The sequence below is a fragment of the Haematobia irritans genome, chromosome 2 (assembly GCF_050003625.1).
Source record: "Haematobia irritans isolate KBUSLIRL chromosome 2, ASM5000362v1, whole genome shotgun sequence".
NCBI classification, from domain to species: Eukaryota; Metazoa; Arthropoda; class Insecta; order Diptera; family Muscidae; genus Haematobia; species Haematobia irritans.
In genome coordinates this window covers 186,945,451-187,212,541 of record NC_134398.1, presented here as the reverse complement: position 1 = coordinate 187,212,541, position 267,091 = coordinate 186,945,451, and the positions used below count along the sequence as shown (strand labels likewise).

Below are 267,091 nucleotides of genomic sequence, written 5' to 3'. Positions count from 1 at the left end.
TAATAAAGACGAATTGAAAAAAATTAAAAAAATTTGCAATAAATAAAATTTTGACCAAATTTTCTCTAGAAATAAAGTTTTGAGTAAATTTTCTATAGAAATAAACCCAGCCAACTGCACTCACATCGATGATGTGACGGTGGCAAAGGAAAAGAGAAATGTTTGTACAAAGATTTATTTAGCCAACGGCCAAGTGTGTTTCACCATGGGTTTGGTGAACTGCCTGAATTTATTCTGATAATTGGTTGATAGTTTTGCTGCAAGTAGAGGATGGTGATAAGGAATGTGGTAATTCCGAAACGTGCGTCCATCCAACCATCTTGCAGTCTATAGGGCTTTGCCCAAATAAATTTGTCAAACGTTCGTTTCCGCTGTTGGTTAAGCTACTCTTGTAGTTTAGTCAACGCAATGGTTTTAAAGCTGAGATCAAAACAATAAATATGATTGAAAAACAAACCAACAATAAAAAACAAAAACGAAATAATATTATTACAAAATTTCCTATGGAAATAAAATTTTACAAAATTTTCTATAGAAAAGAAATTTTGAAAAATTTTTCTATAGAAATAAAATTTTGAGAAAATTTTCTATAAAAATAAAATTTTGCAAAATAAGATCTTTTTTTTTTTTGTTTGGTAGGTTTTTGGTAAGATGTTCTCAAAATTTTGGTTCGAGTGGCAACCATGACTGCAATAATGTTCTTGAAATTAAAGAATAAATTAAATTTGTATTACGAAATATATTTTCATAAACTTTATGATTAAAATTTTCTGTTGAAAATTAAATTGCCATCATAAATTGCAATTTTAATTTTTGGCAATACAAGGTCAATTGAAAAGAGATAGATGACTCCAACTGCTTTTTGACTATTTAATTTTGGTTAATAATTTGAGTATTTGGATATAGCTTCCTTCAACCAATTATCGTCTTTTATTTTTCATAATACTAACAAAAATATTCACCAGCAAGATAATGCATGCCACGAATCCATTTATTCCTTTTATATGTTACCCCATGCTGACATAGAATTTAGTACTGGATTATCTATGTATTACCCTTCTGCATTGCATTTCCCTTGTTGCAAAATTTTCCTCTATGTTTTGCCCCCATTTCTTTGCTGCTTATAACCCTGCTTTCATGCATGAAGTTATTATTTCAAATATTGTCTTTGGCCTCCTATAGTTTTTCCGCATTTACTGTAAGACATGAAAAGAATATTGAAACAAAACAGCTGAAACAAAGGATTTTTTTTAATCCAAAACCCAATTATAGCTGACATAAAAAATTGTGTGTTTGGCAATCAATGTTTTAGAACATTCTTTGTTTTTCTTTGCATGTAAAGCCACCACATAGCTTTTGGCTGAAGTTACATTATATAGTAGATAGGGACAGTAGGAATCTGGTATCGTGCAGACGTTATATATAGAGGCGATGTCAAAGGGTCTTGTCATTAAAGATTGAAACACATCGTTTAGGTTGCAATGATTTTTCACCCATCCAAACTATATGACCAAAACAAGTAAGCTAAGTCTAAAGATGGGCGGGGCCGAATAAATTACACCATCGCCTTCAAATTTGTTGGGACCTACATGTAATAGATTTATAATCCCATTTGTTAAAATGTGATCAAAATTTGTTATACTAAAATAGTTTTTAAGAAATGCGTAGATTATCACATACGGCTTTATCCGAGTTGACTTCAAGTGAAGCCAACACTTACGAGTGAAAAAATTATATATCAGAATAGATCGGTGAATTCTATTGCCATATATGTACACATCGAGCATTGGATGTAGATGGTAGTTTTATTAAAATATGTTAAATTGACTAATAACCTGGGACGAAGTTATTAAAAAAGTGTGTGAGACATATAAATCGAAACGTATTTTTATGTAAATTCATAAAAATGCATTTATGATTTATCGAACATATATGTGGGATCTCTATCTAAATCTGAACCGATTTCATGCATTCACCGATTGGTATACATTCACGGAAAAAAATAATTTCTCTTCCATCGAGAAATTAATTAACTATTAAAATTTCTTCAATCAATAACTAACATTTTCTACAGAAATAAAATTTTGAAAAATTTTTCTAAAGAAATAAAATTTTGACAAATTTTTCTATAGAAAGAAAATTTTGACAAAATTTTCTACAGAAATACAATTTTGACAAAATTTTCAATAGAAATAAAAGCTTGAGATGATTTTCTATAAAAATAAAATTTTAAGAAAATTTTATGTAGAAATAAAACTTTGACAAAATTTTCTAAAGAAATAAAATGTTCACAATATTGTCTATAAAAATAAATTTTTGAAAAAATTTTTAAAGAAATAAAATTTGGATAAAATTTTCTATAGAAATAAAATTTTGACAAAATTTTCTATAGAAATAAAATTTTGACAAAATTTTCTATAGAAATAAAATTTTGACAAAATTTTCTATAGAAATAAAATTTTGACAAAAAATTTTTATAGAAATAAAATTTTGACAAATTTTTCTATAGAAAAAAAATTTTGACAATATTTTCTATAGTAATAAAATTTTGACAAAATTTTCTATGGAAATAAAATTTTAACAAAATTTTTTATAGAAATACAATTTTGACAAAATTTTCTATAGAAATAAAATTTTTCCATTTGTTTTGTTTTGTTATTGTTGGTTTTGTTCTTTAAGCATTGTTGTCGATAGCCGGCATAAGCCGGCTATCAATGTAAAACCTTTTTTCGGAGGGTTCAAGTGTGGTTTTTGTTGGGTTTAATAAACTGCCTGAATTTATTCTGATAATTGGTTGATAGTTTTGCTGCAAGTAGAGGATGCTGATGAGGAATGTGGTAATTCCGAAACGTGCGTCCATCCAACCATCTTGCAGTCTATAGGGCTTTGCCCAAATAAATTTGACAAACATTCTTTTCCTCTGTTGGTTAAGCTACTCTTGTAGTTTAGTCAATGTATGGTTTTAAGCTGAAATAAAAAAAAAAACGACAACAATGCTTAAAGAACAAAACCAACAATAACAAAACAAAACAAATGGAAAAAGAAGAGGAGGCACGCTCAAAATAAACCCAGCCATGTGAATTCAAATCGATGATTTGACAGTGGCATAGGAAAAGAGATATGTTTGTTTCGAATTTATTTGGCATAAGCCGGCTATCAATGTAAAACCTTTTTTCGGAGGGTTCAAGTGTGGTTTTTGTTGGGTTTAATAAACTGCCTGAATTTATTCTGATAATTGGTTGATAGTTTTGCTGCAAGTAGAGGATGCTGATGAGGAATGTGGTAATTCCGAAACGTGCGTCCATCCAACCATCTTGCAGTCTATAGGGCTTTGCCCAAATAAATTTGACAAACATTCTTTTCCTCTGTTGGTTAAGCTACTCTTGTAGTTTAGTCAATGTATGGTTTTAAGCTGAAATAAAAAAAAAAAACGACAACAATGCTTAAAGAACAAAACCAACAATAACAAAACAAAACAAATGGAAAAAGAAGAGGAGGCACGCTCAAAATAAACCCAGCCATGTGAATTCAAATCGATGATTTGACAGTGGCATAGGAAAAGAGATATGTTTGTTTCGAATTTATTTGGCATAAGCCGGCTATCAATGTAAAACCTTTTTTCGGAGGGTTCAAGTGTGGTTTTTGTTGGGTTTAATAAACTGCCTGAATTTATTCTGATAATTGGTTGATAGTTTTGCTGCAAGTAGAGGATGCTGATGAGGAATGTGGTAATTCCGAAACGTGCGTCCATCCAACCATCTTGCAGTCTATAGGGCTTTGCCCAAATAAATTTGACAAACATTCTTTTCCTCTGTTGGTTAAGCTACTCTTGTAGTTTAGTCAATGTATGGTTTTAAGCTGAAATAAAAAAAAAAAAAACGACAACAATGCTTAAAGAACAAAACCAACAATAACAAAACAAAACAAATGGAAAAAGAAGAGGAGGCACGCTCAAAATAAACCCAGCCATGTGAATTCAAATCGATGATTTGACAGTGGCATAGGAAAAGAGATATGTTTGTTTCGAATTTATTTGGCATAAGCCGGCTATCAATGTAAAACCTTTTTTCGGAGGGTTCAAGTGTGGTTTTTGTTGGGTTTAATAAACTGCCTGAATTTATTCTGATAATTGGTTGATAGTTTTGCTGCAAGTAGAGGATGCTGATGAGGAATGTGGTAATTCCGAAACGTGCGTCCATCCAACCATCTTGCAGTCTATAGGGCTTTGCCCAAATAAATTTGACAAACATTCTTTTCCTCTGTTGGTTAAGCTACTCTTGTAGTTTAGTCAATGTATGGTTTTAAGCTGAAATAAAAAAAAAAAAAAACGACAACAATGCTTAAAGAACAAAACCAACAATAACAAAACAAAACAAATGGAAAAAGAAGAGGAGGCACGCTCAAAATAAACCCAGCCATGTGAATTCAAATCGATGATTTGACAGTGGCATAGGAAAAGAGATATGTTTGTTTCGAATTTATTTGGCATAAGCCGGCTATCAATGTAAAACCTTTTTTCGGAGGGTTCAAGTGTGGTTTTTGTTGGGTTTAATAAACTGCCTGAATTTATTCTGATAATTGGTTGATAGTTTTGCTGCAAGTAGAGGATGCTGATGAGGAATGTGGTAATTCCGAAACGTGCGTCCATCCAACCATCTTGCAGTCTATAGGGCTTTGCCCAAATAAATTTGACAAACATTCTTTTCCTCTGTTGGTTAAGCTACTCTTGTAGTTTAGTCAATGTATGGTTTTAAGCTGAAATAAAAAAAAAAAAAAACGACAACAATGCTTAAAGAACAAAACCAACAATAACAAAACAAAACAAATGGAAAAAGAAGAGGAGGCACGCTCAAAATAAACCCAGCCATGTGAATTCAAATCGATGATTTGACAGTGGCATAGGAAAAGAGATATGTTTGTTTCGAATTTATTTGGCATAAGCCGGCTATCAATGTAAAACCTTTTTTCGGAGGGTTCAAGTGTGGTTTTTGTTGGGTTTAATAAACTGCCTGAATTTATTCTGATAATTGGTTGATAGTTTTGCTGCAAGTAGAGGATGCTGATGAGGAATGTGGTAATTCCGAAACGTGCGTCCATCCAACCATCTTGCAGTCTATAGGGCTTTGCCCAAATAAATTTGACAAACATTCTTTTCCTCTGTTGGTTAAGCTACTCTTGTAGTTTAGTCAATGTATGGTTTTAAGCTGAAATAAAAAAAAAAAAACGACAACAATGCTTAAAGAACAAAACCAACAATAACAAAACAAAACAAATGGAAAAAGAAGAGGAGGCACGCTCAAAATAAACCCAGCCATGTGAATTCAAATCGATGATTTGACAGTGGCATAGGAAAAGAGATATGTTTGTTTCGAATTTATTTGGCATAAGCCGGCTATCAATGTAAAACCTTTTTTCGGAGGGTTCAAGTGTGGTTTTTGTTGGGTTTAATAAACTGCCTGAATTTATTCTGATAATTGGTTGATAGTTTTGCTGCAAGTAGAGGATGCTGATGAGGAATGTGGTAATTCCGAAACGTGCGTCCATCCAACCATCTTGCAGTCTATAGGGCTTTGCCCAAATAAATTTGACAAACATTCTTTTCCTCTGTTGGTTAAGCTACTCTTGTAGTTTAGTCAATGTATGGTTTTAAGCTGAAATAAAAAAAAAAACGACAACAAATAAAATTTTGACAAAATTTTCTATGGAAATAAAATTTTCACAAAATTTTCTATAGAAATAAAATTTTGACAAAATTTTCTATAGAAATAATTTTTTACAAAATGCTCTATAGAAATAAAATTTTAAGAAAATTTTATACAAATAAAATTTTGACAAAATTTTCTATAGAAATAAAATTTTGACAAAATTTTCTATCGAAATCTAATTTTGAAAAATGTTTCTATAGAAAGGAAACTTTGACAGAATTTTCTATAGAAATAAAATTTTGAAAAATTCTTCTATAAAACAAAATTTTGACAAAATTTTCTATAGAAATAAAATTTTGACAAAATTTTCTACAGAAATACAATTTTGACAAAATTTTCTATAGAAATAAAAGTTTGAGATGATTTTCTATAGAAATAAAATTTTAAGAAAATTTTATGTAGAAATAAAATTTTGACAAAATTTTCTAAAGAAATAAAATTTTCACAATATTGTCTATAAAAATAAAATTTTGAAAAAATTTTTAAAGAAATAAAATTTGGACAAAATTAAAATTTTAAGAAATAAAATTTTGTCAAAATTTTCTATAGAAATAAAATTTTGGCAAAATTTTCTATAGAAATACAATTTTGACAAAATTTTCTATAGAAATAAAATTTTGAAAAATTTTTCTATAGAAACAAATAAAATTTTGAAAAAAATTTTAAAGAAATAAAATTTGGACAAAATTAAAATTTTAAGAAATAAAATTTTGGCAAAATTTTCTATAGAAATATAATTTTGGCAAAATTTTCTATAGAAATACAATTTTGACAAAATTTTCTATAGAAATAAAATTTTGACAAAATTTTCTACAGAAATACAATTTTAATAAAATTTTCTATAGAAATAAAAGTTTTAGATGATTTTCGATAGAAATAAAATTTTAAGAAAATTTTATGTAGAAATAAAATTTTTACAAAATTTTCTATAGAAATAAAATTTTGACAAAATTTTCTGAAGAAATAAAATTTTGACAAAATTTTCTATAAATAAAATTTTGAAAAAATTTTCTAAGGAAAAAAAATTTGGACAAAATTTTCTATAGAAAAAAAATTTGGACAAAATTTTCTACAGAAATAAAATTTTGACAAATTTTTCTTTAGAAATAAAATTTTGACAATATTTTCTATAGTAATAAAATTTTGACAAAATTTTCTATGGAAATAAAATGTTGACAAAATTTTCTATAGAAATAAAATTTTGACAAATTTTTATATAGAAAGAAAATTTTGACAAAATTTTCTATAGAAATAAAATTTTGTCAATATTTGACAATATTTTCTATAGTAATAAAATTTTGACAAAATTTTCTATGGAAATAAATTTTTACCAACATTTTCTATAGAAATAAAAATTTGACAACATTTTCTATAGAAATAAAATTTTGACAAATTTTTATATAGAAATAAAATTTTGCAAAAATGTAAAACAAAAATTGCAAAAACTTGACTAAAAGCTTCACAATAAGTTTTTTTTTTTTAATTTGGTAGATGTTTGGTAATTGTTTCTTAAAATTTTGGTAGATTATGTTTGGCACGAATGACAACCGTGCTCAAGCAGACCCCGAGCAACATTCCAAAAAACACTATGTGTCTATCTCGTCATCTCTGGATTTTTTTTAATATTTGTAATTTTATACAATTTTTACCAACCAGGTGTGTACCATCAATATATTTTTTTAATTTATATAATTAATAAAATTTAAACTCTGAGTGGTTGCCGTCAGAGATCAGATATAGAAAAAGAAGGCACTGTGGCTACATTGTAATATTTTAACTTTTAGAATTACGGTATTGTAGTCGAGTATAAAGTGAGGTGTTGGGGAATATTGCTCATCTTCAAACCAAAAAAAGACATATTTATATTTTATTTTTGTATTGTATACATTTTGTTTTCTTAAAAGTTTCAAAAAGATTTTTACATTTTCAATCTTCAAACGATTTTAATATAATATCACACTATTCAAATTTTACAAAATCCGTTCTACAAAATTACCATAAGCTCCGAAATGTATGAAATCCAAAATTATCCAATATATTCGAACTTAAATTTAAATTGAAAATCATTATATCATTTGCGAAAATCAAAACAACATTACCACACCACCAATTTTGGTTCATTCTTGTGTATCTGTATTCCATCAGATCTGGTTTTCCTGTTTAACCTTCGACTTCACCTAGAAATTCAATAAGTAGTGTGTGCGTGATGATTTCCGTATATGCGTCGTTACTGTGTGTTTGTAGTAGTGAGTATTTGAACAAAATCCTTGAAAATCAGAACAGATAAAGCAACAACTGAGCTTGTATTACTATAATCGAAACATAGACAGGCACTCATACACAAAGAAAAACACCGTTGTTAAACTGATGCTAAAATTAACTTATATTTATTGCAAACAATTTATTTTGTTTTAGTTTATTTTTAAAATTTTTTAAGAAAATTAGCACAAACACAGGTCAATTATTTGATACACGAAAGTGGGCAGTGACTTATCTAAAACGAGAAGCCATTTCAAATGGTGTGGGTCGTCATAACGGCCAATGGATCCTCCCCGTTCGTATTCATCAGCCGTGGGGGTCAAAATAAATGCCGAATATTATTGCAAAAATGGCCTAATGAAAGACCTCATTAGAAAATTTTGTCTACATTTTATTTCTATTGAAAAATTTATTTTGATAAAAAATTTTGTCAACATTTTATTTCTATAGAAAATTTTGTCAAAATTTTATTTCTATAGAAAATTTTGTCAAAATTTTACTTCTATAGAAAATTTTGTAAAAATTTTATTTCTATAGAAATTTTTGTCAACATTTTATTTCTATAGAAAATTTTGTCAAAATTTTATTTCGTTTTGTTATTGTTGGTTTTGTTCTTTAAGCATTGTTGTTGTTTTTTATTTCAGCTTAAAACCATACATTGACTAAACTACAATTGTAGCTTAACCAACAGAGGAAAAGAATGTTTGGCATAGGAAAAGAGATATGTTTGTTTCGAATTTATTTCGGCATAAGCCGGCTATCAATGTAAAACCTTTTTTCGGAGGGTTCAAGTGTGGTTTTTGTTGGGTTTAATAAACTGCCTGAATTTATTCTGATAATTGGTTGATAGTTTTGCTGCAAGTAGAGGATGCTGATGAGGAATGTGGTAATTCCGAAACGTGCGTCCATCCAACCATCTTGCAGTTTATAGGGCTTTGCCCAAATAAATTTGACAAACATTCTTTTCCTCTGTTGGTTAAGCTACAATTGTAGTTTAGTCAATGTATGGTTTTAAGCTGAAATAAAAAACAACAACAAAATTTTATTTCTATAGAAATTTTTTTCAAAATTTTATTTCTATAGAAAATTTTGTGAAAATTTTATTTCTATAGAAAATTTTTTCAAAATTTTATTTCTATAGAAAATTTGGGAGCCACCGTGGTGCAATGGTTAGCATGCCCGCCTTGCATACACAAGGTCGTGGGTTCGATTCCTGCTACGACGGAACACCAAAAAGTTTTTCAGCGGTGGATTTTCCCACCTCAGTAATGCTGGTGACATTTCTGAGGGTTTCAAAGCTTCTCTAAGTGGTTTCACTGGAATGTGGAACGCCGTTCGGACTCGGCTATAAAAAGGAGGTCGCTTGTCATTGAGCTTAACATGGAATCGGGCAGCACTCAGTGATAAGAGAGAAGTTCACCACTGTGGTATCACAATGGACTGAATAGTCTAAGTGAGCCTGATACATCGGGCTGCCACATAACCTAACCTAACCTAACCATAGAAAATTTTGTCAAATATTTTTTTCTATAGAAAATTTTGTCAAAATTTTATTTCTATAGAAAATTTTGTCAAAATTTTATTTCTATAGAAAATTTTGTCAAAATTTTACTTCTATAGAACATTTTGTGACAATTTTATTTCTATAGAAAAATTTGTCAACATTTTATTTCTATAGAAAATTTTTGCAAAATTTTATTTCTATAGAAAATTTTGTCAAAATTTTATTTCTATAGAAATTTTTTTCAAAATTTTATTTCTATAGAAAAATTTGTCAAAATTTTACTTCTATAGAAAATTTTGTCAAAATTTTATTTATATAGAAAATTTTGCCAAAATGTTATTTATATAGAAAATTTTGTCAAACTCTTATTTTTATAGAAAATTTTGTCAAATTTTATTTTATTAATAGAAAATTTTGTCAAAATTTTATTTCTATAGAAAATTTTGTCAAAATTTTATTTCTATAGAATATTTTGTCAAAATTTTATTTCTATAACAAATTTTGTCAAAATTTTATTTCTACACGAAATTTTGTCAAAATTTTATTTCCATAAAAAATTTTGTCATAATTTTATTTCTATAGAAAATTTTGTCAAAATTTTATTTCTAGAGAAAATTTTGACAAAATGTTATTTCTATAGAAAATTTTGTTAAAATTATATTTCTATAGAAAATGTTGTCAAAATTTTATTTCTATAGGAAATTTTAATTTTTAGTCTACCAAACAATAAAAAGTCTACAATTTTTCACAGTTTTTTGATTGTGGTTCAAGGTTGCCACACTCATGCAATAAATAATCTACCAAAATTTGAAGAAATTTTTACTAAAAAATCTACCAAATTTAAAAAATCTTACATTGGAGTTTTTGATCAGATTTTTGTGGTTATTAAAAAAAAATCTTCCAAAGAAATGGCTTGTTATTTGAGTTTAGAACGTTAATTATTATATATACATTTTGATATCTCTTACTAGCGACATTTATTTGTGTGTTACTACGGCTTGATTTTAAATGCTATAAGGATTTTAGCTTGCACCATCAAGGAAAAGTTGCTATTTCTAGCAAAAAAAGATAACTAACTATGAATTTTGATAGTATGATCCAACAGGAAAATTAAAATGTTTAAAGATATTAAATTTATAGACAATATTTACAAAATTTAACTTCTATAGAAAATTTTATGAAAATTTAACTACTATAGAAAATTTTGTTAAAAGTTTATTTCTGTAAAAAAATTTCTCAAAATTTTATTTCTATAGAACATTTTCTCAAAATTTTATTTCTATAGAAATTTTTTAAAAAAATTATTTCTATAGAAAATTTAAAAAAATAAAAATAGTTCTACAAAAAAAATTGTTCTATCGAAAATTTAAGTACATCTTAGTTGGAGAGGAATATTTTTAAAATTTTTATAGATATTAAATTAATAGACAATTTTGACAAAATTTAACTTCTACAGAAAATTTTATGAAAATTAAACTACTATAGAAAATTTTGTTAAAAGTTTATTTCTATAGAAAATTTTCTCAAAATTTTATTTCTATAGAAAATTTTCTCAAAATTTTATTTCTATAGAAAATTTTTTAAAAAAATTATTTCTATAGAAAATTTTTTAAAAAAAATTATTTCTTTAAAAAAATATTTCTATAGAAAATTTAAGTACATCTTAGTTGGAGAGGAATATTTTGCAAAACTTCAAGAATTCTACCAACTGTGGCAACCGTGATGTGCTTCCTAGTATAAGAGTCTTAGCTCCCTTATAAAATGTTTTTAGAATGCTGCAACGTAGCACATACTCTTAAAGTTGCTACACATTGACTATAGTCACAACCACAAGCAACAAAATCACAACTATCAAACCACAAACAAACACAAAAACTAACCCACAATAAAGAAATGACATGACTGGTAGAAGAGAAAACTTTATTACCATCAATGACTTTACCCCCACACATCATCATCGTCGCCACATTAACCAATACATCGATAATTACACTTTAATAGGGTTATGCTCACATGGGGATGTTGGGTTGGTACTAAGATTGGATACATATCCGTAAGCACACAATGAAATCGTTTTCGCATATAGTTACAGAGGGCAGCTGACACGAAGTATTTACAATTCGAAACAACATGGGACATGAAATCCCAATATTTCGCTTGATATAATAACTTTAAATACAAATTTCTTATTATATTTCTAAAGAATATAATGAGCAGTCCGTAAAACAAAGATCTTATAGCTGTCATTTCTAGATGGACAGATATATGAGGTTAAAGTGTTAGCTATCCTGTATTACTCGTAGTCGATGCCGGAGTCGAGATTGATGAAAAATGCTATCTCGATTTCCAGTCCTGCTTGTTAAACTCGTTATATATAACGGCACTGCCCTTTTTAATATGATTTTTAGTTAAAAATAAAAATTAAATAAATATAAATAAAAATAAAAATTATTTAATTAACTTTTATTTTATTTAATGACAAAATTTGTTTATTTTTTAATTCTGGTTTAAACTCGAATTGAATACATTCAAATACTAATTTATTTCTTTAGTATTTTCAATACCCGTATAACTGTATATGTGCCTGCTCATCTCACTCTAATCTACACACCCACTGTAAAGCACAACTCAAATACATTTTCATACTCTCTTCCATCTACATGATCTTAACAGATGACCTTTTACGAAGGTTTTATGCGGTCTTAATTGTAATAACACACAATTGAATGAATGCTTACATCTCAGACTGATGGCAGAGACAACAGACACAACAGCATAACAACATTAGTGGCTGTTCACTACTATAATGAAACATCCTCATTTGCAATATAACAACAATGTTGCAGCAGTTGGTTTCCTTTTATTAATGCCATGATTGCTGTCAGTCATTTCTGTAAGATGAGTGCATATCTCAGTGTAAAGCATTAAGCATAGGTCTCTCTCTTTCTCTCGCCTACTCGTATTATGGGTAGTTGTGTTGCTGTGTGTGCTTTACTGGTGAATATTTGTTGTTGGGGTGTCTTGACGTTACAACACGTCGTTTTTAATTCATTGTGTATGCGAAGTATGGTTTGTTGTTGTTGGTTTGTAGTTAGTGCAATTAATGTAATGTACATAGTGTTCAAATTAACTATGTATAGTAAATAATTTGTCACGGAGATTTGCTTAAGCTATAATATGACATGGCAACTTCATAAATTATATTTAAATAAAAATGCTTTATGTTTTATAGTCATTGTGGTTAACTTAATAATAACTTGATTTAATCAAAAGAAATATGAATCACATACACACATTAACAATAAAAATAATTTGTTATACCACACAGAATTTTTGTCTGATTCCATCACGTAATTAAGTGAATCAATTAATTTTTTATTATAATTATAATTAATTTTAATTGAAATTGATTCAATGGCGAAAATTGTAGTGCCAATCACTTAATAAATTGGAAATTAAAAGAATCTGATTAAAAAATTAATTGATTTCTTCGACACTTTTAATTAATTTTCTAATTGGTTCAAATTAAAAATGTAATTGATATTTGCCGCAAAACTCAATTATTTTTTTTTTTTAAATGAAGTAATATATTATTTATTGTATTATTATTTACAAATTAATAATGTTTTTTCTATAAGAAATAATTTCTTATACTTTTAATAGGATTTACAGTTTTTTGTGAATTTTCCACCTGTAATTATAGTTTGATTTTTCTTTGGATTTAACCCAGAATTTAATGATTCTAGGTATACTAATTATTTTTGAACAAAACTTGCATTATATTTTTATTTGGAAATATTTATGAATTAAAAGATAAATGAAACAATTTTAATTAAAAATTAAATTTTAATTCTTAATTCTTTTAGTTTTGTAATTAAGCCCGAGGTCAAAACAACAACTGAATTTAATTTTAATTTAAAGCGTAAAAATTTCCAATCATTTTCTGAATGGACTTAATTTTTTAATTTAATTAAAAAGTTAGTTGAATTAATTGAATGAAGAAATCTGTTAATTATTGTATTACTATTTACATATTAACAATGTTTTTATTTTTATAAGAAATTATGTCTCATAATTTTCATACGATTTAGGGCTTTTTGTGAATTTTCCGTTTGTAATTATCGTTTTCTTTGGATTTGAGCCCAAAATTTAATGATTCGAGTTACTATTTACACTAGTTTAGACTGAAAATGTACTCGTACACTTGATGAGTGTCAACTTTTCTTATATATTTCGATCTGCTGAATTCAAAAAAAAAAAATTGTTTAAAATTTTTTTATGAAACAGTCTTTGAGCTATACCGGTTTTTTATGGTTTATACTTTTCTGGCGGAAAAGGTCCATTGTAAAATACGATTTGTTTTGAAAATTTGGCCTTTTCGCATCGATATTTTTTGAGCCACTTAACTTATCACAGATCCAATTATAAACGATTATTTGTCATCTTACATACATTTCATTTAAGTACCAACAACGATATAACCGGACATTTCTAACTCGAGATATAATTTGTTTAGTGGAAAAAGAGCGAAAAACTAAAAATAACGGGATATCTCAAAAACTGTTCCATATTTTTATACCCACCACCATAGGATGGGGGGTATATTAACTTTGTCATTCCGTTTGTAACACATCGAAATATTGCTCTAAGACCCCATAAAGTATATATATTCTGGGTCGTGGTGAAATTCTGAGTCGATCTGAGCATGTCCGTCCGTCCGTCCGTCCGTCTGTTGAAATCACGCTAACTTCCGAACGAAACAAGCTATCGACTTGAAACTTGGCACAAGTAGTTGTTATTGATGTAGGTCGGATGGTATTGCAAATGGGCCATATCGGTCCACTTTTACGTATAGCCCCCATATAAACGGACCCCAAAATTTTGCTTGCGAGGCCTCTAAGAGAAGCAAATTTCATCCGATCCGGCTGAAATTTGGTACATGGTGTTAGTATATGGTCTCTAACAACCATGCAAAAATTGGTCCACATCGGTCCATAATTATATATAGCCCCCATATAAACCGATCCCCCGATTTGGCTTGCGAGGCCTCTAAGAGAAGCAAATTTCATCCGATCCGTCTGAAATTTGGTACATGGTGTAAGTATATGGTCTCTAACAACCGTGCAAAAATTGGTCCACATCGGTCCATAATTATATATAGCCCCCATATGAACCGATCTCTCGATTTGGCTTGCGAGGCCTCTAAGAAAAGCAAATTTCATCCGATCCGGCTGAAATTTGGTACGTGATGTTAGTATATGGTCTCTAACAACCATGCGAAAATTGGTCCACATCGGTTCATAATTATATATAGCCCCCATATAAACCGATCACCAGATTTGACCTCTTGGAAGACCAAAATTCATCTGATTCAGTTGAAATTTGGTACGTGGTGTTAATGCATGGCCTCAAACTCCCATGCAAAAATTGGCCGATATCGGTCCATAATTATATATAGGCCCCATATAAACCGATCCCCAGATTTGACCTCCAGAGCCCCTTGGAAGAGCAAAATTCTTCCCATTCGGTTGGAATTTGGTACGTGATGTTAGTATATGGTATCAAACAACCATGCAGGAATTGGTTCCTATCAGTCCATAATAATATATAGCACCCATATAAACCGATCCCCAGATTTGACCTCCGGTGCCTTTTGGAGAAGCAAAATTCATCCGATCTGCTTGAAATTTGGTACGTGGTGGTAGTATATGATATTTAACAACCATGCCAAAAGTGGTCCATATCAGTCCATAATCGTACATAGCCCCATATAAACCGATCCCGAGATTTGGTTTTGGAACCTCTTGGAGGAGCAAATTTCATCCGAGTGAGTTGAAATTTGGTACATTGTGCTAGTATATGGTCGTTAACAACCATGCTTAACTAGGTCCATATCGGTCTATAGTTATATATGGCCCTCAGATAAATCGATCCTCAATCACACAAAAATTGGTCCATATCAAGTTCATAATTGTATATAGCCCCCATATAAGCGACCCCCATATTTCAATTCTGGCTCTCTACGTACAAAACGTCCTTATCGATTCGTAATTATTTGTAGACTTAACTATACATAACTTTTTTGTCTAATATATACCATATATGGACTAAATCACAATTTAGAAGACGATGTTAAGAAGTTTTAAGATACCACAACCCAAGTAATTCGATTGTGGATGATAGTCTTTCGTAGAAGTTTCTACGCAATCCATGGTGGTGGGTACATAAGATTCGGCCTGGCCGAACTTGCGACCGTATATACTTGTTTTTTTTTTTTTGAATTTTTTCGAATTCAGCATATCGAAAATACATAAGAAAAGTTGCCTCTCATCATGTGTACATGAAAAAAAAATTTGTAAACTACACAGAAAAAAATATCACCAAAATATTTCCAATTAAAAAGTTAATTGAAGTTGAAAATGTTTTCAATTAATAAATTAATTGATACAATTAACTTTTTAATCATGATAGAAACATTAAGTTAATTAAGCCAGTGATTGAAAATTTTTAAATTTTTAATTAAAAAATTAATTGATACAATTAACTTTTTAATCAAATTCGGAAGACTTATTCAGTTAAAAAAAGTGCTGATTTTTTTTTTAATTTTTAATTAAAAATGTATTTCAAACAATGATTTGTTAATCCAAATAAAAACACTAAGTCAATTCAGAAAGTAATTAAAAATAGTTACCTTTTTTAATTAATAAATTAATTGAGTTTTGCAATCAACATCAATTAAATTTTTAATTGAATCAATTAAAAAATTAATTGAAATTTGCTGAAAAAATCAATTAATTCTTTAATCAAGAATTTTTTCTATGCCCAATTAAAACTGTGATTGATACTATCATTTTCGTGATTGAAGACATTTCAATTAAAAAATTAATTGGATCAATTAATTTGGTGATTGAATCAGAAAAATTTTTTTTTGTGTGTAGTGTTATTTCCAAACAAATTTTTTTTTAATTAAAAATATTTTTTTTAATTAAAAATATAATTGGAAATTTTTTTAAATTTAATTAAAATATTAATCGAAATAATTAATATTTTAATTAAAAACGTAACAATTTCCAATTATTTTATATTAATTGACATGGTGTCAGGAGCAAAATCAAAAGCCAGCAACAAGTAAAAAAAAAATAATAATAGTAAATAATAAAACAAAAGGAAACTGCAAAGTATAAATGAAAACTGTGGAGAATTGTTAACCGCGCTGTGTAGATCACTAATAAAATTATACTTATATATTTCTGTCACAATCAGCAAGTGTGCATTTACTGGAGTGGGCAACTACAAAACATGATTAAAAAGTTAGTTGAATGATGTGAATGAAGTAAACTGTTATTTATGGTGTTACTATTTATATAAAGGGTGGTTAAATTGTAAGAGCCGATGTTTAATGTGAACCACACCTAAACGCCAAGTTTTTTCCGAATTTTGATTTGACATTTCTCTATTTCAGACTTACTCAATGCAGAGATACACAATCCAACAACGTGTTAAATGGTTCCAAGAAATGGCAACAGTGGATGCTCAATTTTCGAAGAAAATCATCTTCAGTGATGAGGCACATTTTCACCTCAGTGGATTCGTCAATAAACAGAATTGCCGCATTTGGGCGAATGAGAATCCACGAGTGATTGTCGAAAAACCAATGCACCCACAAAGAGTGACTGTTTGGTGCGGTTTATGGGCTGGCGGCATCATCGGGCCGTATTTTTTCCAAAATGAGGCCGGTCAGGCAGTTACTGTGAATGGTGTTCGCCATCGTGAGATGATAACGAACTTTTTATGGCCCGAATTGGAAGATATGTGGTTTCAGCAGGACGGTTCCACTTGCCACACAGCTAACAAAACAATGGCTCTTTTGCGCAACAAATTCAATGGCCGTGTTATCTCACGTAATGGCGATGTCAATTGGCCGCCAAGATCATGTGATTTGACACCGTTGGACTTTTTTCTTTGGGGTTATTTGAAAGAAAAGGTGTACGTCGATAAGCCAGCAACAATTCATGTGCTAAAGGATGAGATAATTCGGCACATTAACGGCATAGAACCTCCATTATTCCTCAGCGTCATCGAAAATTTGGACCATCGGATGAAGGTGTGCCACCGAGGTCGCGGGGCCCATTCGGCCGATATTTTGTTCCATACATAATTGAGTAATACCAATATATCATAATAAAGTAAAATTACAATAATTTCCTAAATAGTTTGTGTTTTACTCAAAATCAACATCGGCCCTTGAAATTTTAACCACCCTTTAGAAGTGATCCAAAATAACAGAGAAAATTCTTAGCTACTCCAATGAATGCACTACTTCACAAGTTTCCTATATTTTGGAAGTTTTGTTTTTATTTTTTGTCCCCAATTTATTAATGAGTTTATAAATTCCACGGAAATACAAATAATTGAAACTCTTCATCACAGAGCATCACTGGTTTAACCAACTGGCCATGGTGACGTATGTGTAATATGTTCGTATACAAATACATACATATGCCATATATCATACGCAACCATGCACATGAGACAAAGGCCAAACGTTTGTATTCACAACCCCACAGCAGCAACAACAAGAACAACACCTGAATCTCCCCCAAAAGCTTCACTAAATACATGCGATTTAACCCTTTTGACGTAGTACTCTACTGTGAAATTTTCATTAACACTAACAACAAACCCCATGGAGGAAAAACAACAACACAGAACAACAACAATGAAAAACATTTAAAAAAATCTCCTTGGTGGCATATACGAGTGCTAGAAGTGTTGTTGTTGTTGTTGTTTGTGTTTATGTTTTATTATTTGTGTTTGTGTCGTTGCTCTTCTGGTTAGCCATTGTGTTTGGCTTGTCGTTTATTATTTTGTTTTGTTTTTTTTTTTTTTTTTTTTTTTTTGTATCTGCCATTCATGTTAGTTTGTCTTTGTAGTTCTTTGTGATGTGTGAAAAATAACAACAACAACAAGTAGTACATTTACATTATAAAGTTTTGCTTAAAAAACAAGAGCATGCTAGTGCTCGTGTTTTATGTGTTAAAGAGAAGCATGCCTTTGGTGTAAATGTATAGCACACTTGCTCAATCACATTTGTAGGTGTATATGCCCTGCAAGCATTTGGGTGATTGTTTTATCGTCTTTCGCTAAAATGTCACTACTTCGGATCGCCAGGAAGTGTTCTGGTAGTAAAATCTCAAGCACCACAACAATAAAAACAACTATCGCGTGGGGTGTTTCCGTTTCGAAACAAATTCGACTCTAACAGCGAACAAAAATCTAAATATAGACTCCATACATCGACATAGCAACTTTTTCAAAAACACCTCTTTGAGAGTATATGTGTGTAAAAAGCCACTATCAACCAACGAGCGTGGGTAGCACAGAGGACGAGTCTCTGACTTGAAAACGAAAGGTTCCGAGTTCAACGCTCGGTGCGGCCGACCATCATTTTGTTTTTAAAAAAATAACTATCGCTTTTTTGACTTCTTTTAGTCACTGGTTCAATCCCCCGCGAATACTATCACGTAGTGGGACATTTGTTCTCGAACGGAGACACTAACTCGATATGAAAATGATATCGCCTATGAAAGTTTTATCTTCCAGGGCGAAACCACTTCGGTACACTTTCGATAGAAAATGTTTGCAGGGTGGGTTGCTGTGTGTGTGTGTTTTTTCGCCTTCAAGAGATTGAACATAGACAGAGCAAAACAACAAAAAACATGATTAACCTACTTTTAATTTCAACTTGTTGTTGGTGTTGTTTCTATTAGGGTTGATTGAAAAGTGTTCAAACAGTCATTTTTATTTGTTTGTGACTGTGCCTAGATGTGTCTTTTAATAAGCGCAACCAGGAGACAACGTTATTTGCCGCATAGCGGTATTAAATAAATGAATTAACAATAAATAAATTGCTTGGTAAAACTCTTATTTTTATTGGTGGGCGTGGTCCGCGTTCCTTATGTCTAATCTTCAGTAGAAAGACGTATACAAATTTTTGGTGAACCCAGTTAGTTTGAAAATATTCAAAAAGGTGACGTGGCTCGCCCATTTTTTTTTTTCTAATATCAAAATAATTTTCAACTTCAAAAATTTTCTATAGAAATAAAATTTTGACAAAGTTTCAAATAATATGTAGGCAAAATTTTCTACAGAAATAAAATTTTGACAAAATTTTCTATAGAAATAAAATTTTGGAACAATTTTCTATAGAAATAAAATTTTGGTAAAATTTTCTAGAGAAATAAAATTTTGGCAAAATTTTCTATAGAAATAATATGTTGGCAAAATTTTCTGTAGAAATAAAATGTTGACAAAATTTTCTGTAGAAATAAAATATTGACAAAATTTTCTGTAGAAATGACATTTTGACTAAATTTTCTATAGAAATAAACTGTTGGCAAAATTTTCTATAAAAATAAAATTTTGGCAAAATTGTCTATAGGAATAAAATTTTGGCAATTTCTAAAGTAATACAATTTTGGCAAAATTTTCTATAGAAATAATATGTTGGCAAAATTTTCTATAAAAATAAAGTTTTGGCAAAATTTTCTATAGAAATAAAATGTTGACTAAATTTTCTATAGAAATAAAATTTTGGAAAAATTTGCTATAGAAATAAACTGTTGGCAAAATTTTATTTTGGCAAAATTTTCTATAGAAATAAAGTTTTGGCAAAATTTTCTATAGAAATAAAATTTTGGCAAATTTTTCTTTAGAAATAAAATTTTGGCAAAATTTGCTATAGAAATAAACTGTTGGCAAAAGTTTCTATAGAAATAAAATTTTGGCAAAATTGTCTATAGGAATAAAAATTTGGCAAAATTTTCTAGAGAAATATAATTTTGGCAAAATTTTCTATAAAAATAAAATTTCGGCAAAATTTTCTATAGAATTAAAATTTTCTATAGAAATAAAATTTTGGAAAAATTTTCTTTAGCAATAGAATTTTGGAAAAATTTTCTATAGAAATAAAATGTTGGCAAAATTTTCTATAGAAATAATATGTAGGCAAAATTTTCTATAGAAATAAAATTTTGGCAAAATTTTCTATCGAAATAAAACGTTGGCAAAATTTTCTGTAGAAATAAAATGTTGACAAACCTTTCTGTAGAAATAAAGTTTTGACAAAATTTCTATAGAAATAAAATGTTGACAAAATTTCCTGTAGAAATAAAATTTTGACAAAATTTTCTGTAGAAATAAAATTTTGACAAAATTTTCTATAGAAATAAAATTTTGACAAAATTCTCTATAGAAATAAAATGTTGGCAAAATTTTCTATAGAAATAATATGTTGGCAAAATTTTCTATAGAAATAAAATTTTGACTAAATTTTCTATAGAAATAAAATTTTGGCAAAATTTTCCTTAGAAATAAAATTTTGGCAAAATTTTCTATAGAAATAATATGTTGGCACAATTTTCGATAGAAATAAAGTTTTGGCAAAATTGTCTATAGGAATAAAAATTTGGCAAAATTTTCTAGAGAAATAAAATGTTGGCAAAATTTTCTATAGAAATAAAGTTTTGCAAAATTTTCTATAGAAATAAAATTTTGGCAAAATTTTCTCTAGAAATAAAGTTTTGGAAAATTTTCTATAGAAATAAAATTTTGGCAACTTTTTCTTTAGAAATAAAATTTTGGCAAAATTTGCTATAGAAATAAAGTGTTGGCAAAATTTTCTATAAAAATAAAATTTCGGCAAAATTTGCTATAGAATTAAAATTTTCTATAGAAATAAAATTTTGGCAAAATTTTCTATAGAAGTAAACTGTTGGCAAACTTTTCTATAGAAATATAATTTTAGCAAAATTTTCTATAGAAATAAAATTTCGAAAAATTTTCTAGACAAATAAAATTTTGGCAAAATTTTCTATAGAAATAATATGTTGGCAAAATTTTCTATAGAAATAAAATTTTGGCAAATTTTTCTTTAGAAATAAAATTTTGGCAAAATTTGCTATAGAAATAAACTGTTGGCAAATTTTCTATAAAAATAAAATTTCGGCAAAATTTTCTATAGAATTAAAATGTTGACAATATTCTCTATAGAAATAAAATTTTGAAAAAATTTTCTATAGAAATTAAATTTCGAAAAATTCTGTAGAAATACAATTTCGGTAAAATTTTCTATAGAAATAAAATGTTGACAATATTTTCTATAGAAATAAAATTTTGAAAAATTCTATAGAAATATTGTTTTTTTTTTGCAAAATGTTCTAAAGAAATAATATTTTAGCAAAATTTTCTATCGAAAGAAAACGTTGGCAAAATTTTCTGTAGAAATAAAATTTTGACAAACTTTTCTGTAGAAATAAAATTTTGACAAAATTTTCTATAGAAATAAAATGTTGGCAAAATTTTCTATAGAAATAATATGTTGGCAAAATTTTCTATAGAAATAATATTTTGGCAAAATTTTCTATAGAAAAAAAAATTTTGGAAAAATTTTCTTTAGAAATAAAATGTTGGCAAAATTTTCTATAGAAATAATATGTTGGCAAAATTTTCTATAGAAATAATATTTTGGCAAAATTTGCTATAGAAATAAACAATTTTTCTATAGAATAGTTTTTTGGTAGAATTTTCTCCAAATTTTGGTAGATTATTTTTGGTTCCAACGGCAACCGTGCTTGGATTGAGTGATTGATACAATCACTTCTATGAGCTTATATCCCAAAAAAGAGAAAACATTTATTATTAATTTTAAACATTTAATTCGAAATTTAATTAATTCAAATAAAATCTAATTAAAATTAAAAATTTGATTAATTCAAAAATTTTAATTAATTACTATCACTTCTGTAATTGGAGACATTTTAATTAAAAATTACTTGCATCAATTAGTCTTGTAATTAAACATAAAAAATAGTATTTCTGTGTTTTGTTACCACCCTAATATACTACATGTATCTCTGTGTGAGTTTGGAATTAACCCACATTTATTTGGCGACATAGGCTTGTAACAAAATTTCATTCATTTATTAGCGATGAGTGGTTGTGTGCGTGTGTGTGTGCATGTATGAGCATTTATAAATGGTTGTGTTACGTATGTGTTTGTCTAAATGAGAATTACGACCTCTCATTATTGCATGCTCGTAATCGCATACAGCTGTGTTATTAATGTTGGCAAAATGTTAGTTGCAATTGTCCTGCAACAACAACAAGAACGAACCCACCAGTAACAACATTCCAAGGTAAACGAATAACCATACTCATACATATGAAATTAATAAACTCATATACAGTATAAGAAAAACGCTAAATGCACACAAATCGGTGGCAAAGTGCAGTGCCCTCATCACAAATGCAAGGACATGTGTTTTACAGGACAATAATGGTTTGTACACCCTTAGTTTTTTTTTTTTTTGGGGGGGGGGGGGTTCGTGAGTGGGTGGTTGTATGTGGTTTCTGTAATTCCATTGTAAATAGCCTTTTGAAGTTTTTTTATTTTTGTTTTTTTGATTCTATACATTCGTGACAATATGTTTTTTTTTTATTAGGAGAAGAATGTATACGAATTTTTGGAACCAATATCTCCATCGGAGAAACCGATTTCATGCATAGTGTGAAATTTTAGGCCAAATTTTATAATGCCTTTCTGAAAAAATTTAATTTGAAGCTGGTATTAATTGTCACCAACTTCAGGTTGGTATCAATTCTAAACCGCTCTTCTGATAGCTGACATATTTATTGGTTAATTTTTATAGGAAATCTGGTCAAAATTTAATTTTTATAGGAAATTTTCTCAAAACTTCATTTTATAGGAACTCCAGTCAAAATTTCATTTTTATAGGAAATTTTCTAAAAATTTCATTTCTATCGGAAATTTTCTCAAAATTTCATAGTTATAGGAAATTTTCTCAAAATTTCATAGTTATAGGAAATTTTCTCAACATTTCATTTCTATAGGAAATTTTATCAAAATTTCATTTCTATAGGAAATTTTGTCAAACTTTCATTTATGATTTTTGTTAAAATTCCATTTCTATAGGAAATTCTCTAAAAAATTAATTTCTATAGGATATTTTGCCATTCTATATAGGAAATTTCTATCAGAATTTTTTTTTCAAAATTTCTTTTTGTAACAATTTCATTTCTATAGGAAATTTTCTCAAAATTTCATTTATACGGGAAATTTTGTAAAATTTTCATTTCTATAGGAAGTGTTTTCAAAATTTCAAATTTATATGAAGTTTTCATTTTTCTAGGAGTTGTTCTCAAAATTTAATTCCTATAAGAAATTTTTCATAATTTCATTTCTATTGGAAATTAAAAAATTGTTTCTATAGGAAATTTTCCAAAATGTCCATTTCTATAAAAGCTATTTTATAGATTTTATTTTACTTGCATATTTTTTTTTTTTTTTTTTCAAAATGTCGACTTCGAGAAAATTGTCAATGACAAAAAAGAACCGAATTTTTAAAAGAGAAACAATCTCTACCTTAACTAAAGTGAGCTACTCTATTTATATTGTTTCTAAATGTTCCCACTCCCATCTTCCACGTTCCCTGAAAATCTGTTCAGCCAAGCAGACCAATTAGCTCTATATTTTCAACATTTGGTATTGTCAGTTTCAACATTGTTTACTCTTCATTAATCATCAATATCGACGAAATTGTTTGCACGATGTTATAGATCTACGTCTACGTATGACTTCCTAGGTAAACAACAGATTAAGATTTGATCGACTTTTTATGTTTATCAAAATAAATGTATACAAACTATAAAGATAATTTGTTTATGGGGGAAAAACACTAATGTGGGTAAACAAATTATGAACTTAATGAAAGTAATGCAAGAATTTGTTTTTAAAAAAAGAAAATATGTTAAATTTTTTTACAATAGGAAAATTATGGTGCATTTTAATTTTACAAAAATTATTACAATTATTGTGAATATTGAGGTTTTAAAGGAAATTTTCTTAATATTTCATTCCTTTTGATTTTTTTCTAAAAACATTAAAATTTTACCAAAATTTCATTTCTATAAGAACTTTTGCAAACATTTTATTTCTATAAGAAATTTTGTCAAAATTTTATTTCTATAAGAAATTTTGTCAACATTTCATTTTTATAGCGAATTTTGCCAAAATTTCATTCTTATAAGAACTTTTGTCAAAATTGCATTAGACAAAATTTTGTAAAATTTCATATCTATAGAAAATTTTGTCAAAATTTTATATATATAGGAAATTTTGTCAAAATTTTATTTTATTAAGAAATTTTGTCAAAATTTCATTTTTATAAGATATTTTGTCAAAATTTCATTTTTATAAGAAATTTTGTCAAAATTTGATTTTTATAAGAAATTTTGTCAAAACTTCTTATCCATAGGAAATTTTGTCAAAAATTTATTTTTATAGGAAACTTTGTCAAAATTTCATTTTTATAAGAAATTTTGTCAAATTTTCATTTTTATAGACAATTTTGTCAAAATTTCATTTTAACAAGAAATTTTGTCAAAATTTCATTTTTATAGGAAATTTTGTCAAAATTTCATTTTTATAAGAAATTTTGTCAAAACTTCATTCTATAGGAAAGTTTGCCAAAATTTCATTTTTATAGGAAATTTTGTCAAAATTTGATTTTTTCAGAAGAAATTTTGTCAGAATTTCATTTTTATAGGAAAGTTTGTCACAGTTTCATTTCTATAGGAAATTTTGTCAAAATTTAATTTTTTAAGGAAATTTGTCTATATTTTATTTTTATAGGAAATTTTGTCAAACTTTTATTTTCATTGAAAATTTTGTCAAAATTTCATTTTTATAGGAAAGTTTGTCACAGTTTTATTTCTATAGGAAATTTTGTCAAAATTTCATTTTTATAAAAAATTTTGTCAAAATTTTACTTTTATAAGAAATTTTGTCAAAATTTCATTTTTATAAGAAATTTTGTCAAAATTTCATTTTTATAGGAAATTTCGTCAAAATTTCACTTGTATAGGAAATTTTGTCAAAATTTCATTTTATAGGAAAGTTTGTCATACTTTCATTCCTATAGGAAATATTTGTCAAAATTTCGTTTTTATAGTAAATTTTGTCAAAATTTCATTTTCATTGAAAATTTTGTCTAAATTTCATTTTATAGGAAATATTGTTAAAATTCAATTTTTATAAGAAATTTTGTAAAGATTTAATATCTATAGGAAATTTTATAAAAATTTAATTTTTTATAGGAAAGTTTGTCACAGTTTCATTTCTATTCGAAGTTTTTTCAATATTTTATTTTTTTAAGAAATTTTGTCTATATTTTATTTTTATAGGAAATTTTGACAAAATTTCATTTTTATAAGATATTTTGTTAAAATTTTATTTTCATTAAAAATTTGGTCAAAATTTCATTTTATAGGAAATTTTGTCAACAATTCATTTTTCACAGTTTCATTTCTATAGTAAATGTTGTCAAAATTTCATTTTTATAAAAAAATTTTGTCAAAGTTTCATTTTTATAAGAAATTTTGTCAGAATTTGATTTTTATAAGAAATTTTGTCAAAATTTCATTTTTATAAGAAATTTTGTCTAAATTTCATTTTATAGGAATTTTTGTCAAACTTTTATTTTTATTGGAAGTTTTGTCAAAACTTCATTCTATAGGAAAGTTTGTCAAAACTTCATATCCATAGGAATTTTTTTCAAAATTTAATTTTTATTGAAAATTTTGTCAAAATTTCATTTTTATAGGAAATTTTGTCAAAATTTCATTTTTTTTAAGGAAATTTGTCTATATTTTATTTTTATAGAAAATTTTGTCAAAATTTAATTTTTATAAGAAATTTTGTCAAAATTTTATTTTCATTGAAAATTTTGTCAAAATGTCATTTTTGCCAAAATTTCATTTCTATAGGAAATTTTGTCAAAATTTCATTTCTATAGGAAATTTTGTCAAAATTTCATTTTTATAAGAAATTTTGTCAAAATTTAATTTTCATTGAAAATTTTATCAAAATTTAATTTTCATTGAAAATGTTGTCTCAATTTCATTTTATAGCAAATTTTGTCTAACTTTTATTTTTATAGGAAATTTTGTCAAAATTTCCTTTTTATAGGAAATTTTGTCAAAATTTCATTTTTATAGGAAATTTTGTTAAAATTTCACTTTTATAGGAAATTTTGTTAAAATTTCATTTTTATAGGAAATTTAGTAAAAATTTCATTTTCATTGGAAATTTTGCAAAAAATTTATTTTAGTAGGAAATTTTGTCAAAATTTCATTTTTATAGGAAATTTTGTCAAAATTTCATTTTTATAAGAAATTTTGTCAAAATTTAACTTTTATAAGAAATTTTGTCAAAATTTCATTTTTATAGGAAATTTTGTCAAAATTTCATTTTTATAAGAAATTTTGCAAAATTTAACTTTTATAAGAAATTTTGTCAAAATTTCGTTTTTATAAGAAATTTTGTCAAAGTTTGATTTTTATAAGAAATTTTGTCAAAATTTAACTTTTATAAGAAATTTTGTCAAAATTTCGTTTTTATAAGAAATTTTGTCAGAATTTAACTTTTTAAGGAAATTTTGTCAAAACTTCATTTTTATAGGAAATTTTGTCAAAATTTCATTTTAATAGGAAATTTTGTCAACATTTCATTTTTATAAGAAATTTTGTCAAAATTTCATTTTTATAAGAAAATTTGTCAAAATTTCATTTTTATAAGAAATTTTTTCAAAATTTCATTTTATAGAAAAATTTGTCAAAATTTCATTTTTATAGGAAATTTTGTCAACATTTCATTTTTATAAGAAATTTTGTCAAAATTTCATTTTTATAAGAAATTTTGTCAAAATTTCATTTTTATAGGAAATTTTGTCAAAATTTCATTTTTTTAGGAAATTTTGTCAAAATTTCATTTTTATAGGAAATTTTGTCAAAATTTAAATTTAATTTTTATAAGAAATTTTGTCAAAATGTTACTTTTATAAGAAATTTTGTCAAAATTTCATTTTTATAAGAAATTTTGTCAAAATTTAACTTTTTAAGGAAATTTTGTCAAAATTTCATTTTTATAGGAAATTTTGTCAAAATTTAATTTTTATAGGAAATTTTGTCAAAATTTCATTTTTATAAGAAATTTTGTCAAAATTTCATTTTTATAAGAAATTTTGTCGAAATTTATTTTTTATAAGAAATTTTGTCAAAATTTTATTTCTATAGGAAATTTTGTCAAAATTTCATTTTTATAGGAAAGTTTGTCACAGTTTAATTTCTATAGGTAATTTTGTCAAAATTTCATTATTATAAGAAATTTTGCAAAATTTAACTTTTATAAGAAATTTTGTCAAAATTTCGTTTTTATAAGAAATTTTGTCAAAGTTTGATTTTTATAAGAAATTTTGTCAACATTTCATTTTTATAAGAAATTTTACCAAAATTTCATTTTTATAAGAAATTTTGTCAAAATTTCATTTTTATAGGAAATTTTGTCAAAATTTCATTTTTATAGGAAATTTTGTCAAAATTTCATTTTTATAGGAAATTTTGTCAACATTTCATTTTTATAAGAAATTTTGTCAAAATTTCATTTTTATAAGAAATTTTGTCAAAATTTCATTTTTATAGGAAATTTTGTCAAAATTTCATTTTTATAGGAAATTTTGTCAAAATTTAAATTTAATTTTTATAAGAAATTTTGTCAAAATGTTACTTTTATAAGAAATTTTGTCAAAATTTAATTTTTATAAGAAATTTTGTCAAAATTTAATTTTTTAAGGAAATTTTGTCAAAATTTCATTTTTATAGGAAATTTTGTCAAAATTTCATTTTTATAGGAAATTTTGTCAAAATTTCATTTTTATAAGAAATTTTGTCAAAATTTCATTTTTATAAGAAAATTTTGTCAAAATTTAAATTTTTATAAGAAATTTTGTCGAAATTTATTTTTTATAAGAAATTTTGTCAAAATTTTATTTCTATAGGAAATTTTGTCAAAATTTCATTTTTATAGGAAAGTTTGTCACAGTTTAATTTCTATAGGTAATTTTGTCAAAATTTCATTATTATAAGAAATTTTGTCAAAATTTCATTTTCATTGAAAAATTTTTCAAAATTTCATTTCATTGAAAATTTTGTCTAAATTTAATTTTATAGGACATTTTGTCAAACTTTTAATTTTAGTGGAAGTTTTGTCAAAATTTAATTTTTTAAGAAATTTTGTCAAAATTTCATTTTTATAAGAAATTTAGTCAAAATTTAATTTTTATTGGAAATTTAGTCAACATTTCATTCCTACAGGAAATTTTGTCAAATATGATTTCTATATGAAATTTTGTCAAAATTTTATTTCTATAGGAAATTTTGTCAAAATTTAATTTCTGTAGGAAGTTTCGCCAAAGTGTAGTTTGTATAGGAAATTTCGTCAAAATTTTATTTCTTTAGGAAATTTTGTTAAATTTTAACTTTTATAGGAAATTTTTTCAAAATTTTTTTTGTATGTACGAAGTTTTGTCAAAAAATGTTTATAGGAATTTTCGTCACAATTTCATTTCTATAGAAAATTTTGTCAAAATTGCATTTGCATAGGAAATTTTGTCAAAGTTTTTTTACTATTAGAAATATCATTTGATGGGAAGTGTACTCAATTTTTCTTCGTATCCATAAAAAATTTTCTCAAAATTTCCTCTATATCGGAAATTTTCTCGAAATTTCATTTCAACCGAAAAAAAATATTTCCTTAGGAAATTTGTTCATACCAAATGTCCGTGTTCATATGTTTAGAATTCCCATTTCTATCATTAATTAATTGGATATTCATTAATTTCACCCCATCTAATAACCAATTACGAAGCAATGCACATATGTTATCTCTTTAATATACTATTTAGAAAAAAAAAAAAACAAATTCCAATAAGAATTTACCTTGAGTTTTGATTTCCTTTTGAGGGCAGCAATAGAACGCGACTGTTGTCTTAGCACCTCCACGCTGTTACCAAATCAAATGTTGATTGTTCTGCTACTTAAACGAATTTCAATTCGAATGCACTTGAATTGGAATGGTAGGTAATTTTATTAAAAATGCACGTTTCGATTACCTCGTTAAACGGTATTTACAAGAACACTTTGCACTAAACGAAAATTATACGATCGAAAAACGAACCACTGCGCGCCACAATGATCGACTATACGTCAAATATTTTTTGGGTATTTCCAATGAAAATCAGCTTTTGGATGTTTTACTCACTAAACATTTTATAAATAATTGAGCTATAAATATTTAATAATAAAAGCAAAATGCGAAATAAAAATTAAAATTATAATAGAAATTAAATTTGCAAATTTCAAAGGTGTAAACAAAACAGAATCAACGATAAAAACAATTTAATGTGAGTGAATGGGATCTGAATGGATTACGTTGCAGTCGCGCTGGAAAACGCACATCATATAATTAACGATTTAAAGATAATATATATTAATAATATATTTGCGAATTGGAAAAATACCAAATTAAATTTAGATTAACTTAACAATAAATTTATAATGATAAGTTTAAATTGGAAATACAAATTGTAAATGTTGCTTCACTTTAATTATTGATTTAAAAATAAATAAAATAAAATCTAATTTTAATTAAATTAAAATAGAAAATTTTGTCCAAAGAATTTTTTTAAACATTTAATTTTATAGAAAATTTTGTCACAATTTCATTTCCATAGCAAATTTTGTTGCAATTTCATTTCTTCAGCCAATTTTCTCAAAATTTCATTTCTATAGGAAAGTTTCATTTTTATAGAAAATTTTATCAAAATTTCATTGCTATCGAAAGAATTTCCAAAGAATTTTTTTAAACATTTAATTTTATAGGAAATTTTGTCACAATTTCATTTTTATAGTAAATTTTGTTAAAATTTCATTTCTTCAGCCAATTTTCTCAAAATTTCATTTCTAAAGGAAAAATTCATTTATATGGAAAATTTTGTCAACATTTTTCCTTCTTTCTTTGTGAATTTTTCACAAAATTTCATCTCTATAGGAAATTGTGTTAAAATTGTTTTATTTTCATAGCTAATTGATTTCTATAGGAAACATAGTCTCAATTTCATTTCTATAGGAACTTTTGTGCCAGTTTTATTTCTATAGGAAATTATGTCGCACTTTCGTTTCGATAGAAATTTTTTGTCACAATTTGATTTTCATAGGAAATGTATTTAAAATGTCATTTCTATGAGAAACTTCCTCAAAATTTAATTTCTATAGGAAATTTATTTATAGGAATTTTTTTCTTTATAGTTGAGTATTAAGTTCGAGTTTAGCCGCTAATTTTCACTCAAGTGAAAACTAAATGAGTAAAAAATGTCATAAAATTATACATATTCGTCGCAGATTTCATTATAACTTGATGGGACATATCCCAAAGCAAATTTTCACAAAGTTTGTATTTCTTAAAATGGATTATTAAAGAAAAGTAATCGTGAAAAAATTACGATTTTTGCGGCTAAACTCGAACTCAATACCCACCTTATAGGAAAATTTTCAGTTTTCGAAAAATTTCGAAAATTTTCATTTCTTTTGGAAATTTTCATTTCTATATAAAATTTTGTCAAAATTTGATTTCCTTATGAAATTTTGTTAAAATTTTATTTCTCAAAAACGGAGGTGATTTTAAACGAACATAAAACAAAACTCTGTATGGCACGCGACTGTGACTTCGGTGGAAAAGTCAGGAGGGCAACTCGAATGCGGTTCAATGCGATTTGATTTCCATAGGAAATGTATTTAAAATGTCATTTGTTTAAGAAACTTTCCCAAAATTTCATTTCTATAGTAAATTTTTGTTCTCTAGGATTTTTTTTCTATAGGAAAATTTTCAATTTTCGAAAAATTTCATTTCTGTAGGAAATTTTCGAAAAATTTAATTTCTATATAAAATTTTGTCAAAATTTGATTTCCATATGAAATTTTGTTAAAATTTTATTTCTATAAGAAACTTTCTCAAAATTTCATTTCTATCGAAAATGTTGTCAAAATTTCATTTCTATAGGAAATTTTCGAAAAATTGCATTTGTATAGAAAATTTTCGTAAAATTGTATTTCTATAAGAAATTTTGTTAAAATTTAATTTCTATAGGAAATTTTGTCAAAATTTGATTTCGATAGGAAATTTTATCAAAATTTTATTTCCAAAGAAAATTTTGTCAAAATTTGATTTCCATGGGAAATTTTGTTAATATTTCTTTTCTTTAGGAAATTTTGGAAAATTTCATTTCTATTTCTATAAGAAATTTTCGAAAAATTTAATTTCTATAGTAAATTTTCGAAAAATTTCATTTCTATGGGAAATTTGGTTAAAATTTTATTTCTATAGGAAATTTTCTCGAAATTTCATTTCTATTGCAATTGTTCTCAAAATTTCATTTCTGTGGAAATTTTGTTAGAATTTCATCTCTTTAGGAAATTTTGGAAAAAAATCATTTCTATAGGTAATTATCGAAAAATTTAATTTTTATAGGAAATTTTTGCAAAATTTCATTTCTATAGGAAATTTTTGAAAAATTTCATTTCTTAGGAATTTTTCGAAAAATTTCATTTCTATATAAAATTTTTTCAAAATTTGATTTCCCTATGAAATTTTGTTAAAATTTTATTTCTATAAGAAACTTTCTCAAAATTTCATTTCTATCGAAAATGTTGTCAAAATTTCATTTCTATAGGAAATTTTCGAAAAATTGCATTTCTATAGAAAATTTTCGTAAAATTGTATTTCTATAAGAAATTTTTGAAAAATTTCATTTCTATAGGAAATTTTTGAAAAATTTCATTTCTATAAGAAATTGTCGAAATTTTGGAAAATTTTCATTTCTATAGGAAATTTTTGAAAAATTTCATTTCTGTAGGAAATTTTCGAAAAATTTCATTTCTATATAAAATTTTGTCAAAATTTGATTTCCCTATAAAATTTTGTTAAAATTTGATTTCTATAAGAAACTTTCTCAAAATTTCATTTCTATCGAAAATGAAATTTTTGGAAAAAGTCATGCCTATAGGAAATTTTGGTAAATTTAATTTCAATAAGAAATTTTCGAAAAATTTAATTTCTATAGTAAATTTTCGAAAAATTTCATTTCTATGGGAAATTTGGTTAAAATTTTATATCTATAGGATATTTTCTCGAAATTTCAATTCTATTGTAATTGTTCTCAAAATTTCATTTCTGTGGAAATTTTGTTAAAATTTCATCTCTTTAGGAAATTTTGGAAAAAATCATTTCGATAGGAAATTATCGAAAAATTTAATTTTTATAGGAAATTTTTGCAAAATTTCATTTTTATAAGAAATTTTTGAAAAATTTCATTTCTATAGGAAATTTTTGAAAAATTTCATTTCTATATAAAATTTTGTCAAAATTTGATTTCCCTATGAAATTTTGTTAAAATTTTATTTCTATAAGAAACTTTCTCAAAATTTCATTTCTATCGAAAATGTTGTCAAAATTTCATTTCTATAGGAAATTTTCGAAAAATTGCATTTCTATAGAAAATTTTCGTAAAATTGTATTTCTATAAGAAATTTTGTTAAAATTTATTTCTATAGGAAATTTTGTCAAAATTTGGTTTCCATAGGAAATTTTATCAAATTTTGATTTCCATAGGAAATTTTGTCAAAATTTGATTTCCATGGGAAATTTTGTTAAAATTTCTTTTCTTTAAGAAATTTTTGAAAAAATGCATGCCTATAGGAAATTTTGGAAAATTTCATTTCTATAGGAAATTTTTGAAAAATTTCATTTCTATAATAAATTTTCGAAAATTTTCATTTCTATGGGAAATTTGGTTAAAATTTTATTTCTATAGGAAATTTTCTCGAAATTTCATTTCTATTGTAATTGTTCTCAAAATTTCATTTCTGTGGAAATTTTGTTAAAATTTCATTTCTATAGGAAATTTTGGAAAAAAATCATTTCTATAGATAATTATCGAAAATTTAATTTTTATAGGAAATTTTTGCAAAATTTCATTTTTATAGTAGATTTTTGAAAAATTTCATTTCTATAAGAAATTTTCGAAATTTTGGAAAATATTCATTTCTGTAGAAAATTTTATTAAAAAATTATTTTTATAATTTTTTTCTATATTTCTATAGGAAATTTTGGACAAATTTCATTTCTGAAGAAAACTTTATTAAAAATTTACTTGTAAAAGATTTTTTTTTAATTTAATTTCTTTAGGTATTTTTTAAAAATTTCATTTCTATCGAAAATTGTTTTCAAAATATCATTTGTTAAAATTTCATTTCTGTATAAAATTTTGTCAAAATTTGATTTCCCTATGAAATTTGTTAAAATTTTGTTTCTATGAGAAACATTCTCAAAATTGCATTTCTATCGAAAATGTTGTCAAAATTTCATTTCTATCGAAAATGTTGTCAAAATTTCATTTCTATAGGAAACTTTCGAAAAATTGCATTTCTATAGAAAATTTTCGAAAAATTGCATTTCTATAGAAAATTTTCGTAAAATTGTATTTCTATAAGAAATTTTATTAAAATTTAACTTCTATAGAAAATTTTGTCAAAATTTGGTTTCCATAGGAAATTTTGTCAAAATTTGATTTAGGAAATTTTTGAAAAAATTCATGGCTATAGGGAATTTTGGAAAATTTCATTTCTATAAGAAATTTTCGAAAAATTTAATTTCTATAGTAAATTTTCGAAAAATTTCATTTCTATGGGAAATTTGGTTAAAATTTTATTTCTATAGGAAATTTTCTCGAAATTTCATTTCTATTGTAATTGTTCTCAAAATTTCATTTCTGTGGATATTTTGTTAAAATTTATCTCTATAGGAAATTTTGGCAAAAAAAATCATTTCTATAGATAATTATCGAAAATTTACTTTTTATAGGAAATTTTTGCAAAATTTCATTTTTATAGTAGATTTTTGAAAAATTTCATTTCTATAAGAAATTTTGGAAAATTTTCATTTCTATCGAAAATGTTGTCAAAATTTCATTTCTATAGGAAACTTTCGAAAAATTGCATTTCTATAGAAAATTTTCGAAAAATTGCATTTCTATAGAAAATTTTCGTAAAATTGTATTTCTATAAGAAATTTTATTAAAATTTAATTTCTATAGAAAATTTTGTCAAAATTTGGTTTCCATAGGAAATTTTGTCAAAATTTGATTTCCATAGGACATTTTGTCAAAATTTGATTTCTTTAGGAAATTTTTGAAAAAATTCATGGCTATAGGGAATTTTGAAAAATTTAATTTCTATAGTAAATTTTCGAAAAATTTAATTTCTATAGTAAATTTTCGAAAAATTTAATTTCTATAGTAAATTTTCGAAAATTTTCATTTCTATAGTAAATTTTCGAAAAATTTCATTTCTATGGGAAATTTGGTTAAAATTTTATTTCTATAGGAAATTTTCTCGAAATTTCATTCCTATTGTAATTGTTCTCAAAATTATTTCATTTCTGTAGATATTTTGTAAAAATTTCATTTCTACAGGAAATTTTGGGAAAAAAATCATTTCTATAGGTAATTTTCGAAAAATTTCATTTTTATAGGAAATTTCATTTTTATATTAAATTTTTGAAAAATTTAATTTCTATAGGAAATTTTTGAAAAATTTCGTTTCTATAAGAAATTTTCATTTCTGTAGAAAATGAAAATTTCTTATAGAAAAATTATTTTTATACTTTTTTTTTGGAAATTTTGGACAATTTCATTTCTGAAGAAAATTTTATTAAAAAATTATTTTTATAAGATTTTTTTTTAATTTAATTTCTTTAGGTATTTTTCTAAAAATTTCATTCTATCGAATTTTTTTTTTTTTCAAAATATCATTTCTATAGAAAATTTCATTTCTTTAGAAATTTTTCTCCAAATTTCATGTTTATTCAAAATTTTGTAAAAATTTTGTGAAAATTTAATTTCTAAAGGAAATTTATGAAAATTTCATTATTTATTTATTTATTATTTCTTTTAATCATACAGTAAATGTATTATAAAAAGAGAAAAGTAGCATTAGCTGCTAAGGCCATCAGCTATTAAAATTTCATTTATATTGAAACCTTTGTGAAAATTTCATTTCTTAAAGAAATTTTGCCACAATTTCATTTCTATGGAAAAATTTGTCACAATTTCATTTCTGTAGGAAATTTTATCAAACATTTATGTTTATAATTTTTTTTTAATTTTACTTAAAATTTCATTTCTACCGATTTTTTTCAAAATTTCATGTTTCTCGAAAATTATGTCAAAGTTTCATTTTTGGCAATTTTGCCAAAAAATTCCTTTCTATAGAAAATTCTGTATCAATTTCATTTTCTATAAGAAATTTTGTCAAAAATGATTTCAATTGAAAATTTTATCATTTAAAATCTAATTTAGATTAAAATTATTGTTTATTCATTTAAATGTTCATTTTTGTTTTAATTTTAATTTGTCTCTTAATGTTAATTTTAATAATACTTTTATTTCATTTCTAATTTAATAACAATGTTATTATAATTTTCATATTAGTTTTATTTTTAGTTTTGACTTCTATTGCAATTTTATTGTTGCTTTTAATTTTAAATTCAATTCCAATAATTTGTTTTTATATATGGAAAGGGACAACGCCTGTATGATTACCTGGTCTTGGAGAATTTCTTCGATTATTTTACAACAATTTTCTATAGATAGGGGAAATGCACATAATTTTGTCCAACTTCAAACACCCATTTCACCCACATTAAAACAACATAAACACAAACAACAAATCATAACCCGTAGCATAGTTTAGGTGTTCCTTTTCAGATTTTGACCATTTCGTAAAGGTGGTGGTGGTGGTAAATGTGATTGGAGTGATAGTTAGACCTTATGGACAAAGGTGTGGATTTCAAGAGTAGGGGCGGGGAAAAGCAACGTGGCTAAAACGGAAGTGATTTTAAACGAACATAAAACAAAACACTGCATGGCACGCGACTTTGACTTCGGTGGAAAAGTCAGGAGGGCAACTCGAATGCGGTTTCAATGCGATTCTCCTTTCAAAGGCATAAAACACCTATGCGACCGAGTATATAATAGTGGTTGTATTACTATTGCGCTGGGGTGTTTGACCTATAACTGTATTTAATGGCAATTTTCACGTTCATTCAAATACACGAATTCACACAAACACATGGACGCACACACACACACCTACAAACATTTGAATGTAAACGAATGTGAAATGCGGTCAAACTGCAATTTCAAGTATACTTCACTGATTATATTTTTCCTTTAATTTTTTTATTCTTCTTTAATGGATTTTTTCTGCATTCGATTAACGAAAAGATGGCCAATACTTGAAATTGTATGATTAAAAAAAAAAACGAAATTTTTTTATTTTGAATTTGCCAGTAATTTGGTTTTATAAACTCGCCATACACGCAAATGCATTCACTTACTACAACACAAAATAATAATACAATAGAGAAAAGGCCTTGAATGGCCTATTTTTTGTGGGTTTGTTTTTTAGCTTTCACAAGTTTTCTTTAAATTTTAAAACATTTTCTTTAGGTTGAGTATGTGTTTTTGAATGTGAGAATATTAGTTCAATAATTTTTTTTTATTCATTCAAATACATCACTAGCCAAGCACTTCGTTGTTAATTTTCTTAGTTTTCCGAAATTCCCATCCGTTTTCCTGAGCTGAGTAATTGCAACTGAATTGGAATGAACTTTTGGAGAAGTCTATACGCCGCCCCACATTCCGAGCAACATAAAAACTCGGCAAATTCAATGAAAATAGTAGCACTTAGGTGGGTCCCCTTCACTCATACTCTCTATCTCTCTCCAAAACACAAAAGGCTTTGTTTACTCTCTCGCTCTTTCTATCTAGGTCTTCTCCTTGTTTAGCCAAGTTAATAGTGAATGCATACTTATTTGGAGTGCAATTTTAAAGCATATCCCTGCTAGACCATACTATATGAGAGAAAATGCAAGAGAGAGGTAAAAAGAGAGAGAGTGTGTTTTGTGTAAATGCAAATTGTAAATCATTCACATACATGGTTTCCTTGTGGCTGCTGTAATAACATTCTTTTGTTTTGTTTTTGTGTGTTTGCCCAACATCACCACCACGTGCTTGGCATGCTGTGTGCGTGTGTGATATCTTAGTGCTTTTTGGTGTGAAGCATCATAATGTTTGTTTACTTATAAGCCCCATGCCTCCATCCCCGCCCCTTACAATCGCATAAACTAACGCATGTTGTTGTTATAATATAAATCTGGTAGTAGTAATAGAGCATTGTGAGTGATTTCATTTTCATAGCCACATTTGGTTTTTCTTTTTTTCTGTTGTTTTATCTCAATATGAGTGAAATTAAATGTGTCTGTTTTTATAAGCCGGTAAGTCGATGACCTTTTGGTATTATTTTCATATAAAGGATTTTTCGTACACAATGGAAGAGAGACTCTTTATTTGACTAACTATTTATACTTGATATTCAACCAGATTTATGATAGCTTGAATTTATATGAAACGAGTTGTAGGCAATACTTTCTGTTTTGAAATTGTAGATTCAATAATAGTATAACATAGAAATAGAAATTAAATTTTTAATAAATTTCCTATAGAAATGAAAGTTTTAAAAATTTTCTATAGGAATGAAATATTGCAATAATTTCCTTCCTATAGGGATGAAATTTTCTATAGAAAAGAAATTTTGACAAAATTTTTCATAGAAATTAAATTTCCTACAGAAATGAAATTTTGACAAATTTTTTGATAGAAATGAAATTTTGACAAAATTTTTGATAGAAATGAAATTTTGACAAAATTTTTGATAGAAATGAAATTTAGACAAAATTTTTGATAGAAATGAAATTTTAACAAAATTTTTGATAGAAATGACATTTTGACAAAATTTTTGATAGAAATGAAATTTTGACAAAATTTTTGTAGAAATGAAATTTTAACAAAGTTTCTTATAGAAATGAAATTTTGATAAAATTTCCTATAGAAATTAAATTTTGACAAAATTTCCTATACAAATGAAATTTTGACAAATTTCCTACAGAAATGAAATTTTGACAAAATATTCGATATAGTAATCACAATTTGACAGAATTTCTTATAGAAATGAACTTTTGACAGAATTTCCTAAACAAATGGAATTTTGGCAAAATTTTCTATAGAAATGAAATTCTGAAAAAATTTCCTATAGAAATGAAATTTGGACAAAATTTCCTACAGAAATGAAATTTTGACAAAATAGAATAGAAATGAAATTTTGACAAAATTTCCTATGGAAATGAAATTTTGATGGAATTTCCTTTAGAAATGAAATGTTGAAAAAATTTTCGATAGAAATTAAATTTTGGCAAAATTTCGTATAAAAATTAAATTTTGACAAAATTCCCAATTGAAATGAGATGGTGACAAAATTTTCTATAGAAATGAAATTTTGATAAAATTTCCTACAGAAATGACATTTTGACAAAATTTCTCATAGAAATGAAATTTTTACAAATATTCGTATAGAAACGAAATTTTGGCAAAATTTCCTAAACAAATAAAATTTTGGCAAAATTGTCTATAGAAATGAATTTAAAAAAATTCTACATAAATTTTCTGTAGAAATGAAAATTTGACAAAATTTGCTACAGAAATTAGATTTTTACAAAATTTCCTACAGAAATGAAATTTTGACAAAATATCCTATAGAAATGAAATTTTGACAAATATTCGTATAGAAACGAAATTTTGGCAAAATTTCCTAAACAAATAAAATTTTGGCAAAATTTTCTATAGAAATTAATTTAAAAAAATCCTATATAAATTTCCTATAGAAATTAAAATTTGACAAAATTTCCTACAGAAATGAGATTTTTCCACAGAAATGAAACTTTGACAAAATTTTCTATAGAAATTAAATTTTAACAAAATATCCTATAGAAATGAATTTTAGCAAAATTTTCTATAGAAATTAAATTTTGAATAGGAAATTGAAATGAGATTTTTACAAAATTGCCTATAGAAATAAAATTTTGACAAAATTTCCTATAGACATGAAATTTTGACAAATTTTCCTATAGAAATGAAATTTTGACAAAATTTCCTATAAAAATGAAATTTTCACAAAATTTTCCATAGAAATGAATGAGATTTTTACAAAATTTCATACAGAAATTAAATTTTGACAAAATTTCCTACAAAAATAAAATTTTGAGAAAATTTTCTACAGAAATGAGATTTTTACAAAATTTCCTATAAAATTAAAATTTTGAGAAAATTTTCTATAGACATTAAATTTTCTATAGAAATGAAATTTTGAGAAAATTTCCTATGGAAATGAAATTTTGACAAAATTTCCTATAGAAATGAAATTTTGAGAAAATTTCTTAGCTAAGAAATTTTTGACAAAATTTTCTATAGAAATGAAATTTTGAAAAAATTACGTATAGACAAAATTATGACAAAATTTACTATTTCAATTGAAATGAAATTTTGACAAAATTCCCAATTGAAATGAGATGTTTACAAAATTTTCTAAAGAAATGAAATTTTGAAAAAATTTCCAAAAAATAAATTTTGACAAAATTTCCTATAGACATGAAATTTTGACAAAATTTCCTATATGAAATGAAATTTTTACAAAATTTCCTATAAAAATGAAATTTTCACAAAATTTCCTATAGAAATGAAATTTTGACAAAATTTCCTATAGAAATGAGATTTTTACAAAATTTCATATAGAAATAAAATTTTGACAAAATTTCCTATAGGCATGAAATTTTGACAAAATTTCCTATAAAAATGAAATTTTCACAAAATTTCCCATAGAAATGAAATTTTGACAAAATTTCCTATAGAAATGAGATTTTTACAAAATTTCATACAGAAATGAAATTTTGACAAAATTTCCTACAAAAATAAAATTTTGAGAAAATTTTCTATAGAAATGAGATTTTTACAAAATTTCATACAGAAATGAAATTTTGACAAAATTTCCTATAAAATTAAAATTTTGAGAAAATTTTCTATAGACATTAAATTTTGATAAAATTTTCTATAGAAATGAAATTTTGAGAAAATTTCCTATGGAAATGAAATTTTGACAAAATTTCCTATAGCTAAGAAATTTTTGACAAAATTTTCTATAGAAATGAAATTTTGAAAAAATTTCGTATAGACAAAATTATGACAAAATTTACTATTTCAATAGAAATGAAATTTTGACAAAATTCCCAATTGAAATGAGATGTTTACAAAATTTTCTAAAGAAATGAAATTTTGAAAAAATTTCCAAAAAAATAAATTTTGACAAAATTTCCTATGGAAATAAAATTTTGACAAAATTTCCTATAGAAATGAAATTTAAAAAAAAAATCCTATAGAAATTAAATTTTCACAAAATTTTCTATAGAAATGAAATTTTGACAAAATTCCCAATTGAAATGAGATGTTTACAAAATTTTCTATAGAAATGAAATTTTGAAAAAAAATCAAAAAAAATAAATTTTGACAAAATTTCCTAGGGAAATAAAATTTTGACATAATTCCCTATAGAAATGAAATTTAAAAAAAATCTTATAGAAATTAAATTTTCACAAAATTTTCAATAGAAATGAAATTTTGACAAAATTTCCTTCCGAAATGAAAATTTTTGCAAAATTTTCGATAGAATTGAAGTTTTGACAAAAGTTCTATAAAAATAGAATTTTTACAAAATTTACATTTTGAGAAAATTTCCTATAAAAATGAAATTTTGATACAATTTTCAATAGAAATTAAATTTTGAAAAACATTTCCAACAGAAATGAAATTTTGACCAAATTTCCGATAAAATAACATTTTGACCAAATTTCTGATAAAATAACATTTTGAGAAAATTTCCTATAAAAATGAAATTTTGATAAAAATTTACAGTAGAAATGAAATTTTGATAAAAATTTCCAATAAAAATGAAATTTGGACAAAATTTTTGATAGAAATGACATTTTGACAAAATTTCCTTTCGAAATGAAATTTGTACAAAATTTTCGATAGAATTGAAATTTTGACAAAATTTCGTATAGAAGTGAAATTTTGACAAAATTTCGTATAGAAGTGAAATTTTACCATAATTACCTATTGAAATAAAATGTTGACAAAATTTTCTATAGAAATGAAATTTTGATAAAATTTTCTATAGAAATGAAATTTTGACAAAATTTCCTATGGAAATAAAATTTTGACAAAATTTCCTATGGAAATGAAATTTAAAAAAATCCTATAGAAATTAAATTTTCACAAAATTTTCTATAGAAATGAAGTTATGACAAAAGTTCCTATAGAAATAGAATTTTTACAAAATTTACATTTTGAGAAAATTTCCTATAAAAATGAAATTTTGATAAAATTTCCAATAGAAATGAATTTTTGAAAAAATTTCCAATAGAAATGAAATTTTGACCAAATTTCCGATAAAAAAAACATTTTGACCAAATTTCTGATAAAATAACATTTTGAGAAAATTTCCAATAGAAATGAAATTTTGATAAAAATTTCCAATAGAAATTAAATTTTGACAAAATTTCCTATAGAAATGAATTTTTGACAAAATTTCCTTTCGAAATGAAATTTTTACAAAATTATCGATAGAATTGAAATTTTGACAAAATTTCGTATAGAAGTGAAATTCTACCATAAACGCCTATGGTATTCCTATAGAAATTAAAATTTGACAAAATTTTCTATAGAAATGAAATTTTGACAAAATTTCCTATAGAAATAGAATTTTTAAAAATTTCCTTTTTGAGAAAATTTCCTATAAAAATGAAATTTTGAGAAAATTTCCCATAAAAATGAAATTTTCATAAAATTTCCAATAGAAATGGAATTTTGAAAAAAATTCGTACAGAAATGAAATTTTGACGAAATTTCCGATAAAATAACATTTTGAGAAAATTTCCTATAAAAATGAAATTTTGATAAAATTTCCAATAGAAAAGAAATTTTGTATAAAAATGAAATTTTGTATAGAAATGATATTTTGACAAAATTTTTGATAGAAAAAAAAATTTTAACAACATTTCCTATTTCGAAAGAATCACTTCTTTCGAAATAGGAAATTGTGTTTTGAAAAAAAAATCTAAAATACACATCAACCACATTATATAGCCCCACATTTCCAAACATGTTAGTAGAGGACAATTCATATAATTTATTGTTAAAAAAATTGCAATTAAGATACTTAAATATAAAACTAAATTACTAAAACATTAAATAACAATATATGTAATGGGACTAAAAGTACATAAGGGCATTTCAATATCTTACAACATAGTTGTGAATTTTTTATTCATTCGACTTTGAGTTGCTGAGACCATTTTCCGCATTAATTTCATACGTTCCACGCGGCTCTTAAGTTTTTGAGTAAATAAAATTTGGCAATTAATTGTTGATAACTCTTCTCTAGCATATTCCATAATATGATCCACTGAATAGCAGACCATTTCCTCAGTTAGATCTAATTTACTTCTGGATAAAATCAATCCTCGAGTATGTTGGAGATTTGGTCGATAAACGAAAACTCGATAAGCAATGGTAGCGCTATTCGGTGAAGTCCTCTCAAATGCAGCTTTCGACAATTGTTGTTCTTTTTTCGAATCCATAGTATAATTAGTGGGATGGTAGAGATGATTGAAATTTTTCTTTGATGTTGTCACTTCGAAATGATGATTAGATATGATGATAAAATGTTCACGTGAAATTCATTTTATATTCTCTGTAATATTCAATACCAGGTATTTGATTTTTCCTTCTTAACATGAGTTTAATTAGACACACAAGGATTAACTTCTGAGTTAATCACCGGTTAGCTATTGAAGAATATCTTTTATACCTGAGGTTTAATTTGCATATTTACGTGATTAGTGAATGGTATGTGCTAGGTAACATGAATAGTCCTGTTCATCTTGCAAATATATATGTTTGATGTTAACATTCTTTTGCAATATTCATGAGCCCCAAATATATTCATTTCTACTAAACCGTTTAAAAAGATATAATTAATAAATCAATATTTTATACGAGTTCTGTAGAAATAAAACGTTGACAAAATTTTCTATAGAAATAAAATGTTGAAAAAATTTTCTATAGACATACAATTTTGACAAAATTTTCTATATAAATACAATTTTGACAAAATTTTCTATAAAAATAAAATATCGACAAAATTTTCTATAGAAATAAAATTTTGACAAAATTTTCTATAGAAATAAAATTTTGACAGCATTTTCTATAAAAATAAAATTTTGACAAAATTTTCTATAGAAATAAAATTGGACAAAATTTTCTATAGAAATAAAATTTTGACAAAATTTTCTATAGAAATAAAATTTTGAAAAAATTTCCTATAGAAATGAAATTTTGTCAAAATTGTCTATAAAAATAAAATTTTGACTTGATTTTCTATAGAAATGAAATTTTGAAAAAAAAATCAACAAATTCTAATTAAACACAAAAATATTATCGAAAGCATCAAAATTTTTTGGTAGATTTGTGTTAAACTTTTTTAAATTTTTTATAGACTTTCGTTGGCACGAGACGCAACCGTGGCGATAAGATATTTGCTGTATTATTACATTAAAAAGTAACCTTTCATAAGCGGAGACTTGGAAAAACAACATTGGCGATTTGAACAAAAAAAAAAACATTGGCGACAATTAGTGTCTTTATTGCGATTTTTCTTTTTCTCTTAGATGAAGCAATTTGGTGTTCGCCAAATTATAATAATTAATTAATTAAAATTTAATTTCTATAAAAAAATTTGTCAAAATTTTATTTCTATAAAAAAATCTTCGTTTCTATAGAAAATGTTGTCAAAATTTCGTTTTTATAGAAAATTTTGCCAAAGTTTTATTTCTATAGAAAATTTTGTCAAAATTTTATTTCTACAGAAAATATTGTCAAAATTTTATTTCTATAGAAAATGTTGTCAACATTTTATTTCTATAGAAAATTTTGTCAAAATTTTATTTCTATAGAAAATTTTGTCAGAATTTCAATTCTATAGGAAACTTTGTAAAATTTTAATTCTATAGGAAATTTTTGGAAAATTTTATTTCTATTGAAAATTTTGTCAAAGTTCTATGTCTATAGAAAAGTTTGTCAAATTTTTTATTTCTACAGAAAATTTTGTCAAAATTTTATTTCTATAGAAAATTTTGTCAAAATTGTATTTCTATAGAAAATTTTGTCAAAATTGTATTTCTATAGAAAAATTAGTCAACATTTTATTTGTATAGAAAATTTTGTCAAAATTTTATTTCTACAGAAAAATTTTGTCAAAGTTTTATTTCTATAGACAATTTTGTCAAAATTGTATTTCTATAGAAAGTTTTGTCAACATTTTATTTCTATAAAAAATGTTGTCAACATTTTATTTCTATATAAAATTTTGTCCAAATTTTATTTCTTTAGAATATTTTGTCAACATTTTATTTCTATAGAAAATTTTATCAAAATTTTATTTCTATAAAAAATTTTATCAAAATTTTATTTCTGTTGAAAATTTTGTCAAAATTTTATTTCTATAGAAAATTTTGTCAACATTTTATTTCTATAATAAAATTTTGTCAAAAATTTTATTTCTGTAAAAAAAATTTTCAAAATGTTATTTCTATAAAAAAATTTTGTCAAAATTTATAGAAAATTTTGTCAAAATTTTATTTCTACAGAAAAATTTTGTCACAGTTTTATTTCTATAGAAAATTTTGTCAAAATTTTATTTCTACAGAAAATTTTGTAAAAATTTTATTTCTATAGAAAATTTTGTCAACATTTTATTTCTATAAAAAATTTTCTGTAAAAAAAAATTTCAAAATGTTATTTCTATAAAAAATTTTGTCAAAATTTTATTGCTATAGGCAAATTAGTCAAAATTTTATTTCTATGGAAATTTTTGTGAAAATTTTATTTCTATAGAAACATTTTGTCAATATGTTATTTCTATAGAAAATTTTGTCTAAATTTTATTTCTATAGACATTTTTGCTAAATTTTTTTCCTATAGAAAAGTTTGTCAACATTTTATTTCTATAGAAAATGTTGTCAAAATTTTGTTTCTATAAAAAGTTTTGTCAAAATTTTATTTCTATAGGAAATTTTCTCAAAATTTTATTTCTATAGAAAATTTTGTCCAAATTATATTTCTATAGAAAATTTTGTCAACATTTTATTTCTATAGAAAATTTTGTCAACATTTTATTTCTATAAAAATTTTTGTCAAAGTTTTATTTCTATAGGCACATTAGTCAAAATTGTATTTCTATAGAAATTGTTGTGACAATTTTATTTCTATAGAAAATTTTGTGAAAATTTTATTTCTATAGAAACATTTTGTCAAATTATTATTTCTATAAAATATTTTATCAAAATGTTATTTCTATAGAAAATTTTGTCAAAATTTTATTTCTATAGACATTTTTGCTAATTTTTTTTCCTATAGAAAAGTTTGTCAACATTTTATTTCTATAGAAAATGTTGCCAAAAAGTTTAACAAAATTTTATTTCTATAGTAAAATTTCTCAAAATTTTATTTCTATAGGAAATTTTGTCAAAACTTTATTTCTATAAAAAATTTTGTCATAATTTTATTTCTATAGAAAATTTTGTCAACATTTTATTTCTATAGAAATTTTTGTCAAAATTTTATTTCTATAGAAAATTTTGTCAAAATGTTATTTCTATAGAACATTTTGTCAAAATTTTATTTCTATAGAAAATTTTGTCAAAATTTTATATCTATGAAATATTTTGTCAAAATTTGATTTATATCGAAACTTTTATCACAATTTTATTTCTCTAGAAAATTTTGTCAAAATTGTATTTCTATAGAAAATGTTGTCAAATTGTTATTTCTTTAGAAAAAATTTATCAAAATTTTATTTCTATATAAAATTTTCTCAAAATCTAATTTCTATAGAAAATTTTGTTAAAATTTTATTTCTATAGAAAATGTTTTCAACATTTTATTTCTATGGAAAATTTTGTCAAAATTTTATTTCTATAGAAAATTTTGTCAAAATTTTATTTCAATAGAAAACGTTGTCAAAATTTTATTTCTATAGAAAATTTTGTCAAAATTTGATTTCTTTAGAAAATTTTATCAAAAGTTTATTTCCATGAAAAAATTTATTGCTATAGAAAATTTTGTCCATAAAAATTTTGTCAAAATTTTATTTCTATACAAAATTTTGCCAACATATTATTTCTATGGGAAATTTTGTCAAAATTTTATTTCTATGAAATATTTTGTCAAAATTTTATTTCTATACAAAATTTTGCCAACATGTTATTTCTATGGGAAATTTTGTCAAAATATTATATTTTTAAAATATTTTGTCAAAATTTTATTTCTATAGAAATTTTTTGTCAAAATTTTATTTCTATAGAAATTTTTTTCTAAAATTTTATTTCTATGGAAAATTTTGTCAAAATTTTATTTCTATAGAAAATTTTGTCAAAATTTTATTTCTATAGAAAATTTTGTCAAAATTTTATTTCTATGAAAAATTTTGTCAAAATTGTATTACTATGGAAAATTTAGTTAAAATTTTATTTCTATAGTAAATTTTGTCAAAATTGTATTTCTATGAAAAATTTTGTCAAAATTTCGTGTTTTAGAAAATTTTAACAAAATTTTATTTCTATAGAAAATTTTGTCAAAATTTTATTTCTATAGAAAATTTTGTCAAAATGTTATTTCTATAGAAAATTTTGTCAAAATTTTATTTCTATAGAAAATTTTTGAAAAATTTTATTTCTATAGAAAATTTTTGAAAAATTTTATTTCTATAGAAAATTTTGTGAAAATTTTATTTTTATAGAAACATTTTGTCAAAATATTATTTCTATAAAATATTTTGTCAAAATTTTATTTCTATAAAAAATTTTGTCAAAATTTTATTGCTATAGGCAAATTAGTCTAAATTTTATTTCTATGGAAATTTTTGTGAAAATTTTATTTTTATTTATTATATTATTTTTTATAGAAAATTTTGTCTAAATTTTATTTCTATAGCAAATTTTTATTTCTACAGACATTTTTGATAAAATTTTTTTCTATAGGAAATTTTGTCAAAATTTTGTTTCTATAAAAAGTTTTGTCAAAATTTTATTTGTATAGGAAATTTTCTCAAAATTTTATTTCTATAGAAAATTTTGTCCAAATTATATTTCTATAGAAAATTTTGTCAAGATTTTATTTCTATAGAAAATTTTGTCAACATTTTATTTCTATAAAAATTTTTGTCAAAGTTTTATTTCTATAGGCACATTAGTCAAAATTGTATTTCTATAGAAATTGTTGTGACAATTTTATTTCTATAGAAAATTTTGTGAAAATTTTATTTCTATAGAAACATTTTGTCAAAATATTATTTCTATAAAATATTTTATCAAAATGTTATTTCTATAGAAAATTTTGTCAAATTTTTATTTCTATAGACATTTTTGCTAAATTTTTTTCCTATAGAAAAGTTTGTCAACATTTTATTTCTATAGAAAATGTTGCCAAAAAGTTTAACAAAATTTTATTTCTATAGTAAAATTTGTCAAAATTTTATTTGTATAGGAAATTTTGTCAAAACTTTATTTCTATAAAAAATTTTGTCAAAATTTTATTTCTATAAAAAATTTTGTCAAAATTTTATTTCTACAGACATTTTTGATAAAATTTTTTTCTATAGGAAATTTTGTCAAAATTTTGTTTCTATAAAAAGTTTTGTCAAAATTTTATTTGTATAGGAAATTTTCTCAAAAATTTTATTTCTATAGAAAATTTTGTCAACATTTTATTTCTATAAAAATTTTTGTCAACGTTTTATTTCTATAGGCACATTAGTCAAAATTGTATTTCTATAGAAATTGTTGTGAAAATTTTATTTCTATAGAAAATTTTGTGAAAATTTTATTTCTATAGAAACATTTTGTCAAAATATTATTTCTATAAAATATTTTATCAAAATGTTATTTCTATAGAAAATTTTGTCAACATTTTATTTCTATAGACATTTTTGCTAAATTTTTTTCTTATAGAAAAGTTTGTCAACATTTTATTTCTATAGAAAATGTTGCCAAAAAGTTTAACAAAATTTTATTTCTATAAGAAATTTTGTCAAAACTTTATTTCTATAAAAAATGTTGTCAAAATTTTATTTCTATAAAAAATTTTGTCAAAATTTTATTTCTATAGGAAATTTTCTCAAAAATTTATTTCTGTTAGCCTGTGTTTATGTGAAGTTATTTGAATATGTATACCTACAGGTATGAAGATAACGTGTCTGTTAGGCCATAATTGTTAAAGGCTCTACTACAACGATTAATTACCAATTGTCAAATACCTAGCATTCTGTTACCTGTGCAACATCTTCATTACCTGTGTAAATCACTCCAAAAATTTCCAATTGCAAATGGGTATAAAAACTAATCCCAGTTTCAATAAAGTCTCAAAACACAACTAACACTTAAACTGTAAACAGTTTGATAAGAGTATAAATCCTTCGTCACTGGATCAAAATCTCACAGCACCATGCAACATCATCACAACTATGGCCAATTACCATCATCGTCCAACGATAATACAACCACCACGATAGCCTATCGAGTTTTTATCTATCGTGAAGAATTAAGAAAATATCCTGGTATTAAATTGTCAAAAAATAAATTTCATTTAACTGAAGAAATGGTCACATATTCAGTAAATCATATATCGGAATATCCACGAGAAGAGCTATCCACCATCAACTGGCAAATATCCTTTACTCAACGTTTGAAGAATCGTTTGGAACGTTTGAAACAAATGCAAAAAATGATGTCATCTTCAAACACTCAGACGATCAACAAAATCTCTACAACGTTATAAGCGACGTTCATGATCGTATCTACCGGTCATGGAAAGACTCCCAGAACATTAGTTAGTTTTAAGAATTGTTATATAATATAGAATTTTAAGAACAAAGTTCACCATATAATGGACTGATAAATAAATATTTATTTTTAATTTTATTTTTGTTTACAATTTTATTATTTAATATGGCAGAAAAATCTATGTAAGCAAATAGTTTAGTGAAATGACTATATTCAGGGCCCAATAATTTTCATTTGCATGAAAATTTACCAATCAAAAACATTGATACCAAAACTCAATTTATATTTGCCGATAGTCTTAGAATCACTAATTATGGCACGCTTACATGATGTTATCTTATGCAGCTGATCTAAGCGAAAAAGACCACGGAGACATTGCAGTGTGAACAAGATCTAAAGAAAACAACTAGAGTAGCTCGGAACCATTTTAAGCTCTGCCAGGTAAACAAGCTCAAAGGCGAGTTGTAAAGAAAGCTTCAAACGAACATTTTCTAATCCTACTACTCGGGATAGAGAATACTGTTATTAAACAAGTAAGGAGAGTCTAAAGTCGGGGCCCACCCAATTTTCTCAAAATGCTATTTGTATAAAAAAATTTTATAAATTCTTTTATTGATTTTTTTTTAATTTTGTCAAAATTTACTTTCATTAGAAAATTTAATCAAAATTTTATTTCTATAAAAAACATTCATTTCTATAGAAAATTTTGTAAAAATTTTATTTCCGTATAAAATTTTATTTCTAGAGAAAATTTTGCCAACATTAGGTTTTTTAAAAATTTGTCAGAAAATTTTTCAGATTTTATTTCTATAGAAAATTTTTTCAAAATTTTATTTCTATAGAAAATTTTGCCAACATTTTATTTCTATGGAAAATTTTGTTAAAATGTTAAACCTCTAATGCTCAACCCCGCTTTTAGGCGGGCTTCGTAAAATCAGGAAGCTTTTAGTAAAACACACCTCAAGACAACAAAAATGGGTAAAATAAAAAGAAAACTTAGTAAAATCTGCTTAAGAGTCTTTGCAGCACTTACTGAATTTTACCGTAAAAATTATTCTTGTTTCATTTTCGTGCTTTTGTGTCGTTAACATTGAATATATAATCAGCTGGCAAAAAATTGGGGCATTAGAGGGTTAATGCTAATCTACCAAAATAAAATCTTATCTATGTCAAAAACATATTTCTATAAAAAATTTTGTGAAAATTTGATTTCGTTAGAAAATTTTATCAAAAATTTTATTTCTATGAAAAACATTTTCTCTATAGAAAATTTTGTAAAAATTTTATTTCCGTATACATTTTATTTTTATAGAAAATTTTATAAAAATTGAAAATGTTATTTCTATAAAAAATTTATTTCTACAGAAAATTTAGAAAGTATTTCTATAGAAAATTTTACCAACATTTGATTTTTTCAAAATTTTATTTCTTAGAAAATTTTCCAGATTTTATTTCTATAGAAAATTTTCCAGATTTTATTTCTAAAGAAAATTTTGTCAAAATTTTATTTCTATAGAAAATCTTGCCACCATTTTATTTCTATGGAAAATTTTGTCAAAATGTAATGCTAATTACCAAAATAAAATCTTATCTATGTCAAAAAATATTTCTATAGAAAATTTTGTGAAAATTTGATTTCGTTAGAAAATTTTATCAACATTTTATTTCTATGAAAAACATTTTTTCTATAGAAAATTTTGTAAAAATTTTATTTCCGTATAAATTTTATTGTTATAGAAAATTTTGCCAACATTTTATTTGTATGAAAAATTTTGCCAACATTTTATTTCTATGGAATCTTTTATCAAAATTTTATTTCTAATAAAAATCTTGTCAAAATTTTAAGTCTATCGAAAATCTTGTCAAATTTTTAATTCTATCGAAAATTTGGTCAAAATTTTATTTCTATAGAAAATTTTATCAACTTTTTATTGGTTGGTTACGCTTTATTACTATGGAAAATTTGGCCAAAATTTTATTTTTATAGAAAATTTTATTTCTTTAAAAACTTTTGTCAAAATTTGACTTCTTTAGAAAATTTTATCAAAAGTTTATTTCTATGAAAAAATTTGTTTCTATAGAAAATTTTGTAAAAATTGAAAATGTTATTTCTATAAAAAAAAAATTATTTCTATAGAAAATTTTGTCAAAATTTTATTTCTATGAAAAATTTTGTCAAAATTTGGTTTCTATGAAAAATTTTCTCAAAATTTTATTTCGATAGAAAATTTTGCCAAAATTTTATTTCTATACAAAATTTTGTCGAAATTTTATTTCTATATAAAATTTTGTCAAAATTTTGCTTCTATAGAAAATTTTGACAACATTTTATTTCTTAAAAAATTTTGTCACAATTTTATTTCTATAGTAAATTTTGTCAAAATTTTATTTCTATGAAAAATTTTGTCAAAATTTTATTACTATGGAAAATTTAGTCAAAATTTTATTTCTATGGGAAATTTTATCAAAATTTTGTTTTTTTAGAAAATTTTAACAAAATTTTACTTCTATAAAAATTTTGTCAAAATTTTATTTCCATTTCTATAGAAAACTAGCGTAACCCGACCCGCTTCGCTGTGCCTTCCGAAGCGTATTTGGAGGAACATTTTGCGTTAACTTAGTCAACTATATCCTTCGTGCTGAAAACAAATTCGAAAAGATTTCAATTCTTTTAAACAAATCGGACTACTTGATTTTTCGTTTATAGGTACAAATACGGCGGGAGAGGGTGTACCTTCTTCTATATTTCTTGTGAATTTTAAGTGTGGTTTGTCAAGGAAAGGTATCCTTCTCCTCAACATATCTGAAAATTAAGCATTATATTATAATAACATACAAAGAATTACTGTTTCCCATCCAATAAATCGGAAAAGGCAACAGTAGTAAAAAATTTTACCACATTAACATTTGCTAAAATGTTGGAAAATGATGCACCCTCTACGTTGACTGCCAATTTCATGTAAATTTAAGTTCTTTACTAAAAAGAAGTCTAAGTTCTTTACTAAAAAGAAGCCTGTGCAAAAATCATAAAATTATGTACCGAGTTCCCATTTACGGACAACCCTCTACTTTCAACTTAAGAAAAAAAAAAAACGGACAAAAGGGAACCCTCTCTTTACTAATAAGAAGTCTGGAAGAAAGAAGCCTGTGCAAAAATCATAAAATTATATACCGAGTTCCCATTTACGGACAACCCTCTACTTTCAATTTAAGAGAAAAAACCGACAAAAGGGAACTCTCTCCCCACCTTCGCTCCACTCTGACCTGATATCGGACTATCACGTACCCTATATTAATTTCGCAACTACTCAATGGTCCCTATAAATTCTATCGAAGTAAATCGACAAAGTTTATTTCAATTTTCCCCTTCCCCAACCAGATATCGAAAAATCATATAGTAATCTAAAAATCATGTATAAATTTCATCACCTCCTCCCACGTTCCCTGTAAATTTCAAGTAGATCGGAGATGTTAAATTTTTGCTCTATTGTTTTAAAGGGACGTAACTTTCCCCGATACAATATCGACAAACACCGGAGTGAATAGCACCCCTAACCTTCCCTGAAAATTATTGAAACTTTCCTTCAAGTGTGGGACAAGGAAGGTTGCCTCTTCGTTCATAACCTTCCCCGACTGCCTTTGTTAATTTTAAGAAAACTTAAGAATTTTTGTTTTGTTTTATCGAAAAGTGATGTAGCGTATATTTTGTAAACGTCCCAGAAAATCTCAAGCAAATTATAAGCCTAAAGGGGCGACCTCTCTTCCATTCAAATATCAGGTATCAACTATTAACATCGTAACCTCTCCCCAGCCCTCTGTAAATTTCAAGTAACTCGGTAAAGTTTAATTGTTTCTCTGTATGTACTTAAGAAGCGGATGTCTCCCTATGCCCTTTTATTTTTATTAAAAATCAGGAACCTGATATAAATTTCATACCCATTTTTTCCGTAAAATTTCAGTCGGGGAATTTAGTTTTGTTTTCACTGTACTTAAAAAAAAGTCGTGCAAAGGGGTGGTCCCCCTCCAAATATCGAAAAATAATGTAGCGGATTTTTGTCTAGATGCCAACCCCAACATTCAATAAAAATTTAATGCAAATCGCATAATTTTGTTCCAAGTTTCAAAAAGTAAGGCAAGGGGGAGGTTCCCCTCCCCGTCCGCATATGAAATCATCAGGTACCCCATATTAATTCCATAACCTCACCGCATGTTCTTTTTAAATCTCAGATAATTTAGAGAATTCTAGTTTTTTCACTGTACTTTAAAAAAAGTCGAACAAAGGGGAGGTCCCCCTCCGCCACCAAATATCGAAATATAAAGTAGCGGATCTTTGTCTAGTTGCCAACCCCAACCTTCAATGAAAATTTCAAGCAAATCGGTCAACTTTGGTCCAATTTTCAAAAAGTCGGAGGGGAGGTCCCCCTCCGCGACCAGGTGTCAAATAATGAGGTACCCTATTTTAACCACATGAACGTCCCCTATGATCTCTGAAAGTTTCAAGTAAATCGGTTCAGCCGTTCGGAGCCAACTCGGTTCATACAAACAAACAAACAAATAAACAAACATAGATTGAATTTTATATATATAGATTTTGTCAAAATTGTATTACTATGAAAAATTTTGTCAAAATTGTATTACTATGAAACATTTTGTCAAAATTGTATTTCTATGGAAAATTTGGTCGAAATTTTATCAAAATTATTGTTGTTTTTGATCTCAGTTTAAAACCATGCATTGACTAAACTACAAGTGTAGCTTAACCAACAAAGGAAAAGTATGCTTGTCAAATTTATTTGGGCAAAGCCCTATAGACTGCAAGATGGTTGGATGTACAGCTGTTTCGGAATTAACATATTCCTCATCAACAGCCTCTACTTGCAGCAAAACTATGAACCAATTATCAGAATAAAGTCGGGTAATTCACTCAACCCAAAGTTAACTACACTTGAACCTTCCGAAAAAAGGTTTGATAGTCGGCTACTGCCTAAACAAATTTGCCTCAAAATTTTGTTTCTTTAGAAGATTTTATCAAAATGTTATTTCTATGGGAAATTTTGTCAAAATTTTATTTTTATGAAATATTTTTTCAAAATTTGATTACTATCGAAAATTTTATCAAAACTTTTGTTTCTCTAGAAAATTTTGTCAAAATTGTATTTCTATAGGAAATCTTGTTAAAATTTTATTTCTATACCAAATTTTGCCAGCATGTTATCTCTATGGGAAATTTTGTCAAAATTTTATTTCTATAGAAAATTTTGTAAAAATTTTATTTCTATAGAAAATTTTGTCTAAACTTTATTTCTATAGAAAATTTTGTCTAAATTTTATTCCTATAGAAAATTTTGTCTAAATTTTATTTCTATAGAAAATTTTGTCAAAATTTTATTTCTATAGAAAATTTTGTCTAAATTTTATTCCTATAGAAAATTTTGTCAAAATTTTATTTCTATAGAAAATTTTGTCAAAATTTTATTTCTATAGAAAATTTTGTCTAAATTTTATTTCTATAGAAAATTTTTGAAAAATTTTGTTTCTATAGAAAATTTTATTTCATTCGTTTTGTGTTTTATTGTTGGTTTGTACTTCAATCATATTTGTTGTTTTTATCCAAGCTTAAAAACCATGTTTGTCAAATTTATTTGGACAAAGCCCTATAGACTGCAAGATGGTTTGATGGACGCACGTTTCGGAATTACCACATTGCTCATCAGCATCCTCTACTTGCAGCAAAACTATCAACCAATTATCAGAATAAATTCAGGTAGTTCACTAAAACCGAAGTGAACCACACTTGAACTTTCCGAAAAAAGGTTTATGATAGTCGGCTTTTGCCAAAATAAATCTTTGTACAAACATTTCTCTTTTCCTTTGACAATTTCAAATTATCGATTTGAATGCAGTTGGCTGGGTTTAGTTTGAGCGTGCTTCCTCTATTGGTTATGCTACTCTTGTAGTTTAGTCAACGCAACGGTTTTTAAGCTGAAATCAAAACAACAAATAAAATTTTGTTTTTTTAGAAAATTTTAACAAAATGTTATTTCTATGGAAAATTTTGTCAAAATTGTATTTCTATAGAAAATTTAGTCAAAATTTTATTTCTAAAGAAAATTTTATCAAAATTTTGTTTTTTTTAGAAAATTTTAACAAAATGTTATTTCTATGGAAAATTTTGTCAAAATTGTATTTCTATAGAAAATTTAGTCAAAATTTTATTTCTAAAGAAAATTTTGTTAAAATTTTGTTCTATAAAATATTTTGTCAAAATTTTATTTCTATAGAATTTTGTCAAAATTTTATTTGTATAGAAAATGTTGTCAAAATTTTATTTCTATAGAAAATGTTGCCAACATTTTATTTCTATAGAATATTTTGTCAAAATTCCATTTCTATATAAAATTGAAGTAACTCCTAGTTGGAGAGCAGTAATTTGCAAAATGTACCAAAACGTCAAGAATTCTACCAATCTACCAAACAATAAAAAAATCTACCATTTTTGGTAGAATTCTACCAATTGTGGCAATCGTGCTCAGATATTCAATAACATATCACAGTATCAATTTTCTTCAATTTAAGATAATAAATAATTTACCAAAGAAATTTGTTTAATGTCAATTTAAAATTGAATTTATTTTTTTTTTTCTACAATATTTCTTAAAAATTAAATAACGATTACATAAAACTAATTATTTTAAATAATTTTTTGCAAAAAAAAGAAAATGTTAAACCTCTTCTTTTTATTTTCTTAGGATGTTACACATCGTTTGATAGCCAATGGGGATTGGGTTGCTGAACGTACTCTTTGCATTTGCCTTTTCATTTGATCCATGTGGGTCTTCAATTTGCGTGTAAACGATATTTGCTGATTTATGGTGATCAACTCATCGACATTGTATTCCGTTATATGATCCATTGAATAGGACACCATTTCCTGGGTCAAATTCAATTTAGTCTTGGATAGCTTGAGCAGGCGTACTTGTGATTTACGCAATTCTTCACGATAGACGAAGAGCATATAGGGTATACATGAATTGTTGGCAGATGAATTGGAGCAAGATGTTTGAACTGAGTCATTCGAATCCTTCTTTTGATTTTGCATTTTGTTGTATTAGATTTTGCGAATTTTTTCTTGACCAAGACACAGCAACTAGAGTTGTTCTCTCTTCAATAGATTGTTGTTTTGTGATGACAAACACTAATCCTCGATGGCTATTTATACTGGGACAAAGATTTCGCACAGGTAGAAAATTTCGACAGGTTTGACTTCATACCTAAGCAAGTGACCTTTATGGAATTTGCATGGACGAAGAGATTTACTCCTGTGACTTTTATTACCAATTCATTGGAAAGGTGTAGTGTCCACCCTCCGCTAGATTATGTACACTTTCGTGGCATGCACGCTTACCAAAATGGCACACTTTGTTTGGCTCAGCATTTTCAATTATTAGAAATTTATTTTCAATTCTAATCCTTTAAATTAGAAACGGTAAGGGGTAAATTGTTTTAGCGCCTAAGCGCCGTCGAAAGGTAACTACACTTAATTCCATAGGCAACAGTGAGTAGCAAAAGTTAAGAGGTACCCTTGGTCATAGAATAATTTCAATCTCAAATTGGATTAGATTATCAAAAATACTTTTGTTTCGTTACCACGGTTGTCACTGGTGTCAAAAATCTATACAAATTTGAAGAAAATTTTACCAAAAATCTACCAAATTAAAAAAATTTATTTTCTGGATCAAATTTTTGTGCTTAATTTGAAATACATGTTTTTTCTTGGAATAATTTTTTTTATTTTATATTAATATACATTATGATACTATATATTATAATCATTCAACACTATATTTTATTTTTTGTTTTTTTTTCTTATTAGCGACAATTTTTAGGGTAGGGTGTAAATGTGTCGAATTTTTAACATTAAAAAAAATTTCATTTCAATACAAAATGTTGTCAAAATTTTATTTATATAGAAAATTTTATATATATAGAATTTTTTTCTTTGACAAGATTTTCTTGTCAAAATTTTATTTCTATAGAAAATGTTGTCAAAATTTTATTTCTAAAAAAAATTTTCTCAAAATTTTATTTCTATAGAAAATTTTGTTAAAATTTATTTTTATAGAATATTTTATCAAAATTTTATTTTTATAGAAAATTTTGTCAAAAATTGTATTTCTATAGAAAAATTTTGCAAAATTTTATTTCTATAGAAATTTTTTGCGTACATAGAAAATTAATTAAATTAATTAATTATTTAATTGAAATTACTTCAATTTCAAAACTGATATTCTCAATCACAGAATTAATTAGAACTAAAAAAATTACTTTATTAAAAAATTAATTTAATTTAATTGGAGCTTTCAAAAATGTTTTTATTTTTTTTAATTAAAAATGTTATTGATTTTGGCCGTATAACTCAATTACACAAGGGAACAAAATCTACCAAATTAAAAAATTTTATTTTCTGGATCAAATTTTTGTGCTTAGTATGAAATAAATGTTTTTTCTTGGAATAAATTTTTTTATTTTATATTAATATACATTATGATACTATATATTATATATCATTCAACACTATATTTTATTTTTTGTTTTTTTTTTTTTTTTCTTATTAGCGACAATTTTTAGGATAGGGTGTAAAGTGTCGAATTTTTAACATTTAAAAAAAAATCATTTCTATACAAAATGTTGTCAAAATTTTATTTCTATACAAAATGTTGTCAAAATTTTATTTCTATAGAAAATTTTGTCAAAATTTTATTTCTATAGAAAATTTTATATATATAGAATTTTTTCTTTGACAAGGTTTTCTTGTCAACATTTTATTTCTATAAAGAATGTTGTCAAAATTTTATTTCTAAAGAAAATTTTGTCAAAATTTCGTTTCTATGAAAAATGTTCTCAAAATTTTATTCCTATAGAAAATTTTCTCAAAATTTTATTTCTATAGAAAATTTTGTCAAAATTTTATTTTTATAGAATAATTTGTCAAAATTTTATTTTTATATAAAATTTTGTCAAAATTTTATTTCTATAGAAAAATTTTGTCAAAATTTTATTTCTATAGAAAAATTTTGCAAAATTTTATTTTTATAGGAAATTTTGTCAAAATTTTATTTCTATAGAAAAATTTTGCAAAATTTTATTTCTATAGAAACATTTTGCAAAATTTTATTTCTATAGAAACATTTTGCAAAATTTTATTTCTATAGAAAAATTTTGCAAAATTTTATTTCTATAAAAATTTTTTGCAAAATTTTATTTCTATAGAAAATGTTGTCAAAATTTTATTTCTATAGAAAATTTTGTCAAAATTTTATTTCTATAGAAAATTTTGTCAAAATTTTATTTCAATAGAATATGTTTACAAAATTTTATTTTCATAGAAAATTTTATGAAAATTTTATTTCTACAGAAAATTTTTACAAAATTTTATTTCTATAGAAAATTTTTACAAAATTTTATTTTTATAGAATAATTTGTCAAAATTCTATTTTTATATAAAATTTTGCAAAATTTTATTTTTATATAAAATTTTGTCAAAATTTTATTTCTATAGAAAAATTTTGCAAATTTTAATTCTATAAAAATTTTTTGCAAAATTTTATTTCTAGAGAAAATTTTGTCAAATTTTCTCTATAGAAATAAAATTTTGACAAAATGTTCTATAAAAATAAAATTTCTATAAAAATACAATTTTCACAAAAATTTTCTATAGAAATAAAATTTTGACAAAAAATTCTACAAAAATAAAATTTTGAAAAAATTTGCTATAGAAATAAAATTTTGATCAAATATTCTATTAAAATAAAATTTTGATAAAAGTTTTTATAAAAATACAATTTTAACATTTTCTATAGAAATAAAATTTTGAAAATTTTGTACAGAAATAAAATGTTGACAAAATTGTTTATAGAAATAAAATGATGACAAAATTTTCTATAGAAATTAAATGTTGACGAAATGTTCTATAAAAAACACAAAAAATGTTTTCTTTCGAAGAAAAAAAATCGAAAACTTTAAAATATTTTTTTTTAAATTTGGTAGATGTTTGGTAAAATTTTATTTAAATGTTGGTCTTTCATGTTTGGCGCGAGTGCCAACATGATTGTTTTCCTCTTCAGATGAGGACTTTTTTCGTTGATTTTTATAAATGTTTAATAAATTTTTCCCAGCCTAATGAAGTTTTTTCATTCCATTTATATACCAAAAATTTTAAGAACTAAAAATGGGAATAAATTTCTATGACCGTACATCGAAAAAAATTTGATTCACTCACGAAATTAATTAATTGTTTAATTGAAATTACTTCAATTCCAAAACTGATAGTCTCAATCGCAGAATTAATTAGAACTAAAAAAAATTACTTGATTAAGAAATTAATTTAATTTAATTGGAACTTTCAAAAATGTTTTTAATTTTTTTAATTAAAAATGTTATTGATTTTGGCCGTATAACTCAATTACACAGGGGAACAAAATTGAACTTTTTTGTGTTGAATTGAAATTTATAGCAAATTTTTAGTAATTTGAGGTCGCTGAATCCAAATCTGCACTTGGTTTTTTTTTTCTATCAGCTCGATTTTTGAGCTTTCGAGTGCCTTCACTTTTTCAAAATTAAGGCACTTCCGCTGCATATTTTGGAATAAGTTTAAGACAGTTCACTATATTAAATTTAAAAAAATCCGAAAATCCCAAACATTATTCTCTTTAAGTATAGAAATTTTTCGGAAAATGTTATTTCTATAGAAAATGTTATCAAATTTTTATTTCTATAGAAAATTTTGTCAAACTTTTATTTCTATAGATAATTTTATATATATAGATTTTTTCTTTGACAAGATTTTCTTGTCAAAATTTTATTTCTATAGAAAATGTTGTCAACATTTTATTTCTAAAGAAAATTTTGTCAAAATTTCGTTTCTATCAAAAATGTTCTCAAAATTTTTATTCCTATAGAAAGTTTTGTCAAAATTTCCTTTCTATAGAAAATTTTCTCAAAATTTTATTTCTATAGAAAATTTTGTCAACATTTTATTTTTATAGAATATTTTGTTAAAATTTTATTTTTATAGAAAATTTTGTCAAAATTTTATTTCTATAGAAAATTTTGACAAATTTTCTCTATAGAAATAACATTTTGACAAAATGTTCTATAAAAATAAAATTTATATAAAAATGCAATTTTCACAAAAATTTTCTATAAAAATAAAATTTGGACAAAATTTTCTATAGAAATAAAATTTTGACAAAAAATTCTACAAAAATAACATTTTGAAAAAATTTGCTATAGAAATAAAATTTTGATCAAATATTCTATTAAAATAAAATTTTGATAAAAGTTTCTATAAAAATAAAATTCTAACATTTTCTATAGAAATAAAATTTTGAAAATTTTGTGCAGAAATAATATGTTGACAAAATTGTCTATAGTAATAAAATGATGACAAAATTTCCTATAGAAATTAAATGTTGACGAAATATTCTATAAAACACACAAAAAATGTTTTCTTTCGAAGAAAAAAAATCGAAAACTTTAAAATATTTTTTTTTTTAACTTGGTAGAAGTTTGGTAAAATTTTATTCAAATGTTGGTCTTTTATGTTTGGCACGAGTGCCAACATGATTGTTTTTCTCTTCAGATGAGGTCTTTTTCGTTGATTTTTATAAATGTTTCCAAGCCTAATGAAGTTGTTTCATTCCATGTATGTGGCAAAAATTTTTAAGAACTAAAAATGGGAATAAATTTCTATGACCGTACATAGAAAAAAAGTTTATTCACTCACGAAATTAATTAATTGTTTAATTGAAATTACTTCAATTCCAAAACTGATAGTCTCAATCACAGAATTAATTAGAACTAAAAAAAATTACTTGATTAAAAAATTAATTTAATTTAATTGGAGCTTTCAAAAATGTTTTTAATTTTTGTATATATATTTATATATTTTTATATATATAATAAGATTTATTGATTTTGGTCGTAATTGAGTTATTACACAGGGGAGCAAAATTTAACTTTTTTGTGTCGATTTGAAATTTATAGCAAATTTTTAGTAATTTGAGGTCGCTGAATTCAAATCTGCACTTGGCTTTTTTTCTATCAGCTCGATTTTTGAGCTTTCAAGTGCCTTAATTTTTTCAAAGTTAAGGCACTTCCGCTACATATTTTGGAATAAGTTAAAAACGGTTCACTATATTGAATTTAAAAAAAATCCGAAAATCCCAAACATTATTCTCTTTAAGTATAGAAATTTTTCGGAAAATTTTATTTCTATAGAAAATGTTATCAAAATTTTATTTCTATAGAAAATTTTGTCAACATTTTATTTCTATAGAAAAGTTTGTCAAAATTTTATTTCTATAGAAAATTTTTGTAAATTTTTATTTCTATAGAAAATTTTTGTAAAATTTTATTTCTATATAAAATTCTTGCAAAATTTTATTTCTATAGAAAATTTTGTGAAAATGTTATTTCTATAGAAAATATATCCATGAAACCCCACAAATGGTTATGTTGCCTAATGCAATAGGTGTTGTTTAGGGTGTGATATATTGGGCCCGCTAGACGTTCTACTTTACTGACTTATTTTTTTTTCTATTGAAACGATCAATTATTTATTTTATTTATTTATAAGTATTATTATTTATTTATTTATAAGTATTTTACATATAGATGAAATAATTTTCTTGTAATTGTATAAGAGTTTATACTTTCTTATGAATTTTGTAATTATTTTTTTACTGTGTATAAAACACAGAAAGGAAGGTTGGGTTAGGTTAGGTACAGTGGCAGCCCGATATTTCAGGCTCAAGGGCTACCAATAAAATTTCAAGAAAAATCGTCACTTTTTTCCGAAAAAAATCGTCATAATCGTCACTTCTATTTTAAAAATCGTCAAAAAATCTCTAATATAAATAACATTAAAACAAACTAATTTTTTGCTTAAAAACAAAAGTATTAATTTTATATAAAGAACAGAAAATTAACATTGCATCAAGAGAAGCATAATGAACTCAGTTTTGTATAAAAATAACATAATAAAAACATTTTTATGATTTAAGTTTTTATTTACAAATAAAAATAAAGATCTTTAATATTTACGTCTATAATCGGGCAACGATCTTCGACAATTTGATCAAAAACTTTTATTGATTGACTCTCAAATTAAGAGGTACAATTTTCTATATGAATAAAATTTTAACAAAATCTTCTATAGAAATAAAATGTTGGGGAAATTTTCTATAGAAATTGAATTTTGCAAGATTTGACTATAAAAAAAAAAAATTTTTACAAAATTCTCTATGAAAATAAAATTTTGATAAAATTTTTATGAAAATAAATTTTTGACAAAATTTTCTATGAAAATAAAATTTTCATAAAATTTTCTATGAAAATATATTTTTGACAAAATTTTCTATAGAAATAAATTTTTTAACAAAATTTTCTATAGAAATAGAATTTTAACAAAATTTTCTATACAAATAAAATTTTGACAAAAAATGCCTATAGAAATAAAATTTTGACAAAATTTTCTGTAAAAATAAAATTTTGACAAAATTTTCTAAAGAAATAACATTTTTACAAAATTTTCTATAAAAATAAGCAGTACTGAGTTGGAATAATCCACCGATGAAAAACTTTTTGGTGTTTGGTCGAAACTGGTTTGGTTTGAACCATTAACCATTGCACCACGGTGGCTCCCAAAACAGAAAGGAAGATAAAATAATGAAAATTTCCACAAAAAATATTTGAGAAGTGTACCGATCTAATTCTCAGCATATGTCGGATTTGCTATAGAATATTTGCATGTATCATTCAAAATGATCTTAAATAAAAATAAAAGTCAAAATTTTTTGGTTTCAATTTAAAAAATTTTCTTTTTTTAATTAAGTCCGAAATACTTAAATAGCATCACATATGAAGAACCAATGCTGATGGCATATAGAAAATTTTGAGAAAATTTTCTATAGAAATAAAATTTTTAGAAATTTTGCTAAATAAATAAAATGTTCAAAAAATTTTCTATAGAAATAAAATTTTCCGAAAATTTTCTTTAGAAATAAAATTTTCTATAGAAATAAAATTTCCGAAAATTTTATGAAAACTTTCTATAGAAATAAAATTTTCTATAGAAATAAAACTTTCAGAAAATTTTCTATAGTAGCAAAATTTTGCAAAAATTTTCTATAAAAATAAAATTTTCAGAAAATTTTCTATAGAAGTAAAATTTTCAGAAAATTTTCTATAGAAATAAAATTTTCAGAAAATTTTCTATAGAAATAAAATTTTCAGAAAATGTTCTATAGAAATAAAATTTTCAGAAAATTTACTGTAGAAATAAAATTTTCAGAAAATTTTCTATAGATATAAAATATTCAGAAAATTTTCCATAGAAATAAATTTTTCAGAAAAATTTCTATAGAAATAAAATTTTCAGAAAATTTTCTATAGAAATAAAATTTTACCTTCTGTTTTCTTTTTGTAAATTCAAGCTCGAGGTCTGAGTTTTATTTTCTGTTTTATTTTTATAATTCATTATAAAAATTATAAAACAGAAAACAGAAAATGAAACTCTGACCTCGAGCTTGAATTTACAAAAAGAAAACAGAAGGTAATAAACAAAAAGGTCAAAAAACAAAAACAACAAACGTACATGAAATAAAATTTTCAGAAAATTTTCTATAGAAATAAAATTTTGAGAAAATTTTCTATACAAATAAAATTTTCTATAGAAATAAAATTTTCAGAAAAATTTCTATAGAAATAAAATTTTCAGAAAATTTTCTATAGAAATCAATTTTCAGAAAATTTTCTATAGAAATAAATTTTTCAGAAAATTTTCTATAGAAATAAAATTTTCAGAAAATTTTCTATAGAAATAAAATTTTCAGAAAGTTTTCAATAGAAATAAATTTTTCAGAAAATTTTCTATATAAATAAAATTTTCAGAACATTTTCTATAGATATAAAATTTTCAGAAAATTTTCCATAGAAATAAATTTTTCAGAAAATTTTCTATAGAAGTAAAATTTTCAGAAAATTTTCTATAGAAATAAAATTTTTAGACAATTTTCTATAGAAATAAAATTTTGAGAAAATTTTCTATAGAAATAAAATTTTCTATAGAAATAAAATTTTCTATAGAAATAAAATTTTCAGAAAATTTTCTATAGAAGTAAATTTTGCAGAAAATTTTCTATAAAAATAAAATTTTCAAAAAATTTTCTATAGAAATAAAATTTTCAGAAAATGTTCTATAGAAATGAAATTTTCAGAAAATTTTCTATAGAAATAAAATGTTCAGAAAATGTTCTATAGAAATAAAATGTTCAGAAAATTTTCTATAGAAATAAAATTTTCAGAAAATTTTCTATAGAAATAAAATTTTCAGAAAATTTTCTATGGAAATAAAATTTTCAGAAAATTTTCTATAGAAATACAATTTTCAGAAAATTTTCAGAAAATGTTCTATAGAAATAAAATTTTCAGAAAATTTTCTATTTTGCTAAGCCAAGCTAGGAAATCATTACTGGACATGCATTGTCTCTTCTCCATAAGAAAAAAAATATAATTGGGCAATCGGATTAATTTCCTATATTTCTCAGAATTCTCAAAAAGAAATGGAACTTTCTGGCAAATGTTCAAAGATTGTGTTTAAAAAGTGAATTGTATATTATACCATATTTGAATTTTACTTATTTTTTTTTTTTTTTTTTTTTGTTTTCAAATACCACATGACCGATATTCTAAGAACAATGGTCACAGAATATCGAATCGCAATTCATAGAATCGCTAATCCTCTGGTGTTTGCAAAACACTGCACATTCATAAATTCTGAAATTATGGCGTTAATAAAAATTAATCCATCTCTAAAAGATTAGCGAAAGAGGAAAAACCCCTCGAAGGAAGCGATGATATCCTAAACCAAAATTGTGTGTGGTTGTACAAAAATGGATTCGCGAAATTGGACAATTCCAAAGGATTAGCATGGATTAAAATTGTTTGGTTTTAGGACACTTTTAAACAAACAGAGAATTTTTGCTAATAGCAAAATTATAGGAAATTTTTCGTCATCGTCATTTTGTTTTACCTGCCCTTTTTGAAATTTACCTTTTTTCACTTCCCTATCCCTCTATAAATGATGAAGCAGTGCACAATGGCTGTGTCATTAGTGAAGTGACAATTCCACAGAAAGTGTGTCTTGTTCTGCCTACTCCGAGTTCCTGTTAAGCTTAATTCTACAATACGCAATTGTTATAAATATCGCTTCGTAATGTCTTCGAATTGTTTAAAGCGTGAACCATCCTCATTTATGACAACACATCAACCCACCGGAATGACATCCTCAATATCGACCACCCATCATCATTTTTCCATACCCTATACGATTTTCATATACAAAGAAGAGTTGAGAAAGGGTACAGCGGAATTTATGCGTTTGTCCAAGGTTAAGTTACATCTCACGGACACCTTAATTACTAAAACCATCAAAAATATTAGCCAATATGATGTGGCCGAAGTGATTAACATCAACGAGCAAATGATCTTCAAAAAGCGACTCTTTTCGAAAATGCATAAAATTCGAAAACTGCAAAAGATGGGCTTGAAACACATCGATCCCAATCAAATAAGTGATGATGTCTAAAGTTCGCGGTTTAGAGATTATATTATGGACAAGCTAAATTTGCTTAGTAGTGGAAGTCTTCTAAAGGTCTCTTCTGGAATTGCTAGTATTATAAATATTTGCATTGATATACATTTTATTCTATAGTAAAATTTAATTTCTATTATTTTAAGATTTGTGATAATTGATATTAATTTAATTAATATAATAATTATAATATATTTTAATTTGATTAAAGATGATTTGGTTTTTTTATTTATAAGATCCAAGGATCCTGAAGTCAGGTTCAACACTCAACAAAATTTTAATTCTATAGAAAATTTTGTCAAAATTTTATTTCTATATAAAATTTTGTCAAAATTTTATTTCTATATAAAATTTTGTCAACATTTTATTTCTATAGGAAATTTTGTCAAAATTTTATTTCTATAAAAAATATTGTCAAAATTTTATTTCTGTAGAAAATTTTTCAACATATTATTTCTATGGAAAATTTTGTCAAAATTTTATTTCTACAGAAAATTTTAACAAAACTTTATTTCTATAGAAAATTTTATCAAAAAAAAATTTTAACAAAATTTTATTTCTATAGAAAATTTTGTCAACATTTTATTTCTATAGAAAATTTTGTCAAAATTTTATTTCTATAGAAAATTTTAACAAAACTTTATTTCTATAGAAAATTTTGTAAAAATTTTATTTCTATATAAAATTTTGTCAAAATTTTATTTCTATAGAAAAATTTAACAAAATTTTATTTCTACAGAAAATTTTGCCAAAATTTTATTTCTATAGAAAATCAAAATTTTATTTCTGTAGAAAATGTTAACAAAATTTTATTTCACAATAAAACTATATTTCTATAGAAAATTTTAACAAAATTTTATTTCTATAGAAAATTTTAACAAAACTTTATTTCTATAGAAAATTTTGTCAAAATTTCATTTCTAAAGAAAATTTTGCCAAATTTTATTTCTATAAAAAATCGAAATTTTATTTCTGTAGAAAATTTTGTCAAAATTTTATTTCTATAGAAAATTTTGTCAAAATTTTATTTCTAAAAAATTTTAACAAAATTTTATTTCTATAGAAAATTTTAACAAAACTTTATTTCTATAGACAACTAGCATAACCCGGCCCGCTTCGCTGCGCCTTCCGAAGCGTATTTGGAGGAACATTTTGCATTAACTTAGTCAACTATATCCTTCGTGCTGAAAACAAATTCGAAAAGATTTCAATTCTTTTAAACAAATCGGACTACTTGATTTTTCGTTTATAGGTACAAATACGGCGGGAGAGGGTGTACCCTTTCCTCCAATTTTTTTAATAATGTTCTGTATTCAAGTAGTTGGACAATCTTCTATATTTCTTGTGAATTTTAAGTGGGGTTTGTCAAGGAAAGGTATCCTTCTCCTCAACATATCTGAAAATTAAGCACTATATTATAATAACATACAAAGAATTACTGTTTCCCATCCAATAAATCGGAAAAAGCAAAAGTAGTAAAAAATTTTACCACATTAACATTTGCTAAAATGATGCACCCTCTACGTTGGCTGCCAATTTCATGTAAATTTAAGTTATTTACTAAAAAGAAGTCTGGCAGAAACTTGTACAAAAATCATAAAATTATGTACCGAGTTCCCATTTACGGACAACCCTCTACTTTCAATTTAAGAAAAAAAAAAACGGACAAAAGGGAACCTTCTCCCCACCTTCGCTCCACTCCGACCTGATATCGGACTATCACGTACCCTATATTAATTTCGCAACTACTCAATGGTCCCTATAAATTCTATCGAAGTAAATCGATAAAGTTTATTTCAATTTTCCCCTTCCCCAACCAGCTATCGAAAAATCATATACGAATTTAAAAATCATGTATAAATTTAATAAATTTAATCACCTCCTGCCGCGTCCCTGTAAATTTCAAGTAGATCGGAGATGTTTAAATTGTGCTCTATTGTTTTAAAGGGACGTCACTTTCCCCGATACAATATCGACACCCTTTACCTTCCTTGAAAATTCTTGAAACTTTCCTTCAAGTGTGGGGCAAGGAAGGTTGCCTCTTCGTTCATAACCTTCCCCCACTGCTTTTGTAAATTTCAAGAAGACTTAAATTTTTTTTGTAGTTTTAGAGGAGGACCTCCTCCCCGACCAAAGGTCGAAAAGCGTATCTTTTGTAAACGTCCCAGAAAATGTCAATCAAATTATAAGCCTAAAGGGGCGGCCTCTCTTCCGTCCAAATATCACAAAATCAGGTATCAACTATTACGGTTGACGGAGGTTACGATCTCTCCCCAGTCCTCTGTAAATTTCAAGTAACTCGGTAAAGTTTAATTGTTTCTCTGTATGTACTTAAGAGAAGCGGATGTCTCCCTATGCCCTTTTATTTTTATAAAAAAGTCAGGAACCTGATATAAATTTCGTATCCCATGTTTTCTGTAAAATTTAAGTCGGGGGAGGTTAGTTTTGTTTGAACTTTCAAAAAAAAAAAAAACAAAATTGGGCAAAGGGTGGTCCCCCTCCCCGACCAAATATTGAAAAATAATGTAGCGTATTTTTGTCTACATGCCAACCCCAACATTCAATGAAAATTTCAAGCAAATCGCTTAATTTTGTTCCAAGTTTCAAAAAGTAGGGCAAGGGGGAGGTCCCCCTCCACATATGAAATCATCGGGTACCCCATATTAATTCCATAACCTCACCACATGTTCTCTGTAAATCTTAGATAATTTAGAGAATTTTAGTTTTTTCACTGTACTTTAAAAAAAGTCGAACAAAGGAGAGGCCCCCCTCCGCCACCAAATATCGAAATAAAAAGTAGCGGATCTTTCTCTAGATGCCAACCCCAATCTTCAATGAAAATTTCAAGCAAATCGGTCAACTTTGGTCCAATTTTCAAAAAGTCCGACGAAGGGGAGGTCCCCCTCCGCGACCAGGTGTCAAAAAATGAGGTACCCTATTTTCACCACATGAACGCCCCCTACGATCTCTGAAAGTTTCAAGTAAATCGGTTCAGCCGTTTCGGAGCCAACTCGGTACATACAAACAAACAAACAAATAAACAAACATAGATTGAATTTTATATATATAGATTTTAATAAAACTATATTTCTATAGAAAATTTTGTAAAAATTTTATTTCTATATAAAATTTTGTCAAAATTTTATTTCTATAGAAAATCAAAATTTTATTTCTGTAGAAAATGTTAACAAAATTTTATTTCACAATAGAACATTTTAATAAAACTATATTTCTATAGAAAATTTTAACAAAATTTTATTTCTATTGAAAATTTTAACAAAATTTTATTTCTATAGAAAATCAAAAATTTTATTTATGTAGAAAATTTTGTCAAAATTTTATTTGTATAGAAAATGTTGTCAAAATTTTATTTCTATAGAAAATTTTGTCAAAATTTTATTTCTATAGAAAATTTTGTCAAAATTTTATTTATATAAAAATTTTTTCTATAGAATTTTATTTCTATAAGAAATTGAAATTGAAAATTTTGTCAAAATTTTATTTCTATAGATAATTTTGTCAAAATTTTATTTCTATAGAAAATTTCGTCAAAATTTTATTTCTATAGATAATTTTGTCAAAATTTTATTTCTATATAAAATTTTGTCAAAATTTTATTACTATCGAAAATTTTGTCAACATTTTATTTCTATAGAAAATTTTGTCAAAATTTTATTTCTGTAAAATATTCACGTTAGTTATTTTCAATAAATTATATTTTAAATAATATTAGCGATTTTTAAAAGAGAATTGTGTCTTAAAGGTATCCTTACTTCAATCCTCCGCTTCTTTGGCTCGGAATCAATACCAAATTAGTGTAAAGAGAAAATCTTTAGAACCGGGCATGTTATTGCTATGTTTGCAATTTCTAAAATTGTTTAACTCTTAATACGCAGAAAAAATATCACCGACTATATCATACCCTTAATACCACAAAAGGTTACCTTGTGCTAAATTTGATTAAGATCAGTTAAATATAAGGCCGTTATGGCTAAATTTAGGAAAATTGGGCGATACATATATAGGGGAGCTTTATCTAAATCTGAGCCGATTTCGATGATTCGATACTATAGAAGATCACTTTGAGTAAGAGCGGTTAATAAACAAAGTTTTGAATGCCACATTTCGGAAAATCGGGAGCTACACACAAAAAATATTTTTTTGTCTTCAATCACGAGATTACTTGATCCAATTAATATTTAATTGAAATGTCTTCAATCAAAGAAATTATAGCATCAATCACCAAAGTTAATTAAAAAATTAATTGAATTAAAATTTTGAGAAAATTTTCTATAGAAATACAATTTTGAGAAAATTTTCTATAGAAATAAAATTTTGACAAATTTCCAAAATTTTCTATAGAAATAAAATTTTGACAAAATTTTCTATAGAAATAAAGTTTTGAGAAAATTTTTTATAGAAATAAAGTTTTGAGAAAATTTTCTATAGAAATAAAATTTTGACAAAATTTTCTATAGAAATAAAATTTTGACAAAATTTTCTATAGAAATAAAACTTTGACAAAATTTTCTATAGAAATACAATTTTGAGAAAATTTTCTATAGAAATAAAATTTTGACAAATTTTCTATAGAAATAAAATTTTGACAAATTTCCAAAATTTTCTATAGAAATAAAATTTTGACAAAATTTTCTATAGAAATAAAATTTTGACAAAATTTTCTATAGAAATAAAATTTTGAGAAAAATTTTTATAGAAATAAAGTTTTGAGAAAATTTTCTATAGAAATAAAATAAAAAAAAAAATTATGGAAATAAAATTTTGAAAAAATTTTCTATAGAAATAAAATTTTGACAAAATTTTCTATAGAAATAAAATTTTGACAAAATTTTCTATAGAAATAAAATTTTGACAAAATTTTCTATAGAAATAAAACTTTGACAAAATATTCTATAGAAATAAAATTTTGACAAAATTTTCTATCGAAATAAAATTTTGACAAAATTTTCTATAGAAATAAAATTTTGACAAAATTTTCTATAGAAATAAAATTTTGACAAAATTTTCTATAGAAATAAAATTTTGAAAAAATTTTCTATAGAAATAAAATTTTGAGAAAATTTTCTATTCATATACAATTTTGACAAAATTTTCTATAGAAATAAAATTTTGTCAAAATTTTCTATATAAATAAAATTTTGTCAAAATTTTCTGTAGAAATAAAATTTTGACAAAATTTTCTATAGAAATAAAATTTTGACAAAATTTTCTGTAGAAATAAAACTTTGACAAAATATTCTATAGAAATAAAATTTTGACAAAATTTTCGATAGAAATAAAATTTTGACAAAATTTTCTATAGAAATAAAATTTTGAGAAAAATTTTTATAGAAATAAAGTTTTGAGAAAATTTTCTACAGAAATAAAATTAAAAAAAAAAAATTATGGAAATAAAATTTTGAAAAAATTTTCTGTAGAAATAAAATTTTGACAAAATTTTCTATAGAAATAAAATTTTGACAAAATTTTCTATAGAAATAAAATTTTGACAAATTTTCTATAGAAATAAAATTTTGACAAATTTCCAAAATTTTCTATAGAAATAAAATTTTGACAAAATTTTCTATAGAAATAAAATTTTGACAAAATTTTCTATAGAAATAAAATTTTGAGAAAAATTTTTATAGAAATAAAGTTTTGAGAAAATTTTCTATAGAAATAAAATTAAAAAAAAAAATTATGGAAATAAAATTTTGAAAAAATTTTCTATAGAAATAAAATTTTGAGAAAATTTTCTATTGAAATGGAATTGTGACAACATTTTCTATAGAAATAAAACTTTGAATAAATTTTCTATAGATATAAAATTTTGACAACATTTTCTATAGAAATTTTGACAAAATTTTCTATAGAAATAAAATTTTTACAAAATTTTCTATAGAAATAAAATTTTGACAAAAAAATTTACAAAATTTTCTATAGAAATAAAATTTTTAGAAAATTTTCTACAGAAATAAAGTTTTGTCAAAATTTTGTAAGAAATAAAATTTTGAGAACATTTTCTATAGAAATAAAATTTTGACAAAAAAACTTGACAAAATTTTCTATAGAAATAAAATTTTGACAAAATTTTGGGAAATTTTTCTATAGAAATAAAATGTTGACAAAATTTTTTATAGAAATAAAATGTTGACAAAATTTTCTATAGAAATAAAACTTTGAGAATATTTTTTATAGAAATAAAATTTTGTCAAAATTTTCTATAGAAATAAAATTTTTTCAAAATTTTCTATAGAAATAAAATTTTGTCAAAATTTTCTATAGAAATAAAGTTTTGACAAAATTTTCTATAGAAATAAAATTTTGACAAAATTTTCTATAGAAATAAAATTTTGACAACATATTCTATAGAAGTAAAATTTTGACAACATTTTCTGTAGATATAAAACTTTGAGAAAATTTTCTATAGAAATAAAATTTTGACAAAATTTTCTATAGAAATAAAATTTTGAGAAAATTTTCTATAGAAATACAATTTTGACAAAATTTTCTATAGAAATAAAATTTTGAGAAAATTTTCTATAGAAATAAAATTTTGAGAAAATTTTCGATAGGAATAAAATTTTGAAAAATTGCACTTTTTTACAAATAAGAACTGCAAATGGAATTTTCGATTTTTCCATGGATTTTAGTATTTAAAACAATGAGAGAAAAAATATGAAAAAGAAAAACTTTTTAAACTGAAAATGGCAATAAAACTACACCCACCATTTTTTAGAAAAGACCAATATTCCTAGAAAACGTAATTTATTTTTGAACTGGAAATTCCTAATTGAAGCAAACAAGAAGAGCATACCAAAGAAATTATGACATCAATAAAAGTCATGCCAGATTACTACTACGACTGTCAACATTCAGAAAAAGACCAATTTTTTGGGATGTGGCAAAAATAAAAGAATTTTGCAAAATAGGAAAAACTCAAAAGGATTATGAATTGAAAAGACTTTTATGACATACATCTTTTTCAATTTTGCCTAAAACATCTAAAGTAGCTATCTGGGGTTATTAAGAAAACGACTACTACAGAAGGTTTAAGAGGTACTAATATACATTGTTGAATATTTTACATACTTACCTGACATCACTTGAGGGCTTACTGTTTGGAGTAATTTCTAGGCTATGATCGTAGCAAGGAATTAGGTGTTTTGGATAATTTAGGTAAAAATTTTCAGGAAAGGTTTAACTGCCTTTTTACTTATTTCATTCTGGGATTTGCTTGAGTAATAAATAAAATGGTTAGGTTAGGTTAGGCCATCTTCTATTCATAGCTGTTGAAACAGAAAATGAAACGTACTTACTAGCATATATTAATTGATACATATTATGGGCTAACATATTTTTTATAAAACAACATATCGTACCTCTATCATCAAACAAATACTTTTCAAAGGAAAAAAAATTGATGATTATGTGTTTGTAAAATTTCAAATGCTTCCTGAGAATACCAAGTTCATATTCGATGTTTAGGTTAGGTTAGGTTAGGTTAGGTTAAAGTGGCAGCCCAATTTAGTTTCAGGCTCACTTAGACTATTCAGTCCATTGTTTAAATCGTATTCTGTAATTGTTCATTATTACGCCAAATAGAAAATCCTGGCATGGAGTTTTTTGTACTGACATCCTATGTTTCTAATTTTCTAATAAATAATCGACATAAAATCATATATCTTTATATTTTCTTCATTAACTTTCTCATTACGCTCATTTATTATTCTATAAAATTGTACGTTGACTATCCGTATTCATATCCTACAATAATCCCTGCATCTCACTCATGAACTGTATGTAGGCATCATCTTTAGAGGCAGCATTATTCGATTCTGCAGGTCTTGCGGTTGACTCTTGAGTGAAGGGCTTCGTACGATTTGGTTTTCGTGAATCGTCTCGTTTCACTCGAAGCGTTGATGGTACAAAACGTGTGACATCGGCACTCAAATTTCTGTAATAAAAATTTGATAAATTAATGAAATTGAAATAAATTCTGTGAATATTTAGTATTAATTATAATATTTTAATATAATTTAATTTGTGTAACATCGGCTCTTAAAATTCTGTAATGAAAATTTGCAAGTTTGAAATTTGAAAACTTAATATAATTGAAATAAGTCCTGTGAATAGTAGATATTAGTAATAGTAATATTATTGTAAATTAATTTATTTTAATATAATTTAATTTGTTTTAACTAGTCTAAATTATATTAATTTTTATAAATTATTTTATTTTCAATTCCAAATATTTTAAATTGTTGATTTTTTCAATTTTTTTTTCGATTTAGGACGCATATTTTAGGAGATATGGCCCAAATAAGTTTTTCATATAAAAATTTTAATTTTTCGAGGATTTTCATAAATTACGATTTTTGGGGGTTGGTCATGAATTAACGTCCTTTTCGCTCTAGGACGAAAATTTAAGGAGTTATGGCCAAAAAAAGTTTTTCATATAAAAATTTGAATTTTTTAAGGATTTTCATAGGATTTTTGAATTTTTGGGGGTTTTCCCTAGTTAACGTCCTTTTCCCTCTGGGGCTCACTCATATTGAAGGAGATATGGCCTAAATAAGTTTTTCATATAAAAATTTGATTTTTTTGAGGATCTTCATAGGAATTTTGAAATTTTGAGGACACTAATAAAGAGTTTTCTCTTCTATATTTTCCATTTTTCATCCATAAAGGCGAAACCGCAAGAAAGACGTATGAAAATGTTAATGCATTGAGCTTTCCAAAATAGTTTCTCGATTAATAATCTTTAGCAATTTTCATTTCATCGAGTGATTTTCTATTGGCGTTTGTCTACCGAATTTATCCCACAATAAAAATATATACCCACCTAATTTGAGGTTTCGCTGTGATAGTTGTTACACCCTTACTGTCCTTATTCTGCAGTTGTTGTTGCATTTTGTGGTGTTGGGCCATTCGTGGTGGTAAGCCGGGAGGTGGTCCTGGTATACGAATTCCCATACGTGGCATACCACCCATTCCCGGGCGTGGTGGTGGACCAGGAGGCATACGAATTCCAAATCCATGCATAGCCGGCGGTCTGGGAGGTGGTCTAAACATCATAGGTGGTGGTCCATGCAATGATATGTGAGGTTGGGGAGGAGCTGGTATATTTGGTAAAGCAATAGCCACAGGCATAGGGACAGCTGCTGCTGAAACGGCAGCAGGTGTAGGTATAGCAGATGTATCTTCTGAGTTGGAGGTGGTGCGCTTTCTTTTTGCCGTATCACTGTCTTCATCATCATCTTCTTCATCGCTAAAACTACACTCTGATAAATCGGTTTTGTCCTCATCATCATCTTCATCGTCATCATCATCACCATCATGACCATCAGCATCCTTGTCATTTCTTTTGCCTTTAGCATCATCACCGGTCTTATCACTCTCTCCTCGACTAGCAGCCACCTTTTTCTTGTGAACATTTTCCATTTCTTTCATAAAATCGTCGATATTTTGACCTGATATAGCTAACATTCTTTGTTGCAGGGAATTAGGTTTGGGTACAGGTTTGGATGATTTCGATTTGGAAACATATTTCTTTAAGACCACTTCATTGTCTTCGGCATCTGTATCCAAATCAGACATATCAGCCAAATCGGGAGGAGGTCCAACGGGAACACCAATTATTTCTTTACGTTTGTGATCATCTGGTTTATCTATGGGTTTGCTTATCTACATGATAGAGTAAGAATGCTTTGATTTTTTTTGTGGGTAATGTAATGGTCCAATATTTACCTGATCATTGAGTTTTTTAAGAGCTCCTGGAGGAGCACCAGGAGCAAATGGTGGCAATGATAAAGCTGTTGGTGGTGGAGGTAAACGTTTGGGTCCAGGAAACGGAGGAGCTCCACCCGCAGCTGGGGTTTGTGTACTTGAGGGTAAGGGAATCTCATCAATTTGTACACTCTGGGCATGTTTGACACTTTCATAGTATTGCTGTTTCTTTAGACGTTTCTTTTCGTATTCAACCTCTTTTCGTTTCAATTCGGACCAATGTTCTGGATCATCATTATACTGCAAAGAAGGCAGATAAAGGATATAGTAATATGATGAACATCACCTTGGAACATTCTACTCACATAAAGCCGCATAACTCTTTCGAAAGTTTCCTTGAGCTTTTTACGTTTATCCCTCAAAACCTTTTCGTTAAGTGGTGATGGCTGCAACACATTATATTCTATGGAAGAAGTAGTAAAGGTCTATTAGTAAGCACACAATGTGGTGATGTATGATATATACCCATTTCATCAATTTTCTCCATTTCCTCTAATATTTGTCCGGGATCTTTATTTTTCAGCACAGCTGCTCTAACCATTTGTCTTTGTTTCTTATTCTTTTTTAATTCCTTTTTGCGAGCCTCCTTTCCTATAGTTCAATGTTGGAAAAAGTTCATCAGTGAAATTTGCAGGCGGCCTTTGGCCAAGGATGTATCAGTATCCATCTAATGTACTTACTTGCTTGGTCAGTGGGATTCATATATTTACCACTTTTAGTGGTATTAATGGAGCGTCGCCCCATCTTTGAGTAATTTTTGTGTTAAGATCTTGGATAGAATTGGTATATTTTCACCCAAAATCCAGGATTTGTTATTGCCGTTCCAATGTGTCAAATTTTGCTTAAACGATGACAATCTCACGATAATAATCGATTGTACAATGTTATCGATAACAATCATGTTAGAGGCTCCCTAGACATGCGAACATATCCAAGTGTATTAACATAACAATTAAAGGTCGGCATTGCTGTATATAGTTAGGTTAGGTTAGGTAGCAGCCCGATGCAAGGCGGGCATGCTAACCATTGCACCGCGGTGGCTCCCATGCTCCCATATATACCAATCAAAAGTCTACAACATGTTGTTATCGATTGTTTACAGTTTAAAGTCATTCTACCGAAAAGAAGTTTTCCTAGAAAGCAGTTTTCCTTTGCATTTCTTATGATAGCAAAATATAAACAATCGATAATAACACCTCTTGGAATTTTCCTTACTAAATATAGCAATGCCTTATGTTATGGGCAGCGGAAATTTCTTAGAGGTGCATACTGGGCTTAATTATCGCCAGACTAGAAAATAAGAAATGCACTGGAGTTTTTGCAACCGAAAATTTCGCAAGGCCTTGTTTACATTATTCTTCCCTACGAAATACATGCAACACTATGTTATCGCCATACAAACGAAAAGTCAAAACATCATCGACTGTTATAGGGAATAGGGAACCACCGTGGTGCAATGGTCGTGGGTTCGATTCCTGCTTCGACCGAACACCAAAAAGTTTTCTGCGGTGGATTATCCCACCTCAGTAATGCGCTTTATAGACTATCAGTTATTCCGGACGACAGTGCTCGTGTCGAACATATCCCATATATTGTGCACATATAAGTTAAGTCCGAAGGCATAATCGATACTGCTGCATGTTTATGGGATCGATAACACATTTACCGATTATTTAGTCATCGCTGACATGTCGTATCGATCCGACACACTGTAAGATTCTTTACAAACACCGACATTCCGTCCGGAATAACTGATAGTCTGTAAAGCGCATAATGCTGGTGACATTTCTGGGTGTTTCAAAGCTTCTCTAAGTGGGTTCACTGCAATGTGGAACGCCGTTCGGACTCTGCTATAAAAAGGAGGTCCCCTGTTATTGATCTTAACATAGAATCGGGCAGCACTCAGTGATATGAGAGAAGTTCACCACTGTGGTATCACAATGGACTGAATAGTCTAAGTGAGCCTGAAATATCGGGCTGCCACTATACCTAACCTATAGGGAATACACTGTAACACTGGGTTATCACTATAAGGTAAGTACTATGTTCGCTTTTCGCGTTGAAATTTTCGTGGTTACTTTATTAAAACAGTTCAATATAAAGCAGACAAATTAACTCAATTGATGCGTAGTTTCTTGTTCCTCTAGATTTCGGCAAGACTTTACAGGAATAAGTTTGTTTTCATTTATAATTTTGGTTATTTAAGGAAAAGTAATCGCGAAAATAAAGTGGTTTTCAACTCGAAAACCGAACATAGTACCTACCCATACAAACGAAAAACCGAAAATCATCGACCGTTATAGGGAATACGTTGTAACATTGTGTTATCGGCATACAGACGAAAAACCGAAAAACATCTACTGTTATAGGGAATACGTTGTAACCCTGGGTTATCGGCATGCAAACGAAAAACCGAAAATCACCGACTGTTATTGGGAATACGTTGTAACACTGTGTTATTGGAATACAAACGAAAAATTCAACAATTATCGACTGTCATAGAAGGCACATGGTAACACTGTGTTATTGGTATACAAACGAAAAATCCGAAAATTATCGACTGTTATAGGGAATACATTGTAACACTGTATTATAGGCATGCAAAGGTATCTTATTCTACTAATTACAAATGCATAGTTATTTTTGTTTGCGAATATGTTTCGTTAGGACGATGTTATCGATTGCTCACATTATCTGCGTTATCGCAGTAAGCTCGCGAAAATTATGTGAATACCACTGTTGATTTCATAGGGATATAGATTAATAAATTTATTATTTAAAAGGACATTTAACTACATGCCGATAATACAGTTGGGGCTTTGGGGGGGATTTGTCCATGAAGGTGGTAGAAATAATGGTTATATGTTTCCTATACCTTTATGGAGAAAATAAAGTAAGTCGATTACAACAGAATGAGGAAACTTTTGCTCGCATGATTAAAATTACATATTCGCAAGAGGTGCAAGCAACTACCTTACCGACACACTTCCGCCCTAGGTTAGGTTAGGTTATGTGGCAGCCCGATGTATCAGGCTCACTTAGACTATTCAGTCCATTGTGATACCACAGTGGTGAACTTCTCTCTTATCACTGAGTGCTGCCCGATTCCATGTTATGGTGTTTTCTTTTCTGAAAAAAGTGCTTTGCCTTCATTTTGTCTGTACAGAATGCGCATTTTTAAAATGTTACCAGAAACCTAAAAAAATGCTATCATTTCAGCGGGCAGAAAAGAATTCAAAGAAGGAAACAGGGCAATCGCAGCACTCTCGTTTGTTGGCAGTGCTGAAAATGCCCGTAATTTGCCTCTATGCGTGGCGCTATTTTCACAACAGAATTCGAAGCCTTTTCGCACTTTTGCCTGTTTTTTTAGAAAAGAACATTTTCCGGGCAAAATGCAAAAAAAGTGTGCATTTTTTACAAGAAAAGAAAACGCCATTAAGCTCAATGACAAGGGACCTCCTTTTTATAGCCGAGTCCGAACGGCGTTCCACATTCCAGTGAAACCACTTAGAGAAGCTTTGAAACCCTCAGAAATGTCACCAGCATTACTGAGGTGAGATAATCCACCGCTGAAAAATTTTTGGTGTTCGGTCGTAGCAGGAATGGAACCCACGACCTTGTGTATGCAAGGCGGGCATGCTAACCATTGCACCACGGTGACTCCCGCCCTAATCACACATTAAGAAATTGTTACTAATGAGAAATACGTAGCTATTTTTGCTAAAATTTCGTGCTCAAAATGATTAATATCTCCCAAAAGAAAACTGCCTTATCGGCTTGCAAAATAAATTTTCAAAGAAATTTTTACAATTTGTTACAAATATCAAAAGCTTCACTAGATTTTGCAAAATTTCTGCTTTTGAATGCGAAATTTTCGGACGTCTATGTTATCGATTGTTTACATTTTTTACCAGAGACACACGGCAAAACTGCTTTATTGGCATGCAACAGTAGTTTACGCAATAGCTACATAAATGCGTTATTCTCTTTTGAAAATTCCTGTTTCATGCCAATAATACAGTTTAGAGGTGCATACCGGTCTTTAAAACGGGTTTCAAACCGAAACTCAAAATATTTTAATGAAATCTTATCAAAACTTATATGAAAGAGTACCAACGGTTTAATTTAATAACACTACAAAAATTTAATTGTCGAAATCATTTGGATTTGCAGTGCCAAACACGAAAATAGGACTCCTCGATGGAGACAATAACATAATGTAACTGCGTTATCAGCTAGTAAACTTATTTCCACTATGGGTATTTTGTTTTATCGAAAATCGATTTATGTACAACTGTCAACAATCACAGTTGACACTACTGGCATGCAAAAGGGCTAAATAGGGATGAAAAACTACGTTAAATTGTACCACAACGAATATGTGCTAGTGTGGGGCTAGGTTAAAAAAGTTTAATTTTGTTTATTTAAATGTAAATTCAATAAAAAACAACAAAATACAATTCAATAAAGAACATTGGCAAAATAAAGACAATTATTTAAAGATATAAAGTGAGTAGTGAAACCAAACCATCTTCAAATGAAAGTGCTTCTACATTGGGCTTGCGAATTGGTAAGTGGTGAAAAGATTGTCAAATGTATCTCAGATTTATTTGCAATATCTTCAAGATGGGCATTTAATTTGTAATTTTATTTCCGTTCGGTTTTTATAAATATGTGATAGAAAAAAAATTGCTAACATTTCTTTGCGTATAATTTCATGAGTTTTTACCCCCTACTCTTTATTCCAATTTGCAAGAATTTGTGTGTGAAGTTTCTTTTTGTTTAATCTTTTTTGGCGCAATTTTCTCCAGAATTGTATGTACATGAAAGGGAAGACGTGCTAAACCAGTTGCATTTTACACATACGAGTGAGCGAGTGAGACCGATAATTCTTATTGTTGCCCCTTTTTCTGTTTTGTGCAACAATTTTGCCGGTTCAAGTTTTTTCTCGCCGCAATTCGTTTATAAAGGTGTGTACTATGTTCCTTTTTCGAGTTGAAAACCACTTTATTTTCGCGATTACTTTTCCTTAAATAATCAAAATTATAAATGAAAACAAACTTATTCCTGTAAAGTCTTGCCGAAATCTAGGGGAACAAGAAACTGTGCATAAATTGAGTTAATTTATCTGATTTATATTGAACTGTTTTAATAAAGTAACCGCGAAAATTTCAACGCGAAAAGCGAACATAGTACTTACCTTAATAAAGAAAAAAGAGTTTTTAATTTTATTTATAAAAAAATCAATTGGGGTTTAACAAAAATTTGCTATTTATCTTTTCATTTCGATTCTATTGAAAGATAACTATCTGTATCTACATGCATACAGGCTTTGAAGCGATTGGATGTGTGTGTATGTTTGTTCGTTCGTTTCGATGTTTGTCCGTAATGGGTGGCTCACACGTAATGTTGAGATCTTTGACAAAAAGCCTGGATAAAACTATGATCGAAATTGCATTGCAATTGCTTGCAAAAAATTTCACATACGAATTCAATTCAGAAAAGTGCTTGGTAAAATAAACGAATTGTATTAGACTTGGGGGGTTACATGCTCTTTTGTATTACTAGAATATACAACCATGTGTTATTTACAATTAACAGACACGCGAGCGCACACACACATGTACCATAATTTGCCACAACAAATTTACTTTGGTTTCTTTTGTTATTGAGTGCAGACAGTATTTTGTTTTGTGGACTTTTTAAAAAAATCAAGAAAGCATTGAAAATAAATTCATTTTGTGATTAAGTGGTGAAATACTTTACAATAATACCTGAAGCAATAGCAAATAATTGCCTATGTTGGAGCTATAAGTGAAAAAAGCAAAAGAAAACTCAAGCCCAGACTGCTGTTGATGAAGAAGAAGAGCATGCGTGTTCGGCAACTGGATATTATCAAAGCGATATTGTGATGAGCCTCGATTGAAAAGCAAGAACAACGTAAGAGAGATTTACTGTTATCTTTTTGAGAAAAAACCCTATGATAAAAACGAATTAATTTTTCTTTTCTAATTTTATAAGCATGGTGCTTGAAATCACCCTAAATTATGTTTTAATGATCTGTCAAAACTAAATCTAAACTTTGTGTTGTAGTTTTCGTATTTAAAGAAATTTTTCATTTAATTGCTGAATTTCATCATTTGATGTACATATGTACATAATGCCAAAAGAACTACCTAGAAGAACAAAGGTAAAACTTTCGAAGAATCAAAGAAATTGTGCTGGCTCAGCAAAATGAAAATACAACTTTTTTCCGATATGTAGAATAGGAAACATCGAAACTTCAGAGGTGTAGGGAAAATTGATAAAACAGAGCATTGACCTCAGAAGATCCAACTAAACATGGCATAAAGAACTACAATTATCTGCAATTGAATAATAATAAGAAAGTGCAAACGAGATCAAATTCGACTCCGGAATATCTTATACATAACAAAAGAAATAAAAATCGAAGTGTATTGAACATTAGTCTTGTGTCGTTTCGGAACGAACTAGTTCCAATGAACGGTTCACTAAAAGGAACGACCGTCACTAGTTCCATCTCTTTCGTTCTCATCGTTCCTTTTGTCATTTAGTTTAATTTTCAATTTGCGCTCCATCGTTCCGCGGATCGCAGTTTGATTTTTTTTACTTCTGTTTGAGCTATTTGCCAATTCATTCATTTTTGGCGCGTATGTTTTTAAATCATTGATTGATATGCTGCTATTTAATAGAATCATTAATTTCATCTCATGCTCTTCGAAAACGACAAAAAAAATCGTAATTTCTTGCAATGAATAATTTTGCACAGAGTGTAGTATTATTAAATGCAACAATCCATCCAAAGAGTTTGGCTTCCTGAGTTTAGTTACTTCCTTAAATTTTCCATTCCTTTCATTATTTTTTCTTACTATAAACTATTTGAAGTAATTTCACTAAATTTTCCATATTTTTGTATCGTTCAATTGACCACGAACTTCGTTACACAAAGTAAACAAACAATGTCATGTCTGCCTTTAGTAGATGACAGTGATGACAATTATAAAAATCCGGAACGAAAAGGAACGATGGAACGATTTGAAGGAACTAGTTCCTTTGTACAAAAGGAACGATGAGTCCGAATCACTACGGTGAACGATTTTGCCCAAGACTATTGAACATCTGGACTCACATGATCAAATGCGGTCAGAGATTGGCTTACTTTTATTGAAATCGTTGGGCAATCTGAATTATATAGCTATCTTATGAAAGGAAATACAACTCTGTTTTTTCCCTCCTATTTAAGTGCAAAAACAACAACAAAACTGTTGTAGAGCTTACTTCTCATATTGAAAGAGAGACAAATAATGCTTTCAAAATAATAAACGGTAAATATGCCGTTAGTTTTTCTGTTCTCTCTCATGTAATTCCAAACTTATATGTAAATTCATTGTTACTTCGGCAAGTATTCTGTCAAGGTTTTATTTTTCATTGGGCATAAAAGAAACTAAAAAGTCGTTGGCCCACGCCACTGTAATTTGTGATAAGCTCCTCGGTAGAAACAAGGTCCTCAAGTTGGAATGCGGACAAAGAAACTTTCTTAACTACTTATAAGGCAATTGGTCGGTCAGTGGTAAACTATACTATGCTAAACTAAAATGACACGCAGAGGTCAAAGATCAATACTAATTTCTCAAAGCTTGATAATTCTGCACACATTGGACTGAATAGTCTAAGTGAGCCTGAATCAAATCAGACTGCCACCTAACCTAACTTTGCTCAAACATGACCTATGAAGACACGTTATACCTGAATCGAAAGGCCAGAAGATCGACTTTTATATTAAAGGGAAATTTTTTCTAGACAAAGACTTTTCGAGATACAACCAAACATTTTACCTTGTTAGAATCAGCACACCAAGCTACTTAACCTACTGAAAGTCACGGATAAGCTAAACATATGTCTGTGGGACGTATCATAGTTTGTCATCAAGTGGACAAAATTTGTGGATTTTTGTTTTAAATGTTTGTACTAACACCGATTTTATATACAAAACCTTGTCATTTAAACGCATTTTTGGCTAAACTTTTATTTATTGTGTAACAAAAAAATCACATTTTCCGTACTCATTTTCATGAGGGAGAGCGAAAAACTAAAAAACGCATACGTCTCTCAGACGTAGATAAGCTGCCTAGGGTTAACCTAACTTCGCTAAAACTTGACCTATGAAGACACGTAATACCTCAATCGAAAGGTCAGAAGATAGACTTTTATGTTAAGGTCAGTACTATGTTCACTTTCCGCTCTAGATTTCGGCAAAACTTTGCAAGAATATGTTTGTTTTCATTTATAATTTGGAATATTTCAGGAAAAGCAATCGCGAAAATAAAGTGATTTTCAACTCGAAACCCGAACGCAGTACTCACCTTTAAAGAGAATATTTATTTTATTAGACAACGCCTAGATACTAGTAAACATTTTAACTTGTTAGAATCAGCACACCAAGCTACAAAAAACATTAATTTGAAACATCTTTATGGGTAGTCCATGATCCTCTCCGTACGCAGGGTTTGCCTGCCGCAAACTGTGACTTTTGCGACATACGTTTACGACGGTATAATACGTATGTCGCAAAAGTCGTAAACCTAGTGTAGAAAACCTAATTTTCAATTAAAGAAATTGTGAATATATTTTAATTTAATTTAGTTAAGCTCCCCGATAAAAGGTAAGCAGAAAATGCTTTATATTGTATATATTCAAAACTACTAGATTTACATCTCTCATTCACAACTTCAAACAACTTCTTGGTTTTCGTGGTCCATAATGTCCATCCAAGCTTTAGTTGCATCAACGAATGACTAGCTACAATTTTGAAAATTAATTAGTATGGAAATTGGCTCTAATAAGCCAAAAAGTGCAATGCACTTTTGCAAGACTTAAGTAGTTTTCCTTCCTTCTAGTTTCTGCAGTAATTTGTGAAAGGTTAACTATGAGCGAGTACAGACCGTCACGTTTACTGCACCATCGAGTAGTTCATAGTAATTTTGGCTTCTAGTTTCCAATTGAAATAACTCTATTCTCAAGTTTTTTAAACTCGTTAATAATTGTATGAACATTCCTGAGAATTGAAACTTCTTCGCATATATCATCATCTTGGATTTCATTCGCCGCCTAGTTGAAGGGTCTGATGTATTAGGAGTTTGCGACGTTTGCTACTTTTTCTACATTTACGACGTGTATGCGACATTTACAACTTTGCGGCAGTCGCAAACCTTAAAAAATTTGATACAGACCATCTCTGTCCGTACGTAGGCACAATTATGTTTTCAAGACAATATCTCCTGGACATTTCCGGGACAAAAAATTTACCTACATTATTTACATCAACGCGGGGCAACTACATCTTGGAGACCATGATTCTCCCTGTGCGTAGGTACAATTATATGTTGTCCAAGCAGTATCTCGTGGATTGTTATCGCAGTAGCCATCTACACACCATCTTTTAGATAGACAAAAGATGGCGAGATCCAGCGTTAAAAAAAGAGAGCAGATGTGGACGAGATTCATGAGGATACTGTAGTTGAAGCTGTGCGAAACTACAGGGTTAATCCTGTTCTCGGAGTCCGACCACTGCCCAAAGTATCTCAGGAAAGAGACCTGCCAACAGCAGAATGGGGTAGTTTTGGTCCGACAGAAAAAAGAACTTTGTCTTCATTTTTTCTGCGCATTTTTAAAATGTTGCCAGCAACCTAAAAGAAATCATTTCAGCGGGCAGAAAAGAATTCAAAGGAGGAAACATGGCAATCTCAGCACTATCGTTTGTCGGCAGTGCTGAAAATGCCCGCAATTTGCCTCTATGCGTTGCACTATTTTCACAACAGAATTTGAAGCCTTTTTGCACTTTTGCCTGTTTTTTTTTTTTTTAGAAAAGAGCCTGAAAATTAATTTTTCTGGCAAAATGCAAAAAAAGCGAATTATTAACAAGAACAGAAAACACCATATTATTAGGCAAGGGCGGCAGGCCCTAGTTCCTACCTATCAGTGATTTATAGAAGCGTAGCTGACGTGTCACCTTTTCGATTGACCGGCCAAACCTACCTGACTCACCACCAGATCACTCTGGACGCATCCAATATTCGCAGAGTTGATGCACAGAAATCGATAACATAAAACACATTTGCGACAACATGAAAGAAGAAAATGACAAAATTTTCAATAAAACAAAAAATGTTGACAAAATTTTCTATAGAAATAAAATCTTGACAAAATTTTCTATAGGAATGAAATTTTGAAAAAAAATTTCTATAGGAATGAAATTTTGACAAAATTTTCCGTAGAAATAAAATTTTGACAAAATTTTCCGTAGATATAAAAATTTTACAAAATTTCTATAGAAATGAAATTTTGACAACATTTTCTATAGAAATAAAATTTTAACAAAATTTTGCATAAAAATAAAAATGTTGAAATTTTCTGTAGAAATGAAATTCTGACATTTACAACAGAAATAAAATTTCGACAAAATTTTCTATAGAAATAAAATTTTGACAAAATTTTCTATAGAAACAAAATTTTGACAAAATTTTCTATAGAAATAAAATTTTGACAAAATTTTCTATAGAAATAAAATTTTGACAAAATTTTCTATAGAAATAAAATTTTGACAAAATTTTCTATAGAAATAAAATTTTGACAAAATTTTCTATAGAAATAAAATTTTGACAAAATTTTCTATAGGAATGAAATTTTGACCAAATTTTCTATAGGAATTAAATTTTGACAAAATTTTCTATAGAAATAAAATTTTGACAAAATTTTCTATAGAAATAAAATTTTGACAAAATGTGAACATTTAAGAGCAGCGGCAATAAAAGATGTGAACGCTCCACCGACAAGAGTGGCCAGCGAACAACTGTTTGCTTGCCGTATTTTTTCGTGTTAGCTTGGTCGCCCATTACTGTTGTGTCTCAAACGCTAGTCTATAACAACCACAGTTAGTAGAATTAAAAAAAGGTAATTTTTACTATTTGGTTGTTTGTTTTTGATGTTTCGATAGATTTTGCAAAATATTCCTCCCCAACTACTAAGAGGTACTTCCCTTTTCTATAGAAATTACATTTTGACAAAATTTTCTATAGAAATAAAATTTTGACAAAATTTTCCGTAGATATAAAAATTTGACAAAATTTTCTATAGAAATAAAATTTTGACATTTTCTATAGAAATAAAATTTTAACAAAATTTTGCATAAAAATAAAATTTTGAAATTTTCTGTAGAAATGAAATTCTGACAACATTTTCTATAGAAATAAAATTTTAACAAAATTTTGCATAAAAATAAATTTTTGAAATTTTCTGTAGAAATAAAATTTTGACAAAATTTTCTATAGAAATAAAATTTTGACAAAATTTTCTATAGAAATAAAATTTTGACAAAATTTTCTATAAAAATAAAATTTTGACAAAATTTTCTATAGAAATGAAATTTTGACAAAATGTTCTATAGGAATGAAATTTTGACAAAATTTTCCGTAGAAATAAAATTTTGACAAAATTTTCTATAGAAATAAAATTTTGACAAAATTTTCTATAAAAATAAAATTTTGACAAAATTTTCTATAGAAATAAAATTTTAACAAAATTTTTTATTTTTTATAGAAATAAAATTTTGACAAAATTTTCTATAAAAATGAAATTTTGACAATATTTTCTATAAAAATAAAATTTTGACAAAATTTTCTATAAAAATAAGAAATAAAATTTTGACATTTTCTATAGAAATAAAATTTTAACAAAATTTTGCATAAAAATAAAATTTTGAAATTTTCTGTAGAAATGAAATTCTGACAACATTTTCTATAGAAATAAAATTTTAACAAAATTTTGCATAAAAATAAATTTTTGAAATTTTCTGTAGAAATATAATTTTGACAAAATTTTCTATAGAAATAAAATTTTGACAAAATTTTCTATAGAAATAGAATTTTGACAAAATTTTCTATAAAAATAAAATTTTGACAAAATTTTCTATAGAAATAAAATTTTGACAAAATGTTCTATAGGAATGAAATTTTGACAAAATTTTCCGTAGAAATAAAATTTTGACAAAATTTTCTATAGAAATAAAATTTTGACAAAATTTTCTATAAAAATAAAATTTTAACAAAATTTTTTATTTTTTATAGAAATAAAATTTTGACAAAATTTTCTATAAAAATGAAATTTTGACAATATTTTCTATAAAAATAAAATTTTGACAAAATTTTCTATAAAAATGAAATTTTGACAATATTTTCTATAAAAATGATATTTTGACAAAATTTTCCATAGAAATAAAATTTTGACAAAATTTTCTATAGAAATAAAATTTTGACAAAATTTTCTATAGAAATAAAATTTTGACAAAATTTTCTATAGAAATGAAATTTTGACCAAATTTTCTGTAGGAATAAAATTTTGACAAAATTCTCTATAGAAATGAATTTTTGACAAAATTTCCTATAGAAATAAAATGTTCGCAAAATTTTCCATAGAAATAAAATTTTGAAATTTATTATGTAAAAAATATAATACGAATCAAATTAATGTTAATATAGGAAAATATTTAAAGCTCGCCTTTGATTGCAGCAAAGTTCATGATTAATTCGTTTTTATCATATGTAAAATTGGAAAGCAAAATTTGAACCACAACAGATTACAAATTCTATAATTTTCAGATAACTTCCCACCAAAAAAACAAAAATCAAGTATTCAAAAACTTAAAACTCTTTATCAAATAATTCTACCTCATAATGCCTTGGAAACCATCAAATGATTTTGAAGAGGAAATTATTAATTTGCAACCGGATCATGATTTTGTATTCGGAACATTGTCGGAACCTGAACCACAATCACATTTTCCACGTCCCCAAGACCACATAGAATATGCTTCAAAGAAAAAACGGCAAATTAAAGAAAATAGAGCTGTTTATGAAGCCACTGGAAACTTCAATAATCGCCTCCATTTGATAGAACAAGTGCAGCGTATATCGGGCACTAAACATCTTGGTCAACAACCTTCGTCGGAAGATTGGGATTGCAAAAAAGAATCTGAAAAAGAAATAGTTTCGATGATGAGACATTTCGGTGTTGGACCAAGCGTAGAAAAGCCATTGAATGGGGGAGCAACACTGGCATCATATCCTGTCAAAGATAGGGTAGAAGTTGTACAACATGGAAGAAAAAAAGTCCCACTTTTCTTTGACGATAATCTCTTTAAATTGAAGCCGCAAACGTCGTCCCAGTCTTCATCAGGAGGAGATAGTGAATCATTACAAGATACTAATTCCAGTTCCTATCATTCCATTTTAAATAATTCCAATTCATCCACCAATAGCTCCATGTCCTCGAATGATCTTAGTGCTGGCTATAAAAATGCTGAAGCAAATCGCCATGCAGTATTATGGAAGGCAGAACGTCTGCACCAGTATGGTAAACTACATGAAGAGGAGGAAGACGACGACGATGATAACGGTTATATAGAAAGTGAAGCCGATGTAACCCAGGATGAATATGGTTATACCCCGAACTCAACTCAAAGTAGTTATTTATATCAGTCATCATGTGATCAGGATAGTTTTAGATCAGCTTTGGATGACTATGAAGATTACAAAAGAACAATGCCCACTAATACAAAGAAAAATTATGCTGATCAATCAAGCAACCAAAATGCTCTCAATTATAGTGGCAGTACAAATGAATCCTATGCATCATTTATGGAGGATAATATTGCTTACAGTTCCGCCTATAATACAAATCGATATTTGAACACAAATGATCCCTACCCACCGCTAGCTGCCACTGCATGTCACTCTCAGATATCAGGGAATAATAAAAATAAATCAAATACTCCATATCGTTCACCACAAACACCAACATTGAATAATCAAAATACATCGAATGAATATTTTACTCCAAATCCTTTGGAACATATCAATTTTAATATGAATTGTAACAATTCATTTGATTCATACTTCTCCTCCTGCACAACAATGCCTACAGATACTGATCGAAAACCAAAGTCATCATTTTTGCAACGTTTTCTTAAACAAGACGGTGAAGAATCATTAAATGACACCCAGACGTCGCCATCATCGTCATCATTACCTGCAGCTACATTGCAACCAACGTATGCCAACATAGCTAAGCAAACTCTCAATAGCAACGAAGTACCTAAATCTAAATCTCTTGAACCACAAAAATTTGCAGAAATCAATTATCAAAGTGATATCTTTCCAACATTGAAATTAATACCGTCGCCAATGAAAAATCATAACAAATCGTCTAATCTAATACAACCATCCAATTTAAAATTTTATACTGCACGTGAAGTATATGAACGAAGACGTCATGCATTGTCATAATTTTAAGTAGTCCTTGAAAACCCAATTTTATTATCATATTTGAATTGTTTTAAAATAATTGTGAAACATGCGCAGTCATAAATTATGAAGATATAATATTTGTAGAAATGTTATCTCAATTAGATATAAACTAAACAAAATATTAGCTAACCAAATTGAAAATAATTTTTAAAATATTTATCTACAATTAAACCATTCTCTTCACTATGGGAAACTTTGAGCGGTGCTTCTAGTACTTCTTTAAGTTAACCTTAGTTTTCTAAATTTAAATCCCCCCCCTCCACTTAAAGGTGGGTACTAAGTTCGAGTTCAAATGCTAAAATTAAAAACAATAATGAAAAATGATGCAATTATTATTTTTTTCTCAAAATTGCATTTAAACTAGGATGGATATAATTCCAATATTTATTTCCAAAGCAACTGCTAAAACAGGTGGTTCCACTTCGAATCTTGAAATTATATATCACAGAAAAAATATCACCAAAATATTGCCACTTTAAGGTGAGTACTATGTTCGTATTTTTCACCAAAACACTAAATTAACACCCATGTTCCGATATCCACTTCAATTCCACTTCCACTATTCACGTCAAATCCACGAACGTGAAAATTTGGTGTTCCTAATTCCACGTTCTTTTTTGAACTTTTCTGTAACCAGCTGGGTTGTACAAATCACCCAAAAATTCACTAAGGCGGAAATCGAAATAAGTGGAATCAATACTTATTATAATTTATTATTTTTTAATAAAACTCATGTATTAAATATAAAACATTTCAAATTTTTTACGCGAGTACTTTTTTTAACCGGAAATACACCCATCGTGGACATAATTCAACTTTCGCCAAGACTTTTGCAATTGAATTGATTTCACGAAAATTCCGGTGAAAGTGGATTATAAGACACCAAAATCGTGGAATTGATTCACATTCACCTGGAAGTGGATTTGGGAACATGGGCATAAAAGTACACAAATCTATATGAAGACGATTATATTTTTATAAAGTCTTGTGAAATAATGAAAGGAAAAAATCTAAGGAATTGATTTTGAACGATTTTATTTTTATAGTTTAATTAATTTTAAAAAGTAACCGTGAAAACAAGCTGGATTCCTGCTTGAAAATTGAACATAGTACTCAACTTTAGACTTTAATCTTAATTTAGTTTAAAAATATTCAATTAAAAATTTAATTGATTCAACAAATTTTTTAATTGCAACAAAAATCAATTACAAAACTCCATAGTATCAATTAATTTTTTAATTCTATCAATTAATTAATTTTAATTTTTTTGCTATCATTTTTTGCGATTAAATCCCAAAAATTTTTTTTGGTGTATCACAGAAAAAAATATCACCAAAATATTTCCAATTAAAAAGTTAATTGAATATGAAATTTATTTCGATTAAAAAAAAAATAATTGATACAATTAACTTTTTACTCAAACTCGGAACAGTAACCCCCATTTTCATGAAGCTCCGTTAGTGCTACGTTAGCTAACTAATTTTTAAACCGATCTATGGACATATCTGTCATCTTGCCTATACATTCTATATGCCAGTTAGGAGCTTAACTGCTAGAAATTTTTCAGTTAAAGTTAACTGGAGAAAAGATATTTGTAATTTACTTTCTGTTAACTGACAGTTAAAGCCTAACGGAGCTACATGAAAATGGCCGTAAGTCAGTTAAAAAAATTATTGATTTTTTTAACTAAGCACCCTTATTCCTGAAGTCACCCTCGCCGTCGCTTTTTGTCGCTTTTCTTCAGTCGCCACTAATTGGTATTCCGTTCGTCGATATATTCTGCTCTCAAAGAAAATCGGTATTCCTGGTGTCGCTTTTTGTCGCCACAATCGTCGCTTTTTGTCGCCTTTAAATTTACCAGCAACGAGTTTAGTGTTTAATATTTGAAGAAGTTTTTTAGACTTTATTAATCGAACATTTGAAAAATAAATTTAAAAAATAGAAATTGGTAAGAGGTAAAGTGACTAATCTTCAACAATTACAAAAAATGGGAAAAAAATCAGTATATATAGCAGTTATGGTCATCACATTCACATCATAGAAAAGAACACTAGAGCTGTTTTCTTTTTGTACTGAATGCAACATTTGTATGGGCTATCCAGAACATCGTTGCACTGGTGTTCTATCCAGAACATCTCAACAGTGCATGTCGCGCCGATGTTGCCACAGTGTATTTTGATAATGTGACGCTTCTTCGATTCACAATAGCAATTTATTGTGACAAATTTATCGAAAAACAAGAAATTCAAAGTTGTTCAGTGTCATAAATAATGGCAGCAGTAAATATTTATTACTATTTAAGAATTTCATACATTAAAAATGCAAGATTTCACTTCTTTTCTGCGATAGTTTTTAAACAGCTGATGACAGTGTTGCACATTTTTGGAGATGTCCTGGATAAACGAGTACTCTGTTTTCTTTTAGTCCTTCACGTCTTAGGGTATCACAGCCCTACTATACAATTAAAGTAAACGTGTTGATTTTCAATTTCATTTATTTTCAAGGCCAATGTATTTTATTTAGCACCAAACTTAGGTAACAATTGTGTCGAACTTTGAATGATCCTTGGACACATAATGTCAACTTCGTTCCAATTGTATATGCCGGATATTGTTATTGTCCTAATGTAGATATCTAAATCATTTCCCGAGTCAAATTTATCATTTATTTTGATTTTCCAAGTCAACATTGGATTACAAACAAACAGCATTTTAAACACAAATAATTAAAATTCAGTTTTGCACATCAGCTGATTATTTTCTTTCACGATGATCCTTGTGCCATTGATCTCAGCGTCGTCGCCATTTTTGTAGTTTTGGAAGCTTTAACTGTCCTCGAATATATATCCAATTTTTTTCCGCGTCAAATTAAATATTATTTCTTGATTTTCCGACTTAGAATTGCGTCGGAAATAAAAATATTTTAAACCGAAAAAATTAAAATTCTTTTTTTTGCACATCAGCTGATTGTTTTCTAGTGATATCGGCCTTTTATTACCGAGTATTGTAATTGGTACAAAAAGTAATCGTCGTCGCCGTCGCCACTTTGCAGGAATACAAAATGAATGACCAGACGACTTAAAAGCGACAGACGACAAAAAGCGACGGCGAGAGCGAGGGTGACTTCAGGAATAAGGGTGAAGAAATGAATATATCCAAAATGTTTCCAATTAAAAAGTTCATGGAAGCTCAAAACGTTTTTAATTAAAAAAATAATTGATACAGTTAACTTTTTAATCAAACTAGAAACAATAAGACAAGTCAATGATTGAAATTTTTTAAATTTTTACTAAAAAAAATTGTCACAACTAACGTTTTAATCAAACTCGGAAGACTAAATCAGCTAAATAATTATGGAAATTTAATCAAACTAAAAATATTAAGTCAGTTAGAAAGTGTTTGAAAGTACAGTGCACTCGCGGTAACATAAACTATAATTAAAACCAAGAGACTTCACGTTAGCGAAAATGTTCACGTTAGGGAACTTCAGCGAATTTCAGAACAAAACATATCCATATTCGGAAGGTTTACACGTTCTAGCGAGATTGTCTTTTATTTTTAGGACTGTTTTCTTTTAGCACTGGATATGCTAAGCCGTTAAGGACTAAAATAAAACAGAGTACTCGTTTATCCTGGACAACTCCAAAAATATGCAACACTGTCATCAGCTGTTTAAAAACAATCACAGAAAAGAAGTGAAATCTTGCATTTTTAAAGTATGAAATGCTTCAATTAGTAATAAATATTTACTGCTGCGATTATTTATGCCACTGTATTACTTTGAATTTCATGTTTTTCGATAAATTAGTCACAATAAATTGCTATTGTGAATCGAAGAAGCGTCACTTTATCCAAATACAATCTGGCAACATCGGCGCGACTTGCACTGATGAGATGTTCTGGATAGAACACCAGTGCAACGATGTTCTGGATAGCCCATACAAATGTTGCATCCAGTGCAAAAAGAAAACAGCCCTTTTGTTATTAGTATTATTAAAAACTTAATTTAATTTCATGAAAAAATTAAAAAAGGGGATGGGAAAAATATCAGTGGGTACGGAATTATACAGCAATTTAAATTGATATTTAAAATTCACGAAAAAAGCCAAACTAGATCACCAAAAAATTCCATTTGTGTTTTTGAAATTGTACTTGCCAATGTGAATCTGCCTTTAACGTCAAATTTCATGTTTGTCGGCGTTACGGAGTAGTTAGTGTATGAAAAAGCGTGTTCACGTTACCGCGAGTGCACTGTACATAGAAAGAGATACAGTCGAAGCTCAGTTTAACCAACTCGGGAGGTCCCTTGTCATTGAGTTTAACATGGAATCGGGAAGCACTCAGTGATAAGAGAGAAGTTCACCAATGTGGTATCACAATGGACTGAATAGTCTAAGTGAGCCTGATACATCGGGCTGCCACCTAACCTAACCTAGGTTAGTTTGAAAAGTGGATCCAAGATTCGCTGTCTCATGAGCGCCTATATGCACCCATGTCAATATTTGTGTGCTGTAACTTCTAAGACGGTTTCATGATGGGCCAGGCATAGGTAGTGTTCATAGTAACATCTTCCTAAAATGTCCTACGTACACCATTACTCTACTGCTCCTGTCGGCATAGAATTAGTCCCAGCCGTTTCGACCGTGGTAGTTTATCCCTCTCAGTAATGATGTTGACATGTCTGTGTATATAATAGTTGCTCTTCAGCTATAAGAAGTAGGTTCCTTGTGCTAAATATAGAATATATTTACCACCTGTCCAACTGGCGATCCTACGAAAATTTGGTGCATATCGCCACTAACGGACATATCACAGGACCAGTGCTTCAATTTGTCGCAATGTTTAACTTTTCATGCAATTTATTGCTTTCTATACTCTTTCTATACATTTGCCTATGGGTCAACATATTCCAAAAGGTTTTCTTTTTGGTGCAATTGGGACGATCAACGTAATACCGGTTCCCAAAAGTTTTGTCCCAGACTGGTTCATGAAGACCTGTCATTCACCCCAGGGTGTAGTCCTGTACCAGTTCTGGGGTAGATTAAGTTCCCGTAGCGGAGCTGCCACTCTATCTAACCTAACTTGGACATTTCCGAAGGACTTAACCCTCTAATGCCCAAGCCCGCCTTTAGGCGGTCTTCATTTAATAAGGAAGCTTTTAGTAAAACACACCTTAAGACAACAAAAATGGGTAAAATAAAAAGAAAACTTAGTTAAAACTGTTCAAGAGGCTTTGCAGCATATACTGAATTTTACCGTATAAATTTTTCTTGTTTAGTTTTCTTGCTTTCGTGTCGTTAACATTGAAAATTTAATCAGCTGGCAAAAAAATTGGGGCATTAGAGGATTAAGCCATTCTCACAATCGTCAAATATTGCTGACTTTTTGTTGTTGTTTTTTTTTTTTTTTTTAGATTAAAAACATTTTCGTCAAATAGAACGCAAATTTTGTTCAACTGTTCGTTATTTGGAATACTCGATGTTAAGAATTTGGATAGTCGTTACATTGGATTTTCGCTAAATGGGATATTCGTTAAACAGAGCTTCGACTGTATCACCAAAATAATTCCAATAAAAAAGTTGATTGAAGATGAAAACTTTATCAATTAAAAAATTAATTGATAAAATTAACTGTTTAATAAAACTAGTAATATTAAGTCAATTAGGTCATTGATTGAAATTTTTAATTAAACAATTAATTGATACAATTAACTTCTTAATCAAACTCGGAAGACTAAGTCAACTAAATAATTATGGAAATTTAATCAAACTAAATATAATGTTAAGTCAGAAAGAAAGTGTTTGAAAGTAGTTAAGTTTTTAATTAAAATATTAATTGGGTTTTGCAATCAACATCAATTAAATTATTAATTCAACCTATTAAAAAATTAATTGAAATTTTCTAATGAAATCAATTAATTTTTTAATCAAGTTTTTTTGATGCCTGTGGAGGCAAACACACTTCTCAAAGATAGAATTTTTTTAAATCAATTTAGCTTTGCTTTTTTCATAATATTTTTTCACAGAGATTTTCGTTTTACAAAAAAACAAAAATATTTTAATTCTCAATTTTTTTAAAAACTAATTAAAAAAATCTTATAAAAAAAACCAATTGTGCGTTTGATTTGGATTTTCATGGACCCACAATGCCCAATTAAAACAGTGATTGATTCAATTAAAAAATTAATTTCGTGATTGAATGAAAAAAAAAATTCTGTAGCTACGTTTTAATTAAAAAAGAAAAAAATAATTACATTCACTTTTTTATTTCAACTAAGAACACAAAAGTTGGTTAAAAAATTCGCTGTTTTTATTAAACAATTAATTGTTCCAATTGAAAATTTATTTTAAAAATTTAACCCTTGTCGATTGCAACATTCAATTTTTGTTTTAAACTGATTTAATTAAAAAGTTCATTGAAAATTGTATTGAACAAATTACTAAATAATTAATTTCCCATTGACATCAATTAAATTTTTGATTGAGTCAATTATAAAAAATTAATTGAAGTTTGCAATCAACACCAATTAAATTTTTAATTAAATCAATTAAAAAATTTATTGAAGTTTTCAAAACAAATTAATTAATTTTTTAAACAAATATTTTGTATGGCCCGTTAAAATTATGATTGATACTATCATGTTCGTGATTGAAGATATTTCAATTAAAAAATTAATTGGACCAATTAACTTTATGATTGAATGAGAAAAAAATTTAGTGTGTAGTACAGTACGACCTATACGATTATAGCTCGGCCGAAACGAACTTTTTTTGGTCGAAATCTATATTCGGTTAAAATGTTTTCCATTTTAACCGAATATAGATTTCAACCGAAGACGAAACCGAAGCCCACTTTTTGTTTCAAATGTATAACTGCTTAAGTTTCTAGTGTTTTGCTTGATTATTTCTAGCTAGGGTTTCTAATCACGGCATTCGATATCGAAGTCATAATCGTATCGAAAAAATTGTCGATACGATTTAAAGTTTGGATCTCACGGCCAGAGAATGAAGCCTCCGAGTCGCGCCGACCATTATTTGCCAGTCGACGCTGCCGCCGAATATGTCAACTCATTTCGACTCAATTTAAAAATATCGAATTAAATTAGAAAAATATATTATTCACCCTTATTCCTGAAGTCGCCCTCGCCGTCGCATTTTGTCGCTTTTCCTCTGTCGCCACTAATTGGTATTCCGTTCGTCGATATATTCTGCTATCGAAGAAAATCGGTATTCCTGGTGTCGCTTTTTGTCACCAATATCGTCGCTTTTTGTCGCCTTTAAATTTACAAGCGACGAGTTTAGTGTTTAATTTTTGAAGAAGTTTTTTTAGACTTTATTAATCGAACAATTGAAAAAATAAATTTAAAAAATAGAAATTGGTAAGAGGTAAATTGACTAATGTTCAACAATTACAAAAAAAAAAAAATGGGAAAAAATCAGTATATATAGCAGTTATGGTCATCACATTCACATCATAGAAAAGAACACTGTACATTTAAAGTAAACGTGTTGATTTTCATTTATAAAAAAGATTCCATTTATTTTTAATAGAAACCCTTCAAGGCCAATGTATTTTATTTAGCACCAAACTTAGATAACAAATGTGTCCTTCACGAACTTTGAATGATCCTTGGGCACATAATGTCAACGTCGTTCCAATTGTATATGCCGGATCTTGTTATTGTCCTAATGTAGATATCTAAATCATTTCCCCGAGTCAAATTTATCATTTATTTTGATTTTCCAAGTCAAAATTGGAATTAAAATTCAGTTTTGTATATCAGCTGATTGTTTTCTTTCATGATGATCCTTGTGCCATTGATCTAAGCGTCGTCTCCATTTTTATAGTTTTGGAAGCTTTAACTGTCCTTGAATATATATCCACATTTTTTCCCACGTCAAATTAATTATTTTCCTTGATTTTCCGACATAGAATTGCGTCGGAAATAAAAATATTTTAAGCCGAAAAAATTAAAATTCATTTTTTTTTGCACATCAGCTGATTGTTTTCTAGTGATATCGGCCTTTTATTACCGAGTATTGTAATTGGTACAAAAAGTAATCGTCGTCGTCGCCGTCGCCACTTCACAGGAATACCAATTGAATGACGAGACGACTTAAAAGCGACATACGACAAAAATCGACGGCGAGAGCGACGGCGACTTCAGGAATAAGGGTAATTAATTGTCATATTTTTTGCCAAAATGTCGAATCTTCCACCCACAATCAATCAATTTCAAGCTGCTGTAATAGTTTCGCAAAAGTTTAGATCAGAAAATTTTAATGAAATGTAAATTTGATTGTTGTTGATTGTTTGTACAACTAATCTCATTACCATTAGAATAACTTCAAATTAATTGTATAATGGATGATTGTTCGACGCCGAGTGGATAAATTTATATCGGCTTAGCCGTCAAGCTGCTGCCGCATGAGGCAAAAATTTAGTGTCAGCCTCTGCCGACGAAAATGGGTCGGCTTCATTTTCTACTCACGGCATTCGATTGAAATTTGATGCAATTTCTCTAACATTGTCATTAGCAAGAAAAACAAAACGAAGCAGAACCAAATGAAATGACTAAATTAAGTTAGCGGCACAAAACGGAATGTTTTTGAAGAGTTCAAAGTAAAAAGTGAATTGTATTGCATTATATCTTATGGACTCATATTTCTTGTAGTACATTCCTTCAAATTGAAGGATGAGATGAATATACAATAATACGGGATAAGAGTGTAACCATTGTCATTGGTTTAAGTTCAAGGGTTTGAAATAGTGTGCACTGTTAGAAAGTCACCTTTTTGAAGGCTCAATGGACGATTTAGGCTGACAAAGGAGGCGTTCAATTTTTTACTTGGAGCAATAAAATTTTTTGATGGAATGTCAACGGCAATTCTGTCGATTTTACAATTGTCTCCCATCTTAAACCATTTGGCCAGTGGAAGCTTTCATCATTCACTATTCTTACAAGGTGGTCCAGAAGCGTTATGTTGTCATGGCAATTGATTAATCACACAGAAAAAAAATCAACAAAATATTTCCAATTAAAAAGTTAAATGAAGATGGAAATTTTTTCAATTAATAAATTAATTGATACAATTAACTTTTTAATCATGATAGAAACATTAAGTTAATTAAGTCAATGATTGAAAATTTTAAAATTTTTAATTAAAAAATTAATTGATACAATTAACTTTTTAATCAAATTCGGAAGACTAATTCAGTTAAAAAAAAGTGCTGATTTTTTTTTTCTTAATTTTTAATTAAAAATGTATTTCAAACAACCATTTGTTAATCCAAATAAAAACTCTAAGCCAATTCAGAAAGTAATTAAAAATAGTTACCTTTTTTAATTAATAAATTAATTGAGTTTTGCAATCAACATCAATTAGATTTTTAATTGAAATTTACTGAAAAAACTCAATTAATTTTTTAATCAAGAATTTTTTCTATGACCAATTAAAACTGTGATTGATACTATCATTTTCGTGATTGAAGACATTTCAATTATAAAATTAATTGGATCAATTAATTTGGTGATTGAATCAGAAAAAAAAATTTTTGTGTGCACAATCTCTTGGATATCGCTCTTGCCTTTGCACTTTTCATATGGTTCTTTGCCAAGCTTGGATTCTCGCTCCCAAACTCAACTATGACCAATTTTTGTTTAACTTTTATTCGAGTTGCATTAGTCCTAATATTCAGAATGTGTTCATTATATGTAAATTTACTAAAAATTAAAAAACTAATATATTTACTATTCCTATATGGTGAAACCCATGTAAAAAAACAAGTAAAAAATGTTTTACGATAGCAATTTACCAATCGGAAAAATTTTTGATCAATAAAACTCGTTATCGACTGCCGTGATCCGAAAAATTTATAATTCGACCAAAAATTCTCAACACACACATACATTCTTCACATCTCTCAAAAAGTTTGATGTTATAACTCTCTCTTGGGAACACTTTATCGGAAAGCGGAATAATCGCGGAGTTTTTTCTGCAGACGATAACTGTACACTTGGCCCACACAGAAAAAATGTTGTTCGTGTACCCTTTTTCAGGTCTGTGACGTCGTAAAGTATCGTCCAGAACACCGTTTAGGTGTGAGACCTCACGAAAGCGATACATGTACACAGAAAAAAATTCACCAACATTTTTCCAATTAAAATCTTAATTTAGTTTTAAAAAATATTCAATTAACCCTTTCACTACCGATGTCCACTGAGAAGGACATTCGAAAAAGACACCAAATTCTATTTTTCCACTTAGTTTCGATTTATTTCTCTTATGTTTTTTTAAATAGAGGCTTTAATCTACATAAGCTATAAATATTGTCCATATTGGTGAGGTCTAAAATACATTTTTATAAACTTCTTTAACAATAAACGAAAAATACGAAAATTTGTAACAATTTTTCTAGTAAATGGACATTTATACAAAAACTTTAGCTGATACTTTTACGGTTTCTTTTTTGTATTTTTTCTCACACTTTAAAATATATTATAGGCCAAATAGCACTTATTTTCGTAAGGCCATTTGGTCACAATTCATGAATCAAATTTTCAGAACAACCTCATATAGCTCTTGAAGTAATTGAGGTAAGTTTTCAAAATGAAAATTTTTGTTCTACAAGTAAAAACAGAAGAAAAATAAAAGTTTTTAACATTAGGTTTATTTCGATAGTGAAAGGGTTAAAAATTTAATTGATTCAACAATTTTTTTAATTGAAACAAAAATCAATCACACAAATTAATAGTATCAATTAATTTTTTAATTGGCTGTCAATTAAATTTTTAATTGATACTATCAATTCTGTGATTGAAGACATTTCAATTAAATTGGATAAATTAATTTCGTGATTGAATCAGAAAAAAAAATTTTGTGTAGTTCTGGTCAAGACGTATGGAAGGCACCGGTCACTTTAAAATTTACACTTTAGGACACATCTTGGACTCGATCCTGGGACATTTTAGTAGTAGCACTCCATAGACAGGTCCTCATGAACCAGTCTCGGACAAACTCTTAGGAATCTGTTTCAGTTCGGTTATCCGAATCTAACCAGAAATGAAAAACTTTTGAAATATATTGAACAATAGGTTATTCTGGTAATTCTACTTCACTAAATGTGTACACCCAATAAGATTTTTTATATCAAGCGAGTATGGAAATTTTTAAATTATGACTATTTAAAAACTGCGACAAACTGGATCACCGGTACCACCAGTCCTGTGATAGGTCCGTTAGTGACAATTTGCACCAATTTCCCGTAGGGTTGGTAGGGGAAGATGACAAACGCCTAAAACCCCTTTACCCAGCAAAAACTGGGTAAGTAGTTGAGGTGAAAAACTGATTACCAAGAGCATTTAAGCCATTACCCCCAGCATTATCATATGCTTGGGAATAATGGCAAAGCATCACAAGACGGTTTCGGTTACACATACATGCGATTTTCAGAACTACTACCATATAGCAAATAAATGTGTTGTTTCTTTTATGCAAAACACTTTATTTGCTCATATCTCGACCAAGCTCACATTATAGCACCTGGTAATGATGAGGACAAGTAATGTCATTAAGCCGATAGCCTTTGTAGCTAGTGCTTTAATTATTAATAATGAATAAATAATAGTTTACAAATTACTACATATTTTCATTTACAATTATTCCACTTCATCGAAAATAAATATTCATTTAATTGAATATTTATTTTCCGATTCCTATAATGGGAAAAATAAAAAAGATTGTCTTTCAGTTTTTCAAGTTAATTTTTAAAAGTAAAAATATCTCTCATGAGAAGCATGAAGCATAATAAACATTAAAAAAAAACATTCTAATCTAGTATCTTTTTGAGTGGTACAACTTATCGGCATTGGAGATGCTATTTAGATTAAATTTAGATATCCCCTATTATTGTTTTCAACTTGATGTCAAGTTTGCTGTTGACGAAAAAGAAACAAGGGTTATGGATTTATTTTTTACTTATTACAGTAAAAATCTAATTTTATGCTAATTTATAATTAATTTTTGTTTATTCATCCATTAAAAAAAACTGTATTGTTACGTTTTTATATTGAGGCGTATTTAATTACCCGATAATTAAAAAGACAGTTCTTTTCAATAACGTTAATCTACAATTTATTTGTTTAACTGATTGGTTTCACTTATTTGCTCTACGATGTGTACTGTATAAACTTTAGCTTACGACTGACTTGACTGCTCCCTCCGCCAGGGGCTTATATACCGTGATTTGACGATTTCGAAAATTCTGGATAGTCTGGCCTACAACCATCTAGAACTATCTTGTACAATTTATCTAACACCACATATTCAACTGGTTCTCTTCATTGCCTACAGCCATCTGGAATATTCTATCGGCGTTACTTTATAGGTGATATGGCACACATACTTTTAGGCTTATGCTAATAATCTAGTGCATTCTACTAGATTAGGTAGATGTCGTGCAGGCATAAAACAAAAGGCGTTACTTTTACAATGAACGATTGGAAACACAAAAGATGTTTAAGAAGGTACTAGAAAATAAAGAAATGACTCTAACAAGTTATGACGTAATTTTATCGTTACAATTTGAAATTTAAATTAACGTAAACTAATTTAAATAAACTTAAATCTAGAAATATTACATTCGTAACAGTATATTAAAAAAAAGAGTATGTAATATGCACGTGTTACGACACTTCTTACCGGCAAAGGAGTAATTTAAAACAAATTTTTATAAACTTCTACATCAGTTTTAGACTTTTTGGAAATATTACATTTTTCGTTTTGAGAAATCGAAAATGGATAGAAAATGGGGAATAAAAACAAATTGAAAGTCATTGTAATCAGCTGATACCTTGAAATTGCCTTGACACAGTCATTGGAAATATTATGATTTAGTTTACAAATTACTACGTATTTTCATTTACAATTATTCCACTTATCGAAAATAAATAATTGATTCATCTAATTGAATATTTATTTTCCGATTCCTTTAATGGGAAAAATAAAAAAAGACTGTTTTCTAGTTTTTCCAAGTTATTTTTTTAAAAGTAAAAATATCTGTCATGAGAAGCATGAAGCATAATAAACATTTGAAAACATTGTAATCTAGTATCTTTTTGAGTGGTACAACTTATCGGCATTGGAGATGCTATTTAGATTAAATTTAGATATCCCCTATTATTGTTTTCAACTTGATGTCAAGTTTGCTGTTGGCCAAAAAACATGGGGTATGGAATTTTTTTTTACTTATTAAAGTAAAAATCTAATTTTATGCTAATTTATAATTTATAATTAATTTTTGTTTATTCATCCATTAAAAAAACTGTCTATTGAAAAAAAGAGTAAAATTTTCATCTCTCCATATAATTCAAACTACAAAAATATATAAATCTAAATTTTAAAGACACTTCTCACCGGCACAGGAGTAATTTAAAACAAATTTTTCGAAACTTCTACATCACTTTTAGACTTTTTGGAAATATAGAATTTTGCGTTTTGTGAAATCGTAAAATAGAAAATGGGGAATAAAAACAAATTGAAAGCCATTTTTTATAATTTTTTTTAATATTGCCATAGTTCTATATTATTTTAAAATCAGCTATTCTATGTTACATGGATTTTGAAAATACATTTTGCTGAAAAAAAATTAAAAACAAAAGGGCAAAAATGCTTTCTTTTTTTTGTGTACATTTTATTATAACTTATCTACTCAGCCAAGGCAACCTATTCACTTAAATTGGAATAAATAAATAAATAATTTCTGTTCTTACATAATTAAAAAATGTAATACGTTTTTGTCATGCTTATTATTTTATTATTAACTTACTATTGTTTATATGTTTTTTTTTTAAATAAAAATTGAATTTGCTACTTTATTTACGTAAAACCCACTTTTTTTTATTTATTTTAGTTCAAATCGATAAAATACTAAAATTGGTATGTATATCAACTTTTTTTTTACAGTGAGAAACCCTTTGTTAAAAAATCATAATAAAAATTAAACAAATATCTACGGCCGTATGTTCGGCAAGGTCGAATCGTATGTACCCTCCACCATGGATTGCGTAGAAAGTTTTACTAAATACATTCATCCACAAGAGACTTACTTGGGTTGTGGTAGCACTAGCCGATGGCAAGGTGTCATAAATCTTCTTAAAATTAAATTCGTATATAAGCCAATTCAGTTCTCGATCGGTTTATATAGTGGAATGTAAAAATTATTATGAACCGACGGTATATAGGGAGCCAAATTTAAAACGGATCGGATGAATTTTGCGTCTCCAGGATGCTGCTGAAATCAATGGGGACCAATGTGGACTAATCTTTTCACATATATTGTCGTCACTTTTGATAGAATGAAATTCGCTTCTCCAACAGGTTCAAGAACTAGAATCTGGGGATCGGTTTATATGGGGGCTAATTATATAATTATTACAATACAAATCTGAGGATCGGTTTTTATGGGGCTATGTATAATTATGGACCAATGGGTGCACAGTTGTTGGGGGTCATCTACTAACACCCTGTACCAAATTTTAACCGAATCGGATGATATTTGCTTCTCCAAGAGGATCCTCAAGCCAAATCTAAAGGTCGGCTTAAATGGGGACAATACCAAAACGACCTACCATCACGGTTGCCAGGGAGCCACCGTGGTACAATGGTTAGCATGCCCGCCTTGCATACACAAGGTCCTACTTCGACCGAACACCAAAAAGTTTTTCAGCGGTGGATTATCCCACCTCAGTAATGCTGGGGACATTTCTTACCAAAGCTTCTCAAAGTGGTTTCACTGCAATGTGGAACGCCGTTCGGACTCGGCTATAAAAAGGAGGTCCCTTGTCATAGAGCTTAACATGGAATCGGGCAGCACTCAGTGATAAGAGAGAAGTTCACCAATGTGGTATCACAATGGAGTGAATAGTCTAAGTGAGCCTGATACATCGGGCTGCCACCTAACCTAACCTAACCTATCACGGTTGCCAAAATTGGTAGAATTCTACCAAAATAGTAAATTTAGATTTTGCAAAATATTCCTCTCCAATTAAGAGGTACTTCACAAATTTTCTATAGCAATAAAATTTGGACATTATTTTCTATAAAAATTAAATTTGGACATTATTTTCTATAGAAATGAAATTTGGACAAAATTTTCTATAGAAATAAAATTTTGACAAAATTTTCTAAAAAAAAATGTTGACAAAATTTTCTATAGAAAAAAATGTTGACAAAATTTCTATAGAAATAAAATTTTGACAAAATTTTCTATAGAAATAAAATTTGTTGTTTTTTATTGCAGCTTAAAACCATACATTGACTAAACTATAAGTGTAGCTTAACCAACAGAGGAAAATAATGTTTGTCAAATTTATTTGGGCAAAGCCCTATAGACTGCAAGATGGTTGGATGGACGCACGTTTCGGAATTACCACATTTCTCATCAGCATCCTCTACTTGCAGCAAAACTATCAACCAATTATCAGAATAAATTCAGGCAGTTTATTAAACCCAACAAAAACCACACTTGAACCCTCCGAAAAATTTTGACAAAATTTTCTATAGAAATAAAATTTTGACAAAATTTTTTATAGAAATGAAATTTTGACAAAATTTTCTATAGAAATGAAATTTGGACAAAATTTTCTATAGAAATGAAATTTGGACAAAATTTTCTATAGAAATAAAATTTTGACAAAATTTTCTACAGAAATAAAATTTTGACACAATTTTCGGTAGAAATAAAATGTTGACAAAAATTTTCTATAGAAATAAAATTTTGGAAAACTTTTCGACAGAAAAAAAAATTTTGCAAAAATTTTCTATAGGAATAAAATTTTGCAAAAATTCTCTATAGAAATAAAATTTTGCAAAAATTCTCTAAGAAATAAAATTTTTTCAAAAATTTTCTATAGAAATAAAATTTTGACAAAATTGTCTATGGAAATAAAATTTTGCAAAAATTTCCTATAGAAATAAAATTTTGCAAAAATTTTCTATAAAAATACAATTTTGACAAAATATTCTATAGAAATAAAATTTGGACAAAATTTTCTAGAGAAATAAAATTTTGACAAAATTTTCTATAGAAATAAAATTTTGACAAAATTTTCTATAGAAATAAAATTTTGGCAAAATTTTCTAAAAAAATAAAATTTTGACAAAATTTTCTAAAAAAATAAAATTTTGACAAAATTTTCTATAGAAATAAAATTTTGACAAGATTTTCTATAGAAATAAAATTTTGACAAAATTTTCTGTAGAAATAACATTTTGACAAAATTCTCTATAGAAATAAAATTTTGGCAAAATTTTCTATAGAAATAAAATGTTGACAAAATTTTCTATAGAAATAAAATTTTGCAAAAATTTTCTATAGAAATAAAATTTTGACAAAAATCTTCTATAGAAATAAAATTTTGATAAAATTATCTATAGAAATAAAATTTTGACAAAATTTTCTATAGAAATAAAATGTTGACAAAATTTTCTATAGAAATGAAATTTTGACAAAATTTTCTATAGAAATAAAATTTTGCAAAAATTTTTTTATAGACATAAAATTTTGACAAAATTTTCTATAGAAATAAAATGTTGACAAAATTTTCTATAGAAATAAAGTTTTGACAAAATTTTCTCCTAATTTTGGTAGATCATTTATGGCTCATTTATGGCTGGGGATCGATTTATATGGGGCTATATACATATAGATATGGACCGATATGGAGCAATTTGTGCACAGTTGTTGTGGGTTATATACTAATACCATGTACAAAATTTCTACCGGTATGGTTTCTATGTTGCTTCTCAATTTTATGTCAATTTAAGTTTTTTACTTTTGATATTTGCGTGGGCTACCCCTTCCAGGCAAATGAAGTACCTATATAGGGACCTCCCTCTCTCCAGATTAAAAAAAAACAGATTAATCTAGAGTTTGCTCTATTTTTTTCCCTCAAATTTCAACAAAATTAGGGAACCTCTCTTTAAGTTTTAAATATATCGGGCAAGTGGCAGGTTCCACTTCCTGTCCAAATAGTAAATAATATTTATTTCATAACTTCTGTCCACGTCATTTGTAAATTTCAAATAAATCGTAGGAGTTTAGTTTTTTCACTATACTTTAAAATAAAGTCGGGCAAAGGTTAGGTCCCCTCTACAAGTAAATTTAAATAACTAAAGTAGGGGATCTTTGTCTAAAGGCCACTTCGAACCTTCCCAGAAAATGTCAAGCTTTATACTTTAAAATAAAGTCGAACAAACTATGGGACTCCCTCTCCGACCAAATTTCGAAAAATAAAGTAGCGGATATTTGTCTAAATACCACCCCTAAATTTCAATCAAATCGGAAAACTTTAGTCCAAATTTCAAAAAGTCGCGCAAGGGGGAGGTCCCCAACCTGTCCAAATATCAAAATAAAGGGTAATTTGTTAAGAGCTTGATAACTTTTTTTTTAAAAAAAACGCATAAAATTTGCAAAATCTCATCGGTTCTTTATTTGAAACGTTAGATTGGTCCATGACATTTACTTTTTGAAGATAATTTCATTTAAATGTTGACCGCGGCTGCGTCTTAGGTGGTCCATTCGGAAAGTCCAATTTTGGGCAACTTTTTCGAGCATTTCGGCCGGAATAGCCCGAATTTCTTCGGAAATGTTGTCTTCCAAAGCTGGAATAGTTGCTGGCTTATTTCTGTAGACTTTAGACTTGACGTAGCCCCACAAAAAATAGTCTAAAGGCGTCAAATCGCATGATCTTGGTGGCCAACTTACCGGTCCATTTCTTGAGATGAATTGTTCTCCGAAGTTTTCCCTCAAAATGGCCATAGAATCGCGAGCTGTGTGGCATGTAGCGCCATCTTGTTGAAACCACATGTCAACCAAGTTCAGTTCTTCCATTTTTGGCAACAAAAAGTTTGTTAGCATCGAACGATAGCGATCGCCATTCACCGTAACGTTGCGTCCAACAGCATCTTTGAAAAAATACGGTCCAATGATTCCACCAGCGTACAAACCACACCAAACAGTGCATTTTTCGGGATGCATGGGCAGTTCTTGAACGGCTTCTGGTTGCTCTTCACTCCAAATGCGGCAATTTTGCTTATTTACGTAGCCATTCAACCAGAAATGAGCCTCATCGCTGAACAAAATTTGTCGATAAAAAAGCGGATTTTCTGCCACTGATTTTGGTAATAAAATTCAATGATTTGCAAGCGTTGCTCGTTAGTAAGTCTATTCATGATGAAATGTCAAAGCATACTGAGCATCTTTCTCTTTGACACCATGTCTGAAATCCCACGTGATCTGTCAAATACTAATGCATGAAAATCCTAACCTCAAAAGAATCACCCTTTACCTTGTACTCCATATTAATTTCATAACCTCCCACACGTCTACAAAGTCGGGCAAAGGAGAGGTATCCCTCGGCGCAAAACTTCGAAAAATAAAATTGCGGATCTTTTTCTAGAGGCCAGTCTTAACCTTCCCTGAAAATTTCAAACAAATCGGAGTGTAAGATAAAGTCGTACAAGGGGCAGGTCTCCTTAAACCCGGAGTTTGGTATATGTGGTATCAGTTTAACCCTTTGACTACCGATGTCCACTTAGTAGACATTCGGAAATGACAATAAACTCTATTTCTCCACTTAGTCTCGTTTTATTTCTTGATGTTATTTTAAAGTAGATGCTTTAATCTAAATAAGCTATAACTGTTTCCCATATTGATGAGCACTAAAATGCATTTTTATAAACTTTTAGCACAATAAACGACAAATACGAAATTTTGAGACGATTTTTCTACTCTATGCCTCTGGAAAATTGGCAGATATTTTTTCGGGATTTTTCTCACACTTCGATCGATAGAATAGGCCAAATAGCGCTTGCAGTAGAATCACCCACGATCGCCTAAATTTTGTCCATATTTGGAAGGTGTCCAGTTATGAGAGGTTAATTTTAATGAGTTAATATAGCAAACACCGGGAGGTGTCCGGTTTTTATAGTGTCAAAGTTGGAGAGGTAGTGAAAGGGTTAGTGTGGTACAAAAACAAAAATATTTATAATTTAGCTTTTGTATGCAGTGTATTTTTCGCATAAGAAGAAGCCGATATATTTTTTTTGCTTCGTGGAAAGAAGTGAAAGATATTGGTTTTTAGTAAAACTGAACAGAATCCCTAACTACACAGAAAAAAATTTCACGAAAATTTTTCCAATTAAAATCTTAATTGAGTTTTGAAAAATATTCAATTAAAAATTTGATCGATTCAACAATTTTTGTAATTGAAATAAAAATCAATCACACAATTTAATAGTATCAATTAATTTTTTATTTTGGATCAATTAATTTTTTATTTTGGATCAATTAATTTTTTAATTGATACTATCATTTCTGTGATTGAAGACATTTCAATTAAAAAATTAATTGGATCAATTAGTTTCGTGATTGAATCAGAAAAAAATTTTTTTGTGTGTAGTTCTCCAAATTTCGGCAAATTCCCAAAGTCCCAAAATGTTGGTCTCTACTCGTGTATAAAAAAATCCCCATTTTCCCCAATACTGGCAACACTGATCTCACCTAACATATACTTTGCTCTCATACAATAGCTAAACAACAACAAATCTCCTTTGTTCTCTTGGTAAATTTTTATGAACCCAAGCAATGGGGATTTGGACAAAAATAGTGTAAAAAGTCTAAATTTTTAGTAAAATGACCTTAGAATATCCCCGCCTTAATTTTCCCCTTCATTTTATATAAAATCTGTATTCACAGTTTTACGATTTAATTATGGTGCAATGCACCATAATTGTTAAAAAGAATGGATAATTCTGGCCCATTTCCTTGGCTCTCTTCCCTAGTTAGTACAAAGCATAATTAAGTTTGAAAGAATTTAGATTTTAGCATGCTAAAATCATCGTAATTTCATCATAAACTCTTTTGAGAGAGGGCTAAAATAAGCACCAACACTCCGTACCGTATTGTTAGTTAATATTGCGGCAAATAGTAAAGGAACGAAATGGAAGAAATACAACAGGGTATAGGATTTCTCTACATAATATAACCAGAAGCCACCATCATTTTGCAAACAGCAAAAATGCTATGCAATCGCGTATCCCACACCTAACAAAGTTCAAAGTTAGTCACTACGGTGTTTCGGTTTAATATTAAAAATACCAAGCAAATCGAACATTAACCCGATCGGGTGGATGGTTGGAGTATTGTCCCTTACTGCTTGGGGGCTTCAATTGATACAATAGTTAGCACATGCTTTCAATGGGCATAATATGTCTGTACCATGTGAAGAGTGATATATGTGTGTGTGTATGAGCATAGTTGTTTTTGTAACATTTTAGTTAGGGTTGAAAGCAACGAACGAAGCAACAATCACCGGTCAAAGCTGGAATGTTCTCCCATGTTAATGCAACGATAAATATGGAAACTGAGACTTAAAAATTTACTATGACCGGTATTTTGAGAGAGCGAGAGAGAGAAAAGACAGCGCAATATTTCAAAGAGATTCGGTATCATCACATTGTCTCTTTTCTAATGTAGTCTCTGAGTTTCAATTATATTTTCTCTTTATAAAGCGTAAAATACTTTACATTGAAACGAGAGTAAATTTTCCTCTTCTTCTTCTTGGTCGTGATGGATAGAAATTTTTGTAAGTTTTTTTTCTCAAAATAATTTATGGAAAATATATGAGATTGGTATAGGAGTTTTTACAATGTTGATTACCATGGGATTCTGTAAACCGAAATTGCTGGATGACTAGCATTTGCTTTGGCGGAGAAGATAAAGAAAATGTTTGAGAAAAAAAAAGGAAGGAGCGAGTGCTTTGTTGAATCGAAGCAAGTAGAGGTAAGGCACACAAAAAAAGTTTGTCGGTTTCCAAACATTTTATCCCTACACCAAAGATTTTGGTATTGATTTCCAGTCAATGATGCGTAGAATAGCACTAAGGATGTATTTAAGACGCAATTTCCCTTCAAATTTGAGTGGTGTGTAGTGTGGAACAAAATTGATTTCATAGGTTTTTTTCTGATTTTTTTTTATCATGTGGAGGTACCAAAACCTACCTAACATATTAACCACAACATAAATTTTAAAATTTAGACTTGATTCCAAGTGAAAATTATGCCATGTTTCAAGTAAAATGCTTTTATTTTTAATAAAGTCTTAAATGGCATCTCCTATTTTTGAAAACATTTTATCTTTGTAGTCAAGTTATGAAAAAATCAGCATCCAGTGATCGTGACTTTTTATATCAAAACCACGTCTCTTTCTTTTCCATATCCCTGTGATGATGAAAACACACGATTCCCTTGTCATACCATAACAACAACATCAAATAAAAACCTTTCCCATTTCTATGGCCAAAACTGTTGCCTTGGCAATACTGGACTTCAAGTTAATTTTATTCAGTTTTTGTCGCTTAGCAACTGCGACATGACATCACAAACAAAAAAAGAAAAAATAATGAATGAATTTCATTTCTAAAGCACACAGCAAAATAAGAATGAAGTGAGCAAAGGAAACTTTGAAGGAATGTGAAAAGAATGAAAGGTAAAACCAGAAAAAAACCGGCATCAAATCGCAAAAAAAATCCTTCGTCATAACGAGTATTTTTTCCGGATTTGTTGATGACGATTATGCACTGTTTTTGTATTTCGATAGTGCAAATTGAGGCCTGCTGCTGGTGATGGTGGTGGATACTTGGTTTATGTGTACATAAGTACATTGCTGAAATCCACACAACCAACAATCTATCCTCCAAGATAGTTGGATGGTATTTCATATCGTGATATTGTTGGCAGCATGTTCATTTTATTTTTCCTACATTTCATTGTCATAGGACATCCACCACAAGCAGGTTTTTTTTTTGCTTTCTTCGTTTAGTTTCTTTTAGGATAAGGTGACGAAGACATAGCCGCAAGGAGCCACCTGGTTAGGGTTTGCAACGATGTAGAAAAAATATTTTCATATCTTCATTTCTATAGGAAATTTTCTAAAAATTGCATTTCTTTAGGAAATTGTATAAAAATTTAATGTATACTGGAACTTTTCTAAAAATTCCAGTTCTATAGGAAATTTTCTCAAATTTTCATTTCTTTAGGGAATTTTCTAAAAATTTCATTTCTCTAGAAGATCTACACATTTGATTTCTATAGATTTTCTAAAAAGTCAATTTCTATAGGAAAATTTCTAAAAATTTCATTTCTATAGGAGGTTTTACTATCGGAAATGTTGACAAAATTTAATTTCTATAGGAAATTTTGACAAAATTTCTTTTCTATAGAAAATTTTAACAAAATTCCATTTGTATAGGAAATTTGTTCAAAGTTCATTTCTATGGGAAATTCTGTAAAAATTTCATTTCTATAGGAAATGTTTGTAAAATTTCATTACTATTAGAAATTTTGTCATAATTTCATTTCTATAGGAAATTTTATAAAAATTTTATTTCTATAGAAAATTTTCGACAAATTTCATTTCTATAGAAATTTTTCTAAAAATTTCATTTCTATAGAAATTTTTGTAAAAATTTTATTTCTACAGGAAATTTTTACAAAATTTTATTTCTATAGGAAATTTTAACAAAATTTTATTTCTATAGGACATTTTTACAAAATTTAATTTCTATTTGAAATTTTTGAAAATTTATAGAGGATATTTTATTTCTATAGGAAATATTGACAAAATTTCATCTCTATTGAAAATTTTGACAAAATTTCATCTCTATTGAAAATTTTGTCAAAATTTTATTTCTTTAGGGAATTTTGTCAAAATTTCATTTCTATAGGAAATTTTGTCAATATTATATTTCTATAGGAAATTTTGACAAAATTTCATCTCTATTGAAAATTTTGTCAAAATGTTACTTCTATAGGAAATTTTGTGAAAATTTAATTTGTATAGAAATTTTTGTCAACATTTTTTTATACAGGAAATTTTATCAAAATTTTATTCCTATAGAAAATTTTGTCAAAATTTTATTTCCATAGAAATTTTTGTCAAAATTTTATTTTTATAGAAATTTGTGTCAACATATTTTTATAGAAAATTTTGTAAAAATGTTATTTGTATAGAAAATTTTTTGTAACATTTTTTTTTCTAAAGTTGTCAAAATTTCATTCCTACAGGAAATTTTCTAAAAATTTCATTTCTATAGGATATTTTGTCAAAATTTCATTTCTATAGGAAATTTTTGTAAAATTTCATTACTATTAGAAATGTTGTCATAATTTCAATTCTATAGGAAATTTTTATCAAAATTTCATTTCTATAGAAAATTTTCTAACAGTTTCATTTCTACAGGAAATTTTAACAAAATTTTATTTCTATAGGAAATTTAACCAAATTTTAATTCTATAGAAAACTTTTACAAAATTTTATTTCTATAGGAAATTTTTGAAAAATTCAATTTCTAGAGGATATTTTATTTCTATAGGAAATATTGACAAAATTTCATCTCTATTGAAAATTTTGTCAAAATTTTATTTCTTTAGGAAATTTTGTCAAAATTTCAGCTCTATTGAAAATTTTGTCAAAAGTTTATTTCTATAGGAAATTTTGACAAAATTTCATTTATATAGAAAATTTTGTCAATATTATATTTCTATAGGAAATTTTGACAAAATTTCATCTCTATTGAAAATTTTGTCAAAATGTTATTTCTATAGGAAATTTTGTAAAAATTTCATCTGTATTGAAATTTTTGTCAAAATTTTATTTCTATAGCAAATTTTGTCAAAATTTTATTTCTATAGCAAATTTTGTCAAAATTTTATTTCCATAGAAATTTTTGTCAAAATTTTATTTTTATAGAAATTTGTGTCAACATATTTTTATAGAAAATTTTGTGAATTTTTTTTTCTAAAGTTGTCATAAAATTTCATTTCTATAGGAAATATTAGCAAAATTTCGTTTCTATAGGAAATTTTGTGAAAATTTCATTTCTATAGGATATTTTGTCAAAATTTAATTTCTATAGGAAATGTCAAAATATCATTTTTACACCCTCAAAAAAATCGCTTCTGTAACATATGCCCCAAGGTTAGGTTAGGTTAGGTGGCAGCCCGATGTATCAGGCTCACTTAGAGCGTTTTCGTTTCGCAAAAAATATGTTGCCTTGGTGTTGCACTACTTTTTCCCTCAATGTATTTTCGCCCAAATGTTAGCGTCATTCCAAAGTTATTGTTAATTAGTAATATTGTGAGGAATAAAGGACTCAAAAGCTATGAGAGTATAAAGGATACTCTTGATTTTGAAATCAATTTGGAGAATGTTGCACATTTTTTTCCAATCGAAATCGCCATTAGACTATTCAGTCCATTGTGATACCACATTGGTGAACTTCTCTCTTATCACTGAGTGCTGCCCGATTCCATGTTAAGCTCAATGACAAGGGACCTCCTTTTTATAGCTGAGTCCGAACGGTGTCCCACATTGCAGTGAAACCATTTAGAGAAGCTTTGAAACCCTCAGAAATGTCACCTATATGCCCCAAACACTTTTTGTTTCAAGCATATATATTTTCAAGATTGGTCCAAACAAAATATAGTTTGTATTGTTCAAACATATTATGTTTCAACTTCGGCATACACTGGTAGAAAACAATCTTAATGAAATTTTCTTTGTGTGGATATAGTTTTAAGGCACAAATTGGTTACTTCCATTCTTTTACTTGCACTATACTCGGTAGTTCTCTCTTTCTAAACACATATATGTTTATAGGCTATTTCTAAATTAATATATGTTTGCATCCAAGCATTTTATATTTACAAGCATTTTATGTCCCAAACATAATATGTTTTAACATATTAACATATATGTCCCAAACATGTTATGCTAGTTTATGAACATTATATGCTTGCACTTAAAAATATTGTGTTAAAAACTTTGAGTTCCAAACATATAATTTTTACACCCAAACATATGAAAAACAGTATTTTTCGTCCGTGTATAGGAAATTTTGTCAATATTTCATTTTTATATTTGTTTTTGTCAAAATTTCATTTGTATAGAAATTTTTACAAAATTTCATTTCTATAGGAAATTTTTTTAAAATATAATTTCTAAAGGAGATTTGCTAACGATTTCATTTCTATAAGAAAATTTCTAAAAAATTCATATCTATAGGAAATTTTCTAAAAATTCCATTTCTTACAGTTTCTAACAAATTCATTTCTATAGGAAATTTTGTAAAGAAAAAAAAATATTTCCGCAGAAAATTGGCTACAAAATTCATTTATACAGAAAATTTTCTAGAGATTTCATTTCAATGAAATTTTTGCAAATTTTTATTTTTTGGGAAAATTTTGCAAAATTTCATTTCTATAGGATTTTTTTAATTTAATTTCTATAGTATATTTTCTAAAAATTTCATATATATTTTTTCAAAATTTCTTTTTTATAGGAAATTTTGTCAAAAATTCATTTCTATATAAAATTTTGTCAAAATTTTATTTCTATAGGCAATTTTTGCAAAATTTTATTTCCATAGAAAATTTTGTCAAAATTTTATTTCTATAGGAAATTTTTACAAAATTCCATTTTTCAAAAAAAAAATTTTTGTATAGGAAATTTTCTAAAAATTTAATTTTTATATGAAATTTTCTAAAATTTCATTTCTATAGAAAATTTTTTCAAAATGTCATTTCTTTAAGAAATTTTCTAAAAATTTTATTTTTATAGGTAATTTTCTAAAAATTCATTTTTATAAGAAATGTTTGGAAAATGTAATTTCTATAGGAAATTTTTACAAAATTTTATTTCTGTAGGAAATTTTAGTAAAAATTTCATTTCCATAGGAATTTTTCGAAAATTTTCGTTTTTATCTTGGCACTTCATTTAATCCTGAAATCCGAAAACCCTCTTCTTAGTATAAAAATTTAAAGGGACTACTCGTACACTCACGCTACAACAGCGTCTCCAAGTATTGTCGTGACGCTGAAGGTTCTTCCTTTGTACTTGAATCTATATTGGGATGCTGTTTTTTCAGGTGGTGTGGTATTTGTCACAGCTTGTGTGTGAGAAGGTAGGTGCGTTAGCGGGGGCTATGCCTCCACTCACAGCAAACACCGAAGGGCAACCGAAGCATTAAAACAACACTGCTGCAGCACGAACCAAAAGTTGAAATAAAAAACCTGACTACGAAATAGCAACAGCATCAAATATATCAGAAAAGAAGAAGAAGAAGGAGTAGGAAGCAACATCTACAATGCTGCCGAGAAAAAACTTGCTCAAAAAGGAGTAGGAAAATATGGCGCGCGCACAAATTTAACACATTTACCATCATGCTACAAGTCAAGCTACAAAAACAAAAGCTAAAACCAACAACTCAGGAAAAAAAACTAGCTGAGCTAAAGAGGAAACAACGAAACGCCAAGAGGCTAAAAAGAACAAATCAACCCAAACTCTAGCTGGGAAGAATTTATTTGGTGGGATGTTGTTATATGTGTATATGGGTATGCTGGTGAGATACTTTGTGAACCCTCCATATTCCGATGTACAAGTACATTTTGGAAAGAGAAGAGACTGAAAATCAAAATTATACTCGTGCACATACGCATAGCTCGATAGGAACAGTGGAAGATATTTTGTATCTTTTAAAGATTATGTTAAAATAAGAATATCCTTACTAAATTTAAATGAAATAGATGCGAATTATTAACTTTTGTAACAATCGGATGAGTTCTGTAACCCCAATTATAGTCTTCTATAGAAATGGCTATACACAGAAATAGAATTTGAAAAAAAAATCAATTAAAAAGTTAATTAATTTTAAATAAATAATTCAATTAAGTAATTTCATTTTTTTAAACTAATTTAATTAATCATTTATTTTGATTAATTAATTTCATTAATTTGTAAATCTAAATAAAACTCAGCCACAAAAATCCATTGTATCAATTAACTTTTTATTTGGAACAATTATTTTTTACACAGAAAGTAATTGGAAGTATTAATTTTTTAATTATACAAATTTTCAAAATTAACTGCGGTATAATATACCATAAATATAATTAATTGGCTTAATTAATTTTGTGATGGAAGCCAAAGAAGTATTGCGTATATCTATACAATTTGCCCATAGTACATTAGCCGTGTGTAACGACTTATTTATGATGTGTATGTATGTGCATACTTACGAAATGGTCGCATAAACTCTTTACCCCATAAGCATCACAATCCTCACATAAGTTGGTGAAGAAAACCATCCAACTCCAGAGCTCCCGGCAGGCAGCATCCATCCAGCAAAGAGTAGATGGATAGCGTATATTAAGAGATATTTAGAGCAACAACAATTTAAGCCATATAAATTTACATGGAAGAGACAGACATCGTTTTTGGTCGTATAGTTAGTTAACAAACCGAGGAAATTCACCTTTCCGTTTATGTGAATTCTCTTTTAAAATTCATATAATTTTTTCTCCTTTCTATATCCAGTTTCCGTTGCTCCTTAAAGATACATGGAATGAAATGCTTTTACTCTCTTCATTTTATTATTTCCTCTGTGATGTTTATGATGTGGTGTGGTGTGGTGTTGTGTGTGTGAGTGGCTTAATGATATGCTAGGTGTTGCATGCACATATATACCTTTTAGTATTTCTCAAAGCCATCCAGAATCTACCGGTCTCTCAAGTTCTTATACTCCTTTCTCTCTTTCTAGGTTCGAAGTTTTGTTTCATTTCTCATACATATCAAGAGATTTTATGTAAAATGCAAAATGTCTGTGGGTCTTGCGTATTGCATAACTCGCAATGTCTCAGAGATCAATTTTAATAAAGAGTGTAAGAGAGAGAGAGAGGATATAGCATTATGAATATGTCACACAGTGGTTTTTGCTTCTGTTTTATACTTGGATTTGTATAGAAAATTAAAAAAAATAAAAAAGGCATAACAATTGTTAAACTTAGAATGAGTTTAGTTTTTAGAGTGAATTGGGTACGCGCAATTATTTTGTAAATTTTTTTTTTCAATAAAAAATGTTATATTGAATAAAATATATATTATTAATTCAAATAATAACTTTGATCTGCGTGTTAATGTACCTTCCTGGAACATTATTCATACACTTAAAAAACTTTATTCCAAGATTTTGACTCTCACTTCACGATTTGATAATTGATCTAGGGATCTATAAATCGAAAATTGAATAATCGTTTATTCGAATTTTGGCTTCAAAATCTAGAAAAATCGAAATCTATTTTTAACTTAAAAATTATCGCAAAATCAATTTTAGAATTTTGATTTTCAACTATCTCTTATTTTTGACTATTAAAAATCGATGTTAGTGTTTTCTGTTCTCATATTCATTGGTTTTAATTAAATTTAAAAATACCCAGATTTGGGGAAAAGCTCACATATTTCAATTTCCTCTCATTAATACGGGACTTTCTTTGTTTGGGGGAAACACGGAATAAAGAATCATTAAATCTCCGTGCAATTTATATTTAAAATATTTTGTATGATATCTGTTCGTTTATAAAATGAATCGAATATTCGAATTTTGATTGTTAAAAATTAGAGTCGATAAAGTTGACACTTTTGTGCTTTTTTTTGATGCATTTCGACTGTCAAAAGCACCGTGGCACGACCGCGAGCCATTTGATATTTTTTCATCACAATTACTCTATATAGAGTTATTCTGCCCTAAATTTGAACGTTTCTCAGATATCAGCTGAACTATAAAAATTATAAATAGCGGACATTGAAGAAATAAACATATTCCAAAATTAGGATCTTTTACTTTTTATTACAGGATCTCACCATTTTTGAGAGGAATATTGTCTATACCACATTCGTGAGCAAATGGGATTTTTTTCTGCCACACTGAGGAACAGAGTATTATAAGATAGTGTATATATTTAAAACTCCCAGAAGGAGACGAAATACACCCATTGTGTCTTAAGCAACAATGCTTAGTGCTGGCCCCTGAGCCGGTTGCCATAGTTGGTAGAATTCTACAAGAAATGGTAAATTTATTACTGTTGTGTAAATTGGTAGAATTCTTGATTATGGTAGATTTTGCAAAGAGGTACTTATTCATAAATTTTCTATTGAAATAAACTTTTGACAAAATTTGCTATAGAAATAAAATTTTGTAAAATTTTATATATAAAATTTTGACAAAATTTTCTATAAAAATAAAATTATGACAAACTATTCTATAGAAATAAAATGTTGACAAAATTTTGTATAAATTTTTTCCAATAGAAATAAAAATTTTACAAAATTTTCTATGGGAATAAAATTTTGACAAAATTTCCTATAGAAGTAAATTGTTTACAAAATTTTCTATACAACTAAAATGTAAAAAAAAAAAATCTATAGAAATAAAATTTTCAAAAAAAAAAAAAATTCTGTAGAAATAATATTTTGACAAAATTTCCTATAGAAATAAAAGTTTGACAAAATTTTCTATAAAAATAAAATTTTGACAAAGGTTTCTATAGAATTGAAATTTTGACAAAATTTTCTATAGAAATGCAATTTTGACAAAATTTCTATAGAAATAAAATTTTGACAATAAATAAAATTTTGCAAAAATTTTCTATAGAAATAAAATTTTGACAAAATTTTCTATAGAAATAAAATTTTGACACAATTTTCTATAGACATAAAATTTTGAAAATTTCTATAGAAATAAAATTTTGACAACATTTACTATAGACATAAAATTTTGACAACATTTTCTATATATATAAAATTTTGACAAAATTTTCTATAGAAATAAAATAACAAAAAACTTTTCTATAGAAATAAAATTTTGACAAAATTTTCTATAGAAATAAAATTTTGACAAAATTTTCTATAGAGATAAAATTTTGACGAAAAATAAAATATTGCAAAAAACTTCTATAGAAATAAAATTTTGCAAAAATTTTCTATAGAATTAAAATTTTGACAAAAGTTTCTATAGAAATAAAATTTTGACACAATTTTCTATAGAAATAAAATTTTGACACAATTTTCTATAGAAATAAAATTTTCAAAAAAAATTCTATAGAAATAAAATTGTTCAAAAATTTTATATAGAAATAAAATTTTGCAAAAATTTTCTATAGAAATAAAATTTTGACAACATTTACTATAGACATAAAATTTTGACACAATTTTCTATAGAAATAAAATTTTGCAAAAATTTTCTATAGAAATAAAATTTTGCAAAAATTTTCTATAGAAATAAAATTTTGCAAAAATTTTCTATAGAAATAAAATTTTGACAAAATTTTCTATAGAAATAAAATTTTGCAAAAATTTTCTATAGAAATAAAATTTTGCAAAAATTTTCTATATAAATAAAATTTTGCAAAAATTTTATATACAAATAAAATTTTGCAAAAATTTTCTATAGAAATAAAATTTTGCAAAAATTTTCTACAGAAATAAAATTTTGCAAAAATTTTCTATAGAAATAAAATTTTGCAATAATTTTCTATAGAAATAAAATTTTGCAATAATTTTCTATAGAAATAAAAGTTTGACAAAATTTTCCATAGAAAATAAAATTTTGACACAATTTTCTATAGAAATAAAATTTTGACACAATTTTCTATAGAAATAAAATTTTCAAAAAAAATTCTATAGAAATAAAATTTTGACACAATTTTCTATAGAAATAAAATTTTGACAAAATTTTCTATAGAAATAAAATTTTCAATAAAAATTCTATAGAAATTAAATTTTGCAAAAATTTTCTATAGAAATAAAATTTTGACAACATTTACTATAGACATAAAATTTTGCAAAAATTTTCTACAGAAATAAAATTTTGCAAAAATTTTCTATAGAAATAAAATTTTGCAAAAATTTTCTATAGAAATAAAATTGTGACAAAATTTTCTATAGAAATAAAATTGTGCAAAAATTTTCTATAGAAATAAAATTTTGCAAAAATTTTCTATAGAAATAAAATTTTGCAAAAATTTTCTATAGAAATAAAATTTTGCAAAAATTTTCTACAGAAATAAAATTGTGCAAAAATTTTCTATAGAAATAAAATTTTGCAAAAATTTTCTATAGAAATAAAATTTTGCAATAATTTTCTATAGAAATAAAATTTTGCAATAATTTTCTATAGAAATAAAAGTTTGACAAAATTTTCCATAGAAAATAAAATTTTGACACAATTTTCTATAGAAATAAAATTTTGACACAATTTTCTATAGAAATAAAATTTTGCAAAAATTTTCTATAGAAATAAAATTTTGCAAAAATTTTCTATAGAAATAAAATTTTGCAAAAATTTTCTATAGAAATAAAATTTTGCAAAAATTTTCTATAGAAATAAAATTTTGCAAAAATTTTCTATAGAAATAAAATTTTGAAAACATTTACTATAGACATAAAATTTTGACACAATTTTCTATAGAAATAAAATTTTGCAAAAATTTTCTATAGAAATAAAATTTTCAAAAAAAATAAAATTTTGCAAAAATTTTCTATAGAAATAAAATTTTGCAAAAATTTTCTATAGAAATAAAATTTTGCAAAAATTTTCTATAGAAATAAAATTTTGACACAATTTTCTATAGAAATAAAATTTTGACAACATTTTCTATAGAAATAAAATTTTCAAAAAAAAATTCTATAGAAATAAAATTTTGCAAACATTTTCTATACAAATAAAATTTTGCAAAAATTTTCTATAGAAATAAAATTTTGACAACATTTACTATAGACATAAAATTTTGACACAATTTTCTATAGAAATAAAATTTTGCAAAAATTTTCTATAGAAATAAAATTTTGACAAAATTTACTGTAGGCATAAAATTTTGACATTTTCTATCGAAATGTTTTGACAAAATTTTCTATAGAAATAAAATTTTGACAAAATTTTCTATAAAAATAAAATTTTGACAAAGGTTTCTATAGAACTAAAAATTTTCTAAAAATTTGCTATGGAAATAAAAGTTTGACAAAATTTTCTATAGAAATAAAATTTTAACAAAATTTGCTATAGAAATAATATGTTGACACAATTTGCTATAGACATAAAATTTGGACAGAATTTTTCTGCTGAAATAAAATGTTGACAAAATTTTCTATAGAAATAACATTTTGCAAAATATTTTTTTTTTAATTAAAAAAAAAAATTGTCCAAATCGGTCTAGATTTAAATATACGTATACTTTTACAATAGTCTTTAAATTTGATATTATGTAATTTTAGCACATTTTGGCTTCGAAAAGTACACATTATTTATCATCCTTGCTAAAAATTGTCGAAGATCGATTTTTAATTAAAAGTTAATAATCAAAAAGTCGAAAAGTCGATATACAGTGCACTCGCGGTAACGGGAACATCGCTTAACGTGAACACCGCAAAACGTAAACACTCCTTTTCATACACTTACTACTCCGTAACGCTGAAAAACATGAAATTTGACGTTAAAAGCAGATTCACAATGCCAAGTACAATTTCAAATACACATACGGATTTTTTTTAATGATCAAGTCTTTTTTCGTAAATTGTAATTATTAATTTAAATTGCTTTATAATTCCATATCGACTGATTTTTTTCCGATCTCTTTTTTTAATTTTTTCATGAAATTAAATTAAGTTTTTAATATTAATAACAAAAATAAAACACTATCACGCTGGAACGTGTAAACCTCCCGAATATGGCTATGTTTTGTTATGAAATTCGCTGAAGTTCGCTAACGTGAACTAGCTTGGTTTTAATTAGTTACCGCGAGTGCACTGTGTTAACATATAAATTTTTGGGAAATGGGAAATTTTTGAGTCTAAAAATTATATTATTCTGAAATTTGTTTTATTTCAAAGAAATTTGTCTATCAGAGAGACTCAAATTTCAAAGATCTAAATTTATAAACATTCTTTTATTTACAATTGTATTAAAAAATTGTTACAAATAGTGGGAAATTTTTGTGCTTAAATGTTATATTAATCTGATGTCGACTTTTCGACCTTTTCGTTACAATCGATTTGGGCCAAAAATGTGATATCTTCGTTTTTTTTTTTTTTTCAAATTTGAAGGTCATAAAAAAAGTCGACTTTGTTTTACAAAAATTCAATTTTCGAATTTTATATCCCTAATTTAGACTACCAGGTTGCTCTTGGCTTTTTTTATATACATTTATTGTTTTATATTTTATATCCTCCTTTGTAAAATTCAAAATGATTTTCAAACAAAATCTCTTAGTTTAAGCTCAAAACCACAGTGCTTGTACAGTGGTTAGGTGAATGCATGACCACATCTAAAAATCATACCCTAAAACAAATTCATAAAGAATTCCTTTCACTGAAATAAAAGCTAATCTCTTGCTTCTCATTCTCAAATGTTTTCTTGAGAGAGCGCGAGTGAGAGTGGGAGAGAAAGAGAATCCGAGACAACAAGGAGATGAACAACACAGAGTCGTGTACAAAAACGAAGACCATTAACTACTAAAGAAAGGTACCTAAAAACTTTGCCTTCGGTTTGTTGAATTGTTGTTGGTATAGGCTTTTTAAAATGGATATTGTCTAGCCTGGCTCTGGGTTATTTGCCGCTTGTTAATGTGGCGGGTTTGCAGTTTAGATTCAGCTTTTCATCAGTTGATTGCATACACCACGACGTAGCTAAAAAGGAGCAAGTTCGCAAAAAAAAAAGTAACTCAAAAGAGACACAAAAGGATTACCAAGAAAAACTGGATTTATATGAAAGAAATTTAAAGAAAAAAAATTTGCAACTAAATTTGGAAATTGTGGTGATTTTGATTTTTATAACGAAAAAGTGCAAAATTAAAATTATCCAAATTAAAAGAGAAAATAATCGAATATAAAGGCTGTTTTAATAGACTCCATTATTGTCTGGTTCTGTTATAGACACCAACGTCTGGCTGGTTTTTTTTTTTTCAATATTCCCCCTCACCCCGCCTACAGTTTAGACCATCCTCTGGCAGCATCTCTAAATCATATCTTTGGTGCTCTTTGAAAAAAAATCAACAACAAAAAAATACAAAAAATAAAATAAACTTTACAAGTCTCCTTGTTTCAGTGTATGAGTGAGTTTGATTCTGCGGTTTTTACGATTAATCATTTTTATATGTGGACGGCGGTAGACAGACAGACAAATATTCAGACTTACCATTCGCATATGAAAGATAAAACGAAGGAGACAAAATTGATGAAGAATCTTGCGGTGGTGGTGGTGGTGGTTATGGAAGAATCGGCGGTTTTATCATTTATCGTTAAACTATCATCAAAGAATAAATGCAAGAAGTATACATACCCCCTTCGGAAGATGTTAATTAAAGAATTTTTTAATAAAAATCAATTTGTTTGCTGGTGTGTGGTAATTTTGGATTCTCTTTTTCTTACATTAAAAGCCATGTGTCGTCGTCGTCCACCATTTGCAATGAAAACTTTTAATTTATTTGCAATAATAATGAATTTGTGGTGGTGGTTTATTATTCATCTACAAAGACCTCGTCATGGCATCAAATTGAAGAAATGTGCTTGTTGATGATCATCGGGAAGCTTTCGATAAAAAAAAAAGTTTGAAATCCAAAAATGCCCAAAGAGAAGATAATCATTTGAAGAATTGTTATTGTCTCCGGTTACGGATTTTTGAATTTATGGTGATTTTTGCCATATTTGTTGCTGCGCACCATGGGCAACAAATAGTCTTCGTCAAAATAACGGAATATACACGGAACCATATAGAGAATGTAAGTGAAGTAAATTGTGTATAAATGTTTTTCTTTTTGAATATATGTAGTGGGTAATTGTCAAATTTTTTCCACATTTGGTAATGTATGTATACTTTTGTAGTTCACTGTAATTTCTAGTTCGCAGAATTGCATTATTACCGGCTATGTCTAATGTTTATAACATGAATGGGCTTATAATAATTCGCTCAACTCTCAGTTAATGTTAACTTGACTTTCGTTATGATTGTTCTTTCATTCTCACTTCAATGATTTTATTGCCTATGGCTCATTGAAAAATTTGTTTTTGTTAACGGATAACTCTGAATGGCAAAGTGGATCGTTTTTAGAGGAAAGAAATTCATTATCACGTGTCATTTTGTGGAAACAAGTAGCAAGCTGACTCTTCGTCTTAAATAAAATTGGCAAATAGTAATCAAAGTTTAAGTATTATAAAAATTTTTTCTAAATTTTTTGGACAATTTAAAGACTTTTCGTCCACCTAAAGTCGAATACTCAAGAAATTGTCTTTAAATCGGAAAATTGTTTAAATTTTTGCAAATATTCGATTCATTGGTAAGTTTCGCAAGCATGCATTTAGAAAAAAGGATACGACATATTAACATAATTATGATTAGGTTATGGTGCTATTGGATGGGATTATGTCCCACATGACCAAGAGACTCAATCTTGGAGCTTAAAACAAGCCTTATACCCTTCCATTTTGTGTTTGCAAATTGATTGATTGAATGCTCTTGAAAGCCACTCTGAACTGTGTTTAAGAAATCCACATGATAGACGAAATTTTTGGAACCAGATCCTATCCCTTTTTCCTTGACACCAGCCAGAAATCAGGTCACACCGTGTGAATATAGGCCTGAAAAGTCTTTCTATGAGGATATTGAGAACATCATTCTTCCTGCATATTGATATAAGAACTATTTTTGGATATAAGACACTTAAAATTGTTATCGCAGATAATATCATCCCATTCTCAGTTGGAAGGCGGAAAAAAGAAGTTTCTCCACACTTTAGCCGATAAAAAACGTACAAACATATATAATAACCCTTAAATTATAGCAAACAAAATAATCATCAATCAAAGCAACGATGGGCCCATGGATGCAGTGATTCAATGGATGATAAATGTAAGTAACCCTAAACAAGAATTTTATCTTTTGGTCTTCTTATATATGTAATGTACTATATCGTAATTTTTGCTTAAATCGGCTGTGTGTGAAAAAAAAATAAATTTTCCCTTTTCAACTCAGAAAAATTTTTCTGAAATGTTTTATAAAACACGGCTAATAACATATCTGCAAAAGCATATTTAGTTTGCCGGTAGTGCTTACATACATAGTATCACATAAATTTATAGTAAACATCATTGGTTTTGCAATGGAAGTTTATTTGCGTAGTTTCTTTAATTACGTTTTCCATTCATAATTGTGATTCTTCCATTTTTTTTTTACATTATCATATAAGTTCTTCTTAATAATTCGATTCATTCATTAACGTTGCGGAGAGTAGTCTCCATCATTTTGGAAGCTCACTGTGCCTCTTCCAAATACAAATTTGTTTGACTCTCAGTTTCTCCTTCAAGAATTAAAAAAAAACAAAACCATTATAATTAGTCCCTAAGTTCTCTTTGAGCGATTATCATCGCACTCTCCTATGATGTCTTTTTTTTTGTTTTGTCTTTATGGGAATAGAATAGTGAATAGAGTTTATTGAAATATATTGTAAACATGATCGCGAATTTATAAATAAAAACAAAGAATGTGAAATGAATTTTTGGCTCTATTATTGTTGTTGTATGAATAGTAAAGAAATGTTTTTGTGATTTGGTGGATGGATGACCAAATAAACAGCTGTCTCAATATTATGTGCGTATAAAGATTGATTTTGAAATGTATATTAGGGTGATCCGTAAAATTTCAAGAGATTACATGGTTGGGAGGGTTTGGGTAATAGTGCTCATTATCACCAGGAGTACTTGTTAAGGTCTGAATAATCGGTTGATTTTATTAGTTTACCAAGTCCGATACCAGGTCCGTCTGTTATATTAGCCATATAACTTTGTATATTAATGGTTGTATTTTTTTATAGTGAGATGAGAACTTCGAGTTTACTGTTATTATGCTGTTTTGTTCTTAGTTTTTCCCTAGTTATTTTTTTCTTTTCTTAGTTATACCTAGTGCACCTAAAAGTATTGTGTGTGTGGACGTTGGAAAGTGTAGGAAGACCCATACCATTTCGGCGAGCTGGCTAGTGCGAAGCTAGAGGTGCACGTAACCTACGTAGAATTTTCCAACTAATTCGTTGCCCAAAATTCCATAAACCACCACATAAAATGGCGCCCAACGTGGGGCCCAATTCGTCAGATAAATGAGAAAATCTAGAAATATCTAAAAAGATTCTTTTGAGGAATATTGACGTTATTGGGATTCCTATTATAACATTGTGTTGACTCTACTGCTTCACAATCCTTGTTATTATTATTCAGTTTTATAGTAGTAATTTCGTTACGTTTTGAGGCGGTATACTTAGTATCTTTTGCGCTCTTTGATGGATTTAGCAATTGCAGTTCGTTTTCGGACTGGTTGACCCGAAAAGTTGCTTTATGAAACATGTAGATACACTCAAGCGGAATTGAGATTACGTATTTCTCTCAAATGTTTAAGTCATCTTTCATTCTATACTGACTGGATTTATCAAAAATGTGGAGATACTTCACATTTTGACCACAGTTATGAATTGAGCTTGGTTTAACATTTACATCCAAATTTTATTCTTCTTTAGTTTCAATAGTGTACGCCGTCTGAAGACCTTACTTAGAATTACCCAATGCACATAATTTGAGTTCAGTGTTTATAAAGTCAATCCTTGATTAATGTACAATTGAAATGTCTGTTAGACATAGCAACGAAAATTTATCTAACCCAAATAGTGGCGCAGCTGCTATTTGCACTATCTGTAAAGAAGTTTTAGGAAATGATCGTCCTCTTGCAGTGACACCTTGCAAACATACATTTCATAGATCATGCGCCCGTGCTTGGTTTAAAGACTCTACATATTGCCCGACTTGTAATGTATCGTGTGAATATTCTCAAATGTATCTTCCCGATGAATCGGGGGAAAATATCATAAATTTTCTTTCTCCAGCGAATAGTACTAATAATATCTCAAACGAAACTCTGAGTAAAAGTAAAGACCAACAAACAGGGGCGAAACCTAAACAACCGTTTAATAAGGGAAAGAGAAATATTTCTCGACCAGTAACTAGACTTATGGCTTCGGTTATGAATTCATTTGACAAGGCTGAACGAGATTCGAATGCACCCGACCAAGAGGTTGCGCCTATTAATAACGTGAATTTTGATGGGAATACCCAATGCTCTGGTAGAATAAATTTGAATCATAGTGACATTTTAAGTGTAATACAACGGGAACAACAAAAGGCATTAGAAAATATTACATCAGTCTTGAGTAGTCAGATCGAGCAACAGGTACGACTACATCTTCGTAATTTGGATATTAATGAAACCACTAGGGGATTGAATATTTCTGATTTCGAATGGCCCAGAGTTATGCCAGAATTTGATAAAAGTAGGCCCCCTCCTTCATACAACCGGACTAGTCATTCAAATTCTAATAGACAGCAGTCAAATTTGAGTAATAGATCGTCGAACTCAATCCAACCGGATAAAATTAGCGCTTTGATACAAGGTTGGCATATAAAATTTGATGGCTCGAGAGAGGGTATGAGTACTGACGAGTTTATCTATAGAGTGGAATCACTCACGAAACAAATTCTAGAAGGAAATTTTGATATCCTATGTGCTAACTTACATGTACTTTTATTAGGCCGAGCGGACAAATGGTTCTGGAAGTTTCATAAGAGACATCCACGTTTTGATTGGAATCTTTTCTGCTCTGAGCTGCGTCAGAAATTTGATGAGGACTTATCTGATTTAGATATATGGGAGAGAATTAGAAAACGTCGTCAAAGAGATAACGAATCCTTTGAAGATTATCAGACAGCCATAGAAGATATTGCTGAGAAACTCTCTTCGGCTATAAGTGAATCAGATTTAGTGCACATTTTGCTCAGGAACTCCAAACCGACTCTGAGATATGAGCTTTTGCATTTAGGCATAAATTCTTTGGTTCGTTTACGTGAAGAAGTTCGCAAACATGAAGCCTTCTTTTCCGATCGTATCCGACCAGTTAAACCGAACATTTCCGCAATTTTTGATTTCGATGAGGAAGATTCCTCCAAGGGTGGTATGGTGGATGAGATCCATCGCAGTAACATAAGAATTTGTTGCTGGAATTGTGACTCAAAGGGTCACCGATATGACGATTGCCTTGAACCGCGGAAAATATTTTGCTATGGATGCGGAGCAAAACAAACATTCAAACCCCATTGTAAGAATTGTAATAGTTCGGGAAACTCGAAGAAGGATGCGGCAACGAATACGTCGCATCCGAACAGAAATCTATAGGGACACAAACCAACAATTTTGTCCCAGAAATGTCTTTAATGAAATCTGATATTCAAGTGCGTAATCCGATATTAAGAACTTTGATACCTTACCATGACAGACTTCGTGCTTACATGGAAACACGTAAGAGAATATTTTCTGATAGTAATTGTCATTCTTCTAAGTTGAAGCCAAAACGATCGACTATAAGACTTCGAAGGTTTTGGAAGAATGTAATTAATACTAGGAATAAATTGATTTCGGCCATCATTTTAGGCGATGACCGAAGAATGTATATAGATATTGAGATATATGATAAATTTTATTTTGCTCTTTTGGATTCGGGAGCCAACGTGAGTTGTGTTGGACACAACGCAGCTAGGGATATTTTGGAGAATAGAGTAGTGAAGAAATGTAGAGGTTGTATTGGCACTGCGGACGGCACTCCGAATGAAGTTGTTGGTAAATTTACTACAATGATTGCTTATGGAGGTAAAACAAAGAATGTGGAATTCTTTGTAATACCATCGCTTAAGCAAGACGTCTATTTAGGTTCCGACTTTTGGCGAGATTTCGGTCTTTTCGAAACCTTGCTAAAGAACGAAAATTTTGGCAAGGTAGCTGAATTAGATGTTGGAAAGGACGACACCAAAACGCCTCCCAAAATGCATGATATATCTGCCACACAGCGTATTAGATTAGATAGAGTAATTAATATGTTTCCTTCATACGGAAGAGACGGCCTGGGGAAAACAGACCTTATATGCCATACAATTGATGTAGGAGATACAAAACCTATCAAGCAAAGGCACTGGTCTGTTTCACCTGCCGTAGAAAAGCAGATGTTCGCCGAGGTGGATCATATGTTATCACTTGGGGTGATAGAGGAATCATCAAGCCCATGGAGTAGTAATTGCGTGTTAGTCCGGCGGGGTAACAAAAACAGACTATGTTTGGACTCTAGGGAAATTAATAAACATACCCTGAAGGACGCTTACCCATTACCACATATCGATGGGATACTGAGCCGACTACCACCTGCCACATATATTACCGGACTGGACATGAAACACGCATTTTGGCAGATACCATTAGACGAGAAATCGCGGCAAATTACGGCATTCACAATTCCGAATCGGCCACTGTACCAGTACACAGTAATGCCATTCGGATTGTGTAATGCTCCGCAAACTCTCTGTCGTCTTATGGATCGCGTGATTCCTGCCAATTTGCGTGCTAGAGTATTTGTCTATTTAGACGACTTACTCGTTCTTTCGGAGGATTTTGACTCCCATATGATTCTCTTGGAGGAGGTGGCCCTATGTCTAAGAAAAGCTGGACTAACTATTAATATAGCGAAATCCAACTTTTGCATGAAAGAAATTAGATATTTAGGTTTCGTAGTGGGACAGGGGGAGATCAGAACTGATCCTGAAAAAATTTCGGCGATTGCGAACTTCCCTGTACCTTCCTCTGTGAAGCAGCTAAGGAGTTTTTTAGGACTCGCAGGTTGGTACAGGAGGTTCATCAGTAACTTCGCATCTGTCTCCTTCCCCCTCACTGAACTCCTTAAGGGGAACAAATCATACAGTTGGAATGACGACGCACAGCGTTCATTTGAACAGTTGAAGTCGATGTTAACTTCCGCTCCGATATTGATGACACCTAACTTTTCTAAGAGATTCATTCTTCAGTGTGACGCTAGTCTGTATGGGTTGGGTTGCGTCCTTGCCCAAGAAAATGACGATGGAATCGAACTTCCAATCGCATTTATGTCGTCGAAGCTTACGAAGTCACAACGAAATTACTCCGTAACTGAATTAGAATGCCTTGCAGTCGTCCAGGGGATTAAGAAGTTTCGTGCGTACATTGAAGGCCAGGAATTTTGTGTAATCACAGATCACGCCAGCCTTCAATGGCTCATGAGACAACGAGATCTCTCAGGAAGACTTGCAAGGTGGGCACTCAAGTTGCAGGGTTATTCGTTCACCATACAACATAGAAAAGGCACGGAGAACGTCGTCGCGGACTCACTTTCACGTATTCCTGCTGGGGACATTAGTGCTCTTGACGATGATGGTCCTATTATTGACTTGACGTCTAGTCATTTTCATTCCGGAGACTATGAGGAACTTAAGTCGAAAGTGGTTTTAAATCAATCTAGATTCCCAGATTTAAAAATCTTGGACAATCTGCTTTATAAAAGAGTTCAGTTTTCTCATAATGAAAATGATCAGGAAGACAATTGGAGACTTTGGGTTCCCAGACCTCTAATTCCTGAAGTTTTATACCGCGCACATCAGCCACCTTCATCGGCCCATTGTGGCATGACAAAAACTATTGATAAATTAAAAAGATTTCTATTTTGGCCCAAAATGACAACTGACATTAGAGATTATGTATCGAAATGTGAGATATGTCGTTGTACAAAGAGTCCCAATATTATCCTAAGACCACCAATGGGCAGACCAATGAAATCTGAACGACCGTTCCAAAAACTCTTCATGGATTTAATTGGCCCCTTTCCGCGCACAAAGAAAGGGAATATTGGACTTCTGATAATAGTTGATCATTTGACGAAATTTATGTTTTTACAACCGCTCAAAAGGTTTACGTCGAAATTAGTTTGCGATTATCTCCAAAACAATATATTTTACACATTTGGCGTACCAGAAACTATCCTGACTGATAACGGTAGCCAGTTTAAATCCAACTTGTTTGAGTCATTTTTAACGAAATTCGGCATTAGCCACGTATGCACAGCGATATACTCACCCCAAGCGAACTCGTCCGAACGAGTTAACCGCTCAGTCTTGGCCGCTATTCGAGCCTATATCGGCAGCGATCATACGCAATGGGACCAGTATCTCCCAGAAATCTGCTCATCACTTCGATCCACCGTACACCGCACTACCGGATTTTCCCCATATAGCTTAGTGTTTGGTCAGGAAATGATCCTGAATGGTAAAGACTACCAGCTACTGCGAAGTTTGGGTTTAATGAGTGATGATACCCACATAAAATATCCCGAATATCTTCAGTTGATGAGGCAGAAGGCTAGAGAAAACATGACAGATTCGTATAAGGACAATGCTAAGCGGTACAATCTAAGAAGTAGGTCTGTCCAGTTTTCCAAGGGTGAAACTGTGTTGGCTAGGAACTTTTCCCAAAGTAATGCTTCTAAAAAGTTTAGTGCGAAATTATCCCCGACATTCCAAAAGGCCATAATTAGACGTAAAACGGGTAATTGTTATTACGAAGTGACTGATGACAATGATAAACTTCTTGGTGTATACCACGCAAAAGATTTACAAAAATATCCTTTATAGAATGAACATGCCAACTTCCCTTTTTCCAGCTAAGGGTTCGTCTGAAGACCAGACATCACCTTATCTGTTTTGTAGTGGGTAATTGTCAAATTTTTTCCACATTTGGTAATGTATGTATACTTTTGTAGTTCACTGTAATTTCTAGTTCGCAGAATTGCATTATTACCGGCTATGTCTAATGTTTATAACATGAATGGGCTTATAATAATTCGCTCAACTCTCAGTTAATGTTAACTTGACTTTCGTTATGATTGTTCTTTCATTCTCACTTCAATGATTTTATTGCCTATGGCTCATTGAAAAATTTGTTTTTGTTAACGGATAACTCTGAATGGCAAAGTGGATCGTTTTTAGAGGAAAGAAATTCATTATCACGTGTCATTTTGTGGAAACAAGTAGCAAGCTGACTCTTCGTCTTAAATAAAATTGGCAAATAGTAATCAAAGTTTAAGTATTATAAAAATTTTTTCTAAATTTTTTGGACAATTTAAAGACTTTTCGTCCACCTAAAGTCGAATACTCAAGAAATTGTCTTTAAATCGGAAAATTGTTTAAATTTTTGCAAATATTCGATTCATTGGTAAGTTTCGCAAGCATGCATTTAGAAAAAAGGATACGACATATTAACATAATTATGATTAGGTTATGGTGCTATTGGATGGGATTATGTCCCACATGACCAAGAGACTCAATCTTGGAGCTTAAAACAAGCCTTATACCCTTCCATTTTGTGTTTGCAAATTGATTGATTGAATGCTCTTGAAAGCCACTCTGAACTGTGTTTAAGAAATCCACATGATAGACGAAATTTTTGGAACCAGATCCTATCCCTTTTTCCTTGACACCAGCCAGAAATCAGGTCACACCGTGTGAATATAGGCCTGAAAAGTCTTTCTATGAGGATATTGAGAACATCATTCTTCCTGCATATTGATATAAGAACTATTTTTGGATATAAGACACTTAAAATTGTTATCGCAGATAATATCATCCCATTCTCAGTTGGAAGGCGGAAAAAAGAAGTTTCTCCACACTTTAGCCGATAAAAAACGTACAAACATATATAATAACCCTTAAATTATAGCAAACAAAATAATCATCAATCAAAGCAACGATGGGCCCATGGATGCAGTGATTCAATGGATGATAAATGTAAGTAACCCTAAACAAGAATTTTATCTTTTGGTCTTCTTATATATGTAATGTACTATATCGTAATTTTTGCTTAAATCGGCTGTGTGTGAAAAAAAAATAAATTTTCCCTTTTCAACTCAGAAAAATTTTTCTGAAATGTTTTATAAAACACGGCTAATAACATATCTGCAAAAGCATATTTAGTTTGCCGGTAGTGCTTACATACATAGTATCACATAAATTTATAGTAAACATCATTGGTTTTGCAATGGAAGTTTATTTGCGTAGTTTCTTTAATTACGTTTTCCATTCATAATTGTGATTCTTCCATTTTTTTTTTACATTATCATATAAGTTCTTCTTAATAATTCGATTCATTCATTAACGTTGCGGAGAGTAGTCTCCATCATTTTGGAAGCTCACTGTGCCTCTTCCAAATACAAATTTGTTTGACTCTCAGTTTCTCCTTCAAGAATTAAAAAAAAACAAAACCATTATAATTAGTCCCTAAGTTCTCTTTGAGCGATTATCATCGCACTCTCCTATGATGTCTTTTTTTTTGTTTTGTCTTTATGGGAATAGAATAGTGAATAGAGTTTATTGAAATATATTGTAAACATGATCGCGAATTTATAAATAAAAACAAAGAATGTGAAATGAATTTTTGGCTCTATTATTGTTGTTGTATGAATAGTAAAGAAATGTTTTTGTGATTTGGTGGATGGATGACCAAATAAACAGCTGTCTCAATATTATGTGCGTATAAAGATTGATTTTGAAATGTATATTAGGGTGATCCGTAAAATTTCAAGAGATTACATGGTTGGGAGGGTTTGGGTAATAGTGCTCATTATCACCAGGAGTACTTGTTAAGGTCTGAATAATCGGTTGATTTTATTAGTTTACCAAGTCCGATACCAGGTCCGTCTGTTATATTAGCCATATAACTTTGTATATTAATGGTTGTATTTTTTTATAGTGAGATGAGAACTTCGAGTTTACTGTTATTATGCTGTTTTGTTCTTAGTTTTTCCCTAGTTATTTTTTTCTTTTCTTAGTTATACCTAGTGCACCTAAAAGTATTGTGTGTGTGGACGTTGGAAAGTGTAGGAAGACCCATACCATTTCGGCGAGCTGGCTAGTGCGAAGCTAGAGGTGCACGTAACCTACGTAGAATTTTCCAACTAATTCGTTGCCCAAAATTCCATAAACCACCACATATACATAAAAATGATCATACATAACCTGCAAGATTTTAAATTTATTCATATTATGAAATTATGAAATTTTTATGGAAACTAATTGATTTGATCATGAATAATATTTATGGAATTTAAGCATTGCTTAATAATAATTTTTAGTACAAATTTTAATAATTCAAAAAATTTTAATAAAAAAATTATTATTATTATTCTCACACTCAGGAAAAAAGTTTGCTTGGCATGGGAAGGTCAACATTAAGGGGATTCCTTTTGACTCGTGAGTCAAATCATTTATCAAATTTTCATTCTATTTTTGGGATATTAATACAAATTATAACTGTTACTTCAAACTAAACAATGTTTTCTTAATTTCAGAAGAAAAAAAAATCTTTGAAAAAAGACTATGCCTATCAGGGATGGAAAATGCAGTACTATAGTACTTTTTTCAATACTTTTTCATCCTAGACAGTACCGTAATACCCCCGCAAATGATTTAGTACCTTTTGTTAGACATTTTTTAGCCGATATCAGATTTATGGTACAATAGTTTTGACAAAATATTTTAATATTTTGACAAGGTCTTTAACAAAATTTGCTAATAGTCTTTTACAAATTTGGCAAAAACAGACAAGTTCATGCGGAAACAAAATCTCGATTTTATAAAAGCCATAGTCAAAAACACGATTTTATTGAATTTAAAGAATGTTTTAGTTGAAAAAGCATGTGATTCTATATTACGCTTCCACACGAACACTTTCTAGATAAGAAGTCATCGATCGCGTACTAAAATAATGCGAACCATTACAGTCACGGTCGAAACTTGAGACAAAAAAAAAAAATCTACCAACATTTGGAGCAAATCTTACACTCAAAAAAAGTGAACCCTATATTTCACTAAAGCTGATTTAACTCTATTTTAGTTCATGGAATTATTACGTTTTAATAAAGTTTCCCTGACGTTAATAATTTTTTGGGTACGTTAGTTAATAAAACTAAAATAGAGGAAAAAATTATACACAAAGGAAGTATAAAGATTAAGTAAATTCGGGTCTCCCACAAAATAGTTCTGAATTTCTTAAAATTTGTAAAATTTACCAGTAATTAGCCCATCATGAACTTCGTATGGTACTAAAGACATTTTTGCAATTTTTAACTCCAATTTTTTCCTTCAAACTTCGAAATTTTCTTTAACAAGTGAAAAAAATGAGTTATGTCTAATAAATTTTCTTGAATTTATCGAAAATAATTTACTTAGTTTTGTGAAATCGGCGTGACATCCGCGTGTCTATTACAGTTTAGTTAAAATTTTCTAAAATTAATATATTTTTTCTAAAACTAACTAAAATTTTCTTTCCTGGTGGATTCACTGTTTTTTCAGTGTACCAAAAACTACCAAAAAATATTATATTGCAAAAATTTATTTTTTCAGAAAACTTTTATTTGTATAGAAATTTTTATCAAAATTTTATTTCTATAGAAAATTTTGTCAAATTTTATTTTTATAAAAAATGTTTTCAAAATTTTATTTCTGACGAAAATTTAATCAAAATTTTATTTCTGACGAAAATTTAATCAAAATTTTATTTCTAAAGAATATTTTGTCAAAATTTTATTTCTATAGAAAATTTTGTCAAAATTTTATTTTTATAGAAAATTTGGTCAAAATTTTATTTGTATAGAAAATTTGGTAAAAATTTGATTTTTATGGAAAATTTGGTAAAAATTTTATATCTATAGAAAATTTAGTCAAAATTTTATTCCTGATGAAAATTTTATTCTATAGAAAAATTTGTCAAAATTTTATTTCCATAGAATATTTTGTCAAAATTTTATTTCTATGGAAAATTTTGTCAAAGTTTTATTTCTATAGAAAATTTCGTCAATAGTTTATTTCTATAGAAAAAATTGTCAAAATTTTATTTCCATACAATATTTTGTCAAAATTTTATTTCTATGTAAAATTTTGTCAAAATTTTATTTCTATAGAAAATTTCGTCAAATTTTTATTTCAATAGAATTTTTTTTTTATTTATATATTTACAGAAAATTTATGAAGTAACATGATTTCTACTAATCTACCAAACAGTAGCATTCTATTAACTGTGGCAACCTTGATTACAATACTACAGTAGTCTTTGTAAGCGGATATAAAACTACAAAAATATTTAAAATTTAGGAGTGACAAACAAACTTTTATTTATATTTAAAATTCAGTCCAGGGGAGCTCCTTGACAATAATCTTCCAATGGAATTTTTGTTGAAATTTAGTGAAAAGTACTTTTTCGCTCAAAAAAATACCTTTTTAGTACTTTCGTAAAAATTGTATTTTCCATCCCTGATGCCTATATTTGAAGATTTTTTTATCTTTAGTCCATAAATTCAATATCTTTGTTAATTTAAGGATTATTTCTTTAAATCAAAGACGCTTTCAAAATTTGCAAATTTTTCTTTACTTTACGGTAATATGCAAATTTCAAAGATTCGTGGCCAACCTTTATAAAAAGATGTAAGGAAGCCCTAAAGTCGGACGGGCCCGACTATAACAGGTTGGCTGATAAGTCCCCGATCTGACACATAGATGGCGTCGCTAGTATTAAATGCATATTATTTTTATATAGTACCAACCTTCAAATGATTCGTGTCAAAATTTGACGTCTGTAAGTCAATTAGTTTGTGAGATCGAGCGTCTTTTGTGAAGCCACTTTTGTTATTGTGAAAAAATGAAAAAAAAAGGAATTTCGTGTTTTGATAAAATACTGTATTCTGAAGGGAAAAATACGGTGGAAAACTTGGCTTGATAATGAATTTCCAAACTCTGCCCCAGGGAAATCAACAATAATTGATTGGTATGCAAAATTCAAGCGTGATGAAATGAGCACGGAAAACTGTGAACGCAGTGAACGCCCGAAAGAGGTGGTTACCGACGAAAACATCAAAAAAATCCACAAAATGATTTTGAATGACCGTAAAATGAAGTTGATCGAGATAGCAGAGGCCTTAAAGATATCAAAGGAACGTGTTGGTCATATCATTCATCAATATTTGGATATGCGGAAGCTCTGTGCAAAATGGGTGCCGCGCGAGCTCACATTTGACCAAAAACAACAACGTGTTGATGATTCTGAGCGGTGTTTGCAGCTGTTAACTCGTAATACACCCGAGTTTTTCCGTCGATATGTGACAATGGATGAAACATGGCTCCATCACTACAGTCCTAAGTCCAATCGACAGTCGGCTGAGTGAACAGCGACCGGTCAACCGTCTCCGGAATAATTTTTATCGATTATCTTGAGAAGGGAAAAACCATCAACAGTGACTATTATATGGCGTTAGTGGATCGTTTGAAGGTCGAAATCGCGGCAAAACGGCCCCATATGAAGAAAAAACAAGTATATACGGCCATAAGTTCGGCCAGGCCGAATCTTATGTACCCTCCACCATGGATTGCGTAGAAACTTCTACGAAAGACTGTCATCCACAATCGAAGTACTTGGGTTGTGGTATCTTAAAACTTCTTAACATCGTTTTCTAAATTGTGAGTTAGTCCATACGTGGTATATATTAGACAAAAATGTTATGTATAGTTAAGTCTACAAATAATTACGAATCCATATGGACTTTTTGCACGGTACGTAGAGAGCCAGAATTGAAATATGGGGGTCGCTTATATGGGGGCTATATACAATTATGAACTTGATATGGACCAATTTTTGAGTGATTGGAAATCGATTTATCTGAGGGATATATATAACTATAGACCGATATGGACCTAGGTAGGCATGGTTGTTAATGACCATATACTACCACAATGTACAAAATTTCAACTCACTCGGATGAAATTTGCTCCTCCAAGAGGCTCCAAAACCAATTCTCGAGATCGGTTTATATGGGGCTATATATGATTATGGACTGATATTGACCACTTTTGACATGGTTGTTAAATATCATATACGATCACCACGTACCAAATTTCAAGCAGATCGGATGAATTTTGCTTCTCCAAAAGGCACCGGAGGTCAAATCTGGGGATCGGTTTATATGGGAGCTATATATAATTATGGGCTGATAGGAACCAATTCCTGCATGTTTGTTGGATACCATATACTAACATCACGTACTAAATTTCAACCGAATGGGAAGAATTTTGCTCTTCCAAAAGGCTCTGGAGGTCAAATCTGGGGATCGGTTTATATGGGGCCTATATATGATTATGGACCGATTTCGACCAATTTTTGCATGGGAGTTTGAGGCCATATATTAACACCACGTACCAAATTTCAACTGAATCAGATGAATTTTGGTCTTCCAAGAGGCTCCGGAGGTCAAATCGGGGGATCGGTTTATATGGGGGCTATATATAATTATGGACCGATGTGGACCAATTTTTGCATGGTTGTTAGAGACCATATACTAACACCATGTACCAAATTTCAGCCGGATCGGATGAAATTTGCTTCTCTTAGAAGCCTCGCAAGCCAAATCCGTGGATCGGTTTATATGGGGGCTATATATAATTATGGACCGATGTGGACCAATTTTTGCATGGTTGTTAGAGACCATATACTAACACCATGTACCAAATTTCAGTCGGATTGGATGAAATTTGCTTCTCTTAGAGGCCTCGCAAGCCAAATTTGGGGGTCCGTTTATATGGGGGCTATACGTAAAAGTGGACCGATATGGCCCATTTGCAATACCATCCGACCTACATCAATAACAACTACTTGTGCCAAGTTTCAAGTCGATAGCTTGTTTCGTTCGGAAGTTAGCGTGATTTCAACAGACGGACGGACGGACGGACATGCTCAGATCGACTCAGAATACCCTGCACCACTTTGTAGATCTATATTTTCGTTACCATCTCAAATTCTTCAAATTTGTTGAGTGTCAAATTTTTTTTGTAGGTTTTTCTTATATATGTTATTTAAATCTGAACCGATTTAAATCGCAAACGATTTCTAGCAAAATCCATACCCAAAACATATACTTAGTCCATATTTGTAAGCCGATTGGACTAAAACTGCAAACTAGACTAAAAAATGTGTTCACAGACAGACCGTCATGGCTAGATCGACTAGGGGCACGACGGTTGGCACAGTTGATAGATTTCTACCATAAATGCACTCAAAAAAAGTTTAGTTGGATCCAAAGATTTTGGTATTGATTCCGAGCCAAAGATGAGGCTTCTTTAAAACAAAGAATTTTTTTAGCGACCTTTCTGGCTTTAAATGTAGGACCAATAAAATTAAAATTAAGATACAGATCTCATTTATCAAATGTTCATTCTCTTTTCGCGGTTTATTAATAAAGGTAACAAATGCCACTTTAAAAATCCAAATTATAACGGATACTTCAAAGTAAAAAATTGTTTTCTTAATTCCAAAAAAAAAACTTTAAACCAAAGACGCTAAATCCTCAAAATAATTCTTAGCCTATATTTGAAGCGTTTTTATCTTAAATCTATAGTTTCAATATTTCAGTTAATTAAAGGACCATTTCTTTAAATCATAAATGTGTTTCTTTACTTTAAGGAAAATTAGCCTTAGTTCAAAGACATGCGACTTTAACGGAGGAACGAAAATGTATAAAATTTGTGTCCTAAATTTAATGAAAAAAAAACTTGAAGCAAAGATTATAAACTTTATTTTAATAAAAATTTCATTATTTTAACCCTATGATAGGCGATAAGCTTTCGATCACTAAGCGCTCAATGTCAAATTTGGTCTGGCCAGACCAAGTAGTCTATCCTAGGGTTAATCGCATCCTAAAATTTAGGTTGCGTAATCTTTAAATATTTTTTCAGTTTGGTAGGTTTTTGTACTGTTTGGTAGATATTTTTTGATGTGTTGGTAGATTTTCATTGTTTTGTTGTACAAATAAAAATTTGACCAAATTTCTTATAAAAATACAATTTGGCAAAATTTTCTATAGAAATAAAATGTTGATAAAAATTTTTCTATAGAAATAAAATTTTGCAAACAATTTCTAATGTTTTTACATAAATTTATATATCAGTAAAATTTTGCAAAAATTGCCTATAGAAATACAATTTTGTAACAATTTTTTGTAAAAATAAAATTTTGCAAAAATTTCCTATAAAAATAAAATTTTGTTTTCCAAATTTACAAAATCAAAAGGTGAACTTTTTCGGAAAATATTTGAAAATTAAAATAAATCGACTATTCTATAGTGACCAACATCGATTAATCGATTTTTAATAGTGGCCACCGTGGTGCAATGCCCGCCGAACCCACGATTCGAAGCAGGAATCGTGGGTTCGATTCCTGCTTCGACCGGCTCACTTAGTCTATTCAGTCCCTTGTGATACCACATTGGTGAACTTCTCTCTTATCACTGAGTGCTGCCCGATTCCATGTTAAGTTCAATGACAAGGGACCTCCTTTTTATAGCCGAGTCTGAACGGCGTTCCACATTGCAGTGAAATCACTTAGAGAAGCTTTGAAACCCTCAGAAATGTCACCAGCATTACTGAGGTTGGATAATCCACCGTTGAAAAACTTTTTGGTGTTCGGTCGCAGCAGAAATCGAACCCACGACCTTGTGTATGCAAGGCGGGCATGCTAATCATTGCACCACGGTGGCTCCCTTAAATAGTTTCAAAAATTCACAAATTTTCTAGAAAAGATTTAGCATTTTTTTGGACAAAATTTTAATGTCAATTTTTACTCTGAAACAAAAAAGTTTAAATTGCCTATTAAAAATATGAAAAAGCAAATTAATAAAACTTAAATTAAATGAATTTCTGCCTAGTAAAAAAAGAATATCTTTGCACACACAAAAAAATCTTTCAGATTCAATCACGAAATTAATTGATCCAATTAATTTTTTAATTGAAATGTCTTCAATCACAGAAATGATAATATCCATTAAAAAGTTAATTGAAGGTCAATTAACAAATTAATTGATCCAATTAAAAAATTAATTGATTCTATTAATTTTTGTGATTGATTTTTGTTTCTTTTAAAAAAATGTTTGAATCAATTAAATTTTTAATAGAATATTTTTTAAAACTCAATCAAAATTTTAATTGGAAAAATTTTCATGAAATTTTTTTCTGTGTGGGAGGATGTTTTTGGCTTTTAAAGTTTATGCCTTTGGAGGATCTTCCAAATGTTTTATTGCTTGGGTACAAAAAAATGTCATTGGAACAATCGAAAAAGCAAAAACCGTTTTCTCAATTTAAAAAAAAGCTTTAAACCAAAAATTAAAAATTTTTGTCAGTGTATCCCTTGGTGACTCCCTCTACTTAAAAATGTTACACGCTGAGCTTTTAGAATTAAATGGTGCACACAGAAAAAAAATTATGATTAAATCACGAATGTAATTGATCCAATTAATTTTTAATTGAAATGTCCTTCACTCACAGAAATGGTAGAATCAATTAAAAAATTAATTGAAAGTCACTTGTTTTTTCTCTGTATAGTAAAAATGTGTACTTCATTTGTATAATTTTTTTTTTTATTTTTGTTTCATGTCATTAAAGTAAGACGAAAAAATAATTAAAATAAGAAAAATTTTTGTCACATTTGGCAAAATTAATTTTCATGAACTAAAATAAAGTTGAATCGGCTATAAAAAATTTCGTTGCCTATATTCTGGGGGCATTTTCTAAAATTGAAAAAAAAAAAATAAAAAATTAACGGACTTTTTATTTTTATTGACACTATATTATATACAATTACGTCTAATAATTAAATTTTTATCTTTTGTTTTAGATAATGTAACATCGTGTAATATTTAAAGGTATGTAAAGTCAAATATTTTTAAATATGATTTAATCAAATTAACATCAATATTCCATATTAATTATGACACTAAAAAGGTTTTGGCTAATTTTATTTAGTCCATGCATATAACAACCCCGAATCAATTTTTGGGAAAATTGAATTATTTTTGATCTTCTCATGCCATGCCATGAAGTATCGACATAAATGCAAAATTATTCCACTACAAAATTATAATTAAATTGCCTTCCTACTTGTAATGTAAACGTTGTTGGTAAACCAATGGCCTGACATATGGATTTCCTTTGCATTAACAAAAAAAAGTGGGTAATTTCCCGTCACTCTCCTCACATGTGTATGTTAATATCCTGATAGTTTGCCATGAATTTTATTATGTCCGAGAAAACACAAAAAAAAATCGTACGAAGATGATGAGATGAGGACATTAAAATACATTTCTGGCCATTTTTGTTAGTGGAGGGAGGGGTAGTAACAAAAAATTTGATCCGAAAACTGCAAAGGAATTAAAACCAGAAAGGCTGGTTTAACCTCTTGTATTGCCACCACCAACATCATCATCATCGTCATCTCTATCACCATCACCTCTATGTGGCTTTACATACAGTGGAATTTTTCGACGTTGATGGCTTGCGAATATTTCGTTGTCGTCATCATCATCGTTAAATGTACCACGCAGCGTTGCCACAATGAATTTTTATTTTGGACCAACATTTTTCCATAATTGGACTAAATTCGTATCAGCGGATCATTTTTCCAAATTAATAGTTAAAATTTTCCAAAATTTTTCTTCGATAGAAACAATTTTCAAATTTTTATTTCTACTCAAAATGTTTACTTCTATTTATTTAGCAAATTTTGTCAAAATTTTATTTCTAAAGAAAATTTTGCTAAAATTTTATTTTTGTACATAATTTTGTCAAAATGTTATTTCTATAGAAATTTTTGTGAAAATTTTATTTCTATAGAAAATTTTGTCAAAATTTTATTTCTATAGAAAATTTTGTGAAAATTTTATTTTTATAGAAAATTTTGTGAAAAATTTATTTTTGTAGAAAATTTTTGCAAAATTTTATTTCTATTGAAAAATTTTGTCAAAATTTTATTTCTATTGAAAATTTTGTAAAATTTTATTTCTATAGAAAATTTTGTCAAAATTTTATTTCTATTGAACATTTTGTCAAAATTTTATTTTTATAGAAAATGTTGTGAAAATTTTATTTCTATAGAAAATTTTGTCAAAATTTTATTTCTATAGAAAATTTTGTCAAAATTTTATTTCTATGGAAAATTTTGTCAAAATTTTATTTCTATAGAAAATTTTGTCAAAATGTTATTTCTATAGAAAATTTTGTGAAATTTTTATTTTTATAGAAAATTTTGTCAAAATTTTATTTCTATAGAAAATTTTGTCAACATTTTATTTCTATGGAAAATTTTGTCAAAATTTTATTTCTATAGAAAATTTTGTCAAAATTTTATTTCTATTGAAAATTTTGTAAAATTTTATTTCTATAGAAAATTTTGTCAAAATTTTATTTCTATTGAACATTTTGTCAAAATTTTATTTTTATAGAAAATTTTGTCAAAATTTTATTTCTATAGAAAATTTTGTCAAAATTTTATTTCTATGGAAAATTTTGTCAAAATTTTATTTCTATAGAAAATTTTGTCAACATTTTATTTCTATTGAAAATTTTGTCAAAATTTTATTTTTATAGAAAATTTTGTCACAATTTTATTTCTGTAGAAAATTTTGTCAAAATTTTATTTCTATTGAAAATTTTGTCAAAATTTTATTTCTATTGAAAATTTTGTGAAAATTTTATTTTTATAGAAAATTTTGTGAAATTTTTATTTTTATAAAAAATTTTGTCAAAATTTTATTTCTATGGAAAATTTTGTCAAAAATTTATTTCTATTGAAAATTTTGTCAAAATCTTATTTCTATTGAAAATTTTGTCAAAATTTTATTTCTATAGAAAATTTTGTCAAAATTTTATTTCTATCGAAAATTTTGTCATTTTTTTTTTCTGTAGAAAGTTTTGTCAAAATTTTATTTCTATGGAAAATTTTGTCAAAATTTTATTTCTATAGAAAATTTTGTCAAAATTTTATTTCCATAGAATTTTGTCAAAATTTTATTTCTATAGAAAATTTTGTCAAAATTTTATTTCTATAGAAAATTTTGTCAAAATTTTATTTCTATGGAAAATTTTGTCAAAATTTTATTTGTATAGAAAATTTTGTCAAAATTTTGATTTCTATTGAAAATTTCGACAAAATTTTATTTCTATAGAAAATTTTGTAAAAATTTTACTTTTATAAAAAATTTTTGCAAAATTTTATTTCTATAGAAAATTTTGTGAAAATTTTATTTTTATCAGCGGATCATTTTTCCAAATTAATAGTTAAAATTTTCCAAAATTTTTCTTCGATAGAAACAATTTTCAAATTTTTATTTCTACTCAAAATGTTTACTTCTATTTATTTAGCAAATTTTGTCAAAATTTTATTTCTAAAGAAAATTTTGCTAAAATTTTATTTTTGTACATAATTTTGTCAAAATGTTATTTCTATAGAAATTTTTGTGAAAATTTTATTTCTATAGAAAATTTTGTCAAAATTTTATTTCTATAGAAAATTTTGTCAAAATTTTATTTCTATAGAAAATTTTGTGAAAATTTTATTTTTATAGAAAATTTTGTGAAAAATTTATTTTTGTAGAAAATTTTTGCAAAATTTTATTTCTATTGAAAAATTTTGTCAAAATTTTATTTCTATTGAAAATTTTGTAAAATTTTATTTCTATAGAAAATTTTGTCAAAATTTTATTTCTATTGAACATTTTGTCAAAATTTTATTTTTATAGAAAATGTTGTGAAAATTTTATTTCTATAGAAAATTTTGTCAAAATTTTATTTCTATAGAAAATTTTGTCAAAATTTTATTTCTATGGAAAATTTTGTCAAAATTTTATTTCTATAGAAAATTTTGTCAAAATGTTATTTCTATAGAAAATTTTGTGAAATTTTTATTTTTATAGAAAATTTTGTCAAAATTTTATTTCTATAGAAAATTTTGTCAACATTTTATTTCTATGGAAAATTTTGTCAAAATTTTATTTCTATAGAAAATTTTGTCAAAATTTTATTTCTATTGAAAATTTTGTAAAATTTTATTTCTATAGAAAATTTTGTTAAAATTTTATTTCTATTGAACATTTTGTCAAAATTTTATTTTTATAGAAAATTTTGTCAAAATTTTATTTCTATAGAAAATTTTGTCAAAATTTTATTTCTATGGAAAATTTTGTCAAAATTTTATTTCTATAGAAAATTTTGTCAACATTTTATTTCTATTGAAAATTTTGTCAAAATTTTATTTTTATAGAAAATTTTGTCACAATTTTATTTCTGTAGAAAATTTTGTCAAAATTTTATTTCTATTGAAAATTTTGTCAAAATTTTATTTCTATTGAAAATTTTGTGAAAATTTTATTTTTATAGAAAATTTTGTGAAATTTTTATTTTTATAAAAAATTTTGTCAAAATTTTATTTCTATGGAAAATTTTGTCAAAAATTTATTTCTATTGAAAATTTTGTCAAAATCTTATTTCTATTGAAAATTTTGTCAAAATTTTATTTCTATAGAAAATTTTGTCAAAATTTTATTTCTATCGAAAATTTTGTCATTTTTTTTTCTGTAGAAAGTTTTGTCAAAATTTTATTTCTATGGAAAATTTTGTCAAAATTTTATTTCTATAGAAAATTTTGTCAAAATTTTATTTCCATAGAATTTTGTCAAAATTTTATTTCTATAGAAAATTTTGTCAAAATTTTATTTCTATAGAAAATTTTGTCAAAATTTTATTTCTATGGAAAATTTTGTCAAAATTTTATTTGTATAGAAAATTTTGTCAAAATTTTGATTTCTATTGAAAATTTCGACAAAATTTTATTTCTATAGAAAATTTTGTAAAAATTTTACTTTTATAAAAAATTTTTGCAAAATTTTATTTCTATAGAAAATTTTGTGAAAATTTTATTTTTATAGAAAATTTTGTCACAATTTTATTTCTGCAGAAAATTTTGTGAAAATTTTATTTCTATTGAAGATTTTGTCAAAATTTTATTACTATAGAAAATTTTGTCAAAATTTTTTTTCTATGGAAAATTTTGTCAAAATGTTATTTCTATAGAAAATTTTGTCATAATTTTATTTCTATAGAAAATTTTGTCAAAATTTTATTTTTATAGAAAATTTTGTGAAAATTTTATTTTTATAGAAAATTTTTGCAAAATTTTATTTCTATTGAAAATTTTTTCAAAATTTTGTTTCTATTGAAAATTTTGTTAAAAATTTAATTCTATAGAAAATGTAAAAATTTTATTTCTATAAAAAAATTTTGTCAAAATTTTATTTCTATTGAAACTTTTGTCAAAATTTTATTTCTATTGAAAATTTTGTCAAAATTTTGATTTCTACTGAAAATTTCGTCAAAATTTTATTTTTATAGAAAATTTTGTGAAAATTTTATTTTTATAGAAAATTTTGTCAAAATTTTATTTCTATAGAAAATTTTGTCAAAATTTTATTTCTATAGAAAATTTTGTCAAAATTTTATTTCTATAGAAAATTTTGTAAAAATTTTATTTCTATAGAAAATTTTGTCAAAATTTTATTTCTATAGAAAATTCTGTGAAAATTTTATTTCTGTAGAAAATTTTGTGAAAATTTTATTTTTATAGAAAATTTTGTCAAAATTGTATTTCTATCGAAAATTTTGTCAAAATTTTATTTCTATTGAAAATTTTGTGAAAATTTAAATTCCATTTGGTCCCACCCACCATCGGACTAAATTTAAAAATTGATAATTTTTTGACCAATTTTGGTGCGATCCGACCAAAATGGCAACCCTGGCGCCACGCCATGCGGTCGTTGTCGATGATGGCTACTGTTAAAATAGTTCGGTCTGATGTTTGGTCCATGGACTTGGTTTTTATTTCATTTCATTTTCAGTTTTTTGCTTTGTGTGTGTTTTTTTTTTTTTTTTTGGGAGCTGCCCAACATATGAAAACAGTTGGCTATTATCGATGATGGAATGGATGGAAGCGAAAATCTGTTGGTGTCCTCAACTTGGGATATGAAATACAATTTCAAAAAAAAAAAAGAAACCCACTTAGGGACTTGCTTCTCACTTTTTTTGTGATTGAAAATGCTCCAATCCAAATGACCATAGGATGTGTTTCCAGGCAATAACGATGCTGTGGAAGTTTGAGGTAGGAAGAACTTGATGATTGCAACTTGACTTCCTTGAGCGTAAATTTTATTGTACAACATTTTTGTATGTTACACACACACATGCACACACCACAAACATATGCTATTGTCAAAGTTATACAAAAACGAAATGAGTGACGATAATGGCAAAGTGTTAGTTTGCCTGAACGTAGGTTAGTTGGTTAGTCATTACGCAGATAGGCGTTAAAATTCAAATAATTTTGTTTACACTTGGAAAATCTCGGGAAAAGTTATGATGAAAAACGACTCGACCTTTGAGTTTTGTTTTTGAAAATCAAGTCTAATCTACTTTTGAATGTTGGTAAAAATCGTTTTTTATAGTAGCATAAATCGTCAATGATTGAACATTTTAAAACTTTTAATTAAAAAATTAATTGATACAATTAACTTTTTAATCAAACTCGGAAGAGTAAGGCAGTTAAAAAATTATGGGTATTTTTTTTAATTTTTAATTCAGTTTTTGTTTTAAACAATTAATTTTTGAATCAAACTAAAAATGATTAAAAAAGGTTATAGAAAGTGATTGGAATATAGTATAACGATTAAAAATAGTTTCGTTTTTAATAAAAAAAATTAATTGAATCAATTAAAAAATTAATTGAAATTTGCTAATGAAATCAATTAATTATTTAATCAAGTGTTTTTGTGATGCCCAATTAAAACTATGATTGATACTATCATTTTCGTGATTGAAGACGAAGAAGCGATTGAATTAAAAAATTAATTGGATCAATTAATTTTGTGATTGAATCAGAAGAGAAAATTTTTGTGTGTACTGAACAATTATCTTAATTTGTCAAAAATATACACAAAAAAAAAAAACTTAAAAATTTTATTTCATACTTTGATACTCTCACAAGAGCTTTTGCTAAACGAAATAGAAAATTCTAATGACTTTCTATCGAAATAAAGAAAACAAACACTAATTGCATCTAAACCAAAATATAATTTACACCAAACTTCATCACCATTTATACATGCATCCTCAAGGTAAAAAAGAATCAACAGAAGATGCATCTTATATCCCCAGTGCTCATATAAATTTTATGGGGTAGGTGGAAAGAATATTGTGCTTATCTGGTTTTGATTTCCCCAATACCTTCATATGGTAAATCTGAATCTATCTCTTTAACCAAAAGAAAAAAAACACCCAAAATAGGCTCACACATTAGCATCTTCTTCGTCGTCCTTCTTTTGCATAATGGAGTTCATGTCTGTCGTCTCCTTTTTGGTGGGTAGGTACAGTATTCATATGAAGGTGGTAAAAATCCTTAGACGTTATGGCACTGGTGTTGTTGTTTTTGTTGGATGCTGCTGAAGCCTAGAGAGTCTCTAGTTTTTGATATCAAGGCTTAATGGTTTGCCTGGTTTGGCAGTTACCACCCATTAGCAAACATTTTTTAATGCAACCACCAACAGCATCTACGGCATCATGCAAACGATGCCCTGTGTAAATTGTAAATGCAGATGCACTTTTCGCAGCTCATAGAGATAGTAGCCTTCACTTTTGATCATCGTCATCACGTAGATGCTAGGAATATTTATTTTATTTCTCCTTTGTTTTTCTCCCCTTCTTCCCCCACCCCACAATTTGCCTTTATGTCGTATAATTTCGTTCAGGTTTTCTATTTAATTTTTTTTTGCTATTTCGTGAAGTTGATGGTGAAGGTGCCTTATCTTTGGTTGGTTGCTATGCAATAATCGTTGCACTGTGCAATTGTTGCTATTTTGCTATAATCCGTGAAAATGGGTGCAACACTTGACTTGAACTTGCTCCTTTTGGGTCAAAACGTTATGGAAAAACCAAACTTGACTCAGGGTTAGGAATTTTACAAAACTTCCTTATACAGAGAAAAAAATGTCACCCAAATATATTTCAAATTAAAAGGTTGATTAAAGCTGTAAAAGTTTTCAATTAAAAAATTATTTTAAACAATTAAATTTTTAATCAAACTCGAAAGACCCGAAATTAAGAAATTAATTGAAACAATATTTTTATTAATCTAAAGGTGGGTATTAAGTTCGAGTTTTGTCCCTAATTTTCACTAAAGTGAAAACTAAAGCAGTAAAAAAAGTCATAAAATTATACATATTTGTTGCAAATTTCATTATAACTTAGGTTAGGTTAGGTTATGTGGAAGCCCCATGTATCAGGCTCACTTAGACTATTCAGTCCATTGTGATACCACAGTGGTGAACTTCTCTCTTATTCCATGTTAACCTCAATGACAAGGGACCTCCTTTTTATAGCCGAGTCCGAACGGCGTTCCACATTCCAGTGAAACCACTTAGAGAATTTATAACGTGACGGGGAATATCCCAAAGCAAATTTTCACAATGTTTGTATTCCTTAAAAAGGATTATTAAAGATAAGTATCCTGAAAAAATGACGATTTTAGCGGCTAAACTCGAAGTTAATACCCACATTACCTGAAAACACTGAGTCTGTTAAGTGATTAAAACTAGTTAGCTAATTAAAAATTAATTGAGTTTTGTAATTAAAACCAATTAAATTTCTAATTAAATCAATTAAAAAAATTAATTGAAATTTGCTAATGAAATCAATTTCATTTCTTTATCAACTATTATTACTTTATTATACTCATGTTCGTGATTGAAGACATTTCAATAAAAAAAAAAAAAACAAGTATATACGGCCGTAAGTTCGGCCAGGCCGAAGCTTATGTACCCTCCACCATGGATTGCGTAGAAACTTCTACTGAAGACTGTCATCCACAATCGAATTACTTGGGTTGTGGTAACACTTACCGATGACAAGGTATCTTAAAACTTCCTAATACCGTAATATATACCACATAGTCCATACGTGGTATATATTAAATTAAAAAGGCCGATTAAATACACCCAGAGAAGGAATATGATAACCTCAACCATGTTTCAAGAGCAAAATGTTATTTTTGAATGGTGACCATGTAACATGTTTGTCGCAACCATGTTATTTTCTCGGAGGTTATGTGTGATTTCGGCAAGCATATTATTTTTGGCGAGAAAAGAACATTTTTGTCATAAACATGTTAGGTTAGGTTAGGTGGCAGCCCGATGTATCAGGCTCACTTAGACTATTCAGTCCATTGTGATACCACATTGGTGAACTTCTCTCTTATCACTGAGTGCTGCCCGATTCCATGTTAAGCTCAATGACAAGGGACCTCCTTTTTATAGCCGAGTCCGAACGGCGATCCACATTGCAGTGAAACCACTTAGAGAAGCTTTGAAACCCTCAGAAATGTCACCAGCATTACTGAGGTGGGATAATCCACCGCTGAAAAACTTTTTGGTGTTCGGTCGAAGCAGGAATCGAACCCACGACCTTGTGTATGCAAGGCGGGCATGCTAACCATTGCACCACGGTGGCTCCCACATAAACATGTTACAGGGTCACCATCCAAAAATAAAATTTTGCTCTTGAAACATGGTTGAGGTGATCATATTCCTTCTCTGCGTGTACGTATATAATTAAGTTTAATGTTTCTATAGAAATAAAATTTTGAAAACATTTTCTATAGAAATAAAATTTGGAAAAAAATTTTCTATTGAAATAAAATTTTGGCAAAATTTTCTATAGAAATAAAATTTTGGCAAAATTTTCTATAGAAAAAAAATTTTGACAAAATTTTCTATAGAAATAAAATTTTGACAAAATTTTCTATAGAAATAAAATTTTGACAAAAGTTTCTATAGAAATAAAATTTTGACAAAATTTTCTATAGAAATAACATTTTGACAATGTTTTCTATAAAAATAAAATTTTGGTAGATTATTTTTGGCTCGAGTGGCAACCATGATTATGAACCGATATCATATGCTGACATCATGTACCAAATTTTAACCGGATCGGATGAAATTTGCTTCTCTGGACCGATATGGACCAATTTCTGCATGGTTGTTAGAGACCATATACTAACACCATGTACCAAATTTCAGCCGGATCGGATAAAATTTGCTTCTTTTAGAGGCTCCGCAAGCCAAATTTGGGGGTCCGTTTATATGGGGGCTATACGTTAAAGTGGACCGATATGGACCAATTTTTGCATGGTTGTTAGAGACCATATACTAACACCATGTACCAAATTTCAGCCGGATCGGATGAAATTTGCATCTCTTAGAGCAATCGCAAGCCATATTTGGGTTCCGTTTATATGGGGGCTATACGTAAATGTGGACCGATGTGGACCAATTTTTGCATGGTTGTTAGAGACCATATACTAACACCACGTACCAAATTTCAGCCGGATCGGATGAAATTGGCTTCTCTTAGAGGCTTCGCAAGCCAAATCGGGGGATCGGTTTATATGGAGGCTATATATAATTATGGACCGATGTGGACCAATTTTTGCATGGTTGTTAAAGACCATATACTAACGCTATGTACCAAATTTCAGCCGGATCGGATGAAATTTGCATCTCTTAGAGCAATCGCAAGCCAAATTTGGGTTCCGTTTATATGGGGGCTATACGTAAATGTGGACCGATGTGGACCAATTTTTGCATGGTTGTTAGAGACCATATACTAACACCACGTACCAAATTTCAGCCGGATCGGATGAAATTTGCTTCGCTTAGAGGCTTCGCAAGCCAAATCGGGGGATCGGTTTATATGGAGGCTATATATAATTATGGACCGATGTGGACCAATTTTTGCATGGTTGTTAGAGACCATATACTAACACCATGTACCAAATTTCAGCCGGATCGGATGAAATTTGCATCTCTTAGAGCAATCGCAAGTCAAATTTGGGGGTCCGTTTATATGGGGGCTATACGTAAAAGTGGACCGATATGGACCAATTTGTGCATGGTTGTTAGAGACCATATACTAACACCATGTACCAAATTTCAGCCGGATCGGATGAAATTTGCTTCTCTTAGAGCAATCGCAAGCCAAATTTGGGGTCCGTTTATATGGGGGCTATACGTAAAAGTGGACCGATATGGACCAATTTGTGCATGGTTGTTAGATACCATATACTAACACCAAGTACCAAATTTCAGACGGATCGGATGAAATTTGCTTCTCTTAGAGGATCGGCAAGCCAAATTTGGGGGTCCGTTTATATGGAGGCTATATATAATTATGGACCGATGTGGACCAATTTTTGCATGGTTGTTAGAGACCATATACTAACACCATGTACCAAATTTCAGCCGGATCGGATGAAATTTGCTTCTTTTAGAGGCTCCGCAAGCCAAATTTGGGGGTCCGTTTATATGGGGGCTATACGTAAAAGTGGACCGATATGGCCCATTTGCAATACCATCCGACCTACATCAATAACAACTAAAGGGTGATTCTTTTGAGGTTAGGATTTTCATGCATTAGTATTTGACAGATCACGTGGGATTTCAGACATGGTGTCAAAGAGAAAGATGCTCAGTATGCTTTGACATTTCATCATGAATAGCCGAACGATCTGCCACAACGTCGAATTTTCAGTGAATGGGCCCTAGAAAAGTTGGCAGAAAATCCCCTTTTTTATCGACAAATTTTGTTCAGCGATGAGGCTCATTTCTGGTTGAATGGCTACGTAAATAAGCAAAATTGCCGCATTTGGAGTGAAGAGCAACCAGAAGCCGTTCAAGAACTGCCCATGCATCCCGAAAAATGCACTGTTTGGTGTGGTTTGTACGCTGGTGGAATCATTGGACCGTATTTTTTCAAAGATGCTGTTGGACGCAACGTTACGGTGAATGGCGATCGCTATCGTTCGATGCTAACAAACTTTTTGTTGCCAAAAATGGAAGAACTGAACTTGGTTGACATGTGGTTTCAACAAGATGGCGCTACATGCCACACAGCTCGCGATTCTATGGCCATTTTGAGGGAAAACTTCGGAGAACAATTCATCTCAAGAAATGGACCGGTAAGTTGGCCACCAAGATCATGCGATTTGACGCCTTTAGACTATTTTTTGTGGGGCTACGTCAAGTCTAAAGTCTACAGAAATAAGCCAGCAACTATTCCAGCTTTGGAAGACAACATTTCCGAAGAAATTCGGGCTATTCCGGCCGAAATGCTCGAAAAAGTTGCCCAAAATTGGACTTTCCGAATGGACCACCTAAGACGCAGCCGCGGTCAACATTTAAATGAAATTATCTTAAAAAAGTAAATGTCATGGACCAATCTAACGTTTCAAATAAAGAACCGATGAGATTTTGCAAATTTTATGCGTTTTTTTTAAAAAAAAAGTTATCAAGCTCTTAACAAATCACCCTTTACTTGTGCCAAGTTTCAAGTCGATAGCTTGTTTCGTTCGGAAGTTAGCCTGATTTCAACAGACGGACGGACGGACCACGACCCAGAATATATATACTTTATGGGGTCTTAGAGCAATATTTCGATGTGTTTCAAACGGAATGACAAAGTTAATATAGCCCCCATCCTATGGTGGAGGGTATAAAAATTTGAAGATTATTAAAAAAAATCGACTTTGGTATCCTTAACCGAAACAAATATTTATGTGACGCGACCTAAATTTTAGGATGCGGAATTTACAAAATATTAAGGACAAATTTCTTTAAAATATTTAAAGGAATTTGTCCTTAATATTTTATAATTTGTGCATCCTAAAATTTATGTTGTGTAATCTTTAATATTACGTAAATAATTTTTTCAGTGTATGGACCAGTTCGAAGATCAAATCGCACGCATATTAACTTCCATAGTTTGGCAGGGATCGAAGACAACGAATGCTATAAAAAAACCATCTTGAAGAATGTTTTTTTATCTCAATCTAAAAATAAATAAATAAATGTTGGCATTTTATTTTTAGCCTTAGCGTTAGGCAGAAAAAAAGAAACGAAATTGCTGTCTTTGCATAACTATCCCCTTACTCAGTGGTTACTCGAATAGTGCCTTGGTCTAAGAAAATATTTGGATAGACTGAATTTACTTTCATGTCGGTGATTGTACATTTTGGCTAACACTTGGCCAGATATGTGCCCATAGGTTTAAAAGTTTTTTTTTTATTTGTCCTGTCTGAGAGTGTATGCTTTGGTGATTTTATAGTTGTGAAAGTTTTTTGTTTGGTTTTAGATATTGTTTGCCTGTACAATTGATATGTCAACTTTTTCTTCCTTTTAAATTTTTTCGCAAAGAATTCGTAATCAAATGTTGGGATTGTTTAGTTGAACATTTGTTTTTTTTTTGTACACAGTTTCTTTTTTTACATTTCTAGCACAAAAAATCGAATTCAGAGGAGTTTTTTTGAGGTTGCTAGTTGGTATTGAGAATAAAAAAAATTATAGCAGAGTCCGAATGCCGTTCCACATTGAGGTGAAACCACTTAGAGAAGTTTTAAAAAACTCATAAATGTTACCAACATTACTGAGAGGACACCGCTGAAAATTCTTGATGTTTTGGTGGATTTTGCAAAATTTTCCTCTCCAACTAAGTAGTTCTTTTGAATAAAATTTTGCAAAAATTTTCTATAGAAATAAAATTCTAACAAAATTTTCTATAGAAATAAAATTTTCCAAAAATTTTCTTTGGATGTAAAATTTTACAAGAATTTTCTATAGAAACAAAACACGAAATAAAATTTTGCAAAAATTTTCTAGAAAAATAAAATTTTGCAAAAATTTTCTAGAGAAATAACATTTTGCAAAAAGTTTCTATAGAAATAAAATTGTGCAAAAATTTTTTATAGAAATAAAATTTTACAAAAACTTTCTATAAAAATATAATTTTCTTTAAAATAATTTTCTTTACAAATAACATTTTGCAAAAATTTTCTATAGAAATAAAATGTTGACAAAATTTTCTATAGAAATAAAATTTTGACAAAAAATTTCTATAGAAATAAAATTTTGCAAAAATTTTCTATTTTGACAAAAAATTTCTATAGAAATAAAATTTTGCAAAAATTTTCTAGAGTAATAAAATTTTGCAAAATATTCTATATAAATAAAACTTTAACAAAATTTTCAACAGAAATAAAATTTTGAAAAATTTTCTATAGAAATAAAATTTTGCAAAAATTTCTATAGAAATAAAATTTTAAAAAGAAATTTCTAGATAAATAAAATTTTGCAAAAAAATTTTGACAACATTTTTTATAGAAATAAAATGTTAAAAAAAATTTTGACAACAATTTCTATACAAATTTTCTGTACAAATAAAATTTTGCAAAAATTTTCTATAGAAATAAAATTTACACTAAGTAGAGGGAAAATGACATTGATATAAAGAAATAAATTTTTGAGAAAATTTTGTGAAAATTTTATATGGTAATAACATTTTAAGAAAATTTTCTGTACAAATAAAATTTTGCAAAAATTTTCTATAGAAATAAAAATTTTTATTGAAATAAAATTTTGACAAAATCTTCTATAGAAACAAAATTTTTAGAACAATTTTTAGAGAAATAAAATGTTGACACAATCTTCTATACAATTTTTTATATAAAAATAAAATTTTGAGTGAAACAAAACACGAAATAAAATTTTGCAAAAATTTTCTAGAAAAATAAAATTTTGCAAAAATTTTCTAGAAAAATAAAATTTTGCAAAAAATTTCTATAGAAATAAAATTTTGCAGAAATTTTCTATAGAAATAAAATTTTGACACAAAATTTCTATAAAAATAAAATTGTGCAAAAAATTTTTATAGAAATAAAATTTTACAAAAACTTTCTATAAAAATGTAATTTTCTTTACAATAATTTTCTTTACAAATAACATTTTGCAAAAATTTTCTATAGAAATAAAATGTTGACAAAATTTTCTATAGAAATAAAATATTGACAAAATTTTCTATAGAATTAAAATTTTGACAAAAAATTTCTATAGAAATAAAATTTTGCAAAAATTTTCTAGAGTAATAAAATTTTGCAAAATATTCTATATAAATAAAACTTTAACAAAATTTTCTATAGAAATATAATTTTGACAAAAAATTTCTATAGAAATAAAATTTTGCAAAAATTTTCTATAGAAATAAAATTTTGCAAAAATTTTCTATAGAAATAAAATTTTGCAAAAATTTTCTATAGAAATAAAATTTTAACAAATTTCTACAGAAATAAAATTTTGCAAAAAAAAAAATGACAACATTTTTTGTAGAAATAAAATGTTAAGAAAATTTTTGACAACAATTTCTATACAAATTTTCTGTACAAATAAAATTTGCAAAAATTTTCTATAGAACTAAAATTTATACTAAGTAGAGGGAAAATGACATTGATATAAAGAAATAAATTTTTGAGTGAATTTTCTATAGAAATAAAATATTGCTAAAATTTTCTTTAGAAATTAAATTTTACAAAAATATTCTATCTACATAAAATTTTCACAAAATTTTCTATAGAACTAATATTTTGACAAAATTTTTTATACAAATAAAATTTTGCAAAAATTATCTTTAGAAAAAAAAATTGCAAAAATTTCTATAGAAATAATATTTTGAAAAAATTTTCTATATGTTAGAAAAAAATTTTGCAAAAATTTTCTTTAGAAATAAAATTTTGCAAAATTTTTTTATAGAAATAAAATTTTGCAAAGACTTTCTATAGAAATATAATTTTGAGTGAATTTTCTATAGAAATAACATTTTGCTAAAATTTTCTTTAGAAATAAAATTTTGCAAATATTTTCTATAGAAATAAAATGTTGACAAAATTTTCTATAGAAATAAAATATTAACAAAATTTTCTATAGAATTAAAATTTTGACAAAAAATTTCTATAGAAATAACATTTTGCAAAAATTTTCTAAAGTAATAAAATTTTGCAAAATAGTCATTATAAATAAAATGTTAACAAAATTTTCTATAGAAATAAAATTTTGCAAAAATTTTCTATAGAAATAAAATTTTGCAAAAATTTTCTATAGAAATAAAATTTTAACAAATTTCTACAGAAATAAAATTTTGCAAAAAAAAAATGACAACATTTTTTGTAGAAATAAAATGTTAAGAAAATTTTTGACAACAATTTCTATACAAATTTTCTGTACAAATAAAATTTGCAAAAATTTTCTATAGAACTAAAATTTATACTAAGTAGAGGGAAAATGACATTGATATAAAGAAATAAATTTTTGAGTGAATTTTCTATAGAAATAAAATATTGCTAAAATTTTCTTTAGAAATTAAATTTTACAAAAATATTCTATCTACATAAAATTTTCACAAAATTTTCTATAGAACTAATATTTTGACAAAATTTTCTATACAAATAAAATTTTGCAAAAATTATCTTTAGAAAAAAAAATTGCAAAAATTTCTATAGAAATAATATTTTGAAAAAATTTTCTATATGTTAGAAAAAAATTTTGCAAAAATTTTCTTTAGAAATAAAATTTTGCAAAATTTTTTTATAGAAATAAAATTTTGCAAAGACTTTCTATAGAAATATAATTTTGAGTGAATTTTCTATAGAAATAACATTTTGCTAAAATTTTCTTTAGAAATAAAATTTTGCAAATATTTTCTATAGAAATAAAATGTTGACAAAATTTTCTATAGAAATAAAATATTGACAAAATTTTCTATAGAATTAAAATTTTGACAAAAAATTTCTATAGAAATAACATTTTGCAAAAATTTTCTAAAGTAATAAAATTTTGCAAAATAGTCATTATAAATAAAATGTTAACAAAATTTTCTATAGAAATAAAATTTTGCAAAAATTTTCTACAGAAATAAAGTTTTGAGAAAAATTTCTGCAGACATATAAAATATTGACCAAATTTGCTAGAGAAATAAAATTTTGACCAAAAAATTTTGGAAAATTTTTTATAGAAATAAAATTTTGACAAAAAATTTCTGTAGAAATAAAATTTTGACATAATTTTCTATTGAAATAAAATTTCGCCAAAATTTTCTAAAAGTTCTTGTATCTAAAAGTTGCAGTAAATGCAACTCTAGTTCTAGCAGTATTGTCAACACTTAGCAAAGTGTAATTAACATCTTTCAGCAAGAAGACTTTAAGACTTTATACTCGTATTTTTATTTTTGTACTGGTAAAATTCCTCCGAAGTAATTCCTATGTTATGTAATTTATAATTTTTGTTGTAACAAAATTTTTAATGCTTTAAGCTTTCATCATCCGTTTTTTTTTTTGGTTTTGTCTCTACCGAATTTGTTGCCATGGTAATAACTCCATCCCAAAACTTTTTATTCATTATCCTTTGTTTTTGCGTATACATCACCGGAAAAAAAAGAAACTTAGCCCTGACTGCTCTTGGATTATAATGTTAAAATTGTATCATTAAAAGACATTTTAATTAACTTTCGCAAAGTATTTTGAATATATTAACAGACAGTTGGAGTAACTCAAATATTCCCACTTTTTGAAGTCGAAACTCATGAAAGTTTAGAATGTATTTGTATCTATGTGTGTGTTTGTATGTGTATAAAATTTATTTTGTGGCTAATGCGGTACGATGGCTTTGGTTATTGACAAAAGACCCAGTCATTCTATCCCATTACATTAGAGGGTAATAAGAACTAATAAAACACACGCAAACTTTACATGGAGAACAAATTTACAAACCCAATTTTTTACACATTGGGGAAAAATAGTTAGTTAACCAAAAATTAATCGACTCAACATTTTTGAATAAAATATTTACACTAAGTAGAGGGAAAATGACAAAAACAAAATTTTGAGAAAATTTTCTAAAGAAATAAAATTTTGAGAAAATTTTTTAAAGAAATAAAATTTTGAGAAAAATTTCTATAGAAATAAAATTTTGCAAACATTTTCTATAGAAATAAATTTTTGAAAAAAATTTTAATAGAAATAAATTTTTGACAAAATTTCCTATAGAAATAAAATTTTGACAAAATTTTCTATAGAAATAAATTTTGACAAAATTTTCTATAGAAATAAAATTTTGACAAAATTTTCTATAAAATTAAATTTTTACAAAAATTTTCCGTAGAAATACCATTTTGACAAAATTTTCTATAGAAATAAAATTTTGCTAAAATTTTCTTAAAAAAATGTTTTGCTAAAATTTTCTATAGAAAAAAATTTTAATAGAAATAAAATTTTGACAAAATTTTCTATAGACATAAAATTTTGCAAAGATTTTCTATAGAAATAAAAGTTTGCAAAAATTTTCTATAGAAATAAAATTTTGCAAAAATTTTCTGTAGAAATAAATTTTTGACAAAATTTTCTATAGAAATAAAATTTTGCACAAATTTTCTATAGAAATAACATTTTGCTAAAATTTTCTATAGAAATAAAATTTTGAAAAAGTTTTCTATAGAAATAAAATTTTGATAAAATTATCTATAGAAATAAAATTTTGCAAAAATTTTCTATAGAAATAAAATTTTGCAAAAATTTTTTATAGAAATAAAATTTTACAAAAACTTTATATAGAAATATAATTTTGAGTGAATTTTCTATATAAAAAAATTTTTGCAAAACTTTTCTATAGGAATAAAATTTTGCAAAAATTTTTTATAGAAATAAAATTTTACAAAAACTTTCTAAGAAATATAATTTTGAGTGAATTTTCTATAGAAATAAAATTTTGCTACAATTTTCTTTAGAAATAAAATTTTGCAAAAATTTTCTATAGAAATAAAATTTTGCAAAGATTTTCTATAGAAATAAAATGTTGCAAAAATTTTCTATAGAAATAAAATTTTGCAAAAATTTTCTATAGAAATAAAATTTTGCAAAAATTTTCTATAGAATAAAATTTTCTATAGAAATAAAATGTTGCTACAATTTTCTTCAGAAATAAAAATTTTCTATAGAAATAAAATTTTGCAAAAATTTTTTATAGAAATAAAATTTTGCAAAAATTTTCTATAGAAATAAAATTTTGCAAAAATGTTCTATAGAAATAAAAGTTTGCAAAAATTTTCTATAGAAATAAAATTTTGCAAGAATTTTCTATAGAAATAAAATTTTGACGAAATTTTCTATAGAAATAAATTTTTGACAAAATTTTCTATAGAAATACAATTTTGCAAAAATTTTCTATAGAAATAAAATCTTGCAAAAAATTTCTATAGAAATAAAATTTTGCAAAAATTTTTCATAGAAATAAAATTTTGCAAAAATTTTTTATAGAAATAAATTTTTGACAAAATTTTCTATAGAAATACAATTTTGCAAAAATTTTCTATAGAAATACAATTTTGCAAAAATTTTCTTTAGAAATAAAATTTTGCAAAAATTTTCTATAGAAATAAAATTGTGACAAAATTTTCTATAGAATAAAATTTTCTATAGAAATCAAATTTTGAGTGAATTTTCTATAGAAATAAAATTTTGCTACATTTCTCTAGAAATAAAATTTTGCTACAATTTTCTCTAGAAATAAAATTTTTCAAAAATTTTCTATAGAAATAACATTTTGCTAAAATTATCTTTAGAAATAAAATTTTGCAAAAATTTTCTACAGAAATAAAATTGTGACATAAATTTCTATAGAATAAAATTTTCTATATAAATAAAATTTTGCTACAATTTTCTTTAGAAATAAAATTTTGCAAAAATTTTCTATAGAAATAAAATTTTGAGTGAATTTTCTATAGAAATAAAATTGTGCTTAAATTTTCTTTAGAAATAAAATTTTCTATAGAAATAAAATTTTTTATAGAAATAAATTGTTGACAAAATTTTCTATAGAAATAAAATTTTGACAAAATTTTCTATAGAAATAGAATTTTGACAAAATTTTCTATAGAAATAGAATTTTGACAAAATTTTCTATAGAAATAAAATTTTGATACAATTTTATATAGAACGGTTCTTTGAATAACTATCCCAATATTTCGCCTTACTCAACTGTTTTGGCGAAGCAAATTAATCGGTGAGTCCTTATCTTGAAAAGAAGCTTCTATTTTGACGTCTAAAGGAATGTATGGATATTTATAGGGCCAACACCCCCCACATAAGGGACGAAGTGGTGGGTGGAGTGTTGGTCGTTTGCATCGGGTGAATGACTGTTCACTGCCGCTTTCAGAAATGTTTCCTTTGACTGTTGTTGCATGAACTTTTAAATTAGTTCTTTCTTTTCGGCTGCTGATGTTGATTGTTACATGAATGAGACAACTTTGGTGGTAGAGGGAGGAGGGAAGCGAACACCTAAGGAGAAGGACCTAAGGAGTCGTAACAGGCGCAGCATCTTCACCATGTGTTGTATATGGTGTTGATGATGCTGTGACCATAACACTCATCATCATCGTCGCCCTCATAATGGTCGTTATAACAACAGCAGTAGTAGCAATAGCATCGGGGTGTTGCCAAATGATAATGGATTTTATGGATGCCGTAAATGGCGACTCCCACCGCTATTTCTACCAATGTCATTTTAGATGGCATAAAAAGCGGTTAGCCCCCTCTTGCACGCGCTCTATCTCCTCTAACATTCTGCTTCAAAATATTGCTACAAAACTGTGCCTTGATTTTCTAACGCATATGGACAAAACATTAAATAGAGTTCATTGTAGAGTTCTCGATAAGACAGGAATTTTTTACCAGAGCACAAGAAAAATACAAAATTCGGTGAAAAAAAATAGTAAGCTAATTTTTGTTTGTAATTTTTGGTTATATTGGTTTCTGTGTACACTCTGCAAAATCGGAGTGAATTTGTCATAAATTGGGCGAGAGATATAAATGCGAGCTATATCTAAATAACATATTAATATTGATAATTCTACTCCCTGCTGACAATTTCATGTAAATCGGTTTTAAATATGGCCTCTGGGGTCATATGAGTGAAAATCGGGTGAAAGGTTTATATGGGAGCTATATTTAAATCTTAATGGGTTTCAACCAAATGCAAAATTTAAAACAGATCAAGAAAAAACTCTGACTTCTGGGCACGGTTGCCAAAAATTTTTATCAAAATTGTATTTCTGTAGCAAATTTGGTAAAAATTTTCTATATTTTTTCTATAGAAAAGTTGGTCAAAATATTATTCCTACAAAAATTTTTGTCAAAATTGTATTCATATAAAATTATTTTTTCAAAATTTTATTTCTATACCAAAATTTGCCAAAAGTTTATTTCTGTAGAAAATATTTTCAAAATTTTATTTCTATAGAACATTTTTTCCAAAACAATATCTTTAAATTTCTATAGAAAATGTTCTCAACATTTGATTTCTGTCGAAAATTTGGTTAATTTTTTGTTTCTATAGAAAAGTTGGTCAAAATATTATTTCTATAGAAACTTTTTTCACATTTTTTTCTACAGAAAATTTGGTCGTTTTTGAAAAAATTTTTCCACAAAAAAAAAAAAATATAAATTTCTATAGAAAATGTTCTCAGCATTTGATTTCTATCGAAAATTTGGCTAATTTTTTTCTATAGAAAAGTTGACATTTTTCTACAGAAAATTTGGTCATAATTATTATTCCTATAGAAAATTTTCTCAAACTTTTATTTTTATAAAAAATGTTCTCAACATGTTATTTCTATAGAAAATTTTGTCAAAATTTTATTTCTATAGAAAATTTTGTCAAAATTTTATTTCTATAGAAACTTTTGTCAAAATTTTATTTCTATAGAAAATTTTGTCAAAATTTTATTTCTATAGAAAATTTTGTCAAAATTTTATTTCTATAGAAAATGTCAAAATTTTATTTCTATAGAAAATTTTGTCAAAATTTTATTTCTATAGAAAATTTTGTCAAAATTTTATTTCTATAGAAAATTTTTGCATAATTTTATTTCTATAGAAAAGTTTGTCAAAATTTCATTTCTATACAAAAATTTTGTCAAAATTTTATTTCTATAGAAAATGTTTGCATAATTTTATTTCTATAGAAAATTTTGTCAAAATTTTATTTCTATAGAAAATTTTGTCAAAATTTTATTTCTATAGAAAATTTTTACAAAATTTTATTTCTATAGAAAATTTTTACAAAATTTTATTTCTATAGAAAATTTTTGCAAAATTTTATTTCTATAGAAAATTTTTGCAAAATTTTATTTCTATAGAAAATTTTGTCAAAATTTTATTTCTATAGAAAATTTTTACAAAATTTTATTTCTATAGAAAATTTTTACAAAATTTTATTTCTATAGAAAATTTTCTCAAAATTTTATTTCTATAGAAAATTTTGTCAAAATTTTATTTCTATAGAACATTTTGTCAAAATTTTATTTCTATAGAAAATTTTGTCAAAATTTTATTTCTATAGAAAATTTTGTCAAAATTTTATTTCTATAGAAAAGTTTGTCAAAATCTCATTTCTATAGAAAATTTTCTCAAAATTTTATTTCTATAGAAAATTTTTGCAAAATTTTATTTCTATAGAAAATTTTTGCAAAATTTTATTTCTATAGAAAATTTTTGCAAAATTTTATTTCTATAGAAAATTTTTGCAAAATTTTATTTCTATAGAAAATTTTTACAAAATTTTATTTCTATAGAAAATTTTTACAAAATTTTATTTCTATAGAAAATTTTTGCAAAATTTTATTTCTATAGAAAATTTTTGCAAAATTTTATTTCTATAGAAAATTGTTGCAAAATATTATTTCTATAGAAAATTTTTGCAAAATTTTATTTCTATGGAAAATTTTTACAAAATTTTATTTCTATAGAAAATTTTTGCAAAATTTTATTTCTATAGAAAATTTTTGCAAACTGTTATTTCTATAGAAAATTTTTGCAAAATTTTATTTCTATAATACCGAATTTCATACCACCGTATATCCGTTATTAGGCCATCATTATCTAGCAAGAACAACTTCAAAGAGGGTGCAATATTTCTCTCTAATGTTTTGAAACAAATGGTGGTTCTATTATATTCCTCCATGACAAAGTTTAGGATTTTTTTCTTTTGTTTCTCATCTCACATAGTTTTTCCCCATGCCAAAGCTTATTTACGTCCATGTGTTGTTAGCAACAGTTTTTTGTTTTCTAAGAATATACTTATCTCCTGTATGTTTTGTGGATGGAGGAAGTACAACCATCCTTGCTCCTTTATCTATAGAAACTTCATAAACCTCAGAAACGGGAAAAGACTAAAGGCATTAAGAGAAACACCTTATTTTAATGACGTTTGGTTTTTGTTTTTGGCTTTAATGTGTTTGCATCTTCTGTGGACCTCATAGGGCAATGAGTTTGCCTTTTTGTGTGTGAATGAATGAAAATTAAGTTAAGTACGAGATGGAATATTCACACATGGAAAAAATTTCTTAAGTTTTGTTGTTGAGTAAAAGTTGGGTAAAATTGTTTCATCGACAGTTTCAAGACAGTTTCATCGTAATTGTGTTTTTTTTTTTCTTTCCTCCGGAATGAAACCTTAGACAAACAAAACGCCTATTTGTTATAAAGTATTTTTTAAAATATTTTATTTAAGAGTACTTAAACCCAAATTTATGGCAAGTGTTGCAACGATTTGTCTCTTATCTCTTCTTATTAGGTTTTAAAGATTTTTTGAGTCAAGAAAACAAAAAGAACTTAGCTTGTTAAAATTCTTCAGGAAAGAAACAATTTTATCGAAAGCAACAACTTGCTATTGAAGACGATTTCAAATACTTCAAATTGAACTAAATGTTTGTGTATCGCACCATAAATCGTTATACTAATACTGGTAGGTTTTTTATTAATGAATACAGTACCCATTTCGAAAGGGAGCATTTTCGAAATATCTGGATGTGGTTTAAGGCAAATACTCGTATCGTGACGTTAAATTTCCAATATGAGCTAACAATTTTTGCTGGTTTGGTGACGACTTCTTTTCTGATTTCTGACAAATATTTGTCTAATATGACCGTATCGCAACCCAAATAATTACTCTTTTTTTATTTTCTGGCAATAGCATCATCTGTCACATCTTTCTCACTTCCACAAGGTTTATTTATTTCTTAGCCTCTTTTTCTATAATACAAACAATATAAATTTTACCATTAGCCTGGACCGAGAATCGAACCGCGGATCATACAGGGCTAAGTAGCTGTTATTGTCATCAATTATCGTTATAGTCATCAACGCACAATCAACGCATACAGTCAGTGATGCCAACTACCACCAAAAATACATAATAATTTTTAACTTACCACCTCCCACCACAGAAACTACTAAAGCCAGCTAAAATTCAATGTTCTACTAAAAAAACAAAAACTTTGTGTATTGATTTGACGTATTTTTTATTTGATGCAATTATGAACTTCTAATGTCTTTCATATTTCCCAATATTTTTACAGAGAAAAAAAAAATTTTTCAACATTAACTTTGGAAATATTCATATTTGGAGTTATGAGTGTGAATTTAATAACAGTCAAGTAGTTCTATTTATAGAGCATAGTTTCGGGCGTCCGCGAGTCGATTTAAAGAAACTTTATAAAATAAAATAAAAATAAAAAATAAATAAATTTTTACTATGAAACTTCATAATGTGTCGCATTTAAGACAATAACAGTGCTTGATATGAACAAATTTTGTAACAAAAACTGTTTTGTGATATAAGTTTGACATCTTCGAAGAAATTAAAAAACTCTAACAAAAGAAAAACTTCTACGATACAAGTTTTAATTTTTGTGATTGATTTTTATTTCAATCAACAAATTTGTTGAACCAATTCAATTTTTAATTTTTATATTTTTTAAAACTCAATTAAGACTTTTTATTACTATAGAAAATATTCTTAAAATTTTATTTGTATAGAAAATTTTCTCAAAATTTTATATCTACAGAAAATTTTGTCAAAATTTTATTTCTATGGAAAATTTTTGCATAAGTTTATTTCTATGGAAAATTTTTGCACAAGTTTATTTCTATAGAAAATTTTGTCAAAATTTTATGTCTATAGAAGAGTTCGTCAAAATTTCATTGTGTCAATTTTCTATAGAAAATTTATTTCTATAGAAAATTTTGTCAAAATTTTTTTCTATAGAAAATGTTGTCAACATTTTGTTTCTATAGAAAATTTTTGCAAAATTTTATTTCTATAGTAAATTTTGCCAAAAATTTATTTCTATAGAAAATTTTGTCAAAATTTTATTGCTATAGAAAATTTTGTCAAAATTTTATTTCTATAGAAAATTTTGTCAAAATTTTATTTCTATAGAAAATTTTTGCAAAATTTTATTTCTATAGTAAATTTTGTCAAAATTTTATTTCTATAGTAAATTTTGTCAAAATTTTATTTCTATAGAAAATTTTTGCAAAATTTTATTTCTATAGTAAATTTTGTCAAAATTTTATTTCTATAGAAAATTTTGTCAAAATTTTATTTCTATAGAAAATTTTGTCAAAATTTTATTGCTATAGAAAATTTTGTCAAAATTTCATTTCTATAAAAAATGTTTGTCAAAATTTTATTTCTATAGAAATTTTTACAAAAATTATCTCTATAGAAAATTGTTGCATAATTTTATTTCTATAGAAAATTTTTGCAAAATTTTATATCTATAGAACATTTTGTCAACATTTTATTTCTATAGAAAATTGGCACAATTTTCTATAGAAAATTTATTTCTATAGAAAATTTTGTCAAAATTTTATTTCTATAGAAAATTTATTTCTTTAGAAAATTTTGTCAAAATTTTATTTCTATAGAAAATTTTTTCAAAATTTTATTTCTATAGAAAATTTTTGCAAAATTTTATTTCTATAGTAAAATTTGGCAACATTTTATTTCTATAGAATATTTTGTCAACATTTTATTGCTATAGAAAATTGTGTCAACATTTTATTTCTATAGAAAATTTTGTCAAAATTTTATTTCTATAGAAAATTTTGTCAAAATTTTATTTCTATAGAAAATTTTGTCAAAATTTTATTTCTATAGAAAAGTTTGTCAAAATTTCATTTCTAAAAAAATTTTTGTCAAAATTTTATTTCTATAGAAAATTTTTGCAAAATGTTATTTCCATAGAATATTTTGTCAAAATTTTATTTCTATAGAAAATTTTGTCAAAATTTTATTTCTATAGAAAATTGTGCCAAAATTTTATGTCTATAGTAAACGTTGTCAAAATTTTAATTCTATAGAAAATTGTGTCAATTTTCTATAGAAAATTTTTGCAAAATTTTATTTCTATAGAAAATTTTGTCAAAATTTTATTTCTATAGAAAAGTTTGTCAAAATTTTATTTCTATAGAAAATTTTGTCAAAATTTTATTTCGACAGAAAAGTTTGTCAAAATTTTAATTCTATAAAAAATGTTTTCAAAATTTTATTTCTATAGAAAATTTTTGCATAATTTTATTTCTATAGAAAATTTTTGCATAATTTTATTTCTATAGAAAATGTTTGCAAAATTTTATTTCTATAGAAAATTTTTGCAAAATTTTAGTTCTACACTCAAAAAAAGTTTACTTGGACCCAAAGATTTTGACCTTCCTTTAAGGATTTTGGTATTGATTCCGAGCCAAAGGTGCGGCTTCCAAATTATGCCAAGTACTTCAAAGTAAAAACTGTTTTTTTAATGCTAAAAAACTTTAAACCAAAGATGCAAATCCTTAAAATAAGTCTTAGTCTATATTTGAAGCATTTTTATCTTAAATTTAAAAATTCAATATGTCAGTTGAGTTTTTTTTTTTGAGTTTTTTCCATAGGAAATTTTTGTAAAATTTTATTTCTATTGAACATTTTTGCAAAATTTAATTTCTATAGAAAATTTTTGCAAAATTTAATTTCTAAAGGGTGATTCTTTTGAGGTTAGGATTTTCATGCATTAGTATTTGACAGATCACGTGGGATTTCAGACATGGTGTCAAAGAGAAAGATGCTCAGTATGCTTTGACATTTCATCATGAATAGACGAACGATCTGCCACAACGTCGAATTTTCAGTGAATGGGCCCTAGAAAAGTTGGCAGAAAATCCGCTTTTTTATCGACAAATTTTGTTCAGCGATGAGGCTCATTTCTGGTTGAATGGCTACGTAAATAAGCAAAATTGCCGCATTTGGAGTGGAGAGCAACCAGAAGCCGTTCAAGAACTGCCCATGCATCCCGAAAAATGCACTGTTTGGTGTGGTTTGTACGCTGGTGGAATCATTGGACCGTATTTTTTCAAAGATGCTGTTGGACGCAACGTTACGGTGAATGGCGATCGCTATCGTTCGATGCTAACAAACTTTTTGTTGCCAAAAATGGAAGAACTGAACTTGGTTGACATGTGGTTTCAACAAGATGGCGCTACATGCCACACAGCTCGCGATTCTATGGCCATTTTGAGGGAAAACTTCGGAGAACAATTCATCTCAAGAAATGGACCGGTAAGTTGGCCACCAAGATCATGCGATTTGACGCCTTTAGACTATTTTTTGTGGGGCTACGTCAAGTCTAAAGTCTACAGAAATAAGCCAGCAACTATTCCAGCTTTGGAAGACAACATTTCCGAAGAAATTCGGGCTATTCCGGCCGAAATGCTCGAAAAAGTTGCCCAAAATTGGACTTTCCGAATGGACCACCTAAGACGCAGCCGCGGTCAACATTTAAATGAAATTATCTTCAAAAAGTAAATGTCATGGACCAATCTAACGTTTCAAATAAAGAACCGATGAGATTTTGCAAATTTTATGCGTTTTTTTTAAAAAAAAAGTTATCAAGCTCTTAACAAATCACACTTTATAAAAAAAATTTTACAAAATTTTATTTTTATTTATTTTATTTACTTATGGAGAAAATTAAGTCGAAATTTTGTCAAGATTTTATTTCTATAGAAAATTTTGTCAAGATTTTATTTCTATAGAAAATTTTGTCAAAATTTTATTTCTATAAAAAATTTTATGTATTTTTTTTATTTCTATAAAATTTTCTCAAAATTTTATTTATTTATTTTTTTGTATTTTTATAGAAATTTTTCTCAAAAATTTTATTTCTATAGAAAAGTTTCTTTCCATAGAAAATGTTCCCAAAATTTTATTTCTATAGAAAATTATCTCAATATTTTATTTCTATAGGAGATTTTCTCAAAATTTTATTTCTATAGAAAATTTTCTCAAAACTTTATTTATAAAGAAAAATTTTTCCACATTTTATTTCTATAAAAAATTCCCAGAATTTTATTTGTATAGAAATATTTTGTCAAAATTTTATTTCTATGGACAAATTGTGAAGTACCTCTTAATTGGAGAGGAATAATTTGCAAAATCTACCAAAATATCAACAATTTTACCAATCAACCAAAGAGTAAAAAATCTACCATTTTTGGTAGAATTCTGCCAACTGTGGCAACCGTGGTTCCGAAGCATGCTGTGTAACTTAATTGAAGAATCGTATTCGTCAACGCATTCGAACATAACGTAGGCACGCGTGAGCGCATGTAATTCCATCTTAAGTTCCTATTGCTTAGTGTGAACGGACAGAGGTCGCGCTGCTCGTCGTATTCATACTTTTAGCTCTCGGGACTCTTGATCATTGCTTCAAAAACTCGTACTTATATTTCCATACATCCATGACCCGGGTGCGAATTATATTCATAGTGCATAAAAATAAATGTTGCTAGAACTCAGAATCCCTTATCACTGCATGTGGTCACATATATCCAGACTGCATAGTTGCTCAATAAGTGAGTATGCATTGAGTGTGGTAGTGAGTATGAGTACAGTGGCCATTCAAAGTATTAATGTGAAGACAATTTTATTAAATTTTGTCTTTGTTTTCATATTAATTTATGTGAAGGCGACAACATTTTGTTCCCCCACTGTGGCTAATTCATAATAGCCCATTGAACAGTGGTTACCAAATTGGTTTCGTTCCGTTACAATATTTTCTGACAAGAAAATTTTCCCAATAGAGCAATTTGTAAACTTTCTGAATTAAATTGTTTTTATTTTCTATCTTAGAGACAGCATGTTAATAAAAGTTGTTATCAGTTCGATGTATGCACAATAAAGTTTTATTTATCTCCATAATTAAATTTGGGTTTATTTTTCTTCCACTTTCTCCATCTCCCTCCCTATTAAGATCCGTTTCCGTTTTGACAGTGAATGTCATGTAAAATGGTTAATTTTTTTTATGTTAGCTTTCCGACAAAATGAATGGTGGATACACTTGTTTAACAGTTGGTTGCTGATAATGTTTGTTATGTTCAAGGATTTTTTTTCCTCTATGGGCTTTCATGTCTGTCCCATGCCGGAAATACAAACGCAATGGTAATTCAGGCTCATTCCCCTAAGAACAATCCCTGCGGTTTTGGAATACGAAAGGAGGAGAGAAAGGGAGCACAATACTCTGTGTTCTATATTATTGCATGAATAATAGTTGGTAATATTACTTAAATTCTAAATCCCAGCATTAGATCTTGTTTTGTTACCTAATCTCCCTTTAGCCACCTCCTGCTGCTGCTGTTGCTTTTTCTCTTTCATAAATTTGTGTTGTACAACTTTTTTGTTTGGAAAATCTCCCTTCCAAAAAATTCAGTGGATGGAATATATCGTTTTATTACAATTTTACTTTTTTATGTTGCCATTTAGTCTTGTTTAATGGCAAAGGAAGGATCCCTAAATGGTCGTCTCTGCTAACTTTTTACGTTGTTTTTTTCTCCTCTTTGTATATTTCTATTAAAGTATTTAATTTCACTTATTCCATTATAAGCTGGATTGAAAGAGGAAATTGTAAGAAAATTGGATTATATTCCTCAAATAAAGCTTTTAAACAGCAATACAAAAAAAAAAATGCTTCATATAATTAAGCTTTTTATGAGGACAGTAATTTAGGGGATTTTGTGTTACTGTAAAACAACAAATTTTCTAAAACACCTTTAAAAATAAAATTATCCAAAAAATCTATAGAAATAATTGTTTTTTTTTTTTTTTAAGTTTTGTGGAAATATATATATTTTTTTTTAATTTATGTAGAAATATTTTTTTTTAATTTATGTAGAAATATTTTTTTTTTAATTTATGTAGAAATATTTTTTTTTAATTTTTGTAGAAAAATTTTTTTTTTTTAAATTTATATAGAAATATTTTTTTTTAATTTCTATAGAAATAAAATTTTGCAAAAATTTTCTATAGAAAAAAAAATTGCAATAATTTTCTATAGAAATAAAAATTTAAAAAAAAATTTCTATAGAAATAAAATTTTCAACAAATTTCATATAGAAATGAAAATTTTCTATAGAAATAATAGTTTTCTATAGAAATAAAAATTTGAAAAAATTTTCTATAGAAACAAAAATTCTTTAAAAATTTTCTATAGAATTAAAATTGTTCAACAATTTTCTAGAAATAACAATTTTTTATAAAAAACTAAAATTTTGGAACAATTTTTTATAGAAATAAAATTTTGCAAAAATTTATATAAATAGAAATAAAATTTTGCAAAAAAATTCTATGGAAGTAAAATTTTGCAAAAATTTTCTATAGAAATAAAATTTTGCAAAAATTTTTTTATAGAAATAAAATTTTGCAAATTTTTTCTATAGAAATAAAATTTTGTAAAAATTTTCTGTAGAAATTAAATATTTCTCCAAACATTTTCTATAGAAATAAAATATTTCTCCAAACATTTTCTATAGAAATAAAATTTTGGTTTGTTTGTTATCGTTGGTTACTTCAACAATCATCATTGTTGTTTTGATTTCAGCTTAAAATTTTCTGTAGAAATAAAATTTTCCAAAAAAAAAATTCATATAGAAATTAAATATTTCCAAACATTGTCTATAGAAATAAAATTTTTGTTTTGTCTGTTATTCTTGGTTTCTTCTTCAATCATCATTGTTGTTTTCATTTCAGCTTAAAACAAATATAGTCAACGCATGGTTTTAAGCTGAAATCAAAACAACAACGTTTAAATAAAAATTAAAAAAAAAAATTATATAGAAATAAAGTTTTCTAAAAAATCTTCTATAGAAATATTTTGTTTTAATGCTTTATAGATATACACTTTTTTTTTAAAAATCTTTTATAGAAATAAAATATTTTAAAAGTTTTATATAGAAATACAAAAAGAACTAATATTTTAAAATTTTCTATACAATAATTTTTTTTTTTAATTTTCTATAGATATATGTTTTATAGAATTAAAAGTTCTGCTCTACAAACATAAAGTTTTCTATAAAAATAAAATTTTTGAAAAATTTTCTTAAGAAAAAAAATTTTCAATTTTTTTTTTTTAACAAAATTTTATAGAAATAAAATTTTTCAAGAATTTTCTATAGAAATGCAATTTTTCAAAAATTTTGTACAGAAATTAATTGTTTTTTAAATTTTCTATAGAAATGATTTCTAAACAAAATTTTATAGAAATAAAATTTTTCAAGAATTTTCTATAGAAATACAATTTTTCAAAAATTTTGTACAGAAATTAATTTTTTTTTAAATTATCTATAGAAATGGTTTTTTTAACCCTTCGTTGCATGATTTAATTTGAGCAAGGATAAAAATTATTTAGTATGTTAGAATTGTTGTATATGGAGTTATGATACCGTAAACCAATTTTCGTTCGATTCTGATCACTGAAACAAAAGTTACGTAACATTGCATATATGCAATTTCATGCAGATAATCAATTTCTTTAGTCCACGTTGTTATCTCTATATATCACAGGTAGAGGAGAAAAGTGATGAGATAAAAAATGTTTTAAGTGAAAAATTTTATTGCTGGATGGGGAAAATGGAACATTTTTACTAAAAAAAATTGTTTTCTCGCCAAACATAAAATGTTTGCCAAAATCAGATAGCATGGTTGCGTCAAACATGTTACATGTTCCCCATCGAAAACTAACATTTTACTTCTGAAACATGTTTGAGGTGATCATATTCCTTCTCGGGGTGCAATATTAAAAGTCAAACTCTTGGGATTCTAAATAATTTCTGCCTTTTTTGATGCACAGAATTCCCCAGTTTTGCATTTAACACAAGGGGTGTGAACTTGGAGAACGCAATCCCATAGATGCGAGACCGTTTGCCGTTTACCATTGCACTGTTCCACGTAGAACAGTGCAATGGTCGGAGGGGCGACGAAAGTTGGAGCGTAACATGCTGAAAACTGGTTTTGGTATATACCAGCTTATATGATACACGGAAATCTGGACCCTCGTTTTTACTTAGGGTAGGTATAATGGCGACTTTTCAGTTAATTATGATACCACAATATTGACCTTCTGTTTATCACTGAGTGTAGTTCGATTCAATATTAAGCTCTATAGTTCCGAGTTCGAACGGTCTTCCACCATGAGGAAGCTTTTAAACACCTAAAATTGTCACCAACATATTGACAGGGGATAGACCACCGCAAAAAAATGTTGAACCCATTTAACCTATCTATCACGATGATATACGTGTAACAATTACAACCCAGCAGCTTGTATGTTATATGATTCTCCAACGATGTAGGGCAAGGATCAACTCGAATCTTCTTCTACGACCTCGATTTATATCAAACTCGGTGTTTAAATCTCCATCATCAACAAAATACTCGTCTTTATATTCATATTCGTCGTTAAGTGTCCTAGTAGTAACAAAAATTGATTGAATGCATGACATTGCACATATGCAATTATATGGCATATATGCAATGACAGTTCATATCGGCTCAAACGCATGAAATTGCAGATATGATATCATTCATTGTAGAGCACTTGTAAATATAATTTGTATTATAAAACTATACACGTAGCGTTTAGAATAGATTAAACTTTTCATTTTATATTTACATTTAAAAAAATTTTAAGAAAGTTTCATAATATTAAAACAAATAAGTTAAATTTTTCGAGGTACTCAAAATGCTTATTTTAATTTCGCTTTATTTAAATGAAATTGTTACGATACTGGACAAAATCCTTATCAAATATAATCTACGGCTTCCAAAATGTGAATAACAAAAAAAATTATGGTAAAATATGTAAATGAATAGGAGCTAGACAGGCAAGAAACTAACATTGCATATATGCAATGTCATGCAACGAAGGGTTAAATATTCTATAGAAATGATTTTTTTTTTAATATTCTATATAGAAATGAAATTATTTTGAAAAATCTATAGAAATAAAATTTTTCAAAAATTTTTTATAGAAATACAATTTTTCAAAAATTTTCTATAGAAATAAAATTTTTCATAAATTTTCTATAGAAAGAAAAATTTTTTCTAGAAATAAAAAAGAAAGAAATTTGTTATCCATAATTTGATAATAATACTTGATAAAAATATAATCGTCTTCATAAATAGTTTGGTACTTTTTTTTCAAAAATTTTCTCTAGAAATAACATTTTGCAAATATTTGTATAAAAAAAGTTTCTGAAGAATTTTTAATGGAAAAAAATTTTCAAAAATTTTCTATAGAAATAAAATTTTACAAAAACGTTCTATAAAAATAAAATTTTACAAAAATTTTCTATAGAAATAAAATTGTGCAATAATTTTCTATAAAGTATCTATAGAAAATTTTTTAAGAATTTTCAAAAATTTTCTAAAAAAAAAGAAAATAAAAAAGGTTCGTATAGAAATAAAATTTGTCAGAAATTTTCAATAGAAATAAAATTTTTAAGAAATTTTCAAAAGAAATGAAATTAAAAAAAAATTATAGAAACTATAAGAAAAAATCTATAGAAATAACATTTTTTAAAAGTTTGTGTTTTATACAAAAATTTTTAAAAATTTTATGTCTAGAACATTTTTGAAAAAAATTAATTTGTATAGGGCCCTGCGATTTTCAATTCATAGAAATTCATGCTACTGTTAAACAATCATTTACAAAAAACTTTGCCTTTACGCTTTAACTTTTACACCAAGTGTTTATGTTTATTGTTTGTAACCATTAACTGGGTGTGGCACCTTGACGAGAGATAAGAACAAAAAAAATGTGAAATTTGTAACATTCATACAAATCTAAGGAGGCATAAAATGCTACCTTTTCATGAAATTCACATTCTTATGACGATTATCTTTATGGTGCGGGTATTCACTTTAATGGTGATGTGTGGTTGCTTTTGAAATAAAGCTTCGATTTAAAAATGTGAAGTGTAAATATATGTAATATGTTATAGGGAGCGAAGGTGTAGTGGAGAGGGGGAGAGAGCGAGACTGTGTATGTTTTCTACTTTCTAATAGTCAACAACAACAACAACACCGGCAACAGAAAATGAGACATTAAAAAAATGTAGGGAGAACAAAAATATGTTCAATTTTCCCGGTATATGTGTGTTGTGGGTGTAAAAGCCGATATTGTGTGTGTATACAGGATTCATGGGCTAACACACACACGCACACATACACTTGCATATTCATACTAAAATTCAATACTATTGCACTTATACAGTTTCTATCTTGTGTGTTCGCTATATAGCCCCCCCATACGATATTTAAACACGCCACACAATGTTGGTTGTTGTTGTTTGTTTGTTGAGCACTCTTCTCCGGTAAAAATCTGTCACGGGATGCAAAGAGGATGGATGGACGGACACACATAACAAACAAGTGTATGCGTAATGATTCCTGTGTTGTTTTTTTTTTTTTTGGATTTCTTCCTGTAGGTTACAATTCTCTTTAGGATCTCCAATTTTCATATATCCTCTTTTGGCATCTTTTACTATTCGAAGAGGATATTTTGCTGCGCATGTTTTCACTGCGCATGGGATAATAATCAAAGCAAAAAAAAAAAACAGGTACATAAGGATATAGGATACACCGAAGAGTGCAAAACATTAGAATTGTTGAAAACCATGACCATTACAAAAGCGGGAAGTCACAAAGAAGGAAACAAAAAATTGAGATTTCTATGCTGTTTACTTTGTATCAGGATGGGCGAGAGAGGGAGCTATCATACGCCTCAACAGGCAGTATTCACTACTACGATATGAAATTATGACCGCGGTTGCCACTCGTGCCAAAAATATTCTACCAAAATTTTATAAAAAATCAACCAAATACAAAAATTCTATTTTGAACTTTTTGATCAAAATTTTGTGGTTAGTATGAAAAAATGTTTTTTCTTCGAAAGAAATGTTTTATTATTTTAGTTATTTCAGTTACTACTTTTACAAAAAAGAAAACTTACTCACAATAGTTTTTGATAGTAGGACCTAACACTAAAATGAATACTTTTAAAAATATTGAATTTATAGAAAATTTTGTCAAAATTTTGTTTCTATTGAAAAATTTGTCAAAATTTTGTTTCTATTAAAAAAAAATTGTCAAAATTTTATTTCTGTAGAAAATTTGAACAAAATTTTTTTCTTCAGAATATTTTGTCAAAATTGTATTTCTATAGAAAACTTAGTCAAAATTTTATTTCTATACACAGAAAAAAAAATTCCGTAGTTAAATTAACGTTAAATTTAACTTATTTTTATTGGAAAAAATTATTTGCTTGTAGTTAATTTTATTATTTTTATCGGAATTTTCCACAGCTTAATGAAATCTTATTTTTTTAAGTATGTATGTATCAAAAATTTTATGAACTAAAACAAATGAAAATGTTCGTACGATTCCCAAAAATAGTAAGAATGAACTACTGTATGGTTAAAATGGTCATGATTAGCCGCCAATGATTTTCTTCTTTACTTTTAGTTAATTTTTTCTTCTATGAGATGATGTAATTTCGTGAACTGACATTTCTGAGGGTTTCAAAACTTCTCTAAGTGGTTTCACTGCAATGTGGAACGCCGTTCGGAATCGGCTATAAAAAGGAGGTCCCTTGTCATTGAGCTTAACATGGAATCGGGCAGCACTCAGTGATAAGAGAGGAGTTCACCAATGTGGTATCACAATGGACTGAATAGTCTAAGTGAGCCTGATACATCGGGCTGCCACCTAACCTAACCTAACCTAGGTGAAAGTGCTCCTTCATATGCAACAGTAAAAAATTGGATTGCTGAATTTAAACGTGGTCGTACAAGCATTGAATGTAGAACTACAGATGAAAAAGCTTTCTGCAAGATGGGTGCCGCATTTGTTAACCCTTTCACTACTGATGTCCACTTAGAAGGACATTCGAAAAAGACACCAAATTCTATTTTCTCACTTAGTTTCGATTTATTTCTCGATGTTATTTTAAAGTAGAGGTTTTCATCTAAATAAGCTATATATATATTGCCCATATTGGTGAGGTCTAAAATAAATTTTTATAAACTTAACAATAAACGAAAAATATGAAAATTTGAGAGAATTTTCGTACTGTATGTTTCTACTAAATGGACATTTATACAAAAACTATAGCTGATATTTTTACGGGTCCTTTTTTGTATTTTTTCTCACACTTTGAAAGATATTATAGGCCAAATAGCGCTTATTTTCGAAAGGTCATTTGGTCACAATTCAAGAATAAAGTTTTCAGAAGAAGCTCATATAGCTCTTGAAGTAATTGAGGTAGGTTTTCAAAATGACAATTTTTGTTCTACATGCTGTTAGTACAAGTAAAAAAAGAAGAAAAATAAAAGTTTTTATCATTAGGTTTATTTCTGTAGTGAAAGGGTTAACAGTCGATCAAAAACGCATAAGAATGAAAATTTCTCAAACTTTCTCTTTTATTGATAGGCTAAGAAGTTTCCGAACCGCCCTCGTATTGAAATTTTTTCTACATTTTTATTTCTGTAGAAAATTTTTAGAAACTTTTATTTCTTTAGATAGTTTTGTCAATATTTTATTTCTTTAGAACATTTGTCAAAATTTTATTTCTACAGAAAATTTTATCAAAATTTTATTCTTAAAAAAAAAAAAAAAACTTTATCAAAATGTTATTCCTATAGAAAATTTCGTCGAAATTGCATTTCTATTGCTATGAAATTTAGTCAAAATTTTATTTCTTTAGAAAATTTTGTCAAAATTTTATTTCTATAAAAAACTTTATTTCTATAGAAAATTTTGTCGAAATTTTATTTCTATAGAAAATTTTGTCGAAATTTTATTTCTAAGGAAAATTTTGTCAAAATTTTATTCCTATAGGAAACATTTTTGTCAAAATTTTATTTCTATAGAACATTTTTTCAAAATTTTATTTTTATAGAAAAGTTTGTCAAAATTTTATTTCTATTGAAATATTTTTAAATTTTTATTTCTGTAGAAAATTTTGTCAAAATTTTATTTCTTTAGAAAGTTTTGCCAATATTTTATTTCTATAGAAAATTTTGTCAGAATTTTATTTCTATAGAAAATTTTGTCAGAATTTTATTTCTATAGAAAATTTTTGCAAAATTTTATTTCTATAGAAAATTTTTGCAAAAATTTATTTCTATAGAAAATTTTTTCAAAAATTTATTTCTATAGAAAATTTTTGCAAAAATTTATTTCTATAGAAAATTTTGTCAAAATTTTATTTCTATAGAAAATTTTTGCAAAATTTTATTTCTATAGAAATTTTTTTTCAAAATTTTATTTCTATAGAAAATGTTTGCAAAAATTTATTTCTATAGAAAATTTTGTCAGAATTTTATTTCTAAAGAACATTTTTGCAAAATTTTATTTCTATAGAAAATGTTTGCAAAATTTTATTTCTATAGAAAATTTTTGCAAAAATTTATTTCTATAGAAAATTTTGTCAAAATTCTATTTTTATAGAAATTTTTAGCAAAATTTTATTTCTATAGAAAATTTTATCAAAATTTTTTTGTCTTTAGAAAATTTTGTCAACATTTTATTTCTATAGAAAATTTTTGCAAAATTTCATTTCTATAGAAAATTTTTGCAAAATTTTATTTCTATAGAAGTTTTTGCAAAATTTTATTTCTGTAGAAAACTTTTGCACAATTTTATTTCTATAGAAAATTTTAGGAAAATTTTATTTCTATAGAAAATTTATTGCAAAATTTTATTTCTACAGAATATTTTTGCAAAATTTTGTTTCTATAAAAATTTTTGCAAAATTTTATTTCTATAGAAAATGTTGTCAAAATTTTATTTCTATAGAAAGTTTTTGCAAAATTTTATTTCTATAGCAAACTTTTACAAAATTGTATTTCTATAGAACATTTTTGGAAAATCTTTTTTCTATAGAAAACTTTTGCACAATTTCATTTCTATAGAAAATTTTATTTCGATAGAAAATTTTTTGCAAAATTTTATTTCTAAGAAAATTTTTGCAAAATTTTATTTCTATAGAAAATTTTTGCAAAATTTTATTTCTATAGAAAATTTGTGCAAAATTTTATTTCTGTAGAAAACTTTTGCAAAATTTTAGTTCTATAGAAAATTTTGTCAAAATTTTATTTCAATAGAAAGTTTTTGCAAAATTTTATTTCTATAGAAAATTTTTGCAAAATTTTATTTCTATAGAAAATTTTTGCAAAATTTTATTTCTATAGAAATTTTTTTGCAAAATTTTGTTTCTATAGAACATTTTTGCAAAATTTTGTTTCTATAGAAAATTTTTGCAAAATTTTATTTCTATAGAAAATTGTTTGCAAAATTTTATTTCCGAAGGCTAGACCCTCAGGAGCAAAAATATAACCGCAGATATCGACTTCTTTTTTTTGTGTGTGTTTTTTTTTGTTTTAATTTTTTGTTTAGTTAAATAAAATATTATCAATTAATATGTCATAACATTTTTCCCATTTCATTGCAGATTTGACAAAGAAAACAAAACAACAAAAACATACCCAACAGTGCAGTTTAAATCATTGGAATAGAAAAGGAAAGAAAGAGAAGAGGAAAACGATACCTATCAACATCAATCGTCATTTTGTGGGATTAAGTTATAAATTACTACCAATCAAAAAATGCCAGTAAGCAAATAATTTTTTTATGCAGCCACGAAATATTGACATCGCATGATAGTGGATAGCAAACCACCTCTTAAATAGCAAGAGCAACACGTACTGTCCTTGTGAGTGAGGCCGACCAATTGAGCGAGGGTTCAAGGAATCTAGTAAATACTTCAAAAATCTACCTCAAATTAAAGTGTCTGGCAACTGAAGACCACTAAATCAAGAATTCATATAAGCGACCCTCCATCTCATAAAAACCCGCACCCAAACTCCATTGAAGTAAAAACATTTAATCAACCAAAAAATAACGTAAAACGGTGACCAAAAACCAGCAAACTACTAAAATTTTACAAATTCAGGAATCATCCAAAGAAAAAAAAAAACATCTGAACCAACCAAATTTTGGTTAAGTTTTTGGTTGGGTGGGGGTTGTTGCTGGTTTTTGTTTTATTAACGAACGTTATGACTTGAAGGCCAGACACATTATTCAACCAGTCCGCCGGTTCATCCAGCCAACCCGCCAACCATACATCCATCCATCCAGTTAGCCTGCTAGCGAACCTAGCTAACATTGACACAAGAGAAAAAAAATCCTCAAAACGTAACAAATCTACAATCATTTCATTTCCATAAAACCCCAGCAGTCAGCAGCCAGCCGGTCATCTCGAAAGAAACTTGGTCTTCTCCTAGACTTTCGAAAACTTGGTGCTCTGCTGCTGGCTATAACTAGAGTTCCTAGTCAGTTAGTCAACACCAGACACCATCAACTTCAAGCATTACGAATGAATCGCGTAACCGACTACGACTACGACTACGACAACGTCATTGGATATTAGCCAAAAAACCACCGAGGAAAGATCGAGGAAAAAATTTGTAAAAGGAAACATTGCTAGAGACCAAAAACTAGTTTTTATTATTCCTGGTCTTCTACAAGACCAGCATTGCATCGCATAATCATCAGCAGCAACATCAGCATTTATACTCAACAAAAAAAAAAACCGAAAACTTGAAATTCAAAATTGGAAAATATCCCTTGCAACTCAGTTTTCGCTTTTGACCAAACAAAAAAAATTCAACGCAAAACTCTTTGCCTTCATTACAGTTTTTGTGGCTACAAGAGGAAGTGAAGGGTTTTTGGTGGTAAGCAAAAGTGTAACTGAGTTTTTTTTTGTCTTGGTCTTTGTGCGTCTCTCTATAATGTCCGCATCAATATTAGCCGCATTGTCGTCCTCTAATGGCAACGGAAATGCCACCACCAGCAACACCACAAACAATGGCAGTCATAATCCGCCAAATGCCACCAGCAATCGGGAATTTGTGGAAGGTTGGACATTAGCACAAACCCTAGGAGAAGGTGCATATGGAGAGTAAGTATCCATATAAGTTACAGTGTTTACATAGAGTTCTAATGAATTATGTTTATAGCCTTTGTCTCCTTTTGTGTTCGTTAAAGGTTATGGATTAATGCATGCGAATTATTATTAGAAACTCAAGCTTTTTCTTGTGGCAAAGCCATAAAACCAGAAGGGCAATAACAAAACAAAAACACTATAAAGTTTCACAAGATTAATTGTTTTTGGAAAGTGCGTGGAAAATGCACGAAAGCCACTGTGGTACAATGGTTAGCGAGTTCTTCTTACTCTCAAAGGATCTGTGGATTCAAGTTTGGCGATATTGTGGAGAATTTCAGCCTTATAAAAACTCTCTATAAGTGGTACCTTGCACTATATCTCACATCGTTCGGTTATAAGAAGGAGTCCCATTTAGGGTATCCAAAAAAACCGGGGTTTATGAAAAATTGGATTTCGATTCAACATTCGATTGAATTTTGACAAAATTTTCTATAGAAATAAAATTTTTATAAAATTTTCTATAGAAATAAAATTGTGACAAAATTTTCTATAGAAATAAAATTTTGACAAAATTTTTTATAGAAATAAAATTTTGACAAAAACTTTTATAGAAACAAAATTTTGACAAAATTTTTTAGATGAAAAAAAAAATTTGCAAAAATTTTCTATACAAATAAAATTGTGACAAAATTTTCTATACAAATAAAATTGTGACAAAGTTTTCTATAGAAATAAAATTTTGACAAAATTTTTTATAGAAATAAAATTTTGACAAAATTTTGTATAGAAATAAAAATTTGCAAAAATTTTTTATAGAAATAAAAATTTGCAAAAATTTTCTATAAAAATAAAATTTTGCAAAAATTTTCTATAGAAATAAAATTTTGCAAAATTTTTCTATAGAAATAAAATTTTGCAAAAATTTTCTATAGAACAAAAATTTTGCAAAAATTTTCTATAGAAATAAAATTTAACAAAAATTTTCTATAGAAATAAAATTTCGCAAAAATTTTCTATAGAAATAAAAGTTTGCAAAAATTTTCTATAGAAATAAAATTTTGGACAACATTTTCTATAGAAATAAAATTTTGACTTCAAAATCCTTTTTTTATTATTTTGGTAGAATTTTGGTAAAATTTATTAAAAAATTTGGTAGATTATTTTTGGCACGAATGGCAACAGTGACTATGAGGCCTTTCTATTGAAGTCTTTTCTGAGAAACCGATTTCAAGACCTTTCAAAAGAACCAGCTTTGGGGTATTTAAAGAAAATCGTTTAGGATTTTAGGACACGCAGTCTTCTCCAATTTAGGTTAGGTTAGGTTAGGTTATGTGGCAGCCCGATGTATCAGGCTCACTTATTCACTCACTATTCTCTCCGTTGTGATACCACAGTGGTGAACTTCTCTCTTATCACTGAGTGCTGCCCGATTCCATGTTAAGCTCAATGACAAGGGACCTCTTTTTTATAGCCGAGTCCGAATAGCGTTCCACATTCCAGTGAAACCACTTAGAGAAGCTTTGAAACCCTCAGAAATGTCACCAGCATTACTGAGGTGGGATAATCCACCGCTGAAAAACTTTTTGGTGTTCGGTCGTAGCAGGAATCGAACCCACGACTTTGCGTATGCAAGGCGGGCATGCTAAGCCGTTTGATAAGCCGATCTCATGATCTTTCGACAGTAAAATTTCAATATTGTCTAGTCGTTTGTTCGATAGTGTATCTTGTTTTGGGCTTTCAACATTACAAGTAGGTGATTCTGTGTTAAGATGGACCCCGTTATGAATACTCTCACTCTAGGTTGCGTTTTCACTTTTTCTTCGGGAATTACCTTTAGTTTGACTCCTTCCCACAGTTGAAGCCGCTCTAGGGTTTCCTTCAGCCAAGCAAGGGTGTTTTATCCATCTTGCAGTTAAGTAAGATTTGATTGCATATTGCCAAAAAAAAGAGTGCATCATCCTCCTTTTGCCGTATCCTTTCTGATACCTCAAATAGCAACTTGCTCTCCAGTTCTCCTCTTTAATTCTTCTGTCCTTTCGAGACCTCTAATGGGACGTACTCACGGTTGCCACAATTGGTTGAACTCTACCGAAAATGGTATTTTTTTTACTGTTTGGTAGAATTCTTGACGTTTTGGTCGATTTTACAGAATATTCCTCTCCAACTAAGAGCTACTTCACAAATTTTCTATAGAAATAAAATTTTGACCAAATTTTCTATAGAAAAACAAATTTGATAACATTTTCTATATAAATAAAATTTTGACCAAATTTTCTATAGAAAAAAATTTGATAAAATTTTTTTTGTTTCATAAAAATAAAACTGACAAAATTTTCTATAAAGATAAAATTTTGACAAAATTTTCTAAAGAAATAAAATTTTGACAAAATTTTCTATAGAAGTAAAATTTTGACAAAAATGTCTATGGAAATAAAATTTTGAAAAAATTTTTATAGAAATAAAATTTTGACAAAATTTTCTATAGAAATAAAATTTTGACAAAATTTTCTATAGAAATAAAATTTTGTCAAAATTTTCTATAGAATTACATTTTGCAAAAATTTTCTATAAAAATAAAGTTTTGCAAAATTTTCTATAAAAATAGAATTTTGACAAAACTTTCTTAGAAATAATATTTTGACAAAATTTTCTTAGAAATAATATTTTGACAACATTTTCGAAGGAAATAAAATTTTGCAAAAATTTGCTATAAAAATAAAGTTTTGCAAAATTGTATATAGAAATAAAATTTTGCTTAAAATGTCTGTGGAAATAAAGATTTGAGAACATTTTTATAGAACTAAAATTTTGACAAAATTATCTATAGAAATAAAATTTTAAAAAATTTCATATAGAAATAAAATTTTGACAAAATATTCTATATAAATAAAATTTTTCAAAACTTTTCTATAGAAATAAATTTTTTCAAAAATTTTCTATGGAAATAAAGTTTTGACAAAATTTTCTATAGAAATAAAGTTTTGACAAAATTTTCTATAGAAATAAAATTTTGACAAAATTTTCTATAGAAATAAAATTTTGACAAAATTTTCTATAGAATAAAATCTTGAAAATATTTTCTATAGAAATAAAATTTTGACAAAATTTTCTATAGAAATAAAATTTTGACAAAATTTTCTATAGAAATAAAATTTTGACAAAATTTTCTATAGAAATAAAATTTGATAAAATTTTTTACAGAAATAACATTTTCTTAGAAGTATAATTTTGGCAAAATGTTTCATAAAAATAAAACTGACAAAATTTTCTATAAAGATAAAATTTTGACAAAATTTTCTAAAGAAATAAAATTGTGACAAAATTTTCTATAGAAATAAAATTTTGCTAAAATTTCTGTGGAAGTAAAGTTTTGACAAAATTTTCTATAGAAATAAAATTTTGCTAAAATTTCTGTGGAAATAAAGTTCTGAAAAAATTTACTTTAGAAATAAAGTTTTGACAAGATTTTCTATAGAAATAAAATTTTTACAAAATTTTCTATAGAAATAAAATTTTGACAAAATTTTCTATAGAATAAAATCTTGAAAATATTTTCTATAGAAATAAAATTTTGACAAAATTTTCTATAGAAATAAAATTTTGACAAAATTTTCTATAGAAATAAAATTTTGACAAAATTTTCTATAGAAATAAAATTTTGACAAAATTTTCGAAGGAAATAAAATTTTGCAAAAATTTGCTATAAAAATAAAGTTTTGCAAAATTGTATATAGAAATAAAATTTTGCTTAAAATGTCTGTGGAAATAAAGATTTGAGAACATTTTTATAGAACTAAAATTTTGACAAAATTATCTATAGAAATAAAATTTTGAAAAATTTCATATAGAAATAAAATTTTGACAAAATATTCTATATAAATAAAATTTTTCAAAACTTTTCTATAGAAATAAATTTTTTCAAAAATTTTCTATGGAAATAAAGTTTTTACAAAATTTTCTATAGAAATAAAGTTTTGACAAAATTTTCTATAGAAATAAAATTTTGACAAAATTTTCTATAGAAATAAAATTTTGACAAAATTTTCTATAGAAATAAAATTTTGACACAATTTTCTATAGAATAAAATCTTGAAAATATTTTCTATAGAAATAAAATTTTGACAAAATTTTCTATAGAAACAAAATTTTGACAAAATTTTCTATAGAAATAAAATTTTGACAAAATTTTCTATAGAAATAAAATTTGATAAAATTTTTTACAGAAATAACATTTTCTTAGAAGTATAATTTTGGCAAAATGTTTCATAAAAATAAAACTGACAAAATTTTCTATAAAGATAAAATTTTGACAAAATTTTCTAAAGAAATAAAATTTTGACAAAATTTTCTATAGAAATAAAATTTTGCTAAAATTTCTGTGGAAGTAAAGTTTTGACAAAATTTTCTATAGAAATAAAATTTTGCTAAAATTTCTGTGGAAATAAAGTTCTGACAAAATTTTCTTTAGAAATAAAGTTTTGACAAGATTTTCTATAGAAATAAAATTTTGACAAAATTTTCTATAGAAATAAAATTTTGACAAAATTTTCTATAGAATAAAATCTTGAAAATATTTTCTATAGAAATAAAATTTTGACAAAATTTTCGAAGGAAATAAAATTTTGCAAAAATTTGCTATAAAAATAAAGTTTTGCAAAATTGTATATAGAAATAAAATTTTGCTTAAAATGTCTGTGGAAATAAAGATTTAAGAACATTTTTATAGAACTAAAATTTTGACAAAATTATCTATAGAAATAAAATTTTGAAAAATTTCATATAGAAATAAAATTTTGACAAAATATTCTATATAAATAACATTTTGACAAAATTTTCTATAGAAATAAAATTTTGAAAAAATTTTCTATAGAAATAAAATTTTGACAAAATTTTCTATAGAAATAAAATTTTTAAAAAATTTTCTATAAAAATAAAATTTTTACAAAATTTTCTATAGAAATAAAATTTTGACAAAATTTTCTATAGAAATAAAATTTTGACAAAATGTTCTATAGAAATAAAATTTTGACAACATTTTCTATAGAAATAAAATTTTGACAAAATTTTCTACAGAAATAAAATCTTGACAAAATTGTCTCTAGAAATAAAATTTTGAAAAATTTCATATAGAAATAAAATTTTGACAAAATATTCTATATAAATAAAAATTTTCAAAACTTTTCTATAGAAATAAATTTTTTCAAAAATTTTCTATGGAAATAAAGTTTTGACAAAATTTTCTATAGAAATAAAGTTTTGACAAAATTTTCTATAGAAATAAAAGTTTGCTAAAAATTTCTGTGGAAATAAAGTTCTGACAAAATTTTCTATAGAAATAAATTTTTGACAAAATTTTCTCGAAAAACAAAATTTTGACAAAATTTTCTCTAGAAATAAAATTTTGACAAAATTTTCTATAGAAATAAAATGTTGACAAAATTTTCTACAGAAATAAAATTTTTACAAAATTGTATATAGAAATAAAATTTTGACCAAATTTTCTATAGAAATAAAATTTTGACCAAATTTTCTATAAAAGTAAAATTTTGACAAAATTTTCTATAGAAATAACATTTTGACAAAATTTTCTATTGAAATATAATTTTGACAAAATTTTCTATTGAAATAAAATTTTGACAAAATTTTCTATAGAAATAAAAGTTTGACAAAATTTTCTATGGAAATAAAATATTGACAAAATTTTCTATAGAAATAAAATTGCGACAAAATTTTCTATAGAAATAAAATTGTGACAAAATTTTCTATAGAAATAAACTTTTGACAAAATTTTCTATAGGAATAAAATTTTGACAAAATTTTCTATAGAAATAAAATTTTGATCAAATTTTCTATAGAAATAAAATTTTTCAAAAATTTTCTATAGAAATAAAATTTTTCAAAAACTTTCTATAGAAATAAAATTTTTACAAAATTTTCTATAGATTTCTATAAATTTTATATTTTCCAAACATTAGTTTTCTCTATTGTATATTGTTCACATTTTTATTTTTTTTTGTTTTGTCTTTTTTTTAATTTTTCGCTTTTGTATTTTATTTTCATGGCGATATATTTTTTCAATTATTCACTTTAAAGAGTCTATTGGCACTGCCATGAATATCCCATGTATATTGTAGTGAATGAAAAATAATGATAGACAAAATAACAAAACAAGTCAATAAACCGGAAACTTTTCAAACACATCCTTCCGGCTTTTTCACAAAGAGCAATGAGAGCGCGCGATTTTAAAGTTTGTTCTTAGTTTTTACGTTACAACACAAGCTCTCTTTAGAAAACCAAAAATATAGGAAAAACATGGAGGATATAAATGCGCATGCACCAAAAGAGAAAGTGTGAGAGAGAGTGAGGTAACGACAAAGCGTTGGCGGACTATGAACAGGATAAGAGAAAATAAAATGGTTGTTAATACAACTTTGTGTCAAACAATGAAATTATTGAATACATAGTTCCTATTTTCAATAGAACATGTCTTAATTTTACAAGACAAATGGACATTTGTACAATTCTCTTGAGTAAAATTTTATTTTTGGTAGTTTTTCTCACGTGTTTTAAATGTAAAAAAATATCTCATTTAATCTGCTGCAAAAGAATTTTTTTTTTCAAAATAAAGAGCCATATATAAATGTTGAATTTGTTGGTTAGCAGAGAGAAATTTTATTTCTGAAGAGATTGTAGGTCCTTTATTAGGCGATGCTCTTCTCTCTTTGACTTTCGATTATGTTTACAAAAGAAAAGTATTTGCAAAAGATTTTTGTCTATGTGTGTTTCATTATATTTTTGTTTCAACCATCCAGAAAGCATCCTCATCATAACATCCTTTGTTCTTATTCGTAGGACATCTCATCCGTATTTCCCAATTTCATTCGTTTTCTCATGGTGTATCATTGTCACACTCTCTCTCTCTTTCGTTACAGAGTAAAATTGTTGATTAATCGTCAAACCGGTGAAGCTGTTGCTATGAAAATGGTCGATTTGAAAAAACATTCGGATGCTATCGTTTCGGTGCGTAAAGAAATTTGCATACAGAAAATGTTACAGGACCAACATATCCTGAGATTTTTCGGTAATCGTTCACATGGTCACATTGAATACATATTCCTGGAGTATGCAGCCGGTGGAGAATTATTTGATCGAATAGGTAAGTGGAAATTAAGTGAAAAAAATTAATCTTTGGTGCATATAATAGTCGTCGGAAGTTGAAAAAATATCGGAATTTATATTAGTGATGGAATTTCTTGTTTGATACACATAATAATTAAAGTGACCAAATAACCGGTTAAAAAACCGTTGAGACAGATCCCTTCAAAAAGCCACCTAATAGTGGAGATACGTTAGGAAAATAAAAGAATTGTATTGTAAATCTAAGTTGGGGCTAATTAGCTAAAATAAAACAATTTTAAAAATTCGTTTTTGTATTATGGACAAAACCGGTTGACCGCTTAAAATCGAACTAAAAAGCCTGTGAAAATTATTAAAAATAATACAAACGATTTTGTTTGTTTATTATTATTATTTTTTTTTTAAACCCTCGTTTACTGAGGGTCGATTTCAGTGCATTGTACAAGACACACAATTTATCTTTAGTTTCAGTTGCATCGAAAAGTACAACAAAACAAAAAAATAGTTTTTGTGTGCTAATTAGTGAAAACGTGTTGAAATGGGTCAGCTGTATAACTTTCTCGATTCGTCTGTATAAAAAATTGAGATAGAGAAAGCCGGTTATACGATATTCAGAAGATGGTTTTCCGTTTCGCCGAATTTTTCACCATTCAAATTTCGGTTTTTCTAAAAGTTTAACGGTTATTTTGCCCGAACTGGTAAAAAAAAATGAAAAAATTAATACAGTTGAGATACACAATTTTTTATTTATTTATGAAACCTTGCACCAAAAATTCTCATTTACTGAAAATCGATTTCGGACTAAAAATCATCAGAGGATGGAACAATATTAGAGTGTAAAAAACCCAGGTTTTTAGAAAGACGGTTTTTCTCGATTTTGAAAACCGGTGAATGGTGTTTTTTGAAACCAGTATCCGGTATAACCGGCTCAACCAGTCTTCATAAATGTACGTAAGTATAAAAAGAAAATCTTATGTTATGGTCACAAAACATCAACGGAAAAAATAATTCGATAATTTATTAAAAATTGGACACATTTTTTTAAATTTAAATGTACGTTGCAATTCTGTGGAACTATTTTCATTTCAGTTTATTAAAAAACCTTAAATGTATATGCCTTAATTTGGCGTTAAATTGGCAATTTTACAATGCAAATATAAAAACCGAAAGGCGGTTGTTAGGACCTCGAAATTTCCGGTTCTACTGGTCCACCAAAACCTACAATCGGTGTAAAAAGATAAACCGGTGCATCAGTTTTTATCCACCGGTTTTCATCACTCTACACAAGATACAATTTATCGACCTTTTTTCTAATTCCTCGTATAAACAATAACAAAAGATTTTTTTTATTACTTAGTGAAAACGCGTTGTAACCACGGTTGTCACAGTTGGTAGATTTTCACAAATTTTCTTTCCATAGAAATAAAATTCTGACAAAAATTTCTATAGAAATAAAATTTTGCAAAAATTTTCTATAGAAATAAAATTTTGACAAAATTTTCTATAGAAATAAAATTTTGACAAAATTTTCAATAGAAATAAAATTTTGACAAAATTTTCTAAAGAAATAAAATTTTTACAAAATTTTCTATAGATACAAAACTTTGACAAAATTTTCTATACAAATAAAATTTTGAAAAATTTTTTATAGAAATAAAATTTTGAAAAAAATTTTTATAGAAATAAAATTTTCTATGGAAATAAAATTTTGACAAAATTTTCTATAGAAATAAAATTTTGAAAAAATTTTTTATACAAATAAAATTTTGAAAAAATTTTCTATACAAATAAAATTTTGAAAAAATTTTCTATACAAATAAAATTTTGACAAAATTTTCTTTAGAAATAAAATTTTGACAAAATTTTCTGTAGAAATAAAATTTTGACAAAATTTTCTATAGAAATAAAATTTTGACAAAATTTGCTATAGAAATAAATTTTCCATAGAAATAAAATTTTGACAAAATTTGCTATAGAAATAAATTTTCTATAGCAATAAAATTTTGACAAAATTTTCTATAGAAATAAAATTTTTAAAAAATTTTCTATAAAATAAAATTTTGAAAAAATTTTCTATAGAAATAAAATTTTGACAAAATTCTTTATAGAAATAAAATTTTGACAAGATTTTCTATAGAAATAAAATTTTGAAAAAATTTTCTATAAAATAAAATTTCCATAGAAATAAAATTTTGACAAAATTTTCTATAGAAATAAAATTTTGAAAAAATTTTCTATAAAATAAAATTTTGACAAAATTTGCTATAGAAATTAAATTTTGACAAAATTTTCTTTAGAAATAAAATTTTCTGTAGAAATAAAATTTTGACAAAATTTTCTTAGAAATAAAATTTTGACAAAATTTGCTATAGAAATAAATTTTCTATAGCAATAAAATTTTGACAAAATTTTCTATAGAAATAAAATTTTGATAAAATTTTCTATAGCAATAAAATTTTGACAAAATTTTCTATAGAAATAAAATTTTGACAAAATTTTTTATAGAAATAAAATTTTGACAAAATTTTTTATAGAAATAAAATTTTGACAAGACTTTCTATAGAAATAAAATTTTGAAAAATTTTCTATAAAATAAAATTTTGACAAAATTTGCTATAGAAATAAATTTTCCATAGAAATAAAATTTTGACAAAATTTTCTATAGAAATAAAATTTTGAAAAAATTTTCTATAAAATAAAATTTTGACAAAATTTGCTATAGAAATTAAATTTTGACAAAATTTTCTTTAGAAATAAAATTTTGACAAAATTTTCTGTAGAAATAAAATTTTGACAAAATTTTCTATAGAAATAAAATTTTGACAAAATTTGCTATAGAAATAAATTTTCTATAGCAATAAAATTTTGACAAAATTTTCTATAGAAATAAAATTTTGATAAAATTTTCTATAGCAATAAAATTTTGACAAAATTTTCTATAGAAATAAAATTTTGACAAAATTTTTTATAGAAATAAAATTTTGACAAAATTTTTTATAGAAATAAAATTTTGACAAGACTTTCTATAGAAATAAAATTTTGAGAAAATTTTCTATAAAATAAAATTTTGAAAAAATTTGCTATAAAATAAAATTTTGACAAAATTTTCTATAGAATTAAAATTTTGACAAAATTTGCTATAGAAATAAATTTTCCATAGAAATAAAATTTTGACAAAATTTTCTATAGAAATAAAATTTTAAAAAAATTTCTATAAAATAAAATTTTGTATAGAAATAATATTTTGACAAAATTTGCTATAGAAATAAATTTTCCATAGAAATACAATTTTGACAAAATTTGCTATAGAAATAAATTTTCTATAGCAATAAAATTTTGACAAAATTTTCTATAGAAATAAAATTTTTACAAAATTTTTTATAGAAATAAAATTTTGACCAAAATTTCTATAGAAATAAAATTTTGACGAAATTTTCTATAGAAATAAAATTTTGACATTTTCTACAGAAATAAAATTGTGTAAAAATTTTCTATAGAAATAAAATTTTGACAAAATTTGCTATAGAAATAAAATTTTGACAAAATTTGCTATAGAAATAAAATTTTGAAAAATTTTTATATAGAAATAAAATTTTGACAACATTTTCTATAGAAATAAAATTTTGACAAAATTTTCTATAGAAATAAAGTTTTGAAAAAATGTTTTATATAAATAAAATTTTGACAAAAATTTTCTATAGAGATAAAATTTTGACAAAGTTTTCTATAGAAATAAAATTTTGACAAAATTTTCTATAGAAATAAAATTTTGACAAACTTTTCTATTGAAATAAAATTTTGACAAAATTTTCTATAGAAATAAAATTTTGACAAAATTTCTATAGAAGTAGAATTTCAGAAGATGTCATATATAAATAAAATGTTGACAAAATTTTCTATAGAAATAAAATTTTCTATAGAAATAAAATTTTCTATAGAAATTTTCTATAGAAATAAAATTTTGACAAAATTTTCTATAGAAATAAAATTTTGACAAAATTTTCCATAGAAATAACATTTTGACAAGACTTTCTATAGAAAGAAAATTTTGACAAAATTTTCTATAGAAAGAAAATTTTAGAACATCTTATATAGAAATAAAATTTAAAGAAAATTTTATGCAGAAATAAAATGTTGATACAATTTTGACTAGACTTTCTATAGAAATAAAATTTTGAAAAAAAAATTATAGAAATAAAATTTTTAAAAAAATTATAGAAATAAAATTATGAAAATTTTTTTATAGTAATAAAATTTTGACAAAATTTTCTATGGAAATAAAATTTTGATACAATTTTCTATACTGTGGATCAATTCTATTGAAAAGTGCGATTTCATCGTATATTTTTGTATTTTTTTTGCTTATTAGTAAAAATGTGTTGTAATGTGCCTGCTGTTTAACTTATTCGGTACCACTCTACCAAAAAAAACCGGATAACCGATGTTTAAAACTCAGTTTCCTATTAACTAATATTGAAATTTTTTTCATAGTTTCCGATTAACTAATATTGCAAATTTTTTTATGTTTCCGTTTTTGTAACGGTTTATTAAAAAAAAACAATTGTCGTTTTTTATTTTGCACAAAACTGGTTAAAACAGAAAAACATAAAATGCCAGTGAAGATGAGTAGTAACAATGAGTTGAGGTGCTCATTTTGTAAACGATTTTTGGTTTAATTTTTTATCATTTATCTAAGGTCGATTTCGGACTAGAATTAATCAAAATTAAAAATCGTCGTATAAAGAGTAGTGCAATAAACAATTTTTTGTGCTAATTAGTTAATTTAGTTAATACGTCTCTACCCAAAGTTGAGATATAGAGAACCGGTTAAACAATGTTCAAATATCGTGTTTCCGAATAAATGCCAATTATTTTCACTATTAGGTTTCGGGTTTTTTCACGGTTTATTCGGAAATCAAAATTATACAAAAACCGGTTTTCGGGTTTTTATTTCGTTAAAACCCGGATAAAAGCGAAAAAATAAAATGTTTTATTTTTGTTCTTTTTTACTTTTTATGAAGCCTGGCACTTAAAAATTATAATTTTCTCACTAAAAGTCATAAAAAAACACACTATTTATCCGGCTTCGTTTCAGTTCCATCGGAAAATGCAAAATCGTCGTATAAACAGTAACGTAATAGACTAATTGTTGTGTCAATTAGTGAATACGCGTTGTAATGAATCGGCTGTTTAAGTTTTTCAGCAGGTCTCTAAATAAAGTTGAAATAGAGAAAACCGGTTTGTTGAAATAGAGAAAACCGGATAACTATGTTCAAAAATCGATTTTAAGATTTATGTCAATTTTCCACTATCAGGTTTCCGATTTTGTAATGTAACCGTTGTGGGTTTTTGACACCCTAATTATAATCCCAAATTAAATGGAATGTTCAATAGCCCGTTTTTCGTATTCACCCACCCGTAACGCCCTCCCATTGAATACATTTTGAATTTATTGTGTGTTTATGCTCCTACTTTGATACATAATTAGTGAAAACGTATTGTATTAAGTCCGCTGTCCGCTATTTCACAATATCGAAATAGAGAAAACCGGTTAGCCGATGTTCAAAAACGGATTTTTGGATTAATGCCAATTTTTTCACCATCCGGTTTCCGTACAAAAACCGGGTTTTCGATTAAAGGAAAATGCCAATTTTCAGGTTTCCGTTTTTTGTGTAAAGGAATCCAGTCGACCGGTGTGGGTTTTTGACACCCTAAATATAATCCAAAATCAATTGGAATATTAAATAGCCCGTTTTTGCTATTCACCCACCCATAACGACGCCCACCGTCCCCCACAAAATACATTTTGAATTTATTGAGAGTTTATGTTTCTACTTTGATTCCTATTGTCTGTTTATTTGCTTTTGTATGAATGATGATAATGATGATGACGATTATGATGAATCCTTATCCATTAGGCACACTCAATCAATAGTCCAATGTTTATTTGATATGCTCTCTCTCTCAGAGCTAGTTGTGTTTCTCCATTATGGCATAGAAATTGAAATTTGAATTGCATGTCTCAATAGTGGTTTCGTGTAGCTCATTATCAACGTCATTAGAAACAGAATCATTTATAATTAGATTCTTTGTCCGTATGTCAGTCAGTCAGACCGTACGTCCGCCCGTTTGTCTCTCCACCACACTAATGACTATTGAGCAATTATAACATTCGATCCAACACAAATCCCTTTCATTAAAAATACAAACAAAATGGGAAATAGTCTCGAGAGAGTGGATATGGATGGATTCTATTATGGCGTTTTATTTTGTAATCTTTATTATTGGAATTAATGAAAATCATGGATATGCATATATTATGGCTATATTTACACGAAACTACATTTTTCCAATAATGTCATTTGGTTGAGGAAGTTTGCTGAGGGCAAATTTGTCGTGGGCAAATTAAATTCTTGTACCAAATTTGGTTGAAATCGGCTCAGATTTAGATATAACTCCCACATATATTTTTCTCCCGATTTACACTCACATGACCATAGAGACCGCAGGTTTACTCTGATTCACGTGAAATTTGTGTAGATTTAACATTCTTACAATGCATGCCAAATTTGGTTAAAATTGGTTCAGTTTTAGATATAACTCTCATATATATCTTTTACCAGATTTGGACTCATACAACCACTGTAGGTCAAAAATTCACTCCGATGTATTTGAAATTAGAGAATACAATTAACTTTTTAGCAATGTGTGTCAAATTTGGCCAAAATCGGCTCAGATATATATATGATTTCCCAATTTGGGCAAATATGTCCAAAATATCTAAATTGTGTTTGTAAAATCGCCACTGTTAAGTCCAAAACTTAAAAAAATACTACAATTTCCCTATACCCCTAATACATATATATATCGACCCATAAATCATAAATGCATAAAATTGCTTTTAGATATTTAGATATTTCTCATATTTTTTTACTACCTTTATGCTCGGCCCCAGGGCATAAACTGATCGAAATTTATTTTATTTTTATTTGCAAAATTTTATCTCTGGAATTTTTTTCCAAAATTTTACTTCTATAGAAATTGTTGCAAAATTTTATTTCGATAGAAAGTTTTAGCAAAATTGTAACGAAAATTTTTGCAAAATTTTATTTCTATAGAAAATTTGCGCAATATTTTATTTATATAGAAAATTTTTCAAAATTTTATTTCTATAAAAAATTTGGGCAAAATTTTATTTGTATAGAAAATTTTTGAAAAATTTTGTTTCTATAAAAAATTTGGACAAAATTTTATTTCTATAGAAAATTTTGTCAAAATTTTATTTCTACAGAAAATCTTGTCAAAATTTTATTTCTATAAAAAATTTTGTCAACATTTTATTTCTATAGATAATTTTGTCAAAATTTTATTTCTATAAAAAATGTTGTCAAAATTTTATTTCTATAGAAAATTTTGTCAAAATTTTATTTCTATAGAAAATTTTGTCAAGATGTTATTTCTATAGAAAATCTTGTCAAAATTTTATTTCTATAGAAAATCTTGTCAAAACTTTATTTCTATAGAAAATTTTGTCAAAATTTTATTTCTATAGAAAATTTTGTCAAGATGTTATTTCTATAGAAAATCTTGTCAAAACATTATTTCTAAAAAAAAATATTAAAAACTTTTATTCCTATAGGAAATTTTGTCAAAATTTTATTTCTAGAGAAAATTTTCTCAAAATTTTAGTTTTCGAGAAAATTTTGTCAAAATTTTTTTTCTATAGGAAATTTTATTTCCACAGAAATTTTTAGCAAAATTTTATTTCTATAGACAATTTCGCAAAATTTTATATCTATAGAAAATTTTGTCAAAACTTTATTTCCATAGAAAATTTTTGAAAAATTTTATTTCTATAGAAAATTTTTGAAAAATTTTATTTATATAGAAAATTTTGTCAAAATTTTATTTATATAGAAAATTTTGTCAAAATTTTATTTATATAGAAAATTTTGTCAAAATTTTATTTCTATAAAAAATGTCAAAATTTTAGTTATATAAAAAATTTTGTCAAAATTTTATTTCTATAGAAAATTTTGTCAAAATTTTATTTCTATAGATAATTTTGTCAAAATTTTAGTTCTATAAAAATGTTCTCAAAACTTTATTTCCACAGAAATTTTTAGCAAAATTTTATTTATATATACAATTTCGCAAAACTTATTTTTATAGAAAATTTTATTTCTATAGACAATTTTGCAAAACTTTATATCTATAAAAATTTTTGTCAAACTTTCATTTCTATAGAAAATTTTGTCAAAATGTTATTTCTATAGAAAATTTTGTCAAACTTTCATTTCTATAGAAAATCTTGTCGAAACTTTATTTCTAAAGAAAATTATTAAAAAATTTTATTCCTATAGAAAATTTTATTTCTAGAGAAAATTTTGTCACTATTTTAGTTTTCGAGAAAATTTTATTTCTATAGAAAATTTTGTCAGAACTTTATTTCCACAGAAATTTTTAGCAAAATTTTATTTCTATAGACAATTTTGCAAAACTTTATATCTATAGACAATTTTGTCAAAATTTTATTTCTACAGAAAATCTTGTCAAAATTTTATTTCTATAGAAAATTTTTGAAAAATTTTATGTATATAGAAAATTTTGTCAAAATTTTATTTATATAGAAAATTTTGTCAAAATTTTATTTCTATAAAAAATGTCAAAATTTTAGTTATATAAAAAATTTTGTCAAAATTTTATTTCTATAGAAAATTTTGTCAAAATTTTATTTCTATAGATAATTTTGTCAAAATTTTAGTTCTATAAAAATGTTCTCAAAACTTTATTTCCACAGAAATTTTTAGCAAAATTTTATTTATATATACAATTTCGCAAAACTTATTTTACATTTTAATTGCAAAATTTTATTTCCCTCGAAAATTTTGTCCAAATATTATTTCTATAAAAAATTTTGTCAAAATTCTTTTTTTATAGAAAATTTTATCAAAATTTTATTTCTATAGACAATTTCGCAAAACTTTATATCTATAAAAATTTTTGTCAAAATTTTATTTCTATAGAAAATTTTGTCAAAATTTTATTTCTATAGAGAATTTTGTCAAAACTTTATTTCCATAGAAATTTTTAGCAAAATTTTATTTCTATACACATTTCGCAAAACTTTATTTCTATCGACAATTTTGTCAAAATGTTATTTCTATTGAAAAATGTTTGCGAAATATTAGAGAAATATTTTGTAAAAATTTATTTCTATAGAAAATTTTCCCACAATTTTAAATATATAGAAATTTTTTAAATCTATGGAACCTGTAGAAATTTTTTGCAAAATTTTATTTCTATAGAAAATTTTGAAAAATTTCATTTCAATGGAAAATTTTTGTAAAATTTTATTCTTGTAGAAAATGTTTGCAATATTTATTTATACAAAATTTTATTTATATAGAAAATTTTTACAAACTTTTATTTCTATAAAAAATGTTATTGTTGAATATTTTATTTTTAGAAAATGATTTTAGCAAATTTTGTAGAAATGTGTTTGAATGGAAATTTTTTGCACAATTTTATCTTTATTTCTATAGAAAATTTTTAAAAAATTTTATTTCTACAGAAAATTTTGTCAAAATTTAATTATATAGAAATTTTGTGCAAAATGTTATTTCTATAGAAAATTTTTGAAAAATTTTATTGCTATAAAAATTTTTTTGAAAAATTTTATTGCTAAAGGGTGATTCTTTTGAGGTTAGGATTTTCATGCATTAGTATTTGACAGATCACGTGGGATTTCAGACATGGTGTCAAAGAGAAAGATGCTCAGTATGCTTTGACATTTCATCATGAATAGACTTACTAACGAGCAACGCTTGCAAATCATTGAATTTTATTACCAAAATCAGTGTTCGGTTCGAAATGTTTTTATCGACAAATTTTGTTCAGCGATGAGGCTCATTTCTGGTTGAATGGCTACGTAAATAAGCAAAATTGCCGCATTTGGAGTGAAGAGCAACCAGAAGCCGTTCAAGAACTGCCCATGCATCCCGAAAAATGCACTGTTTGGTGTGGTTTGTACTAGAGGTCTGCACAATTCCATTTGTAAATGCAGAGTACACGTGTACTTGCTACATGAGTACATCTATTTGAGAGATTCGCAAAACAATTGGTACACATTTTGATGAACACCAAAAGCCACGAGTAACTTCTTGTTGCTACTCTGATGACTTCACTACCAACAAACACATATTCCTCTTTCTCTCTTATTGAAGTGTACTCAGAGTGATCACGTCGAGTATGTTGCGAGAACAAAACTTCATAGAGTACTACATGTACCACATGCAGTTTCAGAAATACAAAAAAACAGTTAGTCTCCATAATATATGTTTTGGTTTGTTATAAAGAGGGGCAAACGTTAAGGTAAGTGTGTGACATACATAAATATATGAAATATGTGATATACATACATATCTATGATTAATAATAATGGAAAGTTTTGCTTCGCACATACTGAGAAATACTTGTGGTACCACGTGAAGTGAAGAGAATCCATGTTGTACTTTTTCTCAAGTACTTACATTTTTATTGTTCCTTTTTTTCGGAACACATATTGTTTCGGATAAGTACTTGGTGGTATTTGACAAGCAAGTGTTCTCTTCACTTCACTACTTGCGCTCTGAGAGAAAGACAGAGTATGTACTATATTCGACAGCGAATTGCATACATGCAGTGAAAAGTTATTCGATGCAGACCTCTAGTTTGTACGCTGGTGGAATCATTGGACCGTATTTTTTCAAAGATGCTGTTGGACGCAACGTTACGGTGAATGGCGATCGCTATCGTTCGATGCTAACAAACTTTTTGTTGCCAAAAATGGAAGAACTGAACTTGGTTGACATGTGGTTTCAACAAGATGGCGCTACATGCCACACAGCTCGCGATTCTATGGCCATTTTGAGGGAAAACTTCGGAGAACAATTCATCTCAAGAAATGGACCGGTAAGTTGGCCACCAAGATCATGCGATTTGACGCCTTTAGACTATTTTTTGTGGGGCTACGTCAAGTCTAAAGTCTACAGAAATAAGCCAGCAACTATTCCAGCTTTGGAAGACAACATTTCCGAAGAAATTCGGGCTATTCCGGCCGAAATGCTCGAAAAAGTTGCCCAAAATTGGACTTTCCGAATGGACCACCTAAGACGCAGCCGCGGTCAACATTTAAATGAAATTATCTTCAAAAAGTAAATGTCATGGACCAATCTAACGTTTCAAATAAAGAACCGATGAGATTTTGCAAATTTTATGCGTTTTTTTTTTAAAAAAAGTTATCAAGCTCTTAACAAATCACCCTTTATAAAATTTTTTTTGAAAAATTTTATTTCTATGGAAAAATTTGGCACAATTTTATTCCTATACAAAATTTTTGAAAATTTTTATTTCTACAGAAAATTTTTGCAAAATTTTATTTCTATAGTCGGCTTCGCCCGACTTTAAATTATCCTTACTGACTGTGAAATACAACGGTTTGAATATTTTTCTATACATACAAGTGATTTGAAGGACATCATACTATACTATAGAATTTTAAAATGAGTTTGTGCAACTAAATCTGAATTTACATCTATTGTACATGGAAAACTATAATTGAACAATTAAAGCTAAATGTACAATAAATGTGGCATACTTCTAGGAAATTTAATTTTGCCTGGAATTAAAAGAGCATGTAACCAGATATATCAAAATATAAATAATTCATTATAAAAGAACTTTTGACATTTTTGAATTAATTAAATACGTTTATCGAATTTCAATGTAATTGGACAATTATGAAAATTAATATGTACTCCGGACTAGAACTATTGTAAAATAAGCAATTATACACGTAAAAAATTTTCTGAGAATCGAAAGTTTTTTCAGTTAAACAAAGTTTGTTGGGGACAAAGATGAAAACGAGTACAAAAGATTTATTTGCTTTTAAATAAACAAATTTACCAATAAACTTTGCTGGTCCAAAATTTCGTTTCGTACGTAAGAATTGTTTTGTTTGAAATTTCGTTGTTCTAAAGTTTCGTTTTGGAGGAAAGAATTATTTTTTTTTGTGGTTTATAATGGTCACGCATACCTTTGTACTGTACCTCATATTCACAAATTGTTTTTGTAGGCTATTTCTAGATGTCCTTTTCTCGTGATCTATGATAAAATCTGTTATTATATTGTGTGACATGTGGCATTTCTACGTCAATATCTCTATATCTATAGACGGACAGACAAACCTCTCCAGCCACCATTGCATGCATTTGTTGATTGTGTCTATATTTGAAGCAACGGCACAGATATCTTTTGAGACTTTTAATATTTACATAAAGTGCATCACAGAACATAAATATTGATATGTCATAAAGGGTGATTCTTTTGAGGTTAGGATTTTCATGCATTAGTATTTGACAGATCACGTGGGATTTCAGACATGGTGTCAAAGAGAAAGATGCTCAGTATGCTTTGACATTTCATCATGAATAGACTTACTAACGAGCAACGCTTGCAAATCATTGAATTTTATTACCAAAATCAGTGGCAGAAAATCCGCTTTTTTATCGACAAATTTTGTTCAGCGATGAGGCTCATTTCTGGTTGAATGGCTACGTAAATAAGCAAAATTGCCGCATTTGGAGTGAAGAGCAACCAGAAGCCGTTCAAGAACTGCCCATGCATCCCGAAAAATGCACTGTTTGGTGTGGTTTGTACGCTGGTGGAATCATTGGACCGTATTTTTTCAAAGATGCTGTTGGACGCAACGTTACGGTGAATGGCGATCGCTATCGTTCGATGCTAACAAACTTTTTGTTGCCAAAAATGGAAGAACTGAACTTGGTTGACATGTGGTTTCAACAAGATGGCGCTACATGCCACACAGCTCGCGATTCTATGGCCATTTTGAGGGAAAACTTCGGAGAACAATTCATCTCAAGAAATGGACCGGTAAGTTGGCCACCAAGATCATGCGATTTGACGCCTTTAGACTATTTTTTGTGGGGCTACGTCAAGTCTAAAGTCTACAGAAATAAGCCAGCAACTATTCCAGCTTTGGAAGACAACATTTCCGAAGAAATTCGGGCTATTCCGGCCGAAATGCTCGAAAAAGTTGCCCAAAATTGGACTTTCCGAATGGACCACCTAAGACGCAGCCGTGGTCAACATTTAAATGAAATTATCTTCAAAAAGTAAATGTCATGGACCAATCTAACGTTTCAAATAAAGAACCGATGAGATTTTGCAAATTTTATGCGTTTTTTAAAAAAAAAAAGTTATCAAGCTCTTAACAAATCACCCTTTATAAATTGAGATTTAAAAATTTTAATTTTTATAGAATAAAATTTTGGGAGCAACTCTAGTTTAGCTATACCTCGTAAAAAAAAAAAAATTTTGGGTCGATAGAGAATTAAATTTGACATCGAAATAAAAAGTAACCGGTTGGCGGTCGCAACCGGTTAACCGGTTATTCGAGCCTAAAGTGTAAGCAAATAATCGTCAATAAAACCGGGTTTAGTGAACCGATTACTTTAAAATGTACATCACTAGAAAGCTAAAGGTACGACCTTTCAAATGAGGTACAACTCGAGTTTATCCGGTTATCAGTTTAGGTTTTAGATGAAAAAATACGTGTTTTTGAACCGGTTTTTTGACAAAACCGGCTTTTAATCCAAAAACGCTCGATGTAAAGGTTCAAAATTACTAATTGCATTGTGTAGCTAACACTTCTACCTATCCGTCAAAGTCATTTGCAAGCTTATATCTCCGTTATAACCGGATATATTTGATCTGAAATTTAATTGTAACCGTAAAATTTGAATTTATCGTTAATAAAACCGGTTTTAGTGAACCGATTACTTTAAAATGTACATCACTAGAAAGCTAAAGGTACGACCTTTCAAATGAGGTACAACTCGAGTTTATCCGGTTATCAGTTTAGGTTTTAGATGAAAAAATACGTGTTTTTGAACCGGTTTTTTTTTTTTTTTTTGACAAAACCGGCTTTTAATCCAAAAACGCTCGATGTAAAGGTTCAAATCGCACGATTTTTTTGAAAAAATTTTTCATTTTGTCTTTTCAAACCGGATATGGATAGGATCTGGGTAATATGTCTAATTGTAGGAATAAGAAAGCACCGCAGGCAAAAATTTGTTCAAAAAAATCGCGCGATTTTTTTGAAAATTTTTTTTATTTTTGAAACCGTATATGGATGGGATCCGGGTAATATGTCTAATTATAGGAATAAGAAAGCGCCGCAGACAAAAAGTTTTTTCAAAAAAAATCGCGCGATTTTTTTGAAAAAATTTTTTATTTTTCGACCCGTATATGGATATATAATAGTTAATATCACAAGTTATAGTAAAGATAGCAGCTTGACTTTGACCTTGACGGAAAGGTAGAAGTGTTAGCTACACAATGCAATCCGTTATTTAGTACTTTTATATGGAGCAGTTTTTGAGATATAAGCTTATTTATAAAAAACCGGTTCCGAAAAATACAAGTTTTTACCCGTACAGCAGGAACAGATGAATCTGATATAACGGTTCATACATCATTTTAAAGGTCTCTTCAAAACCTTTCTAGTGATGTACTTTCAAAAGTAATCGGATCTCTAGAACCTAGATATATTAAGGATTTTTAACTTACACTTTAGAACCGAATAACCGGCCGACCGCCAAGAAAAAAAGTTGTTGTTGTAATCAACTCAAAGAGTACTACCATCTGTGAAGTTTTGAAAAAAATCTGAGAGGTATTGCTAAACTAGATTTTAGCCAAATTTTGCAACAATTTTTATTAGAAATAAAAATTTTTGCAAAAAGTTTCTATAGAAATAAAAATTTTGCAACAAATTTCTTTAAAAATAAAATTGTGCAGATAATTTCGTTAGAAGTCAAATTTTGCAAAAATTTTCTATAGCAATAAAATTTTGATAAAATTTTCTGTAGACATAAAATTGTACAAAAATTTTATAAATAAAATATTGCCACAATTTTCTATAAAAATACAATTTGTGTGAAATATTTCTATAGAAATAAATTGTTTTAAACAATTTTCTGTAGAATAAAATTTTGCAAACATGTTCTGTAGAAATAAAAATTTTGCAAACATGTTCTATAGAAATAAAATTTTGCAAAAATTTTCTATAGAAAAAAAAATTTGCAAAAAATTTTTATAGAAATAAAATTTTGACAAAACTTTCTATAGATATACAATTTGGCAAAAATTTTCTATAGAAACAAAATTTTTGCAAACATTCTATAAAAATAAAATTTTAACAAAACTTCCTATAGAAATAAAAATTTTGACAGAATTTTCTATAGAAATAAAATTTTGACAGAATTTTCTATAGAAATAAAATTTTTGACAGAATTTTGGCAGATATAAAATTGTACAAAAATTGTATATATAAATAAAGTATTGCAACAATTTTCTATAAAAATACAATTTGTGTGAAATATTTCTATAGATATAAATTGTTTTAAACAATTTTCTGTAGAAATAAAATTTTGCAAACATGTTCTATAGAAATAAAATTTTGCAAAATGTTCTATAGAAATAAAATTTTACAAAAATTTTCTATAAAAAAAAAATTTGCAAATAATTTTTGTAGAAATAAAATTTTGACAAAACTTTCTATAGATATACAATTTGGCAAAAATTTTCTATAGAAACAATTTTTGCAAACACTCTATAAAAATAAAATTTTAACAAAACCTTCTATGGAAATAAATTTTTGACAAAACTTCCTTAGAAATAAAATTTTGACAGAATTTTCTATAGAAATAAAATTTTTGACAGAATTTTGACCGATATAAAATTGTACAAAAATTTTATATATAAATAAAATATTGCAACAATTTTCTATACAAATACAATTTGTGTGAAATATTTCTATATAGAAATATATATTGTTTTAAAAATTTTTCTGTAGAAATAAAATTTTGCAAACATGTTCTATAGAAATAAAATTTTGCAAAATGTTCTATAGAAATAAAATTTTACAAAAATTTTCTATAGAAAAAAAAATTTGCAAAAAATTTTTATAGAAATAAAATTTTGACAAAATTGTCTATAGATATACAATTTGGCAAAAATTTTCTATAGAAACAAAATTTTTGCAAACACAAAACTTTCTATGGAAATAAATTTTTGACAAAACTTCCTATAGAAGTAAAAATTTGTGACAAAATTTTCTGTTGAAATAAAATTTTTGACAAAATTTTCTATAGAAATAAAAGTTTTGACAAAATTTTCTATAGAAATAAAATTTTTGACAAAATTTTCTATAGAAATAAATTTTTGACAAAATTTTCTATAGAAATAAATTTTTGACAAAATTTTCTGTAGAAATAAAAGTTTTGACTAAATTTTCTATAGAAATAAAATTTTTGCAAACACTTTCTCTAGAAATAAAAATTTTCTTTAGAAATAAAATTAGTCAAAAATTTTCTATAAAATAAAATTTGGATAAAATTTTCCATAGAAAACAAATTTTGATAAAGTTTTCTGTAGAAATGCAATTTTACTGAATTTTATTTCAAAGGTTTTAAATCTGTTTTGTAATGACTCATTTTTTTTTTTCAAACAATAACTTTTAGATTTTAATAAAAATGTAATTTTTAACTGTCACTGTTCGATTATAGAGGAGGAGTAAACATGCCTCAATCAAATGTGAAACAATTAATCTTTTCAACAATAAAATTTCGCCTTCGCTTTGTCAAAACACCTATGGTCTCTTTGGGAATTATGCTTGCAAAGACGACCCCATCACTTATGAAAACAATTTATCACACTGAAATAGGGAAACCCCAAAGTATGTATTTATTGTTGTGGGCTAAATGGAAATGATACAATAGAAATTTAAAAATTTATAGCGTTAAGGAATATGAGAACTCCAACTTCAAAAAACGATATTGTAAAAGGGATGAAGGGGGGAATATGTAACGTTAGGCAGTCTTGTTATTCATTCATTACGAATTGTAGTAAAATCTTAGAGAGCTTTTAGGCGTCTTATGTATAACTAAGAAAGTCATGAGAGGATGTTAAAATGGTTTAATTTGGGAGAAATAATTCTCATATGTATTGTCCAAAGGAAATTAACATATAAAGCTGAGTACTATGTTCAGTTTTCAAGCTGAAAACCAGCTTTTTTTCACGGTTACTTTTCTTAATTAATTAATTTAAAAATATAAAATGATTATCAATCAATTCATTGGATATTTTCCATCCATTATTTGATAAGACTTGATAAAAATATAATAGTCTTCATAAATATTATTGTACTTTTAATTTAGTGTTTTGGTGAAAAAACCGAACATAGTACTCACCTTAAGACCCAAATTTAATCATCTCACCCTGCCAGCTACACTAAAGCCTATGGAAATTCCACTAAGCCAGCTATGAAATATGTGTATAGTGAGGCTTGTGAAGATCGGTTCTAGCATTTTCTTTTCAATGACTTAATAATACTAATTCCTTAGTCTTTATGTCCAATGAACTCGTATTAAAATTGTAATCATAACAGGTTGACTGATAAGTCCCCGGTCTAACAAAGAAAAACATATTTTTTTTTTGTCAAAATTCGTTTTTATTATTCAACATAGTTCCCTTCAAGAGCGATACAACAATTATAACGACCTTCCAATTTTATGATACCATTTTGGTAGTACTCCTTCGGTTTTGCCTCAAAATAGGCCTCAGTTTCGGCGATCACCTCTTCATTGCAGCCAAATTTTTTCCCTGCGAGCATCCTTTTGAGGTCTGAGAACAAGAAAAAGTCGCTGGGCGCCAGATCTGGAGAAGCAATTCGAAGCCCAAATCATGAATTTTTGCCATCGTTCTCAATGACTTGTGGCACGGTGCGTTGTCTTGTGGTGGAACAACACTTTTTTCTTCTTCATATGGGGCCGTTTTGCCGCGATTTCGATCTTCGAATGCTCCAATAACGCCATATAATAGTCACTGTTGATGGTTTTCCCTTCTCAAGATAATCGATAAAAATTATTCCATGCGCATCCCAAAAAAAAAACAGAGACCATTACTTTGCCAGCGGACTTTTGAGTCTTTCCACGCTTCGGAGACGGTTTACCGGTCGCTGTCCAGTCAGCCGACTGTCGATTGGACTCAGGAGTGTAGTGATGGAGCCATGTTTCATCCATTGTCACATATCGACGGAAAAATTCGGGTGTATTACGAGTTAACAGCTGCAAACACCGCTCAGAATCATCAATACGTTGTTTTTGGTCAAATGTGAGCTCGCGCGGCACCCATTTTGCACAGAGCTTCCGCGTATCCAAATATTGATGAATGATATGACCAACACGTTCCTTTGATATCTTTAAGGCCTCTGCTATCTCGATCAACTTCATTTTACGGTCATTCAAAATCATTTTGTGAATTTTTTTGATGTTTTCGTCGGTAACCACCTCTTTCGGGCGTCCACTGCGTTCACCGTCCTCCGTGCTCATTTCACCACGCTTGAATTTTGCATACCAATCAATTATTGTTGATTTCCCTGGGGCAGAGTCCGGAAACTCATTATCAAGCCAAGTTTTTGCTTCCAACGTATTTTTTTCCTTCAGAAAACAGTATTTTATCAAAACACGAAATTCCTTTTTTTTCATTTTTTTTCACAATAAAAAGGTTGCTTCACAAAAGACGCTCTATCTCACAAACCAATTGACTTACAAACGTCAAATTTTGACACGAATCATTTGAAGGTTGGTACTATATAAAAATAATATGCATTTATGCACAAGCGACGCCATCGATGTGTCAGACCGGGGACTTATCAGCCAACCTGTTATGACATCAAGTTAACATAAAAACAAGTATATACAGCACTAAGTTCGGCCGGGCCGAATCTTAAATACCCACCACCATGAACCAAATATTAGGGTTTCCTTTGAAATTTCAGGAGGGCTTGAGGACTTGAGGACACTTCCCGAAGATAAATTTAAAGATTTCACCTATGAGGACTATATCAGATTCTGGATTTATAAGAACCATTTTTGTTTGAGTTTTAGGGGAATCATTAACATCTCTTGTAAGTGTGCAAGAAAATTATAAAATAACGTCTTGATTTGAAATCCTAAATCTGTAGAAGTAAAATTTGGAAATTTTACATTGAGTTTCAAGCAATTTTCATGATCACTATATGGAGGCATTATGAAATGGACCGATAAAAACTTAATCCGATACACGTTTTTGTGAGCCTAAAATACCAGAATATTTACAATTTCAGGCAAATCAGATGAAAACTACGGTTTCTAGAAACCCAAGGAGTAAAATCGGGAGATCGTTCTTATGGGGGCTATACTAAAATATACTCCCCGTTTTCGGCACACCTCTTTATGACCCGAAAATACCTCTAGATTTCCAATTTCAGGCAAATAGGATAAAAACTTCGGATTCTAGAAGCCCAAGAAGTAAAATCGGAAAATCGGTCTATATGGGGGCTATACCTAAATAGGGACCGATACTCACCATTTTCGGCACACCTCTTTATGGTCCCAAAATACCTCTAGATTTCCAATTTCAGACAAATTGGATAAAAACTACGGTTTCTATAAGCCCAAGACCCCAAATCGGGAGATCGTGCTTATGGGGGCTATACTAAAATATGCACCGATAGTCACCGTTTTCGGCACACCTCTTTATGACCCGAAAATACCTCCAGATTTCCAATTTCAGGCAAATTGAATATAAACTGCGGTTTCTATAAGCCCAAGAAGTAAAATCGGGAGATCGGTCTATATGGGGGCTATACCAAAATATGGACCGATACTCACAATTTTTGGCACACGTATTTGTGGTCCTACAATACCTCTAGATTTCCAATTTCAGGTAAATTGAATAAAAACTGCGGTTTCTATAAGCCCAAGAAGTAAAATCGGGAGATCGGTCTATATGGGGGCTATACCAAAACATGGACCGATACTCACCATTTTTGACACACCTCTTTATGGTCATAAAATACCTCTAGATTTCAAATTTCAGGCAAATTGAATAAAAACTTCGATTTCTATAAGCCCAAGACCCCAAATCGGGAGGTCGGTTTATATGGGGACTACATCAAAACCTTGACCGATATAGCCCATCTTCGAACTTGACCTGCCTGCAGACAAAAGACGAGTTTGTGCAAAATTTCAGCACGATTGCTTCATTATTGAAGACTGTAGCGTGATTACAACAGACAGACAGCCAGACGGACATCATTATATCGTCTTAGAATTTCTCCCTGATCAAGAATATATGAACTTTATATAGTCGGAAATCGATATTTCGATGTGTTACAAACGGAATGACAAACTTATTATACCCCCGTCACCATTCTATGGTGGTGGGTATAAAAATAGTAATTTAATGTGGGAAACACCTTTTAAACTTCTATCCTAAAAATATGCAACGCTTTTTTTTAAACATATTCGCTTATCTATTTTGGCAACAAATACAAAATTAAAATTTCAAACAACGATAGATCAAATAAATGTTTGAATTTAAAGACACGTATCTTTAAATTTTTTTATCAAAATTCAACTACAAATTTAATTGAGTCAATCAATTCGTTATTTATATTTAATTGTCATTGAAAATAAGATTTCGATGAAATTTTTATTAAAAACCCATGAACATTTTTTTACACAGAAAAAATTCCTCCAAATTTTCTATAAAATAAATTGAAATTTTCCTATAGAAAAAAAGTTGATAAATATTTTGTTTTTAATTTTTTTTTTTTTGATAAACATTTCTATGGAATTGAACATACCCTATGATTATAAAAATTAAAAAAAAAATATGTATATCAATGAAATTTTCCATTACGTAATTTTTTGTAAATCATATTATATTTCTACCAATAGGGAAAAAATACTTTTCCGTCCAAAGGATAATTTCTCCATACATAATAATCCCCCCAATTGGGAAGTCCATTGGGGCATTGGCTGTTTGTGAAAACGACAAGTTCAGGACATTGCGCAACTACAAGGAATTGATTCCTTTACATGTTCAATTCTGTCTCTAGCTCCAACCGAAAGCATTTTTCCTGTTGCGTTTTCAGCTTAGTTGTTCATTACCATAATACCATTTTTATGTTACTTCTTCTCTACATCAAAAAAAAAAAAAAAAAACAACGAAGAACCTTTAAAGCATGAAGTAACTTAAGTTGTTTTAAATGTCCTTTTCCTTCATCATGCTGGGCTTGAACATTCACAGGTGGAAATGGATGGGGCAAGGATGTTTGCTGATTCATTCGGTTCTATAGAAAAATGAATGCATTTCCGGTTCAAGGTAAGAAGAACTTGAATTTAGTGGGAAAGGGGATGGTAGCTATGGTTCGTTGAACATTTGTTGCTTTTTTTCCAAACAAGGGAAAAATCTAAAGGTATGAACAAGACTTTACCACTATGTGGGTAAAGATGAGGAGAATGCATCGCTCTCCCCTATTCACGTTTTTTTCCATAGAAGTTTATATTTTTCAAGAACAGTGGAACAAAGTGGTAAAACCATAAGAAGCCAAGTAAGAAAATACAACTGCTTTTCTCCTCCCCTAAGTTTGTGAAAGTTAAGAGCTCTGTTCTTTTGTAAATACAACATTGAAAAGTGGCACTTTTGCTCTTCTACTTAAGCACAAACAATTCATTCACCCACCTATCGATTCGGCCGGCCATCCTCCTCCACTTATTAGGTTGTGTACACTTTTTAGCATGACTCTTAGGGGCTCTGTTGCTTATCTTACCACTTTTGTCAATTTTTAGTAGTAAAAGTAAATAGCGGGGAACTAATTTGGGGTTTCATTTATTTACACCCCACAAAGGGGCCGTTGTTTAAGTCGGCAAAATAGAAAATTCTGATTTCTAAGGCACATATTTGGAATTCCACAAAATATTCAGAAGAAATACAATTTTTACAAAACAAAAAAATTAAAAACAAGTATATACGGCCGTAAGTTCGGGCAGGCCGAATCTTATGTACCCTCCACCATGGATTGCGTAGAAACCTCTGCGAAAGGCAGTCACCCGCAATCGAATTACTTGCGTTGAGGTAATACTTACCGATGGCAAGGTATCTTAACACTTCTTAACATCGTTTTCTTAATTGTGAGTTAGTCCATACGTGGTATATATTAGACAAAAAAGTTATGTATAGGTAAGTCTACAAATAATTACGAATCGATATGGACTATTGCGCGGTACATGGAGAGCCAAAATTGAAATATGGGGGTCGCTTATATGGGGGCTGCAATTATGAACTTTATATGCACCAATTTATGTGTGATTGGGATCGATTTATCTGAGGGCTATATATAACTATAGACCGATATGGACCTAGTTAGGCATGGTTGGTAACGGCCATATACTAGCACAATGTACCAAGAGGCTCCAAAACCAAATCTCGCGATCGGTTTATATGGGGGCTATATATGATTATGGACTGATATGGACCAATACCTGCATGGTTGTTGGATACCATAAACTAACATCGCGTACCAAATTTCAACCGAATCGGATGAATTTTGCTCTTCCAAGGGGCTCCGGAGGTCAAATCTAGGGATCGGTTTATATGGGGGCTATATATAATTGTGGACCGATTTCGACCAATTTTTGCATGGATGTTTGAGGCCATATATTAGGTTAGGTTAGGTTATGTGGCAGCCCGATGTATCAGGCTCACTTAGACTATTCAGTCCATTGTGATACCACAGTGGTGAACTTCTCTCTTATCACTGAGTGCTGCCCGATTCCATGTTAAGCTCAATGACAAGGGACCTCCTTTTTATAGCCGAGTCCGAACGGCGTTCCACATTCCAGTGAAACCACTTAGAGAAGCTTTGAAACCCTCAGAAATGTCACCAGCATTACTGAGGTGGGATAATCCACCGCCGAAAAACTTTTTGGTGTTCGGTCGTAGCAGGAATCGAACCCACGACCTTGTGTATGCAAGGCGGGCATGCTAACCATTGCACCACGGTGGCTCCCAGGCCATATATTAACACCACGTACCAAATTTCAACTGAATCAGATGAATTTTCGTCTTCCAAGAGGCTCCTTGACCTCCGGAGCCTGGTGATCGGTTTATATGGAGGCTATATATAATTATGGACCGATGTGGACCAATTTCTGCATGGTTGTTAGAGACCATATACTAACACTATGTACCAAATTTCAGCCGGATCGGATGAAATTTGGTTTTCTTAGAGTCTCCGCAAGCCAATTCGGGGGATCCGTTTATATGAGGGCTATATATTATTATGGACCGATGTGGACTAATTTTTGCATAGTTATTAGAGACCATATATTAACACCATGTGCCAAATTTCAAGCTGATCGGATGACATTTGCTTCTATTAAAGGTTCCGCAAGCCAAATCGGAGGATCGGTTTATATGGTCCACATCGGTCAATATAATTATTGACCGATGTGGACCAATTTTTGCATAGATGTTAGAGATCATATACTAACACCAAGTACCCAATTTCAGCCGGATCGGATGAAATTTTCTCATTTTAGAGCAAGCCAAATCTGGGGATCGGTTTATATGGGGGCTATATATAATTATGAACCGATGTGGACCAATTTTTGCATGGTTGTTAGAGACCATATACAAACACCATGTACCAAAATTCAGCCGGATCGAATGAAATTTGCTTCTTTTAGAGGATCTGAAAAACAAATTTTGGGGTCCGTTTATATGGGGGCTATACTTAAAAGTGGACCGATATGGTCCATTTGCAATACCATCCGACCTACATCAATAACAACTATTTGTGTCAAGTTTGAAGTCGATAGCTTGTTTCGTTCGGAAGTTAGCGTGATTTCAACAGACGGACGGACGGACATGCTCAGATCGACTCAGAATTTTAACAAGACCCAGAATATATATACTTTATGGGGTCTTAGAGCAATATTTCGATGTGTTACAAACGGAATGACGAAGTTAATATACCCCCATCCTATGGTGGAGGCTATAAAAAACGCAAAATTTATTTCAATTGTTATTATTTTTTTTTGCAGAATTTTGTTTCTATAGAAAATTTATGCAAAATTTAATTTCTATACAAAATTCTGGAAAACATTTCTATAGAACGTTTTTGCAAAATTTTATTTATTTACAAAATTTTTGCAAAGTTATTTCTATGGAGAATTCTTGCAAAGTTGCATTCTATAACAAATTTTTACAAAATTGTATTTATTTAGAAAATTTTTGCACAATCTTGCAAAGTTGCATTTCTATGGAAAATTCTATATAAAATTTTCATTTCTGTATAAAATGTTTGCAAAATTTTATTTCTATAGAAAATTTTTGCAAAATTTTATTTCTATAGAAAGTTTTTGTAAAATTTTATTTCTATACAAAATTTTTGCAAAATTTTATTTCATTATTGTTGTTTTTGACTTCAGCTTAAAACCATGCATTGACTAAACTACAAGTGTAGATTAACCAACAGAGGAAAAGTATGCTTGTCAAATTTATTTGTTTAAGACAAAGACAACAATAATGATTGAAGAATAAACCACCAAACCAATAACAAACAAAACGGATGAAGCACGCTCAAAAACAAACCCAGCCAACTACATTCAAATCGATTATTTGAGCTTGGCAAAGGAAAAGAGATATGCTTGTAAATTTGTTTAGGCAGTAGCCGACTATCAAATCTTTTTTCGGAAGGTTCAAGTGTAGTTCACTTTGGGTTGAGTGAATTACCCGAATTTATTCTGATAATTGGTTGATAGTTTTGCTGCAAGTACAGGATGCTGATGAGGAATGTGGTAATTCCGAAACAGCTGTACATCCAACCATCTTGCAGTCTATAGGGCTTTGTCCAAATAAATTTGACAAAAATAATTTTCCTTTGTTGGTAGTTTAGTCAATGCATGGTTTTAAGCTGAAATCAAAAACAACAATAATGATTGAAGAATAAACCACCAATAACAAACAAAACGAATAAAAATTTTATTTTATTTGTATAGAAAATTTTTGAAAAATTTTATTTCTATAGAAAATTTTTGCAAAATTTTATTTCTACTGAAAATTGATGCAAAATTTTATTTCTATTCAAAATTCTGGGAAGAATGTTATTTCTATAGAATATTTTTGCAAAATTTTATTTCTTCTTGCAAAGTTGCATTTCTATAGCAAATTTTTACAAAATTGTATATATTGAGAATTTTTTTGCACAATTATTTCTATAGAAAAATCTTGCAAAATTGCATTTCTATGGAAAATTCTATATAACATTTTCATTGCTGTATAAAATGTTTGCAAAATTTTATTTCTATAGAAAATTTTTGCAAAATTTTATTTCTACAGAAAATGTATGCAAAATTTTATTTTTATACAAAATACTGGGAAAAATGTTATTTGTTTAGAACATTTTTGCAAAATTTTATTTCTTTAGAACATTTTTGCAAAATTTTATTTCTTTCGAAAATTTTTGCAAAATTGCATTTCTATAACAAATTTTTACAAAATTGTATTTATTTAGGAAATTTTTGCACAATTATTTCTACAGAAAAAAAAATATTTCTATAGAATATATAAATTCTTGCAAAGTTGCATTTCTATGGAAAATTCTATATAAAAGTTTAATTTCTATATAAAATGTTTGCAATATTTTATTTCATTAGAAACTTCTTTCAAATTTTTTTTCTATAGAAAATTTTTGCAAAATTTTATTTCTATAGAAAATTTTTGTAAAATGTTATTTCTATATGAAAATTTTTGTAAAATTTTATTTGTATAGAAAATTTATGCAAAATTTTATTTCTATACAAAATTCTGGGAAAAATGTTGTTTCTATAGAACATTTTTGCAAAATTTTATTTCTTTCGAAAATTTTGGCAAAATTGCATTTCTATAACAAATTGTATTTAGGAAATTTTTGTACAATTATTTCTACAGAAAACAAATTTCTATAGAATATAGAAATTCTTGCAAAGTTGCATTTCTATGGAAAATTCTATATAAAAGTTTAATTTCTATATAAAATGTTTGCAATATTTAATTTCATTAGAAATTTTTTGCAAAATTTTATTTCTATAGAAAAAGTTTGCAAAATTGTATTTCTATAGAAAATTTTTGCAAAATTTTATTTCTATAAGAAATTTTAGCAACATTTTATTTCTACAGAAAATGTATGCAAAATTTTATTTCTATAGAATTTTTTTGTAAAATTTTATTTTGTATAGAAAATGTATGCAAAATTTTATTTCTATATGAACATTTTTACATCTTTTTTCAATGGAAAATTTTGTAATTTTTTTTTTCTATAGAAAATTTTTACAAAATTTTGTTTCTATAGAATATTTTTGCAAATCTTGTTTCTATAGAAAATTTTGGCAAAATGTTTTTATATAAAAAATGTTTGCAAAATTTTTGTATCTGTAAGGTTTTATTTTGTGCAAATTTTTTGTTTTATGGACCATTTTGACAAAATGAAATTTTTAATGAAATTGCTTGAGAACGTTAAGGTTGTGTACCTTTAAAGGAAAATTATATTTATACACACAAAAATTTTTTTTACTGATTCAATTACGAAATTAATTGATCCAATTAATTTTTTAATTGAAAATGTCTTCAATCACAGAAATGATAGTATCAATTAAGAATTTAATTGAAAGTCAATTAAAAAATTAATTGATCCAATTAAAAAATTAATTGATACTATTAGTTTTTATGATTGATTTTTGTTTCAATTAAAAAATTCGTTGAATCAATTAAATTTTTAATTGAACATTTTTTAAAACTCAATTAAAATTTTAATTGGAAAAATTTTCGTCCAATTTTTTTCTGTGTACTCGATGATGACTTTAAGCATTTTGCTATAAATATCAAATATAAAAACTGCTTACGTGGCATATGCTCGTAATGATTTACTAAGAAACAAAGGACTATGGCAACTATCACTGATATGTCTACGTCAGAAAAAAAGCCACCTTCTCCAATTTGCGTAAGGCTTTTGTTTGGTTGTCATATTGAAGGGTAAAATGCCCAACTATTTTTACATAAGGTTTCATCGATAAAAATCTGAATTTTCTAGATAGTTGCGACATACTAAATGAGTTTTGCCTCTCTAATGTGGCTGTGGCTTTGAACATTTTCACATATTACATACACATGTATGGGTTTTGTTCCTTGGGATTGTCATAAACAGGATTATGGGATATGTGTTAGAGTTTGTAGCTTACCATGTAAAAAAAAAAACCTCTTAGTTAGTACAAAAGAATGGTCTTGAGCTAGTGGTTAAATCATATATGCCACGGATATTAATATCCAAGTTTTTTGTTAAAGCTAAAAGTGAAGGAAAAACTTGTCCAATGGTTTCTTGCGATAGCTTAACTTCTAAGATTTTAGTTTTTCTGAGCATGAAATATGCTAACTAAAAAATTTTGATTTGCCATGGGCTGAATTTTCAACCAAATATAAAACTATTGCGCTTGAATTCCATCACCAATTTATTTTTTATTTTAATTTTTTTAATGCAATAAATCAAAATGCTTTTGTCAGCTTGTAAACAATAAAATAAACTGTCATTGAAATACATTTCAGACGGTCAGACGAGCGGTTTAGAAATGATAGCAACCTGTAGTTGGTTTTTGTACATATCACTTTTTGGAGTCTGTGATCTATTACATAGTCTGTGATCTTATATTTCATGTTAGCCTGATAATGAAACAGGCAATTGACGTCCAAATGCATTATATCTAATTATACAATTATTTTTCGAGCTTTATGGACAGATCTATTACAAATGGTCTGACATCCTATGGGAAAGTTTATAAAAAAAATGGTATTTACTGGAGATTGGTCAAATATCATAACTTTTGTAATTTTTTTGAAATAAAAATTTAATTCGTCTTTAAATACACCACTCTAACAAGAAAACACAATATTTTTCGTCCCAAAATTTATTGCGTATCAAATAATGACCATCACCAAAATTCCACTTTCCTTAAATTTTTCTTGCTCTCAGTGCTATGGGGGCAACATCATTTGTGAATGGTTAGACCATAACAAATAAATAAAACAAAAAGTGGATAATATTGAAATAAAAATGTCCCAGTCAGTCATTCGTTCGTTCATTCATTCATTCATGACACATTCAAGTCATGTAACGCCCCATTCAAAAACATCCCAAATAAATTGAAAGGACGAGTTATATCAAATGTCTGCTAAAGGACCAAATGTATAAATAATGGTGTAGTAAGGACCTCCGAAACAAAGAAAAAAAAACAGAAAATGTTCACCAAACAAAATGAGTTGCAATTTGTCGCACATAATATACGTCAGTCAAAAAGGGGAAAGAAGGTTCGTTTGCCTGATAGTGTAAGGTGGGTTCCCAAAAACTAGGCAAGGGGAAGACCATAGAAAAAATAAAAATTTAGTCAAAAGTGATGAGAAGGCTGCACATTTTCGGATTGCTGTTTACACAGAATAAAGTAAACTTATAAAATTTTCTAAAGAAATCACATTTTGACAAAAATTTTTATAGAAATAAAATTTTTCCATTTGTTTTGTTTTGTTATTGTTGGTTTTGTTCTTTAAGCATTGTTGTTGTTTTTTATTTCAGCTTAAAACCATACATTGACTAAACTACAAGAGTAGCTTAACCAACAGAGGAAAAGAATGTTTGTCAAATTTATTTGGGCAAAGCCCTATAGACTGCAAGATGGTTGGATGGACGCACGTTTCGGAATTACCACATTCCTCATCAGCATCCTCTACTTGCAGCAAAACTATCAACCAATTATCAGAATAAATTCAGGCAGTTTATTAATCCCAACAAAAACCACACTTGAACCCTCCGAAAAAAGGTTTTACATTGATAGCCGGCTTTTGCCGAAATAAATTCGAAACAAACATATCTCTTTTCCTATGCCACTGTCAAATCATCGATTTGAAGTCACATGGCTGGGTTTATTTTGAGCGTGCCTCCTCTTCTTTTTCCATTTGTTTTGTTTTGTTATTGTTGGTTTTGTTCTTTAAGCATTGTTGTTGTTTTTTATTTCAGCTTAAAACCATACATTGACTAAACTACAAGAGTAGCTTAACCAACAGAGGAAAAGAATGTTTGTCAAATTTATTTGGGCAAAGCCCTATAGACTGCAAGATGGTTGGATGGACGCACGTTTCGGAATTACCACATTCCTCATCAGCATCCTCTACTTGCAGCTAAACTATCAACCAATTATCAGAATAAATTCAGGCAGTTTATTAAACCCAACAAAAACCAAAGTGAAACCCTCAGAAAAAAGGTTTTACATTGATAGCCGGCTTTTGCCGAAATAAATTCGAAAACAAACATATCTCTTTTCCTATGCCACTGTCAAATCATCGATTTGAATTCACATGGCTGGGTTTATTTTGAGCGTGCCTCCTCTTCTTTTTCCATTTGTTTTGTTTTGTTATTGTTGGTTTTGTTCTTTAAGCATTGTTGTTGTTTTTTATTTCAGCCGGCTATCAATGTAAAACCTTTTTTCGGAGGGTTCAAGTGTGGTTTTTGTTGGGTTTAATAAACTGCCTGAATTTATTCTGATAATTGGTTGATAGTTTTGCTGCAAGTAGAGGATGCTTATGAGGAATGTGGTAATTCCGAAACGTGCGTCCATCCAACCATCTTGCAGTCTATAGGGCTTTGCCCAAATAAATTTGACAAACATTCTTTTCCTCTGTTGGTTAAGCTACTCTTGTAGTTTAGTCAATGTATGGTTTTAAGCTGAAATAAAAAACAACAACAATGCTTAAAGAACAAAACCAACAATAACAAAACAAAACAAATGGAAAAAGAAGAGGAGGCACGCTCAAAATAAACCCAGCCATGTGAATTCAAATCGATGATTTGACAGTGGCATAGGAAAAGAGATATGTTTGTTTCGAATTTATTTCGGCAAAAGCCGGCTATCAATGTAAAACCTTTTTTCGGAGGGTTCAAGTGTGGTTTTTGTTGGGTTTAATAAACTGCCTGAATTTATTCTGATAATTGGTTGATAGTTTTGCTGCAAGTAGAGGATGCTGATGAGGAATGTGGTAATTACGAAACGTGCGTCCATCCAACCAGTCTATAGGGCTTTGCCCAAATAAATTTGACAAACATTCTTTTCCTCTGTTGGTTAAGCTACTCTTGTAGTTTAGTCAATGTATGGTTTTAAGCTGAAATAAAAAACAACAACAAAATAAAATTTTGACAAAATTTTCTATAGAAATAAAATTTTGACAAAATTTTAGAAATAAAATTTTGGCAAACGTTTCTATAAAAAACAAAATTTTGACAAAATTTTCTATAGAAATAAAATTTTGACAAAATTTTCTATAGAAATACAATGTTGACAAAATTTTCTATAAAAATAAAATTTTGACAAAATTTTCTATAGAACTAAAATTTTGACAAAATTTCCTATAGAAATAACATTTTGACATAATTTTCTATAGAAATAAAATTTTGACATAATTTTCTATAGAAATAAAACGTTGACAAAATTTTCTATAGAAAAAAATTTGGCAATACATTTCTGCCGAAATAAAATTTTGCAAAAACTTTATACAGAAATGAAATTTTGTAAACATCTTCTATAGAAATAAAATTTTGACAAAATTTTCTATAAAAATAAAATTTTCTTTAGAAAATAAATTTTTACAAAATTTTCTATAGAAATCAAATTTTGACAAAATTTTTTCTATAGAAATAAAATGTTGAGAAATTTTTCTATAGAAATAAAATTTTGCAAAAATTTTCAATAAAAATACAATTTGACAGAAATAAAATTTTGACAAAAATTTTTATAGAAATAAACCACATTTTTGGTTTAAAGAAATCGTCTTAAAATAACAGAAATATTGAATCTTTAGATTTAAGATAAAAACGCTTCAAATATAGGCTACGACTTATTTTGAAGATTTAGCAGAACCTTCGGTTTAAAGTTTTTTTTTTTTTTTTTTTTTTGAATAAAGAAAATATTTTTTACTTCGAAGTATCCGTCATAATTTGGATTTTTAAACTGGCATTTGTTTGTACGTGAATCGCTTTATTAATATACCGGACACATAGAATGAAAATTCGATAAATGAGATCGGTAGTCCTAATTTTAATTTTATAGATCCTCGATTTAAAGCCAGATAGGTCGCAAAAAAATTTTCCTTATTTTAAAGAACCCGCATCTTTGGCTCGGAATCAATACCAAAATCCTTAAAGGAAGGTCAAAATCTTTGGATCCCAGTAAACTTTTTTTTTGGTGTATGTATGAAAAGTATACGAAATTTATCTTCTACTTTAGTTAGTATTGAACTTATTTGTACGGTTATTATATTTTATACCACGTTAATTTTATAAAATTTTTGAGACATACTTAGAATAAAGAACATTTCATTAGGCTAGAAAAAGTTTCTTAAACATGTTTTAAAAATCAACTAAAACAAAATATTTTTTTTTTTGGGACTAAATTAAGTTAATTTTAGCATCAGATTAACAACACATCTTTCTGTGTAGCCACCGATTTCCTAAAAATAAAAAATAAAACTTTCTATAGCACATGAATTTTCTAAAAATTAATTAATTAGCAGTATAAACAAAATAAATATTTAAACAGCCTTAACCTCGTCAACATTAAACACTATTTTGTCAAAAGAAAAATTACATTTTGCCAATTTTTTTTTACAATTAAAACTTTGCAAAAATTGTCTATAGAAACAAAATTTTACAAATTTGTCTATAACAAAAATATTTTGCAAAAAATTTATATAGAAATAACATTTTGTAAAAAGAATTATACAGAAATAAAATTGTGACAAAATTTTCTACAGAAATAAAATTTTGGCAAAATTTTCCATACAAATAAACTATTGACAAAATTTTCCACAGAAATAAAATTTTGACAAAATTTTCTATAGAAATAAAATTTGACAATAAATTTCTGTAGAAATAAAAATTTGCAAAAATTTTATATAGAAATGAAATTTTGTACAAATCTTCTATAGAAATAAAATTTTGCAAAAAATTTCTATAGAAATAAAATTTTGGCAAAATTTTTTACAGAAATAAAATTTTGACAAAAATTTTTACAGAAATAAAATTTTGACAAAATTTTCCATAGAAATAAAAATTTGCAAAAATTTTCTATAGAAAAAAAATTGGCAATAAATTTCTGTAGAAATAAAATTTTGCATAAATTTTCTACAGAACTAAAATTTTGGCAAAATTTTCTATATAAAAAAAAAATTTCCAAAATTTTGTATAGAAATGAAATTTTGACAAAATTTTCTATAGGAATAAAATATGGCAACAAATTTCTGCAGAAATAAAAATTTGCAAAAACTTTATATAGAAATGAAATTTTGTAAAAATCTTCTAGAAAAATAAAATTTTCACAAAATTTTCTATAGAAATAAAATTTTCTTTAGAAATTAAATTTTTACAAAATTTTCTATAGAAACCAAATTTTGACTAATTTTTTCCAATGGAAATCAAATTTTGACAAAATTTTCTATAGAAACCAAATTTTGACAAAATTTTCTATAGAAACCAAATTTTGACAAAATTTTTTCTATAGAAATAAAATTTTGAGAAATTTTTCTATAGAAATAAAATTTTACAAAAATTTTCAATAAAAATAAAATTGTGACAAAATTTTCTACAGAAATAAAATTTTGACAAAATTTTTTTATAGAAATAAAATTTTGCAAAAATTTTCTATAGAAATGAAATTTTGACAAAATTTTCTACAGAAATAAAATTTTGGCAAAATTTTCTTAGAAATAAAATTTTGACAAAATTTTCTTAGAAATAAAATTTTGACAAAATTTTCTTAGAAATACAATTTTGACAAAATTTTCTTAGAAATAAAATTTTGACAAAATTTTCTTAGAAATAAAATTTTGACAAAATTTTCTATAGAAATGAAATTTTGCAAAATTTTTCTATAGAAATAAAATTTTTAAAATAATATTTTGACAACATTTTCTATAGAAAGTATATTTGGCAATAAATTTCTGTAGAAATAAAAATTTGCAAAAATTTTATATAGAAATGAAATTTTGAACAAATCTTCTATAGAAATAAAATTTTGCAAAAAATTTCTATAGAAATAAAATTTTGGCAAAATTTTTTACAGAAATAAAATTTTGACAAAATTTTTTGCAGACACAAAATTTTGACAAAATTTTTTGCCGACATAAAATTTTAATTTTTGACATAAAATGTTGACAAAATTTTCCATAGAAATAAAATTTTGCAAAAATTTTCTATAGAAAAAAAAATTGACAATAAATTTCTGTAGAAATAAAATTTTGCAACATTTTCTACAGAAATAAAATTTTGGCAAAATTTTCTATAGAAATAAACTATTGACAAAATTTTCTATATAAAAAAAAGTGACAAAATTTTCTATAGAAATGAAATTTGAATAAAATTTTCTATAGAAATAAAATTTAGCAAATAAAATTAGCAAAATTTTGCATAAATTTTCTACAGAACTAAAATTTTGGCAAAATTTTCTATATAAAAAAAAAATTTCCAAAATTTTGTATAGAAATGAAATTTTGACAAAATTTTCTATAGGAATAAAATATGGCAACAAATTTCTGCAGAAATAAAAATTTGCAAAAACTTTATATAGAAATAAAATTTTGTAAAAATATTCTATAAATTAAAATTTTGACAAAATTTTCTATAGAAATAAATTTTTCTTTAGAAATGAAATTTTTACAAAATTTTTACATTTTGACAAAATTTTTTCTATAGAAATCAAATTTTGACAAAATTTTTTCTATAGATATAAAATTTTGCAAAAATGTCCAATAAAAATAAAATTGTGACAAAATTGTCTACAGAAATAAAATTTTGACAAAATTTTTTATAGAAATAAAATTTTGACAAAATTTTCTAAAGAAATAAAATTTTGGCAAAATTTTCTTAGAAATAAAATTTTGACAAAATATTCTTCGAAATAAAATTTTGCAAAAATTTTCTATAGAAATGAAATTTTGACAAAATTTTCTAAAGAAATAAAATTTTGACAAAATTTTCTTAGAAATAAAATTTTGACAAAATTTTCTATAGAAATAAATTCTTTTTTTTTTTTGGAAAAACTGTGGTATATAAATTTTTGTGGTTTTACTATTTTGCATAATTTTGTTTGCAATTTTCGGATGAAGCAGTGATCTTGTGCATTTAAGGGGTTCAAAATCTATTTTAAATTTAAGCCTGTCTAATGGAAATATCCTTACCCACTCTTATATATGTTTATAACTGTGCTTATACCATGACCAAATGTATACATTTACTCCTCGTATATACATATATATACATTTTTTCTTCACTAAAGTAGGTGGCAAATTAATGGACCTGACAAGCACAGCTATATTCTGGGACATTTTTACGTTGGCAAGCAATGGTATTTTCATTTTGGTGATTCATGTGGAAGCAAGTATCCTCATTAAGTATTAAGGACTATATGAATTTTTGCATAAACATTTCTTATTTCATTTGGGGGTGTGGATACTGAATATGGGGAAATTCGAATCAATTGTTTTATTGCAGCAAAATTTTTTTAAGGAATGAATTTGTTTGTACCATTAAAATATTTCGCAAATCTTAATTGGCTTAGTTTTAAAGAATTTTTTTGGTAAGCGTAAGCGCTTGTATTTCATAAAATTAAATATATATAAAATTTGCAATATATATAATAAAATATAAATAAAATTTCAATTTATTCAAGACATTTATCACCTCACTAAAAATTATATTTTTTAGTTTTTTTTTTCTGTGTACATTTGGAAAATTTTCATAGTTTTTTCTTCAAATTGAATTTCCCACAATTTTTAAACCATACTTCACTTCCCAAGGATATAGTTTCTGCTGCTCATGACACATGATTGAATATACACCCATACATGTGATATTCCATCAAAACTAAAGTGTAAAAGATAATTCCACAATATGCATACATCATTCAAATGGAATGTGTGAAAAAAGGACACAACATGTCATCAAATCAAATAACATTACAAAAAGTCCGGAGGTAGAACGGTTGAGATAAACCAAATGTAATTATATGTATTAACTGCGAGTCTGTAGTTATCAATTACAGCAATAAAGAATACGAAGACAGGATTTCATATCTGCCTTTTATCATTTTATTCTGTTTACTGTGAGAATAGTTCTCTGTATAAAAGGGGAAAAAACTTTTTTTCCATTCAAGTAGTATCCTTTTTATATCAAATGAGTGGATAACAGTTCATATTAAACTTTGTTTTTCACTTCAAATAATATGCTAAAAATTACGATAACGGAAGATAATTCAAAAAAGTTTATTTCTATAAGAAAATGTCAAAATTTTATTTCCATAGAAAATGTTGTCAAAATTCTATTTCCATAGAAAATTTTGTCAAAATTTTATTTCTATAGAAAATTTTTGTAAAATTTTTTTTTCTATAGAAAATTTTTGCAAAATTTTATTTCTATAGAAAATTTTTGTAAAATTTTATTTCTATAGAAAATTTTTGCAAAATTTTATTTCTATAGAAAATTTTTGTAACATTTTATTTCTATAGAAAATGTTTGGCAAAATTTTATTTCTATAGAAAATTTTGTCAAAATTTTATTTCTATAGAAAATGTTTGCAAAATTTTTTTCTATAGAAAATTTTGTCAAAATTTTATTTCTATAGAAAATGTTTGGCAAAATTTTATTTCTATAGACAATTTTTGCAAAATTTTATTTCTATAGACAAGTTTTGCAAAATTTTATTTAAAAAAAAGTTTTTTTTTTAAATGTTATTTCTATAGAAAAAAAAGTTTTTTTTTTAAATGTTATTTCTATAGAAAATTTTTTCAACATTTTATTTCCATAGAAAATTTTTGAAAAATTTTATTTCTATAGAAAATTTTGTCAAAATGATATTTCTATAGAAAATTTTGTCAATGTTTTTTTCAAAATTTTATTTCTATCGAAAATTTTGTCCAAATTTTATTTCTATAGAAAATTTTGTCAACATTTTATTTCTATTGAAAATTTTGTCAAAATTTTATTTCTATAGAAAAATGTGTGAAGATTTTATTTCTATAGAAAAATTTGTCAAAATTTTATTTCTATAGGAAATTTTTGTAAAATTTTATTTCTATAGAAAATTTTTGCAAAATTTTCTTTCTATGGAAAATGTGCAAAATTTTATTTCTATAAAAAATTTTGTCAAAATTTTATTTCTATAGACAAGTTTTTCAAAATTTTATTTATATAGAAAATTTTTGTCAAAATTTTATTTCTATAGAAAATTTTTGAAAAATTTTCTTTCTATAGAAAATTTTTGCAAAATTTTATTTCTATAGAAAATGTTTGCAAAATTTTGGTTTCTATATAAAATTTTTGCAAAATGTTATTTTTAAAAAAAGTTTTTTTTTTTTTTTCAAAATGGTATTTCTATAGAAAATTTTTTCAACATTTTATTTCCATAGACAATTTTTGTCAACATATTTCCATAGAACATTTTTGTAAAATTTTGCTACTGTAGAAATTTTTTGTGAAAATTTTATTTCTCTATAAAATTTTGTCAAAGTTTTATTTCTATAGAAAATTTTGTCAAAATTTTATTTCTATAGAAAATTTTGTCAAAATTTTATTTCTATAGAAAATTTTGTCAAAATTTTATTTCTATAGAAAATTTTGTCAAAATTTTATTTCTATAGAAAATTTTGTCAAAATTTTATTTCTATAGAAAATTTTGTCAAAATTTTATTTCTATAGAAAATTTTGTCAAAATTTTATTTCTATAGAAAATTTTGTCAAAATTTTATTTCTATAGAAAATTTTGTCAAAATTTTATTTCTATAGAAAATTTTGTCAAAATTTTATTTCTATAGAAAATTTTGTCAAAATTTTATTTCTATAGAAAATTTTGTCAAAATTTTATTTCTATAGAAAATTTTGTCAAAATTTTATTTCTATAGAAAATTTTGTCAACATTTTGTTGCTATAGAGATTTTTTTTTTAGAAATAAAATTTGGCAAATTTTTTACATTTTGTTTGTATAGAAGATTTTGTCAGCAAATTCAAAGTTTCAGAAAATGGTTAGTGTCACTAAACGAAATAGAAATATTTTATTACTATTTGACTAATGTTTTTTATTAAATTTTTACACCACAACATTATCCAGATAAACTAAACAATTTGCAATTTTTTTCTCTATGCATGGATTGCACAGGTCATTCTCATTCTACCTGTATCCATTAGAAATTCTATATAGTTGAGAAAGGCATACATTCATATCTCTCTCCCTCTTTCAGGAACATCTTGCAAGGTCATCGTATTTTAACTTCTATTGTAGATTGTTAGCCCTATTTTTGCATGGTCATACCTTCAACAAAGTGCATTAGACCATATGGTTCAATGGTCATCTGTTTTAGCCCACAAAAGAGCATGAATAGAAAATCTGGACAAAGTACCTGCTATTTTGTTGATAGAAGTTACCACCAATAAAAGTTCGGCACATGTTATGTACCTTCCCAAACAACAATCTTACAAAAAAAGGATATTGTAGTGTTTTATTACTACCAGCTAGGTGGTGGGCATAGTCATGGAAATGTTAACTATTATCTTTGGTAATTGCGTGAGCTGTTTTTGTAGACTAGAGAGTAGTAAGAAGTTTGACGGTGTGTGTGTGAAAACAGTATTATCAACACTGAAAATATGTGTTTGGGATATATTTATATTACTATTGTTCTGCACTGAAAAAATTGTATTTTATAATAATGATTAGGTAGACTACACACAAAAAAATCTTTCCTCCCATACGAAGGTTTAGACGTACAAATATAAATATCGTCGAATTTTCTTATCAGCGTAATAAGTTTGTTTGGACCCAAGGATTTTTACATCCCCTTGAGGATTTGGGTATTGATTCCTAGCCATAGATGCGGCTACTTTAATAAAAATACATTTTTTGGGAAGCTATTTAGCTATAAAATGGTCTAGACGTTTAAAATTATCAATGAGAGTTAAAAATTATAACAGAACAACATTAAACCAAAGAGGCAAAATCCTTAAAATAGGCCTTTTGTGCAGATTTGTCAAAATTTTGTATAGAAATAAAATTTTGAGAAAAAATTCTATATAGAAATAACATTTTGATAACATTTTCTCTAAAAATAAAATGTTGACAACATTTTATATAAAAATAGAATATTGACAAAATTTTATAGAGAAATAAAATTTTGCAAAAATTTTTTATAAAAAAAAATTTTAACAAAATTTTCTATAAAAATAAAATTTTGACAAATTTTTCCATAAAAATAAAATTTTTATTAAAATTTTTTATGGAAATAAAATTTTGATAACAATTTTCTATAGAAATAAAATTTTGACAAAATTTTCTATAGAAATAAAATTTTGACAAAATTTTCTATAGAAATAAAATTTTGACAAAATTTTCCATAGAAGTAAAAATTTTGACAAAATTTTTTATAGAAATAAAGTTTTAACAATTTTCTATAGAAATACAATTGTGACAAAATTTTTTATAGAAATAAAATTTTTATAAAAATTTTTTATGGAAATAACAGAAAATTATAAAAATTATAGATAATAAAAATATAGAAAATAAAATTTTGATAAAAATTTTCTATAGAAATAAAATTTTGATAAAAATTTTCCATAGGAATAAAATTTTGACAAAATTTCTATAAAAAGCAAATGTTGATAAAATTTTCTATAAAAATAAAATTTTGACACAATTTTCCATAGAAATAAAATTTTGCAAAAATTTTCAATAGAAATAAATTTTTGATTAAAAAATTCTATAGAAATAAAATTTTGACAAAATTTTCAATAGAAATAAAATTTTGACAAAATTTTCAATAGAAATAAAATTTTGACAAAATTTTCTGTAGAAATAAAATTTTGACAAAATTTTCTATAGAAATAAAATTTTGACAAAATTTTCCATAAAAGTAAAAATTTTTCAAAAATTTTCTATGGAAATAAAATGTTGAAAATATTTTCTATAGAAATAACATTTTGCATAACTTGTCTATAGAAATAAAATTTTGACTAAATTTTCTATAGAATTAAAATTTTGACAAATTTTTCTATAGAAATAAAATTTTCAGAAAATTATCTATAGAAATAAAATTTTGACAAAATTTTCGTTAGAAATAAAATTTTGACAACATTTTCTAAAGAAATAAAATTGTCACCTCAAGCTGAATAATATTAATAAGTGAAATAAAATTTTGCAAAAATTTTCTATAGAAATAATTTTTTGACAAAATTTTCTTTAGAAATAAAATTTTGACGAAATATTCTAAGAAATAAAATTTTGACAAAATATAAATAAAATTTTGACAAAATTTTCCATAGAAATAAAATTTTGCAAAAATTTTCAATAGAAATAAATTGTTGATTTTCTATAGAAATAAAATTTTGATTAAAATTTGTTATGGAACTAAAATTTTGATAAAAATTTTCTATAGAAATAAAATGTTGACAAAATTTTCTTAGAAATAAAATTTTGACAAAATTTTCTATAGAAACAAAATTTTGACAAAATTTTCTATAGAAGTAAAAATTTTGACAAAATTTTTTATAGAAATAAAGTTTTAACAATTTTCGATAGAAATACAATTGTGACAAAATTTTTTATAGAAATAAAATTTTTATAAAAACTTTTTATGGAAATAACAGAAAATTATAAAGATTATAGAAAATAAAAATATAGAAAATAAAATTTTGACAAAATTTTCTATAGAAATAGAATTTTGACAAATTTTTCTATAGAAATAAAATTTTGAGAAAATTTTCTATAGAAATAAAATTTTCAGAAATTTTTCTATAGAAATACAATTTTGACAAAACTTTCTATAGAAATAAAATTTTCAGAAAATTATAGAAATAAAATTTTCAGATTTTTTTTTTTTTTACAAAATTTTCTAGAGAAATAAAATTTTGCAAAAATTTTCTATAGAAATAAAATTTTGATTAAAATTTTCTATAGAAATAAAATTTTGAAAAGATTTTCTTTAGAACTAATTTTGATAAAATTTTTCTATAGAAATACAATTTTGACAAAATTTTTCTATAGAAATAAAAATTTGTCAAAACTTTCTATAGAAATAGAAATAAAATTTTCAGAAAATGATCTATAGAAATAAAATTTTCAGAAAAATATTTTTTGACAAAATTTTCTAAAGAAATTAAATTTTGCAAAAATTTTCTATAAATATAGAATTTTGAAAAGATTTTCTTTAGAAATAAAATTTTGCAAAAATTATAGAAATAAAATTTTGACAAAATATTCTATAGAAATAAAGTAGTTGATAAAATTTATTTTTATAGAAATAAAATTTTCAGAAAATTTTCTATAGGAATACAATTTGACATAATTTTCTATAAAAGTAAAATTTGGACTACATTTTCATTTGAAATAAAATTTTGACCTCAAGCCGAACAATATTAATTGTTGAAATAAAATTTTGTAAAAATTTTTTATTGAAATAAAATTTTGCAAAAATTTTCTATACAAATAAAATTTTGACAAAATTTTCTATAGAAATAAAATTGTGAAAAAATCCATATCAACAATTAATTTTTTTCCATGTGTATCATTAACTGCTTAAAGATTTAAAAATAAAATCCCAAATTATTTGGAATTCTTGTTCTAAAATATTTACAGATTTTGATCTCTCTTACTCTAGATCTGCCATTAGATGACAAATTCTTTATAAATCCTGCTGATGGCATTTTATGAACAATTCATCTGTTAGTCTAACACTAAAACTGTTTTTGTCCTCATATATGCTCTTGGAGAAATCCTTTATGGATTTTACCAGAATTTCATATAGATGTTTTTATTTCCAAAGGCTATTGTTTTTACCTGTGTGTTATATTTTCGGTGCGTCATCGTAATTGCCCTTTTCCACAGATTCTGTATCTGTTAATTTAGATTGTCTTTCCACCACCCTAAAGGATTTTTGTTTTTGGAAAACCAAAAACTACCTGCAACACAGTTATCCTTTTTTATATCCTGGATCTACTACAAAGCATACCTTTGAGATTGTTTCTTCATGGACCTGTGTTGGGAGATTTTAGTTAATTGCTGTCTAGTGTCGCAATCATATCACAGTTTACTTTCAACTCTCAATACAAACAGTTTCCTCTTAGAGCTAAAGAGGAATCAGTATAATTTCCAGTTTTTAATAAAAATGTCAAAAAATAAAAAATTTAACCGGTGTATGTTGAAATTCCATTTATATTTTGGTTCCTTTTATCAGATATTTGCTGACCAAGTGAATGTGTGTAAGTGTTTCATTATACGACCGGAAATGAAGAGAGTAAATCTTTGAGAATACCAAAAACTTTTATAGAAAGTTAGCATGAAAAAAAACTGGTCTCTAAAAATGTCCTTTTTGAATATTCTGCTATGACATGTTTTCAAGTGTGTGTGTGTAGGTATTACATATTCCAGTTCGTTTTTTTGTAAAATGCAAATTCATATAAATCTTTATTAACATGTGTATCCATACAAAACACGCATATTTTTTTTATATATGCTTGTAATATATATATGAGATTTGGAGAGGTCCTTTTGCTGTTGTTGTTTACAAGAAAAAACATAAAACAGAGAACGACTCGTTGAAAGCTGTGAATATGTGACTTTTATGCTTCTGACAGCCCTCGTTTGGGGCTAATAAATTGCTCGTTACGTTTTTTTACAGTTTTAATATTTATTGTTGTTTTTCTGTTTGTGATTAGTTGTTAAGTAATTAAATATTCTCTCTTTTTTATTGGTTTTTCAATAGGCGGGGAAGTTGAAAAGGTTAAAGGGCGACATTATGATATTTAAAAGGAGTGATTAAATGTGAGTGGTAGACACAAGAAGTAACAAATAAATAAAATTTAAAATAAGAGGCATTTAACCATTACATGTAATTTACACAGAAAAAGTTAATCGTTAATTTAATGTTCACCATCTAAAGATCCATTTTTCGCCAGCTGACAAAATATACGAGGTTTACGATCACGGTTGCCACTCGAGCCAAAAATAATCTACCAAAATTTTAAGAAAATTCTACCAAAAAAAATTTTATTTCTATAGAAAATTTTGTCAACATTTTGTTTCTATAGAAAATTTTGTCAACATTTTATTTCTATAGAAAATTTTGTCAAAATTTTATTTCTATAGAAAATGTTGTCAAAATTTTATATTTCTATAGAAAATTTTGTCAAAGTTTTATTTCTATAGAAAATTTTGTAAAAATTTTATTTTTATAGAAAATTTTGTCAAAATTTTATTTCTATAGAAAATTTTGTCAAACTTTTATTTCTATAGAAAATTTTGTCAAAATTTTATTTCTATAGAAATTTTTGTCAAAATTTTATTTCTATAGAAAATTTTGTCAAAATGGTATTTCTATAGAAAATTTTCTCAAAATTTTATATTTCTATAGACAATTTTGTGAAAATTTTATATTTCTATAGAAAATTTTGTCAAAATTTTATTTCTATAGAAAATTTTGTCAAAATTTTATTTCTATAGAAAATTTTGTCAAAATGTTATTTCTATAGAAAATTTTGTCAAAATTTTATTTCTATAGAAAATTTTGTCAAAATTTTATTTCTATAGAAAATTTTGTCAAAATTTTATTTCTATAGAAAATTTTGTCAAAATTTTATTTCTATAGAAAATTTTGTCAAAATGTTATTTCTATAGAAAATTTTGTCAACATTTTATTTCTATAGAAGATTTTGTCAACATTTTATTTCTATAGAAAATGTCAAAATTTTTGTCAAAATTTTATTTCTATAGAAAATTTTGTCAAAATTTTGTTTTTATACAAAATGTTGTCAAAATTTTATTTCTATAGAGAATTTGGTCAAAATTTTATATTTCTATAGACAAGTTTGTAAAACTTTTATTTTTCTATAGAAAGAAGAAGAGTTTTAACTAATTCATTTTTATTGCCAAATCAAAAATGATTGGTTTTAGTTTAGTTTAGTGGTCAATTTGGACATTTTTTCAAGCGTAACACATAATTGATTTTACGACACAAATACTGATCACTTTTCCTTACCGTCAATGTTACCGTTGTGCCATATTTTTTACTTTTTTGCGGCACTTTTTTTTTGTCATACTGTGCCACTTTTTAACAACATTTCGATCCCAAATAATCTTACAGATACGATTGGATTCTTATTACATAATCAAGTTCACGTGTCGAATATTATTTTTTGTGAGTATGTAATTGTTCTCTAACGGCAAAACTTCTAGAATTTTTTTTTATGAAATTTTCCCTAACGACAATATTTTAGCGAAATTGTTTCAACGAAATATTTTCAAATGAAAAAATTTTAAAATATATTGTCAAATAACAAAATTTTTATAAAATTTTCTTTAACGACAAAATTTCTATGAAATTTTCTCTAACGACAATATATATATTTTTTTAATTTTCTATAAAGACAAAAATTTTTTTCTACAAAAATTTTCTATGAGATTTTCTCTAACGACAACTTTTTTTAATTATCTGTAACGACAGAATTTCTTTGAAATTTTCTCTAACGACGTTTTAATGAAATTTTCTCAAATGACAAACTTTTAAAAAATATTCTCAAATAACCAAATTTATACTAAATTGTCTCTAACGGCAAAATTTCTATGAAATTTTCTAAAGTGACAAAATTTCTATGAAATTTTCTCTAACGACTCTAACGACAAATTTCTATGAAATTTTCTCTAACGGCAAAATTTCTAGAATTTTTTTTTTTATGAAATTTTCCCTAACGACAATATTTTAGCGAAATTGTTTCAACGAAATATTTTCAAATGAAAAAATTTTAAAATATATTGTGAAATAACTAAATTTTTATAAAATTTTCTTTAACGACAAAATTTCTATGAAATTTTCTCTAACGACAATATATATATTTTTTTTTAAATTTTCTATAAAGACAAAAATTTTTTCTACAAAAAATTTTCTATGAGATTTTCTCTAACGACAATTTTTTTTAATTATCTGTAACGACAGAATTTCTTTGAAATTTTCTCTAACGACGTTTTAATGAAATTTTCTCAAATGACAAACTTTTAAAAAATATTCTCAAATAACCAAATTTTTACTAAATTTTCTCTAACGGCAAAATTTCTATGAAATTTTCTATAGTGACAAAATTTCTATGAAATTTTCTATAGTGACAAAATTTCTATGAAATTTTCTATAGTGACAAAATTTCTATGAATTTTTCTCTAGCGACAAAATTTCTATAAATTTTTCTCTAGCGACAAAATTTCTATGAAATTTTCTCTAACGACAAAATTTCTATGAAAGTTTCTCTAACGACAAAATTTCTATGAAATTTTCTCTAACGACAAAATTTCTATGAAATTTTCTCTAACGACAAAATTTCTATGAAGTTTACTTTAACAAAATTTTTGTTTTGAAATTTTCTCTAAAGACAAAATTTCTATGAAATTTTCTCTAACGACAAAATTTCTATGAAATTTCCTCTAACGACAAAATTTCTATGAAATTAAAATTTTCTATAAATTGTCTCTAAAGACAAAATTTCTATGAAATTTTCTCTAACGACAAAATTTCAATGAAATTTCCTCTAACGACAAAATTTCTATGAAATTTCCTCTAACGACAAAATTTATATGAAATTTCCTCTAACGACAAAATTTATATGAATTTAACATTTTCTATAAAGACAAAATTTCTATGAAATTTTCTTTAACAAAACTGTTGTTTTTCTCTAGCGACAAAATTTCTATGAAATTTTCTCTAACGACAAAATTTCTATGAAATTTTCTCTAACAACAAAATTTCTATGAAATTTTCTCTAACGACAAAATTTCTATGAAATTTTCTCTAACGACAAAATTTCTATGAAATTTTCTCTAACGACAAAATTTCTATGCAATTTTCTCTAACGACAAAAATTCTATGAAGTTTTCTTTAACAAAATTTTTTTTGTTTTGAAATTTTCTCTAAAGACTAAATTTCTATGAAATTTTCTCGTTAGAGAAAAATTTTCTATAAAGACAAAATTTCTATGATATTTTCTTTTACAAAACTTTTTTGTTTTGAAATTTTCTCTAACGACAAAATTTCTATGAAATTTCCTCTAACGACAAAATTTCTATGAAATTTTCTCTAACGACAAAATTTCTATGAAAAATTTTTTATTAAATTAAAATTGTCTATAAAGACAAAATTTCTATGAAATTTTCTCTAACGACAAAAATTCTAAAATTATTTTCTATGAAATTTTTACTAAAGACAAAATTTCTCTAACGACAATATTTTATCGAAATGTTTTCAAATGAAAAAAAATTTAAAAAAATATTCTCAAATAACAAAATTTCTATTGAATTTTATCTAACGACAAAATTCCTGTGAAATTTTCTCTAAAGAAAATTCCGGATGCTCCTAAATTAAGCAGGAATTTCCATCAAAACAAGCGTCAGATTTCGTCGTCCCGAATGCCAGGCTAATATTTGCGAATATCATTTACATATATATACTTTTCAAATTCACATCATGTTAACAAATTAAAATTGAAATGAAATTTGGCAAAATTATTTCGAAACTTGTTTGGTTCTGCCTCATAACAGTAAAAGGAGTGATTGGGCTCGTTGACTGATATTATCACAGCCCCCCTTAACAATTATGTTCGTCCTTGTCCCATGTTCCCACATAAGTGCTCCATGCTCCTCAATCCCATCCCCAGAATAGGCAAACACGTACTAGCAAAACTTTTCTTCTTGTAACTTTGTGAATTGATGTTTTGGTTAGTTAGTTAGTTGGTTGGTTGGTTGGTTGGTTTGTATATGGCTTTGTCCCTGGTTTCAACATGGCATCATATTTTTATTGTTTCCGAGTTTAGTTTTATTCAAATTGTTGTTACGAGTACTAACCAGCAACACCCAATCATTTCAATAGCATTATTATTATTTTTATTACGTTCAATTCTCCATGGGCCATGATGGTGTTTATGGTAGTTTCACACAACCATAAAAGTTGTCCTTGCCACGAAGAAGAAAAAAAAAAGAAAAAACACAAACTAACGAAAAGAAAACCAAATGTTGGAAATTAGGAAAATTTTATGAAAACCAGATGGGACTTATGGTGTGGTGATTGCTTTCGTTTTTATCATAAATCGATGCTTCAAAAGAAATAAAACAGAAGAAAATATTTGTAGGGAATTTCTACAAAGAATTTTTCCAAATGATACAACAGAAATTCAATTATGATTTTGTACTTAAATTTGTGTATTTTTATACATTTATGAACTTTTACATAGGGTATAAGAACTTTTACATAATATTGTTTGTTGGTTTATATATATTTTTTTAATTATGAACTTTTTAATAATATCCATGTACTCGTTCATAAAATACTGGATTTCTCTTGTGGTGAGAGATTCACCACATAATGTTGCTCTCATATGCCCGCAATAGTTTATGTTTAATTTCCCCCATTTCTCTTTTTGTTCTCTTTCCAGAACCTGATGTTGGCATGCCCCAGCATGAAGCTCAACGTTATTTTACCCAACTCCTATCGGGACTGCAGTATTTACATCAACGTGGTATTACACATCGTGACTTGAAACCTGAAAATCTACTCTTGGATGAACATGACAATATAAAAATTTCCGATTTTGGAATGGCGACCATGTTTAGGTATTTAGGTACTCTACAATTTATACAAATTTATGAACAAAATTTAAAAAAAAAAAATGAAACAGAAACAATTACACAATTTCAAATATTGACCATTCAAAATGTATGTTAATATACTACGTGATGTAATTAAAGAGATGATTCCCCTTTAAATACACTGTGACAAATTGGTTTGTAGAAAACCAAATAGATTCAAAATGTACAGAAAATTTTTATTTATAACTAATCGACTCTCTAACGACAAAATTTCTATAAAATTTTCTCTAATGACAAAATTTCTATAAAATTTTCTCTAATGACAAAATTTCTATGAAATTTTCTATAACGACAAAATTTCTATGAAATTTTCTCTAAGGACAAAATTTCCATGAAATTTTCTCTAATGACAAAATTTCTATAAAATTTTCTATAGTGACAAAATTTCTATGAAATTTAACGACAAAATTTCTATAAAATTTTCTCTAATGACAAAATTTCTATGATATTTTCTCTAATGACAAAATTTCTATGAAATTTTCTCTAACGACAAATTTTCTATGAAATTGTCTCTAAGGACAAAATTTCCATGAAATTTTCTCTAATGACAAAATTTCTATAAAATTTTCTATAGTGACAAAATTTATATGAAATTTAACGACAAAATTTCTATGAAATTTTCTCTAACGACAAAATGTCTATAAAATTTTCTCTAACGACAAAATATCTATAAAAATTTCTCTAACGACAAAATTTCTATGACATTTTCTTTAACGGCAAAAATTCTATAAAATTTTCTCTAACGACAAAATTTCTATAAAATTTTCTCTAACCCCAAAATTTCTATGAAATTTTCTCTAACGACAAAATTTCTATGAAAAGGTTCTCTAACGACAAATTTTCTATGAAAAGGTTCTATAACAACAAAATGTCTATGAAATTTTCTCTAACGACAAAATTTCTATGACATTTTCTCTAACGACAAAAATTTCTATGAAATTTTTTCTAACGACAAAATTTCTATGAAATTTTTCTAATGACAAAATTTCTATGAAACTTGCTTTAACGACAAAATTTCTAGGAAATTTTCTCTAAAGACAAAATTTCTATGAATTTTCTCTAATGACAAAATTTCTATGAAATTGTCTCTTAACGACAAAATTTCTATGAAATTGTCTCTTAACGACAAAATTTCTATGAATTTTCTTTACCGACAAAATTTAACATGTTCAATGTTCAAAGCATATTTGTTTTGAACACCTTCTAGATTTCAATTTTCAGGTAAATCACATAAACAAAATTTTATTTCTAAACAAAATTGTCTCAACATTTTATTTTTATAGAAAATTTTGTGAAAATTTTATTTCTATAGAAAATTTTGTCAAAATTTTATTCCTATCTAGAAAATTTTGTCAAAAATGTTATTCCTTTTTTTTGCCAAATTTTTATTTGTAAAGAAAATTTTGTCAAAATTTTATTTTTATAGAAAATTATGTCAAAATTTTATTTCTATTGAACATTTTCCCAAAATTTTATTTCTATAGAAATGTTCTCAAAACTTTAATTTTATATAGAAATTTTCTCAAAAATTTTATATCTGTGTAGAAAAATTTCTCAAAATTTTATATCTAAATATGTAGAAAAATTTCTCAAAATTTTATTTCTATATAGAAAATTTTGTCAGAAGTTTATTTCTCTAGAAAATTTATGAAGTACCTCTTTGCAAAATCTATAAAAAATCTACCAACCTATAAAAAATCTACCATTTCTGGTAAAATTCTACCAATTTTGGCAAAGTGATACCACCCAATTTTACCACGTGAATATTTAGAAGGTAATTTTCGTTCATAAATACAAGGTGAACGAACTCCCATTTTCATATCTCCAGAATTTTGGTGTTTTGGTTTCAAATCTTGATCATATGGCAGCTTGCTGGATTTGACAAAATTTTATTTTTAAATTATTAATTATTTTCTACGGCAGAGCCTTTTGCTTTGTTTCTTTTTTTTCAAAAAAAAAAAAAAAAACTCGAAAATCTATTGGGGAGAAAAATACTGGTAACACTGCCTACGATGTTACATCGAGAGATCGATCTCTTGCCATCACGGTTGTCACACGCGCCAAAAATAATCTACCAAACATTGAAGAAAAATTTTCCGCAAATCTTCCAAATTAAAAAACCTTATTTTGAAGTTTTTGATCAAATTGGTTTTTGGTGTTAGAACGAAAAAAAAAATGTTTTTTCTTCTCCTATCAGCAACAAATTTTTGGGTTTGAAATAACACGAAAATTAAAATGTTTAACGATGTTGAATTTATAGAAAATTTCCTTAAAATTTTTATTTCTATAGAAAATAATTATTTCTATAGAAAATTTGCTCAAAAATTTTATTTCTATAGACAATTTTGTCAAAATTTTATTTCTTTCTAAAATGTTCTCAAAATTGTATTTATATAGCAAAATTCTCAAAATTTTATTTCTATAGAAAATTTACTCAAAATTTCATTTCTGAAAATTTTATTACTATATTTTTTTTTCGAAATTTTATTTCTATAGAAAAAATCCTTAACATTTTATTTCTATAAAAATTTCTTAAAATTTTATTTCTATAAAAAATTTTCTTAAATTTTTATTTTATTTCCATAGAAAATTGTGTAACAATTTTATTTCTATAGAAAATTTTCTCAAAATTTTATTTCTACAGAAAATTTGGTCACAATTTCATCTCCATAAAAAATGTCAAAATATTATTTCTATATATATATTTGGTCAAAGTTTTATTTATTTGGAAAATTTTTGTACTTTTTAATCAGAGAGAATGTTGTGCAAAATCTACTAAAACATCAAGAATTGTACCAATTTACTAAACCGTAAAAAATCTATTTTTCTCAAAAATTTCTGGAAATTTTACTTCTACAGAAAATTGTCTCTATAGGAAGTTTCTTTAGAATATTTTTTTCAATTTTTTATTTCTATAGAAACATTTCTCAAAATTTTATTTCTAAAGATTTTTTTTTCAAAATTTTATTTCCAAAGATTTTTTTTCAAAATTTTATTTCTGAAGATTTTTTTTTTCAAAATTTTATTTCTATAGAAACATTTCTGAAAATTTTATTTCTATAGGAAATTTTTTAAAGATTTTATTTCTATAGCAAGAAAATTTTCTGAAAATATTATTTCTGGAAAAAATTTGGTTAAAATTTCTATAGAAAATTTGGTCAAAGTTTTGTTTAGAAAATTCAAGTACCTCATAATCCGAGAGGAATATTGTGTAAAATCTACCAAAACATCATGAATTCTACCAATCTACCAGACCGTACAAAATCTATTTTTCTCAAAATTTTATTTCTATAGAAAATTTTCTCAAAATTTTATTTCTGTATAAAATTTTCTGGAAATATCAATTCTATAGAATTTTTTTATAGAAAGGTTTCTGAAAATTTTATTTCTAAAGATTTTATTTTCAAAATTTTATTTCTATAGAAACATTTTTGAAAATGTTATTTCTGTAGAAAATTTTCTTAAAAATTGTATTTCTAAAGAAAAATTTCTTAAAATTTATTTCTATAGAAAACTTTCTTAAAATTTTTCTATAGAAAATTTCGTCAAAATTTTATTTCTATAGAAAATTTGGTCAAGATTTTATTTATTTAGAAAAATTAAGTACCTCTTAATCAGAGAAGAATGTTATGCAAAATATACCAAAACATAAAGAATTTTACGAATCTACCAAACCGTTAAAAAAATCTACCATTTTGAGTAACATTTTACCAACTGTGACAACCATGGGGGCTATATTCTGGACACTATTTGTGGACCTAAAATAGTTTTCCAATTTCAATCCAATTGGCTAAAAACAAATCTCACACAAGTCCTTCTGGGCATCTGGAAATACCTCTGTATTTCCATTTTCAGGCAAATGGAATAAAAATTGCGGTATCTAGAATCTCAAAAAGTCAAATCGGTAGATAGGTCTATATGGGGCCTATATTAAAACATGAACCGATAAACGCTATATCCGACGCACTGATGTAGGTGTTCAATTTCTGCTAAATTGGAGAAAATTTTCGGTATCTATTTACTCAAGAAACCTAATCGGGGAGTCGGTTTATATGGGGGCTATATCAAGACCTGGAACGACATAGCCGATCTTCGAAGTTGACCTGCTTTCAGAAAAAACGAATTTGTGCCATATTTACTTAATCGATATTTCGATTTCTATGATGGTATACTGAAAGAAGAGTATTCTTTTCTGAGGACAAAGTTTTCATTTGAAGCTAACAAATTTTCTTTAAAAATAAATAAAAAAGATTAGAGACAATCGTTTGTCATAAATACGGCATTATTAGCTCTTAAAGAAAATATTTGACATTAAAGGGAAATTTCGTTTGTCTAAAATTTCGTTCCGGAGGAAAACAATTTTTCTTTGGGTGTAGGTATAAAAAATTCGGTTTCGGCTTCTTCTTCTTCTTCGGCCGAACATTGCCTTTTTTACCGAACATCGTTTTCGACCACAAATAACCAATTTGGTCCAGCTCTAAGTACGAACCCTCGATAAATGCAATGTGCAGGTTTATTAACTTCCCAAAGCTATTGTTAATTTGGTGTCATGGAAAAATAAAAATATAGACCTCTGAAGAAAACATTTTTTTTTCAAAAAATCATATATTTCTTCTAAATTTACTTTCCCCTAAAGATTTTAAATTAAATCAACATTTTCATTGAATATTTTTTTTTTTCAAAGTGCATTTAAAGTTGTACACATTTTTCCTCGTCCCTATTGATGCCAGTATGATGGTTTTCAGGTGTATGTTTCTGTTTTTATGTGGGTTTTACATTGGCCACATACAAAATGAAATCTAATTAAAAATGAAATCATCATAATTAGTAATTAGTAAGTAATTGCTTTTATTATATTCATTCTCTAATACCATCTCTTTCTCTACTATCTCTTCTCCCTCTGAACACAGATGCAAAGGAAAAGAACGTTTGTTAGATAAACGCTGTGGTACTTTACCCTATGTGGCCCCTGAAGTTCTGGTGAAACCATACCATGCCCAACCTGCTGATATCTGGTCCTGTGGTATTATCTTGGTCACAATGTTAGCTGGTGGTAAGTACTCGTAGCACTCCATATTTTTTTTTTTCGTTTGTGGTCATGCTTTTATATCCATTTAAATCGATGATGTGCACTGTTGTTGTTGTTTGTCCATCCAATTTTGGTTTTTATTTTAATTTCCTTAAGGTCTGTTCTGTTTTATTTCCGTTTGGTATTCTTGCTCCCCATTGACAAAGACCAACATCATTCTTCATCATTGGCCTTAATAAAAGTTGTATTGTTGTTTATTCATCATCATCCTTTTCAGCAATATGTTCGTTGCCAAATTTAATGTGTATATGTGTGTGACAGGGTATCTTGTTATTGTATATAAATTGTTTTGTGGGAGTGTCTTTAATTATTTATGTTTTCCTATATATTTTTTTTATTCCTCCTATACAGTTTCAATTTTATTATTAATTAGTATCATATTAAAAGTTTTTATATAAACATTTTTAAGAATATAATAGGAAGATATACTGTTAAAAGGATGAATGGAAATTAGTTAAAAGCCTTCAGATAAATAGGGATTGTCTTTTATTGAAGTTTGTTCTATCTACAAATTGAAAACTTAGTTGTCAAAATTTTATTCTATAGAAAATGTTGCCAAAAAAAAGTATTTCTTATTTCTATAGAAAATTTTTGCAAAATTTATTTCTATAGAAAATTTTGTCAAAATTTTATTTCTATAGAAAAATTTGTCAAAATTTTATTTTTATAGAATATTTTGTCAACATTTTATTACTATCAAAAATTTTGTCACAATTTTACTTCTATAAAAAATTTTGTCTACATTTTATTTCTATAGAAAATTTGTCGATATTGCATTTCTATAAAAAAAAAATTGTCAAAATTTTTTTCTATAAAAAAATTGTCAAAATTTTATTTCCATAGAAAATTTTTGCAAAATTTTATTTCTATAGAAAATTTGTCGAAATTGTATTTCTATAAAAAAAAATTGTCAAAATTTTTTTTCTATAAAAAATTTTGTCAAAATTTTATTTCCATAAAAAATTTTGCAAAATTTTATTTCTATAGCAACTTTTGTCAAAATTTTATTTCTAGCAAATTTTGTCAAAATTTCATTTCTATAGAAAATTTTGTTAAAATTTTATTTCTTATGAAATTTTTTTTAATATTTTATTTCTATAGAAAATAAGGCGTGAATATTAAACTTCTCCACCGTATTTATTTTCGATGAGCCCCTGTAGTCAGGAACACATACCTGCTGCTCAGCCATGTCTTTGGATATTAATCACCTCAGTCATCTCGTTGGGTATATTTCACTACTTTCACATTTGCTGCTGGGTTTGTCAAAATTTTATTTCTATAGAAAATTTTATTTCTATAGATAATTTGTAAAAAATTTTATTTCTATAGAAAATTTTTGCAAACTTTTATTTCTATAGAAAATTTTTGCAAACTTTTATTTCTATAGAAAATTTTTGAAAAATTTTATTTCTATAGAAAATTTTTACAAAATAATCTATAGTAAATTTTGTCAACATTTTATTTGTATAGAAAAATTTTCCAAATTTTATTTCTATAGATAATTAAAAAAAAAAATTATTTCTATAGAAAATTTTTGCAAAATTTTATTTCTATAGAAAATTTTTGCAAAATTTTATTTCTATAGAAAATTTTTGAAAAATTTTATTTCTATAGAAAATTTGTGCAAAATTTTATTTCTATAGAAAATTTTTGCAAAATTTTATTTCTATAGAAAATTTTTTTTTTAATTTTATTTCTATAGAAATTTTTTGCAAAATTTTATTTCTACAGAAAATTTTTACAAAATTTTATTTCTATAGAAAATTTTTATTTCTATAGAAAATTTGTGCAAAATTTTATTTCTATAGAAAATTTTTGCAAAATTTTATTTCTATAGAAAATTTTTGCAAAATTTTATTTCTATAGAAAATTTTTACAAAATTTTATTTCTATAGAAAATTTTTGAAAAATTTTATTTCTATAGATAATTTTTAAAAATTTTTATTTCTATAGAAAATTTTTGCAAAAAAAAAAAAAAAAAATTTCTATAGAAAATTTTTACAAAATAATCTATAGTAAATTTTGTCAACATTTAATTTTTATAGAATTTTTACAAAATTTTAGTTCTATAGAAAATTTTTGAAAAATTGTATTTTTATGTGGAAATTTATGCAAAATTTTATTTCTATAGAAAATTTTTGCAAAATTTTATTTCTATAGGCAATTTTTTTAAAATTATATTTCTATAGAAAATTTGTGCAAAATTTTATTTCTATAGAAAATTTTTGCAAAATTTTATTTTTATTTTACAAAATTTTATTTCTATAGAAAATTTTTGAAAAATTTTTATTTCTATAGATAATTTTTAAAAAATTTTATTTCTATAGAAATTTTTTCAAAATTTTATTTCTATAGAAAATTTTTACAAAATAATCTATAGCAAATTTTGTCAACATTTTATTTTTATAGAAAAATTTTCCAAATTTTATTTCTATAGATAATTTTAAAAAAATTTTATTTCTATAGATAATTTTAAAAAAATTTTATTTCTATAGAAAATTTGTGCAAAATTTTATTTCTATAGAAAATTTTTGCAAAATGTTATTTCTATAGAAAATTTTTGCAAAATTTTATTTCTATAGAAAATTTTCGAAAAATTTTATTTCTATAGAAAATTTTTACAAAATAATCTATTGTAAATTTTGTCAACATTTTATTTGTATAGAAAAATTTTCCAAATTTTATTTCTATAGATAATTAAAAAAAAAATTATTTCTATAGAAAATTTTTGCAAAATTTTATTTCTATAGAAAATTTTTGCAAAATTTTATTTCTATAGAAAATTTTTGAAAAATTTTATTTCTATAGAAAATTTGTGCAAAATTTTATTTCTGTAGAAAATTTTTGCAAAATTTTATTTCTATAGAAATTTTTTTTTTTTTAATTTTATTTCTATAGAAAATTTTTGCAAAATTTTATTTCTATAGAAAATTTTTACAAAATTTTATTTCTATAGAAAATTTTTATTTCTATAGAAAATTTGTGCAAAATTTTATTTCTATCGAAAATTTTTGCAAAATTTTATTTCTATAGAAAATTTTTGCAAAATTTTATTTCTATAGAAAATTTTTACAAAATTTTATTTCTATAGAAAATTTTTGAAAAATTTTATTTCTATAGATAATTTTTAAAAATTTTTATTTCTATAGAAAATTTTTGCAAAAAAAAAAAAATTTCTATAGAAAATTTTTATAGAATTTTTGCAAAATTTTATTTCTATAGAAAATTTTTGAAAAATTGTATTTCTATGTGGAAATTTATGCAAAATTTTATTTCTATAGAAAATTTTTGCAAAATTTTATTTCTATAGGCAATGTTTTTAAAATTATATTTCTATAGAAAATTTGTGCAAAATTTTATTTCTACAGAAAATTTTTGCAAAATTTTATTTTTATTTTACAAAATTTTATTTCTATAGAAAATTTTTGAAAAATTTTTATTTCTATAGATAATTTTTCAAAAATTTTATTTCTATAGAAATTTTTTCAAAATTTTATTTCTATAGAAAATTTTTACAAAATAATCTATAGCAAATTTTGTCAACATTTTATTTTTATAGAAAAATTTTCCAAATTTTATTTCTATAGATAATTTTAAAAAAAATTTTATTTCTATAGATAATTTTAAAAAAATTTTATTTCTATAGAAAATTTGTGCAAAATTTTATTTCTATAGAAAATTTTTGCAAAATGTTATTTCTATAGAAAATTTTTGCAAAATTTTATTTCTATAGAAAATTTTTACAAAATTTTATTTCTATAGAAAATTTTTACAAAAATTTATTTCTATAGAAAATTTTTGCAAAATTTTATTTCTATAGAAAATTTTTGCAAAATTTTATTTCTATAGAAAATTTTTGCAAAATTTTATTTCTATAGAAAATTTTTACAAAATTTTATTTCTATAGAAAATTTTTGCAAAATTTTATTTCTATAGAAAATTTTTGCAAAATTTTATTTCTATAGAAAATTTTTGCAAAATTTTATTTCTATAGAAACGTTTTGAAAATGTTATTTATATATTGCTAAAGTAAATCCCTGAATTTCGGAAGCGAGTTTCAACAAATCCAAAATGTCACAATAAAAGGCAATCGATCAGAAATATATGTATTAACCACTTGCATCACTGCTGTGGTTATAAGACGCTTTCCTATTTTGTGATCTGATATCTATGTTTGAGATTAAGATTCTAGATCAAGAAAGAAATACGAAATTGGCGCTCATTTTCATTTTAAATATTCCGGTCTATTTTCATAGCGCCTTCTCAAGGCCCAAAAATTACACAATTTTGGGCTACACGAAGCACTCGTTCTTACAAATGGGCAGATTACTTTTTAAAGTTATGTTTTTAATTTTAATAAAAAAATTTTCAGAACAAAGATTTTTGTTTTTTAACGTTTATATTTATTTCAATCCCATAATCGTAGTTTATTTTTTAAAACTGCATGATGTAAAGATTTCATTTTATTGCAAGTTATATTCATAAATCAAAACCATAAGTAGGGTAACATAAAATAAAACTAAAAAAAAAAACAAGTTCATGAATATAGGTCATCATTATAATTAAAAATGTCTACTAAAATTGTATGATATAAAGGACATATTTAATAATTAAAACTGTTTGTAAAACAAAAAACAAATTGACCAAAGAAAAAATCAAGAAAGAAAATAAAGGAAGATTACAAAAAATAAACCCCAAGTGTCATCAGCACCCCCAACAGCAGCATATACTACATTCACATTTCAAAAACATACAGACAAGACCTATTTATTCAGTTCATTGGACATCAACATCAACATCGTCTATTTCATATTAATCTTTTACAGCAAATATTTATTATTACTAACAAATCCATTATTTTTCTAGTAAAATGCAAAATAGATTAAAAAAAAAATAATTTAATAATTTAAATTTAATACACAGAAATTATATGGGTTATAAATTGTTTTAAATTCACCGTGTGAAAATGAACTCTAACTATGAAGTTTTAAGAACAATTTTATACTCGTATATGTTACTTAATCCCAATCCCAAAATGAAATCGGCGCTCATTTTCATTTGAAATATTCGGGTCTATTTTCATAGCGCCTTCTCAAGGCCCAAGAAGCACACAATTTTAGGCTCCACGAAATATCACCCTAACGAAATATAGCCCCAAAACTAAAATGTACAATGGTCCCAAAATTCGGTTTTTATTTCTCTATGATAGAAATTCACATATAATCAAAATATTCAATCAATAAGTCAATAAATGAATATCAATAAAGTTTTGCTTTATTTTTTTAAATATGAAATAAAACCCCGCAAAACTGAATTATCACACCGAAATATTTTGTTTTTGCTCCCTACATAAATAAAGGGTGATTTGTTAAGAGCTTGATAACTTTTTTTAAAAAAAAAACGCATAAAATTTGCAAAATCTCATCGGTTCTTTATTTGAAACGTTAGATTGGTCCATGACATTTACGTTTTGAAGATAATTTCATTTAAATGTTGACCGCGGCTGCGTCTTAGGTGGTCCATTCGGAAAGTCCAATTTTGGACAACTTTTTCGAGCATTTCGGCCGGAATAGCCCGAATTTCTTCGGAAATGTTGTCTTCCAAAGCTGGAATAGTTGCTGGCTTATTTCTGTAGACTTTAGACTTGACGTAGCCCCACAAAAAATAGTCTAAAGGCGTCAAATCGCATGATCTTGGTGGCCAACTTACCGGTCCATTTCTTGAGATGAATTGTTCTCCGAAGTTTTCCCTCAAAATGGCCATAGAATCGCGAGCTGTGTGGCATGTAGCGCCATCTTGTTGAAACCACATGTCAACCAAGTTCAGTTCTTCCATTTTTGGCAACAAAAAGTTTGTTAGCATCGAACGATAGCGATCGCCATTCACCGTAACGTTGCGTCCAACAGCATCTTTGAAAAAATACGGTCCAATGATTCCACCAGCGTACAAACCACACCAAACAGTGCATTTTTCGGGATGCATGGGCAGTTCTTGAACGGCTTCTGGTTGCTCTTCACTCCAAATGCGGCAATTTTGCTTATTTACGTAGCCATTCAACCAGAAATGAGCCTCATCGCTGAACAAAATTTGTCGATAAAAAAGCGGATTTTCTGCCAACTTTTCTAGGGCCCATTCACTGAAAATTCGACGTTGTGGCAGATCGTTCGGCTTCAGTTCTTGCACGAGCTGTATTTTATACGGTGTTACACCAAGATCTTTGCGTAAAATCTTCCATGTGGTCGAATAACACAAACCCAATTGCTGCGAACGGCGACGAATCGACATTTCACGGTCTTCAGCAACACTCTCAGAAACAGACGCAATATTCTCTTCTGTACGCACTGTACGCATTCGTGTGGTTGGTTTAATGTCCAATAAAGTAAACTGGGTGCGAAACTTGGTCACAATCGCATTAATTGTTTGCTCACTTGGTCGATTATGTAGACCATAAATCGGACGTAAAGCGCGAAACACATTTCGAACCGAACACTGATTTTGGTAATAAAATTCAATGATTTGCAAGCGTTGCTCGTTAGTAAGTCTATTCATGATGAAATGTCAAAGCATACTGAGCATCTTTCTCTTTGACACCATGTCTGAAATCCCACGTGATCTGTCAAATACTAATGCATGAAAATCCTAACCTCAAAAGAATCACCCTTTACATGGGTTAGGTTAGGATAGGTGGCAGCCCGATGTATCAGGCTCACTAAGACTATTCAGTCCATTCTGATACCACATTGGTGAACTTAAGAATTCTTTGGGGTTTCATTTCATTAAGACCATGAGTTTACACCAACGCAAAAACAAACAAAAAATTTGGTTGGCGCTTTGAATATGGACCCCTATGAAAATTAGCCCCAAAACCTAAATGAAGTAGGACCGTAAAACAATTGTATACAAATACCAAATTGTTAACTTTTATTTTTTTTTTTAATTTGGGAGTAACTTTTGGGGAATGTTTCCATTATGAAAATAAACCCCAATATGACAAATGAAAATAAACTCCAATTTCTTTTTTGGGATTGTGCTCACGATTGCCCCTCGAGCCAAACATAATCTACCAAAATTTAGAAATATAGAATATATAGAAAATTTTGTCAAAATTTTATTTCTATAGAAAATTTTGTCACAATTTTATTTCAATAGAAAATTTTTGCAAAATTTTATTTCTATAGAAAATTTTGTCAAAATTTTATTTCCATAGAAAATTTTGTCCAAAATTTTATTTCTATAGAAAATTTTGTCAAAATTTTATTTCTCTAGAAAATTTTTGCAAAATTTTATTTCAATATAAAATTTTGTCAAAATTTTATTTCTACTGGAAATTTTGTCAAAATTTTATTTCCATAGAAAATTTTGTCAAAATTTTATTTCTATAGAAAATTTTTGCAAGATTTTATTTCTATAGAAAATTTGTGAAGAATCTCTTAGTTGCAGAGGAATATTTCGCTAAACCTACCAACACGTCAAAAAATCTACCATTTCCAAAATTGTATTTTTGTAAAAAATTTATTTCTATAGAAAATTTTGTAAAAATTTTATTTCTATGGAAAATTTTGTAAAAATTTTATTTCTATGGAAAATTTTGTCAACATTTTGTGTCTATAAAAAAATTTGGCAACATTTTATTTCTATAAAAAAATTTGTCAAAATTTTATTTCTATAGAAAATTTTTGCAAAATTTTATTTCTATAGAAAATTTTTACAAAATTTTATTTCCATAGAAAATTTTGTCAAAATTTTATTTCTATAGAAAATTTTGTCAACGTTTTATTTCTATAGAAAATTTTGTCAAAATTTTATTTCTATAGAAAATTTTTGCAAAATTTTATTTCTATAGAAAATTTTTGAAAAATTTTATTTCTATAGAAAATTTTGTCAAAATTTTATTTCTATAGAAAGAAAATTTTTGAAAAATTTTATTTCTATAGAAAATTTTGTCAAAATTTTATTTCTATAGAAAATTTTGTCAAAATTTTATTTCTATAGAAAATTTTGTCAAAATTTTATTTCTATAGAAAATTTTGTCAAAATTTTATTTCTATAGAAAATTTTGTCAACGTTTTATTTCTATAGAAAATTTTGTCCAAAATTTTATTTCTATAGAAAATTTTGTTAAAATTTTATTTCTCTAGAAAATTTTTGCAAAATTTTATTTCTATAGAAAATTTTGTAAAAAGTTTATTTCTATAGAAAATTTTGTAAAAAGTTTATTTCTATAGAAAATTTTGTCAATCGTTTATTTCTATAGAAAATTTTTGCAAATTTTTGTAAAAATTTTATTTCTTGGAAAATTTTGTCAAAATTTTATTTCTACAGAAAATTTTTTTCACAATTTTGTGTCTATAAAAAAATTTCTCAAAATTTTATTTCCATAGAAAATGTTTGCTATTTTATATATTTATATATTTTATTTCCATAGAAAATGTTTGTAAAATTTTATTTCTATAGAAAATTTTTGCAAAATTTTATTTCTATTGAATATTTTTGCAAAATTTTATTTCTATAGAAAATTTTGTCAAAATTTTATTTCTATAGAACATTTTGTCAAAATTTTATTTCTATAGAAAATTTTGTCCAAAATTTCATTTCTATAGAAAATTTTGTCAAAATTTTATTTCTATAGAAAATTTTTGCAAAATTTTATTTCCATAGACAATTTTTGCAAAATTTTATTTCTATAGAAAATTTTTCCAAGATTTTATTTCTATAGAAAATTTGTGAAGAATCTCTTAGTTGCAGAGGAATATTTTGCTAAACCTACCAACACATCATAAAATCTACCAATCTACCATTTTCATTTTTGGTAGAATTATTCCAACTGTGGCAACCGTGATTGTGCTTCGTTTTCAAGTGGAACCTATTTTCGCTTTCTGGAATTTAATAATGGTTGCAACCAAAACCACTTTCGCTGTAGCATCGCATCAGATTTGGTTTCTGGGTTTAGGACATTCTCCTATGGGCAGAGTCCAAAGAGGGCTAACGCGATTCCCAAGAGATTAACACCTATTCAAATTTTCCTTAAAACTTCATACTTTTTCCATTAGTTAGGGTTTAGGGTTCCCTTTGACATACGGTCTTTTAAATCAAAAGTGAAAATAAGCCCTAATTTTAATTTGGAATCTATTTCCATGGTTCAGTTACGATTTATTGGGGCTCGTATTCATTATGAAGCGTCGACTCACATTTTTTTATTTTGGGGTTTATTTGGGGCCCTGTTTTCATACCGCCATGTTGGTTTGATACAATATTTTCTTTTTTAGTATTTTTTGTAATACAAGAAAAAATTCTATATAAAAACTAAAAATTTAATAAAACTTTGTATCATATTTTTTCTGTGTATCAAAACATAAAAAAATTAAAAAAAAAAAAATATTAATAGAAAATAAATTTAAGATATATTGCATTTCATCTGTTAAGATTCTTTATTTTATCTTCTATCATCCTCCACATCAATGTCACAAGCACATTTTTTTTCTTTTTATAATTAAAAATATAATTAAAAGACTTTGTGTTGTTAGGATTTTATTGTATGTTTTACTTTTAATTATTATGTTTTGTGTTTTTTACATTTGTGAGTGTGTCTGTGTCATTCTTATTGTTCATAATATTATATAATATAATCGTTGTAACGTTAAAAAAAACACCAGCCCTGCAAAAACAAAACTAAAAAAAAGATAATGAAAAATATAAAAAGATTAATTAAACAATATATTAAAAAATTTTAAATCAAAGATATCACCATATAAATCATTTTTGTTGGTTCTTTGGTATTCTAGCTGTAGATTTTCTTGTTTGGAAAAATATTTTTAAATATCATCTAAAGCTTTTATACCAAAGCTCCAGCTTAAATTGCTTGCCACTGCACCAAAAAAAATCACCATCACCACCACCACAACTGCCACAATCGCAACGTCACCAAAACCATTGCAATCCAGTGATATGCTAATCATAAAGGTCATCAATTAAATTTGTATTAAAAACCAATATTAATAAGTATTTTTTTAATATTAATCAATATTAAAGTTAATTAAAATTATTATTATTGTTAATAAAAATGTTTTTTGTTAATACTTAATATTAAATCATATTTTTTTTATTTAGAACTACCTTGGGATGAACCCTCTGTCCAATGCCAGGAATTCATTAATTGGAAGGATAATGACCGATGGTCTACTCAAACACCTTGGAGTAAATTGGACACTTTGGCGATATCCCTGTTACGTAAAGTATTGGCCACCAATCCCACATATCGTATGACTTTGGATAAGATTGTAACGCACAAATGGTGTAATATGGAATTTCTGGAGAGTGGTAAGTTTTGTTTTTTCTAGAGGAAAAAAAATGGTTTTGCTATTTCTGTTTTTGTTTTTATATTAAAATAAAATTTAAAATTTTTAAATAAAATTTGTTAGTGAAAACAATGTTGTGAGGAAACCCCTTAAAGTTATTAAATTACAATAAAAACGAATGTGAGAAGTGTTTAAAAGTTAAAAATTTCACATAATTTAAAATTTCCCAAAAAAAAAAATAATAATAAAATAAATAAAAAAAAATAAATAAATAAAAATAAAAACAGTCCAGTTTCAAAAAAAAAAAATAACAGGGAAAGTATATTAAAATGCAGCAACAAGTGATGTGGCCCTAATACTAACGGAGACTGATAGTAATAATACAATGCTTAAACCAGGAAAATCCACTCGCTGGGTATCAAGGATTCCCGTCCAAGAGGCGTATCCTTATTCTTGTATGATATCTGTCTTACAACTACCATAGATTGTTATTGCAATGACAGCAGGAACAGGCGACTTAAAATAGCATTAAATTTTGTATAGAAATAAAATTTTGACAAAATTTTCTGTAGAAATAAAATTTTGGCAAAATTTTCTACAGAAATAATATTTTTACAAAATTTTCTATAGAAATAACATTTTGACAAAATTTTCTTTCTATAGAAATAAAATTTTGCAAAAATGTTCTATAGATATAAAATTTTGCAAAAATTTTCTATAGAAATAAAATTTTGACAAAATTTTCTATAGAAATAAAATTTTGACAAAATTTTTCTATAGAAATAAAATTTTGACAAAATTTTCTATAGTAATAACATTTTGACAAAATTTCCTCTGGAAATAAAATTTTGATAAAATTTCCTCTAGAAATAAATTTTTGGCAAAATTTTCTATAGAAATAAAATTTTCACAAAATTTTCTATAGAAATAAAATTTTCACAAAATTTTCTATAGAAATAAAATTTTCACAAATTTTTCTAAAGAAATAAAATTTTAGCAAAATTTTCTACAGAAATAAAATTTTGGCAAAATTTTCTATAGAAATAAAATTTTGACAAAATCTCCTATAGAAATAAAATTTTAACAAAATTTTCTATAGAAATAAAATTTTGGCAAAAATTTCTACAGAAATAAAATTTTGACAAAATTTTCTATAGAAATAAAATTTTGCAAAAATTTTCTATAGAAATAAAATTTTGCAAGATTTTTCTATAGTAATACAATTTTGACAAAATTTCCTCAGGAAATAAAATTGAAAATTTCCTCTAGAAATAACATTTTGACAAAATTTTCTATAGAAATAAAATTTTGACAAAATGTTCTATAGAAATAAATTTTTGCAAAAATTTTCTATAGAATTAAAATTTTGAGAATATTTTTTATAGAAATAAAATGTCTAGAAATTTTTTGACAAAAGTTTCTACACAATTTTTTATATAAGAATAAAATTTTGACAAATATAGAAATAAAATTATGACAAAATTTTCTATAGTAATAAAATTTTGACAAAATTTCCTCTGGAAATGTTAGGTTAGGTTAGGTGGCAGCCCGATGTATCAGGCTCACTTAGACTATTCAGTCTATTGTGATACCACATTGGTGAGCTTCTCTCTTATCACTGAGTGCTGCCCAATTCCATGTTAAGCTCAATGACAAAGGACCTTTTTTATAGCCGAGTGCGAACGGCGTTCCACATTGCAGTGAAACCACTTCGAGAAGCTTTGAAACCCTCAGAAATGTCACCAGCATTACTGAGGTGGGATAATCCACCGCTGAAAACCTTTTTTGTGTTCGGTCGAAGCAGGAATCGAACCCACGACCGTGTGTATGCAAGGCGGGCATGCTGACCATTGCACCACGGTGGCTTCCTACTCCTACTCCTCTGGAAATAAAATTGAAAATTTGCTCTAGAAATAACATTTTGACAAAATTTTCAATAGAAATAAAAGTTTGACAAAATTTTCTATAGAAATAAAATTTTGACAAAATTTTCTATAGAAATAAAATCTTGACAAAATTTCCTATAGAAATAAAATTTTGACAAAATGTTCTATAGAAATAAAATTTTGAGAAAATTTTCTATAGAAATAAAAGTTTTACAAATGTTTCTATAGAAATAAAATTTTGACAAAATTTCCTCTGGAAATAAAATTTCGACCAAGTTTTCTCTAGAAATAAATTTTTGACATAATTTTCTATAGAAATAAAATTTTGACAAAATTTTTTATAGACATAAAATTTTGATAAAATTTTCTACAGAAATAAAATTTTGACAAAATTTTTTATGGAAATAAAATTTTGATAACATTTTCTATAGAAATAAAATTTTGTCAAAATTTTCTATAGAAATAAAATGTTGTCAAAATTTTCTATAGAAATAAAATTTTCTATGTAAATAAAATTTTGACAAAATGTTCTATGATATAGAAATACAATTTTGAGAAATGCCCTTAGGCAAATTTGTGCAAATTGCTATGGACTTATCACAGGACTGGTACCAGTTTATCTCAATATTTCAATTTTAGTGTATAACTTCCTATAGAAATAAAATTTTGTCAAAATTTTCTACAGAAATAAAATTTTGATAAAATTTTCTACAGAAATAAAATGTTGACAAAATTTTTTTATGGAAATAAAATTGTGATAAAATTTTCTATAAAAATAAAATTGTGCAAAAAGTTTCTATTGAAATAAAATTTTGGCAATATTTTCTACAGAAATAAAATTTTGCAAAAATTTGTCTACAGAAAAATTTTGCAAAAATTTTCTATAAAATAAAATTTTGAGATAATTTTCAAAATTTTGTCAAAATTTTCTATAGAAATAAAATTTTGTCAAAATTTTCTATAGAAACAAAATTTTCTATGAAAAAAAAATTTTGACAAAATTTTCTATAGAAATACAATTTTGACAAAATTTTCTATAGAAATAAAATGTTGAGAAAACTTTCCACAGAAATGCCCTTGGGCAAATTTGTACAAATTGCTATGGACTTATCACAGAACTGGTACCAGTTTATCTCAATATTTAAATTTTAGTATATAACTTCCGGGAAATTCGAATGCAATTCTGAGTGAATTAAAGTGAACGAATAGGTCCATTTACATTTGTGCCAACTTTTTGCCTTACTGGGCCACTTAAAAATACCGCCTAAAAGTATGCCAAGAAATTTGTCTATAGTAAATAAATTGGGTAGTGTCCTAAATTTTAAATATCAAAGAATATTTGTGAATGAAATGGAAATAAAACGAAATAGAAAAATGTTATGATCTAAATTTTAAAAAAATATATTTCACAATTCTATATGAATCACTGATATAAATGAGTTTAATGGTTAATTTTTCTTTATAAAAAAAATTTGAAATTTTGGGGAAAAACACATTAGAAACATTTACGTAATACGTTCAGGTTGATTGCGATCTATCTAAGAGCTTATCCCACAAACCAGGATCGTGGATTTTGGAATGGGTCGAAGTCAAAAATTTACCCCGTCAATGACCAATCCATGTCGATACGTTTTGACAAGAACTGGGGCAGGTCTATATAAACCAGAGACCATTAGAATTTCAAACCGTTTACAATTTCAAATGACACATGACCGCTATGGAATGAGGTTGGAACATGACTATAGTTTCAGTAATATCTGATACGTATTCCCGAACTACACACCATTTGTTGTCAATTCCGCTTTTCTAAGTTGCACACCCAATAAGTCCCAACAAAATTTTTTATGACTCGCATCGCTATAGAATGATGCATGGGCCCTCCTGTCTTAGAACCTTTTGTTTTTTTGTTTTCTTTCAATGAAAAAGTGATACTTTTGTGTAACTAATAAAAAGCTCCTTAGAAATCATTTGCTCAGGTACTTAGTGACTCTCAATGGTATTTTAGAAATTTTGAGTTTCACTTTGTACTTGGTTGAACGGTTTCTCACAGACAAAAGAAAAAAACTAAGTAAACATTATAAATAAATTAATTTCACAAAAAAAAAAAAAAAAATGGACGTAAACTTTCTCTTTTTTCCTTCAGTTTCTTTTTATTTGAACAATATTAATATCACCGTGGAAGACTGACTATGTTAGTCGAAATAATACAAAAAAAAAAAAAAAAAATAATCAAAAATCATGAAAAGGGGTTTTTTTTTTTAATAAAAAGGACCTTTTCTTTTTGTTTCGGTTTGATATAATTTTTATTACAAATTTTTATGATTTTTGATTGTTATATTTATTCATCAAATATTTCTAATGATTTTAGTTTTCGAGGGGGTTACTAAAAATTTGTAACAAAAAAAAAAGAACGTTTACGTCCGTTGAAATTTTTCTTGTCAAATTAATTTATGTTTTCGGCTATAAATTAATTTGACAAGAAAAAAAATCATAACAAACGGACCTAAACGTTCTCTTTGATTATGTGTTAAAAATTTGTAGTAACCCCCTCGAAGACTAAAATCATTAGAAATATTCGCTGAATAAATTTAACAATCAAAAATCATAGAAAAGAATTTTTAATAAAAATTTTTATTTCAAGCTGAAATAAAAAGAAAATAAATAAAAATAACAATTCATCAACTTGTGATAAAATAAAAACAAAAAAAAACTGAAAAAATAAAAACAGTAAATATTATGAATAACTTAATATGACAAGAACATTAAAAAAATCGTATATAAACTGTCTTTGCTTTTCTTCCTTTTGTTTATTTGTTAAAAAATTTTCGAAGACCAACGGTGTTAGTCGAAATATTCCAAAATAAACAAATTCATGAATTTGTGATAAAAATAAAAAATAAAGAAAAAACTAAGTAAAAATAAATAAAATAGTTCGACAAGAAAACTTTCATAAAAACGGACGTAAACTTTCTCTTTTTTTCTTTTTGTTTATTTGCTAAAAATTTGGAATATCCCCCTAGAAGACTAACGAAGTTAGAGGAAAAAAGTTTTTATATTTTGAAAGTTGTCAAATTTTATTTTTTATTTATTTTCTTCTTATTTCGCTTTTAATTAAAAATTCGTTTTTATGATTTTTGATTAATTTTTAAATTTATTCATCAAATATATACATTTAAAAATTAATCAAAAATCATAAAATCGAATTTTTAATTAAAAGGCCTTCAAAGCGAAATACAAAGAAAATAAATAAAAAATAAAATTCGACAAGAAAACTTTCAAAATATAAAAACTTTTTTCCTCCTTTTAGTTTATTTTTTTTTAACTTTTTTATTCCCGTGGAAGACTATATGTTCGTCAAAATATTAGAAAAAAATTAACAATTGATTAAAAGTCGTAAAAACAATTTTTTAATAAAAAATTCCTCAAACCGAAATAACAAGAAAATAAATAAACAAATAATCTATGAATTTGTGTTAAAATAAAAAATAATAAATTTAAAAAACAAATTTTTAATTAAAAGAAGAAAATAAATAAATAAAATTTGACAAGAAAACTTTCAAAAAATAAATAACGATCAAAATATAAAAAACTAATGTAAACTTTTTTTCCTCCTGTTTGTTTATTTTTTTTTTTTTTAACTTTTAATATTCCCGTGGAAGACTATGTTCGTCGAAATATTAAAAAAAAATTAATAATTGATTAAAAATCGTAAAAACAATTTTTTAATAAAAAATTCCTCAAACCGAAATAAGAAGAAAATTAATAAACAAATAATTTATGAATTTGTGTTAAAATAAAAAATAATAAATTTAAAAAACAAAATTTTAATTAAAAGAAGAAAATAAATAAATAAAATTTGACAAGAAAACTTTCAAAAAATAAATAACGATCAAAATATAAAAAACTAATGTAAACTTGTTTCCCCATTTTTTGTTTATTATTTTTTTTTTAACTTTTAGTATTCCCGTGGAAGACTATGTTCATCGAAATCTTAGAAAAAAAATTAACAATTGATTAAAAATCGTAAAAACAATTTTTTAATAAAAAAATTCCTCAAGCCGAAATAAGAAGAAAATAAATAAACAAATAATTTACGAATTTGTGTTAAAATAAAAAAATATAAATTTAAAAAACGAATTTTTAATTAAAAGAAGAAAATAAATAAAAAAATAAAATTTGACAAGAAAACTTTAAAAAAATAAAAAACGATCAAAATATAAAAAACGAATGTAAACTTGTTTCCCCATTTTTTGTTTATTATTTTTTTTTAACTTTTAGTATTCCCGTGGAAGACTATGTTCATCGAAATATTAGAAAAAAAATTAACAATTGATTAAAAATCGTAAAAACAATTTTTTAATAAAAAAATTCCTCAAACCAAAATAAGAAGAAAATAAATAAACAAATAATTTACGAATTTGTGTTAAAATAAAAAAATATAAATTTAAAAAACGAATTTTTAATTAAAAGAAGAAAATAAATAAAAAAATAAAATTTGACAAGAAAACTTTCAAAAATAAAAAACGATCAAAATGTAAAAAACGAATGTAAACTTTTTTCTTCCTTTTTGTTTATAAATTTTTTTAAAACTTTTAGTATTCCCGTGGAAGACTATGTTCATCGAAATATTAGAAAAAAAATTAACAATTGATTAAAAATCGTAAAAACAATTTTTTAATAAAAAAAATTCCTCAAACCGAAATAAGAAGAAAATAAACAAATAATTTATGAATGTGTGTTAAAAAAAAATAATAAATTTAAAAAACTAATTTTTAATTAAAAGACCTTCAAAGCGAAATAAGACGAAAACAAATAAAAAATAAAATTTGACAAGAAAACTTTCAAAAAATAAAAAACGTTCAAAATATAAAAAAACGAATGTAAACTTTTTCCCCATTTTTTTTTTAACGTTTAGTATTCCCGTGGAAGACTATGTTCATCGAAATATTAGAAAAAAAAAATTAACAATTGATTAAAAATCGTAAAAACAATTTTTTAATAAAAAAATTCCTCAAACCAAAATAAGAAGAAAATAAATAAACAAATAATTTAAGAATTTATGTTAAAATAAAAAATATTATGAATAAATTAAATAGACAATTAATTTTAGAGTGGCCATGTTAATCGAAATTTTTGATAAATAAATTTCACAATTAATCAAAAATCCTAAAAACGATTTTTTAATAAAAAGGAACCAAGTCGAAATAAGAAGAAATTAAATAAAAAAATTAATGAGTTTGTGATAAAAATAAAAAAAATGAAAAAAGTAAAGAAAAAACATAAATAAACTAACTAAAAAAACTGTCGAAATTTTGGATAAATAAATTTAACAATTAATCAAAAATCCTAAAAACGAGTTTTTAATAAAAAGGAACCAAGTCGAAATAAGAAGAAATTAAAAAAAAAATAAGTTTGTGATAAAAATAGAAAAATGAAAAAAACTAAAGAAAAAACATTATAAATAAACTAATTAATGAGTTTGTGATCAAAATAAAAAAAAAAAAATGAAAAAAAAACTAAAGAAAACACATTATAAATAAACTAATTTATCTAAAAAAAAAATGCATAAAAATAGGCTTAAACTTTCTCTTTTTTCTTTCTTTTTATTTATGTGTTAATTTTTTTTTTTAATATATCCCCCTTGCAGACTAACGATGTTAGACGAAATATTGGATAAAAAAATAAACAAATAATCAAAAATCGTAAAAACTAATTTTTTTTTTATTAAAAAAAGGGACCTCAAGCCGAAATAAGAATAAAATAAATACAAAAAAATAATTCATAAATTTGTGATTAAATAAAATAAAAAAACTGTCATAAGTCCTACATGCGTATGCTATCATAGCTTTGGCGCTTTAGCTGTATGATAGATTTGATACCTTCATAAAGCTAGATTACCAAAGCATTGAAAATACGCAAAAAACAACAACCAAAAAAAAAATAATTCTCAGAAGTGGAAAATTAAAATCCTAAATTGATTTTTATTAATTAAATTTTATTTTGTAATTGTGCTTGTGCTTATTTTTGTTATTATTTTCAATTATTTTAATTTTTTGTATATATTTTTGATTTGCATGTTATTTGATCTTTGGTGATTTTAGCTGTATGGTTGTTATATACATTGAGATTCCATAGAGCTTTATTACCAAAAACCAAATGGTAAATGCGTTTTTTGTTCAACATTTAAATTAAATTTTAATCTTATACTTTTTTAAGAGCTTCAAATGTTATTGAATTTTTCTTTTTTTTTGAATATTTTTCTTAAATTTAACAAAAAATAATTAAAGCAATTTTTCTCTTTCTCCTCCCACCCATATATAGATCGTTCACGTGATCTGGTTGATTCTGCGGCTGCCTTAGAAATACGCTCACCCAAAGCTAAACGGCCTCGGCAAATGTCCAGCCATCATAGTACAAGTAGTAATGCCAGTATTGATGATACGATATCCCGCAATTATTGTTCTCAACCTTTGCCAGTGTTCAAGCATGATTTCGAAGCACCCATTAATCCTCAAGAAGCTGCTGATCATCCTGCGGCCCGGGAACATCGTCTAGGGTTCTGCTTCTCACAGCCTGCTATGTTGGATGATCTTCTATTGTGCACCCAAATGAATCAAACGCAATCGGCATCACAGAATCTCTTCCAACGTTTGGTGCGACGTATGACACGATTCTTTGTAACCACACGTCAAGACGATACCATAAAACGTTTGGTGGCCACCATAGAAAAATTGGGTTATCTATGGAAAATCTGTGAAGATAATTTAGTTATGACCATTACCACTATAGATAGGCGAAAATTGCATTTAGTCTTTAAGGCCCATATAATAGAGATGGATGGTAAAATCCTATTAGATTTTCGTTTATCAAAAGGTTGTGGTTTGGAATTTAAGCGGCGTTTTATAAAAATTAAACAACTTATGGAAGATGTTGTACTAAAAGGTCCTGTAACATGGCCCATAGCTATAGCTACAAATTGTGTACCCTAAATGATGACGTAGTGGCCACTGTTTTGACCACATTAGACGGATGATTTGGGAGGAGAGAAATAAATGTTTGTGTGTTTCTTTTTTTTTTATAAAAACTGTGTATTTATATTTTTGTCTTGTTTTTTTTTATAATCCTTTAATTTTCATAATTTCTTTAATTTTTTTATACCCTGCGCCACACTATGGAACATGGTATTATAAGTTAGTCCATATGTTTGCAACACCCAGAAGGAGACGTGGGCTCCTGAGTCGATGTCCGTGAACACATTTTTGTAATCAAAGTCCAGTTTTAGTCCAATCGACTTCAACTTTAGCACAAGTATGTGTTTTGGCTCAGAATAGAACCCTTTTGGTTTTGGAAGAAATCGGTTCAGATTTAGTATAGCTCCCATATATATGTATTTCGCCCGATATGGACTTATATGGCTCCAGAAGCCAGAGTTTTACCCTAATTTGTTTAAAATTTTGCACAAGAAGAACACTTAGTACTATAGTCAAGTGTGCCAAATTTGATTGAAATCGGTTCAGATTTAGATATAGCTTCCATATATAGCTTTCGCCCGATTTACACTCACATAACCACAGAGGCCAATTTTTTTGCTACGATTTAGTTGAAATTTGGCACAGGGAATAGAGTTAGCATTGTAGCTATGCGTGCCAAATTTGGTTGAAATCGGTTCAGATTTAGATATAGCTTCCATATATAGCATTCGTCCGATTTACACTCATATGACCACAGAGGCCAATTTTTTGCTCCGATTTAGTTGAAATTTTGCACAGGGAGTCGAATTAGCATTGTAGATATGCGTGGCAAATTTGGTTGAAATCGGTTCAGATTTAGATATATCTCCCATATATAGCGTTCGCCCGATTTACACTCATATGACCACAGAGACCAATTTTTTTGCTCCGATTTAGTTGAAATTTTGCACAGGGAGTAGAATTAGCAGCATTGTAGCTATGCGTGTCAAATTTGGTTAAAATCGGTTCAGATTTAGATATAGCTCCCATATATATATGTTTTTCTGATTTCCACAAAAATGGTCAAAATACCAACATTTTCCTTGTAAAATCGCCACTACTTAGTCGAAAAGTTGTAAAAATGACTCTAATTTTCTTAAACTTCTAATACATATATATCGAGCGATTAATCAGCAATAAACTTTTGCGAAGTTTCCTTAATATTGCTTCAGATTTAAATGTTTCCCATATTTTTTGACTAACATTGTGTTCCAACCTAGTGCATTAGCTGACTGAAATTTTGAGTCTATAGATTTTTTCTGTCCAGATCGAGTGATATTTAAATGTATGTATTTGGGACAAACCTTTATATGTTATATAGGCCCCAACACATTTGACGGATGTGATATGGTATCGGAAATTTAGATCTACAAAGTGGTGCAGGGTATAATATAGTCGGCCCCGCCCGACTTTAGACTTTCCTTACTTTTTTTTTAGTATAGATTGATGAGAATTGGGAAATTTTTAGTTTTATGAAATTATGGATACTTAATGGCTACTTAGTTGCTACTAAAACTCGACCGAAGCATCGGCTTCGGCATTCGGCCAAAAATCGATAATCGGCCACGAATCGGCCTTTGGCGTCAAGAGGCCGATTAACCGAAGCCGAAGCTTTTTGAATAATTTCACCTATGTTCCGATATTGCTTTGCTTGCCGAACATCGGCTTCGGCCAAAAAAACCGCTTCGGTCGAGCTCTAGTTGCTACACTGATAAATTACTGAATCAGTTCCGAAGAATTTGTCATTACTTTTTATAGCGATTTCATTTTTGTCATTTGCCTTATAAAAAAGGGATTTCAAATTCACTTTTAGTAGATTTCGAGACTAATGTGAAAGTCTCGAAATCTACAAAAATTGAATTTGATATCCCTTTTTTATAAGGCAAATGATAATTGAAAACTAGTTTGGAAGTGTTATGTGAATGAGGAATGAGTAGATTATTCCTTCATATTCCGGTAATCGCAAAATTTTTGTTTCCTTTGCCAGGTTGGTGATTTGTTCAAGCCATTACAGAAAAGTTTCAAAAACTATCGTGGAATTCATGACATCAAATTTTCAGGTTCGTAGATTTTTCGTGTATATTGGAAATGGAAATTAAGTGGATATCCGAACATGTGAGTTTATGTCCTACACCAGGGCTATGGAGATGGATTTTGCTGGAGTCGGAGTCGTCAAAACTTTACTCGACTCCGACTCCGTCTAAACTAAATTTTTTTTAAAGCACTTCACATTTTTGTAACTAAACAAGTTTTTACGCAAATCCATTACGTTATTAATTCGATCAATGTACGGTATGACTGTAACTAAAAAGCAATTTCCAGTTTTATGTTTCCTAGAATGTTAGACTAGCCGATGGGCTGAATCGATCCATTTTAATGCCCACCACCATAATAATTTATTTGAAATATTTCGAACAATCGATTTATTTTTGTTTTAATTTTGTTTTAAGCCCATATACCTATCTATATACATATGTCGAATATTGGCAGAAAAAAAATTTTCAAAAATTTATTTCTATAGAAAATTTTGTCAACATTTTATTTCTATAGACAATTTTGTCAAAATTTTATTTCTATAGAAAATTTTTGCAAAATTTTGTTTCTATAGAAAATTTTGTCCGCATTTTATTTCTATAAAAAAAAATCTTCAAAAAATTTTTTCTATAGAAAATTTTGTCAACATATTATTTCCACAGAAAATTTTTGCAAAATTTTATTTCTATAGAAAATTTTGCCAAAATTTTATTTCTATAGAAAATTTCGCCAAAATTTTATTTCTATAGAAAATTTCGCTAAAATTGTATTTCTATAGAAAATTTTGTCCGCATGTTATTTCTATAGAAAATTTATTTTCTATATAAATAAAATTTCCATAGAAATAATTAGAAAATAAAAAATTCCAAAGAAAATTTCCTTATAAAATTTTATTGCTATGGAAAATTTTGTCAAAATTTTATTTCTATAGAAAATTTTTTCAAAATTTTATTTCTCTAGAAAATTTTATCACAATTTGATTTCTATAGACTAGTTTGTAAAATTTCTATTTCTATAGAAGAATTTTGTCTTTAGAGAAAATTTCATAGAAATTTTGTCTTTAGAGAAAATTTCATAGAAATTTTGTCTTTAGAGAAAATTTTATGAAAATTTTGTTTTTTGGCAAAATTTTGTCAAAAATTTATTTCATAAAAATTTTATCACAATTTTTTTTTTCTATAGACTATTTTGTAAAATTTTTATTTCTAAATTTCAGAGAAATTTTGTCTTTAGAGAAAATTTCATAGAAATTTTGTCTTTAGAGAAAATTTTATGAAAATTTTGTTTTTGGCAAAATTTTGTCAAAAATTTATTTCATAAAAATTTTATCATAATTTTTTTTCTATAGACTATTTTGTAAAATTTTTATTTCTATAGAAGAATTTTGTCGCTAGAGAAAATTTCATAAAAATTTTGTCTTTAGAAAAAATTTAATTCAAATTTTGTCGCTTGAGAACATTTTATAGAAATTTTGTCGCTGGAGAAAATTTCGTAGAAATTTTGTTTGACGAAATTTAGTCAAAATTTTATTTCGTAAAAAAAATTGTCATAATTTTATTTCTATAGAAATTTTGTCTTTAGAGAAAATTTCATAGAAATTTTGTCTTTAGAGAAAATTTCATAGAAATGTTGTCTTTAGAGAAAATTTCATAGAAATTTTGTCTTTACGGAAAGATTCATAGAAATTTTGTTTGAGGAAATTTTGTCAAAATTTTATTTTGTAAAAAATTTTGTCACAATTTTATTTCTATAGAAAATTTGTCTTTAGAGAAAATTTCATAGAAAATTTCATAGACATTTTGTCGCTAGAGAAAATTTCATAGAAATTTTGTTTGACGAAATTTAGTCAAAATTGTATTTCGTAAAAAAATTTGTCACAATTTTATTTCTATAGAAAATTTGTCTTTAGAAAAAATTTCATAGAAATTTTGTCTTTAGAGAAAATTTCATAGATATTTATTTTACTTTACAGCAAATTTCATAGCAAATTTTGTCCGCATTTTATTTCTATAGAAAATTTAGTCCTCATTTTATTTCTATAGAAAATTTTTGCAAAATTTTTTTCTATAGAAAATGTTTGCAGAATTTTATTCCTAAGAAAATGTTGTCAAATTTTTATTTCTATAGAAAATTTTGTCAAAATTTTATTTCTATAGAAAATTTTTCAAAATTGTATTTCTATAGAAAAGTTTACAAAATTTTATGTACAAGAAAATAATAAATTTATGAACAAGAAATTTATGCCGAAAAAAGTTAGAATGGATTTTCTTAAATTGTCGCATTGAGAATAGAGTCGAAAAAAGAACATGTGCATTAGACCTGTCCAGGAAATGTATGAGATTTTTCAAAACACAAATTTTTAATGAGCACTTACAGTTTTAGAACACAGAAAAAAATTTCACGAAAATTTTTCCAATTAAAATCTTAATTGAGTTTTAAAAAATATTCAATTAAAAATTTAATTGATTCAACAAATTTTTTTATTGAAATAAAAATCAATCACACAAATTAATAGTATCAATTAAATATTTAATTGGATCAATTAATTTTTTAATTGACTGTCAATTAATTTTTTAATTGATACTATCATTTCTGTGATTGAAGACATTTCAATTAAAAAATTAATTGGATCAATTAATTTCGTGATTGAATCAGGATTTTTTTTTTGTGTGAATCTCTCAATGATTGTAATAAGAGCTATGAAAAAAGATTTTGAAAAACTTTTGCCAAAAAGTTGCTCAACGCGGTTGAAGTCAGGATTTTGGCAATTTTCGAAAATTTTAAAGGTATACGTACAAACACAATTTTAAATAATTTATTAATAAATATAAGAAATATCTAAAAGCGCAATCTTTGAGCTAAATGCTCAAGCAAATAATAAAAAATTCAAAACGTGAAATTTATTGAGCCGTTTGCTTGCTGTAGCCTCTGGAAATCAAAAAATGCAGAAAATTTCCGCAATTTTTTTTTTTTTTTCAATGCATTATATTTTTTCGAAAAAAAAATATATACGTTTGTATATTTTTTATATATTCGTGGAACAATAAGGTATAAAAAAATGTAGGTTAAGAATTTTTGGATGTGTCATTAGTCGCTAAAAAATTAATTTCTTTATGAAAGGTCTCACTTAACCCATATGTGTTATTGTGAAATATCAGTCTATGAGCTAAAAGTCAAAGCAATAATAAGATAGATTAAAATTTTTAAAAAGTGCCACATATAACTAAAAGTAAAATATTTAAGTGAGACCTTTCATAAAGAAATTAATTTTTTAGCGACTAATGACACATCCAAAAATTCTTAATCTAAATTTTTTTTATACCTTATTATTCCAAGAATATATAACAAATATGCAAACGTATATAATTTTTTTTTTCGAAAATATATAATTCATTGCGGAAATTTTCTGCAAAAAAAATTGCGGAAATTTTCTGCATTTTTTGATTTCCAGAGGCTACAGCAAGCAAACGGCTCAATAAATTTCACGTTTTGAATTTTTTATTATTTGCTTGAGCATTTACCTCAAAGATTGCGCTTTTAGATATTTCTTATATTTATTAATAAATTATTTAAAATTTTGTTTGTACGTATACCTTTAAAATTTTCGAAAATTGCCAAAATCCTGATTTCAACCGCGTTGAGCAACTTTTTGGCAAAAGTTTTTCAAAATCTTTTTTCATAGCTCTTATTACAATCATTGAGAGATTCTAAAACTGAAAGTGCTCATTAAAAAATGTGAACTTTGGAAATCTGGACAGGTCTAATGTGCATATATGAAACTTTATAAGACGCCATGTTCCGAAATTCAAAATCGCAAATGGCAAGAATTCATTTTTTTTATAATAATAATGAAAGCAATCAAGATCAGAGAATGAAACCGCCAAATCGCGCCAACGTTTTGAACCGCCGCTGACGAGTCGATGTCTCGTCTCGACTATTGCAAAAGTCTTAAAATTTTTCTCTTTACCTGAAAAAAAAAAAAACAAAAAAAAACTCTTTTACCCAACTAACTCAATAATCGAAATTCTATAATAATTAAGTAAACAATTATGTACAACAGATAACAACAAATTATCAAGTTTATTTTAAGATTGGTTGTACGCCAAATCACATAGTGGTTTGGATACTTTTATTTTAATGGCATCCTTAACTTGTCTTTAGAATTAAGTTTTTTTTTCTTTATGTTATATTATTCTGTGTTGTATTTTTTTTTTACACTCTTCCCCTCCCTTAGTATATACACATAAAATTGTATTTGACTAATTTATTTTGACCGATTTTTGTAACTCTCCCCCAAAACAGGAGAGAAGAAAATTAAATGAAATGCCTTAACTAACTAATATATATGCAAATTGTTTTACTGTGTACTATTTTTTTTAGATAGGTGATCTTTAAACAAATAAATGAAAATATATTTTAATAAAACTAAAACAAGTGAGTCTTTTCGTTTTTATTTCGATAGGCCATGGAAGAGAAACCGAAGAGTTGTTGTTGCTGTTGTAACAATTTTTAATGTAGTTTCATCCATTTTGTTCTATGCTTGTGTAGTTCAGCTGGTAGCCAGATCAAGGAACTCTGCGACAAGGATGAGGTGAGTCCAGAGTGATCTGGAAGTGAGACGGGTAGGCTTAGCTGGGCAAGCAAAAAGGTGACGAGTGTCATGTGGCCCTTGATTACAGATGGGACACACGCCAGCTACGCTGCTATCAATCACTGATAAGTATGAATTGAGGCGGCTGCACTTGCCTAATCTTAGTTGGGCCAAAACTACCCTTGTCTGCCGTGGGAGGTCTCTCTCCTCCGGTGCTATGGGCGGCGAAGAGTCGAAGTCTATTGAAGTGTTACCATTATTTTTTATTTATTTATTTATTTTTTTTTAATTTTGTTTTATCTTGAAAATAACAAAGCGTAGGCTGGCTCTTGTCCCCAAATTGGGAAGATTTTGTTCCCAAAAATCCCCAACTAAAATTCATCAAAAAAATCACAAAACTTCTGTAACAAGTTTTTATAAAAAAAATATTATTAATTTATTTGAAAAACAAAAAATACAATTTTTTAAGTTATTTATAGAAAATTTATATATTTACAGAAAATT

General features: G+C 26.8%; 4 protein-coding genes across 8 annotated transcripts; 3 read left to right on the top strand and 1 right to left on the bottom strand.

Annotated features, from left to right (window-relative positions):
• Positions 1–65,612: 65,612 nt before the first annotated feature.
• LOC142224411 (uncharacterized) lies at positions 65,613–65,991 on the top strand. Its single transcript, XM_075294185.1, has one exon. The coding sequence runs from the start codon at positions 65,622–65,624 to the stop codon at positions 65,928–65,930; it is 309 nt and encodes a 102-aa protein (XP_075150300.1). The 5' UTR covers positions 65,613–65,621; the 3' UTR covers positions 65,931–65,991.
• Positions 65,992–73,198: 7,207 nt separating this feature from the next.
• Positions 73,199–76,581, bottom strand: LOC142226816 (uncharacterized). Its single transcript, XM_075297043.1, has 6 exons — positions 76,406–76,581; positions 76,191–76,316; positions 76,031–76,128; positions 75,687–75,965; positions 74,782–75,623; positions 73,199–73,893 (listed from the first exon to the last, which is right to left on the bottom strand). Exons 1-6 carry the CDS (start codon positions 76,467–76,469, stop codon positions 73,704–73,706), a joined length of 1,599 nt encoding a protein of 532 aa, XP_075153158.1. The 5' UTR covers positions 76,470–76,581; the 3' UTR covers positions 73,199–73,703.
• Positions 76,582–80,071: 3,490 nt separating this feature from the next.
• Positions 80,072–260,624, top strand: grp (serine/threonine-protein kinase grp). Of its 3 annotated transcripts, XM_075297042.1 has the most exons (9): positions 80,072–80,295; positions 104,017–104,042; positions 142,640–142,667; positions 180,370–181,878; positions 188,796–189,019; positions 235,469–235,646; positions 240,593–240,735; positions 250,879–251,088; positions 259,274–260,624. In XM_075297042.1, exons 4-9 carry the CDS (start codon positions 181,709–181,711, stop codon positions 259,939–259,941), a joined length of 1,593 nt encoding a protein of 530 aa, XP_075153157.1. In that variant the 5' UTR covers positions 80,072–80,295; positions 104,017–104,042; positions 142,640–142,667; positions 180,370–181,708; the 3' UTR covers positions 259,942–260,624. The 3 variants fall into 3 exon arrangements, with proteins under 3 accessions (XP_075153157.1, XP_075153155.1, XP_075153156.1); XM_075297040.1 differs by lacking the exon at positions 104,017–104,042; XM_075297041.1 differs by lacking the exons at positions 80,072–80,295; positions 104,017–104,042 and adding an exon at positions 123,652–124,772.
• Positions 81,154–90,435, top strand: squ (squash). Of its 3 annotated transcripts, none has more exons than XM_075297037.1 (2): positions 81,154–81,665; positions 88,377–90,435. In XM_075297037.1, the coding sequence occupies exon 2, from the start codon at positions 88,475–88,477 to the stop codon at positions 90,083–90,085; it is 1,611 nt and encodes a 536-aa protein (XP_075153152.1). In that variant the 5' UTR covers positions 81,154–81,665; positions 88,377–88,474; the 3' UTR covers positions 90,086–90,435. The 3 variants fall into 3 exon arrangements, with proteins under 3 accessions (XP_075153152.1, XP_075153151.1, XP_075153154.1); XM_075297036.1 differs by having other exon boundaries at positions 81,156–81,665; positions 88,400–90,435; XM_075297039.1 differs by lacking the exon at positions 81,154–81,665 and adding an exon at positions 83,195–83,309 and having other exon boundaries at positions 88,400–90,435.
• Positions 260,625–267,091: the final 6,467 nt, after the last annotated feature.

Excerpts from the sequence above, each read along its gene's own strand:
- squ (XM_075297037.1), top strand. The coding sequence starts at position 88,475 with ATGCCTTGGAAACCATCAAATGATTTTGAAGAGGAAATTATTAATTTG.
- LOC142224411 (XM_075294185.1), top strand. The coding sequence starts at position 65,622 with ATGACATCCTCAATATCGACCACCCATCATCATTTTTCCATACCCTAT.
- grp (XM_075297040.1), top strand. The coding sequence starts at position 181,709 with ATGTCCGCATCAATATTAGCCGCATTGTCGTCCTCTAATGGCAACGGA. Across the intron at positions 189,020-235,468 it reads AGAATTATTTGATCGAATAG|AACCTGATGTTGGCATGCCC; the intron begins GTAAGTGGAAAT and ends TTCTCTTTCCAG. Across the intron at positions 235,647-240,592 it reads GGAATGGCGACCATGTTTAG|ATGCAAAGGAAAAGAACGTT; the intron begins GTATTTAGGTAC and ends CTCTGAACACAG.
- LOC142226816 (XM_075297043.1), bottom strand. The coding sequence starts at position 76,469 with ATGGGGCGACGCTCCATTAATACCACTAAAAGTGGTAAATATATGAAT. Across the intron at positions 75,966-76,030 it reads AAAGAGTTATGCGGCTTTAT|TATAATGATGATCCAGAACA; the intron begins GTGAGTAGAATG and ends CCTTCTTTGCAG. Across the intron at positions 75,624-75,686 it reads TTAAAAAACTCAATGATCAG|ATAAGCAAACCCATAGATAA; the intron begins GTAAATATTGGA and ends TCTATCATGTAG.